Below are 288,358 nucleotides of genomic sequence, written 5' to 3' on the forward strand. Positions count from 1 at the left end.
TAACATCGACCAGACAGACAGACTTGTATAACATCTACAGACAGACAGACTTGTATAGCATCTACCAGACAGGCAGACTTGTATAAAATCTACCAGACAGACTTGTATAACATCTACCAGACAGACAGACTTGACCAGACAGACAGACTTGTATAACATCTACCAGACAGACAGACTTGTATAGCAGACCAGACAGACAGACTTGTATAACATCTACCAGACAGACATCTACCAGACAGACAGACAGACTTGTATAACATCTACCAGACAGACATGCTTGTATAGCATCGACCAGACAGACAGACTTGTATAACATCTACCAGACAGACAGACTTGTATAACATCTACCAGACAGACAGACTTGTATAGCATCTACCAGACAGACAGACAGACTTGTATAGCATCTACCAGACAGACAGACTTGTATAGCATCTACCAGACAGACAGACAGACTTGTATAGCATCTACCAGACAGACAGACAGACTTGTATAGCATCTACCAGACAGACAGACAGACTTGTATAGCATCTACCAGACAGACAGACTTGTATAGCATCTACCAGACAGACAGACTTGTATAGCATCTACCAGACAGACAGACTTGTATAGACCAGACAGACAGACTTGTATAGCATCTACCAGACAGACAGACTTGTATAGCATCTACCAGACAGACAGACAGACTTGTATAGCATCTACCAGACAGACAGACAGACTTGTATAGCATCTACCAGACAGACAGACAGACAGACAGACAGACAGACAGACAGCATCTACCAGACAGACAGACAGACAGACTTGTATAGCATCTACCAGACAGACAGACAGACTTGTATAGCATCTACAGACAGACAGACAGACTTGTATAGCACCTACCAGACAGACAGACTTGTAGACATCTACCAGACAGACAGACAGACTTGTATAACATCTACCAGACAGACAGACTTGTATAGCATCTACCAGACAGACAGACAGACAGACTTGTATAGCATCTACCAGACAGACAGACAGACAGACTTGTATAGCATCTACCAGACAGACAGACAGACTTGTATAGCATCTACCAGACAGACAGACAGACTTGTATAGCATCTACCAGACAGACAGACAGACAGACTTGTATAGCATCTACCAGACAGACAGACAGACTTGTATAGCATCTACCAGACAGACAGACAGACTTGTATAGCATCTACCAGACAGACAGACAGACTTGTATAGCATCTACCAGACAGACAGACAGACTTGTATAGCATCTACCAGACAGACAGACTTGTATAACATCTACCAGACAGACAGACTTGTATAGCATCTACCAGACAGACAGACAGACTTGTATAGCATCTACCAGACAGACAGACAGACTTGTATAGCATCTACCAGACAGACAGACAGACTTGTATAGCATCTACCAGACAGACAGACAGACTTGTATAGCATCTACCAGACAGACAGACAGACTTGTATAGCATCTACCAGACAGACAGACAGACTTGTATAGCATCTACCAGACAGACAGACAGACTTGTATAGCATCTACCAGACAGACAGACAGACTTGTATAGCATCTACCAGACAGGCAGACTTGTATAAAATCTACCAGACAGACAGACTTGTATAGCATCTACCAGACAGACAGACTTGTATAACATCTACCAGACAGACAGACTTGTATAGCATCTACCAGACAGACAGACAGACAGACTTGTATAGCATCTACCAGACAGACAGACAGACTTGTATACCATCTACCAGACAGACAGACTTGTATAACATCTACCAGACAGACAGACTTGTATAGCATCTACCAGGCAGACAGACAGACAGACTTGTATAGCATCTACCAGACAGACAGACAGACTTGTATAGCATCTACCAGACAGACAGACAGACTTGTATAGCATCTACCAGACAGACAGACAGACTTGTATAGCATCGACCAGACAGACAGACTTGTATAACATCTACCAGACAGACAGACTTGTATAGCATCTACCAGACAGACAGACTTGTATAATATCTACCAGACAGACATGCTTGTATAGCATCGACCAGACAGACAGACTTCTATAGCATCTACCAGACTTGTATAACATCTACCAGACAGACATGCTTGTATAGCATCGACCAGACAGACAGACTTCTATAGCATCTACCAGACAGACAGACTTGTATAACATCTACCAGACAGACAGACTTGTATAGCATCTACCAGACAGACAGACTTGTATAGCATCTACCAGACAGACAGACATGTATAGCATCTACCAGACAGACTTCTATAGCATCTACCAGATAGACAGACTTCTATAGCAATTACCAGACAGACAGACTTGTATAACATCTACCAGACAGACAGACTTGTATAGCACCTACCAGACAGACAGACTTGTATAGCATCTACCAGACAGGCAGACTTGTATAAAATCTACCAGACAGACAGACTTGTATAACATCTACCAGACAGACAGACTTGTATACCATCTACCAGACAGACAGACTTGTATAACATCTACCAGACAGACAGACTTGTATAGCATCTACCAGACAGACAGACTTGTATAACATCTACCAGACAGACATGCTTGTATAGCATCGACCAGACAGACAGACTTGTATAACATCTACCAGACAGACATGCTTGTATAGCATCGACCAGACAGACAGACTTGTATAACATCTACCAGACAGACAGACTTGTATAACATCTATCCACCAGACAGACATACTTGTATAGCATCTACCAGACAGACAGACAGACTTGTATAGCATCTACCAGACAGACAGACAGACTTGTATAGCATCTACCAGACAGACAGACAGACTTGTATAGCATCTACCAGACAGACAGACAGACTTGTATAGCATCTACCAGACAGACAGACAGACTTGTATAGCATCTACCAGACAGACAGACTTGTATAGCATCTACCAGACAGACAGACAGACTTGTATAGCATCTACCAGACAGACAGACTTGTATAGCATCTACCAGACAGACAGACTTGTATAGCATCTACCAGACAGACAGACTTGTATAGCATCTACCAGACAGACAGACAGACTTGTATAGCATCTACCAGACAGACAGACAGACTTGTATAGCATCTACCAGACAGACAGACAGACTTGTATAGCATCTACCAGACAGACAGACAGACTTGTATAGCATCTACCAGACAGACAGACAGACAGACTTGTATAGCATCTACCAGACAGACAGGCAGACTTGTATAGCATCTACCAGACAGACAGACAGACTTGTATAGCACCTACCAGACAGACAGACTTGTATAACATCTACCAGACAGACAGACTTGTATAACATCTACCAGACAGACAGACTTGTATAGCATCTACCAGACAGACAGACTTGTATAGCATCTACCAGACAGACAGACTTGTATAGCATCTACCAGAGAGAGACAGACTTGTATAACATCTACCAGACAGACAGACTTGTATAGCATCTATCAGACAGACAGACTTGTATAGCATCTACCAGACAGACAGACTTGTATAGCATCTACCAGACAGACAGACTTGTATAGCATCTACCAGACAGACAGACTTGTATAACATCTACCAGACAGACAGACTTGTATAGCATCTACCAGACAGACATAACATCTACCAGACAGACAGAGTTGTATAGCATCTACCAGACAGACAGACTTGTATAACATCGACAGACAGACAGACAGACTTGTATAGCATCTACCAGACAGACAGACAGACTTGTATAGCATCTACCAGACAGACAGACTAAAATGTATAGCATCTAGCATCTACCAGACAGACAGACAGACTTGTATAGCATCTACCAGACAGACAGACAGACTTGTATAGCATCTACCAGACAGACAGACAGACAGACTTGTATAGCATCTACCAGACAGACAGACAGACTTGTATAGCATCTACCAGACAGACAGACAGACTTGTATAGCATCTACCAGACAGACAGACAGACAGACTTGTATAGCATCTACCAGACAGACAGACAGACTTGTATAGCATCTACCAGACAGACAGACAGACTTGTATAGCATCGACCAGACAGACAGACTTGTATAACATCTACCAGACAGACAGACTTGTATCGCATCTACCAGACAGACAGACTTGTATAATATCTACCAGACAGACATGCTTGTATAGCATCGACCAGACAGACAGACTTCTATAGCATCTACCAGACAGACAGACTTGTATAACATCTACCAGACAGACAGATTTGTATAGCATCTACCAGACTTGTATAACATCTACCAGACAGACATGCTTGTATAGCATCGACCAGACAGACAGACTTCTATAGCATCTACCAGACAGACAGACTTGTATAACATCTACCAGACAGACAGACTTGTATAACATCTACCAGACAGACAGACTTGTATAGCATCTACCAGACAGACAGACTTGTATAGCATCTACCAGACAGACAGACATGTATAGCATCTACCAGACAGACTTCTATAGCATCTACCAGATAGACAGACTTCTATAGCAATTACCAGACAGACAGACTTGTATAACATCTACCAGACAGACAGACTTGTATAGCACCTACCAGACAGACAGACTTGTATAACATCGACCAGACAGACAGACTTGTATAACATCTACCAGACAGACAGACAGACTTGTATAGCATCTACCAGACAGGCAGACTTGTATAAAATCTACCAGACAGACAGACTTGTATAACATCTACCAGACAGACAGACTTGTATACCATCTACCAGACAGACAGACTTGTATAACATCTACCAGACAGACAGACTTGTATAGCATCTACCAGACAGACAGACTTGTATAACATCTACCAGACAGACATGCTTGTATAGCATCGACCAGACAGACAGACTTGTATAACATCTACCAGACAGACATGCTTGTATAGCATCGACCAGACAGACAGACTTGTATAACATCTACCAGACAGACAGACTTGTATAACATCTACCAGACAGACAGACTTGTATAGCATCTACCAGACAGACAGACAGACTTGTATAGCATCTACCAGACAGACAGACAGACTTGTATAGCATCTACCAGACAGACAGACAGACTTGTATAGCATCTACCAGACAGACAGACAGACTTGTATAGCATCTACCAGACAGACAGACAGACTTGTATAGCATCTACCAGACAGACAGACTTGTATAGCATCTACCAGACAGACAGACAGACTTGTATAGCATCTACCAGACAGACAGACTTGTATAGCATCTACCAGACAGACAGACTTGTATAGCATCTACCAGACAGACAGACTTGTATAGCATCTACCAGACAGACAGACAGACTTGTATAGCATCTACCAGACAGACAGACAGACTTGTATAGCATCTACCAGACAGACAGACAGACTTGTATAGCATCTACCAGACAGACAGACAGACTTGTATAGCATCTACCAGACAGACAGACAGACAGACTTGTATAGCATCTACCAGACAGACAGACAGACTTGTATAGCATCTACCAGACAGACAGACAGACTTGTATAGCACCTACCAGACAGACAGACTTGTATAACATCTACCAGACAGACAGACTTGTATAACATCTACCAGACAGACAGACTTGTATAGCATCTACCAGACAGACAGACTTGTATAGCATCTACCAGACAGACAGACTTGTATAGCATCTACCAGACAGACAGACTTGTATAACATCTACCAGACAGACAGACTTGTATAGCATCTATCAGACAGACAGACTTGTATAGCATCTACCAGACAGACAGACTTGTATAGCATCTACCAGACAGACAGACTTGTATAGCATCTACCAGACAGACAGACTTGTATAACATCTACCAGACAGACAGACTTGTATAGCATCTACCAGACAGACTTGTATAACATCTACCAGACAGACAGAGTTGTATAGCATCTACCAGACAGACAGACTTGTATAACATCGACCAGACAGACAGACAGACTTGTATAGCATCTAGCAGACAGGCAGACTTGTATAAAATCTACCAGACAGACAGACTTGTATAGCATCTACCAGACAGACAGACAGACTTGTATAGCATCTACCAGACAGACAGACAGACTTGTATAGCATCTACCAGACAGACAGACAGACAGACTTGTATAGCATCTACCAGACAGACAGACAGACTTGTATAGCATCTACCAGACAGACAGACAGACTTGTATAGCATCTACCAGACAGACAGACAGACTTGTATAGCATCTACCAGACAGACAGACAGACTTGTATAGCACCTACCAGACAGACAGACTTGTATAACATCTACCAGACAGACAGACTTGTATAGCATCTACCAGACAGACAGACAGACTTGTATAGCATCTACCAGACAGACAGACAGACTTGTATAGCATCTACCAGACAGACAGACAGACTTGTATAGCATCTACCAGACAGACAGACAGACTTGTATAGCATCTACCAGACAGACAGACAGACTTGTATAGCATCTACCAGACAGACAGACAGACTTGTATAGCATCTACCAGACAGACAGACAGACTTGTATAGCATCTACCAGACAGACAGACAGACTTGTATAGCATCTACCAGACAGGCAGACTTGTATAAAATCTACCAGACAGACAGACTTGTATAGCATCTACCAGACAGACAGACTTGTATAACATCTACCAGACAGACAGACTTGTATAGCATCTACCAGACAGACAGACAGACAGACTTGTATAGCATCTACCAGACAGACAGACAGACTTGTATACCATCTACCAGACAGACAGACTTGTATAACATCTACCAGACAGACAGACTTGTATAGCATCTACCAGGCAGACAGACAGACAGACTTGTATAGCATCTACCAGACAGACAGACAGACTTGTATAGCATCTAGCAGACAGACAGACAGACTTGTATAGCATCTACCAGACAGACAGACAGACTTGTATAGCATCGACCAGACAGACAGACTTGTATAACATCTACCAGACAGACAGACTTGTATAGCATCTACCAGACAGACAGACTTGTATAATATCTACCAGACAGACATGCTTGTATAGCATCGACCAGACAGACAGACTTCTATAGCATCTACCAGACAGACAGACTTGTATAACATCTACCAGACAGACAGATTTGTATAGCATCTACCAGACTTGTATAACATCTACCAGACAGACATGCTTGTATAGCATCGACCAGACAGACAGACTTCTATAGCATCTACCAGACAGACAGACTTGTATAACATCTACCAGACAGACAGACTTGTATAACATCTACCAGACAGACAGACTTGTATAGCATTTACCAGACAGACAGACTTGTATAGCATCTACCAGACAGACAGACATGTATAGCATCTACCAGACAGACTTCTATAGCATCTACCAGATAGACAGACTTCTATAGCAATTACCAGACAGACAGACTTGTATAACATCTACCAGACAGACAGACTTGTATAGCACCTACCAGACAGACAGACTTGTATAACATCGACCAGACAGACAGACTTGTATAACATCTACCAGACAGACAGACAGACAGACTTGTATAGCATCTACCAGACAGACAGACAGACTTGTATAGCATCTACCAGACAGACAGACAGACTTGTATAGCACCTACCAGACAGACAGACTTGTATAACATCTACCAGACAGACAGACTTGTATAACATCTACCAGACAGACAGACTTGTATAGCATCTACCAGACAGACAGACAGACTTGTATAGCATCTACCAGACAGACAGACAGACAGACTTGTATAGCATCTACCAGACAGACAGACAGACTTGTATAGCATCTACCAGACAGACAGACAGACTTGTATAGCATCTACCAGACAGACAGACAGACAGACTTGTATAGCATCTACCAGACAGACAGACAGACTTGTATAGCATCTACCAGACAGACAGACAGACTTGTATAGCATCTACCAGACAGACAGACAGACAGACTTGTATAGCATCTACCAGACAGACAGACAGACTTGTATAGCACCTACCAGACAGACAGACTTGTATAACATCTACCAGACAGACAGACTTGTATAGCATCTACCAGACAGACAGACAGACTTGTATAGCATCTACCAGACAGACAGACAGACTTGTATAGCATCTACCAGACAGACAGACAGACTTGTATAGCATCTACCAGACAGACAGACAGACTTGTATAGCATCTACCAGACAGACAGACAGACTTGTATAGCATCTACCAGACAGACAGACAGACTTGTATAGCATCTACCAGACAGACAGACAGACTTGTATAGCATCTACCAGACAGACAGACAGACTTGTATAGCATCTACCAGACAGGCAGACTTGTATAAAATCTACCAGACAGACAGACTTGTATAGCATCTACCAGACAGACAGACTTGTATAACATCTACCAGACAGACAGACTTGTATAGCATCTACCAGACAGACAGACAGACAGACTTGTATAGCATCTACCAGACAGACAGACAGACTTGTATACCATCTACCAGACAGACAGACTTGTATAACATCTACCAGACAGACAGACTTGTATAGCATCTACCAGGCAGACAGACAGACAGACTTGTATAGCATCTACCAGACAGACAGACAGACTTGTATAGCATCTACCAGACAGACAGACAGACTTGTATAGCATCTACCAGACAGACAGACAGACTTGTATAGCATCGACCAGACAGACAGACTTGTATAACATCTACCAGACAGACAGACTTGTATAGCATCTACCAGACAGACAGACTTGTATAATATCTACCAGACAGACATGCTTGTATAGCATCGACCAGACAGACAGACTTCTATAGCATCTACCAGACAGACAGACTTGTATAACATCTACCAGACAGACAGATTTGTATAGCATCTACCAGACTTGTATAACATCTACCAGACAGACATGCTTGTATAGCATCGACCAGACAGACAGACTTCTATAGCATCTACCAGACAGACAGACTTGTATAACATCTACCAGACAGACAGACTTGTATAACATCTACCAGACAGACAGACTTGTATAGCATCTACCAGACAGACAGACTTGTATAGCATCTACCAGACAGACAGACATGTATAGCATCTACCAGACAGACTTCTATAGCATCTACCAGATAGACAGACTTCTATAGCAATTACCAGACAGACAGACTTGTATAACATCTACCAGACAGACAGACTTGTATAGCACCTACCAGACAGACAGACTTGTATAACATCGACCAGACAGACAGACTTGTATAACATCTACCAGACAGACAGACAGACTTGTATAGCATCTACCAGACAGGCAGACTTGTATAAAATCTACCAGACAGACAGACTTGTATAACATCTACCAGACAGACAGACTTGTATACCATCTACCAGACAGACAGACTTGTATAACATCTACCAGACAGACAGACTTGTATAGCATCTACCAGACAGACAGACTTGTATAACATCTACCAGACAGACATGCTTGTATAGCATCGACCAGACAGACAGACTTGTATAACATCTACCAGACAGACATGCTTGTATAGCATCGACCAGACAGACAGACTTGTATAACATCTACCAGACAGACAGAGTTGTATAGCATCTACCAGACAGACAGACTTGTATAACATCGACCAGACAGACAGACAGACTTGTATAGCATCTAGCAGACAGGCAGACTTGTATAAAATCTACCAGACAGACAGACTTGTATAGCATCTACCAGACAGACAGACAGACTTGTATAGCATCTACCAGACAGACAGACAGACTTGTATAGCATCTACCAGACAGACAGACAGACAGACTTGTATAGCATCTACCAGACAGACAGACAGACTTGTATAGCATCTACCAGACAGACAGACAGACTTGTATAGCATCTACCAGACAGACAGACAGACAGACTTGTATAGCATCTACAGACAGACAGACAGACTTGTATAGCACCTACCAGACAGACAGACTTGTATAGCATCTACCAGACAGACAGACTTGTATAGCATCTACCAGACAGACAGACAGACTTGTATAGCATCTACCAGACAGACAGACAGACTTGTATAGCATCTACCAGACAGACAGACAGACTTGTATAGCATCTACCAGACAGACAGACAGACTTGTATAGCATCTACCAGACAGACAGACAGACTTGTATAGCATCTACCAGACAGACAGACAGACTTGTATAGCATCTACCAGACAGACAGACAGACTTGTATAGCATCTACCAGACAGACAGACAGACTTGTATAGCATCTACCAGACAGGCAGACTTGTATAAAATCTACCAGACAGACAGACTTGTATAGCATCTACCAGACAGACAGACTTGTATAACATCTACCAGACAGACAGACTTGTATAGCATCTACCAGACAGACAGACAGACAGACTTGTATAGCATCTACCAGACAGACAGACAGACTTGTATACCATCTACCAGACAGACAGACTTGTATAACATCTACCAGACAGACAGACTTGTATAGCATCTACCAGGCAGACAGACAGACAGACTTGTATAGCATCTACCAGACAGACAGACAGACTTGTATAGCATCTAGCAGACAGACAGACAGACTTGTATAGCATCTACCAGACAGACAGACAGACTTGTATAGCATCGACCAGACAGACAGACTTGTATAACATCTACCAGACAGACAGACTTGTATAGCATCTACCAGACAGACAGACTTGTATAATATCTACCAGACAGACATGCTTGTATAGCATCGACCAGACAGACAGACTTCTATAGCATCTACCAGACAGACAGACTTGTATAACATCTACCAGACAGACAGATTTGTATAGCATCTACCAGACTTGTATAACATCTACCAGACAGACATGCTTGTATAGCATCGACCAGACAGACAGACTTCTATAGCATCTACCAGACAGACAGACTTGTATAACATCTACCAGACAGACAGACTTGTATAACATCTACCAGACAGACAGACTTGTATAGCATCTACCAGACAGACAGACTTGTATAGCATCTACCAGACAGACAGACATGTATAGCATCTACCAGACAGACTTCTATAGCATCTACCAGATAGACAGACTTCTATAGCAATTACCAGACAGACAGACTTGTATAACATCTACCAGACAGACAGACTTGTATAGCACCTACCAGACAGACAGACTTGTATAACATCGACCAGACAGACAGACTTGTATAACATCTACCAGACAGACAGACAGACAGACTTGTATAGCATCTACCAGACAGACAGACAGACTTGTATAGCATCTACCAGACAGACAGACAGACTTGTATAGCACCTACCAGACAGACAGACTTGTATAACATCTACCAGACAGACAGACTTGTATAACATCTACCAGACAGACAGACTTGTATAGCATCTACCAGACAGACAGACAGACTTGTATAGCATCTACCAGACAGACAGACAGACAGACTTGTATAGCATCTACCAGACAGACAGACAGACTTGTATAGCATCTACCAGACAGACAGACAGACTTGTATAGCATCTACCAGACAGACAGACAGACAGACTTGTATAGCATCTACCAGACAGACAGACAGACTTGTATAGCATCTACCAGACAGACAGACAGACTTGTATAGCATCTACCAGACAGACAGACAGACAGACTTGTATAGCATCTACCAGACAGACAGACAGACTTGTATAGCACCTACCAGACAGACAGACTTGTATAACATCTACCAGACAGACAGACTTGTATAGCATCTACCAGACAGACAGACAGACTTGTATAGCATCTACCAGACAGACAGACAGACTTGTATAGCATCTACCAGACAGACAGACAGACTTGTATAGCATCTACCAGACAGACAGACAGACTTGTATAGCATCTACCAGACAGACAGACAGACTTGTATAGCATCTACCAGACAGACAGACAGACTTGTATAGCATCTACCAGACAGACAGACAGACTTGTATAGCATCTACCAGACAGACAGACAGACTTGTATAGCATCTACCAGACAGGCAGACTTGTATAAAATCTACCAGACAGACAGACTTGTATAGCATCTACCAGACAGACAGACTTGTATAACATCTACCAGACAGACAGACTTGTATAGCATCTACCAGACAGACAGACAGACAGACTTGTATAGCATCTACCAGACAGACAGACAGACTTGTATACCATCTACCAGACAGACAGACTTGTATAACATCTACCAGACAGACAGACTTGTATAGCATCTACCAGGCAGACAGACAGACAGACTTGTATAGCATCTACCAGACAGACAGACAGACTTGTATAGCATCTACCAGACAGACAGACAGACTTGTATAGCATCTACCAGACAGACAGACAGACTTGTATAGCATCGACCAGACAGACAGACTTGTATAACATCTACCAGACAGACAGACTTGTATAGCATCTACCAGACAGACAGACTTGTATAATATCTACCAGACAGACATGCTTGTATAGCATCGACCAGACAGACAGACTTCTATAGCATCTACCAGACAGACAGACTTGTATAACATCTACCAGACAGACAGATTTGTATAGCATCTACCAGACTTGTATAACATCTACCAGACAGACATGCTTGTATAGCATCGACCAGACAGACAGACTTCTATAGCATCTACCAGACAGACAGACTTGTATAACATCTACCAGACAGACAGACTTGTATAACATCTACCAGACAGACAGACTTGTATAGCATCTACCAGACAGACAGACTTGTATAGCATCTACCAGACAGACAGACATGTATAGCATCTACCAGACAGACTTCTATAGCATCTACCAGATAGACAGACTTCTATAGCAATTACCAGACAGACAGACTTGTATAACATCTACCAGACAGACAGACTTGTATAGCACCTACCAGACAGACAGACTTGTATAACATCGACCAGACAGACAGACTTGTATAACATCTACCAGACAGACAGACAGACTTGTATAGCATCTACCAGACAGGCAGACTTGTATAAAATCTACCAGACAGACAGACTTGTATAACATCTACCAGACAGACAGACTTGTATACCATCTACCAGACAGACAGACTTGTATAACATCTACCAGACAGACAGACTTGTATAGCATCTACCAGACAGACAGACTTGTATAACATCTACCAGACAGACATGCTTGTATAGCATCGACCAGACAGACAGACTTGTATAACATCTACCAGACAGACATGCTTGTATAGCATCGACCAGACAGACAGACTTGTATAACATCTACCAGACAGACAGACTTGTATAACATCTACCAGACAGACAGACTTGTATAGCATCTACCAGACAGACAGACAGACTTGTATAGCATCTACCAGACAGACAGACAGACTTGTATAGCATCTACCAGACAGACAGACAGACTTGTATAGCATCTACCAGACAGACAGACAGACTTGTATAGCATCTACCAGACAGACAGACAGACTTGTATAGCATCTACCAGACAGACAGACTTGTATAGCATCTACCAGACAGACAGACAGACTTGTATAGCATCTACCAGACAGACAGACTTGTATAGCATCTACCAGACAGACAGACTTGTATAGCATCTACCAGACAGACAGACTTGTATAGCATCTACCAGACAGACAGACAGACTTGTATAGCATCTACCAGACAGACAGACAGACTTGTATAGCATCTACCAGACAGACAGACAGACTTGTATAGCATCTACCAGACAGACAGACAGACTTGTATAGCATCTACCAGACAGACAGACAGACAGACTTGTATAGCATCTACCAGACAGACAGACAGACTTGTATAGCATCTACCAGACAGACAGACAGACTTGTATAGCATCTACCAGACAGACAGACAGACTTGTATAGCACCTACCAGACAGACAGACTTGTATAACATCTACCAGACAGACAGACTTGTATAGCATCTACCAGACAGACAGACTTGTATAAAATCTACCAGACAGACAGACTTGTATAGCATCTACCAGACAGACAGACTTGTATAACATCTACCAGACAGACAGACTTGTATAGCATCTACCAGACAGACAGACAGACAGACTTGTATAGCATCTACCAGACAGACAGACAGACTTGTATACCATCTACCAGACAGACAGACTTGTATAACATCTACCAGACAGACAGACTTGTATAGCATCTACCAGGCAGACAGACAGACAGACTTGTATAGCATCTACCAGACAGACAGACAGACTTGTATAGCATCTACCAGACAGACAGACAGACTTGTATAGCATCTACCAGACAGACAGACAGACTTGTATAGCATCGACCAGACAGACAGACTTGTATAACATCTACCAGACAGACAGACTTGTATAGCATCTACCAGACAGACAGACTTGTATAATATCTACCAGACAGACATGCTTGTATAGCATCGACCAGACAGACAGACTTCTATAGCATCTACCAGACAGACAGACTTGTATAACATCTACCAGACAGACAGATTTGTATAGCATCTACCAGACTTGTATAACATCTACCAGACAGACATGCTTGTATAGCATCGACCAGACAGACAGACTTCTATAGCATCTACCAGACAGACAGACTTGTATAACATCTACCAGACAGACAGACTTGTATAACATCTACCAGACAGACAGACTTGTATAGCATCTACCAGACAGACAGACTTGTATAGCATCTACCAGACAGACAGACATGTATAGCATCTACCAGACAGACTATAGCATCTACCAGATAGACAGACTTCTATAGCATTACCAGACAGACAGACTTGTATAACATCTACCAGACAGACAGACTTGTATAGCACCTACCAGACAGACAGACTTGTATAACATCGACCAGACAGACAGACTTGTATAACATCTACCAGACAGACAGACAGACTTGTATAGCATCTACCAGACAGACAGACAGACTTGTATAGCATCTACCAGACAGACAGACAGACTTGTATAGCATCTACCAGACAGACAGACAGACTTGTATAGCATCTACCAGACAGACAGACTTGTATAGCATCTACCAGACAGACAGACAGACTTGTATAGCATCTACCAGACAGACAGACTTGTATAGCATCTACCAGACAGACAGACTTGTATAGCATCTACCAGACAGACAGACTTGTATAGCATCTACCAGACAGACAGACAGACTTGTATAGCATCTACCAGACAGACAGACAGACTTGTATAGCATCTACCAGACAGACAGACAGACTTGTATAGCATCTACCAGACAGACAGACAGACTTGTATAGCATCTACCAGACAGACAGACAGACAGACTTGTATAGCATCTACCAGACAGACAGACAGACTTGTATAGCATCTACCAGACAGACAGACAGACTTGTATAGCATCTACCAGACAGACAGACAGACTTGTATAGCACCTACCAGACAGACAGACTTGTATAACATCTACCAGACAGGCAGACTTGTATAGCATCTACCAGACAGGCAGACTTGTATAAAATCTACCAGACAGACAGACTTGTATAGCATCTACCAGACAGACAGACTTGTATAACATCTACCAGACAGACAGACTTGTATAGCATCTACCAGACAGACAGACAGACAGACTTGTATAGCATCTACCAGACAGACAGACAGACTTGTATACCATCTACCAGACAGACAGACTTGTATAACATCTACCAGACAGACAGACTTGTATAGCATCTACCAGGCAGACAGACAGACAGACTTGTATAGCATCTACCAGACAGACAGACAGACTTGTATAGCATCTACCAGACAGACAGACAGACTTGTATAGCATCTACCAGACAGACAGACAGACTTGTATAGCATCGACCAGACAGACAGACTTGTATAACATCTACCAGACAGACAGACTTGTATAGCATCTACCAGACAGACAGACTTGTATAATATCTACCAGACAGACATGCTTGTATAGCATCGACCAGACAGACAGACTTCTATAGCATCTACCAGACAGACAGACTTGTATAACATCTACCAGACAGACAGATTTGTATAGCATCTACCAGACTTGTATAACATCTACCAGACAGACATGCTTGTATAGCATCGACCAGACAGACAGACTTCTATAGCATCTACCAGACAGACAGACTTGTATAACATCTACCAGACAGACAGACTTGTATAACATCTACCAGACAGACAGACTTGTATAGCATCTACCAGACAGACAGACTTGTATAGCATCTACCAGACAGACAGACATGTATAGCATCTACCAGACAGACTTCTATAGCATCTACCAGATAGACAGACTTCTATAGCAATTACCAGACAGACAGACTTGTATAACATCTACCAGACAGACAGACTTGTATAGCACCTACCAGACAGACAGACTTGTATAACATCGACCAGACAGACAGACTTGTATAACATCTACCAGACAGACAGACAGACAGATCACCAGACAGGCAGACTTGTATAAAATCTACCAGACAGACAGACTTGTATAACATCTACCAGACAGACAGACTTGTATACCATCTACCAGACAGACAGACTTGTATAAAATCTACCAGACAGACAGACTTGTATAACATCTACCAGACAGACAGACTTGTATAACATCTACCAGACAGACAGACTTGTATAGCATCTACCAGACAGACAGACTTGTATAACATCTACCAGACAGACATGCTTGTATAGCATCGACCAGACAGACAGACTTGTATAACATCTACCAGACAGACATGCTTGTATAGCATCGACCAGACAGACAGACTTGTATAACATCTACCAGACAGACAGACTTGTATAGCATCTACCAGACAGACAGACTTGTATAGCATCTACCAGACAGACAGACATGTATAGCATCTACCAGACAGACTTCTATAGCATCTACCAGATAGACAGACTTCTATAGCAATTACCAGACAGACAGACTTGTATAACATCTACCAGACAGACAGACTTGTATAGCACCTACCAGACAGACAGACTTGTATAACATCGACCAGACAGACAGACTTGTATAACATCTACCAGACAGACAGACAGACTTGTATAGCATCTACCAGACAGGCAGACTTGTATAAAATCTACCAGACAGACAGACTTGTATAACATCTACCAGACAGACAGACTTGTATACCATCTACCAGACAGACAGACTTGTATAACATCTACCAGACAGACAGACTTGTATAGCATCTACCAGACAGACAGACTTGTATAACATCTACCAGACAGACATGCTTGTATAGCATCGACCAGACAGACAGACTTGTATAACATCTACCAGACAGACATGCTTGTATAGCATCGACCAGACAGACAGACTTGTATAACATCTACCAGACAGACAGACTTGTATAACATCTACCAGACAGACAGACTTGTATAGCATCTACCAGACAGACAGACAGACAGACTTGTATAGCATCTACCAGACAGACAGACAGACTTGTATAGCATCTACCAGACAGACAGACAGACTTGTATAGCATCTACCAGACAGACAGACAGACTTGTATAGCATCTACCAGACAGACAGACAGACTTGTATAGCATCTACCAGACAGACAGACTTGTATAGCATCTACCAGACAGACAGACAGACTTGTATAGCATCTACCAGACAGACAGACTTGTATAGCATCTACCAGACAGACAGACTTGTATAGCATCTACCAGACAGACAGACTTGTATAGCATCTACCAGACAGACAGACAGACTTGTATAGCATCTACCAGACAGACAGACAGACTTGTATAGCATCTACCAGACAGACAGACAGACTTGTATAGCATCTACCAGACAGACAGACAGACTTGTATAGCATCTACCAGACAGACAGACAGACAGACTTGTATAGCATCTACCAGACAGACAGACAGACTTGTATAGCATCTACCAGACAGACAGACAGACTTGTATAGCATCTACCAGACAGACAGACAGACTTGTATAGCACCTACCAGACAGACAGACTTGTATAACATCTACCAGACAGGCAGACTTGTATAGCATCTACCAGACAGGCAGACTTGTATAAAATCTACCAGACAGACAGACTTGTATAGCATCTACCAGACAGACAGACTTGTATAACATCTACCAGACAGACAGACTTGTATAGCATCTACCAGACAGACAGACAGACAGACTTGTATAGCATCTACCAGACAGACAGACAGACTTGTATACCATCTACCAGACAGACAGACTTGTATAACATCTACCAGACAGACAGACTTGTATAGCATCTACCAGGCAGACAGACAGACAGACTTGTATAGCATCTACCAGACAGACAGACAGACTTGTATAGCATCTACCAGACAGACAGACAGACTTGTATAGCATCTACCAGACAGACAGACAGACTTGTATAGCATCGACCAGACAGACAGACTTGTATAACATCTACCAGACAGACAGACTTGTATAGCATCTACCAGACAGACAGACTTGTATAATATCTACCAGACAGACATGCTTGTATAGCATCATCGACCAGACAGACAGACTTCTATAGCATCTACCAGACAGACAGACTTGTATAACATCTACCAGACAGACAGATTTGTATAGCATCTACCAGACTTGTATAACATCTACCAGACAGACATGCTTGTATAGCATCGACCAGACAGACAGAGTTCTATAGCATCTACCAGACAGACAGACTTGTATAACATCTACCAGACAGACAGACTTGTATAACATCTACCAGACAGACAGACTTGTATAGCATCTACCAGACAGACAGACTTGTATAGCATCTACCAGACTGTCTATCTGGTAGATGCTATAGAAGTCTGTCTGGTAGATGCTATAGAAGTCTGACTTCTATAGCAATTACCAGACAGACAGACTTGTATAACATCTACCAGACAGACAGACTTGTATAGCACCTACCAGACAGACAGACTTGTATAACATCGACCAGACAGACAGACTTGTATAACATCTACCAGACAGACAGACAGACAGACTTGTATAGCATCTACCAGACAGGCAGACTTGTATAAAATCTACCAGACAGACAGACTTGTATAACATCTACCAGACAGACAGACTTGTATACCATCTACCAGACAGACAGACTTGTATAACATCTACCAGACAGACAGACTTGTATAGCATCTACCAGACAGACAGACTTGTATAACATCTACCAGACAGACATGCTTGTATAGCATCGACCAGACAGACAGACTTGTATAACATCTACCAGACAGACATGCTTGTATAGCATCGACCAGACAGACAGACTTGTATAACATCTACCAGACAGACAGACTTGTATAGCATCTACCAGACAGACAGACAGACTTGTATAGCATCTACCAGACAGACAGACAGACTTGTATAGCATCTACCAGACAGACAGACAGACTTGTATAGCATCTACCAGACAGACAGACAGACTTGTATAGCATCTACCAGACAGACAGACAGACTTGTATAGCATCTACCAGACAGACAGACTTGTATAGCATCTACCAGACAGACAGACAGACTTGTATAGCATCTACCAGACAGACAGACTTGTATAGCATCTACCAGACAGACAGACTTGTATAGCATCTACCAGACAGACAGACTTGTATAGCATCTACCAGACAGACAGACAGACTTGTATAGCATCTACCAGACAGACAGACAGACTTGTATAGCATCTACCAGACAGACAGACAGACTTGTATAGCATCTACCAGACAGACAGACAGACTTGTATAGCATCTACCAGACAGACAGACAGACAGACTTGTATAGCATCTACCAGACAGACAGACAGACTTGTATAGCATCTACCAGACAGACAGACAGACTTGTATAGCATCTACCAGACAGACAGACAGACTTGTATAGCACCTACCAGACAGACAGACTTGTATAACATCTACCAGACAGACAGACTTGTATAACATCTACCAGACAGACAGACTTGTATAGCATCTACCAGACAGACAGACTTGTATAGCATCTACCAGACAGACAGACTTGTATAGCATCTACCAGACAGACAGACTTGTATAACATCTACCAGACAGACAGACTTGTATAGCATCTATCAGACAGACAGACTTGTATAGCATCTACCAGACAGACAGACTTGTATAGCATCTACCAGACAGACAGACTTGTATAGCATCTACCAGACAGACAGACTTGTATAACATCTACCAGACAGACAGACTTGTATAGCATCTACCAGACAGACTTGTATAACATCTACCAGACAGACAGAGTTGTATAGCATCTACCAGACAGACAGACTTGTATAACATCGACCAGACAGACAGACTTGTATAACATCTACCAGACAGACAGACAGACTTGTATAGCATCTACCAGACAGGCAGACTTGTATAAAATCTACCAGACAGACAGACTTGTATAGCATCTACCAGACAGACAGACTTGTATAGCATCTACCAGACACACAGACTTGTATAACATCTACCAGACAGACAGACTTGTATAACATCTACCAGACAGACTTGTATAACATCTACCAGACACACAGACTTGTATAACATCTACCAGACAGACAGACTTGTATAACATCTACCAGACAGACTTGTATAGCATCTACCAGACAGACTTGTATAGCATCTACCAGACAGGCAGACTTGTATAAAATCTACCAGACAGACAGACTTGTATAGCATCTACCAGACAGACAGACTTGTATAGCATCTACCAGACACACAGACTTGTATAACATCTACCAGACAGACAGACTTGTATAACATCTACCAGACAGACTTGTATAACATCTACCAGACAGACAGACTTGTATAACATCTACCAGACAGACTTGTATAACATCGACCAGACAGACAGACTTGTATAACATCTACCAGACAGACAGACAGACTTGTATAGCATCTACCAGACAGGCAGACTTGTATAAAATCTACCAGACAGACAGACTTGTATAACATCTACCAGACAGACAGACTTGTATACCATCTACCAGACAGACAGACTTGTATAAAATCTACCAGACAGACAGACTTGTATAGCATCTACCAGACAGACAGACTTGTATAACATCTACCAGACAGACATGCTTGTATAGCATCGACCAGACAGACAGACTTGTATAACATCTACCAGACAGACAGACTTGTATAACATCTACCAGACAGACAGACTTGTATAACATCTACCAGACAGACAGACTTGTATAGCATCTACCAGACAGACAGACTTGTATAACATCTACCAGACAGACATGCTTGTATAGCATCGACCAGACAGACAGACTTGTATAACATCTACCAGACAGACAGACTTGTATAACATCTACCAGACAGACAGACTTGTATAGCATCTACCAGACAGACAGACAGACTTGTATAGCATCTACCAGACAGACAGACAGACTTGTATAGCATCTACCAGACAGACAGACAGACTTGTATAGCATCTACCAGACAGACAGACAGACTTGTATAGCATCTACCAGACAGACAGACTTGTATAGCATCTACCAGACAGACAGACTTGTATAGCATCTACCAGACAGACAGACTTGTATAGCATCTACCAGACAGACAGACAGACTTGTATAGCATCTACCAGACAGACAGACAGACAGACAGACAGACAGACAGACTTGTATAGCATCTACCAGACAGACAGACAGACTTGTATAGCATCTACCAGACAGACAGACAGACTTGTATAGCATCTACCAGACAGACAGACAGACTTGTATAGCATCTACCAGACAGACAGACAGACTTGTATAGCATCTACCAGACAGACAGACTTGTATAACATCTACCAGACAGACAGACTTGTATAACATCTACCAGACAGACAGACTTGTATAGCATCAGACAGACAGACTTGTATAGCATCTACCAGACAGACAGACTTGTATAGCATCTACCAGACAGACAGACTTGTATAGCATCTACCAGACAGACAGACTTGTATAGCATCTACCAGACAGACAGACTTGTATAGCATCTACCAGACAGACAGACTTGTATAGCATCTACCAGACAGACAGACTTGTATAGCATCTACCAGACAGACAGACTTGTATAGCATCTACCAGACAGACAGACTTGTATAAGCATCTACCAGACAGACAGACTTGTATAGCATCTACCAGACAGACAGACTTGTATAACATCTACCAGACAGACAGACTTGTATAGCATCTACCAGACAGACAGACTTGTATAACATCGACCAGACAGACAGACTTGTATAACATCTACCAGACAGACAGACAGACTTGTATAGCATCTACCAGACAGACTTGTATAGCATCTACAGACAGACAGACTTGTATAGCATCTACCAGACAGACAGACTTGTATAGCATCTACCAGACACACAGACTTGTATAACATCTACCAGACAGACAGACTTGTATAACATCTACCAGACAGACTTGTATAACATCTACCAGACACACAGACTTGTATAACATCTACCAGACAGACAGTATAACATCTACAGACAGACTTGTATAGCATCTACCAGACAGACAGACTTGTATAGCATCTATCAGACAGACAGACTTGTATAGCAGACCAGACAGACAGACTTGTATAGCATCTACCAGACAGACAGACTTGTATAGCATCTATCAGACAGACAGACTTGTATAGCATCTACCAGACAGACAGACTTGTATAGCATCTACCAGACAGACAGACTTGTATAGCATCTACCAGACAGACAGACTTGTATAACATCTACCAGACAGACAGACTTGTATAGCATCTACCAGACAGACAGACTTGTATAACATCTACCAGACAGACAGACTTGTATAGCATCTACCAGACAGACAGACTTGTATAACAGACAGACAGACAGACTTGTATAACATCTACCAGACAGACAGACAGACTTGTATAGCATCTACCAGACAGGCAGACTTGTATAAAATCTACCAGACAGACAGACTTGTATAGCATCTACCAGACAGACAGACTTGTATAGCATCTACCAGACACACAGACTTGTATAACATCTACCAGACAGACAGACTTGTATAACATCTACCAGACAGACTTGTATAACATCTACCAGACAGACAGACTTGTATAACATCTACCAGACAGACAGACTTGTATAACATCTACCAGACAGACTTGTATAGCATCTACCAGACAGACTTGTATAGCATCTACCAGACAGGCAGACTTGTATAAAATCTACCAGACAGACAGACTTGTATAGCATCTACCAGACAGACAGAGTATAGCATCTACCAGACACACAGACTTGTATAACATCTACCAGACAGACAGACTTGTATAACATCTACCAGACAGACTTGTATAACATCTACCAGACAGACAGACTTGTATAACATCTACCAGACAGACTTGTATAACATCGACCAGACAGACAGACTTGTGTAACATCTACCAGACAGACAGACAGACTTGTATAGCATCTACCAGACAGGCAGACTTGTATAAAATCTACCAGACAGACAGACTTGTATAACATCTACCAGACAGACAGACTTGTATACCATCTACCAGACAGACAGACTTGTATAAAATCTACCAGACAGACAGACTTGTATAGCATCTACCAGACAGACAGACTTGTATAACATCTACCAGACAGACATGCTTGTATAGCATCGACCAGACAGACAGACTTGTATAACATCTACCAGACAGACAGACTTGTATAACATCTACCAGACAGACAGACTTGTATAACATCTACCAGACAGACAGACTTGTATAGCATCTACCAGACAGACAGACTTGTATAACATCTACCAGACAGACATGCTTGTATAGCATCGACCAGACAGACAGACTTGTATAACATCTACCAGACAGACAGACTTGTATAACATCTACCAGACAGACAGACTTGTATAGCATCTACCAGACAGACAGACAGACTTGTATAGCATCTACCAGACAGACAGACAGACTTGTATAGCATCTACCAGACAGACAGACAGACTTGTATAGCATCTACCAGACAGACAGACAGACTTGTATAGCATCTACCAGACAGACAGACTTGTATAGCATCTACCAGACAGACAGACTTGTATAGCATCTACCAGACAGACAGACTTGTATAGCATCTACCAGACAGACAGACAGACTTGTATTGCATCTACCAGACAGACAGACAGACTTGTATAGCATCTACCAGACAGACAGACAGACTTGTATAGCATCTACCAGACAGACAGACAGACTTGTATAGCATCTACCAGACAGACAGACAGACTTGTATAGCATCTACCAGACAGACAGACAGACTTGTATAGCATCTACAGACAGACAGACAGACTTGTATAGCATCTACCAGACAGACAGACTTGTATAACATCTACCAGACAGACAGACTTGTATAACATCTACCAGACAGACAGACTTGTATAGCATCTACCAGACAGACAGACTTGTATAGCATCTACCAGACAGACAGACTTGTATAGCATCTACCAGACAGACAGACTTGTATAGCATCTACCAGACAGACAGACTTGTATAGCATCTACCAGACAGACAGACTTGTATAGCATCTACCAGACAGACAGACTTGTATAGCATCTACCAGACAGACAGACTTGTATAACATCTACCAGACAGACAGACTTGTATAGCATCTACCAGACAGACAGAGTTGTATAGCATCTACCAGACAGACAGACTTGTATAACATCTACCAGACAGACAGACTTGTATAGCATCTACCAGACAGACAGAGTAGTTTTTGCATCTATCAGACAGAGTTGTTTTGCATCTATCAGACAGACAGACTTGTATAGCATCTACCAGACAGTCAGACAGACAGACTTGTATAACATCTACCAGACAGACAGACAGACAGACTTGTAAAGCATCTACCAGACAGACAACTTGTATAGCATCTACCAGACAATCAGACAGACAGACTTGTATAACATCTACCAGACAGACAGACTTGTATAGTATCTACCAGAGAGACAGACGTGTATAGCATCTACCGGACAGACAGACTTGTATAATATCTACTAGACAGACATGCTTGTATAGCATCGACCAGACAGACAGACTTGTATAACATCTACCAGACAGACATGCTTGTATAGCATCGACCAGACAGACAGACTTGTATAACATCTACCAGACAGACAGACTTGTATAACAGCTACCAGACAGACAGACTTGTATAGCATCTACCAGACAGACAGACTTGTATAACATCTACCAGACAGACATGCTTGTATAGCATCGACCAGACAGACAGACTTCTATAGCATCTACCAGACAGACAGACTTGTATAACATCTACCAGACAGACAGACTTGTATAACATCTACCAGACAGACAGACTTGTATAGCATCTACCAGACAGACAGACTTGTATAGCATCTACCAGACAGACAGAGTAGTTTTTGCATCTATCAGACAGACAGACTTGTATAGCATCTACCAGACAGTCAGACAGACAGACTTGTAAAGCATCTACCAGACAGACAGACTTGTATAGCATCTACCAGACAGTCAGACAGACAGACTTGTATAACATCTACCAGACAGACAGACAGACTTGTATAACATCTACCAGACAGACAGACAGACTTGTAAAACATCTACCAGACAGACAGACTTGTATAACATCTACCAGACAGACAGACTTGTATAGCATCTACCGGACAGACAGACTTGTATAATATCTACTAGACAGACAGACTTGTATAACATCTACCAGACAGACATGCTTGTATAGCATCGACCAGACAGACAGACTTGTATAACATCTACCAGACAGACATGCTTGTATAGCATCGACCAGACAGACAGACTTGTATAACATCTACCAGACAGACAGACTTGTATAGCATCTACCAGACAGACAGACAGACTTGTATAGCATCTACCAGACAGACAGACAGACTTGTATAGCATCTACCAGACAGACAGACAGACTTGTATAGCATCTACCAGACAGACAGACAGACTTGTATAGCATCTACCAGACAGACAGACAGACTTGTATAGCATCTACCAGACAGACAGACTTGTATAGCATCTACCAGACAGACAGACTTGTATAGCATCTACCAGACAGACAGACTTGTATAGCATCTACCAGACAGACAGACAGACTTGTATAGCATCTACCAGACAGACAGACAGACAGACTTGTATAGCATCTACCAGACAGACAGACAGACTTGTATAGCATCTACCAGACAGACAGACAGACAGACTTGTATAGCATCTACCAGACAGACAGACAGACTTGTATAGCATCTACCAGACAGACAGACAGACTTGTATAGCATCTACCAGACAGACAGACAGACTTGTATAGCATCTACCAGACAGACAGACTTGTATAACATCTACCAGACAGACAGACTTGTATAACATCTACCAGACAGACAGACTTGTATAGCATCTACCAGACAGACAGACTTGTATAGCATCTACCAGACAGACAGACTTGTATAGCATCTACCAGACAGACAGACTTGTATAGCATCTACCAGACAGACAGACAGACTTGTATTGCATCTACCAGACAGACAGACAGACTTGTATAGCATCTACAGACAGACAGACAGACTTGTATAGCATCTACCAGACAGACAGACAGACTTGTATAGCATCTACCAGACAGACAGACAGACTTGTATAGCATCTACCAGACAGACAGACAGACTTGTATAGCACCTACCAGACAGACAGACTTGTATAACATCTACCAGACAGACAGACTTGTATAACATCTACCAGACAGACAGACTTGTATAACATCTACCAGACAGACAGACTTGTATAGCATCTACCAGACAGACAGACTTGTATAGCATCTACCAGACAGACAGACTTGTATAGCATCTACCAGACAGACAGACTTGTATAACATCTACCAGACAGACAGACTTGTATAGCATCTATCAGACAGACAGACTTGTATAGCATCTACCAGACAGACAGACTTGTATAGCATCTACCAGACAGACAGACTTGTATAGCATCTACCAGACAGACAGACTTGTATAACATCTACCAGACAGACAGACTTGTATAGCATCTACCAGACAGACTTGTATAACATCTACCAGACAGACAGAGTTGTATAGCATCTACCAGACAGACAGACTTGTATAACATCTACCAGACAGACAGACTTGTCTAGCATCTACCAGACAGACAGAGTTGTATTAATTCTACCAGACAGACAGACAGACTTGTATAGCATCTACCAGACAGACAGAGTTGTATTAATTCTACCAGACAGACAGACAGACAGACTTGTAAAGCATCTACCAGACAGACAGACTTGTATAGCATCTACCAGACAGTCAGACAGACAGACTTGTATAACATCTACCAGACAGACAGATAGACTTGTATAGCATCTACCAGACAATCAGACAGACAGACTTGTATAACATCTACCAGACAGACAGACTTGTATAGTATCTACCAGAGAGACAGACGTGTATAGCATCTACCGGACAGACAGACTTGTATAATATCTACCAGACAGACAGACTTGTATAGTATCTACCAGACAGACAGACTTGTATAACATCTACCAGACAGACAGACTTGTATAGCATCTACCAGACAGACAGACTTGTATAGCATCTACCAGACAGACAGACAGACTTGTATAACATCTACAGACAGACAGACAGACTTGTATAGCATCTACCAGACAGACTTGTATAACATCTACCAGACAGACAGAGTTGTATAGCATCTACCAGACAGAGAGACTTGTATAACATCTACCAGACAGACAGACTTGTATAGCATCTACCAGACAGACAGAGTAGTTTTTGCATCTATCAGACAGAGTTGTTTTGCATCTATCAGACAGACAGACTTGTATAGCATCTACCAGACAGTCAGACAGACAGACTTGTATAACATCTACCAGACAGACAGACAGACTTGTAAAGCATCTACCAGACAGACAGACTTGTATAGCATCTACCAGACAATCAGACAGAAAGACTTGTATAACATCTACCAGACAGACAGACTTGTATAGTATCTACCAGAGAGACAGACGTGTATAGCATCTACCAGACAGACAGACTTGTATAATATCTACTAGACAGACAGACGTGTATAGTATCTACCAGAGAGACAGACGTGTATAGCATCTACCGGACAGACAGACTTGTATAATATCTACAGACAGACAGACTTGTATAACATCTACCAGACAGACAGACTTGTATAGTATCTACTAGACAGACAGACGTGTATAGTATCTACCAGAGAGACAGACGTGTATAGTATCTACCAGAGAGACAGACTTGTATAATATCTACTAGACAGACAGACTTGTATAACATCTACCAGACAGACAGACAGACTTGTATAGCATCTACCAGACAGACAGACAGACTTGTATAGCATCTACCAGACAGACAGTATCTACCAGACAGGACAGACTTGTATAGCACCTACCAGACAGACAGACTTGTATAACATCTACCAGACAGACAGACTTGTATAGCATCTACCAGACAGACAGACTTGTATAGCATCTACCAGACAGACAGACTTGTATAGCATCTACCAGACAGACAGACTTGTATAGCATCTACCAGACAGACAGACTTGTATAACATCTACCAGACAGACAGACTTGTATAGCATCTACCAGACAGACAGACTTGTATAACATCTACCAGACAGACAGACTTGTATAGCATCTACCAGACAGACTTGTATAACATCTACCAGACAGACAGACTTGTATAGCATCTACCAGACAGACAGACTTGTATAACATCTACCAGACAGACAGACTTGTATAGCATCTACCAGACAGACAGAGTTGTATTAATTCTACCAGACAGACAGACAGACTTGTATAGCATCTACAGACAGACAGACAGACTTGTATAACATCTACCAGACAGACAGACTTGTATAGCATCTACCAGACAGACAGAGTTGTATTAATTCTACCAGACAGACAGACAGATTGTATAGCATCTACCTTGTAAAGCATCTACCAGACAGACAGACTTGTATAGCATCTACCAGACAGTCAGACAGACAGACTTGTATAACATCTACCAGACAGACAGACAGACAGCATCTTGTATAGCATCTACCAGACAATCAGACAGACAGACTTGTATAACATCTACCAGACAGACAGACTTGTATAGCATCTACCAGATCAGACAGACAGACTTGTATAGCATCTACCAGACAGACAGACTTGTATAATATCTACAGACAGACAGACTTGTATAACATCTACCAGAGAGACAGACTTGTATAACATCTACCAGACAGACAGACTTGTATAGCATCTACCAGACAGACAGACTTGTATAGCATCTACCAGACAGACAGACAGACTTGTATAGCATCTACCAGACAGACAGACTTGTATAGACTTGTATAGCATCTACCAGACAGACTTGTATAGCATCTACCAGACAGACAGACTTGTATAGCATCTACCAGACAGACTTGTATAGCATCTACCAGACAGACAGACTTGTATAGCATCTACAGACAGACAGACAGACAGACAGACTTGTATAGCATCTACCAGACAGACAGACTTGTATAACATCTACCAGACAGACAGACTTGTATAGCATCTACCAGACAGACAGACAGACTTGTATAGCATCTACCAGACAATCAGACAGACAGACTTGTATAACATCTACCAGACAGACAGTATAGCATCTACCAGACAGACAGACTTGTATAGCATCTACCAGACAGACAGACTTGTATAGCATCTACCAGACAGACAGACTTGTATAACATCTACCAGACAGACAGACGTGTATAGTATCTTGTATAGCATCTACCAGACAGACAGACTTGTATAACATCTACCAGACAGACAGACTTGTATAACATCTACCAGACAGACAGACTTGTATAATATCTACTAGACAGACAGACTTGTATAGCATCTACCAGAGAGACAGACGTGTATAGTATCTACCAGACAGACAGACTTGTATAACATCTACCAGACAGACAGACTTGTATAATATCTACTAGACAGACAGACTTGTATAGCATCTACCAGAGAGACAGACTTGTATAGTATCTACCAGACAGACAGACGTGTATAACATCTACCAGACAGACAGACTTGTATAGCATCTACCAGACAGACAGACTTGTATAACATCTACCAGACAGACAGACAGACTTGTATAGCATCTACCAGACAGACAGACAGACTTGTATAGCATCTACCAGACAGACAGACAGACTTGTATAGCACCTACCAGACAGACAGACTTGTATAACATCTACCAGACAGACAGACTTGTATAGCATCTACCAGACAGACAGACTTGTATAGCATCTACCAGACAGACAGACTTGTATAGCATCTACCAGACAGACAGACTTGTATAGCATCTACCAGATAGACAGACTTGTATAACATCTACCAGACAGACAGACTTGTATAGCATCTACCAGACAGACAGACTTGTATAGCATCTATCAGACAGACAGACAGACTTGTATAGCATCTACCAGACAGACAGACAGACTTGTATAGCATCTACCAGACAGACAGACAGACTTGTATAGCATCTACCAGACAGACAGACAGACTTGTATAGCATCTACCAGACAGACAGACAGACTTGTATAGCATCTACCAGACAGACAGACAGACTTGTATAGCATCTTCCAGACAGACAGACAGACAGACTTGTATAGCATCTACCAGACAGACAGACAGACTTGTATAGCATCTACCAGACAGACAGACAGACTTGTAAAGCATCTACCAGACAGACAGACTTGTATAGCATCTACCAGACAGTCAGACAGACAGACTTATATAACATATACCAGACAGACAGACTTGTATAGTATCTACCAGAGAGACAGACGTGTATAACATCTACCAGACAGACAGACTTGTATAGCATCTACCAGACAGACAGACTTGTATAGTATCTACCGGACAGACAGACAGACTTGTATAATATCTACCAGACAGACAGACTTGTATAGTATCTACCAGAGAGACAGACGTGTATAGCATCTACCAGAGAGACAGACTTGTATAACATCTACCAGAGAGACAGACTTGTATAACATCTACCAGAGAGACAGACTTGTATAGCATCTACCAGAGAGACAGACTTGTATAACATCTACCAGAGAGACAGACTTGTATAACATCTACCAGAGAGACAGACTTGTATAGTATCTACCAGAGAGACAGACGTGTATAACATCTACCAGAGAGACAGACGTGTATAGTATCTACCAGAGAGACAGACTTGTATAACATCTACCAGAGAGACAGACTTGTATAACATCTACCAGAGAGACAGACTTGTATAGCATCTATCAGACAGACAGACTTGTATAGCATCTACCAGACAGACATACTTGTATAATATCTACCAGACAGACAGACTTGTATAGCATCTACCAGACAGACAGACTTGTATAACATCTACCAGACAGACAGACTTGTATAACATCTACCAGACAGACAGACAGACTTGTATAGCATATACCAGACAGGCAGACAGACTTGTATAGCATGTACCAGACAGGCAGACAGACTTGTATAGCATCTACCAGACAGACAGACTTGTATAACATCTACCAGACAGACAGACTTGTATAGCATCTACCAGACAGACAGACTTGTATAGCATCTACCAGACAGACAGACTTGTATAGCATCTACCAGACAGACAGACAGACTTGTATAGCATCTACCAGCCAGACAGACAGACTTGTATAGCATTTACCGGACAGACAGACTTGTATAGCATCTACCGGAGAGACAGACTTGTATAGCATCTACCAGCCAGACAGACAGACTTGTATAGCATCTACCAGACAGACAGACTTGTATAGCATCTACCAGACAGACAGACAGACAGACTTGTATAGCATCTACCAGACAGACGGACAGACTTGTATAGCATCTACCAGACAGACAGACTTGTATAACATCTACCAGACAGACAGACTTTTATAGCATCTACCAGACAGACAGACTTGTATAACATCTACCAGACAGACAGACTTGTATAACATCTACCAGACAGACAGACAGACAGACTTGTATAGCATTTACCAGACAGACAGACTTGTATAGCATCTACCAGACAGACAGACAGACAGACTTGTATAGTATCTACCAGAGAGACAGACTTGTATAACATCTACCAGAGAGACAGACTTGTATAGCATCTACCAGACAGACAGACTTGTATAACATCTACCAGACAGACAGACTTGTATAGCATCTACCAGACAGACAGACTTGTATAACATCTACCAGACAGACAGACTTGTATAGCATCTACCAGACAGACAGACTTGTATAACATCTACCAGACAGACAGACAGACTTGTATAGCATATACCAGACAGGCAGACAGACTTGTATAGCATGTACCAGACAGGCAGACAGACTTGTATAGCATCTACCAGACAGACAGACTTGTATAGCATCTACCAGACAGACAGACTTGTATAACATCTACCAGACAGACAGACTTGTATAGCATCTACCAGACAGACAGACTTGTATAGCATCTACCAGACAGACAGACTTGTATAGCATCTACCAGACAGACAGACAGACTTGTATAGCATCTACCAGCCAGACAGACAGACTTGTATAGCATTTACCGGACAGACAGACTTGTATAGCATCTACCGGAGAGACAGACTTGTATAGCATCTACCAGACATATTCACTTGTATAACATCTACCAGACAGACAGACTTGTATAGCATCTACCAGACAGACAGACTTGTATAGCATCTACCAGACAGACAGACTTGTATAGCATCTACCAGACAGACAGACTTGTATAGCATCTACCAGACAGACAGACTTGTATAGCATCTACCAGACAGACAGACTTGTATAGCATCTACCAGACAGACAGACAGACAGACTTGTATAGCATCTACCAGACAGACGGACAGACTTGTATAGCATCTACCAGACAGACAGACTTGTATAACATCTACCAGACAGACAGACTTTTATAGCATCTACCAGACAGACAGACTTGTATAACATCTACCAGACAGACAGACTTGTATAACATCTACCAGACAGACAGACAGACAGACAGACAGACAGACAGACAGACTTGTATAGCATTTACCAGACAGACAGACTTGTATAGCATCTACCAGACAGACAGACAGACAGACTTGTATAGTATCTACCAGAGAGACAGACTTGTATAACATCTACCAGAGAGACAGACTTGTATAGCATCTACCAGACAGACAGACTTGTATAACATCTACCAGACAGACAGACTTGTATAGCATCTACCAGACAGACAGACTTGTATAACATCTACCAGACAGACAGACTTGTATAGCATCTACCAGACAGACAGACTTGTATAACATCTACCAGACAGACAGACAGACTTGTATAGCATATACCAGACAGGCAGACAGACTTGTATAGCATGTACCAGACAGGCAGACAGACTTGTATAGCATCTACCAGACAGACAGACTTGTATAGCATCTACCAGACAGACAGACTTGTATAACATCTACCAGACAGACAGACTTGTATAGCATCTACCAGACAGACAGACTTGTATAGCATCTACCAGACAGACAGACTTGTATAGCATCTACCAGACAGATAGACAGACTTGTATAGCATCTACCAGCCAGACAGACAGACTTGTATAGCATTTACCGGACAGACAGACTTGTATAGCATCTACCGGAGAGACAGACTTGTATAGCATCTACCAGACATATTCACTTGTATAACATCTACCAGACAGACAGACTTGTATAGCATCTACCAGACAGACAGACTTGTATAGCATCTACCAGACAGACAGACTTGTATAGCATCTACCAGACAGACAGACTTGTATAGCATCTACCAGACAGACATATTTGAATAACATCTACCAGACAGACAGACTTGTATAGCATCTACCAGACAGACAGACTTCTATAGCATCTACCAGACAGACAGACTTCTATAGCATCTACCAGACAGACAGACTTGTATAACATCTACCAGACAGACAGACAGACTTGTATAGCATTTACCAGACAGACAGACTTGTATAGCATCTACCAGACAGACAGACAGACAGACTTGTATAGCATCTACCAGACAGACGGACAGACTTGTATAGCATCTACCAGACAGACAGACTTGTATAACATCTACCAGACAGACAGACTTTTATAGCATCTACCAGACAGACAGACTTGTATAACATCTACCAGACAGACAGACTTGTATAACATCTACCAGACAGACAGACAGACAGACTTGTATAGCATTTACCAGACAGACAGACTTGTATAGCATCTACCAGACAGACAGACAGACAGACAGACAGACAGACTTGTATAGCATCTACAAGACAGGCAGACAGACTTGTATAGCATGTACCAGACAGACAGACTTGTATAGCATCTACCAGACAGACAGACTTGTATAACATCTACCAGACAGACAGACTTGTATAGCATCTACCTGACAGACAGACTTGTATAACATCTACCAGACAGACAGACTTGTATAGCATCTACCAGACAGACAGACTTGTATAGCATCTACCAGACAGACAGACAGACTTGTATAGCATCTACCAGCCAGACAGACAGACTTGTATAGCATTTACCGGACAGACAGACTTGTATAGCATCTACCGGAGAGACAGACTTGTATAGCATCTACCAGACATATTCACTTGTATAACATCTACCAGACAGATAGACTTGTATAGCATCTACCAGACAGACAGACTTGTATAGCATCTACCAGACAGACAGACTTGTATAGCACCTACCAGACAGACAGACTTGTATAGCATCTATCAGACAGACAGACTTGTATAGCATCTACCAGACAGACAGACTTGTATAGCATCTACCAGACAGACAGACTTGTATAGCATCTACCAGACAGACAGACTTGTATAGCATCTACCAGACAGACAGAGTTGTATTGCATCTACCAGACAGACAGACAGACTTGTATAGCATCTACCAGACAGACAGACAGACTTGTATAGCATCTACCAGACAGACAGACAGACTTGTATAGCATCTACCAGACAGACAGACAGACAGACTTGTATAGCATCTACCAGACAGACAGACAGACTTGTATAGCATCTACCAGACAGACAGACAGACTTGTATAGCATCTACCAGACAGACAGACAGACTTGTATAGCACCTACCAGACAGACAGACTTGTATAACATCTACCAGACAGACATACTTGTATAACATCTACCAGACAGACAGACTTGTATAGCATCTACCAGACAGACAGACTTGTATAGCATCTACCAGACAGACAGACTTGTATAGCATCTACCAGACAGACAGACTTGTATAACATCTACCAGACAGACAGACTTGTATAGCATCTATCAGACAGACAGACTTGTATAGCATCTACCAGACAGACAGACTTGTATAGCATCTACCAGACAGACAGACTTGTATAGCATCTACCAGACAGACAGACTTGTATAACATCTACCAGACAGACAGACTTGTATAGCATCTACCAGACAGACTTGTATAACATCTACAAGACAGACAGAGTTGTATAGCATCTACCAGACAGACAGACTTGTATAACATCGACCAGACAGACAGACTTGTATAACATCTACCAGACAGACAGACAGACTTGTATAGCATCTACCAGACAGGCAGACTTGTATAAAATCTACCAGACAGACAGACTTGTATAGCATCTACCAGACAGACAGACTTGTATAGCATCTACCAGACACACAGACTTGTATAACATCTACCAGACGGACAGACTTGTATAACATCTACCAGACAGACTTGTATAACATCTACCAGACACACAGACTTGTATAGCATCTACCAGACAGGCAGACTTGTATAAAATCTACCAGACAGGCAGACTTGTATAGCATCTACCAGACAGACAGACTTGTATAGCATCTACCAGACACACAGACTAGTATAACATCTACCAGACAGACAGACTTGTATAACATCTACCAGACAGACTTGTATAACATCTACCAGACAGACAGACTTGTATAACATCTACCAGACAGACTTGTATAACATCGACCAGACAGACAGACTTGTGTAACATCTACCAGACAGACAGACAGACTTGTATAGCATCTACCATACAGGCAGACTTGTATAAAATCTACCAGACAGACAGACTTGTATAACATCTACCAGACAGACAAACTTGTATACCATCTACCAGACAGACAGACTTGTATAAAATCTACCAGACAGACAGACTTGTATAGCATCTACCAGACAGACAGACTTGTATAACATCTACCAGACAGACATGCTTGTATAGCATCGACCAGACAGACAGACTTGTATAACATCTACCAGACAGACAGACTTGTATAACATCTACCAGACAGACAGACTTGTATAACATCTACCAGACAGACAGACTTGTATAGCATCTACCAGACAGACAGACTTGTATAACATCTACCAGACAGACATGCTTGTATAGCATCGACCAGACAGACAGACTTGTATAACATCTACCAGACAGACAGACTTGTATAACATCTACCAGACAGACAGACTTGTATAGCATCTACCAGACAGACAGACAGACTTGTATAGCATCTACCAGACAGACAGACAGACTTGTATAGCATCTACCAGACAGACAGACAGACTTGTATAGCATCTACCAGACAGACAGACTTGTATAGCATCTACCAGACAGACAGACAGACTTGTATTGCATCTACCAGACAGACAGACAGACTTGTATAGCATCTACCAGACAGACAGACAGACTTGTATAGCATCTACCAGACAGACAGACAGACTTGTATAGCATCTACCAGACAGACAGACAGACTTGTATAGCATCTACCAGACAGACAGACAGACTTGTATAGCATCTACCAGACAGACAGACAGACTTGTATAGCACCTACCAGACAGACAGACTTGTATAACATCTACCAGACAGACAGACTTGTATAACATCTACCAGACAGACAGACTTGTATAGCATCTACCAGACAGACAGACTTGTATAACATCTACCAGACAGACAGACTTGTATAGCATCTATCAGACAGACAGACTTGTATAGCATCTACCAGACAGACAGACTTGTATAGCATCTACCAGACAGACAGACTTGTATATCATCTACCAGACAGACAGACTTGTATAACATCTAAGACAGACAGACTTGTATAGCATCTACAGACAGACTTGTATAGCATCTACCAGACAGACAGACAGACAGAGTTGTATAGCATCTACCAGACAGACAGACTTGTATAACATCTACCAGACAGACAGACTTGTATAGCATCTACCAGACAGACAGAGTAGTTTTTGCATCTATCAGACAGAGTTGTTTTGCATCTATCAGACAGACAGACTTGTATAGCATCTACCAGACAGTCAGACAGACAGACTTGTAAAGCATCTACCAGACAGACAGACTTGTATAGCATCTACCAGACAGTCAGACAGACAGACTTGTATAACATCTACCAGACAGACAGACAGACTTGTAAAGCATCTACCAGACAGACAGACTTGTATAGCATCTACCAGACAATCAGACAGACAGACTTGTATAACATCTACCAGACAGACAGACTTGTATAGTATCTACCAGAGAGACAGACGTGTATAGCATCTACCGGACAGACAGACTTGTATAATATCTACTAGACAGACAGACTTGTATAACATCTACCAGACAGACAGACTTGTATAACAGCTACCAGACAGACAGACTTGTATAGCATCTACCAGACAGACAGACTTGTATAACATCTACCAGACAGACATGCTTGTATAGCATCGACCAGACAGACAGACTTCTATAGCATCTACCAGACAGACAGACTTGTATAACATCTACCAGACAGACAGACTTGTATAACATCTACCAGACAGACAGACTTGTATAACATCTACCAGACAGACATGCTTGTATAGCATCGACCAGACAGACAGACTTGTATAACATCTACCAGACAGACAGACTTGTATAGCATCTACCAGACAGACAGACAGACTTGTATAGCATCTACCAGACAGACAGACAGACTTGTATAGCATCTACCAGACAGACAGACAGACTTGTATAGCATCTACCAGACAGACAGACAGACTTGTATAGCATCTACCAGACAGACAGACTTGTATAGCATCTACCAGACAGACAGACTTGTATAACATCTACCAGACAGACATGCTTGTATAGCATCGACCAGACAGACAGACTTGTATAACATCTACCAGACAGACAGACTTGTATAACATCTACCAGACAGACAGACTTGTATAGCATCTACCAGACAGACAGACAGACTTGTATAGCATCTACCAGACAGACAGACAGACTTGTATAGCATCTACCAGACAGACAGACAGACTTGTATAGCATCTACCAGACAGACAGACAGACTTGTATAGCATCTACCAGACAGACAGACTTGTATAGCATCTACCAGACAGACAGACTTGTATAGCATCTACCAGACAGACAGACTTGTATAGCATCTACCAGACAGACAGACAGACTTGTATTGCATCTACCAGACAGACAGACAGACTTGTATAGCATCTACCAGACAGACAGACAGACTTGTATAGCATCTACCAGACAGACAGACAGACTTGTATAGCATCTACCAGACAGACAGACAGACTTGTATAGCATCTACCAGACAGACAGACAGACTTGTATAGCATCTACCAGACAGACAGACAGACTTGTATAGCACCTACCAGACAGACAGACTTGTATAACATCTACCAGACAGACAGACTTGTATAACATCTACCAGACAGACAGACTTGTATAGCATCTACCAGACAGACAGACTTGTATAGCATCTACCAGACAGACAGACTTGTATAACATCTACCAGACAGACAGACTTGTATAACATCTACCAGACAGACAGACTTGTATAGCATCTATCAGACAGACAGACTTGTATAGCATCTACCAGACAGACAGACTTGTATAGCATCTACCAGACAGACAGACTTGTATATCATCTACCAGACATACAGACTTGTATAACATCTACCAGACAGACAGACTTGTATAGCATCTACCAGACAGACTTGTATAATATCTACCAGACAGACAGAGTTGTATAGCATCTACCAGACAGACAGACTTGTATAACATCTACCAGACAGACAGACTTGTATAGCATCTACCAGACAGACAGAGTAGTTTTTGCATCTATCAGACAGAGTTGTTTTGCATCTATCAGACAGACAGACTTGTATAGCATCTACCAGACAGTCAGACAGACAGACTTGTAAAGCATCTACCAGACAGACAGACTTGTATAGCATCTACCAGACAGTCAGACAGACAGACTTGTATAACATCTACCAGACAGACAGACAGACTTGTAAAGCATCTACCAGACAGACAGACTTGTATAGCATCTACCAGACAATCAGACAGACAGACTTGTATAACATCTACCAGACAGACAGACTTGTATAGTATCTACCAGAGAGACAGACGTGTATAGCATCTACCGGACAGACAGACTTGTATAATATCTACTAGACAGACAGACTTCTATAGCATCTACCAGACAGACAGACTTGTATAACATCTACCAGACAGACAGACTTGTATAACATCTACCAGACAGACAGACTTGTATAACATCTACCAGACAGACATGCTTGTATAGCATCGACCAGACAGACAGACTTGTATAACATCTACCAGACAGACAGACTTGTATAGCATCTACCAGACAGACAGACAGACTTGTATAGCATCTACCAGACAGACAGACAGACTTGTATAGCATCTACCAGACAGACAGACAGACTTGTATAGCATCTACCAGACAGACAGACAGACTTGTATAGCATCTACCAGACAGACAGACAGACTTGTATAGCATCTACCAGACAGACAGACTTGTATAGCATCTACCAGACAGACAGACTTGTATAGCATCTACCAGACAGACAGACTTGTATAGCATCTACCAGACAGACAGACAGACTTGTATAGCATCTACCAGACAGACAGACAGACTTGTATAGCATCTACCAGACAGACAGACAGACTTGTATAGCATCTACCAGACAGACAGACAGACTTGTATAGCATCTACCAGACAGACAGACAGACAGACTTGTATAGCATCTACCAGACAGACAGACAGACTTGTATAGCATCTACCAGACAGACAGACAGACTTGTATAGCATCTACCAGACAGACAGACAGACTTGTATAGCACCTACCAGACAGACAGACTTGTATAACATCTACCAGACAGACAGACTTGTATAACATCTACCAGACAGACAGACTTGTATAGCATCTACCAGACAGACAGACTTGTATAGCATCTACCAGACAGACAGACTTGTATAGCATCTACCAGACAGACAGACTTGTATAGCATCTACCAGACAGACAGACAGACTTGTATTGCATCTACCAGACAGACAGACAGACTTGTATAGCATCTACCAGACAGACAGACATACTTGTATAGCATCTACCAGACAGACAGACAGACTTGTATAGCATCTACCAGACAGACAGACAGACTTGTATAGCATCTACCAGACAGACAGACAGACTTGTATAGCACCTACCAGACAGACAGACTTGTATAACATCTACCAGACAGACAGACTTGTATAACATCTACCAGACAGACAGACTTGTATAGCATCTACCAGACAGACAGACTTGTATAGCATCTACCAGACAGACAGACTTGTATAGCATCTACCAGACAGACAGACTTGTATAACATCTACCAGACAGACAGACTTGTATAGCATCTACCAGACAGACAGACAGACTTGTATAGCATCTACCAGACAGACAGACTTGTATAGCATCTACCAGACAGACAGACTTGTATAACATCTACCAGACAGACAGACTTGTATAGCATCTACCAGACAGACTTGTATAACATCTACCAGACAGACAGAGTTGTATAGCATCTACCAGACAGACAGACTTGTATAACATCTACCAGACAGACAGACTTGTCTAGCATCTACCAGACAGACAGAGTTGTATTAATTCTACCAGACAGACAGACAGACTTGTATAGCAACTACCAGACAGACAGAGTTGTATTAATTCTACCAGACAGACAGACAGACTTGTAAAGCATCTACCAGACAGACAGACTTGTATAGCATCTACCAGACAGTCAGACAGACTTGTATAGCATCTACCAGACAATCAGACAGACAGACTTGTATAACATCTACCAGACAGACAGACTTGTATAGTATCTACCAGAGAGACAGACGTGTATAGCATCTACCGGACAGACAGACTTGTATAATATCTACCAGACAGACAGACTTGTATAGTATCTACCAGAGAGACAGACTTGTATAACATCTACCAGACAGACAGACTTGTATAGCATCTACCAGACAGACAGACTTGTATAGCATCTACCAGACAGACAGACAGACTTGTATAACATCTACCAGACAGACAGACTTGTATAGCATCTACCAGACAGACTTGTATAACATCTACCAGACAGACAGAGTTGTATAGCATCTACCAGACAATGAGACTTGTATAACATCTACCAGACAGACAGACTTGTCTAGCATCTACCAGACAGACAGAGTTGTATTAATTCTACCAGACAGACAGACAGACTTGTATAGCATCTACCAGACAGAGTTGTATTAATTCTACCAGACAGACAGACAGACTTGTAAAGCATCTACCAGACAGACAGACTTGTATAGCATCTACCAGACAGTCAGACAGACAGACTTGTATAACATCTACCAGACAGACAGATAGACTTGTATAGCATCTACCAGACAATCAGACAGACAGACTTGTATAACATCTACCAGACAGACAGACTTGTATAGTATCTACCAGAGAGACAGACGTGTATAGCATCTACCGGACAGACAGACTTGTATAATATCTACCAGACAGACAGACTTGTATAGTATCTACCAGAGAGACAGACTTGTATAACATCTACCAGACAGACAGACTTGTCTAGCATCTACCAGACAGACAGACTTGTATAGCATCTACCAGACAGACAGACAGACTTGTATAACATCTACCAGACAGACAGACTTGTATAGCATCTACCAGACAGACTTGTATAACATCTACCAGACAGACAGAGTTGTATAGCATCTACCAGACAATGAGACTTGTATAACATCTACCAGACAGACAGACTTGTATAGCATCTACCAGACAGACAGAGTAGTTTTTGCATCTATCAGACAGAGTTGTTTTGCATCTATCAGACAGACAGACTTGTATAGCATCTACCAGACAGTCAGACAGACAGACTTGTATAACATCTACCAGACAGACAGACTTGTAAAGCATCTACCAGACAGACAGACTTGTATAGCATCTACCAGACAATCAGACAGAAAGACTTGTATAACATCTACCAGACAGACAGACTTGTATAGTATCTACCAGAGAGACAGACGTGTATAGCATCTACCGGACAGACAGACTTGTATAATATCTACTAGACAGACAGACTTGTATAACATCTACCAGACAGACAGACGTGTATAGTATCTACTAGACAGACAGACGTGTATAGTATCTACCAGAGAGACAGACGTGTATAGTATCTACCAGAGAGACAGACGTGTATAACATCTACCAGACAGACAGACTTGTATAATATCTACTAGACAGACAGACGTGTATAGTATCTACCAGAGAGACAGACGTGTATAGTATCTACCAGAGAGACAGACGTGTATAACATCTACCAGACAGACAGACTTGTATAATATCTACTAGACAGACAGACGTGTATAGTATCTACCAGAGAGACAGACGTGTATAGTATCTACCAGAGAGACAGACGTGTATAACATCTACCAGAGAGACAGACGTGTATAATATCTACTAGACAGACAGACTTGTATAACATCTACCAGACAGACAGACAGACTTGTATAGCATCTACCAGACAGACAGACAGACTTGTATAGCATCTACCAGACAGACAGACAGACTTGTATAGCACCTACCAGACAGACAGACTTGTATAACATCTACCAGACAGACAGACTTGTATAGCATCTACCAGACAGACAGACTTGTATAGCATCTACCAGACAGACAGACTTGTATAGCATCTACCAGACAGACAGACTTGTATAGCATCTACCAGATAGACAGACTTGTATAACATCTACCAGACAGACAGACTTGTATAGCATCTACCAGACAGACAGACTTGTATAGCATCTATCAGACAGACAGACAGACAGACTTGTATAGCATCTACCAGACAGACAGACAGACTTGTATAGCATCTACCAGACAGACAGACAGACTTGTATAGCATCTACCAGACAGACAGACAGACTTGTATAGCATCTACCAGACAGACAGACAGACTTGTATAGCATCTACCAGACAGACAGACAGACTTGTATAGCATCTTCCAGACAGACAGACAGACAGACTTGTATAGCATCTACCAGACAGACAGACAGACTTGTATAGCATCTACCAGACAGACAGACTTGTATAGCACCTACCAGACAGACAGGCAGACTTGTATAGCACCTACCAGACAGACAGACTTGTATAACATCTACCAGACAGACAGACTTGTATAGCATCTACCAGACAGACAGACTTGTATAGCATCTACCAGACAGACAGACTTGTATAGCATCTACCAGACAGACAGACTTGTATAGCATCTACCAGACAGACAGACTTGTATAGCATCTACCAGACAGACAGAGTTGTATTAATTCTACCAGACAGACAGACAGACTTGTATAGCACCTACCAGACAGACAGACTTGTATAACATCTACCAGACAGACAGACTTGTATAGCATCTATCAGACAGACAGACTTGTATAGCATCTACCAGACAGACAGACTTGTATAGCATCTACCAGACAGACAGACTTGTATAGCATCTACCAGACAGACAGACTTGTATAGCATCTACCAGACAGACAGAGTTGTATAGCATCTACCAGACAGACAGACTTGTATAACATCTACCAGACAGACAGACTTGTATAGCATCTACCAGACAGACAGAGTTGTATTAACATCTACAGACAGACAGACAGACTTGTATAGCATCTACCAGACAGACAGAGTTGTATTAATTCTACCAGACAGACAGACAGACTTGTATAGCATCTACCAGACAGACAGAGTGTTTTGCATCTATCAGACAGAGTTGTTTTGCATCTATCAGACAGACAGACTTGTATAGCATCTACCAGACAGTCAGACAGACAGACTTGTAAAGCATCTACCAGACAGACAGACTTGTATAGCATCTACCAGACAGTCAGACAGACAGACTTATATAACATATACCAGACAGACAGACTTGTATAGTATCTACCAGAGAGACAGACGTGTATAACATCTACCAGACAGACAGACTTGTATAGCATCTACCAGACAGACAGACTTGTATAGTATCTACCGGACAGACAGACAGACTTGTATAATATCTACCAGACAGACAGACTTGTATAGTATCTACCAGAGAGACAGACTTGTATAGCATCTACCAGAGAGACAGACTTGTATAACATCTACCAGAGAGACAGACTTGTATAATATCTACTAGACAGACAGACGTGTATAGTATCTACCAGACAGACAGACTTGTATAGTATCTACCAGAGAGACAGACGTGTATAACATCTACCAGAGAGACAGACGTGTATAAGCATCTACTAGACAGACAGACTTGTATAACATCTACCAGACAGACAGACAGACTTGTATAGCATCTACCAGACAGACAGACAGACTTGTATAGCATCTACCAGACAGACAGACAGACTTGTATAGCACCTACCAGACAGACAGACTTGTATAACATCTACCAGACAGACAGACTTGTATAGCATCTACCAGACAGACAGACTTGTATAGCATCTACCAGACAGACAGACTTGTATAGCATCTACCAGACAGACAGACTTGTATAGCATCTACCAGATAGACAGACTTGTATAACATCTACCAGACAGACAGACTTGTATAGCATCTACCAGACAGACAGACTTGTATAGCATCTATCAGACAGACAGACAGACAGACTTGTATAGCATCTACCAGACAGACAGACAGACTTGTATAGCATCTACCAGACAGACAGACAGACTTGTATAGCATCTACCAGACAGACAGACAGACTTGTATAGCATCTACCAGACAGACAGACAGACTTGTATAGCATCTACCAGACAGACAGACAGACTTGTATAGCATCTTCCAGACAGACAGACAGACAGACTTGTATAGCATCTACCAGACAGACAGACAGACTTGTATAGCATCTACCAGACAGACAGACTTGTATAGCATCTACCAGACAGACACAGACTTGTATAGCACCTACAGACAGACAGACTTGTAACATCTACCAGACAGACAGACTTGTATAGCATCTACCAGACAGACAGACTTGTATAGCATCTACCAGACAGACAGACTTGTATAGCATCTACCAGACAGACAGACTTGTATAGCATCTACCAGACAGACTTGTATAGCATCTACCAGACAGACAGAGTTGTATTAAGCATCAGACAGACAGACAGACTTGTATAGCACCTACCAGACAGACAGACTTGTATAACATCTACCAGACAGACAGACTTGTATAGCATCTATCAGACAGACAGACTTGTATAGCATCTACCAGACAGACAGACTTGTATAGCATCTACCAGACAGACAGACTTGTATAGCATCTACCAGACAGACAGACTTGTATAGCATCTACCAGACAGACAGAGTTGTATAGCATCTACCAGACAGACAGACTTGTATAACATCTACCAGACAGACAGACTTGTATAGCATCTACCAGACAGACAGAGTTGTATTAATTCTACCAGACAGACAGACAGACTTGTATAGCATCTACCAGACAGACAGAGTTGTATTAATTCTACCAGACAGACAGACAGACTTGTATAGCATCTACCAGACAGACAGAGTAGTTTTTGCATCTATCAGACAGAGTTGTTTTGCATCTATCAGACAGACAGGCTTGTATAGCATCTACCAGACAGTCAGACAGACAGACTTGTAAAGCATCTACCAGACAGACAGACTTGTATAGCATCTACCAGACAGTCAGACAGACAGACTTATATAACATATACCAGACAGACAGACTTGTATAGTATCTACCAGAGAGACAGACGTGTATAACATCTACCAGACAGACAGACTTGTATAGCATCTACCAGACAGACAGACTTGTATAGTATCTACCGGACAGACAGACAGACTTGTATAATATCTACCAGACAGACAGACTTGTATAGTATCTACCAGAGAGACAGACGTGTATAGCATCTACCAGAGAGACAGACTTGTATAACATCTACCAGAGAGACAGACTTGTATAACATCTACCAGAGAGACAGACTTGTATAGCATCTACCAGAGAGACAGACTTGTATAACATCTACCAGAGAGACAGACTTGTATAACATCTACCAGAGAGACAGACTTGTATAGTATCTACCAGAGAGACAGACGTGTATAACATCTACCAGAGAGACAGACGTGTATAGTATCTACCAGAGAGACAGACTTGTATAACATCTACCAGAGAGACAGACTTGTATAACATCTACCAGAGAGACAGACTTGTATAGCATCTATCAGACAGACAGACTTGTATAGCATCTACCAGACAGACATACTTGTATAATATCTACCAGACAGACAGACTTGTATAGCATCTACCAGACAGACAGACTTGTATAACATCTACCAGACAGACAGACTTGTATAACATCTACCAGACAGACAGACAGACTTGTATAGCATATACCAGACAGGCAGACAGACTTGTATAGCATGTACCAGACAGGCAGACAGACTTGTATAGCATCTACCAGACAGACAGACTTGTATAGCATCTACCAGACAGACAGACTTGTATAACATCTACCAGACAGACAGACTTGTATAGCATCTACCAGACAGACAGACTTGTATAGCATCTACCAGACAGACAGACTTGTATAGCATCTACCAGACAGACAGACAGACTTGTATAGCATCTACCAGCCAGACAGACAGACTTGTATAGCATTTACCGGACAGACAGACTTGTATAGCATCTACCGGAGAGACAGACTTGTATAGCATCTACCAGACATATTCACTTGTATAACATCTACCAGACAGACATACTTGTATAGCATCTACCAGACAGACAGACTTGTATAGCATCTACCAGACAGACAGACTTGTATAGCATCTACCAGACAGACAGACTTGTATAGCATCTACCAGACAGACAGACAGACAGACTTGTATAGCATCTACCAGACAGACGGACAGACTTGTATAGCATCTACCAGACAGACAGACTTGTATAACATCTACCAGACAGACAGACTTTTATAGCATCTACCAGACAGACAGACTTGTATAACATCTACCAGACAGACAGACTTGTATAACATCTACCAGACAGACAGACAGACAGACTTGTATAGCATTTACCAGACAGACAGACTTGTATAGCATCTACCAGACAGACAGACAGACAGACTTGTATAGTATCTACCAGAGAGACAGACTTGTATAACATCTACCAGACAGACAGACTTGTATAGCATCTACCAGACAGACAGACTTGTATAACATCTACCAGACAGACAGACTTGTATAGCATCTACCAGACAGACAGACTTGTATAACATCTACCAGACAGACAGACTTGTATAGCATCTACCAGACAGACAGACTTGTATAACATCTACCAGACAGACAGACAGACTTGTATAGCATATACCAGACAGGCAGACAGACTTGTATAGCATGTACCAGACAGGCAGACAGACTTGTATAGCATCTACCAGACAGACAGACTTGTATAGCATCTACCAGACAGACAGACTTGTATAACATCTACCAGACAGACAGACTTGTATAGCATCTACCAGACAGACAGACTTGTATAGCATCTACCAGACAGACAGACTTGTATAGCATCTACCAGACAGACAGACAGACTTGTATAGCATCTACCAGCCAGACAGACAGACTTGTATAGCATTTACCGGACAGACAGACTTGTATAGCATCTACCGGAGAGACAGACTTGTATAGCATCTACCAGACATATTCACTTGTATAGCATCTACCAGACAGACAGACTTGTATAGCATCTACCAGACAGACAGACTTGTATAGCATCTACCAGACAGACAGACTTGTATAGCATCTACCAGACAGACAGACTTGTATAGCATCTACCAGACAGACAGACTTGTATAGCATCTACCAGACAGACAGACTTGTATAGCATCTACCAGACAGACAGACTTGTATAGCATCTACCAGACAGACATATTTGAATAACATCTACCAGACAGACAGACTTGTATAGCATCTACCAGACAGACAGACTTGTATAGCATCTACCAGACAGACAGACTTGTATAGCATCTACCAGACAGACATATTTGAATAACATCTACCAGACAGACAGACTTGTATAGCATCTACCAGACAGACAGACTTCTATAGCATCTACCAGACAGACAGACTTCTATAGCATCTACCAGACAGACAGACTTGTATAACATCTACCAGACAGACAGACAGACTTGTATAGCATTTACCAGACAGACAGACTTGTATAGCATCTACCAGACAGACAGACAGACAGACAGACTTGTATAGCATCTACCAGACAGACGGACAGACTTGTATAGCATCTACCAGACAGACAGACTTGTATAACATCTACCAGACAGACAGACTTTTATAGCATCTACCAGACAGACAGACTTGTATAACATCTACCAGACAGACAGACTTGTATAACATCTACCAGACAGACAGACAGACAGACTTGTATAGCATTTACCAGACAGACAGACTTGTATAGCATCTACCAGACAGACAGACAGACAGACTTGTATAGCATCTACAAGACAGGCAGACAGACTTGTATAGCATGTACCAGACAGACAGACTTGTATAGCATCTACCAGACAGACAGACTTGTATAACATCTACCAGACAGACAGACTTGTATAGCATCTACCAGACAGACAGACTTGTATAACATCTACCAGACAGACAGACTTGTATAGCATCTACCAGACAGACAGACTTGTATAGCATCTACCAGACAGACAGACAGACAGACTTGTATAGCATCTACCAGCCAGACAGACAGACTTGTATAGCATTTACCGGACAGACAGACTTGTATAGCATCTACCGGAGAGACAGACTTGTATAGCATCTACCAGACATATTCACTTGTATAACATCTACCAGACAGACAGACTTGTATAGCATCTACCAGACAGACAGACTTGTATAGCATCTACCAGACAGACAGACAGACTTGTATAGCATTTACCGGACAGACAGACTTGTATAGCATCTACCGGAGAGACAGACTTGTATAGCATCTACCAGACATATTCACTTGTATAGCATCTACCAGACAGACAGACTTGTATAGCATCTACCAGACAGACAGACTTGTATAGCATCTACCAGACAGACAGACTTGTATAGCATCTACCAGACAGACAGACTTGTATAGCATCTACCAGACAGACAGACTTGTATAGCATCTACCAGACAGACAGACTTGTATAGCATCTACCAGACAGACAGACTTGTATAGCATCTACCAGACAGACATATTTGAAGCATCTACCAGACAGACAGACTTGTATAGCATCTACCAGACAGACAGACTTGTATAGCATCTACCAGACAGACAGACTTGTATAGCATCTACCAGACAGACATATTTGAATAACATCTACCAGACAGACAGACTTGTATAGCATCTACCAGACAGACAGACTTCTATAGCATCTACCAGACAGACAGACTTGTATAGCACCTACCAGACAGACAGACTTGTATAACATCTACCACACAGACAGACAGACTTGTATAGCATTTACCAGACAGACAGACTTGTATAGCATCTACCAGACAGACAGACAGACAGACAGACTTGTATAGCATCTACCAGACAGACAGACAGACTTGTATAGCATCTACCAGACAGACAGACTTGTATAACATCTACCAGACAGACAGACTTTTATAGCATCTACCAGACAGACAGACTTGTATAACATCTACCAGACAGACAGACTTGTATAACATCTACCAGACAGACAGACAGACAGACTTGTATAGCATTTACCAGACAGACAGACTTGTATAGCATCTACCAGACAGACAGACAGACAGACTTGTATAGCATCTACAAGACAGGCAGACAGACTTGTATAGCATCTACCAGACAGACAGACTTGTATAGCATCTACCAGACAGACAGACTTGTATAACATCTACCAGACAGACAGACTTGTATAGCATCTACCAGACAGACAGACTTGTATAACATCTACCAGACAGACAGACTTGTATAGCATCTACCAGACAGACAGACTTGTATAGCATCTACCAGACAGACAGACAGACAGACTTGTATAGCATCTACCAGCCAGACAGACAGACTTGTATAGCATTTACCGGACAGACAGACTTGTATAGCATCTACCGGAGAGACAGACTTGTATAGCATCTACCAGACATATTCACTTGTATAACATCTACCAGACAGACAGACTTGTATAGCATCTACCAGACAGACAGACTTGTATAGCATCTACCAGACAGACAGACTTGTATAGCACCTACCAGACAGACAGACTTGTATAGCACCTACCAGACAGACAGACTTGTATTGCATCTACCAGACAGACAGACTTGTATTGCATCTACCAGACAGTCAGCATCTATAACATCTAGGAAAGGCAAAATCCTAGAGGAAAGCCTGGTTCAGTCTGATTTCCAACATAAACTGGGAGAAAAATGCAGCTTTCCGCAGCACAATAGCCTAAAACACAAGGTCAAATATACACTGGAGTTGCTTATCAAGAGGACATTGAATGTTCCTGAGTGGCCTACTTACAGTTTTTACTTAAATAGGTTTGAAAATCTACGGCAAAACTTGACAATGGCTGTCGAAAGATGATCATCAACCAACTTGACAGACAGAGCTTGAAGAATTTTAAAAAAGATTAATAGGCAAATATTCTACAATCCAGGTGTGCAAAGCTCTTAGAGACTTACCCAGGTAGACTCACAGCTGTAATTTCTGCCAAAGGTGATTCTAACATATTTTGACTCAGGTGGTTGAATACTTATCAAGTCAAGATACAGTATATTAGTGTTTTCTTTACCAGACATACTGTATTTTTTTAAATGTTAGAATTTTCCATCCACTGAGTATTTTGTGTAGATTGTTGACAACGAAATTACAGTTAATATCAGAGCCCCACCTGTTAGCATTAAACAATATATATATATATATATATATATATATATATATATATATATATATATATATATATATATATATATATATATATATATATTCATTTCTTTATGCTGTTTTGCATGATATTTTGGCATTAATATGTGTCACATGTCAGTTTGCAACCAATAATAATAATAATGGACTTAATAAAGACGCATACGAACATGGTCTCTTTTTTGCTTTCTTGAGTAATGCAGCTCCAAGATGCAGGTGGTTCATCCTAGCTCAATGCCTCTGTGGTGGTGGGGCAGCCAACGGAAAATACGGAGCGATGGGATTAGTAATGTTCTCTAGTTGCGCCGTGATTGGATCAGTGTTCTGTCACTCATGGGGACATTACGTCACCACTAAATCTACAGGGAGAGCTAAAAAATTCAAGCTTCATGGGTGCTGCCATAGAGTTATATTAGAAGTGCCCATCCAAGAAGGCTCACAGTCATTGGCCACAGGTAAAATGACGTCAAATCACGTTATATCTACTGTGTCTTTGATCGGACTGATGTCAACATCATACTATCAAAATATTAGCTAGCAAGCTAGACAAGCAGTCATCGTCATGAATTCCTTCGACAATCTAGTGGCAATTCCTTTTCAATCCTTGTCATATGAAGAGAAATTACAGATAAAACGTATCGGTGATCATCGGCCATTGGACATAAACATTACACAACAAGTTGAAAATTGCAAATTCAACAATGAGGGTTTGGAAGGAATCAGTGGCTAACTGCAAGCATTGCAAAGCAATCACTAGCCGGCTATTCTGTGGAGTGGGTGTGTGGTCCAAGTCTGGGTTTAAGGGTCTCTTTTCCAAGCTTAAAAGGATAAACATTCACATGCAACACCATGGGCCAGAAAAGGTTGAATACATTGGCCTTGCTGTCAATCCAGCATGACTTCTGCCGTGTAAAAACCCCCCAGGAAACTCGGAACTGGGAATCTCAGAATCATGACGTCATCATTCAACCTTGTTTTTTTATTGAGTCCCCAGTTGTCTTGAAAGCACCATAAATCCAGAGAATGCCAAACTTTGATGACAAAAATTGCCACCGCCTTCCTGTTCAAGTAAGTACAGCACAACAAGGTCCAAAAATGTATTGTATACTGCATCATAAATTATGTAAAATACCAGGGAGATATGTACACTGTAGCTAAGAAAGTGAATTCTGTCGCTGTACAGAAAACAATTCCTGAACAAATATTTATATTGACTATGTCCATCCTAGCTTGCTCATTAATGTCTTCATTGAAATCCTCTTATGCGCTCATTGTCCCCTCATGCCATAGTTTCTACACCTCAATTGTCACTAGAAACCACATTTGGTTAAGCAAATCAGCCATATCAGGTATGTTTTTTTTAAAGGCTGTTAATGAGGCTGAATGAACTGTTTCCCTGCCAGACAAGGTTCCGCTGATTGACAGGTGTAGCAGTGGTAAGGATTCACTCCATGGTGCTGAAAAGAAAGCTCTGCTGTTGGGACAGCTTTATGTAGGCCCTAACAGGTGGTAGGCACCGTTTGTCACTGTTATAGTGAAATTAATGTATAGTTTAGTGTTTTATAGTGGCTTTGCTGGCATGCATCAAAACAAAAAATGGGGTAGATTTCACCACTAAGATTTACACGCTGGTTAAAAAGAAAATCGCCACTGGTAGCAACAGTAGAATTATAGTTTGGTAAAAAGAAATAGGGAATCAGAAATAGGGAGTGAATCAGTGATAACTCACTTTAAAAAATCAAATCAAATCAAATTGTATTTATATAGCCCTTCGTACATCAGCTGATATCTCAAAGTGCTGTACAGAAACCCAGCCTAAAACCCCAAACAGCAAGCAATGCAGGTGTAGAAGCACGGTGGCTAGGAAAAACTCCCTAGAAAGGCCAAAACCTAGGAAGAAACCTAGAGAGGAACCAGGCTATGTGGGGTGGCCAGTCCTCTTCTGGCTGTGCCGGGTGGAGATTATAACAGAACATGGCCAAGATGTTCAAATGTTCATAAATGACCAGCATGGTCGAATAATAATAAGGCAGAACAGTTGAAACTGGAGCAGCAGCACAGTCAGGTGGACTGGGGACAGCAAGGAGTCATCATGTCAGGTAGTCCTGGGGCACGGTCCTAGGGCTCAGGTCCTCCGAGAGAGAGAAAGAAAGAGAGAATTAGAGAGAGCATATGTGGGGTGGCCAGTACTCTTCTGGCTGTGCCGGGTGGAGATTATAACAGAACATGGCCAAGATGTTCAAATGTTCATAAATGACCAGCATGGTTGAATAATAGTAAGGCAGAACAGTTGAAACTGGAGCAGCAGCATGGCCAGGTGGACTGGGGACAGCAAGGAGTCATCATGTCAGGTAGTCCTGGGGCATGGTCCTAGGGCTCAGGTCCTCCGAGAGAGAGAAAGAAAGAAGGAGAGAATTAGAGAACGCACACTTAGATTCACACAGGACACCGAATAGGACAGGGGAAGTACTCCAGATATAACAAACTGACCCTAGCCCCCCGACACAAACTACTGCAGCATAAATACTGGAGGCTGAGACAGGAGGGGTTAGGAGACACTGTGGCCCCATCCGAGGACTCCCCCGGACAGGGCCAAACAGGAAGGATATAACCCCACCCACTTTGCCAAAGCACAGCCCCCACACCACTAGAGGGATATCTTCAACCACCAACTTACCATCCTGAGACAAGGCTGAGTATAGCCCACAAAGATCTCCGCCACATCCCCTGCTCTCTCTCATAAAAGCAGATATGCTTTCAAACGGGTATGAGTAAATTCTTAAGCGTTTTATTTACATTGTCCTACCCCTGCTCATTCAGGGGTAGTATGTGACTAGCCCTTTAGCTCTCTCTCCTTATCTCTTAATATAGCAACAGAGGAGCAATTGCATGCTGGGAACACTAACCATTGGCAAGATCTACCGTTAAACTGGGACATTCCATAAACATACACACGCATTCACACACACACACAACACTTTCTCTGACATACTGAGGAAAAGGATCTGATTCGTCCAGGTGGAGTATTTTGTTGTTGTTGATTGCTCTGCTTTCGTTTTCTTTCATTAGATAGTTTCTGCCCAAATGTGCCATTTTTCATGTGAAGGGGTTGGTAGAGAGATAAAGAACATGTGTTTTTCCCCCTCCTCATTAATAGCTCAGTGACTTAGAGCCAGACAGGAATTTTGTCACGCTTCTTCCTTATGCTCTTTGACGTGTTCTACAAGTCACGGAGGTGGAAGTCAGAGGTTTGCTGCTCCTTGTCAACAGCCACCTACACAATACTCTTTATCTACCATACTGCAGCACCATGGCCTGTTTCTATTTAAGCTCCTGTCCCCTCCTTCCTTCATCTCTAATTGTAGCTTAGTGACACTATTCTGTTCACATGAACAGTCCCTATCTAATGCATTCAGTATGGGACAAATCCTAACTCTAAATCTGTACATCATTTGCAAATCTCCAATTTACATTAAAACATGATGTATGTGAAAGGCTGAGTTACGAGCATGTGCCTAAAGTTTCAGGAGGAGACAAGAGGAGATGATGGGAGAGGAGATGAGGGAAGAGGATGGGAGAGGAGAGGAATGGAGGAGAACAGAGGCGTGAATGGGATAGGAGAAGAAAAGAAAGAAGAGGATGAGAGAAGAGAGGAGTAGATGGGAGAATAGAGGAGAGGAGGAGAGGAGAAGAGAGGAAATTAGAATGTAGGGAAGGTAGAACATTAGCCCAAAAAGCATCTACCGCCCCCTTCTCACCCGTCTCACTCTGAGACTGTTATGGTGACGCCCACACGCCTGAAAGAGAATCAGGTTTCTGATTAAGCCCGTGAAGTTGAATCTGAGTTCAGGATGTGTGTGTGTGTGTGTGTGTGTGTGTGTGTGTGTGTGTGTGTGTGTGTGTGTGTGTGTGTGTGTGTGTGTGTGTGTGTGTGTGTGTGTGTGTGTGTGTGTGTGTGTGTGTGTGTGTGTGTGTGTGTGTGTTGAACGCAATAATCCACAAACAGGAGCTTTCTCTTTCTTTCTCCCCTTCTCATCCACCACTTTTCCATCCTGCTTCTCCTACTACCCAATTGTCCCACCCCTCTCACTGTCCTTCTCTTCCCATCACCACTCCTCTCTTACCTCCAATCCCTCCTCTCCATTTCTCCTCCCCCTCTCTCTTTGATTCAACATTCCCCCTTGGCTATACTGTTGGAAGCCTGGTTAATCATCATCATTATCATCATGTTAATTTTAGACTCGTATCTCCTTAAATAAAGAGTGTGTTTTGTTCTGTGTGCTCATATCCCCGGGGTGTGATCAATGTAAGTAGAGCAACACTAGCTTGTGTTATGTAGCGTTAGCTTGCGTCAGCCCAGTGTTGCTCTGAACTATGCTGAGTGTAGGGTAGCATATCTTGCGTCAGCCTAGTGCTAGCTTATAGGGGCACCGGTGGCAGGCAGCGCGGGGGAACATCAAAGCGATAATTCCCCCCCCCCAGAATGGAAAGTTGGGTGCACACAGCGGGCACACACAAACACACACACTGAACCCAGGCTGAGTGCATACAGCGGGCACGAGGGGAGAGGTGGCTGCTCACAACCACGCAGCAGTTACATTTATGGAAATGAATCCTTATTAACAGAGAGTGTTGTTATTAAATCATGATGTTTGACTGCATGCTTAGGGAGGAAGGTCCACACGGGAGAAGGTCAGGGAAATGGATACACACAGACAGACACATTGCTGAATCTTCTTTAAGTCATTTATTTACACATACTAAAGTGCATGCATGTACGTACTGTAGGCACATGCACCTGCATGCAGGCAGGAAGGCACACACACACAGTTGATTTTCTGCTAGTGTCTGTGTTAACAGTGATATGAATGATGTCTTGGATGTCTTAGCACCTTGGCCGGTTCATCGATGTGTTTGAAAGCACATCATTACCCTGTCAACATTTTAATGTGATGTCTCTTCTAAAACCTTTGCAACTGGGACATGAATTATGAAATGTTCAGAGTCACACTTCACATTTATTTTAATAGTTTATTTGAAACAATGCCGCTTTTGACCAGATCATTTATCTTCTTTAATGTCTGTGAAGAATAGTTTGTCTTGTCTATGGTCTGCTGTGACAAAAACAACACATTATGCTATCAAAGCAATCATACATTTAGTAGATGCTTCGTCCTTTGATTTAATTTGCTTTGAATTAGGCCATTAAGGAGAGAGGGAAACAGTCCTGCTTATTGCCATTTTAATAATTCTGTAATATGTTTGATAAGGGACTTGGAAATGAGGATTCCTCTCCAGGGGGTTCATTCTTCACAAATACTTATATAAATAGATGAATAAGCAAGTAAATCAAAAGAGGAAATGGTCTTGTGCCATGCTCTTGTCTAACCTTATGGGCAATTCACAGCAATTCAGAGATTTATAGAAAGTCATCTTAAAGTTACTGATAGTGCTTCTGGCCTAAAGCCTCAAACATATTTTTTGTAATATTATTTTTTCCGGTCAAGAAGGTTAATACCATTTCTCTCAAATACGCATGAATACAGAGGGCTACGGCTAGAATAGAACAGAGTAAAATAGAATACCTTATAGCAAATTGCCCCTTTAGACTCAATGCCCACTGCTAGAATTGACAGCACCAACGTGATCAAATCATCAGTGGCATTTGACCAACTGAGAAAACAGTGTAGAGTGTCATAATAAGCTTAATGGTAATCTGAACGAGTTCATGTGCTTTGTTCCGCACAAATATTAGAAAGATTGGACATGGCCAATGGGTTAGCATTTGGTCACTTATCATAGAGTAAACATTTAGAGAGAAATTACTATTCATTTCATTTCAAACATCCTGTACTAGATAGATATAGTAGCCTACAGCTTATATCCTAGCTGTCGAGACCGTGTTTACAGTGTAGGCTCTTACAGAGAGGATGAGTGACAGAACGTCTTTGTTTATGGAACGTGGGGCTAAAAAGAATGCGGTTTGTCTTGAAAAAGTCCTTGCAGCTCTAACATCGACAGTACAAAGTATCCTTTCAATCCCCCTTCTCTGTGATCTTCTATATGGTATTGACTAATACCGTACTACAACCCTGACATCTACATACTTTACCTAGGACACTGTCAGGAAATCCAAACGATCAGGACTGTGTACATACTGAAGTTAATGTGTTCACATTTATATTTAAATGTTGATTTATATATTTATATTTACACTGTCAGGCTATGTGTACCTCATGCATAATACATGCCATATTTACCCAACTGTAGCATGAGGTCATGAATGCATAATAAGGTTTGTGTATAATAGTGCATATCAACCATGTTTGATTTATCTGTTTTCCTGTTAGTCCTGCTAGGGGACACAGATCTAGGATCAGTGTACCTTCCCATATCACTAACCTTAACCATTATGCCTGGCATTATGCCCGCCTGACCACTCTGCCTGTCCCTGACCCTGAGCCCGCCCGCCGTCCTGTGCCTTTGCTCCTACTCTGGATTATCGACCCCTGCCTGCCTTGAACTGTCGTTTGCGTGCCTCTGTTGTTACAATAAACATTGTTACTTCTCATCGTCTGCACTAGGGTCTTACCTTGATACCTGGTTGTTTCTCGTGGTCTGAGAATCCTTTAGGTGCCTTTTGGCAAACTCTAAGCAGGCTGTCGTGTGCCTTTTACTGAGGAGTGGCTTCCGTCTGACCCCTCTACCATAAAGGCTTGATTGGTGAAGTGCTGCAGAGATGGTTGTCCTTCTGGAAGGCTCTCCCATCTCCACAGAGGAACTCTGGAGCTCTGTCATCTCCCTGACCTAGGCCCTTCTCCCCCTATTGCTCAGTTTGGCTGGGCGGCCAACTCTAGGAAGAGTCTTGGTGATTCTAAACTTCTTTCATTTAAGAATAATAGAGGCCACTGTGTTCTTGGGGACCTTCAATGTTGCTGAAATATTTTGCTACTCTTCCCAGATCTGTGCCTTGACACAATCCTGTCTCGGAGCACTACGAACAATTATTTTGATCTCATGGCTTGGTTTTTGCTCTGACATGCACTGTCAACTGTGGAACCTTATATAGACAGGTGTGTGCCTTTCCAAATCATGTCCAATCAATTGAATTTACCACAGGTGGACTCAAATCAAGTTGTAGAAACATCTCAAGGATGATCAATGAAAACAGCATGCACCAGTGCAAAATGTTGAGTCTCATAGCAAAGGGTCTGAATACTTATATAAGGTGTTTCTGTTGTTCCTTTTTAATACATTTGCAAACATTTCTAAGAACTGTTTTCGCTTTCCCATTATGGGGTATTGTGTGTAGATTTATGAGGAAAAACAATAATTTTGTTATGGCTCTCGTTTGTGGAATGACCGGACCAAGGTGCAGCGTTGTAGGCGTACATCGTACTTTTTATTGATGACACCAAAAGCAAAATAACAATGACAAAAATGAAAGTGCACAGTTCTGTAAGGGAAAATAAACTATACAGAAAACAAGATGCCACAAAACCCAGAAGGAAAATGGCATTATATATGATCCCCAATCAGAGACAATGATAGACAGCTGCCTCTGCTTGGGAATCATACTCAGCCAAAAACACAAAGAAATAGAAAACTGATTTTCCCACCCTGACCTAACATAGAGAATAATAAGGTCTCTAAGGTCAGGGCGTGACACATTTAATTCATCCATTTTTGAAAAGGCTGTAACATAACTAAATGTGGAAAAGTCGAGGGGTCTGAATACTTTCCGAATGCACTGTATGTGCTTTTTACTCCCATACAACTTCCGTGACACTTAAAAGTACTAGTTACATTTAGAATGCTTAGACAGGAGAGCAATGTAGTCCAATTCACGCACCTATCCCTACTACCTCTGATCTGGCGGACTCACTAAACACAAATACTGCATTAGTAAATTATGTCTGAGTGCAGGAGTGTGACCCTGTCTGTCCGTAAGTCAATTAAAAAATAAAGGAAAATTGTGTAATCTTGTTTGCTTAAAGATGCACTATGCATTTACTGGTTGCTAAAATTCTAATAGTTCGCCTAATTTAAATTTATGTGACAAAACCAGTAAGTATAGTGTAGAGAATCATTGTACCATCTAAACCACTGCAAAATATATTTTCCATAACCAAAAATATTGTATTTTCAGCTGTTTGAAGCTGGTGTACAAAACCAAAAGTAAGAACTGGAAGCATAGAAATAGCTCACACAGATCTGTTCTACCGCTTCTTAGACTTGCTTTCATTGAGAATTACAAATCTATAACTCTCATGTCTCTGTGAATTTGGTTAAGTCGCCCAAAAAGTTACACATTGCAGCTTTAATATCAGACATTTTATGTATAGCATTTACTTTAAGTTTATACTTTTACTAAAGTATGACAATTTTGTACTTTTTCCACAACTGTACTTAAAGAGATTTAAAACCAGATACTTTAAGACTTTTTCTCAAGTAGTATTTTACTGGGTGACTTTTAAGTGAGTGATTTTAAGTGAGTGATTTTCTATTCATGTATCTTTACTTTTACTCAAGTACGATAATTGAATACTTTTTCTACCACTGCAAGCACACACACTCTCAGAACTCCTACACACACGCACAGTCAACTCTGCTGTTCGAATATACACCATTGATTCCACTACCCACTTTATATTTGTAAATAGATTCTTTATACAGTCCATTATTACTATGCATACTACCTCTTCTATTACTTCTACTACTTGTTATTTTTTACTTTTCATTATTATTGATATTGATTAATGTACTGCATTGTTGAGGCAGCTACCACATAAGCATTTTGCTGCACCTTTTATAATTGGCGGAGGGCTTTAACAGTATGTGGGTTATTTTATATCTTCCCTCTGCCCTGCTAGTGTATCAATGTGGTGGTAATTACAGTTCAATCTAGCACATGCGTCTCTAGTATTTTAACAGTGACACTGATGCAGCCAGCGAAGTCTCTTGTAGTCAGTTAGCTAGTGTAAAAATAGAATACATATGATTCCTATTTTCAGAATAAGACAGAGAGATGGAGGCATCAGTAGGAGCTAAGTTTGTGTGCCGTTATTAAACTGGTAGGAGATTCACACACTGACCTCATACAACCCTATGTCTCCCAGCACTCTATCATGTACTGCTTGAACGGTCTCAATCAACCCATCTCTTTCTTCAGATGTCAGACGAGGCTACTGTGTCCAATTAACACAACAGCCAACCCACAATCACACCCTGCTGCCACGGACACATACCTTGACAATGTCTGAAACAACCAGGAAACAACACCCAGTATTGGACAGTCCCTTCTGGCACTGTGTCAAGGGCAAACTGAATGTTTTATTTAATGTGATGAATTGACAGCAGCACATTAGGATACACAATTATTTAAATTTAGTGTTGCATTGTTCCATGCTTGTTCAAAAGACTTCATTATATATTGGAGATGAAATTTACATTGAATGCTCAAGCATTTTAATGAATGTGTATTTTTGATGGAGAGTTTTTCATTATAATCCTTAAGCATTTCATGTATGTCTAATGTTGACAGTTTCTTTTGCCATGAGGACCTGAGTATTAGGGATAACAAACAACAAACACACTCCTGTCCTGACTCATCATGACCCACTCTGTGTCGCCCAGCGACAAGTCAACCAGAGGACAGTCTAGAACACTCACAGTAATAATGGGTAGGAGGGGTACAGTGTCGTCATGGGGATGGGTCAGCAACTGATCATTTGGTGTGGGATTCCATGGTAACAAAGCACATGGCCATAATGAGATTAATAGTGTTCTTTCTCATTTCACTTTCACCGAGGAGAAGATTAGCTCTAGCTCTCTTAAAGGTGAATGAGAGGCCAATTACTCAGACACCCTGACCAAGATTCAACACTGATTTTTTTGTTTAGTTTCTGTGGTTGAAATGAAGTTCAATAGCACAAAGAAGCACAGAGGCACTCAGCAACAATAAATCAAGCAGTCAAAGTCCATTGTTTCCGACCTGTTACAGCCTTGCAATCGGGTTTTGTTCCAGTAGTCCCAGTCAGATCAAAGCATTCAGATCCACAATGTTGTGATTTTGCAACCCTAACCCTAGCTCCTTGTCCACAACTCAGATCAACCCTAGCACTAAACCTAACCCTAACCCTAGCTCCTTGTCCACAACTCAGATCAACCCCAGCACTAAACCTAACCCTAACCCTAGCTTCTTGTCCACAACTCAGATCAACCCTAGCACTAAACCTAACCCTAACCCTAGCTCCTTGTCCACAACTCAGATCAACCCCAGCACTAAACATAACCCTAACCCTAGCTTCTTGTCCACAACTCAGATCAAAGCCAGCAGTAAACCTAACCCTAACCCTAGCTTCTTGTCCACAACTCAGATCAACCCCAGCACTAAACCTAACCCTAACCCTAGCTTCTTGTCCACAACTCAGATCAGCCCTAGCACTAAACCTAACCCTAGCTTCTTGTCCACAACTCAGATCAGCCCTAGCACTAACCCTAACCCTAGCTTCTTGGTCACAACTCAGATCAACCCCAGCAGTAAACCTAACCCTAACCCTAGCTTCTTGTCCACAACTCAGATCAGCCCTAGCACTAACCCTAACCCTAACCCTAGCTCCTTGTCCACAACTCAGATCAGCCCTAGCACTAAACCTAACCCTAGCTTCTTGTCCACAACTCAGATCAGCCCTAGCACTAAACCTAACCCTAACCCTAGCTTCTTGTCCACAACTCAGATCAGCCCTAGCACTAACCCTAACCCTAGCTTCTTGTCCACAATTCATATCATATCAGACCATGAGACATCCCGAAAATCTTCTCACAAAATTGTCTGTAGCGTCCGAAAGGTTTGGCATACAAACTATTACAAGCACACAGTGGTGTAAAGTACTTAAGTAAAAATACTTTTTTGTGGTATCTGTACTTTACTTTACTATTCCTTCCGTGGCCTCCAACTGCTCTTAAATGCTAGTAAAACCAAAAGCATGCTTTTCAACCATTCGCTGCCCGCATCCGCCCACCTGACTAGCATCACTACTCTGGACGGTTCTTACTTAGAATATGTAAAGTAACGGTTTGGCCTAGGAAAGATATTATGATCCCTCTATGGAAAGAGAAGATCTCTTTTGCTCTATGACCCCCACAAGTGTCTTGTGACCGGTCTGAAGTCAGTACTGCCGATCTTCCAACTTCTGTCTGTAGCATCTGAACAGTTTGTGGAAAGGTAAGTGTCTCACGAACACGTACTGTACATGTGGGTTGTTTTGCCCTTGGACACCCACAGGCCTCACGTCTCGTCTGAGGTTCTCCCGGTACCAGTGGGAAAAATAAATATATATATCCTGATCTTTCTTATATCTCTCAGATATACTAGGACAGACACTTCAGAACAAACTTCCTTTAGATTTGTTTTTGGGGACTACCTGTTGTTCCATGAAGTGAACATGTTATTCAATGTGTTTGTATCGGCTAATAGCAGTAAGGACAAATACAATTTTTCATCAAATTGATATATTTTTTAACCCTAACCTTAGCCCTAGCCTCGGTGAACTTCAAGTGAAATGTATTAAAACTTACCCCAATCCAGGGACGGAATGTGTAGCTCCAAGGCCACACCATGGATCAACCCGAACACTAACCCTAACCTTAACCCCAGCTTCAATGAACTTCTGGTGAAATGGTTTAAAACATACCTAAATCCAGGGATGGAATGTATAGGTCACACTCCGGATCAACCCAAAACATAGCTATTATCAACCCTAACCCTAACCCCAACCATAACCCAAACTACATGCCCACATCCTGGATAGACCCTAACCACAACCCTAACCCAAGCTTCATGTCCACACACATAGGCCCTATGTCACGGGTGTCGTCGGATGAAGGATGAGACCAAGGCGCAGCGTACTTTGAGTTCCACATAATTTATTAACAAAGTGAAACTTTGGAAAAGACAAAACAATAAAGAATACAACGACCCGAATAGCTTCGTTGTGCAAACTACCTGCACACAAACAAAGACAAGATCCCACACAGAAGGAGGGAAAAGGGCTGCCTAAGTATGATCCCCAATCAGAGACAATGATAGACAGCTGCCTCTGATTGGGAACCACACTCGGACAGAGACAAAGAAATAAAGAACAAAGAATGCCCACCCAAATCACACCCTGACCAAACCAAAATCCATTACTGTAACCCTAACCCTGTTTTGTTCAATTTCTATTCATTCCTACATTAGTCACTGTGTTGTGTTCCGAATTGGAATGTGAAACATTCTGCAACATCCCAAGCAAGACAGGTCAGTTGTGTTAAACCCATTTTATTTATTCCCAGGTGAATCATGGCAGTGGACTCAGCACTGAGTCGTGCAGACAGAGGGTTATTGCTTTTTCAGTCACTGTTTGTATTATATGATTCAACATGACAAACAAGGATGATCCATCAATCTTTGCAAAAAGCTTTTGTCTTTTGAATTTGGTTTGAGAGCAAATAGACCTAGGGCTCTATTCAATCCATATTGCGGATGTTCAACGTTACAGCGTGATTGAAATGTAAAGGCAATGTTCCTGCGTTAGTGGAGACAGCATTCACGTTAAACCCTGCATATTTCGACTTAATCGTAATTACCTTAGAATACCTATTGAGCAATCTGTAACGATTCATCGATACTGATTGAATAGAGCCCCTAATTTCAGACAGAGGTTAGTACATCCTGTTGTAGTGACCGTAGGTATGTACTGGTATAGAAAACAGAAGGCTGTTTGTCAATTGATAGATCTAATAAAACATACTTTCATAAAATATGGCATTTCTATTGAACTCCATTGTTTAAAAAGAAAGTGTCTCAGGAGAAAAATGTGGAAACATTATTGAAATGTCACCATAGTTATACAATGCATATTCAGGGAATATAATGAGCTTTTTCTCTAATAACGAGAGACATAGACCACTAGAAATCAAACATAGGTGCATTAGAAAATCATTCTCTTGATTGCACACTGGAACTAGGACCGTCAATAATATTTTTTTCAGAGTATTTAGATAAAAACATTCCACATATAGCACTTTCCCTATTCCTTGTTTTGTCCTTACCACCACAGAGTCAAAACACTATAATCACAATGAGTCATCATCCATACATCTGTTCTACAGTAGTTGTGTGCTACACAGCTGAACCAGGGAGAGAACACAGTGCTTCTCTCCTAGGGTCCTTCGAAAGTTTACTGTGTGAGATTGTGACTCCGTAACAGTCTTTCATAGCCAAATTGGAACTGGCCTCCTTCTTAGTGGAGGAGACTTGGAATTTCTGGTGAGTCGAGTAGGTTGTTGCTGTTTGTCCACTGTCAGGTTCAGGTCCAGGGTCTTCTTGTGCCAAGTAGACAGGGGAACCATAGGAGAAGCTGTGTGCTGCAGGACACAGCTCAGTGCTCCAGCCCCTGCCAGTCTCTCGCTTACTGTATGTTAGGCTATCACTCAGATCCATTGTAACGTATACTTAACTGATACATTAATATGAATAGAATCTCTCTTTGTATACAACACCATTGAAATCATTTGTGGAGATTAAGGCAGTCCATACATTTTTACAAACAAGACATGAAACATATCTGAATAGGAAAAACAAAGGCTATGGTACTCAAGTCCCTTCATATCTGTACTCTTGAAGTTTCAATCTCTCAAAGAAGAGGTCTTGAAAAGTTAACCAAAATGTCACCCGGACATTGTAGTTTCTCTGATAGTCATAGATCAATTCCCATGAGTTCCGACTAGGCCTCAGAAGCCTGGGGCTAGATTTGAAAACCGGCTGGATGGAGAAGCCTTGAGGCTGAAGTTATACGTGCACCGAGGGCACACTTCTGTTGAGCACCTGGACACGCATCAGCTGTACACTGGTCATGATCTTCTTCTGGTGGCCCATCAGTGTCACCCCCAGCCTGTGGATATCCCTGTAGGACACACAGAGATGGGGCAGAGTCACACATGAACACACTCATCAGACAGCCTAAATTACTCTTAAGCATCAATGACATGTGGATGTGATTGGAGAATTATGCTATGGCCTTGCCTCTCACCCTTGGTTCATGCCTATGACGTGGCCTAGGGTCAGGTAGCCTCCTGCAGCAAAATGGTCCTTGTATCGGCCCATCTTGATGGTGTCCAGCCACTCATCCACAGAACTACAGCTGCTGAAGTCTGGGATACTTCTGTCCATCATGGGAGGTGTGCCTAACCTGAGAGAAAGAGTGAGAAAGAGAGAAAAGAGGAATAAAAGGAGATAGGACAAACACACAGACAGAAGGGAGAGATGTGGAAAAAAAGAGGTGGAGAGGAAAATAGGTGTTGAAATGCACTAGCAGCTAAGGCAGAAAATCAATAGCTGTTAAAATGATAGAGAAGGGGTGGCTGCTCTGATTGCAGGATGGCTGGTTTGGCTAGATTAATACGGAGAAAAATCCTTAACACCCCCTCCTCCTCCTCTCCTCCTCTTCTCCTCATCCCTCCATCTCCCCGACATGCACCAGTAGCTCTATGGGACCATGGATCTGAAAGAAGCAATTTAACATAGGTCCAAGTCTAACTCGAGCCGCTCTTCACTCTGCTCTCTGATTCCCGGACTATCAATGTCAATATCACAGCCAGGCTCTTATTTAACAGAGCGCATGTCTATCAGAGATGAGCTTATTGGAAAACGAACAAGGCCGTTCCTTGCTCTCTTAAGGCAACCTGTCTCCCTTGCGTCAGCCGGGGAAGTTTGAAGGAAACTTTGGGCTGTAACTTTATCCCACAGCTCATGTTTGACAGATGAGTTGAGAGTGGATTTGCAGTGCGTTGTCCAGACAATGTCATAAGGTGAATGCACCAATTTGTAAGTCGCTCTGGATAAGAGCGTCTGCTAAATGACTTAAATGTAAATGTAAATGTACAATGCATTGCCCAAGCGATGTTTGCCCCAGCGATGGCTGTCTAGCAGCCTGTTCACCTGCACAGTGTGTCCATGGACTTGAGGTTCTCCGGGTTCCGGATCAGCTTGTCTAAAACTGTAACGATCTGGCAGAACCGGGGCCTCTCGTTGCGGTCCTTCTGCCAGCAGTCCAGCATGAGAGTGTGTAGAGCACCTGAACAGCCCATAGGAGCAGGTAGCCTGTAGCCCTCCTCTACTGACTTTATCACCTATACACACACACACACACACAGAAAGAGCAAGAGAGAGAGATATGCAGGTATCATTACACACGTTTTCTTATGAGTGTATGTGTGATTTGCATGTACTATATACTGTGTGTGTGTGTGTGTGTGCGTGTCCTCTCCAATCCACTCACATCTCTGTTGGTGAGGTTCCAGTATGGCCTCTCCCCATATGACATGACCTCCCACATGACCACGCCATAGCTCCACACGTCACTGGAAGAGGAGAACTTCCTGTAGGCGATGGCCTCCGGCGCTGTCCAGCGGATTGGAATCTTACCACCCTGAAGGGAACAGAAACGCACTAGAACCAGAACTAGAACAACCACTGGCATCACCACTGAATAGAAAACAGAACTAGAACCAGAGAACTCGGGCTACAACAGTTTTATGATCTAGTACATCTTAGAGTTTTAGAATGTATCATGAGAGTGTGAACTCACGCTGGTGGTGTATGCTGCATCAGGATCGTCCTCCAGGACTCTGGACAGGCCGAAGTCAGACACCTTACACACCATGTTGCTGTTCACCAGGATGTTACGAGCTGCCAGGTCACGGTGGATGTAGCCCAGGTCTGCCAGGTAGGTCATACCCGCCGCGATGCCACGCATCACACCCACCAACTGGATTATAGTGAACTGACCATCATGTCTCTGAGAGGAGGAGATGAGGAGGAGAAGAACGGGGATTGAGATTGAGAGAGATTGTAGTGTTAGCTAGAGGCATATTGATTGAGATTTCAGATGTCAAGTGCTTCAAAAATAATTTCTCTACAAGAGAAAGAAAGAGAGAGAGAGAGAGAGTGGGAGAGAGGGAGAGTGAGAGGGTATGAGAAAAAAATATGAAATCCTTTAAAAAGCAACAAACCCTCAGGAAAGAGTCCAGAGATCCATTCTCCATGTACTCAGTGATGATCATGACTGGTTTACCTGGGGGGGGGTAAAATAGGAAGGGAGGGAGGGAAGGGAGTAAGGAGGGAGGGGGAAGGAGGGTAAAATAGTGAGGGGGGAGAGAGGGAGGGAGGGAGGAGTAAGGTAGGGTGAATGAGGGAAGGAGGGGGTAAGGGAAGGTAAGGGATGGAGGGGTGTAAGGGAGTAAGGGACGGAGGGGGGTAAGGGAGTAAGGGAGTAAGGGGGGGGATAAGGGAAGGTAAGGGATGGAGGGGTGTAAGGGAGTAAGGGACGGAGGGGGTAAGGGAGTAAGGGAGTAAGGGGGAGGGGGTAAGGGAAGGTAAGGGATGGAGGGGGTAAGGGAGTAAGGGAGTAAGGAGGGGAGGGGGTAAGGGAAGGTAAGGGACGGAGGGGGTAAGGGAGTAAGGGAGTAAGGGGAGGGGGTAAGGGAAGGAGGGGGTAAGGGGGTAAGGGAGTAAGGGACGGAGGGGGTAAGGGAGTAAGGGAGTAAGGGAGTAAGGGAGTAAGGGACGGAGGGGGGTAAGGGAAGGGAGTAAGGGACGGAGGGGGATAGCCCATTCTATTAATTCTTATTTCTATGGGCGTATGTACTTTCTTCTTGAATTGAATTCATACACAGCAAAGACATTGAATTGCATCAAACTGAAAATGGAGATGAATCAAATCAAATGGAATCTTACTGCGTGTGACCACTCCCTCCAGGTGAATGATGTTAGGGTGGTCAAACTGGGCCATGATTGATGCCTCAGCCAGGAAGTCCCTCCTCTGCTTGTCACTGTATCCTGCCTTCAGTGTCTTCAAAGCCACGGGAATGTCTCTCTTCCCTGGGAGACGCATCCGCCCGTAACACACCTCCCCAAACTCACCTGCACACACACACACGTTTAGGTGTACTCCTCCCCGACGACCACAATATAGACTAATCTATTCATTGAGTGATAGATTAATTCGAACAAAAATAAATTGTTTCCTAATCTCATCTCCTGCTTTGTGCTTTGAAAAGTCACAGAACACATCATTACATTCCTTCCCCTTTCCCTTTCTGTCTAATGTGTCTTATCAACAACTACAACCCTAAAGGTCATTGTTAACAGCCATGATTATAACGCCTACTATGTCCTGCTTTGCCAGTGTGATGTTATTATTCCCTGTGTGTCTCTGTGTTTGATTGACAGCCCCATGCAACGCTCTGATTCCACTGTGCCATTCCTCTCCGCTGCACACCGCAGCCTTTACTTCAGCCAATGATTTTCAGTTTACCTGACCCAATGACTTTCTCTATTCTGATCCTGGAAGCTTCAATTTCTCGGGCAAACTCGTGGACGGCCTGGCAGGGGTCCTCGTAGGTGTGTGGGTCGATGTAGAATCGCACGTCGGGGAATGACACTAAAATAAACAACATTAGCATAGGGTCACATACCACTGGATGGAAACAATATGCTTACATGAGACTGTCACAGGAAAGCGAGGGAGAAAGAGAGGGGGAGAGAGACACAGAAAGAGAAAGAGATACAGAGAGAGACAGCGAGAGAAAAGGGAGGGTGGGAGAGAGAGAGACATAGGGAGAGGAGGGAGAGAGAGAGACATAGGGAGAGGAGGGAGAGAGACATAGGGAGAGGAGGGAGAGAGAGAGAGACATAGGGAGAGGAGGGAGAGAGAGAGACATAGGGAGAGGAGGGAGAGAGAGAGACAGGAGGGAGAGACATAGGGAGGAGAGGGAGAGAGAGGAGAGAGAGAGAGCCATAGGGAGAGGAGGGAGAGAGAGAGACATAGGGAGAGGAGGGGGAGAGAGACATAGGGAGAGGAGAGAGAGAGAGAGACATAGGGAGAGGAGGGAGAGAGAGAGACATAGGGAGAGGAGGGAGAGAGAGAGACATAGGGAGAGGAGGGAGAGAGAGAGACATAGGGAGAGGAGGGAGAGAGACATAGGGAGAGGAGAGAGAGAGAGAGACATAGGGAGAGGAGGGAGAGAGAGAGACATAGGGAGAGGAGGGAGAGAGAGAGACATAGGGAGAGGAGGGAGAGAGAGAGACATAGGGAGAGGAGGGAGAGAGAGACTGCAGTACTGAGATTTTGTACCTCAATAAATCTGAATCAAACGGGAAGTGAACTGTGTACACTGAGGATGAAAATGATTGTATTTTATTTACCTTTATTTAAACAGGCAAGTTACTAGAGTGAAGGCTGGGGGGGGTTGTATAATAACACATGGCAATAAAAATATACCAGTAATAATAATAATACAAACATACCATGGCCATTCTGGTAGTGCATCTTCTCCTCATCAGAGTCCTGGAAGGCCTTGCTATAGCCACAGTGTCTGTATATCAAACAGTAGTTTAGAATAGTTTAGAGTCACACGGGGATACACCACACTTCTCATGGTTTTCCTCTCATTCTATCTTTCAGACTCCGCTTGAAAACGCTAACATGCATTGAAGTTGGTAATAAATCCACAAATTATTTGTGGAAGATGTAAATTCTAGACATCAAAAGAGAGAAGGAGAGGGATAAGTGAAAACATTCGCATTATTATTTAACTAACATGAACAGCCGTAATAATTAAACTGACTGTTTAGAAGTACAAAACTGGATCTGAACATTACCCATGCAGAAACTCTGGGAGATGACCTGACTTTCCACTGCTAACAAACACATGCCATACTCTAGAGTGAGAACTACTCTTGGCTATTTAAAAGCATTAGTGGAACAAAGTTAGAGACCATCTCCTTGGTTTCCTGTGCTGTGGGATTGTGGGACTGTTGGACTGAAAATAGACAGTTACTGTAGCACTGGAGCCTATGGAGGTACATTTATTTAATCCATTTATAAAAGTCTTTTATCAAATCCACCTTACAGTCATGTTTGCATACGTTATTTATGGATGGGTGGTCCCAGGAATCAAACCCACTATCTTGGAATGGCAAGAGCCATGCCCTACCAACTGAGCTACAGAATCCCTCAAGAGGGGATTAGAGGTCATCCTATGGATATCAATGCATATGCGTATACAACATCAGAGACAGATTATGGATAAAAAAAAGAAAATACTAATATGAATGTTGATGATAAAATAAATGAATCCTATGGAGACAATGGTATAATTTACTTGAACCCTTATTAAGGTAGAGTAAAAAAATATTCCACATACGTATATGAGTGACGTAGAGTCAGAGAGGACTCGTCCACATCACGGGTAGTGGTGTAGTGTAAGAAAGGGTTGCCTTGCCGTTTCCTGCAGATGACGATGGCCAGGAAGGTGACGAGGCCAGAGACCAGCGCCATACAGATCCAGATGATGGTCATAGTGTCGTAGCGGGGAGGAACTGGACACACAACAACACAACCAGTTTGTGTGAGTGTGTGTGTGTGTTCAGTGCTCTTTGAGGCTTAGGTCTGCAGCAGCAGCTTTCCTGACAGGGGTGGCCCTCACACAAAGCACAGATCTATAACAGTAAGGGATTGTCTGAAGGCTTCCTGGTCCCACTGACATTCATGGCTCTTCAACCCAGCACCATTCTGTCCCTCATGAAAAAAATACTATAATATATTATGGTATAAATACTGTAGTATACTGTAGTATTACTATATTTATATACTATAGTATTCACTGTAGTGTTTTTGCAGACATTACTGTAGTGTTCACAGCAGTCTGTTTGAAGACATTACTGTAGTATACCATAGTATTTACTGTAGTGTTTTTGCGTACATAACTGTAGTATGCTATAGTACTCACTGTAGTGTTTTGCAGACAAGACCGTAGTATACTATAGTATTGTTTTTGTCTAAAATATGTTAGTATTTATTGTAGTGTTTTTTCTATACTACTATAGTGAATACTATATCATACTACAGTAGTCTGCAAAAACACTACAATAAATATTACAGTAAAGTCTGTAAAAACTCTACAGATAGGTTGGCACCAATAGACACCAATAGAATACAAAGCACTTCTAAACCTAGTGAGAGATTTTACAAATTAAAATAGTGCTACTCTCATTCTCTTACTTGCTTTCCCGGTCTGGATCTCCACATTCTGGCTGAAGCGTCCGCAGCCTGCCGAGGTTCTGGCCCGGACCTGAAAAATGTACCTGGTACCAGGCTTCAGGCCAGACACCCGGGCCATGGTCCCCTTGGCCTTCAGGGTGGAGTAACTCTGCTGTTCCTTATCCTGGTGGAGGGAGAGCTGTGATAAAGACAGTCTGCTGCCCAAGCAGTGTTTATATTGCAGATTTATCCAGTTGTAACCCCAGGAGTTTGCACAGATTAAGATAACCACACAGCAGCCACACTAATCTGTCTGTACTATCCAGGCGTGTGTGTGTGTGTGTGTATGACACTATTCACTCTATACACACAACCTCAAGTCTCCAGTGACCACCCCCACTGTGGGGGATCCTGGTCTGTGTGTGTGTTGCTCAGATCTCTCTTACCTCATTAGCTGTGTGTCAGAGCATGCAGAACCACAAAGCAATTAACTTGTCTTTGCTGCTAGGCTGTCACTTTCACGAATCAATCAGCATACATAAACACAGACAGAGAGACACATACACGCATATATGTATGTATGTATGTATGTATGTATGTATGTATGTATGTATGTATGTATGTATGTATGTATGTATGTATGTATGTATGTATGTATGTATGTATGTATGTATGTATGTATGTATGTATGTATGTATGTATGTATGTATGTATGTATGTATGTATGTATGTATGTATGTATGTATGTATGTATGTATGTATGTATGTATGTATGTATGTATGTATGTATGTATGTATGTATGTATGTATGTATGTATGTATGTATGTATGTATGTATGTACGTATGTATGTATGTATGTATGTATGTATGTATGTATGTATGTATGTATGTATGTATGTATGTATGTATGTATGTATGTATGTATGTATGTATGTATGTATGTATGTATGTACTCTACCTTCTCATAGTATTTGATGTCATACTCTAGTATGACTCCATTGGGCTGGTCAGGCTCGTGCCACTGCAGAGTGACGCTGTTCTGACTGGTGTTCTCCTGGCGAATGGCAATCACCTGGGAAGGGGCTGAACAGAAAGCAGGAAAAAGGAAGTACAGAAACTATTTTTTTATTTTTTTTAATAGAAAACCAGAACATACATACATCAATGTTCCATGGAGCACAAGGTGGCCGCCCAACTACAAAATGTCAATATATGTAACGGTCGTCGTCGGTGGAAGGAGAAGAAGACCAAGGTGCATCTTTTAATAAAGAACTTGAACACTGAACAAAACAATAAACCGACAACCGAAAACAGTTCTGGCTGGTGCAGACACACAACAGAAAACAGAAAACAATCACCCACGAAACACAATAGAAAACAGGCTCCCTATGCGTCCGTGCATTGATTATCGAAGTCTCAATTCGATCACAGTGGGATTTAGTTATCCACTACTCCTCATCACTACGGTGGTGGAATCATTCCACGGAGCGTGTTTCTTCACAAAACTGGACCTCAGGAGCGCGTATAATCTGGTGCGCATTCGGGGAGGAGACGAGTGGAAAACAGAGTTTAGTACCACATCAGGCCACTATGAGTACCTCGTCATGCCGTATGGGTTGAAGAATACTCCAGCCATCTTCCAATCCTTCGTAGATGAGATTCTCAGGGACTTGCACGAGAATGTTGTGGTAGTCTATATTGATGACATCTTGATTTATTCTGCCACACGCGCCGCGCATGTCTCCCTGGTGCACAAGGTCCTTGGGCGACTGCTGGAGCACGACCTATACGTCAAGGCTGAGAAATGTGTGTTCTCCAAACAAGCCTTTTCCTTCCTGGGTTATCGCATTTCCACCTCGGGGGTGGTGATGGAGTGTGACCGCGTTAACGCCGTGCGTAATTGGCCGACTCCTACCACGATAAAGGAGGTGCAGAGGTTTTTAGGGTTTGCCAATTACTACCAGAGGTTTATCCGGGGTTTTGGCCAAGTAGCGGCGCCCATTACCTCACTGCTGAAGGGGACACATGTGTTGCTCAGATCTCTCTTACCTCATTAGCTGTGTGTCGGAGCATGCAGAACCACATCGGCCGAGGCTGATGGAGCCTTCAACCAGTTGAAGGCGCTGTTTACTGAAGCTCCCATGTTGGCGCATCCGGACCCTTCGTTAGCATTCATAGTGGAGGTGGATGCGTCCGAGGCTGGGGTTAGAGCCATGCTGTCACAGCTCTCGGGCACGCCACCGAAGCTCCGTCCCTGCACTTTCTTTTCCAAGAAGCTGGGTCTGGCGGAGCGGAACTATGATGTGGGGGACCGGGAGTTACTAGCTATGGTAAAAGCCCCGAAGGTGTGGAGACACTGGCTAGAGGGGGCTAAACACCCTTTCCTCATCTGGACTGACCACTGCAATCTGGAGTATATTCGAGCAGCGAGGAGACTGAATCCGTGTCAGGCTAGGTGGGCCATGTTCTTTACACGCTTTAGATTTACGATCTCTTATAGACCAGGTTTCCTTCACACTAAGGCCGACGCGCTGTCCCGTCTCTATGACACCAAGGACCGGTCCATCGATCCCACTCCCATCCTTCCAGCCTCTAAGCTGTTGACCCCGGTGGTATGGGAGGTGGACGCAGACATCGAGCGGGCGTTGAGGGATTGAACCTGCGCCTTCACAGTGTCCGACAGGTCTTAGGTACGTGCCGCTTGGTGTCCGTAATAAATTGATCCGGGGATTGATAGGACAGTGCGGGGTCTTAGGGGGAAATACTGGTGGCCCACCTTAGCTAAGGATGTGAAGCTCTATGTCTCTTCCTGTTCGGTATGCGCTCAGAGTAAGGGTCCTAGGCATCTGCCTAGAGGGAAGTTACAACCCCTCCCAGATCTCTCGGTAGATTTTCTTACTGATCTTCCCTCATCTCAGGGGAACACTACCGTTCTGGTCATTGTGGATCGGTTCTCTAAGTCCTGCCGTCTCCTCCCATTGCCTGGTCTCCCTACGGCCCTACAGACTGCTGAGGCTCTATTTACCCACGTCTTCCGGCACTACGGGGTTCCAGAGGACATCGTATCTGATCGAGGTCCCCAGTTCACGTCCCGGGTTTGGAGGGCGTTTATTGAGCGTCTGGGGGTCTCGGTCAGCCTTACCTCTGGTTATCACCCCGAAAGTAATGGGCAGGTGGAGAGAGTAAACCAGGAAGTGGGTAGGTTTCTGAGGTTGTATTTCCAGGACCGGCCAGGAGAATGGGCGAGGTACGTCCCGTAGGCAGAGTTGGCCCAGAACTCACTTCGTCACTCATCCACGAACATGTCACCATTTGAATGCGTACTGGGCTACCAGCCGGTCCTGGCTCTGTGGCATCAGAGTTGTTGTTTCTGTTAATTGGGTCTAATTGGTTACACCTGTTTTGAGTTAGTTTTGTTTGTAGGCTATTTAAGGGCACTAGGCCTGCTGGGTATTGTGCGGGCTTGTTCTCTGTTTATTGGTGTTGGTGTATTAGTGTGATCTCTATTTTTCCGGACAGTTTTAGTCCTGCATATTATGGACGGGTTGTTTCATGCGCCCTTGTGTTTTGCATGTCCGTGTCTCCACTGTCTTTGGAATAAAAGATCCACGTACGGATTCACCTGCTCTCTGCTTGACTCCTCCACTCACCATTCATAGAAGTCATAACAGAAGAATGATCAATGGAAACAGGTTGCACCTGTTTCGAGTCTCATAGCAAAGGGTAGGAATGCTTATGTAAATAAGGTATTTCTGTTTTTTATTTGTAATACATTTTTCTCTTTGCCAATATCGGTTATTGGTTGCAAGTAGATGAGGAAAATGTTTTGTTTAATCCATTTTAGAATAAGGCTGTAACATAACAAAATGTGGTCTGAATACTTTCTGAATGCACTGTATGTATCATGCAGCCTAGCTGTTGAGATGTTATTTTTAATGTGTAAACTGTATGTGTTTGATCCACAGGTAAAACAGCCTACATGCATACATTTATATGTTTTAAATCGATACAGGTGTCCCCTACCTGCCTGGTTCGTGGTGATGTTGACAGATATGAAGGGCGCTGGCTCATTGCTTAGGTGAGTCACCGCATTCATCGCTAGGATACGGAAGGTATAGTTGGCGTGGGCAACCAGGTTTAGAACGGTAACCCAGGGTTCGGTCAGCAAGCTCTGCCGGGGAACAAACCGCACCGGGACCACCCCAGAGCGGTCCACCATCCCTCCACCCTCTCCTCCCATCCCCTCTCCCACACTGGTTGATCCCATCCCTGCTGTACAGTCCTCACACTGCCCCCCTTCCCCAGAGCACTTCTGACAGAGCACGCTGTACAGCAGGTCACTGCGACCCCCCGAGTCCATCGGTCGACCCCACTCCAGATTCACTGACGTACCGTTAACCGACGATATCATGTTTACTGGAGCTGTTGGGGGGCCTAAGGAGAGGAGAAAGAGAACAAGAGACGGAGGAGAACAATTTGAAGGGAGAAGAGAGAGAAAGTGGTGTATATTTGCATGTTTTTCTTCATGATTAGCACCTGAACCAGTGGAATGTGCTTCTATTTTCTCTTTCAGATGTTTATGTTCATCTAGTGTTTAGAGAGGCCCTCTAAAGGGGAAATTCAAATAAATAATCATAGAAATGTAGCATATGCCCAGTTAACCAAATCACCCAGGTCACCCAGGCCATGTGTAAGAGAGGTGGACCTACATGTGTAGTGGATTATTCGGTCTGTGTGTGTGCATGCCTGTGTGAATTTGTGAGTTATGTACTTGTGCAGGGTGCGGCAGGGGGGGTCTGTAGGGGCCCTGTAGTGGCTGGAGTCACAGGGACAGTAGAGGGCAGCTCTGGTCTCTGAGTGGCTTTGTAGAGGACACCTCCCACACAACCCATCACCTGCCATTGGCTTATAGAAACCCACCTCACACGCTGTATGGGAAAGAGAGGGTTGGAGAGAGAAGGGGGGAAGAGAGAGGGGGGAAGAGAGAGGGGGAGAGAGAGGGAGAGAGCAAAGGGGAGAGAGAGAAAGAAAGGGAGAGAGGGGGAGAGAGAGAGAGAGAGACAGAGAGAGAGAGACTATTTGCACATCATTACAACACTATAATATTACATTTTTGTAAGTGTAATGCTCACTGTTCATTTTTTATTGTTTATTTCACTTTTTTTTAATGATCTATTTCACTTGCTTTGGCAATGTAAACATAACCCGTTTCCCATGCCAATAAAGCCCTTAAATTGAATTTGAAAATTGAAATTGAGAAGGGAAGGGAGATAGTGGAAAGGGAGAGAGAGACAAAAATGTATATGAATATGCATAATAATCTTGGAAAATATTATTCTTTGGTCCACCCCATTATTTCTAGGGAAACTCCAACAGTCAATATGTAATTGGAACCCTGCATCGACTCACTGACTGGAGAGGAGGGAGAACAAAGTTAGACTTTTACACACACATTTGGGCCAAAGAGTCAGTGCACTGTTCATACTCCCGAAGGAAAATCTAAATGTAGACCACGTTTCAACCATATTCAGTACACATACTACATATGAACTTTCAATAATACAGGCTCCACTGATAAATGTGGGTTATGTGGCAGGGGAATCGGAAATATCTGGCAACATCATGGTTTCACCGTGCCTCCTCAGTAAAAAAAGAAAAAAGCTTACCAACATGTCTCTGCTCTGTTAAGAATGCAACAAGATCTCATGGATTTACCCATTTGACTTCAGATTCGGATGTTTTTCCACATTTCTCCAAATTTCAAAGTTGCTCCAACACCCTGGGTTGACTGACCCTGCTCAGCATCATTACATTTCCCCAACCTCAAATGTAAAGTTGGTTACATTTAAAAATGAAAGGTTAATGTTTTGGATAGGGTTAAAACATGAACCCTTGACACTGGTGGGAATTGGCCTATATGGCCTGGGATAAATGGAAATGTTTCTTACAGAAGAAATGCATATGAAACGCATATGCATAAGCATGATAGCAATTGAAATGGAACAGTTTCGAAATAGTGGAAACATTATTAGACCAAAGATGAGGACACTACACTGTTGATTTTATGTGCATGTTATATTTACTATACTTTTTGCTGCGTTTGTTGATAACAAAAATGGACAATATTCTGGATACACTTAGTAGCATAATAATAACATTCCTGGAAAATTTGGGGTACATGCAACATAAGACTAAAAAAATGACAAGGGTCTGAATGAAAGGAGTAAATTGTGTCTCCAAGTGGCCACACCACTCCAAGGAGTTCCTAAGTAATTGCGATACATTTTTATGACATAAAGAAGTCGTCAACAATAAGGTGCTTCATTGAACCCTCCTAGCTGTGCCATTGAGGGACTAGAGCAAGCACTCTTGTTTTGTTGTTTTGCATCCCCGCCATCCCACAATTACTGTTGTTGTTTACGGCCCATTATAAACCGCAATCTGGGTCAGGTGGCATAATTTGAAAGCTTGTTCTATTGCCAACATAAATAGCTGTTCTAAAATATGATATGATAGAAATCAAACTGAATGGACATCAGAAATAGAGGAAGGACTAAGAACAAACAAGAGAGAACTACTGTAAAGTAGACTGTCTCTGTAGAATGTGTATAAGATGTATGGATTGAAGGTAGAAGCAGAAGTCAGAAGTGTTTATTAGTTTACTCCATTTAGGTTATTGGCGGTAGGGTTTGCGGGAATAATAATAAAGGTATATTCTTTAAAAAAGTATGTATGTCTATATAGGTATGTGTATGTGTATATCTATATATGCATGCGTGTATAGATATATATATTTACCCCAAAAATATGGGGGATTGGAAATGATGCAGACAATTACAGTGAAGATGCTGGAGGAAAGAGGTACAAAAGTATTTTTTATCCACAGTTAAACTAGTCCTATATCGACATAACCTGAAAGGCCGCTCAGCAAAGAAGAAACCACTGCTCCAAAACCGCCATAAAAAAAGCCAGACTATGGTTTGCAACTGCACATGGGGACAAAGATCGTACTTTTTGTAGAAATGTCTTCTGGTCTGATGAAACAAAAATAGAACTGTTTGGCCATAATGACCATCGTTATGCTTGGAGGAAAAAGGGGAGGCTTGCACGCCGAAGAACACCCTCCCAACCGTAAAGCACGGGGGTGGCAGCATCATGTTGTGGGGGTGCTTTGCTGCAAGAGGGTCTGGTGCACTTCACAAAATAGATAGCTTCATGAGGAAGAAAAATTATGTGGATATATTGAAGCAACATCTCAAGAAATCAGTCAGGACGTTGAAGCTTGGTCGCAAATGGGTCTTTCAAATGGACAATGACCCGAAGCATACTTCCAAAGTTGTGGCAAAATGGCTTAAAGACAACAAAGTCAAGGTATTGGAGTGGCAATCACTGAGCCCTGACCTCAATTCTATAGAAAATGTGTGGGCAGAACTGAAAAAGCATGTGCGAGCAAGGAGGCCTACAAACCTGACTCAGTTACAGCAGCTTTGTCTGGAGGAATGGGCCAAAATTCATCCAATTTATTGTGGGAAGCTCGTAGAAGGCTACCCGAAAAGTTTGACCCAAGTTAAACAATTTAAAGGCAATGCTACCAAATACTAATTGAGTGTATGTAAACTTCTGACCTACTGGGAATGTGATGAAAGAAATAAAAGCTGAAATAAATCATTCTCTTTACTATTATTCTGACATTTCATATTCTTAAAATAAAGTGGTGATCCTAACTGACCTAAAACAGGGTATTCTTACTAGGACTCAACGTCAGGAATTGTGAAAATTTAGTTTAAATGTATTTGGCTAAGGTGCATGTAAACTTCTGACTTCAACTGTAGGTACGTGGTTGCAAAGGGCATCAGTGTCTTAAAGATATTCTTCTCCTTAATGCAACCCACTGTGTCAGATTTCAGCGCTCAGGCACCAAAATAAGCCATACAGATACCGGCCATGTTGTGGAGTCAACAGAAGTCAGAAATAGCGTTATAAATATACACTTACCTTTGATGATCTTCATCGGAATGCACTCCCAGGAATCCCAATTCCACAATAAATGTTTGTTTTGTTCGATAAAGCCCATCATTTATGTCCAAATACCTCCTTTTGTTTGCGTGTTTAGTTCACTAATCCAAATTCAAGAGGCGCAGGCACTTTGTCCAGACGAAAAGTCAAAAAAGTTATATTACAGTTTGTAGAAACATGTCAAACGATGTATAGAATCAATCTTTAGTATGTTTTTAATATAAATCTTCAAAAATGTTTCCACCGGACAATTCCTTTGTCTTTAGAAATTAAAAGGAACGCAGCTCACTCTCACGGGCGCGCGCTTGACTTGGCATTCTGCCAGACCCCTGATTCAAACAGCTCTTATTCGCTCCCCCTTCACAGTAGAAGCCTGAAACAAGGTTCTAAAGACTGTTGACATCTAGTGGAAGCCTTAGGAAGTGTAATCGGACCAAATTTTACACTCTATATTGGATAGGCAAACACTTGAAAGCCTACAAACCTCAGATTTCCCACTTCCTGGTTGGATTTTGTCTCAGGTTTTTGACTGCCATATGAGTTATGTTATACTCACAGACATCATTCAAACAGTTTTAGAAACGCCAGAGTGTTTTCTATCCAAATCTACTAATAATATGCATATTCTTCTGGACAGGAGTAGCAAGCAGTTTACTCTGGGCACCTAATTCATCCAAGCTACTCACTACTACCCCCCAGCCATAAGAAGTTTTAACAGCCGATTTGCCAAGGCAGAATACTCTTGAGTGCAGCCCAATCCAGAAATCTGGCAGTGGTTTCTGATTAAACTCAATTTTCACAGAACAGCTTTCTGCATTTTCGCCGAGGCTCTCTTGTTCAGATATTGGTAAGTGGACTGGAGGCAGGCCATGAAAGGGATAATGAATCCTTTTTTTTGTGTAATCCGTTTGAGGAAATTACCTGCGTTATTACACACCCAACTCACTCAGGTGCATCGCTATATCACATTTGACATTGTCCGTAAGCTTGAGTTCATTTGCACACAAAGAAATCATACAATGATGGAAAGACCTGTGTGTTGTTAATGCAGACTGAGAAGAGCTCACACTTCTTAATCATAACCTCAATTCTGTCCCCAGTATTGAATATAGTTGCGGAGAGTTCATGTAATCCTAGATTCAGATCAGTCAGGAGAGAAAAAACATCACCCAAATTGGTGAAGATTATAGTCAGTAAAGAAAATAATGTGTCAATAGTTTGCCCCTTGATAACCAGCGCACTGTGTAAAAGCTTTACATGGTCACTACCCATGTCATTGCATAGTGCAGAAAATACAGGAGAGTTCAGGGGCCTTGCTTTAATTAACAAAGTTAACAATTTTCACTGTTGTGTCCAAAATATCATTCAAGCTGTCAGGCATTCCCTTGCCAGCAAGGGCCTCTCGGTGGATGCTGCAGTGTACTCAGGTTGCGTCGGGAGCAAATGTTTGCACGAGCGTTACCACTCCACTCTCCCTGTCATGGCTTTTACGCCATCAGTACAGATACCAACATGAGCAGCAGCTATGTTTGGCTACATATGGACCGATAGTGGAATTCCCACGAGAGACTAACGGGTTATTTGATTGGATGTTAATTATTTGATTAGGCGACCTATATTTGACATGGTGTTGTTATTTTGCTGAACACTAGATGGTTTAATTTTATGTTTAGCATTGAGGCCACTCAGGCGAGAAAGAAACCTCACCAAAAGGTATAGCCCCGTTGGAAAATGTGAAGAATAATATTTAAACATTTATAAAAATGTAAAAATGTTTTATTTACGTTAATTACATTTTTATTTGGCGTACCCCCGATATCATTGTGTGTACCCCAGTTTGGGAATACCTGCAATAGACAAACATAGGATCATTCTTTTCAGAACAACCCAGGGTATGACATCATGTCATCTTGTAACTGTACATCAAACATAGTGATCATAATTGTTGAAAATGTATTTGCCATTGTTTTATGATATGGAAATTTGGACTCAAGTGTGTTTGGCTTACTTGTATGACATCAAAACTGTATTTATTATACTCCTCAATGTTTCATCCTTAAAAATACACAGAATCTTCTTAATTTATAGCATTTCCCTCACTTGACAACAAAACATTACCAAAAGAAGCCCAAATATCATGAGTGAATGGGGGCAACTTCTTGTAGCGTGCGGTGCTCAAGTTCAGAGCAGCCGTCAGTCAAAACCCATACAGCATTGTGAAGCGCAGAGCCTGACATCAATTATAGCATGTTACTGTACAGCCACTGCATTCAAATTTAGGAGTTTATCACTGCCCAAATCTGATATTTTCAACCCATATATGGGTACAAGTGTAATGGGATACATTTAGGCATTCATTCCAAATATCTAAGGTAAGAGTTAAGGTTTGGGATAGGGTTAAAACAAAGAAATAAAACATTTGTGTCTACCACTTCAGATCCGGAGTCATGGGATTAAACCCATCCACCACCTCTGTCCACTTGATGGTAATAGTGCTCGCTGTTGCCCCTAGTGGGCTGCTTTAAAGGCATTTCCCGACGTCCTCACGACATGGGCAGACATCCAATTTCGAAGTCAATCTCGAGCGATCTGCCAGAAGGATGAACATCCTAAAATTTTGACCATTATTAAAAAAAAATACAGAATAAGATACATAAAAAATGTGTCTGTTACTATATTGTATTACTGTATTGTACAGCACTCAATGTTGTTGATTATATTTCTTTATACCTTTCCGTAATTTACTTAAGTCTCTCAATACCTCTTAATTTTACTGCAGTGTGCTAAAAAAAGTGATGCTTATTTATAAAACCCTCTTAGGCCTCACTCCCCCCTATCTGAGATATCTACTGTAGCCCTCATCCTCCACATACAACACCTGTTCTGCCAGTCACATTCTGTTAAAGGTGCCCAAAGCACACACATCTCTGGGTTGCTCCTCTTTTCAGTTTACTGCAGTTAGCGACTGGAACGAACTGCAACAAACACTCAAACTGGACAGTTTTAACTTCATTCAAAGACTCAATCATGGACACTCTTACTGACTGTTGTGGCTGCTTTACATGGTGTATTGTTGTCTCTACCTTCTTGCTCTTTGTGCTGTTGTCTGTGCCCAATAATGTTTGTACCATGTTTTGTGCTGCTGCCATATTGTGTTGCTACCATGGTGTGTTGTGCTCTTGCTATGTTGTTGTCTTAGGTCTCTATTTATGTAGTGTTGTCTCTCTTGTTGTGATGTGTGTTATGTTCCTATATTTATATGTATATATGTATATATATAAAAAAATATCCCAGCCCCCGTCCCCGCAGGAGGCCTTTTGCCTTTTGGTATGCCGTCATTGTAAATAACAATTTGTTCTTAACTGACTCGCCTAGTTAACTTTAATAAAAGAATGTAAAAAAATAAAATACAAAATTAGGGGTCACACAGAGTGCTCCTTGGTAGTCTTAAACAAATGTACTTTGAAACAAAAGTATACACCTCACATGGTTATTGGCTTACAAAAAGAAGACACCTGTACCATGTCAGATATAGAGTTGAGATGTATTACATTTTGATTGTGCATCCCAATATTAATCTTTGTATACATCACAGAAGACTGAAATATAACACAACTGTTTGACATAAAAACACCAGATTTTAGGCGTAAAACAAATAAAAGTTTATTAATTCTGAAATTCTGAAAAATATGAATAACATTCCACCCATGAGGCCACTGGGTCATTTGATCGCAGGAAAGGGCTACATTAACAATGAACCCTGACAGTAAGAGTGCCAGTAGCATACTGATGCTGAATGTACCATCTGGAACACACAGACACAGACAGACAGTTTTGATCACAAACAGATTAACAGACAGGGCTGATACGGCACCTCTCTCTCACGTCAGTGTCCCCAGGGAACCGGAAACTATTTCTATTTGCAATATTATTCCCACACTGTTTTCTCTCTTCCTTTTTATCCTGTTATCCCTCCATCCCTTGATGTTTTTTTGTGAGGCTCCTGAGTTGAAATGCTGGTCATGATAAACATCGGAATAGCTCGCTCATCAAGGAGGGAGGCGGCTTGCGCTTTGAAGTCTCTGACAAATTTACCAGGAGCATGCACGCATTTACACACAGTTCGAAATAACGATAATACTAGACACATGTCACACACTACATGCACTCAAGAACACACACACGCACACAGATAATAGAAGCAGTAAAACTATAAATTTAGTAACACCCACACACACACAGATGTGAGAGAATTGAAAGGAGGGCTGGTGTAGAGATTTTTATTTTTGTTTTTTTTTATTTAACCTGTATTTAACTAAGCAAGTCAGTTAATAACAAAATGTACAATGACGACCTACCCCGGCCAAACCGGGACGATGCTGGGCCAATTGTGGGCCGCCCTATGGGACTCCCAATCACGGTCGGATGTGATACAGCCTGGATTTGAACCAGGGACTGTAGTGATGCCTCTTGCACTGAGATGCAGTGCCTTAGATAACCCCTGATGGATGATCTTTCAATCCTGTTTCACTCTGGTCTGACACACTGAATAGAGAGAGCAAATGAGAGAGAGAACGAGAATGGAGAGACCAGACAGCGCACTCTATGTGTGTGTTTGTGTGTGTTTGCATTGTGTATTGTTTGGCATGTCAGTGTCTGTCAGCCTAGTGTTCCAGATGCAGGAGTATTTGCATTATAATTAATCTTAGTGGCTATGTGGTGGCTTTGTGTGCTGACCTTGATTTATTCTCAGAATAAGTGTGTAAACAAGACGGTATAAAAAGAGGAGTTGGAAAAACAAATCATTCCTACACACGTGAGGAGACTGAGGGGGAACGGGAGTGGAGGAGAGTCTTGAGTGCAACCTGGTCTGCTGGCAAAAGGACACATATTGCTATTTTCTTACTAGTCCAGGTGATGTTTGAAAATTCTGTTAACTTATTCATAACAGTTATGGGTCCTGTACACTTTCAGAAAGGGAGCCATCGCTTAAACGGCCTCTTGGCGGTTGTGGCGACCATTTTTATTTTCCACCATATAGCAATGTATATTTTCCTTCATATCTGCTGAACCAAACATGATAACACAGAAAAGTGATGGTTTGATGGTAAAGGATTACAATAACGCCAAGTACAACACAATAAACAGTTCAGATCACAGTGTTCCTTCATCCCTCAGATACTCTTCCTTATTACCATTGACTGCATCATGACCAAAACCACATCATATAAACCCAGAGGTATCCAGTGGAGCCTGTTCTCCCAGATGGAAGATCTCTAAAACTAAGCCAAAAACCCCACATTGTGCATTTGCCCAACTCATCCCACCTGGAGGTCTGAGCAGAGCAGCCTCAATACAAATATCCACCTACATAACAGCAATGTCAAATCGGTTCTATTGTATGGTTTGGATTACTGGCGTGTTGTCAAGAACGACATGAGACGGATGAAGTCTTTCAGCAGTGGATGTCTCAGGAGAATATGCTGCATCTTCTGGCTGAACTAAATACATAACAGTGAGCAGTAAAAGAAAATTGTTTGCAAAAATGTCACACAACACATCAACAAGTTGACTGATGTTTTGGCCACATTCTCAGAATGTAGACTAGACATATAGACATATAGACTCATTTTGGGATGACTTGGATTGAGTAAGTATATAGAATATTAGATCTATGTCCGCATATGTGGACAACTCTCAGACTAGGGTCTTGTACACTCTGATCTACTATGTCGTTGTTGTTCATCCATGCCATTCACTTATTATGACTTGTCTTGTCTAAATGTCTGGTTGTGAGATAAACTCTACTGTACTTTCTTGCCAAAACTGACAGTGTGTCACAGCTTGCACTCCAACCATCTTCTCTGTTCAGCTCAAGAAGGCTCCTTCCGTCTTGTCTTCATCTTGCCACATAGTGCAGCTGCTGATTGCTCTTTGGGGGTTTAGGCCAGGTTAATGTGAAGCACTTTCTGACAAGTGTTGTTGTGAAAAGCACTAAATAAATGCAATTTGTAGTCATTGATTTTGATGTGATGCAAAATGAGTTTGATTTCTGTTTTTATTGACTGCGAGTGCAATCATAAAAGACAATTGTAAATTGCTCGAAACTGAAAATGTTCCCTTCTGAAATATAATTTGAGGAGTGGTGGGTGGCATTTGGGACCAGCAAGCACTTGAGGTACATACTTGCAAATGAAATCACCCCTTGAAGTCCCTGGGTCCAGAGAAATCAAATGCCCTTCCTGTGTTCTGTGAATTTACACACAGTATCCACTTTCACAACCAGGGGCAAGAAGACAGTAGCAGACCACTCTATGTGTCTCTATGCCACAGACAGACACTTCCTTCCATGGCAACCATGGCGGTCCACCATTATATAATAACCTGAATAGTTTATGATGTTGTACATCGCGCCATTGTAATCTTTGATCGTCAAACATCAGGAATAGAAAAATGTCCACCGCAGCCCCCAGGAGGCGTTTTTGCAATGGCTCCCTTTCTGAAAATGTTCAGGACCCCAAACTATACAAGTGTACCAAGTTTCATGCTTTTATTTAAAAAAATGAACGGCATCTAACATTTGACACATATCACCTGGACTATACTGACATACATAGCCATAGACAGCATTGAGTTAGTAAAAAGCTAATGTGGCCAAACTCAAAGAAATTGAGCCAGGCACAGGCACATGCACACACACTTTTATAGTTCTCTACAGGGACAAAACAAAGGTCAATAATAAGCAGGTAGAACTGCGGTTCTGGTAGGAGTGATGGATAATGTTTTCAGGCAAGTAAAGTGGAAATGGGTTAGGCTTAGTCTGGTGTGAATCTCTTCAAACTCAGGGGTGAAACTCAGGTGTGAATCTCTCCAAACTCCTAGACAAGGTTGTGTCCTACTATCTGAGTTACTAATCTGACCCAATGCTTGAGGCATTATCGTGATACACTACACCCTCTACGTCTCTTGCCATAAGTACTGTATTGCACTGTATGGAATAGATTGAGTCATTTGAAACACAGTCGTTGTCTCAAATGAGATGTTCTGCTTTCAATTTAGATACGTCTTTGATTGACTGACTGACTGTGTCTATGTACATGAACTCAGAGCTGGAAGTCTGTGGACAGAGCGGTGGATGGAGGGATGGGTTGCTGAGGAGTGATAGAGAATGGGTGGGTGTGATTGTTTTATCACAACAGGTGTCAAGTAAAGGACGAAGAAGCTGTGACCATTAATTTAAAATATGAATGTAACTCGAGACAGCACATGAGAATTCTGAAGGTATTCTGGATAAAAAGTCAACTGTGTGTCTAACTTGAACTAAATCTCCTTATTTAAATTTAAAACATTCACACTAACTTTGTCCTGATATTAGACAGTAGGCTAATTAATTAAATGGTTTATCATTGGATATAAACGTTAGACCTTAGACCAGATATAATTTAATTATGTAACTGTTTTCCACCACCATTAACAACAATAATAGAATTTCTCGTGGTAGAAGGGTGTCGCATCCCTCCAATAGAGTTCCAGACATGTGTAGAATCTATGCTAAGGTGCATTGAAGCAGTTCTGGCAGCTCTTGGTGTCTCAACACCCTATTACACACTTTTTCTGGGTGTTTCCGTTATTTTGACAGTTACCTGTACGTGCAGGTGGTGAAATGATTAAAACAGTGTTAGAAGAGATCGGGGCAGCAGTACTCTGACACCAGAGCATGACTTCATTTCACCAAGTGCTTTGCATTCCCCTGGAGACAAATGACACATCTGAAGTTGTACAAGTAGAACATATTTAATTATCCCAGAGGCTGGAATTTGACCGTAATATGTCTTTATAGTCACTTTACCGGCTAATTAAATGACCTAAGTACAACAAACAGCCAGGAACATATTTCAAGAAACAGCTTGGAAAAAAAATGAAAGAGAGAAATGATTTTGTCTAAATGACAACGCAAACCTCCAAAAGGAAGATGTGCAAATACAATAGATTGTATTCTATTTCGAGGAAATGAACAGACATAATCTGATGCACAGGCAAGTAGAGTACAGTCATGTATGATAATAGACTGCTTTCCCTGTAGGTTTAAATCAATGGCACTGATAAAGCCACCACAAAGAGAGCGCTACACAGATATAAACATGTTATCCTTTGAAAACGCCTCATGATTACAAATCAAACGAGACAAATGCATTAAGGGTAACAAGCATTAAATTGGTGTTAATTATCCAATTGAATGGCTGTCACCATCTAACCGTGTCTGATGGAACAGAGCGGAGAGACAGGGTGGGGGGGCCAAAAGGAGAGGCAGAAAGAGAAAAAGGGAAAAGAGGTTAGAGGAGTGAGAGGAGTGAGAGAGTGATACGAAGAAAGAGTAAGAGCTGAGGACAGTCAGAAAGAAAGGGTGAGACGGAGAGAGAGAGAGAGAGAGAGAGAGAGAGAGAGAGAGAGAGAGAGAGAGAGAGAGAGGAAAATACTGCACAAAAAAGGAGACCTTCAAAGAAATGTAGGGAGAAAGAGTTGACGAATGTGTGTAAAGCACACAGCAGGCAAATAGGAGAGGGAGTGAGAGAGAACGTGAGAGAGGAGCCTTGTCTCCACTTTTGAGTCTGTTTCATGATTCACTGTGAAGTATCAGAGAGGAAATGAATCAAGTGTTTTTATTTATTTAATTCAAAAGGACAAAGTGGGCTGTGAGAGATGGTACAAAGACAAGAATCCTGTACCTATCACAGCTGCCTCTACTGAGCATAACAAGTTATATTTTATTCATTCATATTAATTCGACAGTCTCTAAAAGCACTGGCATCGTTGATAGGTATCTCTGGTCTGAGTCCAGAGCAGTCCAGTCTAAGTAGACATTCAAAGTGAAATGCATGCTGTATCAAATGATCTAGCTATAGTATCTATTTATTTGACACAACTACTCTCCTTATATAAATTTGACAGCTCAAAAATGACTGTATAACTCCAAGTATTTTATTTTGAATTTTTATTTAACCTTTATTTAACTAAAGGTTAAATAAAAATTGCTAGTTACCCACGCAGGCCTCCTGCGGGGACAGGTTCTGGGACTACATATATATATATATATATATATATATATATATATATATATATATATATATATATATATATATGTAGTGTGTGTGTGTGGGTGTGTGTCCATATATAGAACAAAACACACATCACGACAAGAGAGACAACACTACATAAAAAGAGTCCTAAGACAACAACATAGCATGGCAGCAACACATGACAAAACAGCATAGTAGCAACACAACATGACATCAACATGGTAGCAATACAACATGGCAGCAGCACAACATGGTAGCAGCACAAAACATGGTACAAACATTATTGGGCACAGGCAACAGAACAAGGGGCAAAAAGGTAGAGACAACAATACATCACGCGAAGCAGCCACAACTGTCAGTAAGAGTGTCCATGATTGAGTCTTTGAATGAAGAGATGGAGATAAAACGGTCCAGTTTGAGTGTTAGTTGCCGCTCGTTCCAGTCGCTAGCTGCAGCGAACTGAAAAGAGGAGCAGCCCAGGGATGTGTAGAGAGAGACTTAGAGACCTTTAACAGAATCGGACTGGCAGACCGGGTGTTGTATGTGGAGGATGAGGGCTGCAGTAGGTATCTCAGATAGGGGGGAGTGAGGCCTAAGAGGGATTTATAAATAAGCATCAACCAGTGGGTCTTGTGACGGGTATACAGAGATGACCAGTTTACAGAGGAGTATAGAGTGCAGTGATGTGCCTATAAGGAGCATTTGTGGCAAATCTGATAGCCGAATGGTAAAGACCATCTAGCTGCTACAGGAGTACGTGCAGTACAGCACAACCATGTATTTTAAAAACATGTCATTGCACGGCAATAATTAACTCAACTCAATACTTCTTTCATTATCCATGAAGGGCAATGTGTACCTGTTACAACCCAACCTTGTTTTGAAAATGGCTACAGGGAATATTCAAAGTGATATGGTGACAGTGGTTGTCAAAATGTCACCCTCCATTTCTGTGATTATTTTTCAGCACACACTCACGCAGGCCATTTCAGCAGGCAGGGGTCTGAAAGAGGAGACAGCTCCTGTGCTCCCATCAGTTTAACTCAAAATGCTAAAGTCAGAGCAGGAAATAATTTAGTAAAGTCCTCTAACTCCCCCCAGACCCAGGCTGGCTGGCAGTGCCTCAGTGTATTTCATGTCTTTACACTGTAGTTGTTAAGCTCAGGCCTGGATGTGGTCATGGGTGGACAGTGTTGTGTAGGCCAGAGGTGGCACACAATTCATTAATAATTCACCCACTACCAGCCACTTTTTCACAACCTGTGTGTGTGTGTGTGTGCGCGCTCGTGTGTGTGTGTGTGTGTGTGTGTGTGTGGGGGGTGTCCATCCTTTAAAACAATATATATTGAATCCATACAGACAAACACACCAATATTGATACTGTATATCAGTCCCAGACTGACTGAGTATTTAACATAAATAATATGGATTTCACTGTCAGAGAAAGCTGGGGCTTTGTGTGTGTGTGTGTGTGTGTGTGTGTGTGTGTGTGTGTGTGTGTGTGTGTGTGTGTGTGTGTGTGTGTGTGTGTGTGTGTGTGTGTGTGTGTGTGTGTGTGTGTGTGTGTGTGTGTGTGTGTGTCAGCACTCTGAGTAAGCTCTGTTGCTTTGTGCCATGATGTGAATTCTAGCCGTCCATGATTCATTCTATTCGCTGCTCTCTCTCCCTATCGCTCTTCTCTCCTCCTCCCCCCCACCTCACTTACACTGCCTATGTTACAATGGCCCAGAAGTGAGAGAAGGCTTTTAATAATGGCCTCTCCTCTAATCCCAGTTTATTATGTTGGCCAGAAGAAAGCGTCAGGACCAGACCAACAAACAAAGACGGCTAATTAGTCCTGGCAAAAAAACATTCCCCACCACAACACACACAAACGTACCCTCCCAATGCCCTCTTCTCTCCTCTCGCTGCCAGCAGCTGCTGCGGTTATCAGTTACGATAGTGATTGTTGTTGTTTTTTGTTTTGTTGCTGTTTTGCACAACCCAAACTGGCCAATGGGGCACAGCACAAATTGTTATTGGCATGTTTATGATTGTGTGTGTAAGTCAGTGTGTGTGTGAGAGAGAAGGTGAGTGTTTGCTTGACTGTGTTTTTTCTTGAGTGAGTTTAGTGTTGAGAGTTGAACAGTTCCAACCAAACTAATGATATTTGATCAGTTTATGATTAAACAATGACAATGAATTGATGAAATAATAATTACCTTGGGAGTTCACATTAAGGTGGAGATGTTGACAGCCACTTGAGAAAAGGAGATCATACTGTGTGGATGTGTGTGTATCCCTATCTTCAGGCTATGCTCAAACCCTACACCCCAATCCTGTCACTCCTGCTCCCGCTCCCCCTCCCTGGCGCTCGAGGGGGCGCCAGGATACCTGTCATTATACTCACCTGTTAACATCATTACGCGCAGCTGCGCTCATTGGACTCACCTGGACTCCCTCACTGTGTTGATTACCCCTGTGTATATGTCTGCTCCTCTGTGTTGTTCCCTGTAGTAGTATTGTTTGTCGTGGACCACTCCTTGTACCTGCTTCTCATCTCCTGTGCTGGGCGTTACAAACCCGGGCACTCAGTTTTGCCACCTCTGGACTCTTGGCCCTCCTACCTCTACGGGAGTGCAGCTCCCGCTCAGCCCTGTCCAAGCCCATCTCTGTCCTGGCACCCCAATGGTTCGGAAACCCTACCTCTTCAAAGAGTATCTTAAATAAACCCACAGCAACCCCCCTTCGTACCCCCTGCTCTCCCCGACCACCCCCTCCAAAAAATAAAATAATGTGGCTTTTGTGAACTACCACTCACACTCTTTTCCCCTTTACTAGCTCTGACTTCTCTGATAGCTACTTTATTGAGGGAAAATGTACTTACAGTGACTGTGATGGGGTTGTCCCACCTAGCAATCTTAAGATGAATGCACTAACTATAAGACACTCTGGATAAGAGCATCTGCTAAATGACTCAAATGTCATTTGATTTCCTACCCTGAGGGTGGGAGTTTTCTAGAGGCCTTGTGTCATTCATCTCACAACAGAAACACTGCTGTTGATCATGAGATGTTTACACGATCACATTAGGACACGACGAGTTCATATTCAATTTCTCAAGGCTCTTATCATCTCAACTCTGCATTTATGTCCAGACGCAGTTCCTGTTCCGTTGCATGTCCGTCTGTATTAAATGGATCACTCCTTGTACCTGCTTCTCATCTCCTGTGCTGGGCGTTACAAACCCGGGCACTCAGTCTGTTCAGGAGGCTTATGGCTTGGGGGTAGAAGATGTTAAGAAGACTCTTGGACCTAGACTTGGCGGTAGCAGAGAGAACAGTCTATGACTGGGGTGGCTGGAGTCTTTGACAATTTTTAGGCCTTCTTCTGACACCCCCTGGTATAGAGGTCCTGGATGGCAGGAAGCTTGGCCCCAGTGATGCACTGGGCCGTACGCACTACCCTCTGTAGTGCCTTGCGGTCAGATGCCGAGCAGTTGCCATATCAGGCAGTGATGCTCTTGATGGTGCAGCTGTAGAACCTTTTGAGGATCTGGGGACCCATGCCAAACATTTTCCGTCTTCTGAGGGGGGCTTTGTTGTGCCCTCTTCACGTCTGTCTCGGTGTGTTTGGACCACGCTAGTTTGTTGGTGATGTGGACACCAAGGAATTTGAAGCCCTCAACCTGCTCCACTACACCCCCGTCGATGAGAATGGGGGCGTGCTGAGTCCTCCTTTTCCTGTAGTCCACAATCATCTCCTTAATGATCAGTTCTATCCTAGCTGTCAATCACAAGTGAATACTTTTACTACAGTATGTGTGTACTGAAGTTACAGAGAAGTAGTACCCCTCTGATATCCCTCTTCAAGAAATATCCTATTTGCACAAGTATTCAGACACTTTGCTATGAGATTCGAAATTGAGCTCAGGTGCATACTGTTTCCATTGATCATCCTTGAGAGGTTTTTACAATTTGATTGTAGTCCACCTGCGGTAAATTAAACTGATTGGACATGATTTGGAAAGGCACACAACAGTCTTTATAAGGTAATTGAAGATCCCAAGAAGCACTGACTGTTCCCAAGAACACAGTGGTCTCCATCATTCTTAAATGGAAGACGTTTAGATAGAACCACCAAGACTCTTCCTAGAGCTGGCCATCCGGCCAAACTTATCAATCAGGGGAAAAGGGCATTGGTCAGGGAGATGACCATGAACCCAATGGTCACTCTGACAGAGCTCCAGAGTTCCTCTGTGGAGATGAGAGAACCTTCCAGAAGGACAACCATCTCTGCAGCACTCCACCAATCAGAGTGGCCAGACAGAAGCCACTCCTCAATAAAATGCACAACAGCCCGCTTGGAGTTTGCCAAAAGGCACCTTTTCACGTTCTGACCATCGTTCGTATGTGTTTTCCTTGTTTTAGTGTTGGTCAGGACGTGAGCTGGGTGGGCATTCTATGTTGTGTGTCTGGTTTGTCTATTTCTATGTTTGGCCTGATATGGTTCTCAATCAGAGGCAGGTGTTAGTCATTGTCTCTGATTGGGAGCCATATTTAGGTAGCCTGTTTTGTGTTGGGTTTTGTGGGTGATTGTTCCTGTTCCTGTCTTGTGTTAGTTTGCACAAGTTTAGGCTGTTTCGGTTTTCACGTTACGTTTATTGTTTTGTATTGATTCGTGTTTCCTTTGTTGTTCATTAAACATGAATCTCAATAGCCACGCCGCATTTTGGTCCGACTCTCTCTCACACTAAGAAAACCGTTACACACCTAATGTAACGATCGTCGTTGGAATGAGACCAAAGCGCAGCGTGGAAATTGTTCATATTTAATGTTCACAAAATAACACTCAAACAAAATGACAAACGGAAAAAACGAAAGCGCACAGTTCTGTCAGGGAAACAACCTAAACAGAAAATAATCACCCACAAAACACAGGTGGGAAAAGGCTACCTAAGTATGATTCTCAATCAGAGACAACGAACGACACCTGCCTCTGATTGAGAACCATACTAGGCCAAACACAGAAAATATAACCTAGAAAAGGAACATAGACAACCCACCCCAACTCACGCCCTGACCAACTTAACACAAAGACATAAAAAATCAACTAAGGTCAGAACGTGACACCTAAAGGACTCCCAGACCATGAGAAACAAGATTATCTGGTCTAATGAAACCAAGATTGAACTCTTTGGCCTGAATGTCAAGTGTCACGTCTGGAGGAAACCTTGGCACCATCCCTACGGTGAAGCATAGTGGTGGCAGCATCATGCTGTGGGGAGGAATGGGAGACTAGTCAGGATCTAGGGAAAGATGAACGGACTAAAGTACAGAGAGATCCTAGATGAAAACCTGTTCCAGAATGCCCAGGACATCAGAATGGGGTGAAGGTTCACCTTCCAACAGGACAATGACCCTTTGCACACAGCCAAGACAATGCAGGAGTGGCTTCGGGACAAGTCTCTGAATGTTCTTGAGTGGCCCAGCCAGAGCCCGGACTTGAACCCGATCGAACAGTTTCATTTTTAAAATTGTTATGCATTGCAAACATTTCTAAAAACCTGTTTTTATTTCGTCATTATGGCGTATTGTGTGTAGATTGATGAGGAAAAAAACATATTTAATCCATTTTAGGAAAAGGCTGAAATGTAACAAAATGTAGAATGAGTCAAGGGGTCTGAATAGTTTCCGAATGTGTGTGTGCGTTGGGGCATTTGTGTGTGTGAGAGAAAGAGAGAAAGAGAGAGACAGAGGAACGGGGGAGGCCAATGAAAGGACAGGCAGTATAAAAGGCCCCTTCCAGGATTGTCTTTGTGTGATATATTTAATAAATAAGAAATACGTATTAAATACTCGTTGTTGACTCGCTGCGCCTCTCTGTGATATTTTCTACAGCGGCACATTGACAGATAATGATCACATTACGCGGTAAAGTCTCCCTCTGTCTCTCCTTTCTCTTTCCCTTTTCTTTCTACCACTCTTTCGATCTATCCCTCTCTACCCCATCTCGCTCTCCCTCTCTACCCCCTCCATCTCTCTACCCCATCTCTCTCTCCCTCTCTACCCCCTCCATCTCTCTACCCTTTCTCTTTCTCTTTCTCTCTGAGTGACAGGGATGAATGTGCGCTTACCGGAGAGTCAAAGAGGCCCCAAACAAACCCACAATCCCTCAGTGTCTGGAAGAGCCAATAATTGTTGTCTAAGAGGGAAAAGTGACAAATTACAAGAGCTGCCAGCCGTTGCAAAACACGCATCCATGCATACACACACACATGCAGGCACACACACACACGCACACGCACACGCACACGCACACGCACACGCACACGCACACGCACACGCACACACACACACACACACACACACACACACACACACACACACACACACACACACACACACACACACACACACACACACACACACACACACACACACACACACACACACACACACACACACACACACACACACGCACACACACAAACACACACAGAGAACTGGGAAAATGCAATTCAAAAACAGACAGCTTTGGGGAGTCTTATAGAGGAACTGTCGGAATTGCCTGACAATTTATGTAAATATGAAAAACAAAATATTTCACTCTGATATTTCTTGGTCCCTTGGAAAGCATAGTTTATTCAAGACATATTTGACACAGTCTAGTACCTGAATAAAATCAAGGGTAACCAAAAATAATGGCATAACTGACCCAAATGGTCCCGCTTAAAATGACTTGCATCTTATTTATATTTATATGCATATTTATTATTGAATCCCATTAGCTGCTGCCAAAGCAGCACCTACTCTTCCTGGGGTCCAGCAAAATTAAGCCAGTTTATCGTCCGTGGCATGTCGTTAGTAAAAATTGGAAAAAAACAAAGGGTGTAAACGGCTACCCTGGGAATTCCTGATTCTAACTGGATTATATTTGAGAGGCTTCCATTAAAGATCACCCTCTGTGTTCTGTTAGACAAGTAAGTCTTTATCCACATAATAGCAGGGGGTGTAATGTCATAACAGATACGTTTTTACAGCAACAGACTATGATCGATAATGTCAAAAGCTGCACTGAAGTCGAACAAGACAGCCCCCACAATCATTTTATCATCAATTTCTCTCAGCCAATCAGTCATTTGTGTAAGTGCTGTGCTTGTTGAGTGTCCTTCCCTATAAGCATGCTGAACGTCTGTTGTCAATTTGTTTACTGTGAAATAGCATTTTATCTGGTCAAATACCATTTTTCCAGAAGTTTACTAAGGGTTGGTAACAAGCTGACTGGTTGGCTATTTGAGCCAGTAAAGGGGGCTTTACTATTCTTGGGTAGCGGAATGACTTTAGCTTCCCTCCAAGCCTGAGGGCACACACTCTCGAGTAGGCTTAAATTGAAGATGTGGCAAATAGGAGTGGCAATATCGTCTGCTATTATCCATTAATATCGTCTGCTATTAATGTTCTATCCAGATTGTCAGACCCCGTGACTTGTCATGGTTGATAGACAACAATATTTTTCTTCCACACTGACTTTACGGCATTCAAAATTACAATTATTTTCTTTCATAATTTGGTCCAATATACTTGGGTGTGTAGTGTCAGCGTTTGTTGCTGGCATGTCATCCCTAAGTTTAGTTATCTTGCCAATGAAAAAGTCATTAAAGTAGTTGCAATGTCAGTGGGCTTTGTGATGAATTAGCCACCTGATTCAATGAATGAAGGAGCTGAGTTGACCTTTTTCCCCAAAATTTAATTTAACCTCTCTAGGGTAGGTGAGACGTTACGTCCCACCAGGCCAACATCCGGTGAAACTGCAGAGCGCTAACATTCTAAATACACCATTCGTTATATTAAACATTCTTGTAAATACATCTATCTTACATCATTTAAAAGATGAACGTCTTATTAATCCAGCCGCTGTGTCAGATTTCAAAAGGGCTTTACTGCGAAAGCAAACCATGCAATTTTCTGAGGCGCCCCACACACACAAGTATTACAAGCATTTTCCAACCAAACATTAGCGTCACGAAAGTCAGAAATAACAATAAAATAAATTGCTTACCTTTGAAGATCTTCCTCTGGTGGCAATGCCAAGTGTCCTAACTACACAGTGAATGTTTGTTTTGTTTGATAACATCCATTTTTATAGCCTAACACAAAACATTTTTAAACCCCCTGCGTCATGATTTCCGTCTCATTCAACTTTGGACGAAGAGTTCGTGGTAATTACACACACTAAACAAGAGTTTATCCAGTCATGGTTGGTTTCAATGCAATCCTCTGGTTATTACTAACACAACCATACTTGATGGTTCTTTTCCCGGGATGTATTGACCGAAACAACCCGATTTGAAGACACCAATCAATGACCTCATTGCGCACCAGTGGTAGGACCGGTCTATCGTTGATTGATTGTATTTTGGTCGAATGACCACTGATCATGTTGAAATCTAGCTTGGAAGATAGCCAATGAGCTGAGGTAAATGGCAATATGTAATGGTTATACGTTCAAAGACCAACCTTTGTCGTAAACTCTGGCGTAATAGAGGTTCATTCGCCATTGCAAATCCTACTTGACGGAGCCACAAGTGTAACGCATAGCAGTACATAGTCAATAGCATTTTCAGCAAGTTTATATATTTAAATTATGGCGAATAACTCAGGAAAAGCTGAAGTCTAGGTATACATATTTAACGCAAATTATAGAGGAAATTGATAGAGAAAGCGAGACCGAGTTGCTTCAGGAAGATGAATCTTTCAGTTTTGCTACCGGTAATGGACTGAGTTATGATTCCGTTTATGGAGTTATTGGATTTTCAACTGCTGGGTAAGGGCTAGAAACTGTTTGTGGACAACTTCTACACTAGCCCTACCCTGGTTACAGAGCTAAGGAAGGGCTAGAAACTGTTTGTGGACAACTTCTACACTAGCCCTACCCTGGTAACAGACCTGAGGAAGGGCTAGAAACTGTTTGTGGACAACTTCTACACTAGCCCTACCCTGTTTACAGAGGTGAGGAAGTGGGATGTGTGGGCTTGTGGCACCATTCGGACAAACAGAGTGGGCTTTCCAAAACGACGTGAACGACATGCCTAAGCGGGCTGAGCGGGGTACCATGCGATGGATTCGTGAAGATGGTCTGCTCTTCATAACATGGATGGATACCAGAGAGGTGGTCATGTGCACAACTATCCACAAGTCCTTCAGTGGTGATCACGTCGTCAGGTGTGTGAAGGACGGTAGCGGGGCATGGACCACAAAAAATCCATTCCAGCTGCTGTGAAGGACTACAACAAGGGCATGGGAGGTGTGGACCTGTCAGATGCACTGATAGGATACTACAATGTTGTCCACAAGACTGGGAAATGGTACAAGACATTTTTCTATAATTTCACTGACATTGCTGTGGTGAATGCCTTCATCCTCCAGAAGGAAATGGCCAAGAGCTGTGGACAGCCCCCCATCTCACAGCTATCCTTCAGGGAGCTGCTCATCCAGGAGCTTGCTAGCTACAGCAAGTCCACTGCAGCACCTTCTGTCCCCTCTACCTCTGTCCCTTCTGCTCCAACCAGTGGTGTTCACCTGCCCAGATTCATCTCTGCAGGCATGAATGTGCCTCAGGGTAAAAAGGGCACAGTAGGGAGACGTCGTTGTGCCCTTTGTCACAGGAAATGCCCCATCACCTGCACCACCTGTTCAGTAAGCCTCTGCTTTACAGCAGAAAGAGACTGCTATGGGCCATGGCGCCAGCAGCACAATATTGTGTAGAGGACTGAGGGTTTTCACAATATTGTAAATAGAAAATGTGTAAATAGTTAACCTTGTTATTTGTTTATGTTGAATTATTATTATTTATTTTTTTAAATATTTTTATATATTTTTTGTCTGTAGTTCTTTCCTTCAAAATGTATCACTGTACCAATTCGGCCACTTGGGTACATTTCGGTACATTTGTGTGGGACACCTGGGTGACTTCATGCTCAATGTCATGTAGCTCGCTCATTCTTGAAGTTATCTGTCTAAAACTTTGCTTAGATATCGTTGCCATCTTAAGTTCTTCATTCAGATAATCTCCAGCATCCTATCTGTATGTGTGGCTGTTCTTGTTAATTTGAAAGATGATCCTTGTATTTTCTTCTACCAGATCTATTGTGTTATATTCTCCTACATTCAATTTACATTTCCACAAAATTCAGCGTTTTTCTTTCAAATGATACCAAGAATATGCATATCCTTGCTTCTGGGCCTGAGCTACAGGCAGTTATATTAGGGTATGTCTTTAGGTGGAAATTGAGAAGAAGGGGGGGTACCCCAAAGAAGTTTTAAGGTGCCCCAAAGCTTTTTACTATCATTCTTTATATAATTTACCTTACCTTTGTTTCATAGTGTAGTTTCTTTTTATTTTTTATTTACTTTAGTCACATGATTTCTTAATTTGGAAAATGTTTGCCAATCATTTGGGCTGCCAGACTTAATTGCCATACCTTTTGCCTCATCCCTCTCAACCATACAATTTTTCAGTTCCTCATCAATCCAAGTGCATTTAACAGTTTTTACAGTCATTTTCTTAATGGGTGAGTGCTTATTAGTAACTGGAATAAGTAGTTTCATAAATGTGTCAGGTGCAGCGTCTGGTTGCACTTCATTACACACCACAGACCAGCAAATATTCTTTACATCATCATCATATGAATTACTACAAAACTTCTTGTATGACCCCTTATACACTATATCAGGCCCAACCTTTGGAACTTTGGTTTTCCTAGATATGGCTATTATATTGTGATCACTACATCCTATGGATTTGGATACTGCTTCAGAGCAAATATCTGCAGCGTTAGTAAAGACGTGATCAATACCTGTTGATTGATTTAATTACTGTGCTGTTTGTAACTATCCTGGTAGGTTGACTGACAATGGATCCAGGTTGCAGGCACTGGGTCAGAGTGTAACTTTTGTTCCTGAGTGGGCAGCTTGATGACAGCCAGTCAATATTTAAATCACCCAGAAAATATACTTCCCTGTTGATATCACATACATTATCAAGCATTTCACACATATTGTCCAGATACTGACTGTTAGCACTTGGTGGTCTATAGCAGCATCCAACCAGAATGGGCTTTAGGTGAGGCAGATGAACCTGTAGCCATATTACTTCAACAGTATTTAACATTAGATTGTCTCTAAGCTTTACAGGAATGTGGTTCTGAATATAGACCGCAACACCTCCTCCGTTGGCATTTCTGTCTTTTCGGTAGATGTTATAACCATGTATTGCTACCACTATCGTCCAAGGTATTATCTATGTGAGTTTCAGAGATAGTCAGAATACTAATGTCATCTGTTACAAGCAAGTTATTGACTTCATGTACCTTATTTCTTAGGCTACATATGTTAATATGGAGTATTTTATCACTTTTCTGGGTTGCTTGATTGTTTTGAATACTTTACTGGGAAGGGTATCAGACGTAGACTTACTCATGTTATTTACATTGAAGCTGATAGTACAGGGGGAGCTGCATAAAGTGGTCTTCCTACTATTGCACACCACCTCAGTGCTAACAGTGTAACTCTAGTTTATAGGCTCATGATTACTTCTTACAATAGCTGTAAGATAAACAGATGTATTCGGTGCAATTAGGGGTACATTGTGTTTGCCAATGCCCCTAAGATGATGTACATTTGATGCAGCATTATGACAACTCATTGTCACAATGGTAGGAATTAACTGAGCTGGTATTGGATCATTTACCAGTCATTGTTTCAACGTAGCCTTGAAATGCGTGGACAGAGTCCAGGAGCCAAGAGGATTTGGATGGACTCTGTCATTCCTGTAGAGTATCTTCTGTTTCCAGAAGGTGTCAAAGTTATCTATATAAGTGACTCCAGTAGAGCTAAACTAGTCTTTTAGCCAGATGTGTATTGTCAGCAGTCTGCTGAATCTTTCAAACCAGCGACCCAACGATGGTACTGGACGGCTTCATAAAGCCTTCACAGAGACTACATAAATGTGTTACAAATCATCTATAACAGTATGTCATGCTTTATAAAGGGTTCATAAATAACTGTGTGACATAACCACCAATGTCAAATATGACAACCCACTATGTCAATATGACCTATATAATACATTGAGGCTTCACAAAGCATTTAACCCTGTCATGCATATTGGTAGAGAATTGCAACTTCATTATATTGGGTTCGATTCATGGGACCATCCATATGGAAAAATGTATTCATGCATGACTGTAAGTCGCTTTGGATAAAAGTCTCTGCTAAATTGTGTATATTATATTATATATCAATAAAACATTTCTAGGATGGCCCAACCTCTTCTCCTCTTGGGTGAATAGTGAATATTGAACCTGACCTCAACTTCCCCCCCCAAATGCTGTGCTGCAGGATGCACCCACTCTAAAGTGTAAAAAGCAACAAAATAAACTTTGGGCCTTTTAAAATCCCTATTTATTGTTTGCATCTATCTCAGTTTTTTTCAACAACAAAAACAAAATCACACATTTTAATAAAAAACATTGGATTTTCTGTTTGTCACAACAATGCTTAAACCTCATCAGGGGATAACTTTTGAGGTCTGGGAAAAATCTAAGAAAGTTTGATTGTTTTAACTGTAGTTTCCCTTGAATTCAGTGAGCATGCCCTGCCCTGTGGTTTTCTGTAGTGCATTAAGCCATATGTGACGTGATTCCACGTGGAATGGGTGCAGTCCAATGGAATGGGTGCAGTCCAATGGAATGGGTGCAGTCCAATGGAATGGGTGCAGTCCAATGGAATGGGTGCAGTCCAATGGAATGGGTGCAGTTTAGGCAAGCATTTTTCAGATATGGATCATTCTTGGGATGCTGTAATATTTAATAAAAAATATACTTTTTTTAATAGAATGAATGCATTTTCTGAACACAACATTAAGTAAATATTAAACCTTCATGAAAACATATTTTCCCACCTCAGGCATTAAAACGCTTTTATTTAACGCTTTTGTCCATGGACACCATTTCCCTTCAATCCTATCACGGACAATATGGAAGTTGTCTGAATATGATTACAAAAGATAATTGGTAAAAAAAATATGCATTTACCCAATGTTCCCTCCGAACTAATTCAATTATTATAAATATAAAATGTTTGTAAAATCTCATAATGTTGCTATACTAAACCCTGAAATAGACACGTCAGCGGGCTCATCATTTAAATAAAAAAATGCTTTACATTCAGAATTTTGACATAAATCTAATCTTCTTGGGATTGTCCTTAACATCTCAGACTGAGCTTAGAAAACATTACATTTGTATTTATTCATTCATCTGGCAATTCATCAGGCCCACACTGCCTGCCCTTCAGGACACCTACAGCACCCGATGTAACAGGAAGGCCAAAAAGATCCACAAGGACATCAACCACCCGAGCTATGGCCTGTTCACCCCGCTATCATCCAGAAAGCGAGGTCAGTACAGGTACATCAAAGCTGGGACTGAGAGACTGAAAAACAGCTTCTGTCTCAAGGCCATCAGACTGTTAAATAGTCATCACTAGCTGGCTACCATCAGGTTACTCAACCCTGCACCTTAGAGGCTGCTGCCCCATATACAGTGCCTTGCAAAAGTATTCACTCCCCTTGCCATTTTTCCTATTTTGTTGCATTACAACCTGTAATTTAAATATGTTTTTATTTGGATTTCATGTAATGGACATACACAAAATAGTCCAAATTGGTGAAGTGGAAAAAATAACTTGTTTCAAATGTTTTTTTTATGTGTAAATGTAAAAGGGGTGCGTGCATATGTATTCACACCCTTTGCATATGTATTCACACCCTTTGCATATGTATTCACTCCCTTTGCATATGTATTCACCACCTTTGCATATGTATTCACCCCCTTTGCATATGTATTCACCCCCTTTGCATATGTATTCACCCCCTTTGCATATGTATTCACCCCCTTTGCATATGTATTCACTCCCTTTGCATATGTATTCACCCCCTTTGCATATGTATTCACTCCCTTTGCATATGTATTCACCCCTTTGCATATGTATTCACTCCCTTTGCATATGTATTCACTCCCTTTGCATATGTATTCACCCCTTTGCATATGTATTCACCCCTTTGCATATGTATTCACCCCCTTTGCATATGTATTCACCCCTTTGCATATGTATTCACTCCCTTTGCATATGTATTCACCCCTTTGCATATGTATTCACCCCTTTGCATATGTATTCACCCCCTTTGCATATGTATTCACCCCTTTGCATATGTATTCACCCCTTTGCATATGTATTCACCCCTTTGCATATGTATTCACTCCCTTTGCATATGTATTCACCCCCTTTGCATATGTATTCACTCCCTTTGCATATGTATTCACTCCCTTTGCATATGTATTCACCCCCTTTGCATATGTATTCACCACCTTTGCTATGAAGCCCCTAAAAAAGATCTGGTGCAACAATATATACACCTGTCCTGAAAGGCCCCAGAGTCTGCAACACCACTGAGCAAGGGGCTCCACTAGCAAGCGACACCATGAAGACCAAGGAGCTCTCCAAACAGGTCAGGGATAAAGTTGTGGAGAAGTACAGATCAGTGTTGGGTTATAAAAAATATCAGAAACTTTGAACATCCAACGGAGCACCATTAAAATCCATTATTTAAAAAATGGAAAGAATATGACTCCACAGCAAACCTGCCAAGAGAGGGCTGCCCACCAAAACTAACAGACCAGGCAAGAAGGTCATTAATCCGAGAGGCAACAAAGAGACCAAAGATAACCCTGAAGGAGTTGTAAAGCTCCACAGCGGAGATTGAAGTATCTGTCCATAGGACCACCTTAAGCCATACACTCCACAGAGCTGGGCTTTACAAAAGAGTGGACAGAAAAAAGCCATTGCTTAACCTCTTGGTCCTACCAGGCACGCAGGCGTCCCATCTAGAGCTCTGGAAATGCAAATGCGCTACGCTAAATGCTAATAGTATTAGTTCAAACTCAAACGTTCATTAAAATACACATGCAGGGTATTGAGTTAAAGCTACACTCGTTGTGAATCCAGGCAACAAGTTAGATTTTTAAAATGCTTTTCGGCGAAAGCATGAGAAGCTATTATCTGATAGCATGTAACACCCCAAAAGACCCGCAGGGGACGTAAACAAAATAATTAGCATAGTCGTCGATACACAAACCGCACAAATAAAATATAAAACATTCATTACCTTTGACCATCTTCTTTGTTGGCACTCCTAGATGTCCCATAATCACTATTGGGTCTTTTTTTCTCGATTAAATCGGTCCATATATAGCCTAGATATCGATCTATGAAGACTGTGTGATAAACGGAAAAAAATAGCGTTTCATAACGTAACGTCATTTTTTAAAATTCAAAAAGTCGACGATAAACTTTCAGAAAACACTTCAAATTACTTTTGTAATGCAACTTTAGGTATTAGTACACGTTAAAAAGCGATAAAATTCATCAGGAGGCGATGTCAATTCTATAGGTGTCTGTTTCGAAAAAATGTCTTGGAGAGAGCCTGACCAAAACATCCGGTCGGAGACCGGAGGGAATCGATTCCCTTGATTCGGTTAGACCAAGAATCAATTGCGAATCAAATGACAAGACTCTAGACAACGTGTGGAAGCTGTAGGCACTGCAACCTCGGCCTCATTTAATTCGATTCACTTTGAACAATTCCTTGAAGTCACGGATGGATATTTATTTCCATTCTCAGTGATCAGATATTCCTGCACTTTTCGATGAAACGCACGTTCTGTTATAGTCACAGCCGTGATTTAACCAGTTTTATAAACGGCTGAGTGATTTCTATCCACACATACTAATCATATGCATATACTATATTCCTGGCCTGAGTAGCAGGGTGCTGAAATGTTGCGCGATTTTTAACAGAATGTTCGAAAAAGTAGAGGGTCGACTTAACAGGTTAAAGAAAGAAATAAGCAAACACGTTCGGTGTTCACCAAAAGGCATGTGGGAGATTCCCCAAACATATGGAAGAAGGTATTCTGGTCAGATGAGAGTAAAATTGAGCTTTTTGGCCATCACGGAAAACACTATGTCTGGTGCAAACCCAACACCTCTCATCACCCGGAGAACACCATCCCATGCTGTGGGGATGTTTTTCATCGGCAGAGACTGGGAAACTGGTCAGACTTTAAGGAGTGATGGATGGCGCTAAATACAGGGAAATTCTTGAAGGAAACCTGTTTCAGTCTTCCAGAGATTTGAGACTGGGACGGAGGTTCCCCTTCCAGCAGGACAATGACCCCATGCAAACTGCTAAAGCAAAATTTGAGTGGTTTAAGGCGAAACATTTAAATGTCTTGGAATGGCCTAGTCAAATCCCAGACCTCAATCCAATTGAGAATCTGTGGTATGACTTAAAGATTGCTGTACACCAGTGGAACCCATCCAACTTGAAGGAACTGTTGCTGATTTTGCCTTGAAGAATGGGCAAAAATCCCAGTGGCTAGATGTGCCAAGCTTATAGAGACATACTCCAGGGGACTTGCAGCTGTAATTGCTGCAAAATGTGCTGTACTAAGTTACTTATTTCTTGTTTGTTTCACAAACATTTTTTTGCATCTTCAAAGTGTTTTGCATGTGGTGTAAATCAAATTATACATACTCCCCAAAAAATCCATTTTAATTCCAGGTTGTAAGGCAACAAAATTGGAAAAATGCCAAGGGAGTGAACACTTTTGCAAGCCACTGTACATAGGCATGGAATCACTGGCCACTTTAATAATGGAACACTGATCACTTTAATTAATGTTTACATACTGCTTTACTCATCACATATGTATATAATGTATTCTATTCTACTGTATTTTAGTCAATGCCACTCTGACATTGCTCATCCTAATATTTATATATTTCTTAATTCCATTCATTAAATTTTAGACTAGTGTGTATTGTTGTGAATTGTTAGATATTATTGCACTGTTGGAGCCAGGAACACAAGCACTTCGCAACACCCACAATAACATCTGCTAAATATGTGTACGAGATCAATAACATTTGATTTGATTTGAAAAAGCAATTTCATAAATGCATCAAGTGCAGCGTCTGGTTGCTCCTCATTACACACCACAGACCAATAAATATTCTTTACATCTACAACATAGGATTCACTACAAAACGTATTGTATGACCTCTTATACACTATATTAGGCCCAGCCTTTGGAACTTTGGTTTTCCTAGATATTACTATTATATTGTGATCACTACATCTGAATAGTGCCTTCAAGCAAATTTCTGCAGCATTAGTAATGACATGATCAATAGATGTTGATGATTTAATTCCTGTGTTGTTTGTAAGTACCCTGGTAGGTTGACTGATAACCTGAACCATGTTGCAGTTTGAAGCTTTTTCTTGAATGAGCAGCTTGATGAAAGCCAGTCAATATTTAATCACCCAGAAAATATACCTGATATGAATGACCGAAGGTGTCTCAAATAGGTTATTAACGTTCTCCTGATTTATGAAGGTTCTCTCATGATCCACAGGTTAATGTAGGGTGGGAGAGATATTTAAATGGCTCGATGGACCTGCAAAGCTTGCGTTAGTGTGTGTGTCAGAACCAAGTTGATTTGGAGAAGGTCAACCTGAGACTACTGCATCAGGTATTCCTATTCTGTTCCCATGCTGGAGACCAGGGCTTGATTACAACCTGTTACATGGTGCCAACATTTTGTGGCTGATCTTTCAGCGGAGGAGTGGGTGAATGTGTCAAAGACCTGACTGGGACCAAAACCGCATGATATGGCTCTATTTGTTGTGTGCATGTTTGTGTACTGAGCAACATCGAACTTGGCTCCAGATGAAAGACACTTTCAATGACTTTAGGTTGGGGGCTTTCATTAAGGTAACTGTTTTTTGTTGTAACATTGTCCCCAGGCTATTGCACACACAGCACATATAAGCCTGGGATATCAACCATTCAACGTTGGCCTTAGTGGGAATGACCATAGAATTCTATAGGAGTGACCTTACTGAGTAAAGTATTTCTCATCGTCATTACTTAACACAGTCAAAAAGTCATAATTATTGCTTAACCCTGCCCATTTCTGTAACGACGTTCGTCTGTTGTAAGAAGAGAGTCAGACCGAAATGCAGCGTGTAGGTTACTCATGACTTTAATGAATGAAACTGGTACATGAAATAACTGATATAAGAAAACAACAAACGAAACGTGAAACTAATTACAGCCTATCTGGTGACTACAACACAGAGACAGGAACAAGCACCCACAAAATACAACGCGAACTCAGGCTACCTAAATACGGTTCCCAATCCGAGACAACGAGAATCACCTGACTCCAATTGAGAATCGCCTCAGGCAGCCAAGCCTAACTAGACACACCCCTAATCATACACAATCCCAATTAATACAAACCCCAATACGAAACACAACATATAAACCCATGTCACACCCTGGCCTACCCAAACATATACCAAAAACACAAAATACAATGACCAAGGCATGACAGAACCCCCCCCCCTAAGGTGCGGACTCCCGGACGCACCTCAAGAGCATAGGGAGGGTCCGGGTGGGCGTCTGTCCATGGTGGCGGTTCTGGCTCGGGACGTGGACCCCACTCCATAAATGTCCTAGTTCTCCCGTTCGCGTCCTGGGATAATCCACCTCCTCCGCCGACCATGGCCTAATAGTCCTCACCCTGATCCCCACATAACTGAGGGGCAGCTCGGGACAGAGGGGCAGCTCGGGACCGAGGGGCAGCTCGGGACAGAGGGGCATCTCAGGACAGAGGGGCATCTCAGGACAGAGGGGCATCTCAGGACAGAGTGGCAGCCCGGGACAGAGTGGCAGCCCAGGACTGAGGGGCAGCTCGGGACAGAGGGGCATCTCAGGACAGAAGGGCAGCCCGGGACAGAGGGGCAGCCCGGGACTGAGGGGCAGCTCGGGACAGAAGCAGCCTGGTACTGAGGGGAAGCCCGGTACTGAGGGGAAGCCCGGTACTGAGGGGAAGCCCGGTACTGAGGGGAAACCCGGTACTGAGAGGAAGCCCAGTACTGAGAGGAAACTCAGTACTGAGAGGAAGCTCAGGCAGGTAGTAGGCTCCGGTAAATCCTGGCTGGCTGGTGGAACTGGATGATTCAGGTTGTCTGGCCGATCTAGAAGATCTTGGCAGACTGGCACTTCTGGCGGATCCAGGCAGACTGGCGACGCTGGACCGACTGGTGGCGCTGGGCATACTGGCGGCGCTGGGCAGACTGGTGGCACTGGGCAGACTGGCGGCGCTGGCGGCGCTGAGCAGACTGGCGGCGTTGGGCAGACTGGGAGCACTGGGCAGACTGGGAGCACTGGCGGAGCTGGGCAGACTGGGAGCACTGGCGGCGCTGGGCAGACTGGGAGCCCTGGCCGCGCTGGGCAGACTGGGAGCACTGGCCGTGCTGGGCAGACTGGGAGCACTGGCCGCGCTGGGCAGACTGGGAGCACTGGCCGCGCTGGGCCGACTGGGAGCACTGGCGGCGCTGGACAGACAGGAGACTCCGGCAGGGCAGGAGAGGAGAAAAGCTCTGGCTGCGCTAAACAGGCGGGAGACTCCAACAGCGCAGGAGAGGAGAAAAGCGCTGGCTGCGCTGAACAGGTGAGGCGCACTGGAGGCCTGGTGCGTGGTGCTGGAACTGGTGGTACTGGCGCTAGGACACGCATAGGAAGCCTGGTGCGGGGAGCTGCTACCGGAGGACTGGTGTGTAGAGGTGGCTCTGGATAGACCGGATCGTGCAGGCGCACTGGAGCTCTTGAGCACCGAGCCTGCCCAAGCTTACCTGGCTCGATGCCCACTTTATCCCGGCCAATAGGAAGGGCTGGTATGTGCCGCAGCTGGCTCTGCACAAGCACTGGAAACACCGTGCGCTCCATAGCATAACACGGTGCCTGCCCGGTCTCTCTAGCCCAACGGTGAGCACAGGGAGTATGCGCAGGTCTCCTACCTGGCATAACTATTCTCCCTTCTAGCCCCACCCCAATAATTTTTTGGGCTGTTTTTCCGGTTTCCAACCGCGTCGCCGTGCTGCATCCTCATACCTGCGCCTCTCCGCTTTTGGGACGGCGATATTATCCCGGCTGCGCCCAGGGTCCTTTACCATCTAATATCATCTCCCAAGACCAGAAGTCCTCATATTGCAGCTCCTCACAATTAACAGGGAGAGTATGCTCAGGTCTGACTCCTGACTCAGCCACTCTCTCTCTGCGCTCTCCCCCGTTACTTTCGGTTTTCGCTCTGCGTCGCCGTGTTTTCCTCTTAGACTCCATTAGCCTGTAGCCCTCTTCGCACTGCTGAAGCGAATCCCAGGCGGGCTCCTGCACTCGCTATGGGTCGGCCGCCCACCTGTCGATTTCTTCCCACATAGTATACTCCATGCTTCTGCTGTCCATAACGTTGTCCTTTAGCTCCTGTCAGTTCACACGCTGCTCGGTCTGTGAGTGGTGGGTGTTTCTGTAACTACTGTTTGTCTGTTGTAAGAAGAGAGTCAGACCGAAATGCAGCGTGTAGGTTACTCATGACTTTAATGAATGAAACCGGTACATGAAATAACTGATATAAGAAAACAACAAACGAAACGTGAAACTAATTACAGCCTATCTGGTGACTACAACACAGAGACAGGAACAAGCACCCACAAAATACAACGCGAACTCAGGCTACCTAAATACGGTTCCCAATCCGAGACAACGAGAATCACCTGACTCCAATTGAGAATCGCCTCAGGCAGCCAAGCCTAACTAGACACACCCCTAATCATACACAATCCCAATTAATACAAACCCCAATACGAAACACAACATATAAACCCATGTCACACCCTGGCCTACCCAAACATATACCAAAAACACAAAATACAATGACCAAGGCGTGACAATTTCCATAATTTATTTTCTTAAAATTTGATTTTAAACCTAACCCTAACTAATGAAGTCCAAGTTTGATGCATTGGTTCACCAGACATTCCATGCACTTGGGCGGAAGTGTCTGAGATTAGGTGTAATGTGACTAGCATGACATCACTTAAGAGCCTAAGCCGTCCTTCAGCACAACAGGTCATCCTATATAAAGCACATGTTTATATCATATCCAACATAGTGGGTTATGTCACATTTGACATTTGCAATTGTGTCACACAGTTATTCCAAATGCATGAACCCTTTATAATTCATGACATACTGTTATAGATGCTTTATAAAACATTCACATAGTGCTTATGAAGGCACAATGAAGGGCTTTATTAAGTCTTCATAAGCTGAACTTCGTTTAAAGAGGAACCTGTATTAAAAAAAATAAAAGACCTCACCAATAATACTCACTTAAAATATTTGAAAATATTTTTGTTTGTCTTTGAAATTATCATAACATCGTTGCAGACATAATCACATTTTCACTATGTTTTCTGCATCCAGGTCACCCATGATATGTCAGTATTAGACGTCCATCCATGTCGGAAGACGTCGGGAGATCAGGTGGAAACTGGCCACTAACGGCAACAGTGCACGCTGTTACCCCCAAGTAAGTTTGGGTTTTGCGAAGAGAGTTTTGGACAGGATAGTAGATGGGCATAAGCATCTACCTCTGGATAGAAAGTTGTTTGAGATTTTGTTTTACGCTGTCTCACTGTCTCTCTGTCATTGTCTCTGTCGCTGTCTCTCTGTCGCTGTCTCTCTGACGCTGTCGCTCTCTGTCTGTCTATCTCTGTCTGTCTCTCTCGCTGTCTCTTTGTCTGTGTATCTCTGTCTCTCTGTCTCTCTCGCTGTCTCTTTGTCTGTGTATCTCTGTCTCTCTCGCTGTATCTTTGTCTCTCTCGCTGTCTCTTTGTCTCTCTCGCTGTCTCTTTGTCTCTCTCGACAGCGAGACAGAGACAGCGATAGAGAGACAGCGACTAAGAGACAAAGAGACAGCAACAGAGTGACAAAGAGACAGCGAGAGAGACAAAGAGATCAGCAGAGAGACTGTCTCTCTATCTCTCTGTCTCTCTATCTCTCTGTCTCGCTGTCTCTCTGTATCGCTGTCACTCCGTCAGTTTGCATGGGGTCATTGTCCTGCTGGAAGGTGAACCTCCGTCCCAGTCTCAAATCTCTGGAAGACTGAAACAGGTTTCCTTCAAGAATTTCCCTGTATTTAGCGCCATCCATCATTCCTGAAAGTCTGACCAGTTTCCCAGTCTCTGCCGATGAAAAACATCCCCACAGCATGGGATGGTATTCTCGGGGTGATGAGAGGTGTTGGCTTTGCACCAGACATAGCGTTTTCCGTGATGCCAAAAAGCTCAATTTTAGTCTCATCTGACCAGAATACCTTCTTCCATATGTTTGGGGAGTCTCCCACATGTCTCCCACATCTCGCTGTCTCTCTGTCTCTCTCGCTATCTCTTTGTCTGTGTATCTCTGCCTCTCTGTCTCTCTCGCTGTCTCTTTGTCTCTCTTGCTGTCTCTTTGTCTCTCTCGCTGTCTCTTTGTCTCTCTCGCTGTCTCTTTGTCTCTCTCACTGTCTCTTTGTCTATCTCGCTGTCTCTTTGTCTCTCTTGCTGTCTCTTTGTGTCTCTCGCTGTCTCTTTGTCTCTCTGTATCGCTGTCTCTCTGTCTCTCTGTATAACTGACTCTCTGTCTCTATGTATCGCTGTCTCTCTGTCACTCTGTATAGCTGTCTCTTTGTCTCTCTGTATTGCTGTATCACTGTCTCTCTGTCTCTCTGTATAGCTGTCTCTCTGTATCGCTGTCTCTCTGTTTAGCTGTCTCTTGGTATCTCTGTAACGCTGTCTCTCTGTATCGCTGCCTCTCTGTCTCTCTGTATAGCTGTTTCTCTGTATCGCTGTTGCTCTCTCTGTCTCTCTGTATAGCTGTCTCGCTGTCTCTCTGTATTGCTGTCTCTCTGTATAGCTGTCTCTCTGTATCATGGTTTCTCCATATCGCCGTCTCTCTGTATAGCTGTCTCTCTGTATAGCTCTCTCTCTGTCTCTCTGTCTCTCTGTATCACTGCCTCTCTGTCTCTCTGTATAGCTGTTTCTCTGTATTGCTGTTGCTCTCTCTGTCTCTCTGTATAGGTGTCTTGCTGTCTCTCTGTATCGCTGTCTCTCTGTATAGCTGTCTCTCTGTATCGCGGTTTCTCTGTATCGCTGCCTTTCTGTATAGCTGTCTCTCTGTATAGCTGTCTCTCTGTCTCTCTGTCTCTCTGTATAGCTGTCTCTCTGTATCGCTGTCTCTCTGTCTTGCTTTCTCTCTGTCTCTCTATCTCTCTGTCTCGCTGTCTTTCTGTATCGCTGACAGTCCGTCTCTCGGTCTCTCTGTATCGCTGTCTCTCTGTCTCTCTGTCTCTCTGTCTCTCTGTATCCCTGTCTCTCTGTCTCTCTGTATCACTGTCTCTCTGTATCGCTGTATCTCTGTAAAGCTGTCTCTCTGTATAGCTGTCTCTCTGTATCACGGTTTCTCCATATCGCCGTCTCTCTGTATAGCTGTCTCTCTGTCTCTCTGTATCGCTGCCTCTCTGTCTCTCTGTATAGCTGTTTCACTGTATTGCTGTTGCTCTCTCTGTCTCTCTGTATAGGTGTCTCGCTGTCTCTCTGTATCGCTGTCTCTCTGTATAGCTGTCTCTCTGTCTCTCTGTATCGCTGTCTCTCTGTCTCTATGTATCTCTGTCTCTCTGTATCGCTGTCTCTCTGTATAGCTGTCTCTCTGTATAGCTGTCTCTCTGTCTGACTGTCTCTCTGTCTCTCTGTATAGCTGTCTCTCTGTATCGCGGTTTCTCTGTATCGCTGCCTCTCTGTATAGCTGTCTCTCTGTATAGCTGTCTCTCTGTCTCACTGTCTCTCTGTCTCTCTGTATAGCTGTCTCTCTGTATCGCTGTCTCTCTGTCTCGCTTTCTCTCTGTCTCTCTTTCTCTCTGTCTCGCTGTCTTTCTGTATCGCTGACAGTCCGTCTCTCGTTCTCTCTGTATCGCTGTCCCTCTGTCTCTCTGTCTCTCTGTCTCTCTGTCTCTCTGTATCGCTGTCTCTCTGTCTCTCTGTATCACTGTCTCTCTGTATCGCTGTCTCTCTGTATAGCTGTCTCTCTGTCTCTCTGTCTCGCTGTATAGCTGTCTCTCTGTACAGCTGTCTCTCTGTATAGCTGTCTCTCCCTCTCTGTATAGCTGTCTATCTTTATCGCTGTCTCTCTGTATAGCTGTCTCTCTGTCACTCTGTATAGCTTTCACTCTGTCTCTCTGTATCGCTGTCTCTCTGTTTAGCTGTCTCTCTGTATCACTGTTTCTCTGTATCGCTGTCTCTCTGTATAGCTGTCTCTCTGTATAGCTGTCTCTCTGTCTCTCTGTATAGCTGTCTCTCGGTATCTCTGTAACGCTGTCTCTCTGTCTCTCTGTATCGCTGCCTCTCTGTCTCTCTGTATAGCTGTTTCTCTGTATCGCTGTTGCTCTCTCTGTCTCTCTGTATAGCTGTCTCTCTGTATAGCTATCTCTCTCTCTGTCTCTCTGTATAGCTGTCTCTCTGTATCACGGTTTCTCCGTATCGCCGTCTCTCTGTATAGCTGTCTCTCTGTCTCTCTGTATCGCTGCCTCTCTGTCTCTCTGTATAGCTGTTTCTCTGTATTGCTGTTGATCTCTCTGTCTCTCTGTATAGGTGTCTCGCTGTCTCTCTGTATAGCTGTCTCTCTGTATCACTGTTTCTCTGTATAGCTGTCTCTCTGTATAGCTGTCTCTCTGTATAGCTGTCTCTCTGTCTCTCTGTCTCTCTGTATCGCTGCCTCTCTGTATAGCTGTCTCTCTGTATAGCTGTCTCTCTGTCTCTCTGTATAGCTGTCTCTCGGTATCTCTGTAACGCTGTCTCTCTGTCTCTCTGTATCGCTGCCTCTCTGTCTCTCTGTATAGCTGATTCTCTGTATCGCTGTTGCTCTCTGTCTCTCTGTATAGCTGTCTCTCTCTCTGTCTCTCTGTATAGCTCTCTCTCTGTATCACGGTTTCTCCGTATCGCCGTCTCTCTGTATAGCTGTCTCTCTGTATAGCTGTCTCTCTGTCTCTCTGTCTCTCTGTATCGCTGCCTCTCTGTCTCTCTGTATCGCTGTTTCTCTGTATAGCTGTCTCTCTGTATAGCTGTCTCTCTGTATAGCTGTCTCTCTGTCTCTCTGTATCGCTGCCTCTCTGTCTCTCTGTATCGCTGTTTCTCTGTATAGCTGTCTCTCTGTATAGCTGTCTCTCTGTCTCTCTGTCTCTCTGTCTCTCTGTATCGCTGCCTCTCTGTCTCTCTGTATAGCTGTTTCTCTGTATTGCTGTTGCTCTCTCTGTCTCTCTGTATAGGTGTCTCGCTGTCTCTCCGTATCGCCGTCTCTCTGTATAGCTGTCTCTCTGTATAGCTGTCTCTCTGTCTCTCTGTATCGCTGCCTCTCTGTCTCTCTGTATAGCTGTTTCTCTGTATTGCTGTTGCTCTCTCTGTCTCTCTGTATAGGTGTCTCGCTGTCTCTCTGTATCGCTGTCTCTCTGTATAGCTGTCTCTCTGTCTCTCTGTCTCTCTGTATCGCGGTTTCTCTGTATCGCTGTCTCTCTGTATAGTTGTCTCTCTGTATAGCTGTCTCTCTGTCTCTCTGTCTCTCTGTATCGCTGTCTCTCTGTATAGCTGTCTCTGTCTCTCTATATAGCTGTCTCTCTGTATAGCTGTCTCTCTGCCCCTCTGTATAGCTGTCTCTCTATATCGCTGTCTCTCTGGATAGCTGTCTCTCTGTATTGCTGTCTCTCTGCATAGCTGTCTCTCTGTCTCTCTGTATCGCGGTATAGCTGTCTCTCTGTATAGCTGTCTCTCTGTCTCTCTGTCTCTCTGTATCGCTGTCTCTCTATATAGCTGTCTCTCTGTATCGCTGTCTCTCTGTATCGCTGTCTCTCTGTATAGCTGTCTCTCTCTGTATCTCTGTCTCTGTGTATAGCTGTCTCTCTGTTTAGCTGTCTCTCTGTATAGCTGTCTCGCTGTCTCTCCGTATCGCCGTCTCTCTGTATAGCTGTCTCTCTGTATAGCTGTCTCTCTGTCTCTCTGTATCGCTGCCTCTCTGTCTCTCTGTATAGCTGTTTCTCTGTATTGCTGTTGCTCTCTCTGTCTCTCTGTATAGGTGTCTCGCTGTCTCTCTGTATCGCTGTCTCTCTGTATAGCTGTCTCTCTGTATAGCTGTCTCTCTGTATCGCGGTTTCTCTGTATCGCTGTCTCTCTGTATAGTTGTCTCTCTGTATAGCTGTCTCTCTGTCTCTCTGTCTCTCTGTATAGCTGTCTCTCTGTCTCTCTGTATCGCTGTCTCTCTGTATCACTGTCTGTCTGTCACTCTGTATAGCTGTCGCTCTGTCTCTCTGTATCGCTGTCTCTCTGTATAGCTGTCTCTCTGTATAGCTGTCTCTCTGTCTCTCTGTCTCTCTGTATCACTGCATCTCTGTCTCTCTGTATCGCTGTTTCTCTGTATAGCTGTCTCTCTGTATAGCTGTCTCTCTGTATCGCTGTCTCTCTGTATAGCTGTCTCTCTGTATAGCTGTCTCTGTCTCTCTGTATCGCTGTCTCTCTGGATAGCTGTCTCTCTGTCTCTCTGTATCGCTGCCTCTCTGTCTCTCTGTATAGATGTCTCTCTTTATAGCTGTATCTCCGTAACTCTGTATAGCTGTCTCTCTGTATCATTGTCTCTCTGTCTCTATATCGCTGTCTCTCTGTCTCTCTGTCTCTCTGTATAGCTGTCTCTCTGTCTCTCTGTATCGCTGTCTCTCTGTATCGCTGTCTCTCTGTCACTCTGTATAGCTGTCGCTCTGTCTCTCTGTATCGCTGTTTCTCTGTTTAGCTGTCTCTCTGTATCGCTGTTTCTCTGTACAGCTGTCTCTCTGTATAGCTGTCTCTTTGTATAGCTGTCTCTCTGTATCGCTGCCTCTCTGTCTCTCTGTATAGCTGTTTCTCTGTATCGCTGTTGCTCTCTCTGTCTCTCTGTATAGCTGCCTCTCTGTATAGCTGTCTCTCTCTCTGTCTCTCTGTATAGCTGTCTCTCTGTATCACGGTTTCTCTGTATCGCCGTCTCTCTGGATAGCTGTCTGTCTGTATAGCTGTCTCTCTGTCTCTCTGTATCGCTGCCTCTCTGTCTCTCTGTATAGATGTCTCTCTTTATAGCTGTATCTCTGTAACTCTGTATAGCTGTCTCTCTGTATCATTGTCTCTCTGTCTCTATATCGCTGTCTCTCTGTATCGCTGTCTCTCTGTATAGCTGTCTCTGTCTCTCTGTATAGCTGTCTCTCTGTATAGCTGTCTCTCTGCCCCTCTGTATAGCTGTCTCTCTATATCGCTGTCTCTCTGGATAGCTGTCTCTCTGTATAGCTGTCTCTCTGTCTCTCTGTACCGCTGCCTCTCTGTCTTTCTGTATCGCTGTCTCTCTGTATGCTGTCTCTCTCTCTGTATTGCTTTCTCTCTGCATAGCTGTCTCTCTGTCTCTCTGTCTCGCTGTATAGCTGTCTCTCTGTATAGCTGTCTCTCCGTCTCTCTGTCTCTCTGTATCACCGTCTCTCTATATAGCTGTCTCTCTGTATCGCTGTCTCTCTGTATCACTGTCTCTCTGTATAGCTGTCTCTCTCTGTCTCTCTGTCTCTGTGTATAGCTGTTTCTCTTTATCGCTGTCTCTCTGTATAGCTGTCTCTCTGTATAGCTGTCTCTCGGTATCTCTGTAATGCTGTCTCTCTGTATAGCTGTCTCTCTGTATAGCTGTCTCTCTGTCTCTCTGTCTCTCTGTATCGCTGCCTCTCTGTCTCTCTGTATAGCTGTTTCTCTGTATTGCTGTTGCTCTCTCTGTCTCTCTGTATAGGTGTCTCGCTGTCTCTCCGTATCGCCATCTCTCTGTTTAGCTGTCTCTCTGTATAGCTGTCTCTCTGTCTCTCTGTCTCTCTGTATCGCTGCCTCTCTGTCTCTTTGTGGAGCTGTTTCTCTGTATTGCTGTTGCTCTCTCTGTCTCTCTGTATAGGTGTCTCGCTGTCTCTCTGTATAGCTGTCTCTCTGTATCGCGGTTTCTCTGTATCGCTGTCTCTCTGTATAGTTGTCTCTCTGTATAGCTGTCTCTCTGTTTCTCTGTCTCTCTGTATAGCTGTCTCTCTGTCTCTCTGTATCGCTGTCTCTCTGTATCGCTGTCTCTCTGTCACTCTGTATAGCTGTCGCTCTGTCTCTCTGTATCGCTGTCTCTCTGTTTAGCTGTCTCTTTGTATCACTGTTTCTCTGTATAGCTGTCTCTCTGTATAGCTGTCTCTTTGTATAACTGTCTCTCTGTATCGCTGCCTCTCTGTCTCTCTGTATAGCTGTTTCTCTGTATCGCTGTTGCTCTCTCTGTCTCTCTGTATAGCTGTCTCTCTGTATAGCTGTCTCTCTGTATCACGGTTTCTCCGTATCGCCATCTCTCTGTATAGCTGTCTGTCTGTATAGCTGTCTCTCTGTCTCTCTGTATCGCTGCCTCTCTGTCTCTCTGTATAGATGTCTCTCTTTATAGCTGTATCTCTGTAACTCTGTATAGCTGTCTCTCTGTATCATTGTCTCTCTGTCTCTATATCGCTGTCTCTCTATATCGCTGTCTCTCTGTATCGCTGTGTCTCTGTCTCTCTGTATAGCTGTCTCTCTGTCTCTCTTTACAGCTGCCTCTCTGTCTCTCTTTATTGCTGTCTCTCTGTATAGCTGTCTCTCTGTCTCTCTGTATTGCTGTCTCTCTGTCTCTCTGTATCGCTGTCTCTCTGTATCGCTGTCTCTTGCTGTCTCGTTGTCTCGCTCTCTCTCTCGGTCTCACTCTCTCTCTGTCGCTGTGTCGCTGTCTCTCTCGCTCTGTCTCTCTCGCTGTCGCTCTGTCTCTCTCGCTGTCTCTCTAGCTGTCTCTCTGTATAGCTGTTTCTCTGTCAATTCAATTCAATTCAATTCAATTCAAGGGCTTTATTGGCATGGCAAACATGTGTTAACATTGCCAAAGCAAGTGAGGTAAACAACATACAAAGTGAATATATAAAGCCAATATATAAACCCATACCGTCTATCTCTCTCGCCGTCTGTCTTTCTGTATTGCTGTCTCTCTGTATCACTGTCTCTCTGTATCGCTGTCTCTCTGTATCGCTGTCTCTCTGTATCGCTGTCTCTCTGTATCTCTGTATCGCTGTCTCTCTGTCTCTCTGTCACTGTCTCTCTGTCTCTCTGTCTCTCTCGCTCTCTCGCCGTCTGTCTCTCTCGCCGTCTATCTCTCTCGCCGTCTCTCTCTCTCGCCGTCTGTCTCGCTGTCTCTCTCGATGTTTCTCTTACTCTCTGTCTCTCTCGCTTTTTCTCTGTCTCGTTCTCTCGCTCTCTGCTTGTCTATGTGTGTGTGTGTGTCCACCTCTTTCTATGTAACAAGGTCAGATAGGCTGGTTGACTTGAGTGGATGTGATCAGGCTAAGTGTGTGTGCCCATATCAGTGTGTCCTCAGTTGCTCTCGCCTTATCGCTATCTCTCTGTATGGGCCATTTTACTCCATTCTCCCCCGGCAGTCAAAAGCCCTGATGTGGGCTTACACACACAAACACAAACACTCACAGCGCTATTTCGAATGTCACTTTAACCGTGACAAGAGAGCTGTCAAGCTGTCGGCCTCCTATATCAAAGAGAGGGATCTGTCTATCCTCTCCCATTGTCCTCCCTCTATCTTTCTCTTCACTCTTCACATTCTTTTCTACTTCCACTCTTTCCTTTCTGTGACACCTTTAATGCGACATCATGCAATCATTCAGACAGATGATATCACGCTTACAGTGAAACCCAGGGGCTCTAGTGAGCCTTAGGGAAGAACCCCTTAAACACACACACATACACACACTCATTTTCTCTTGCATACATACTGCTTATCCACTTAACCCATTTCGCTCTCTATCGTTCTCTCTCTCGGGTTCTCTCTCTCGTGCTCATGGTTGTCTGCATGGCAACGACTCGTCTCGTTTCGTGTCGTGTCCTGGGATGTGCGTGACTGGAGAGAGGTGAATTAGCACAGTGACCCAGTTTGGTCACAGAGAGACGAGTCTTCCACACACGTCAGCTCTCTACTACAGCCACTACTGCTACTACAAAGCACTAAGATGATGTCTTGACTATAGACAAATGGAGAGATTCATGAGATAAGCATCTAAAACATAACAAAACTGTGTGTGTGTGTGTGTGTGTGTGTGTGTGTGTGTGTGTGCGTGCGTGCGTGCGTGCGTGCGTGCGTGCGTGCGTGTGTGTGTGTGTGTGTGTGTGTGTGTGTGTGCCAGGAGCCGTCAATGCCTTGTTCGCAGGTGAGTGTGTTTCCTTCAGGCAGTAAACAGGTACTGTAGACAGATACAGTAAACAGGTTCAGTAAACAGGTACTGTAAACAGGTACTGTAAACAGGTACAGTAAACAGGTACTGTAAACAGGTACAGTAAACAGGTACAGTTAACAGGTACAGTAAACAGGTACTGTAAACAGGTACTGTAAACAGGTACAGATAACAGGTACAGTAAACAGGTACTGTAAACAGGTACAGTAAACAGGTACAGATAACAGGTACAGTAAACAGGTACTGTAAACAGGTACAGTAAACAGGTACAGTAAACAGGTACAGTAAACAGGTACAGATAACAGGTACAGTAAACAGGTACAGTAAACAGGTACTGTAAACAGGTACAGTAAACAGGTACTGTAAACAGGTACAGATAACAGGTACAGTAAACAGGTACAGTAAACAGGTACTGTAAACAGGTACAGTAAACAGGTACAGTTAACAGGTACAGTAAACAGGTACTGTAAACAGGTACTGTAAACAGGTACAGATAACAGGTACAGTAAACAGGTACTGTAAACAGGTACAGTAAACAGGTACAGATAACAGGTACAGTAAACAGGTACTGTAAACAGGTACAGTAAACAGGTACTGTAAACAGGTACAGTAAACAGGTACAGTAAACAGGTACTGTAAACAGGTACAGTAAACAGGTAAACAGGTACAGTAAACAGGTACTGTAAACAGGTACAGTAAACAGGTACTGTAAACAGGTACAGTAAACAGGTACAGTAAACAGGTACTGTAAACAGGTACAGTAAACAGGTACTGTAAACAGGTACAGATAACAGGTACAGTAAACAGGTACTGTAAACAGGAACAGATAACAGGTACAGTAAACAGGTACTGTAAACAGGTACAGATAACAGGTACAGTAAACAGGTACTGTAAACAGGTACAGTAAACAGGTACTGTAAACAGGTACAGTAAACAGGTACAGATAACAGGTACAGTAAACAGGTACTGTAAACAGGTACAGTAAACAGGTACAGTAAACAGGTACTGTAAACAGGTACTGTAAACAGGTACTGTAAACAGGTACAGTAAACAGGTACTGTAAACAGGTACTGTAAACAGGTACAGTAAACAGGTACTGTAAACAGGTACAGTAAACAGGTAATGTAAACAGGTACAGTAAACAGGTACTGTAAACAGGTACAGTAAACAGGTACTGTAAACAGGTACAGTAAACAGGTACTGTAAACAGGTACAGTAAACAGGTACTGTAAACAGATACAGTAAACAGGTACAGTAAACAGGTACAGTCAACTGGTATGTAGATGAGGGGAGATGTGTGTGTGTGAAACAAGACAGGTGAACCAGTGTTCCGTGCCTCGTTTGTTTGGCACATTATGCAGACGGAACGCTTTTAATTATCCAGCGCCTGTGATTAATAGTTTTTAATTACCATAACCCTGGCAACCTAAAATATGCACATGTCACTAAATGAAGTCAGTCCATCAGAGAAAATAAACAAAACAAAAATTTAAGCGAGACAAGGAACGAAAAAAAATGCTTGAGTATCTTTCATGACTCACCACAGCTTATCATCTTAAAAATGTTAAAATTATTCAGGACTACGAGCTATTCAACCTTGCGATAGCTGGACTGGTATTATAGGTTTGAAAGAACTTGAACCATACAGAAAATGTCCAAGGCTGAACATTGACCATAAAAACACAGATTGGCACAGGTAAAGTAAAGTACCATAAAAAAAAGCAGGACAGTAACATAATGTAAAACAAGAGAGCCAAATACATCCCTAATTCAGAGTGGGACTCACCAATGCAGGACTCCCTGTGCTCCTCGAACCCAGCGCTGCATATACACCTCCCGATGGGCACCAGCCACTCCCCCTCAGCGCTGCAGTACATCTTGGGCGTGTCTCTCTCTTCGGCGTGGTCCACACACTGACCCCTGACCTCCACCAGGGAGGAGGAGTCAGCACCCGTCACCACGTCAGTGAACACGGCCAGGTTGCGGCCCACGCCTGAGCAGCGCTTGTAGTACACCCTGACAGAGGTCAGGGCGATGCAAGCCCCGATGTCCTGGAAGGCCAGGTAGAAGCCTCGTCTAGTGAGGGGGCCCACACCTCGAACCTGGGAGGAGACAAAGGACAATACAACACAATAATCCAACTCAAAAGGTTTCAGTAAATGTAGAATGGGAGCAAAGTCAGGGGTGGCACTGTGAAAGGCACCCATTTCAGCACCATGGACAACTCCGTGCAGGAGAAGCACAGCGCTGAAACACTGCTTACTCAAAACATGAAAGTCAAATAAGTTAGCATACTTCTGTGTTGAGTTTGAGTCTCCTGACTCCCAGGTCCACTCCAGTAAAGCTCTCATCAGCAGCGATGGTATCGATCTTGGTGAACTGGGTCTCTCTGATGGCTGTGCCTACAGCTCGGTCCGACTCATAGTAGTACAGGTTAAATGTCTCCTGCTCATCATAACACACACAATGAAATGATCAAAGACAGAGCTGTCAATAGTCTGTGTTGATCTTTGAAACAAAACACGTACTTATCTTCATCTCTTTCTCCCTCCCGTCCTCCCTCACCACACATTCTCAACCACTATCTCCGATCCCTTGTACCTTGCAGGTTCCCAGGACTCCAGGCATGCTGTTACAGTCCCGGAGGGTGAACTTGACCTCGATATAGATCCTCCTGGCTCCGTCACGAGGGATCCAGCCTGTCCTCAGCCAGTTGTTCTGACTGGGACTCATCACGTTACACACCTGGTACGTGTGGATGGGACTGAAATACTCATCCATCTCATTTATAGCATCCCACTGCAGGAGATGGAGAGATAGAGGGAGGAGGATAAGGGGAAAAGAGAGAGAGAAAATGGAATGAGAGAAAGGGTTAAGAGAATAAAGTTAGTCAGGAAGGGGGAAAGAGACGGTCCTGAATATCCAAGGTTTCCAAAATACATTTGGTGTCACAAATGTTTTAACTGCTCTGACAGAATGTTTGTCTAATTCCAGAAAACAGTACAGGCTAAGTAACATCATAGGGTTAGTCATACAGATCTGCTACAGTAACAGCAGGATTACATTCACAACACTCATTAATAACCACTGATACACATGATCATAACCCCTTCTACAACAGAATACTGCTTTAATTAGTCTCTTCGTATGGTTACACACTTCCTCAATGTGTCAGGCCTAAAGGCTTCATTCATTCTGCCAAGTATACATGTGTCTGGAGACAGACCTCTACACGACAGGCATATCAATTGAAAATCTGTTCAAACGGACTCGATTCCCATTACTTGCCGTATGCCATTCTGTGTTCCTTCTAAAAGCAGTGTGTTTCATTGTGTATCTGAAGCATTGCATCATTCTCTCTTCAGTACTGTTTAAGGTGTGTGTTTGTGTTACTGCTGTCTTGATGTAATGCTGAGAACTATATGAGTGCGCTGTGATTAGCCCAGCTGTCTAGAGGGAATACAAGCAATGGCTACACCTAAACTTATTCCTTGAGGAAGAAGTCTTCACTTCTATAGATAACCTTTATATGACCCCCCCCCCCCCATCCAGCTGTGATCAGGAATAGTCGACTCACACACGTAACCGCAGACAAACAGTTACACACTCAGTGCTAGACAAAAAGTACTATTCCTAGTCCACATTTAAATGTATTAAAGCTCCACAACTTTCAAGTGATTCTATGGATGTTGAACTCAGGTCAAATAGAGTAATTGGCAATGAGGTGCAGGTGTGTGTGTATACCTGTATGTATCCATCCTTGGGGCTTAGAGCTAAATGCATTATGTGAGTGTCTGGGTTATTGAAATGGAAAGAGATGACCTGGGAAGAGCTTTTGTCCAGAGCCAACTGAACTTGGCCCCAGCTAAGACGAGGCTTCACAAAGAGACCCACCACCTCTCCTCTCCTCACCCCTCCCCATCCCCACCTCCCCATGAGACAGAAACAGTGTAGTAATTAAGATCTTGGACGTCTCACCCGTGTCAACCGCTCATCCTCTCATCTTTATCTGCTAAATTGAAATTGTCCTTGAACTCATGGAGCCCTGCTTTAATTAGCCTTTCTCATTATCCCATCTTCCCATCAACATCTTCTTTCCCACTCTCATCTTTAATGGGAAACTAACATTTTCTCTCCAGTAATATTCCTGTTAAAGAGGAAATTTTCAAATAATGAATCAGGCACACCTGATGCGGCACATTTGTGAGACTTGAGAGCTGGTGACTTGACTAGATTATGATCCGTATGGTATATGAGATGACATTTCAATGTGTTGTGACAGTAGGATAAAAGGTTAAAGTGATTGACTGGCTGCTGTCAGCTCTACTGAGGGATCCAAGGAGTGTTTCTTTGTATGCCTGGGTGACATGGAGATGATATGACTCTATCGCCCCAACAACACATATAAACGGCCACAGAGACATGTGGCTGTGTCTGTGTCTGTGTGAGTGAGTGAGTGAGTGAGTGAGTGAGTGAGTGAGAGAGAGCAAGAGCGAGGGAGAGAGGAATTAATTGGGCTGTACATTGCACATCTGTTTCCTGCCTGCCAACACAGACCATCTCCAATCAGGATTCATCAGATGTGGCAATCACAGACAGCACAGTTATCCCATTCACACACTCAAGTATGCACACACACACACACACACACACACACACACACACACACACACACACACACACACACACACACACACACACACACACACACACACACACACACACACACACACACACACACACACACACACACACACACACACACACACACACACACACAAAATATGAACGAGGCCATAGATATACATATACAGTTGATGTCTGAGATTTACATACATTTAACCCCAGATTTTCACAATTCCTGACATTTAATTTTAGTAAAAATTCCCTGTCTTAGGTCAGTTAGGATCACCACTTTATTTTAAGAATGTGAAATGTCAGAATAATAGCAGAGAGAATGATTTATTTCAGCTTTAATTTCTTTCATCACATTCCCAGTTGATCAGAAGTTTACATACACTCAATTAGTATTCGGTAGCATTGATTTTAAATTGTTTAACTTGGGTCAAACGTTTCAGGTAGCCTTCCACAAGCTTCTCACAATAAGTTGGGCAAATTTTGGCCCATTCCTCCTGACAGAGCTGGTGTAACTGAGTCAGGTTTGTAGACCTCCTTGCTCGCACACGCTATTTCAGTTCTGCCCACAAATTGTCTATGGGATTAAGGTCAGGACTTTGTTGTCCTTAAGCCATTTTGCCACAACTTTGGAAGTATTAATGGGGTCATTGTCTATTTGGAAGAACAATGTGCGACCAAGCATTAACTTCCTGACTGATGTCTTGAGATGTGGTCTCAATTTATCCACATAATTTTTCTTCATCATAATGCCATCTATTTTGTGAATTGTACCAGTCCCTCCTGCAGCAAAGCACCCCCACAACATGATGCTGCCACCCCCGTGCTTCAAGGTTGGGATGATGTTCTTCAGCTTGCAAGCATCCATCTTTTTCCTCCAAACATAACGATGGTCATTATGACCAAACAGTTCTATTTTTGTTTCATCAGACCAAAAATTACAATCTTTGTCCCCATGTGCAGTTGCAAACCGTAGTCTGACTATTTTATGGCAGTTTTGGAGCAGTGGCTTCTTCCTTGCTGAGCGCCTTTCAGGTTATGTCAATATAGGACTCATTTTACTATGGATATAGATACTTTTGTACCTGTTTCCTCCAGAATCTTCACAGGGTCCTTTGCTGTTGTTCTGTGATTTATTTGCACTTTTTGCACCAAAGTACATTCATCTCTAGGAGACAGAACGCGTCTCCTTCCTGAGTGGTATGACATCTGCTTGGTCCCATGGTGTTTATACTTGCGTACTTTTGTTTGTACAGATGAACCTGGTACATTCAGGCATTTGGAAATTGCTCCCAAGGATGAACAAGACTTGTGGAGGTCTACAATTGTTTTTCTGAGTTCTTGGCTAATTGCTTTTATATTTCCCCATGATGTCAAGCTTAGAGGCACTGAGTTTGAAGGTAGGCCTCGAAATACATCCACAGGTACACCTCCAATTGTCTCAAATGATGTCAATTAGCCTATCAGAAGCTTCTAAAGCCATGACATCATTTTCTGGAATTTTCCAAGCTGTTTAAGGCTTGGGTTTTGACAAGTTATGTCAGCTGTTATGACATATTATGACACCTTTATGACCCTGTCACAACGTGTTTTGACACTGGGTGTCAAGTAAAGTGTTACCGTTTTATTCCATTTCCAAGTCATTTAACATTTCCATTGAAGTGAAAGAATCCCTTTAAGTACAAAGAGCCGGGCTTGTGTTGTCTAAGTGGCTGAGATAAAGAGATGAGCGGTAACCAAAGCATACAAAGCCCTGATGAGATCTAATACATCCTCTGCCTAACAGACCACCAGTACTGGTAGAGGTACATAGTATGCACCAAGACGAATGGGAGACAGAGAGCAATACAGATTGTCAGACGGACAATGAGCACCTACATACACTGTCAGAAAGAGAGTGAATGTGGTGCATAAGTTTCACACAACAATTTCTGGCTGTCTATAACACCCGTCTTCCCTCATACGGGACGAGGCAGGAGTACCCTGAAAAATAATCTTGTTGTTTTTAACGTAATTTATTGGCAGCCATTTAGTTACCTGTAAACTACTGTATTCATGGTAACTATGAATTCCATATAAATCAATTCCAAAGCAAGTTTACAGTAATGTAATGTTAAAATAAAGATTCTTTGGAATTTACGATAACATACTGTACCTTTATTTATAGTAACTTGCAGGTACCTGGCTGCCAGTAAGTTACCATAAAAACAACATGAGATTGTTGACAGTGTAGAGTCATATTTAGTACCTATGTCACCCAGAGACCAATACTAACACAATCCTGCTCAGTCCCATCAAAGCTCCCACAGCATGGAGAAACTCATCCATTCCATAATAGAGGAAGGAAACCACAGAGAAAAATACTCTCTGGTCTGAGAGAGATTTCATTTCAGATGAGTGTATGGCATGGAATAACCCTTTGAGTTGTTTGAATGTAGAAAGAGAAAAAGAAGTGGATAGATAGACAGAGAGACAGAAATACCGATAGAGAGAAAGTGAGAGAAGAGGGAGGTAGCAAGAAAGAAAGAAAGTGGTAAACTGACTGGGACTAGGGCATGCTGTGCTGCTCTGCTGTGCTGTGCTCTGCTGTGTGCTGTGCTGTGCTGTGCTGTGCTGTGGAATTTGCGGTGGTGGTGATGGTGTCTATATGAAGTTAAAGTCCTGCATATTCATATTGGTGGAAATATTTTGCAGATTTTATTGCGATTTTCTTGTTTGTTTGTTACTGTCCGTATGGAGCTTGTTTTTGATCGCAGGTCCAGGATTGACTGAAAAATTGCAACCTGGTACGTGCAGCTAAATGCAGATAGCACTACTGGGTGATTTGAGAAGTCAGTCAATCGATCAATAATATAATAATACTTTAAGCAAAACTGTTTACCTTTAAATGACAATCTGTAGAAACTATGAGAACAGAAAGGTTCAGAACCTTTGTGAAACACCACAGCACAGTTGAAACATATATGGCATATAGAACTCCAATGTGGATGGTGTTAAGAGATGGATGGGAGGGGTTGTATGGAGCTGAAGGGTGGGACTATAATAACAACAAGATAACTGAAGTAAAATATACTGTGTCCGTAAAACGTACAGTGGGGATAACAAGTATTTGATACACTGCCGATTTTGCAGGTTTTCCTACTTACAAAGCATGTAGAGGTCTGTCATTTTTATCCATAGGTACACTTCAACTGTGAGAGACGGAATCTAAAACAAAAATCCAGAAAATCACATTGTCTCAAAGAACACAAATTGGACAGAGGAACTCTGCCTACAAGGCCAGCATCCCGGAGTCGCCTCTTCACTGTTGACGTTGAGACTGGTGTTTTGCTGTACTGGGCATTCGGAAAATATTAGACCCTTGACTTTTTCCACATTTACGTTACGCCTTATTCTAAAATGTATTAAATTGCCCCCCCCCCTTCAATCTACACACAGTACCCCATAATGACAAAGCAAAAAAACGTTTTTTAGAAATTTTTGCTTTTTGCATACCCGTTACTCAGTACTTTGTTTAAGCACCTCAAGTCTTCTTGGGTGTGATGCTACAAGCTTGGCACATTTATATTTGGGCAGTTTCTCCGATTTTTCTCTGCAGATCCTCTTAAGTGCTGTCAGGTTCGATGGGGAGCATTACTGCACAGCTATTTTCAGGTCTCTCCAGAGATGTTAGATCGGGTTCAAGTCCAGGATCTGGCTGGGCCACTGAAAGACATTCAGAGACTTGTCCCAAAGCCACTCCTGGGTTGTCTTGGCTGTGTGCTTAGGGTGATTGTCCTGTTGTAAGGTGAACTTTTGCCACAGTCTGAGGTCCTGAGCGCTCTGGAGCAGGTTTTCAATCAAGGATCTCCTTATACTTTGTTCCTTTCATCTTTCCCTCAATCCTGTCTAGTCTCCCAGTCTGTGCTGCTGAAAATATCCCCACAGCATGAAGCTCCCACCGTGCTTCACCGATGGGATGGTGCCAGTTTTCCTTCAGACGTGATGCTTGGCATTCAGACCAAAGAGTTCAATCTTTGTTTCATCAGACCAGAGAATCTTGTTTCTCATGGTCTGAGAGTCCTTTAGTTGCCTTCTGGCTAACTCCAAGCGGGCTGTCTTGTGCCTTTTACTGAGGAGTGGCTTCCGTCTGGCCACTCTACCCTAATGGCCTGATTGCTGGAGTACTGCAGTGATGACTGTCCTTCTGAAAGGTTCTCCCATATCAACAGAGGAACTCTAGAGCTCTGTCAGAGTGACTATTGGTTTCTTGGTCACCTCCCTGACCAAGGCCCTTCTCCCCCAATTGCTCAGTTTGGCTGGGCGGCCAGCTCTAGGAAGAGTCCATTTAAGGGTGATGAAGACCACTGTGTTCTTGGGGACTTTTGTGAGAGAAAAATTACATATTTACCTGATTTGTTTGAAATATACAACATATCTGTTCAACTTATGCTGTGTTTTTATGGTCTACACCCTAATATGGTTTTACTTGAGATGGCTTGAGCTGACAATAGATTCATGACTTGGTGATTAAAAACCTTAAAGCTGGTATTCCATAGACAAGATGTGGTGGGTATAACTGAGGTAGTCCGGAGGAATAGATAGTCTGAGATAGTCCGGAGGAATAGATAGTCTGAGAAAGTCCGGAGGAATAGATAGTCTGAGATAGTCCGGAGGAATAGATAGTCTGAGATTCCGGAGGAAAGATGTCTGAGATAGTCCGGAGAATAGTCTGAGATTGTCCGGAGGAATAGATAGTCTGAGATAGTCCGGAGGAATAGATAGTCTGAGATAGTCCGGAGGAATAGATAGTCTGAGATAGTCCGGCAGGAATGGACCCAGATAGTCTGAGATAGTCCGGAGGAATAGATAGTCTGAGATAGTCCGGAGGAATAGATTCTGAGATAGTCCAGGAATAGATAGTCTGAGATAGTCCGGAGGAATAGATAGTCTGAGATAGTCCGGAGGAATAGATAGTCTGAGATAGTCCGGAGGAATAGATAGTCTGAGATAGTCCTGAATAGATAGTCTGAGATAGTCCGGAGGAATAGATAGTCTGAGATAGTCCGGAGGAATAGATAGTCTGAGATAGTCCGGAGGAATAGATAGTCTGAATCAGTCCGGAGGAATGATAGTCTGAGATAGTCCGGAGGAATAGATAGTCTGAGATAGTCCGGAGGTAGTCTGAGATAGTCCGGAGGAATAGATAGTCTGAGATAGTCCGGAGGAATAGATAGTCTGAGATAGTCCGGAGGTAGATAGTCTGAGATAGTCCGGAGGAATAGATAGTCTGAGATAGTAGGAGGAATAGATAGTCAGATAGTCCGGAGGAATAGAATTGAGATAGTCGGAGGAATAATAGTTGAGATAGTCCGGAGGAATGATAGTCTGAAAGTCCGGAGGAATGACCAGTCTGAGATAGTCGGAGGAATAGATAGTCTGAATAGTCCGGAGGAATAGATTCAGATAGTCCGGAGGAATAGATTTGAGATTCCGGAGGAATAGATAGTCTGAGATTCCGGAGGAATAGATATCTGAGATAGTCCGGAGGAATAGAAGTCTGAGATAGTCCGGAGGAATAGATAGTCTGAGATAGTCCGGAGGAATAGATAGTCTGAGGTAGTCCGGAGGAATAGATAGTCTGAGATAGTCCGGAGGAATAGATAGTCTGAGTAGTCCGGAGGAATAGGATATAGGGGTTGAGATAGTCCGGAGGAATAGATAGTCTGAGATAGTCCGGAGGAATAGATAGTCTGGAGATAGTCCGGAGGAATAGATAGTCTGAGATAGTCCGGAGGAATAGATAGTCTGAGATAGTCCGGAGGAATAGAAGTCTGAGATAGTCCGGAGGAATAGATAGTCTGAGATAGTCCGGAGGAATAGATAGTCTGAGATAGTCCGGAGGAATAGATAGTCTGAGATAGTCCGGAGGAAAGATAGTCTGAGATAGTCCGGAGGAATAGATAGTCTGAGATAGTCAGATAGATAGTCCGGAGGAATAGATAGTCTGAGATAGTCCGGAGGAATAGATAGTCTGAGATAGTCCGGAGGAATAGATAGTCTGAGATAGTCCGGAGGAATAGATAGTCTGAGATAGTCCGGAGGAATAGATAGTCTGAGATAGTCCGGAGGAATAGATAGTCTGAGATAGTCCGGAGGAATAGATAGTCTGAGATAGTCCGGAGGAATAGATAGTCTGAGATAGTCCGGAGGAATAGATAGTCTGAGATTTCCGGAGGAATAGATAGTCTGAGATAGTCCGGAGGAATAGATAGTCTGAGATAGTCCGGAGGAATAGATAGTCTGAGATAGTCCGGAGGAATAGATAGTCTGAGATAGTCCGGAGGAATAGATAGTCTGAGATATCCGGAGGAATAGATAGTCTGAGATAGTCCGGAGGAATAGATAGTCTGAGATAGTCGGAGGAATAGATAGTCTGAATAGTCCGGAGGAATAGATAGTCTGAGATAGTCCGGAGGAATAGATAGTCTGAGATAGTCCGGAGGAATAGATAGTCTGAGATAGTCCGGAGGAATAGATAGTCTGAGATAGTCCGGAGGAATAGATAGTCTGATCTAGTCCGGAGGAATAGATAGTCTGAGGTAGTCCGGAGGAATAGATAGTCTGAGGTAGTCCGGAGGAATAGATAGTCTGAGGTAGTCCGGAGGAATAGATAGTCTGAGGTAGTCCGGAGGAATAGATAGTCTGAGATAGTCCGGAGGAATAGATAGTCTGAGATAGTCCGGAGGAATAGATAGTCTGAGATAGTCCGGAGGAATAGATAGTCTGAGGTAGTCCGGAGGAATAGATAGTCTGAGGTAGTCCGGAGGAATAGATAGTCTGAGGTAGTCCGGAGGAATAGATAGTCTCAGGTAGTCCGGAGGAATAGATATGAGATAGTCCGGAGGAATAGATAGTCTGAGATAGTCCGGAGGAATAGATAGTCTGAGATAGTCCGGAGGAATAGATAGTCTGAGATAGTCCGGAGGAATAGATAGTCTGAGATAGTCCGGAGGAATAGATAGTCTGAGGTAGTCCGGAGGAATAGATAGTCTGAGATAGTCCGGAGGAATAGATAGTCTGAGGTAGTCCGGAGGAATAGATAGTCTGAGATAGTCCGGAGGAATAGATAGTCTGAGGTAGTCCGGAGGAATAGATAGTCTGAGATAGTCCGGAGGAATGATCCCTCTGAGGTAGTCCGGAGGAATAGATAGTCTGAGATAGTCCGGAGGAATAGATAGTCTGAGATAGTCCGGAGGAATAGATAGTCTGAGATAGTCCGGAGGAATAGATAGTCTGAGATAGTCCGGAGGAATAGATAGTCTGAGGTAGTCCGGAGGAATAGATAGTCTGAGGTAGTCCGGAGGAATAGATAGTCTGAGGTAGTCCGGAGGAATAGATAGTCTGAGGTAGTCCGGAGGAATAGAACAAAACCGTTATTGTGCAGATTTTATGTATTCATTTTTTAAATGTAACCTTTATTGAATTAGGCGGCCTAGCAGGGAACAGTGGGTTAACTGCCTTGTTCAGGGGCAGAACGGCAGATTTGACCTAGTCAGCTCAGGGATTCAATCCAGCAATTTATCGGTTACTGGCCCAACACTCTAACCACGAGGCTACCTGATGACCACAGGATGGACCCAGGATGACTTGTGGTGCCCCCCGATAAGCAATAGGAGGGGTTGAATCAACCATGACTATGCATTTTAGTGTCAGCTATATACGATCTCTGCATTGTCTGTAAAGGTTAAGCTCTCGGCAACACACAAGAGTGTAGGGTCAACAGCTTCATTATTGCAATAATTAATCAATATTGAATAAAGATGATTGTTTAAAGAAATGACCATCTCTCTCACTTGATTAGAATATTCCACAACACCTTCAATGCTGCAGACATTTTTTGGTACCCTTCCCCAGATCTGTGCCTCAACACAATCCTGTCTTTGAGCTTTACTGACGATTCCTTCAACCTCATGGCTTGGTTTTTGCTATGACATACCCTGTCAACTGTGGGACCTTATATAGACAGGCGTGTGCCTTTCCAAATCAAGTTACAATAAATTGAATTTACCTCATGTGGACTCCAATCGAGTTGTAGAAACATCTCAAGGATGATCAATAGAAACAGGATGCACCTGAGCTATATTTTGAGTCTCATAGCAAAGGGTCTGAATACTTATGTAAATGTGATATTTCAGTTTCTTCTAATTTATACATTTGCAAAAATTCATAAAAACCTGTTTTTGCTTTGTAATTATGGGTTATTGTGTATAGATTGATGAGGAAAACCAACAATTTAATCCGTTTAGAATAAGACTGTAAAGTAACAAAATGTGAAAAAGTCAAAAAGTCTGAATACTTTCCGAATGCACTGTATATTTACGAAACAATTAATGGGGGATTGGACAATCTGCAATATTGAAGTTGATCTACCCCCCCAAAAAATAAATAATAATAATGGTGGAAATATCACCCATTACCCATCACTCTCTACCACACAATCAGGATATGAATCCAGCAACTCTTAATAATCTGGATGCCCAACAGTGTGTCTGCGTTTGTGTGTCTATGTGGGTGAGTGTGGTGACAGCGATAACCTTTCAGAAATATGAGTGCTAATTGCACAGGTCTGGTATCAATGGGTTATAAGGTGTAATTGGTGTCTATTCTGAGATCCAATTTCAACTGTGTGTGCGTGCGTGCGTGCGTGCGTGCGTGCGCATTCTATAGATATGGATCAACTAATCTATGCCTTGGTGCTCTCATGATCCAACCGCGTATCTTGCTCTATGGAGTCTATATGGTTTATAAAACAGACATGATGATTGAATAAAAACACTGTTTAAGTTCGTACACAGGTATTCACCATATCCAGGAAGCTATATAAAAGTTACACAATCTTTTCTCACATGTCTTCCCTTCATTTGTTCATGTCCTTTCTCTCTCAGGTCTCTATCCCTCTCAGGTCTCTATCCCTCTCACTCTATCCCTCTCACTCTATCCCTCTCAGGTCTCTATCCGTCTCACTCTATCCCTCTCAGGTCTCTATCCGTCTCACTCTATCTCTCTCAGGTCTCTATCCCTCTCAGGTCTCTATCCCTCTCAGGTCTCTATCCCTCTCACTCTATCCCTCTCAGGTCTCTATCCGTCTCACTCTATCACTCTCACTCTATCCCTCTCACTCTATCCCTCTCAGGTCTCTATCCCTCTCACTCTATCCCTCTCAGGTCTCTATCCCTCTCACTCTATCCCTCTCAGGTCTCTATCCGTCTCACTCTATCCCTCTCACTCTATCCTTCTCACTCTATCCCTCTCACTCTATCCCTCTCAGGTCTCTATCCCTCTCACTCTATCCCTCTCAGGTCTCTATCCCTCTCACTCTATCCCTCTCAGGTATCTATCCCTCTCACTCTATCCCTCTCACTCTATCCCTCTCAGGTCTCTATCCCTCTCACTCTATCCCTCTCAGGTCTCTATCCCTCTCACTCTATCCCTCTCAGGTCTCTATCCCTCTCACTCTATCCCTCTCAGGTCTCTATCCGTCTCACTCTATCCCTCTCACTCTATCCTTCTCACTCTATCCCTCTCACTCTATCCCTCTCACTCTATCCCTCTCAGGTCTCTATCCTTCTCACTCTATCCCTCTCACTCTATCCCTCTCACTCTATCCCTCTCAGGTCTCTATCCCTCTCAGGTCTCTATCCCTCTCACTCTATCCCTCTCACTCTATCCCTCTCAGGTCTCTATCCGTCTCACTCTATCTCTCTCAGGTCTCTATCCCTCTCAGGTCTCTATCCCTCTCAGGTCTCTATCCCTCTCACTCTATCCCTCTCAGGTCTCTATCCGTCTCACTCTATCACTCTCACTCTATCCCTCTCACTCTATCCCTCTCAGGTCTCTATCCCTCTCACTCTATCCCTCTCAGGTCTCTATCCCTCTCACTCTATCCCTCTCAGGTCTCTATCCCTCTCACTCTATCCCTCTCACTCTATCCTTCTCACTCTATCCCTCTCACTCTATCCCTCTCACTCTATCCCTCTCAGGTCTCTATCCCTCTCAGGTCTCTATCCCTCTCACTCTATCCCTCTCAGGTCTCTATCCCTCTCAGGTCTCTATCCCTCTCACTCTATCCTTCTCACTCTATCCCTCTCACTCTATCCCTCTCACTCTATCCCTCTCAGGTCTCTATCCCTCTCAGGTCTCTATCCCTCTCACTCTATCCCTCTCACTCTATCCCTCTCACTCTATCCCTCTCAGGTCTCTATCCGTCTCACTCTATCTCTCTCAGGTCTCTATCCCTCTCAGGTCTCTATCCCTCTCAGGTCTCTATCCCTCTCACTCTATCCCTCTCAGGTCTCTATCCGTCTCACTCTATCACTCTCACTCTATCCCTCTCACTCTATCCCTCTCAGGTCTCTATCCCTCTCACTCTATCCCTCTCAGGTCTCTATCCCTCTCACTCTATCCCTCTCAGGTCTCTATCCGTCTCACTCTATCCCTCTCACTCTATCCTTCTCACTCTATCCCTCTCACTCTATCCCTCTCACTCTATCCCTCTCAGGTCTCTATCCCTCTCACTCTATCCCTCTCACTCTATCCCTCTCAGGTCTCTATCCCTCTCAGGTCTCTATCCCTCTCACTCTATCCTTCTCACTCTATCCCTCTCACTCTATCCCTCTCACTCTATCCCTCTCAGGTCTCTATCCGTCTCACTCTATCCCTCTCACTCTATCCCTCTCACTCTATCCCTCTCCCTCTATCCCTCTCAGGTCTCTAGCCCTCTCACTCTATCCCTCTCACTCTATCCCTCTCAGGTCTCTATCCCTCTCAGGTCTCTATCCCTCTCACTCTATCCCTCTCAGGTCTCTATCCCTCTCAGGTCTCTATCCCTCTCACTCTATCCCTCTCACTCTATCCTTCTCACTCTACCCCTCTCACTCTATCCCTCTCACTCTATCCCTCTCACTCTATCCCTCTCCCTCTATCCCTCTCAGGTCTCTATCCCTCTCACTCTATCCCTCTCAGGTCTCTATCCCTCTCAGGTCTCTATCCCTCTCACTCTATCCCTCTCAGGTCTCTATCCCTCTCACTCTATCCCTCTCACTCTATCCCTCTCACTCTATCCCTCTCACTCTATCCTTCTCACTCTATCCCTCTCACTCTATCCCTCTCACTCTATCCCTCTCCCTCTATCCCTCTCAGGTCTCTATCCCTCTCACTCTATACCTCTCACTCTATCCCTCTCAGGTCTCTATCCCTCTCAGGTCTCTATCCCTCTCAGGTCTCTATCCCTCTCACTCTATCCCTCTCACTCTATCCCTCTCACTCTATCCCTCTCAGGTCTCTATCCCTCTCACTCTATCCCTCTCACTCTATCCCTCTCAGGTCTCTATCCCTCTCACTCTATCCCACTCACTCTATCCCTCTCAGGTCTCTATCCGTCTCACTCTATCCCTCTCAGGTCTCTATCCGTCTCACTCTATCTCTCTCAGGTCTCTATCCCTCTCAGGTCTCTATCCCTCTCAGGTCTCTATCCCTCTCACTCTATCCCTCTCAGGTCTCTATCCGTCTCACTCTATCACTCTCACTCTATCCCTCTCACTCTATCCCTCTCAGGTCTCTATCCCTCTCACTCTATCCCTCTCAGGTCTCTATCCCTCTCACTCTATCCCTCTCAGGTCTCTATCCGTCTCACTCTATCCCTCTCACTCTATCCTTCTCACTCTATCCCTCTCACTCTATCCCTCTCAGGTCTCTATCCCTCTCACTCTATCCCTCTCAGGTCTCTATCCTCTATCCCTCTCACTCTATCCCCTCTCAGGTCTCTATCCCTCTCACTCTATCCCTCTCACTCTATCCCTCTCAGGTCTCTATCCCTCTCACTCTATCCCTCTCAGGTCTCTATCCCTCTCACTCTATCCCTCTCAGGTCTCTATCCGTCTCACTCTATCCCTCTCACTCTATCCTTCTCACTCTATCCCTCTCACTCTATCCCTCTCACTCTATCCCTCTCAGGTCTCTATCCTTCTCACTCTATCCCTCTCACTCTATCCCTCTCACTCTATCCCTCTCAGGTCTCTATCCCTCTCAGGTCTCTATCCCTCTCACTCTATCCCTCTCACTCTATCCCTCTCAGGTCTCTATCCGTCTCACTCTATCTCTCTCAGGTCTCTATCCCTCTCAGGTCTCTATCCCTCTCAGGTCTCTATCCCTCTCACTCTATCCCTCTCAGGTCTCTATCCGTCTCACTCTATCACTCTCACTCTATCCCTCTCACTCTATCCCTCTCAGGTCTCTATCCCTCTCACTCTATCCCTCTCAGGTCTCTATCCCTCTCACTCTATCCCTCTCACTCTATCCTTCTCACTCTATCCCTCTCACTCTATCCCACTCACTATATCCCTCTCAGGTCTCTATCCCTCTCACTCTATCCCTCTCACTCTATCCCTCTCAGGTCTCTATCCCTCTCAGGTCTCTATCCCTCTCACTCTATCCTTCTCACTCTATCCCTCTCACTCTATCCTTCTCACTCTATCCCTCTCACTCTATCCCTCTCACTCTATCCCTCTCACTCTATCCCTCTCACTCTATCCCTCTCCCTCTATCCCTCTCAGGTCTCTATCCCTCTCACTCTATCCCTCTCACTCTATCCCTCTCAGGTCTCTATCCCTCTCAGGTCTCTATCCCTCTCACTCTATCCCTCTCAGGTCTCTATCCCTCTCAGGTCTCTATCCCTCTCACTCTATCCCTCTCACTCTATACTTCTCACTCTACCCCTCTCACTCTATCCCTCTCACTCTATCCCTCTCACTCTATCCCTCTCCCTCTATCCCTCTCAGGTCTCTATCCCTCTCACTCTATCCCTCTCAGGTCTCTATCCCTCTCAGGTCTCTATCCCTCTCACTCTATCCCTCTCAGGTCTCTATCCCTCTCACTCTATCCCTCTCACTCTATCCCTCTCACTCTATCCCTCTCACTCTATCCTTCTCACTCTATCCCTCTCACTCTATCCCTCTCACTCTATCCCTCTCCCTCTATCCCTCTCAGGTCTCTATCCCTCTCACTCTATCCCTCTCAGGTCTCTATCCCTCTCAGGTCTCTATCCCTCTCAGGTCTCTATCCCTCTCAGGTCTCTATCCCTCTCACTCTATCCCTCTCACTCTATCCCTCTCACTCTATCCCTCTCAGGTCTCTATCCCTCTCACTCTATCCCTCTCACTCTATCCCTCTCAGGTCTCTATCCCTCTCACTCTATCCCACTCACTCTATCCCTCTCAGGTCTCTATCCCTCTCACTCTATCCCTCTCGCTCTATCCCTCTCACTCTATCCCTCTCACTCTATCCCTCTCACTCTATCCTTCTCACTCTATCCCTCTCACTCTATCCCTCTCACTCTATCCCTCTCAGGTCTCTATCCCTCTCACTGTCACTCTCACTCTATCCCACTCACTCTATCCCTCTCAGGTCTCTATCCCTCTCACTCTATCCCTCTCAGGTCTCTATCCCTCTCAGGTCTCTATCCTTCTCACTCTATCCTTCTCACTCTATCCCTCTCATTCTATCCCTCTCACTCTATCCCTCTCACTGTCACTCTCACTCTAGCCCTCTCACTCTATCCCTCTCACTCTATCCCTCTCACTCTATCCCTCTCACTCTATTCCTCTCACTCTATCCTTCTCACTCTATACCTCTCACTCTATCCCTCTCACTCTATCCCTCTCACTCTATCGCTCTCCCTCTATCCCTCTCAGGTCTCTATCCCTCTCACTCTATCCCTCTCGCTCTATCCCTCTCACTCTATCCCTCTCAGGTCTCTATCCCTCTCAGGTCTCTATCCCTCTCACTCTATCCCTCTCAGGTCTCTATCCCTCTCAGGTCTCTATCCCTCTCAGGTCTCTATCCCTCTCACTCTATCCCTCTCACTCTATCCTTCTCACTCTATCCATCTCACTCTATCCCTCTCACTCTATCCCTCTCACTCTATCCCTCTCACTCTATCCCTCTCACTCTATCCCTCTCAGGTCTCTATCCCTCTCACTCTATCCCTCTCACTCTATCCCTCTCACTGTCACTCTCACTCTATCCCTCTCACTCTATCCTTCTCACTCTATCCCTCTCACTGTCACTCTCACTCTATCCATCTTGCTCTATCCCTCTCACTCTATCCCTCTCACTCTATCCCTCTCACTCTATCCTTCTCACTCTATCCCTCTCACTCTATCCCTCTCACTCTATCCCTCTCAGGTCTCTATCCCTCTCACTCAATCCCTCTCACTCTATCCTTCTCACTCTATCCTTCTCACTCTATCCCTCTCACTCTATCCCTCTCACTGTCACTCTCACTCTATCCCTCTCACTCTATCCCTCTCACTCTATCCTTCTCACTCTATCCTTCTCACTCTATCCCTCTCACTCTATCCCTCTCAGGTCTCTATCCCTCTCACTCTATCCCTCTCACTCTATCCTTCTCACTCTATCCCTCTCACTCTATCCTTCTCACTCTATCCCTCTCACTGTCACTCTCACTCTATCCCTCTCACTCTATCCCTCTCACTCTATCCCTCTCACTCTATCCTTCTCACTCTATCCCTCTCACTCTATCCCTCTCACTCTATCCCTCTCAGGTCTCTATCCCTCTCAGGTCTCTATCCCTCTCACTCTATCCCTCTCACTGTCACTCTCACTCTATCCTTCTCACTCTATCCCTCTCACTGTCACTGTCACTCTATCCATCTCACTCTATCCCTCTCACTCTATCCCTCTCACTCTATCCCTCTCACTCTATCCTTCTCACTCTATCCCTCTCCCTCTATCCCTCTCAGGTCTCTATCCCTCTCACTCTATCCCTCTCACTCTATCCTTCTCACTCTATCCTTCTCACTCTATCCCTCTCACTCTATCCCTCTCACTCTATCCCTCTCAGGTCTCTATCCCTCTCACTCTATCCCTCTCACTCTATCCTTCTCACTCTATCCCTCTCCCTCTATCCCTCTCAGGTCTCTATCCCTCTCACTCTTCCCTCTCACTCTATCCCTCTCAGGTCTCTATCCCTCTCACTCTATCCCTCTCACTCTATCCCTCTCACTCTATCCCTCTCAGGTCTCTATCCCTCTCACTCTATCCCTCTCACTCTATCCCTCTCAGGTCTCTATCCCTCTCACTCTATCCCTCTCACTCTATCCCTCTCAGGTCTCTATCCCTCTCACTCTATCCCTCTCACTCTATCCATCTCACTCTATCCTTCTCACTCTATCCCTCTCACTCTATCCCTCTCACTCTATCCCTCTCAGGTCTCTATCCCTCTCACTGTCACTCTCACTCTATCCCTCTCACTCTATCCCTCTCAGGTCTCTATCCCTCTCACTCTATCCCTCTCAGGTCTCTATCCCTCTCACTCTATCCTTCTCACTCTATCCTTCTCACTCTATCCCTCTCATTCTATCCCTCTCACTCTATCCCTCTCACTGTCACTCTCACTCTAGCCCTCTCACTCTATCCCTCTCACTCTATCCCTCTCACTCTATCCTTCTCACTCTATCCCTCTCAGGTCTCTATCCCTCTCACTCTATTCCTCTCACTCTATCCTTCTCACTCTATACCTCTCACTCTATCCCTCTCACTCTATCCCTCTCACTCTATCGCTCTCCCTCTATCCCTCTCAGGTCTCTATCCCTCTCACTCTATCCCTCTCGCTCTATCCCTCTCACTCTATCCCTCTCAGGTCTCTATCCCTCTCAGGTCTCTATCCCTCTCACTCTATCCCTCTCAGGTCTCTATCCCTCTCACTCTATCTCTCTCACTCTATCCCTCTCACTCTATCCCTCTCACTCTATCCCTCTCAGGTCTCTATCCCTCTCACTCTATCCCTCTCACTCTATCCCTCTCAGGTCTCTATCCCTCTCAGGTCTCTATCCCTCTCACTCTATCCCTCTCAGGTCTCTATCCCTCTCAGGTCTCTATCCCTCCCAGGTCTCTATCCCTCTCACTCTATCCCTCTCACTCTATCCTTCTCACTCTATCCATCTCACTCTATCCCTCTCACTCTATCCCTCTCACTCTATCCCTCTCACTCTATCCCTCTCACTCTATCCCTCTCAGGTCTCTATCCCTCTCACTCTATCCCTCTCACTCTATCCCTCTCACTGTCACTCTCACTCTATCCCTCTCACTCTATCCTTCTCACTCTATCCCTCTCACTGTCACTCTCACTCTATCCATCTTGCTCTATCCCTCTCACTCTATCCCTCTCACTCTATCCCTCTCACTCTATCCTTCTCACTCTATCCCTCTCACTCTATCCCTCTCACTCTATCCCTCTCAGGTCTCTATCCCTCTCACTCAATCCCTCTCACTCTATCCTTCTCACTCTATCCTTCTCACTCTATCCCTCTCACTCTATCCCTCTCACTCTATCCCTCTCACTGTCACTCTCACTCTATCCCTCTCACTCTATCCCTCTCACTCTATCCTTCTCACTCTATCCTTCTCACTCTATCCCTCTCACTCTATCCCTCTCAGGTCTCTATCCCTCTCACTCTATCCCTCTCACTCTATCCTTCTCACTCTATCCCTCTCACTCTATCGTTCTCACTCTATCCCTCTCACTGTCACTCTCACTCTATCCCTCTCACTCTATCCCTCTCACTCTATCCCTCTCACTCTATCCTTCTCACTCTATCCCTCTCACTCTATCCCTCTCACTCTATCCCTCTCAGGTCTCTATCCCTCTCACTCTATCCTTCTCACTCTATCCCTCTCACTGTCACTGTCACTCTATCCCTCTCACTCTATCCTTCTCACTCTATCCCTCTCACTGTCACTGTCACTCTATCCATCTCACTCTATCCCTCTCACTCTATCCCTCTCACTCTATCCCTCTCACTCTATCCTTCTCACTCTATCCCTCTCCCTCTATCCCTCTCAGGTCTCTATCCCTCTCACTCTATCCCTCTCACTCTATCCCTCTCACTCTATCCTTCTCACTCTATCCCTCTCACTCTATCCCTCTCACTCTATCCCTCTCAGGTCTCTATCCCTCTCACTCTATCCCTCTCACTCTATCCTTCTCACTCTATCCCTCTCCCTCTATCCCTCTCAGGTCTCTATCCCTCTCACTCTATCCCTCTCACTCTATCCCTCTCACTCTATCCTTCTCACTCTATCCCTCTCAGGTCTCTATCCCTCTCAGGTCTCTATCCCTCTCACTCTATCCCTCTCACTCTATCCTTCTCACTCTATCCCTCTCAGGTCTCTATCCCTCTCACTCTATCCCTCTCAGGTCTCTATCCCTCTCACTCTATCCCTCTCACTGTCACTCTCACTCTATCCATCTCACTCTATACCTCTCACTCTATCCCTCTCAGGTCTCTATCCCTCTCACTCTATCCCTCTCACTCTATCCTTCTCACTCTATCCCTCTCACTCTATCCCTCTCACTCTATCCCTCTCAGGTCTCTATCCCTCTCACTCTATCCCTCTCACTCTATCCCTCTCACTGTCACTCTCACTCTATCCCTCTCACTCTATCCTTCTCACTCTATCCCTCTCACTGTCACTCTCAGTCTATCCATCTCACTCTATCCCTCTCACTCTATCCCTCTCACTCTATCCCTCTCACTCTATCCTTCTCACTCTATCCCTCTCACTCTATCCCTCTCACTCTATCCCTCTCAGGTCTCTATCCCTCTCACTCTATCCCTCTCACTCTATCCCTCTCACTGTCACTCTCACTCTATCCCTCTCACTCTATCCCTCTCACTCTATCCCTCTCACTCTATCCCTCTCACTCCACCTTTATCTCTCTCTGAAATCTAGTCCGTGCTGCGACTGTGTCAGAGCTGTTTTTCCGACAGGATCCATCTGTACTGTCCTATCAATCACACAACGTTATGGGTGACAACTGCACCTGCTTAAGACCCTTGGGGGGTTATGTGTGTGCATGTGTGCGTGTTCGTGTATGTGTGTCTAACAGCGTGTGTGCTGACAGGGGGTGCGGGTGGGTTTTTGACACTTGGTTTCATCATTATCTCATCCAAATCATGGTTTCTACTGTCTGCGTTTATCACCCCCCCCTTCACACACAAAAACAAACACACAAACACGCACACACACAGTCCTGTCAGTGGTATCGATCGCATCTCGGGGCTACTGGTGGATGAACCTGTCATGGCCAACAAGGGGCGGACGGCAGGATAATGAAGTCTTTCTACTCTGTCTGATGGCTCCTGACATCTCTCTCTCTGTGTGTGTGTGTGTGTGTGTGTGTGTGTGTGTGTGTGTGTGTGTGTGTGTGTGTGTGTGTGTGTGTGTGTGTGTGTGTGTGTGTGTGTGTGTGTGTGTGTGTGTGTGTGTGTGTGTGTGTGTGTGTGTGTGTGTGTGTGAGAGAGAGAGTTTTGCAGCTCTATGGGGTTCCAAGAGCTGCCCACGGGCATCCTCAGTGCTGCCTGACTAAATTGGAAGGAAGGAGGCCCCCTGATGGGGAGACGTGATCCGTCATGTCATATGAACGAGCCACAGACAGTGGGGAGAGCTAGGGGTGCTAATAAAGACCTCTTAATCTGTTATATACACACACACACACAGGGCTAATTAGCGGTCTATTTCATGTCTCATCGGTCAGTCCAGATAAAATCTATTTCAACACCTCTCTCTCTTGTCAATAGATGTTATGCCCAGTCTGCAAATTATTTGATATCTCCATTCTGAGAATATCTATGGCTATCTCCTCTTTCCACCGGTACATGTATGTAGCCTATACTGAACATCAACCATTCCCTTCCTCTCTCTGCAGAAGTGTAAGACAGTGTTCACACTTTGCCTGTTCTATACATATTCTATGCTATATTTCCTGGACACAGTCAGCCATAAGCTTTGGAACAAAGCCTAAACGTCTTCTCCATCCCCTCTCCATACTCCCCCTTTCCTTCCCTTCATCTCAAGCTGATGCTCACACACACACATCGGTATGATTTCGCTCTCGCTAGGCCTGTCCAGGATTTCACACTTGATGAGCAGCAGGAAGAAATTAACAAATGAAATGTGTTCTAGGAAGGTTCTTGTAACATCAGAGGGTTTCTGTCACGATCGTCGGAAGGAATGCGAGTTGGGTTCCACATATTTATTTGCAGTGAAACTTCAAAAACCAATAAACATTCAACGAACGTGAAGTAACGTAGTGCACAAAGCACTAACACAAAACAATATCCCACAATGCAGGTGGGAACAGGAACACCTTAAGTATGATCCCTAATTAGAGACAACGATAATCAGCTGCCTTTACTTGGGAACCACACTAAAACACCCACATAGAAATAAAACGACTAGAACACCCGAGTCACGCCCTGACCTAAAATACCATGGTCAGGGCGTGACAGTTTCTGAAGCAAAGAAAATACATTATAGAAAACTGGTGTTGCTGGGGTGGCACATTTAATACACTGCAAACTGTCAGAGTGGCAAAATGACCATAGTGTTGTCTGTATGTGAGCTTGTGTGTGTGTGTGTGTGTGTGTGTGTGTGTGTGTGTGTGTGTGTGTGTGTGTGTGTGTGTGTGTGTGTGTGTGTGTGTGTGTGTGTGTGTGTGTGTGTGTGTGTGTGTGTGTGTGTGTGTGTGTGTGTGTGTGTGTGTGTGTGTGTAGGGGCCTATCGGTCTGCTTCTCGTGACAGAAACTGTCATGACGCCCGTTTATCACAGACCCCATAGGGGAGCGCCTTTCCTCCACAAGGGCACTGCTACCAGAGCTCAGCCACTCACCGCAACAAGATCTCACGCTTTCACCAATTTGAGTTTAGATTATGACTTTTGACCATGTTTCACATTTCTAGGTGTTTTGGACACTCTGGTTGCTCTGCTGCTGTTGCCGGCACCTCGTGGCTGGTTAAATTTAGGCATTAATTAGTTAACTGAAGGTTTGGGATAGGGTTCAAAAAATAACCCCACAGTGACATTTAGGCATTAATTCAGAATGGTTAAGGGTTAAGGTTTGGGATAGGGTAAACAATAAAAGACTGGGATTGAACACTTGACCCTCGGAGCAGGCCCTTGCGGCTTACGCCCATCCACCATCCTCGTCCACATGCCCCAGCAAAACCCCAGCAAAACCCCAGCAAACCCCAGCAAAACCCCAGCAAAACCCCAGCAAAACCCCAGCAAAACCCCAGCAAAACCCCAGCCTAACCCCAGCCAAACCCCAGCCTAACCCCAGCCTAACCCCAGCCTAACCCCAGCCTAACCCCAGCCTAACCTCCTGTCTACTTGATGGTAATAGCGCTCCCTGTTGCCGCTAGTTGCTGGTTGTCAAGGCATCTCCCGACGTCCTGTGTACCTGGACAGATGCAGGATTTTGAAGTGGATCTAGACTGACCTGGCTGCTTTCCACTACTGCTAACACACACCACGTGCGCACACACACACACATTCCCATACTATACATTTTCTGGCCAGTCTTCTCTTTCTGTCCCTCCATCCCGGCAGTCTGCCTCTAATATTTATATGACTCTTTTCCACACACACTGTGAGAGGCCTCACAATAAAATGTGTCACTACAGGGATGTGCACACAGTCACACATACACAGAAAATTCAAGGAGTACCAACATAAATCCTCACATCGGTCAAATTTATCACTGCAAATGATCCAGTACATTTAGATTATACCTCAAATTTTTGTATTACCCAGACCTTTTCTAAAGTCTTGAGTGCAGATAAGTGTGGTAGAGAGGCCTCTGCTAACCATTGCTATGGTCCTGTCTGAGAGCCTTCTAAAACTGAATAGCTTTAGGGCAAAAGAGTCTAAGTAACATAATTTAAAAGTCCCCATCAAAATCCCCCAGTTTAAGATAGAGATATGTTTTTTGCATGGGCTGCGACTGAATCCACCACATCTGCCTATGTCGGCCTTCCTCATCTGCGGTGGAAGGTGGCCGAGCTTCAGCGATGTTTGTCAGACCATGAGACATCCTGAAAATCTGTCTTTTCACAAAATTGTCTGTAACGTCAGAACGGTTTGGCTAATATGACCACACTACCGCAATATGAATCTCTCACGGATATGATGGTGTTCTTTCATTTTGATGTACGAGCCCTGTCTGAAGGTAACCCAAAACGAGTTTAAACTAATGAATGGAAGAATGGAGGAATTGATCAAAACAAACAAACTGAAATATCACATTTACATACAGTGGCAAAAAAAAGCATGTGAACCCTTTGGAAATACCTGGAGTTCTGTATAAATTGGTTATAAAATTTGATCTGATCTTCATCTAGGTCACAACAGACAAACACAGTCTGCTTAAACTAATAACACACAAAAAACGATATGTTTTCATGTCTTTATTGACCACACCGTGTAAACATACACAATGCAGGGTGGATAAAGTATGTGAACCCTTGGATTTAATAACAGTTTGACCCTTCTTTGGCAGCAATAACCTCAACCAAACTTTTTCTGTAGTTGCGAATCAGACCTGCATAACAGTCAGGGGAATTTTTTGGACCATTCCTCTTTACAAAACTATTTCAGTTCAGCAATATTCTTGGGATGTCTGGTGTGAACTGCTTGCTTGAGGTCATGCCACAGCAGCTCAATCAGGTTGAGGTCAGGACTCTGACTGGGCCACATCAGAAGGTGTTTTTTCTTCTGTTGAAGCCATTCTGTTGTTGATTTACTTCTGTGTTATGGGTCGTTGTCCTGTTGCATCACTCAACTTCTGTTGAGCTTCAATTGGTGGACAGATAGCCAAACATTCTCCTGCAAAATGTCTTGATAAATTGTACATTTATTTTTCCATCAATGATAGGCACTCAATATCCAGGCCCAGAGGCAGTGAAGCATCCCCAAACCATAATGCTCCCTCCACCATACTTTACAGCTGGGATAAGGTTTTGATGTTGGTGTGCTGTGCCTTTTTTTCTCCACACATAGTGTTGAGTGTTCCTTCCAAACAACCCAACTGTAATTTCATCTGTCCACAGAATATTTTGTCAGTAGCGCTGTGGAACATCCTGGTTCTTCCGTGGTGTCCTCCCATGAATACCATTCTTGTTTAGTGTATAACGTATCGTAGACTCGTCAACAGTGATGTTAGCATGTTCCAGAGATTTCTGCAAGTCTTTAGCTGACACTCTAGGATTCTTCTTAACCTCATTGAGCATTCTGTGCTGTGCTCTTGCAGTCATAATTTAAAAAATATAGTTTAAAAAATTTAACCACTCTTCGGAGGACAAATATCTTAGTTTTTCACAGATTTGTTGCTACATAGACATACATTTGACATTTACATGGTACTTTTAAATATAACAACAATAAATAACCAAACAAACTCTTCAATCCCGCCCCTCAGCCACTCTCAGCCCCTCCCACCTATCACTATAGACTGCCCTTGTTTGGTTTCCATGTGCCATATATTTTTCAATTGTGCTATGATGTTTTACAAAGTTTTTAATCTTTCTAATCGTATAATATCCAAAGATTATGAACTAAAAATAAAAACCTTTCCTACGAGTATTATTATATTATTTATTGATGGCCATGGCTTTCCAAGTCACCCAACACTGTTATTTGTAAGGTTCATTTTAGGTGCATGTTGTGATTTTGAACCATTCCTGAACCTCTGACCAGAAACAAGCTACATAGGGGAATACCAGAATAAATGATCTATTGATTCTGTCTCTTCGCAACAAAATCCACAGAGCTGAGATTGTTGTATGCCCCATATAGAGTTGAAGTCGGAAGTTTACATACACTTAGGTTGGAGTCATTATTATAAAACTCTTTTTTCAACCACCACAAATTTCTTGATAACATACTATAGTTTTAGCAAGTCGGTTAGGATGTCTACTTTGTGCATGACACAAGTAATATTTCAACAATTGTTTAAAGACAGATTATTTCACTGTATCACAATTCCAGTGGGTCAGAAGTTTAATACACTAAGTTGACTTCAACCTTAATATATAATGAACATCCTCAACAGGGGGAATATATTAGGTGTACGCTAATAAGCTGTAAAAAATAATTGTAAAATTTATAAGACTTGTTCATAAAGGAAAATGTGTTCATAAGAAGGGCTTGAGATCAAAGTCAATATTCAGACCACTGGATATCCAGTAAGCCTCTCTTTGCAGTAGTAGGATCTCAATGTTACCTCCTCTCCTTGGTAGAGCAACATGCTCAGTGATAACTGCATATATGACATAGCTCCTCCACTTCTATTCAAAATATCAATCATAAACATAAAAGTGTATTTTTTTAATTGCGCAAAGAATGCTTTTTTATTAATCAATATATTTGAGTTTAACTATAACATTTGTTCTATATTTTCTGGAGGAAAAAAGTTACATTTTAACCAACTTGTATGGCTTTTTTAAGAAAGGGCAATACTTTAAACAAAATTTCATTTTCATTTAGTCAGAAATGAGAAGTTGTCATCTGTATGAAGGCAAAATAGCAATTTTTGAACAAAGGCTTTTCTTAATAATCTACTGGAGAACAATTTGGGGTTTAAGTATAACTTATGTATGAGTGAAGCTTTAAGTGAGAGGTTTAAAGCTTTCATATATAATATTTTTTGGCCCCCAAACTCATTATATTCATTATCATTATTATTATTCTATAAATAAGCATGTTCAATTTAGTCTAGTTTAGCATTCCAAATCAAATTAAATCTTTTTTGCTCATATTGCTCATATGATTAAAAAATAATAATAATCAGGAGTAGGCAATGTCATTAGTAAGTAAGTAAGCTGTAATAGGACCAAATAGTTCATCAATGTCATTTTGTCCATAAATACACAAGTATTTACCTCTCCATGGTTGCAAAATCTTATCTATTTTTGCAAACTTTCTATTGAAATGAATTGTGGTAAGTCCATTTAGATTTTTTGAGATGTGAATACCAAGTATGTCTACTTCAACATCCGCCCATTTTATTGGTAAACTACAAGGTAATGTAAACACTGTATGTTTTAATGATCCAATATGTAATATGGAACACACACTTATCATAAATAGGTTTTAATCCAGAGAGGCTAGAAAAGTGATCAAGATCTTCAATGAGATTGTGCAGGGATCCAGATTGTGGACTAGTCATCAGCATACATTGACACACTAGTTTTTATCCCCTGGATTTCTAACCATTTGATGTTGTTGGATCTCATTTTAATAGCTAACATTTCAATGGCCATAATAAATGGATATTGGAACAACGGACAGCCTTGTTTTACTCCTCTTAAAAAGCTCAAAACTTTCTGAGGAGAAACAATTGTTTACTATTTTACGTCTGGGGTTGCTGTACATATAAGAGATTCACCAAAATGAAAGTATTCCAGGCATATATATATATATCTGTCATGAAGGTTTTTTTACATGGACAATATATTGGAGATTGTAACGTTGTTCGTCTGTTGAAGGAAGAGAGTCGGACCGAAATGCAGCGTGTTGGTTACTCATGACTTTAATGAATGAAAAACGCGGTACATGAAATAACTGAAACTAAATACAAAAACAGCAGAACGGAACGTGAAACTAATTACAGCCTATCTGGTGACTACAACACAGAGACAGATACAATCACCCACGAAATACAAAGCGAAACTATGGCTCCCTAAATACGGTTCCCAATCAGAGACAACGATAAGCACCTGACTCTGATTGAGAATCGCCTCAGGCAGCCAAGCCTAACAACACCCCTAATCAGCCACGATCCCAAATAATACAAACCCCAATACGAAAACAACATATAAACCCATGTCACACCCTGGCCTACCCCAACATATAACAAAAACACAAAATACAATGACCAAGGCGTGACAGAGATAATATACGACAATTACTTGAAACAATTGAACATTATGAAACATTGAAGATACCTGGTCTGTTATCGTCAATGTTTCATAGTGTTCAATTGTCTAAATGCCTAAGAAACCTGTCTGATCAGGATGAACAATATCTGGTGTAACCTTTTATATTCTATATGCTATGCATTTTGCCAGGATTTTTGCATCACAACATTTATGCGTTAGAGGCCTCCAGTTTTTTAAATGGACTGGATCTTTATACCTACCATTTGGGTCCTTATCTTTGAGTACATTAAAAAAGGTCTGATATACCTCTACTGGTATACCGTCAAGCCCTGGTGTTTTTCCAGACTGAAAATATGGTATTGCCTCAAAATATTCCTCTTCTGTAAGTTAGCCTTCACAGCGGTCTTTCTGTAAATTTGATAATTCTACATTATTATTTTGATTATTAGGGGGAAAAAATCCTTACAGTTAACATCATTCTGTGGAAATGGAGGAGCCTGAAAAGAAAACATGTGCTTAAAATATTTTGCTTCCTCTTTCAAAATATAATTTGGTGAATTATGGATGACTCCATTTGTAACGATTTTCTGTAAATTATTTTTGGTAGAATTTCTGTTAAAATTTCAAAAACATTTTGTGCATTCTTCCCCATTTTCCACCCAATTCGCTTTATTTTTGTAATAAAATACACTTAATCGTTCTTGAATAAGTACCTCCACTTCTTTTTGTTTTCCTCTAACCTATTTTGTGCCTCTATAGTACAGTTTCCATTACCATCTACCTGCACTGTTACTTCCTCTATTTCCTTTATTAGTCTAATCTCTTTTGACTTAAACTGATTTTGTTTTAATGATGAATATTGTAATGAATGGACTCTAAAAGTACATTTGAAAGGGTCCCATACAATAAGGGGATCTGCTGTACTGTTGCTGGTATTTTGGCCCATTCCTCCATTCAGATCTCCTCTAGAGCAGTGATGTTTTGGGGCTGTTGCTGGGCAACACAGACTTTCAACTCCCTCCAAAGATTTTCTATGGGGTTGAGATCTGGAGACTGGCTAGGCCACTCCAGGACCTTGAAATGCTTCTTACGAAGCCACTCTTTCGTTGCCCGGGCGGTGTGTTTGGGATCATTGTCATGCTGAAAGACCCAGCCAGGTTTCATCTTCAATGCCCTTGCTGATGGAAGGATGTTTTCACTCAAAATCTCATGATACATGGCCCCATTCATTCTTTCCTTTACACGGATGAGTCGTCCTGGTCCCTTTGCAGAAAAACAGCCCCAATGCATGATGTTTCCACCCCCATGCTTCACGGTAGGTATGGTGTTCTTTGGATGCAACTCAGCATTCTTTGTCCTCCAAACACGACAAGTTGAGTTTTTACCAAAAAGTTATATTTTGGTTTCATCTGACCATATGACATTCTTCCAATCTTCTTCTGGATCATCCAAATGCTCTCTAGCAAACTTCAGACGGGCCTGGACATGTACTGGCTTAAGCAGGGGGACACGTCTGGCACTGCAGGATTTGAGTCCCTTGCGGCGTAGTGTGTTACTGATGGTAGGCTTTGTTACTTTGGTCCCAGCTCTCTGCAGGTCATTCACTAGGTCCCCCCGTGTGGTTCTGGGATTTTTGCTCACCGTTCTTGTGATCCTTTTGACCCCATGGGGTGAGATCTTGCGTGGAGCCCCAGATCGAGGGAGATGATCAGTGGTCTTGTATGTCTTCCATTTCCTAATAATTGCTCCCACAGTTGATTTCTTCAAACCAAGCTGCTTACATATTGCTGATTCAGTCTTCCCAGCCTGGTGCAGGTCTACAATTTTGTTTCTGGTGTCCTTTGACAGCTCTTTGGTCTTGGCCATAGTGGAGTTTGGAGTGTGACTGTTTGAGGTTGTGGACAGGTGTCTTTTATACTGATAACAAATTCAAACAGGTGCCATTAATACAGGTAACGAGTGGAGGACAGAGGAGCCTCTTAAAGAAGAAGTTACAGGTCTGTGAGAGCCAGAAATCTTGCTTGTTTGTAGGTGAACAAATACTTATTTTCCACCATAATTTGCAAATAAATTCATAAAAATTCCTACAATGTGATTTTCTGGATTTTTTTTCTCCTTTTGTCTGTCATAGTTGAAGTGTACCTATGATGAAAATTACAGGCCTCTCTTATCTTTTTAAGTGGAAGAACTTGCACAATTGGTGGCTGACTAACTACTTTTTTTGCCCCACTGTATATATATATTCTCAAATATATATCTTTGGCCCATATAGATTAATTAGCCAGATCTGTTTTTGGTCCAATAGCATATTTAAAATAATCCATATTCCTTGTGGATCTGTTTTGCACAGATTGCACTATCGGATCAAAATTTGTATTACTTAAAATTAGTATAATCTCCCCTTTTGAGTTTCTTTGACCGTGACAAAAATATATTTCTCCCTCCCAGTCCTTTTTCCACCCAAACTCACCTATATTTGTAGAATGAGTTTCCTGTAAACAATAGATATTATATTCTTTCTCTTTTAGCCATGTAAAAATGTATCTTTTTTGATGATCTGCTAAGCAATTACAATTATACTTATTTCCCCACTTACCATAATCCTACCCAATTTTCAATTATACTTACCTCAACCAATGTTTGTAATCTTATCATTAAAACGCACCATTATGATTAAGTGTCCATGTAAATGTACCAACATAATTTACACTGTTAGGCATACTGTAGCTGCAACTTTGTAATCCTCCAATTGTCCTAATATCCCACCCACTAAAACCTCCCCCCATATCTAGGTCTGTTGTCACTAAGACCATCAGACCATCTCCCTGACTCATGATGCACCTTTGCGTCCTAAGGCAAACACTTGGCCGCCAATTGGCGTTGGCCAGAGGGAAATATGGGCAGTCCCATGATAACATAATTATCTATGAGCATGCCTAAGATAACTAACCAAATAACATTGAAAACAATCAGAAACAATATATATAGTAACAATAATAGATCATATTAATATAAATAACAGCACAATCTAACAGCATGGTCATATTTGAAAGTTCTAGCAAGGCTATAAGCATGTCATCCCAGCCTGCTCAGTTCATTGGATTCAATTGTTGGTAAAAAAAAAAATATAAAAAAATAATTAAAAATAGAAAACAACCTAAATATATCGCAAGACGATTCCCTTTTTTATGTCCATTACATGCAAGACATATTGCATGTAGTCCTCATTATATCCTGTTGTATTCCGACAAAAACGGAAGAACGAACAGAGTGTCTACGGCCACTAATGACTGCAAGTAAAAATGAGTCTTAAGCATCACATTATATCCTGTTGTATCATGCCAGTCATCTTTGCAGAACGGCCACTCCTAGGGAGAGTAGCAACAGTGCTGAACTTTCTCCATTTACAGACAATTGGTCTTACCGGTGGACTGATGAACATCAAGGCTTCTAGAGATACTTTTGTCAGTCTTTCCAGCTTTATGCAAGTCAAAAATTCTTAAATGTAGCTCTTCTATGATCCCATTTGTTCGAGGCATGGTTCACATCAGACAATGATTCTTGTGAACAGCAACGTCAAATTTTGTGAGTGTTTTTTTTATAGGACAAGGCAGCTCTAACCAACGTCTCCAATCTCGTCTCATTGATTGGACTCCAGGTTAGCTGACTCCTGACTCCAATTAGCTTTTGAAGAAGTCATTAGCCTAGAGGTTCACAAACATTTTCCAATCTACACTGTGAATGTTTATATGATGTATTAAATATAGAAAATAAAAATAAATGTTTTTGTGTGTTATTAATTTAAGCACACTATGTTTGTCAATTGTTGTGACTTAGATGAAGATCAGATCACATTTGATGACCAATTTATGCAGAAATCCAGGTAATTCCAAAGGGTTCACATCTATTTCTACTCCTGCATTGACTTGGTATGGTCATTGTCTTGTTGGAAGGTGAACCTTTGCCCCCTTGTCTGAGATCCTGAGCGCTCTGAAGCAGGTTTGCTCCGTTCATCTTTCCCTCGGCCCTGACTAGTCTCCCAGTCCCTGCCACTGAAAAACATCCGCACAGCATGATGCTGCCACCATCATGCTCCACCGTAGGGATGGTACCAGGTTTCTTCTAGGCGTGAATCTTGTTTTCATGGTCTGAGAGTCATTTAAGTACCTTTTGGCAAACTCCAAGGGGCTGTCATGTGCCTTTTACTGAGAAGTGGCTTCCGTCTGGCCACTCTACCATAAAGGCTGCTTGATGGAGGCCTATAAAGATGGTTGTCTTTCTGGAAGGTTCCCCCATCTCCACAGAGTAACTCTGGAGCTCTGTTAGAGTGACCATCAGGTTTTTGGACACCTCCTTGACCAAAGCCTTTCTCCCCCAATTGCTCAGTTTGGCCAACTCTAGGGACAGTCTTGGTGAATCCAAACTTCTTGATGGAGGCTACTGTGTTCTTTGGGACCTTCAATGGCTCGACACTATCCTGTCTCAGGGCTCTAGGGACAATTCCTTCGACTTCATGGCTTGAGTTTTGCTCTGACATGCACTGTTAACTGTGGGACCTTATATAGACAGGTGTGTGCCTCTCCAAATCTTGTCGAATCAAGGTGAAGCTTCACCTTCCAACATGACAACGACCTTAAGCACACTGCCAAGACACCCAGGAGTGGCTTTGGGACAAGTCTCTGAATGTCCTTGAGTTGCCTATCCAGAGCTTGTACTTGAACCTAATCGAACATCTTTGGAGAGAACTGAAAATAGCTGTGCAGCGACTCTCCCCATCCAACCTGACAGAGTTTGAGAGGATCTGCAGAGAAGAATGGGAGAAACTCCCCAAATACAGGCATGCCGATCTTGTAGTGTCGTAGCCAAAAAGACTCGAGGCTGTAATTGCTGCAAAGGTGGTTCAACAAAGTTCTGAGTACTGAATACTTGTGTAAATGTCATATTTCATTTATTTTTTTTGCAAAATAAAAATAAAAAACAGTTTTTGCTTTGTCATTATGGGGTATTGTGTATAGATTGATGAGGGGGTGAAAAAACAATTTAATCCATTTTAAAATAAGGCTGTAATGTGAAAAAAGTCAAGGGGTCTACAAACTTTCCCAATGCACTGTATACCTCCAGGGGTTCTAAAATTCAAAATCAAATAGCTAAATGATCCATGGTATGACCATCTTAAAACAATCCCATGTGTTCGTTTTGTAGAACTCCCCTCCCCCCAAAGGCTTAGACTTTAGATTAAGGGCATTTTTACCTACAAGAACGTATGAGAATTCTATAACATATGTGATGCAGATTAGAACTCCCTATATGTCAGGTCTTACAAACCTTTATGCCAACTTCAAACTGACATCTCAAAGTGTTTGCCAAACTCTGCACCCGGAGGAGTCTATTCATTCATGTCTGTGTCTTAACAATCACATCACCAGACAATGAGTTGATTGGTTGATTGGGTAATTGTGTCCCAGCAGGGGAGGGAGGCATGTTGGGTAAATCACCATGATGACATCTCTGACAGGAGATGTGTGTGTGTGTGTGCGTGCGTGTGTGTGTGTGTGTGTGTGTGTGTGTGTGTGTGTGTGTGTGTGTGTGTGTGTGTGTGTGTGTGTGTGTGTGTGTGTGTGTGTGTGTGTGTGTGTGTGTGTGTGTGTGTGTGTGTGTGTGTGTGTGTGTGTGTGTGTGTGTGTGTGTGTGTGTGTGTGTGTTAGGACAGTGACAGCTCTATGCTCTGATCACTCTGAGAGTGGCTAATTCAATACCCCATGCATCATCCCCTGCTGTTAGAATATGCACATTTACAGACGAGGAAACAGGGGTTAGCTCTGTCCTCCCCTGTCATCGCTTTACTCTCTTTCCTCTCCTCCATCTACCACTTCTCCTCCCTGTACTTATCGCCGCTTTTTCCTCCCTCCAGTTCTATTGGTCTCTTCTTTCCTCTACCTCCACACCGTTCCCCCCTCGTCCTCGTCCTCGTCCTCGTCCTCTACCTTCCTCTCTCTCCTCTCTCTCCCCTCTGGCTCTTAACAATAACAATATAAATGCATTTCTTCACACTTGTCACTGCATCTCAAAACGCTTTACACTTGTCTCCCCTTCTTTCCCCTTGTTCTTGTCCTTCTCTCTCCCTCTACGTCTTCCCTCTCCTCTTTTCTAGATCAAACAACGTGTCAGACTGACATGGGATAGTGAGAAAGGAAGCTGATAGGAGAATAACAGGGCCTTAACTTTCAACAACAAGTTCTAGTTAATGCACTTTGCCACTCCACTGTATCTCTGCCTCAGTCTTCAGATGGATTACACACGCACATCCATAAGTGCAAACATGCACACACACGCACATGTGCACACGCACACGCACAAAATAAATCTTACCCCATGTGATGGGTAGGTAAGCCAGCCCCAGTCGCCTGATATCGAGGAGGTGTCTAGTAGATTCACTGCAAAACAGAAAGAACATCTGTGAGGATAATCGTCAATAAAATGTGTGTAGTACTCACAGTCACACACACTATAATGAACAGAGTGCATGGACAGCAGTACAATATTACCAGAACACTGGCAACAGTCTGTGTGTCTGTGCTAGCATTTGTGTGGCTGCTGGGTCTGACTCTATTAGGCTTGCTAATCACCTTAGTGCTGAAGTTTCTCACTGGGTGATCAATAAAGTTGATTAGCACACAAGCCCTCCCATCCAAAACTCACACTTCTCCATTCCAACCCCAACCTCAGCCCTCCATCCAGCATGGAGACAACATGCGGTCCCAGACAGCCAGCCATCCCCTGGGCTCTTCCCACGTTTATTGACAGCCACATAATGCTAAGCGTTGTTAAAGCAGGCTCCAAGGTGACCCTAAGAAATGTGGTGGTGTAGGTGAGTTTGTTTGGGAAGGTTTTGTATCTCTGTGTCACACTGCTTCATGTTGCGCAGCTCAAACTGTACTGGGCTGTGACACCAAATCAAATCAAATGTTATTTGTGACATGCGTCGAATACAACAGGTGTAGACTTTACTGCGAAATGCTTACTTACGAGTCTTTCCTAATGAAACAGAGTTAAACAAATTTTAAAAAATAGCAAAAAGGTCAAATGTTTTTATTTGTCCTTTTCACATTTGCATTTTACAAAATGTGTCACCTGTGTTGTGAAATGGAAATGTAAACAAGAACCTTTCTGTTACTGTTCCAACGCTCTAATCGCTCTAACACAAGAGGAGTAAAGTACACAAAAATGAAGCTGTATACAGGGAGTACCAATACCTGTACCGTATCACTGTGCAGGGGTGCAAGGTGTTTGAGGAAGATACAGTATGTAAAGGCAGGGTAAAGTGACTAGGAATCAGGATAGATAATAATAAGAGTAAAATAAAGAAGTAGCAGTATATGATGACTGTGAAAGTGTGTGTGTGTGCGTGTGTGTGTGTGTGTGTTTGTGTGTTTGTACAGTATGTAGTGTTTGTGTTCATGTGTATGTGTGTGTGTGAGAGAGCCAGTGTAGTGTATGTGAGTGAGTGTATATATAGTATTGTGAGTGTGCATAGAGTCAGTGCAAGATAGAGTCAATTCAGAATAGACAGGGTAAACACTTGATTAAATATTTAGTAGTCTTATGGCTTGAGGGTGGAAGCTGTCTCAGAGCCTGTTAGTCCAATTGCCGATTCTCTGGTACTGTCTACAGGACTGTCGCAGAGTGTACAGTTTATGGCTAGGGTGGCTGGAGTATTTGGCCATTTTTCAGGCCTTCCTCTGACACCGTCTGATATAATATAATAATAATAATAGAGGTCCAAGTGGCAGGGAGCTCGGCCCCAGAAGAGGAAGAGGTGCTGTCGTGCCCTCTTCACAACTGTGCAGGTGTGTGTGGACCATGTTAAGTTCTCAGTGATGTGGACGCCAAGGAACAAAGCTCTGGACCCGCTTCACTACAGCCGCGTTTATGTGGATGAAAACGTGCTCTCCCCCCTGTTTCCTGTAGTCCAGGATCAGCTCCTTGGACTTACTGACATTGAGGGAAAGGCTGTCAACATACAGGGATACACACACCTGTGTGACAGATGAGATGGGATGCCTGAGGCCAGGGTCGTTGTCACAGCATCCTGGAGCAGAGCATCACCGCAGTTATGTTGCCTTGGCCCAGTTTACCCTCCGAGCCCTGGGATCCCAAACCTCCACCTCATACTCAGGGAGGTCTGCATAGCTACACCACTCTCTACCTCCCTCTATCACCCTCCCTTTATCTCTCTCTCTCTCTCTCTTGCTTCCTCTCCATCTCTTTCCCGCTCTCTTTCTTTCTGTGTGTGTGTGTTTGTTTCTTTACCAGCTTCCTTCACTTCTCACAAACTTATCAAGAGGAATTGATGTTTGTCCCAGGGTTCACAGTCACACCAGCTGATGTTCCACACATTAAAATGAGCTTTCAGGACTGTTCACACCCTTCTCTTTCTCTCTCTCTCTCTCTCTCTCTCTCTCTCTCTCTCTCTCTCTCTCTCTCTCTCTCTCTCTCTCTCTCTCTCTCTCTCTCTCTCTCTCTCTCTCTCTCACTTTCTCCTGCTCTCTCTCGTATTGTAAATAGCTGGCATGGTGGAGGTCCTAATTTGGGTGTGCTAGTGCTGAGGAGGGCAGTGGGTCAGAACACTGAAACAGATGGCACTGCCACCCCTCCCCCATCTCCCCCCATCTCTCCCCCTCTGTCATCTTTCTCCCCCAGGGTCCCTCCCACCCCCAGGGTGCCTCTCTCCCTCCCCCAGGGTGCCCTCTCCCCCCCCAGGGTGCCCTCTCCCCCCCCAGGGTGCCTCTCTCCCACCCCCAGGGTGCCTCTCTCCCTCCCCCAGGGTGCCTCTCTCCCTCCCCCAGGGTGCCTCTCTCCCTCCCCCAGGGTGCCTCTCTCCCTCCCCCAGGGTGCCTCTCTCCCTCCCCCAGGGTGCCTCTCTCCCTCCCCCAGGGTGCCTCTCTCCCTCCCCCAGGGTGCCTCTCTCCCACCATTTTGCGCTGATGATGCGTTCAACCCCTTTCTCAATCCAAGGTCACAAATTGATGTCACTATTACGCACCTTTAAGTGTTAGCTCAAGTGACATAATGAAAATATCAGCTCAATGTGACTGGATTTAGTCATTCTGCCAGGCACTGGGGGAATACCGCTATGCCGCTGTGAATACGGGACAAAAAACAGTTTCTCTGGCAGACTTTGATACATCATATCACACCAAAGCCTTTGAAGACATAAGAGGTATTCATTTACTTTCCTCTCAAATAAAAAATTCCCCTGTTTTTGAGGATGGTAAGTAATTTATTTTATTTGCTCTGCCTGTCTGGAATAGGACTTATACACAACCATCAGCGCTGTAGATATCTCTTCATGGTGATATACTGTAGATAGTGTGGAAGAAGTGGGCAGTGAGACAGTAATTAACATGTTGTTGTTCACGTCTGTTTCTCTGATATATGAGAGAAAGTGATGGGGGAGAGAGAACGAGAGATAGAGAGAAAGAGAGAGGTATTCACAGAGTGATTAGATAGAGACCAGATAGTAATATGAATTAGCTAGCCCTTGACTGGTGCAGACACCCAGACATGCCCCGGAGCATAGCCTAACTCAGTGCCAGGTCTGCAGACTGTTATAGTTTTTTTCGATTGCTAAACGACAGTGGGCACAACTGGAGTCACATGTGCAAAACTCCAACTACAGTCTGCACTACCAACAGTCACCTGAGCTAAACAGTTCACATCACCTGCAAAACTCATTCCAAGCAACACAACTCTTAACACATGGCTCAAAACACGCTCAGTGCAGTCAAACACTTTGCTACAACCCTCACTGAGATAACACACACTGTCACTGCTGTTCAGAACACACTGAGAGTAAAAACACTAGCATCAAACACCAATACAGAGCATCAAACACCAATACAGAAAATACAAACTTTTCATCTTTACAGTTTGAACAATTTCAGTGACTTCATACAAAGTAATATTTTATTCAAAGAAAAGAGTGACATTCGTTCACATGATTTATTAACATTTTTAGAACATAACAATTCTTTAAGGTAAATGAAAATTAGCAGTTTGCTTCAATAGGCTGTAGTAATTTATGGAATTACAGTAATGAGAAAAAAAAGGTAGAAACTAAAAGTACATACTGTAATTCGAACAAATAATTGAGGGGCTAATCCTGCCTCTCTCTAGCATCAAGCCACAGGTTTTCTTCAAAATCACATCTAATGTTTTCTCTTGCCATGCACCTGGGGAAGAACCTTCTGGAGTGCCTTATCCATCCCTGGCAGTCCGCTGGACTCGTGTCCTCACATCCGGCACGCATGGCTTCCAAAAGAGACATTTGGTCATGTGGGTGGTGACCAAACACTTTCCACCTCCAGGCAGAGAAAAACTCCTCTATTGGGTTGAGGAAGGGTGAATATGCAGGCAGGTACAAAACCATAAATCTGTGATGTGCTGCAAACCAATCTGTGACAGCTGCAGAGTGGTGAAGAGCAACGTTATCGCAAACTATGACAAAAACTTGGGGGTTTCTTACTGGCTCCCCCTGTTCTGCTGGCACTAGCTGAGCATAGAGCTGTTCTAGGAAAGCGATAAGCCTTTCTGTGTTGTATGGGCCAATGAGTGGTGTGTTGAGAAGCAAACCATCATTGGCCATTGCAGCACACATGGTGATTTTTTTTTCCCCCCTTTGGCCTGGAACCTCCACAGTGGCCCTTTGACCTATAACATTCCTTCCTCTGCGCCGTGTTTTGGCAAGGTTAAATCCAGCTTCATCGATAAATACAAATGAATGTGGTCTTTCCAGTGCTTCCACCTCCATTACTCTCTGAAAAACAGTAAGTGCACAGTTTTACTGTAGAAATGCTAGTGTTTTTTTAAACTGTAAATATTTTGTATAGCTGTGTACGTAACCTCAGACGTCTTACCTGGACATATTGGTATCTTTGCTCTTTTACCCGTTCACTGTTTCTCTCGAACGGTACAGTGTATAATTGTTTCATTGTAACTTGGTGTTTCTTTAGGACTCGAGCAATAGTTGTTGTGCTGACAGAATTAACATTTTCAAATATATCATTATCAGCCAGCACTCTATCTTGAATCTCCCGCAGTTTTATTGCATTGTTGACAACAACCATGTCAACAATAGCATTTTCCTGCACATCTGAAAATATTTTTCCTCTTCCCCCTGTTGGGGGCAGCCTTTGGGTCCTGTTGTAAAAATATATTTTACAGTCAAACTTACTGTAATATATCTGTGTAAATATTCTATAATTGCAATACAAAATAGATTCCTGTAATGTTTTCATTTACTGTAAGGATGTAACTCTCACCTGTTTGCATGATGGAAAATTCGCATTACAGATGCCACTATGGATCTTTGCAGATTGGGTTGCACCCTCAACCCTGCCTCTCTCAATGAGAGACCATGGTTCACGACATGGTCTATAAGTGTAGCACTTATTTCATCTGAAATAACAGCTCTTTGTCTTCTTTGTCTTCCTCCATGCATCCGCCCTCTCCCTGCCACCCTTCTCCCTCCACGTACCCATCTTACTTGTTCCATTTCCAAAATGAGTCTTTCTGAGCTCTACCTATATACACTGTAATATGTGTGTGTGTTCACTAACAAGTCTAAAACAAGACACCTGCTTAGCCTTTCAGCTGAAATTGCAATCAGCAGTGTTTGAAAGGCACAAGGCTGAAATCTATTCAGTTTTGAATGTGTGGTTCACAGTTTTGACAGCAGTGTGTTAGCATTTGAACAAAGTGCTGTAAATCCACAGTGTTGTGCAGGTTGTGGTTAAAGTCATGGGATAAGTGTGTAGAGTTTTGAAAACTGTGTTCAAGCAATGAAAAACGAACTAGAGTTTGGTCCACATGAACTGCTGCTGTGCAGACTGTAGGTAGAGTTTTGCACATGTGACTCCAGTTGTGTCCACTGTCGTTTAGCAATCGAAAAAAACTGTAACCTATCACTGCCATGGAGAGAGTAATAAGAGTGGATAGGTTACCGCTTGCACTAATTGTGACAGTAGCAGTTGTGGTGCAGTTTCAATATGGTTATAGTACATGGGGCCACAGGAGCATAGTCCTCAGTCAACTATCACACCTGTCCAACCCAGTGGCCCCAGCATCCACCTCAGTAGATCTGATCCCAAGAATGTCGACCACTTCACATATCTGGGGAGCACCATCTCCAAAAAGCAAGCCAGTCGTTGGGATGGCCTCAGCCTCAGAACAAGATACTCAACTATCACTCTTTGAAAATCTATAATCACAACTCAGCCAACTCACAGACATGGCTTCCTTCTGATCCACCTGGCACTCCAAACCCCTCACAGCAGTAGACAACTTTGAGGAGGACAGAAACAACTAACTACAGCCAGAGCAAAGCGTCATTCCCACACAATCAGAACAGCAACACCAGCAGAAGCACGTGTCCTTAATTTTTCAGAGTATAAGCTTCACAACTCTGTCTCCTGAGCCATTCAAGAACCCACAATAAACCTAAATGACTGCACTAAGTCGTCATAGTTGAAACTGACAGACTGGCAGAGATAGATAGTAGTAGTATAACAGTGTATTATGAATTATGATATTGCTGTTTTCCAAGTACCCCCACTCCAGTAGTGCCAGCAATGAGAGAGTTAAATGTTTTGCTTGAGGGGCCAGAGTGCTTCTCCTAAAGGGCTCTCAGCTTGAAATGCTGTTTGTTCATCTTTCACTGCTCTCTGTTCATAACAGAAACCCACAAAAATAAACCCTCATCTCTCTCTCTCTCTCTCTCTCTCTCTCTCTCTCTCTCTCTCTCTCTCTCTCTCTCTCTCTCTCTCTCTCTCTCTCTCTCTCTCTCTCTCTCTCTCTCTCTCTCTCTCTCTCTCTCTCTCTCTCTCTCTCTCTCTCTCTCTCTCTTTATTTACTCTCTCTCTGTAAGTCTTCTACTTAAGTGCAAGTGCTTGATGAAAAAGCTGTCTATGAAGCTTTTGAAGTTCTTTTGGCTTGTTAGGAACATGAAACATATTTCCCAGGGCAGTGGTCAAATTCTTTCCACCATTAATTTCCCTCGCCCCAACACATAATGAGTGTGTGTGTGTGTGTGTGTGTGTGTGTGTGTGTGTGTGTGTGTGCGTGCGTGCGTGCGTGCGTGCGTGCGTGCGTGTGTGTGTGTGTGTGTGTGTGTGTGTGTGTGTGTGTGTGTGTGTGTGTGTGTGTGTGTGTGTGTGTGTGTGTGCAGGAAAGAAGCATGTATCAAATCAGCAGGCGAATGCCGACCGGCCACTGCCTGAAACAGCCCCGGTCACAGAACTATGGCACACGTCTGTCTCTCCATTTTCTCCCTCTCTCGTTCTCTCTCTCCCTCTCTAACAGCGGCAGGCTGTGCCGAGGCGTGCATCTCAGGAAAAACAAGTGAATTATGGGCTGGGCAGAAGGAGAGGAAGTTAGGTTTAATGCCTGCAACACAGTCTCCAGCACAACAACACGTTTAAAATCAAAGAGGGAAAATAAACATGAAGGAAAAATAACCTGAGAGAGCAAGTATTCAAAATCAAATTTCCCTCATAGGGTCAGGTTTCCACATCATATTTTTTTTTTTTTTTTTTTTACTTTTGAAAGTCAACTTTTCCTCTCAGAAATACACGATTTCTCAACCATCACCTTATAGGCTATTTTATTTTTTGTATAACCACCAATAAACAGTGTCATTTGTGAATTGTGGTGATAAATGATTTCCCTTTACTTTGGCACCATAGTGAATGTTTAAATAAAATTGTTATTTAAAACCTTTTGTGACCACGGGGCAGTATTTTCATTTTTGGAGAAAAAAAACATTCCTGTAGTAAACGGGATATTTGTCAGGACAAGATGCTAGAACATGCATGCAATTGACAGCTTACGATAGAAAACACTCTAAAGTTTCCAAAACGGTAAAAATATTGTCTGTGAGTATAACAGAACTGATGTTGCAGGCAAAAGCCTGAGACAAATCCAATCCGGAAGTGCCTCATATTTTGAAAGCGTTGCGTTCCAATGGGTCCCTATTGAGCAGTGAATGGGCTATCAACCAGATTACTCTTTCTCCGTATTCCCGAAGGTGTCTACAGCATTGTGACGTAGATTTACACATTTATTTTGAATAATACCCGTAGGCGGCTACAATGTGCAAGTGGTCACCTTATGCTCCCAGAGAGATCCTCGCGTAAAATACAGAGGTAGCCATTACTCCAATCGGTCCTACTGAAAAACTAATTGTCCCGATGGATATATTATCGAATAGATATTTGAAAAACACCTTGAGGATTGATTATAAACAATGTTTGCCATGGTTCTGTCGATATTATGGAGCTAATTTTGAATATTTTTCGCCGTTTTCGTGACTGCAATTTCCGGGCTATTTCTCAGCCAAACGTGAAGAACAAATGGAGCTATTTCGCCTACAAAAATAATATTTTGGGAAAAAAGGAACATTTGCTATCTAACTGGGCGTCTCGTGAGTGAAAACATCTGAAGCTCATCAAAGGTAAACGATTTTATTTGATTGCTTTTCTACATTTACATTTTCTGATTTCCGTGACCAAGTTACCTGCTGCTAGCTGGACAAAATGCTATGCTAGGCTATCAATAAACTTACACAAATGCTTGTCTAGCTTTGGCTGTAAAGCATATTTTGAAAATCTGAGATGACAGGGTGATTAACAAAAGGCTAAGCTGTGTCTCAATATATTTCATTTGTGATTTTCATGAATAGGAATATTTTCTAGGGATATTTATGTCTGTTGCGTTATGGTAATTTGTGTCAGGCGATGGTTACGCTCCCGCATGTGGGATGGGGAATCACTAGAGGTTTTAATAAAAAAATATATGTAAGTCCTTTATACTGTAAAACATCTATTTGTAGGCATTGTAGAAAGTACTGGGGGCTAATAAATTGGCATGTCCCACTGGTCATGTGTTGAGGTGTAGTGATATGTTTTGGGGACTTTGAGATATCTATCTATTATTTTGAATGCTAGACAGTGAGCAGAAGTATTTAATATATTGTATAGATCAATAAAAACAAAGGAGGAAATTAAAATCCCTTTTATTACTGATATAATGTGTGTCCCTCAGTTTTATGTCATTGGTGTTGCCGCCTTAAAAATCACTGATTACAAAGATATACACTCACAGTCCAGTTTATTAGGTACACCTATATAGTACCGGGTTGGACCTGAATTCTTCGGGGCATGGATTCTCGGGGCATGAAGTTGGAAACGTTCCACAGGGATATTTGTCCATGCACTGGCATCACGCAGTTTCTGCAGATTGTAACGGCAGTACATCACCACCACCAACGTGAAACGTCGCCACCAGGCAGGATGGGTCCATGGACTCTGCCATCAGCATGACGCAACAGGAGCCAGGATTTGTCGGACCAGGCAATATTTTTCCACTCCTCAATTGTCCATTGTTGGTGATCGTGTGCCCACTGAAACCGTTTCTTCTTGTTTTTAGCTGATAGGACTGGAACCCGGTGTGGTCTGTAACAAGGATCGACAAATTGTGTGTTCCGTCCTGCACACCACTGTTGTGCTGCGCTGTTATTTGTCTTTTTGTGGCCCGCTTCTTAGCTTGCAAGATTCTTGTCATTCTCCTTAGATCTGTCTCATCAACAAGCTGTTTTCACCCACAGGACTGCCACTGACTGGATGTGTTTGGTTTGTAGCACCATCCTCGGGAAACCTAGACACTGATGTGCTTGAAAAGCCCAGGGGGACGATTCTGAGTTTCTGGATCTGGCGTGCCTGGCACCGACGATCATACCACGGGAGGACATTCAATTTAATTTAATAATTGAGATTCCAGCATTCAAAGAAGTGGCCATAGCATAATTTGCAAATAAATTAATGAAAAATCCTAGAATGTGATTTTCTGGATTTCTTTTCTCATTTTGTCTGTCATAGTTGAAGTGTACCTATGACGAAAATTACAGGCCTCTCTCATCTTTTTAAGTGGGGGAACTTGCACAATTGGTGGGTGAATAAATACCTTTTTGCCCCACTGTATATTTTTTACTGGACTGATGGCCTGCATCTCATGGACAGTCTGAGGGGATGGAGGGGGCAGCAGTGAGGTTTCCTCTCTCCCGACTAACCATCCCTCCGCTCTCCCTCAAATCCGCTGAGAAAACTGGTGCCCCCACACACCGATGCATATAGCCCCTCTATTGTTATTTACTGCTGCTCTTAAATGATTCTCATCTCTTTTTAATGTATTTTCTTAAAACTGCATTGTTGGTTAAGGGCTTGTAAAGTAAGCATTTCACTACAAGGTCTACACCTGTTGTATTTGGCGCATGTGACAAATACAATTTGATTTGATTTAAAGGGGGACACAGTCTTCCAGCTGATGGCGAAATTCAAGTTGCACTGCATTATTTCTATCTCATGCATCAATTCATGTTGTTAATTCTATGACCAGAGAAAGTGAAATATTCCTTGATATTAAAAAAGATACAAGCACCTAATAATAACACAGCAAGCTTATCGAAACATGTTGCTATACTCATTCATTGCAGCTGCAATGCTGGTTGTAGTGTAATTGGAATTAGGGAGAAAACGCAATTAATGGCTTAAAAAGTGTTGAACAAGGTGTTGACAGTGCTGAAAAGCAACCTAAACATGAATTTACTCTGACAAACAGAAGCTCTTTGTTGTATTCATTGAGTCCCTCTCCAATTATGGTTTTAAAAGTTTTGAAATCTTGCCTGATCAACTTTGTTGTGCGTTCAGGGCTTCATTTCACAATCTATGGCATGAGGAAACTGTGCCTACATGGTGATCTGAGCTATCTAATTGGCCAGCGGTAGGCCTATAGGTGGACTTGAATTGCTCTCTCAGAGTTCGACATTCAGACACACGAAATGGTTGAAAATGGGAACACTTTGCCATCCCAGCGCTAGGGCTGCTGAATCAAGTGCACCTACTGCCAACAGCGCTAGGGCTGCTGAATCAAGTGCACCTACTGCCAAAAGAGCAAAACAAGGCTTTATCGTTGTTTTGTTTTTCAGAAATGTTGGTGATTGACTAGGAATGCCTTGGAAATCGACCAGTCTATCGGTTGGTGACCAGTGATTTAAGGATTCCATTGAAAATTTGGTGTCTAAATTCAAAGTGTCACTTGGTGTTAGTCAATTTAAATGAAGAGCAATAACATTGTGAGTAAATTATGAATCATATCACTTTAGCAAATTATTTTTAAAGGATTGTTTACCTTAGATTTGAGAATGTATGGCTTCCATTTCAGAAAATCTACAGTACCTGTCAAAAGTTGGACACACCTACTCATTTCAGGGTTTTTCTTTATTTTGACTATTTTCTACATTGTAGAATAACAGCGAAGACATCAAAACCACGAAATAACACATATGGAATCATGTAGTAAAATATATTTTATATTTGAAATTCTTCAAAGTAGCCACCCTTTGCCTTGATGACAGTTTTGCACACAAACTTTTGACTGGTACTTTAAATGTTGTTAATATCATTGGCGTTACTACTCCTACTGGTGGCACAATGTTATCATAATGGTAAAACTTTTCGTATCATTCAGCTACCATATTATTTGACTTAGAAGGGGAAGATGTACCCCGATACATTTAAATAAATAAACAAATGTGGAAAGATTGTTTTTCTTTCTCCAAAATGCCATGCCCAAATGCCATCGTAATTCAAGAATGACCCAACAGCATTTAAAGGGTTAGTTTATTTTTAAGTTGAATTCACGTTTGTTGCAAAGGCCAGGCAGAAGATTGGCAAAATAAATGTTGTTCACAAGATACAAATGTTGACATAGGAAAGAGGGTAACTTCGTAAAGAGGGTAACTCTGTAAATAGCCCATCCAACTACCTCATCCCCATACTGTATTTATTTATCTTGCTCCTTTGCACCCCAGTATCTCTACTTGCACATTCATCTTCTGCACATCACTCCAGTGTTTAATTTGCTATATTGTAATTACTTCGCCACCAAGGCCTATTTATTGCCTTACCTCCCTTATCTGACCTCATTTGGACACACTGTATATATACTTTTTTTACTGTATTATTGACTGTATGTTTGTTTATTCCATGTGTAACTCTGTGTTGTTGTATGTGTCGAATTGCTTTGCTTTGTCTTGGCCAGGTCGCAGTTGTAAATGAGAACTAGCCTACCTGGTTAAATAAGGGTGAAATAAAAAAATATTTTAAAAACTTCTCTATGCATTTACTTTCTTTTTTGGAAACACAAGTTATTCTGGATGATTAATCATGCTGCTCTGCTAGCTAAGTAGCTAGCTAGCTAATGTTTGCTAGGACCTCTGTCCAACCTAGCTAGGAAACGTTAACTAGCTAGCTAGAATATGGATAAAGTTATATGGAATAATCTGAAATGTATATACTCTTCAAGAGGTGATGATATTAAAACCAAGGAGATATAATATTTATTTCACAATCTTTTGAAAACGTCACTTCGTTGTCAATGGTTTTAGCAGAGCTAGGGGTCTCCTTGCCCCCCAGCAGCCAAATCGAATGCTCTGTACCGCATTGTGGTGTTTTATTGATAATGACCTATTAGCCAAAATTATGACAACAGGTCTAGCCAGGAACCTAAATGAAATAAATCATGATAATGATGATAGTAGCTAGGATAATGTGTGTATGTTACATTGCCATCAATTACTCTAAGTTCACAGACTCCAGGATGTTAAAATGCTTAACATGAAGAAACAGATGAAGACGGAAGGGGATCATGAGACCCTAGGTTGTACTCTAAATAGTTAAATGTCCCAAACAGTCATTCCGATTTCCATGTAAAATAGTATTTTCCGTTACTAAAATATGCCCTATAATTGTCTTGGGACAGAAATGCATTTTTTTTAGGAAAATACTTTTTCTCTCATGGCTAAGTAATATAATAATATAATAATATATGCCATTTAGCAGACGCTTTTATCCAAAGCGACTTACAGTCATGTGTGCATACATTCTACGTATGGGTGGTCCCGGGGATCGAACCCACTACCCTGGCGTTACAAGCGCCATGCTCTACCAACTGAGCTACAGAAGGACCACAAGTACAAGGAAGTTTGAAAGACAGACTGAGTGGGCGGGGATCTTATATTCATGAGCTCGCCTTGACTGACAGTTCTTTGAAACACCTATGTCAAGAAACGTGGATGCAGTGTTGTAGTAAAATCATCTTAAAGAAAATGTGGTGATACTCAAAGCAACTCAAACAACATTGAAATTGCATCAATGATTTCAATTTTCTTTATGCATCTCGCGTTGGGCATGTCTCTTATGATGTGGTTCACAGCAGCATTGATGGATGTGTTGACATGATAACTGCATCAGAGTTTTAAACGACCCTTCCCCCCCAGTTTGTTCCATGCTGTCTGGAGACCTAGCTACCCAGTAACTACCCAACACCAGACACAGATGCAAACTTTTAATTATATTTACTGACACCATACAGTCACATTTTGGAACCAGTAGAGCAGCTATCTACCTATTCAAACCCTGTCCCTCTGCAAACACGCCTTCTCTGATGTTGGTTACAAGGCGGTACTTATTTAAATGAGGTAAGAGAGTGTCATGTTACTATGTATAAAAATCCGAGTTAGGGAGATGTCACCCTATCCCCTTAATAATGACATCTCCTGAATCCAAGTGTTTGATAAGGGGGAGGGGACCAGTAACTTTACGATAAACCTTTATCAATCTAGAAGCAACAGTAATTATTCATACTTTGATCATTGTACTTTGATCTGGTTTCATCCAGATATCATCCAATTTCATTAAAAACATGATTTTGACTGTTCATGACCTTTAATAATATCCATTTCTATTTTGACTATTAAAAAGGGGAGAAAAATACAACCCATGTTAATCTGATACAGCTAGGCTACTAGCAATGATAGGCTACACATTTGAGTCACTGATATTGACATTTTCTCCCAATGTATCCTATTATTAAATTAAATGTTGGTCTTACTATGTATTGCATGTTTATGAGGAGATGATACGCTGTTATACATTTTTTACGTCATTAATAAATGGACAGTAGGTTTCCACTATCTTTTCAGAATTTATACATGCTGGTTACTCATCAATAAATGATCAGAAGGTTTCTACTTTATCTAAAGGGATTTTTCAGCACTTATGAATGTGGGTAACTCATCTGTTAATAGTCAGTGGATTCCCACTTGACAATAAGATATCATTTGAGTAGTTGTACACTTTGATAACATAGTTATAAATGCGCATAGGTCTGTCACTTTAAAATAACGTATACTTTTAACAGTTATACATGTTGGCAAATCATTTACAGATGATTTGAGAGTTCACTCAGAGCTTAGATATACATATAGGCAGTAGTTTGATACTCATCACTGCGTAAATGAGAGAAGATGCAACACTTCTGTTAAACATGTTCAATCAATAATTGGTGGTTATGAAGACCAAAACATTCAACGTTGTGAGAGGATACCGCCTCCACTGTTGCACCAACTAAAGGTATTATGGTTACCATTTCACACCAGAACGTTCACCATACATGGATTATCACAGAGAAGTGGTAAGTGTGTTGACATTCTGGTAAGGGGTACTAAGTAATATGTTAGGAATGATATGATTGAATAATGTCCTAGATGTAAATCCGGCCAGGGCATCAAGGTTTCAAAGGTGGGTCAAGATCATCAAAACCAAACTTTTCTGTTTCTGGGACAGAGCACCAATGCTTCACACCCAAAAGTGAGAAAATACCTTTTGTTCAACTGTGCACCAATTGAAAATAATGTTTATTGATGATACATAAGGATTCATCTTTATAAGCCCTTGTAAGTGCATTTATAAATGGTTAATAACTGGAGCTAAGTATTGGCTCACTATTTGGCAAGCATTGAACATTTATTGCTGTAACGGCGTTCATCTGTTGAATGAAGAGAGTCAGACCGAAATGCAGCGTGTAGGTTACTCATGACTTTAATGAAAGTATCGCAGTACATGAAATAACTGAACTAAATACAAAAACAACAAACGGAACGTGAAACCTATTACAGCCTATCTGGTGAACACTACACAGAGACAGGAACACCCACCACCTCTCACGGACCGAGCAGCGTGTGAACTGGCATGAGCTAATGGAGTATACGACGTGGGAAGAAATTGACAGGTGGGCGGCCGACCCAGAGAGAGTGCAGGCGCCCGCCTGGGATTCGCTTCAGCAGTGCGAAGAGGGCTACAGGCGAATCGAGTCAAAGAAAAAGACACACCGGATAAAACGGAGAGGCGCTGGTATAAACAAGCAGCAAAGGGAGGATGAATTATTTGGAGAATGGACATGGGAAGACGTGTTGGATGGTAAAGGTTGTTACACTTGGCAGGAGATATTGGCCGGAAGAGATCGCCTCCCATGGGAACAGGTGGAGGCACTAAGGAGAGCAGAGGCAGCCGGAGATAGGAGCCGATGATACGATGGAACACGGTTGGCAAGGAAACCTGAAAAGCAGCCCAAAAAAAATATTGGGGGGGGGGGCTGGAAGGGAGAATAGTTATGCCAGGTAGGAGACCTGCGCAAACTCCCTGTGCTCACCGTTGGGCTAGAGAGACCGGGCAGGCACCGTTTTATGCTATGGAGCGCACGGTGTTTTCAGTGCGGGAGCATAGCCCGGTGCGGCACATACCAGCTCTTCCTATTGGCCGGGCTAGAGTGGGCATCGAGCCAGGTAAGCTTGGGCAGGCTCGGTGCTCAAGAGCTCCAGTGCGCCTGCACGGTCCGGTCTATCCAGAGCCACCTCTACACACCAGTCCTCCGGTAGCAGCTCCCCGCACCAGGCTTCCTGTGCGTGTCCTCGCGCCAGTACCACCAGTTCCAGCACCAGGATTTACCGGAGCCTACTACCTGCCTGAGCTTCATCTCAGTACTGGGCTTCCTCTCAGTACTGGGCTTCCTCTCAGTACTGGGCTTCCTTTCAGTACCGGGCTTCCCCTCAGTACCGGGCTTCCCCTCAGTACCGGGCTTCCCCTCAGTACCGGGCTTCCCCTCAGTCCCGGGCTGCTTCGGTCACGAGCTGCCCCTCGGTCCCGAGCTGCCCCTCTGTCCCGTGCTGCCCCTCAGTCCCGGGCTGCCCCTCTGTCCCGAGCTGCCCCTCTGTCCTGAGATGCCCCTCTGTCCTGAGATGCCCCTCTGTCCTGAGATGCCCCTCTGTCCCGAGCTGCCCCTCTGTCCCGAGCTGCCCCTCTGTCCCGGGCTGCCCCTCTGTCCCGAGATGCCCCTCTGTCCCGAGATGCCCCTCTGGCCCGAGATGCCCCTCTGTCCTGAGATGCCCCTCTGTCCTGAGATGCCCCTCTGTCCCGAGCTGCTCCTCAGTTATGTGGGGATCTGGGTGAGGACTATTAGGCCATGGTCAGCGGAGAGGGTGGATTATCCCAGGACGCGAAGGGGAGGAACTAGGACATTAATGGAGTGGGGTCCACGTCCTGAGCCAGAACCGCCACCATGGACAGACGCCCACCCGGACCCTCCCTATGCTCTTGAGGTGCGTCCGGGAGTCCGCACCTTAGGGGGGGGTTCTGTCACGCCTTTGGGCATTGTATTTTGTGTTTTTGTTATATGTTTGGGTAGGCCAGGGTGTGACATGGGTTTATATGTTGTTTTTCGTATTGGGGTTTGTAGTATTTGGGATCGCGGCTAATTAGGGGTGTTGTATAGGCTTGGCTGCCCGTTGTCTCTGATTGGGAACCGTATTTAGGCCGGCTGAGTTTCGCTTTATATTTTGTGGGTGTTTATTCCTGTCTCAGTGTTGTAGTCACCAGATAGGCTGTAATTAGTTTCACGTTCCGTTCTGTTGTTTTTGTATTTCAGTTATTTCATGTACCACTATTCTGTTCATTAAAGTCATGAGTAACCTACACGCTGCATTTCGGTCCGACTTTCTTCATTCAACAGACGAACGCTGTTACAATTGCATTATTTTGACCAATGCAATATAACAGTTTTTTCAGGGTTTATAATGCTTTCGCAAAATTTTAAATAACCGTTAATAACGTAATTATAACCCTTTTATAAACACTTTACAAATGGAACCTTATTGTAAAGCGTTACCAACATCTCAGTAATGACTTCATCAACACCCCCCTCCTATCTAACAAGTTTCTCTCTCCACTTATCATCAGCAGAGCTCCAACCAGATAGGATAAAAGCTTCCTCACAACATGAGAGACAGGAATCCTACCATCTACTTCAAACACAGAGCTACGGTTAGCAATGTGAACTGTTTTTTTGTCCTCTTGTTTTGTAAAGTGTTTTGATTGTACTGTAGTCCAAATCGAATTCCCCACTCTCCAATTATGAGAACTCCACATCACACCACTGCCTTTCAAGTGACACTTACTCTACTTCACCACCCCATCTCCACAATGTATCCATCTACCCCACCTCTCACTCCTCTACCTGTCCACCCCCCCATCATCTCCTCTACTTTTCCCTCCCCATTATCTCTCACTCCTCTACCTGACCACCCCCATCATCTCCTCTACTTTTCCCTCCCCATTATCTCTCACTCCTCTACCTGTCCACCCCCATCATCTCCTCTACTTTTCCCTCCCCATTATCTCTCACTCCTCTACCTGTCCACCCCCATCATCTCCTCTACTTTTCCCTCCCCATTATCTCTCACTCCTCTACCTGTCCACCCCCCATCATCTCCTCTACTTTTCCCTCCCCATTATCTCTCACTCCTCACCCCATCTCTCCATTTCCGTATCTCGTCATCCCCCAACTCTTCCTCCTCTTCCTCCTCTCCCTCTCTCCTAGTATAAATGTTTGTCCTTCGAGCATTGTCTCCTCAGGAATAGGAACACTAGCTTAGAACAGCTGCAAAACAGAGTGAGAGAGTCTGTGGGGAGACTTTTTACCCCTCTGATTCGCCCAAACTGTCGTTTTCATCCCTAACATTTCATCTCCTCCTCCTCTCTGTCATGAGTGAGAGAACAATTCCCTGGAGGCGTGAAGCTGTAAACAGAATGAACAAACCCAGCCCTAAAGCCTACCTCACAGCCCTGCATTAAAAAATGTGCTAAAGTCTGTGAATTCAAACAGTTCCCGGAAGCTGTGTAAACTGTGAATATCATTCTGTATGTTATTATATTTTGTAGACTCGCACCAAACTTGTCTTTGGTCTTCTTGTAATATTTCACCTGCTATTGACCTGACTGCTGCATCAAGGATGCTGATGACAGGCACCTGGATACCAGAACCACACATATTTTCATCCCTCACTGTGAGTAAGCAAACAAACACTCAAATATTATCTCAGATGCAACTCTATATGGCCCTTCTATCTGCTACTGTTTTAGCAGTGGTAATCATATTTTATAGCAGATAAAGACTGAGCTTCTGTTATGGGTGTTTCTCCATTTCCCTGGCTGCATGGCATTAGCTTTGCTGCAGAATAGAGGATGGGGGATGCTACAGGGGAGCTAGGCCCCCTCTGTCCCCAGGGGGCAGCATATAGTTGGGCATATTGCCATTGAGACATGGGCCCTTAGGGAACACCTCCAGAGATGTGGAGGAGAGGATGAGAGGTATGCAACACTATTTATAGACCAGGTACTGATTGAGAAAGAGGAAATGTGAGCGGAAAGGAGAAAATGGGGAAGGAGAGAGGAGAGAGAGAGAGAGAGAGAGAGAGAGAGAGAGAGAGAGAGAGAGAGAGAGAGAGAGAGAGAGAGAGAGAGAGGGAGAGAGAGAGAGAGAGAGAGAGAGAGAGAGAGAGAGAGAGAGAGAGAGAGAGAGAGAGAGAGAGAGAGAGAGAGAGAGGGAGAGAGAGAGAACCGCACCAAATAGACACAGCTCTTATTGTAGACATAATACAGGTTGACATAATACAGGTTGACATAATACAAGTTGACATAATACAGGTTGACATAATACAGGTTGACATAATACAGGTTGACATAATACAGGTTGACATAATACTGGTTGACATAATACAGGTTGACATAATACAGGTTGACATAATACAGGTTGACATAATACAGGTTGACATAATACTGGTTGACATAATACAGGTTGACATAATACTGGTTGACATAATACAGGTTGACATAATACTGGTTGACATAATACAGGTTGACATAATACAGGTTGACATAATACTGGTTGACATAATACAGGTTGACATAATACAAGTTGACATAATACAGGTATGTACAGACATTAGGAGGCTGCTGGTTGGTAAAAGTGTAGCTGTAGCTAGCTACAGAAGCTAACCAAGTACAGACAAATGTATTCATTTTTAAGAAACGGGAGTTATGGCATTGAAAGATGGAAAGCCACTGAGGATGGTAGCTGACTCTATGGCCACTCCTATCTGTCATATCTTTAATCTGAGCCTAGAGGAACGTGTTTGTTCTCAGGCCTGGAGGGAAGCCAAAGTCCGTCCGCTACCCAGGAACTGCAAAGAGGCCTTTACTGATTCTAGCAGCCGACCTATCAGCTTGTTGCCAGCTCGTAGCAAGCTGTTTGTTGGACCAAATACAATGCTATTTTTTCTGTAAACAAATTAACAACATACTTTATACAGAAGGGCAGTACTGCACTGATACAAATGACTGGTGATTGGTTGAAAGAAATTAACAAGAAGAAGATTGTGAGACCTGTACTGTTAGATTTCAGTGTAGCCTTTGATTTTATTGACCATGTCCTGTTAATGAAAACATGTACAGTGCCTTCAGAAAGTATTCAAAACAGTAACTTATTCCACATTTTGTTGTGTTACAGTCTCATTCCAAAATGGATTAAACGCATTTGTTTTCTCACCCCTGTACACACAATACTCCATAATGACAAAGTGAAAACATGTTTTTAGAAATGTTTGTAAATCTATTGAAAATTATATACAGAAATATCTAATTTCCATCAGTATTCAACCCCCTGAATCAATACATGTTAGAATCACCTTTGTAATGATTACAGCTATGAGTCTTCCTGGGTAAGTCTGTAAGAGCTTTGCACACCTTTATTGTACAATATTTGCACATTATTGTTTTAGAAATTCTTAAAGTTCTGTCAAGTTGGTTGTTGATCATTGCTAGGCAATCATTTTCAAGTCTTGCCATAGATGTTCAAGACATTTTAAGTCAAAACTGTAACTAAGCCACTCAGGAATATTCAATGGCGTCTTGGTAAGCAATTTCAGTGCACCAATAGACTCTACGGGGTTAGCCTGAAACCTAATTAGCATAGTGAATCCCATAAACATCTGTCAGTTTAAGCTAGATATACTGTATATATATTTTTGCATTGGATGCGTCTCAATCCACCGCATCTGCCTATGTCACACTTGTGCATCTGCGGTGAAAGGTGACAGAGCCAGAGTGTCTGTCAGACCATGAGACATTCCGAAGATCGTCTGTAGCATCCGAACGGTTTGGCCTACAAACTATTACAAAGATGAAACTCTCACAAACACGACGTCTTCCCCTGTTTTGACCTGTTTTCCGCTTTGTTCTACGACCCCCACAAGCGTCTTGGTAATCGTTTGGAGCCAGTACCGCCGATCTGCCAACTTATGTCTGCAGCTTCCGAAAAGTTTGGGCTACACACTAATATGAAGGTGAGACTGTGACGAACACGTGCAGTACTAGTCAAAAGTTTGGACTCACCTACTCATTCAAGGGTTTTTCTTTATTTTTTTACTATTTTCTACATTGTAGAATCATAGCGAAGACATCAAATCTATGAAATAACATATATGGAAACCTGCAGTTAACAAAAATGTGTTAAACATCCAAATATATTTTAGATTCTTCAAAGTAGCCATCCTTTGCCCTGATGACAGCTTTGCACACTCTTCGCATTCTCTCAACCAGCTTCATGAGGTAGTCGCCTGGATGCATTTCAATTAACAGGTGTGCCTTCTTAAAAGTCAATTTGTGGAATTTCTTTCCTTCTTAATGCATTTGAGTTAATCAGTTGTGTTGTGACAACGTAGGGATGATACAAGGAAGATAGCCCTATTTGGTAAAAAACAAATCCATATTATGGCAAGAACAGCTCAAATAAGCAAAGAGAAATGATAGTCCATCATTACTTTAAGACATGAAGGTCAGTCAATCCAGAACATTTCAAGAACATTGAAAGTTTCTTCAAGTGCAGTTGCAAAACCATCAAGTGCTATGATGAAACTAGCTCTCAAGAGGGCCGCCAAAGGAAAGGAAGACCCAGAGCTACCTCTGCTGTAGAGGATAAATTCATTAGAGTTACCAGCTTCAAATATTTTAGCCCAAATAAATGCTTCACAGAGTTCAAGTAACAGACACATGTCAATATCAACTGATCAGAGGAGACTGTGTGAATCAGGTCTCTATGGTCAAATTGCTGCAAGGAAATCACTACTGAAGTACACCAATAATAAGAATAGACTTACTTGGGCCAAGAAACACGAGCAATTGACATTAGACTGGTGAAAATATGTTGTTTGTTCTGATGAGTCTTTTGGATTTTTGGTTCCAACTGCTGTGTCTTTGTGAGATGCAGAGTAGGTGAACAGATGATCTCTACATGTGTGGTTCCCACCTTGAAGCATGGAGGAGGAGGTGTGGTGGTGTGGGTGTTGTCATGTTTTGTCTTATATTGTCTTGTCATTTTGCTTTCCCTTCTGTTCGTTTTCCCCTGCTGGTCTTTTTAGGTTCGTTCCCTTTTTTCTCTCTCCCTCCATCTCTCTCTTCTCTCTATCGTTCCGTTCCTGCTCCCAGCTGTTCCTATTCCCCTAATCAATCATCTAATCTTTTCACACCTGTTCCGTATCTTGCCCTCTGATTAGAGTCCCTATTTCTCCCCTTGTCTTCCGTTTCTGTCCTGTCGGATCCTTGTATATTGTTCGCCGTGCTGTGTCTTGTTTCCCTCAGATGCTGTGTGTGAGCAGGTGTCTGAGTCTGCTACGGTCGGTGCCTTCCCGAGGCAACCTACAGTTTATGGTCGAGTCTCCAGTCTGTCCTCGTCACTACGAGTGGAATTAGTTTTTTATGTTTTGTTTTCTGCTCTGATTTGTCTAGGAGTATTGCCTATTTCCTTTACTGGAATAAAGACTCTGTTTTCGCCAAGTCGCTTTTGGGTCCTCATTCACCTGCATAACAGAAGGATCCGACCAGTTATGGACCCAGCGACTATGGATTCTCTCTACTCTACTCTCGAGTTCCAGGGAGCGATGCTCGGCAGACACGAGCAGGAATTGTCTGCTGCTCGGCATGCCGTTGAGACCCTGGCCGCTCAGGTCTCCGACCTCTCAGGACAGTATCAGAGTCTTCGTCTCGTGCCACCAGCTACTTCCGGGTCTTCCGAGCCTCCGGAACCTAGGGTTAATAACCCACCATGTTATTCTGGGCAGCCCACTGAGTGCCGCTCCTTTCTCACCCAGTGTGATATAGTGTTCTCTCTCCAACCCAACACATACTCAAGAGAGAGAGCTCGGATTGCCTACATCATATCACTCCTTACTGGTCGGGCTCGGCAGTGGGGCACAGCTATCTGGGAGGCAAGCGCTGAGTGCACTAATGATTATCTGAACTTTAAAGAGGAGATGATAAGGGTTTTTGATCGTTCAGTTTTTGGGAAAGAAGCTTCCTGGTCCCTGTCTTCCCTATGTCAAGGTAATCGATCCATAACGGATTACTCTATAGAGTTTCGCACTCTTGCTGCCTCCAGTAACTGGAACGAGCAGGCGTTGCTCGCTCGGTTTCTGGAGGGACTCCACGCTAAGGTTAAGGATGAGATTCTCTCTCGGGAGGTTCCATCCAGCGTGGATTCTTTGATTGAACTCGCTATTCGCATTGAACGACGGGTAGATCTTCGTCACCGAGCTCATAGAAGAGAGCTCGTGTTAACTGTGTCTCCCCTCTCTCCGACACTACCATCTTTCCCCACTGACTCAGGTGTTGAGCCCATGCAGCTGGGGGGTATTCGCATTTCGACTAAGGAGAGGGAACGGAGAATCACCAACCGCCTCTGTCTCTATTGCGGTTCCGCTGGTCATTTTGTCATTTCATGTCCAGTTAAAGGCCAGAGCTCATCAGTAAGCGGAGGGCGACTGATAAGTGCTACTAGACGGTCCTCTCCGTCAAGTACCTGTACTACCTTACCGGTCCATCTACGCTGGACCGGATCGGCAGCTTCCTGCAGTGCATTAATAGACTCTGGGGCGGAGGGCTGTTTTATGGACGAAGCCTGGGCTCGGGAACATGACATTCCTCTCAGACAGTTAGGGGAGCCCATGGTCATGTTCGCCTTGGATGGTAGTCCTCTCCCCAGTATATTATGTGAAACACTACCTTTAACCCTCACTGTATCTGGTAACCATAGTGAGACCATTTGTTTTTTGATTTTTTGTTCACCTTTTACACCTGTTGTTTTGGGTCATCCCTGGCTAGTGTGTCATAATCCTTCTTTTGATTGGTCTAGTAATTCTATCCTTTCCTGGAACGTTTCTTGTCATGTGAAGTGTTTAATGTCTGCTATTTCTCCTGTTTGTTCTGTCCCCTCTTCTCAGGAGGAACCTGGTGATTTGACAGGAGTGCCGGAGGAATATCATGGTCTGCGCACGGTCTTCAGTCGGTCCAGAACCAACTCCCTTCCTCCTCACCGGTCGTATGATTGTTGTTCTGATCTCTTCAAGAAGCGTATTGCATCCGCTCCTACCCTTGTTGCACCTGACGTCACTAAACAGTTTATTGTTGAGGTTGACGCGTCGGGGTGGGCGTGGGAGCCATTCTGTCCCAGCGCTCCGATACTGACGATGGGGTCCACCCTTGTGCGTATTTTTCTCATCGCCTGTCACCGTCGGAACGTAACTATGATGTGGCTAACCGCGAACTGCTCGCCATCCGTTTAGCCCTAGGCAAATGGCGACAGTGGTTGGAGGGGCGACCGTTCCTTTTGTCGTTTGGACTGACCAAAGGAACCTTGAGTACATCCGTTCTGCCAAACGACTGAATGCGCGTCATGCTCGTTGGGCGTTGTTTTTCGCTCGTTTCGAGTTCGTTATTTCTTATTGCCCGGGTACTAAGAACACCAAGCCTCATGCTTTATCCCGTCTCTTTAGTTCTTCTGTGGCTTCTACCGATCCCGAGGGGATCCTTCCTGTTGGGCGTGTTGTCGGGTTGACAGTCTGGGGAATTGAAAGACAGGTTAAGCAAGCACTCACGCACACTGCGTCGCCGCGCGCTTGTCCTAGTAACCTTCTTTTCGTTCCTGTTTCTACTCGTCTGGCTGTTCTTCAGTGGGCTCACTCTACCAAGTTAGCTGGCCATCCCGGCGTTCGAGGTACTCTTGCTTCTATTCGCCAGCGCTTTTGGTGGCCTACTCAGGAGCGTGACACGCGCCGTTTCGTGGCTGCGTGTTCGGACTGCGCGCAGAAGAAGTCTGGTAATTTTTTTTCTGCTTCTGCTCCTGGTCTTGCTGGGTCTCAGTCTGTTCCCTGCCACCGCATCTCTCCTGTTCTTGTTCCTGCCCTTGCTGTGTCTCAGTCTGTCCCTAGTTGTTACTCTCCTGGCCTGTTTGGTCCTGTTTGCTCTAAAGCTTTCAGTTCTCTACCCGTGTCTCATTTTTTTTTTTTGAGTAGTACCCTAGTTTCCCTTTTTTCGTTTTCCGTTACGGTCCTGAGGAGAGGAGTTGGGTTCTTTCTCGGGACGTGCTGGACCGTTTGTGATCTATGATTTCCTCCGTTGCCGCCAGTGTTCCTCCTCGAGAGCGCCAGGAGGCGCTCGGTGAGTGGGGGGGTACTGTCATGTTTTGTCTTATATTGTCTTGTCATTTTGCTTTCCCTTCTGTTCGTTTTCCCCCTGCTGGTCTTTTTAGGTTCGTTCCCTTTTTTCTCTCTCCCTCCATCTCTCTCTTCTCTCTATCGTTCCGTTCCTGCTCCCAGCTGTTCCTATTCCCCTAATCAATCATCTAATCTTTTCACACCTGTTCCGTATCTTGCCCTCTGATTAGAGTCCCTATTTCTCCCCTTGTCTTCCGTTTCTGTCCTGTCGGATCCTTGTATATTGTTCGCCGTGCTGTGTCTTGTTTCCCTCAGATGCTGCGTGTGAGCAGGTGTCTGAGTCTGCTACGGTCGGTGCCTTCCCGAGGCAACCTACAGTTTATGGTCGAGTCTCCAGTCTGTCCTCGTCACTACGAGTGGAATTAGTTTTTTATGTTTTGTTTTCTGCTCTGATTTGTCTAGGAGTATTGCCTATTTCCTTTACTGGAATAAAGACTCTGTTTTCGCCAAGTCGCTTTTGGGTCCTCATTCACCTGCATAACAGATGTGCTTTGCTGGTGACACTCAGCAATTTATTTAGAATTCAAGACACACTTAATCAGCATGGCTACCACAGCATTCTGCAGTGATACGCCATCTGGTTTGCGCTTATTGCTACTATCATTTGTTTTTCAACAAGACAATGACTCAACAGACTTCCAGGCTATATAAGGGCTATTTGACCAAGAAGGAGAGTGGTGGAGTGCTGTTTCAGGTGACCTGACCTCCACAATCACCCGGGCCTCAACCCAATTGAGATGGTTTGGGATGAGTTGGACCATAGAGTGAAGGAAAATCAGACAGCAAGTGCTCAGTATATGAGGGAACTCCTTTAAGACTGTTGGAAATCATTCCAAGTGAATCTGTTTGAGAGAATGCCAAAATTGTGCAAAGTTTTGGGGCTTAGACTCTTACGGGTTTAACGTCAACTGTCTAAAAACATTTAAGTATAGATTTAGATCCTATTTTACATTATCTGATATTTTTGTGTTGTGCCCGCCATTGGTTGAGATACTAGACGCTCTTGAATACAGGGTGGTTGTCATGTTTTGGCTGTTAATTGTACTAAAATGGGAATACAATTGAAATTTCTACTTTCAAATTACACCCACCCTGTATTCAAGAGCAGGTTGTGTCTCAACCAATGGCAGGTACAACACAAAACCTCAGATGATGTAAAGTAGGGACTAAGCTACAACATATGCAAATGTAAATAAAATAATAATAATGGAGTTTACTCGTTTTTAGGTAATTGAGGTTCAATGCAAAACAAAAGTATGCTTTTAAATTATATCAAACTCAATTGTTTATCTTTTCCAGTGATGAAGACATGGATTTCTCACAGTATGCTGGGGTATGCAAAATGTGTCAACTTTGAGCACCTTTATCTCCTGAATGTTTTTGCATTCAGGTACAAAAAGTCCCTGTCTGATCACTTCTGACCACAAACATGTATGGAAAGATTTGCATAAATCAAAAAGGATGCTGTCAAAAAAGTGATTGAATTTACCCAGCGATCTTTCATCAATACAACGCTGACTCTCCTTCAAACGTTGTACTGTATATCAGCTCCTCTCCACAGTCTACTCTCCTCATCAATAAGTAAACTAAATATCTCTTATTTATTTTCTCTCTCTCTTTCCCTTTCAGCCTGTGGCTCTGCTGTAAGGTTGGTTCAGACCTGGGAAGGTCTACTTTAATGTCTCTATTTCACATAGAAACCTTTCATCAGTTCAATTAATCAAATGTCAAACAAAGACCTTTAATCGTGTCGACCTGCCCAGAGATAATATCTAACACACTCTGCTCCTGTCTACTGATGAGCCTTAATAATTGCTTTCAGCCTGTGTCTATAGTGCCATGCATTATAGGCCTATTCCTGTTCCCCTAAAAGATCTGTATCATTGTGTGTGTGTGTGTGTGTGTGTGTGTGTGTGTGTGTGTGTGTGTGTGTGTGTGTGTGTGTGTGTGTGTGTGTGTGTGTGTGTGTGTGTGTGTGTGTGTGTGTGTGTGTGTGTGTGTGTGTGTGTGTGTGTGTGTGTGTGTGTGTGTGTGTGTGTGTGTGTGTGTGTGTGTGTGTGTGTGTGTGTGTGTGCGTGTGTGTGTGTGCGTGTGTGCGTGTATGTGTGTGTGTGCATCCGTGCAATATTAAGTCATGCTGTAGCATGCCTGACTGAGCCCATGCATGTGACACACCGCCACCAGCTGTCCGTGTGCTGACACCATGACACACAGAGATACAATCCATTATTAGGAGGACTGATGTAAAAACCGGAGGAATAAACAATGCAGTGAATCCGAGGATAATGTCTTATTCTGTCTGTTTTGACATGATGTCAGAATAATGCATTTGTTTTTCGTCAGACACAAAAGAGTTTTGAACTTAAAGTTGAATTCAGAATGTATTTCTCTGTTTTGTTGTCATACAGTGCTGATCAATGAATATTATCTGTCCAAGCATGCAGAGCTATTGTGCTGTTTGGTTGTTAGGAGGAGGAGATGTAAACAGTGTAAAACATTTGACCAATATTGCGTCAAGAATAAGTGCTCTGGTGAATGCTAAAAAAGGAAAGCTTTGAGGTCTTTTCTATTTGATCTGATAGAAGGGTTTATTTTGTGCATGTTTATGCTTATATACAGTCCATTTGGAAAGTGTTCAGACCCCTTGACTTTTTCCATATTTTGTTAAGTATTCTAAAATGTATTCAATTGTTGTTTTTTCATCAATCTACATACACTTTTCAGAATGTTTTGCAAATTTGATATACCTTTGGCAGCGATTACAGCCTCAAGTCTTCTTGGATATGATGCTACAAGCTTGACACTGTATTTGGGGAGTTTCTCCCATTTTTCTCTGCTGATCCTCTCAAGCTCTGTCAGGTCGCTGCACAGCTATTTTCTGGTCTCTCCAGAGATGTTCGATCCGGTTCAAGTCCAGGCTCTGGCTGAGCCACCCAAGGACATTCAAAGACTTGCCCCGAAGTCACTCCTAAATTGTCTTGGCTGTGTGCTTATGATCATCGTCCTGTTGTAAGGTGAACCTTCGCCAAAGTCTGAGGTCCTGAGCGCTCTGGATCTCTCTGTAATTTGCACCTTTCATTTTTCCCTCGATCCTGACCATTCCCTCTTGCTGAAAAACATCCTGACAGCATGATGCTGCCACCACCATGTTTAACCATAGTGATGGTATTGGCCAGGTGCGGTGCCTGGTTTCCTCCAGACGTAAAGCTTGGCATTCAGGCCAAGAGAAGCTGGTCTCTCATGGCAAACTCCAAGCCAGCTGTCATGTGCCTTTTACTGAGGAGTGGATTCCATCTGGCCACGCTACCATAATGTGCTGCAGAGATGCTTGTCCTACTGGAAGGTTCTCTCATCTCCACAGAGGAACTCTAGAGCTCTGTCAGAGTGATCATCAGGTTCTTGGTCACCTCCTGACCAAAGCCCTTCTCCCCCGACTGCTCAGTTTGGCAGGGCGGACAGCTCTAGGAAGAGACTTGGTGGTTCTAAACTTCTTCCATTTAAGAATAATGGAGGCCACTGTGTTCCTGGGGACCTTCAATGCTACACAAATGTTTTGTTACCCTTCCCCAGATCTGTGCCTCGACACAATCATGTCTCAGAGTTCTACGGACAATTTCTTTGACCTCATGGCTTGATTTTTGCTCTGACATGTACGGTCAACTGTGGGACCTTATATAGACAGGTGTGTGCCTTTCCAAATCAAGTCCAATCAATTGAATTTACCACAAGTGGACTCCAATCAACTTGTAGAAACATGTCAAGGAAGATCAATGGAAACAGGATGTACCTGAGCTCAATTTCAAGTCTCATAGCAAAGGGTTTGAGTACTTATGTGAAAAAGATACAAACTGAATTAAAATAATATAATAAAAGAAAGTAAGGTATTAAAAACATTTTTTTAGAGGTGCTGGTTCTCCATACTGATCAGCATCGCACCACTTCACTTCAACCACTAGTAAAGAAAGTACAAGGGGTAAGGGAGTGTAATGGCTCTGCTGAGTTTCTCTTTGAGTTTCTCAGTCTCAGAGAGTTAATTGGAGAGTGCCATTTATATGCTTCTGTAGTTCGGTTCATTCCGCTTTCAGACAGATCCTAGATCTTCTCCTCCTCTAATAGATGAGTGGAGCAAGGGAGGGACCGTCCTCTCTTGTAACAAATGGCTGGAGCGTCAGTAAGTATTTCCTCTGGGGTTCCGGGCTACTAGGTAACTTAGGGGCCGAGCTCTGATGCAAGAGTGTGAAATAGCCTTTATAGTGTGAAATTGAACCCTTTTCCCCGAATTGCCTCCATGTCATTTATACACATCTCTCTCTCTCTCTCTCTCTCTCTCTCTCTCTCTCTCTCTCTCTCTCTCTCTCTCTCTCTCTCTCTCTCTCTCTCTCTCTCCCTACCTCAATCCTTCGTCCCGTTCTCTACCCTCCCCCCCTCTGTGTGGGTGTATAGGTTATGCATTATAAATGTTTTGGGTACATTAAGAGTAATGGTTGTGTGTTCCATGCATTAATATCACTGTGCAGAGATAGTATTGTGTTTGTTAGAGGAGAGGTGTGTGCTCCCCTCCCTCCCTCTATCTGTGTCTTAATTATGTTGGCCTGGTGATTTATGGACAGATTACTGGCATAAAATGCATTAGTTCCTCATGGAAACAGTCCCAGTGAGGAATCTATCACACTGGATCACACTGGGTTTGTGAATCACTACATCATATCTGAGTAGTAAGCTTACGAGCCAGAGAGAGAGAGAGCATCTCTAAACCTATTCAATACACATGCTTCAACTTCACATATTGCTTGTTGCAACAAGTACACATATTGCTTGTTGGAAAATTCAAGCACTTAATAAGTGGACAAAGCTCTCAACAAACAAATAGAAAGTTTGAGATGGGTTACGGTTGTCCTGTTTGACCTTATTACTGCCATACATCTCTGTCATTGCAGCAATTGGAGAAGGTAGCCAGGTTTGCAGATATTTATCAGAGGGTATTAGACCTCCGCTAGGCTTCTATTAAACTTAATGAACATTTAAATCCCGTAATAGATTGGGCTGAATTGAGGGAGTCAAGACTTATCAGGCAAACGCTGCTGTGCGCTGTTGATAAAGATACTGACAGAATGGAACATGTGTGTCTCTCTCTCACTCCTCCATCCGCTCTCTTCACCTTTCTCTCCCGCTCTCTCATTTAAACTGTCTCACCCTTTCAAATGAAATCAAATTGTAGAGGGTAACATGCACGTGTTTAGCAGATGTACTTGTGGGTGTAGCAAAATTCTTGTGTTTCTAGCTCCAACAGTGCAGTAATATCTAACAAGTCAAATTTAACAATTTCACAACAATACACACAATACCCACAATTCTAAGTAAAGGAATGGAATTAAGAATCTATAAATATATGGACGACCAATGTCATTGCAGCATAGTCTAAGATACAGTAGAATAGAATACAGTGTAAACATATGAGATGAGTAATGAAAAATATTGTGGCACTCGGCAGGGAGAGGTGAGGGGAGTGGTGATTGAGGGGAGATACCTGGCAGTCCGTTGGCTCCACCCTCAGGCCTTATATGGACTTCCTGCCCCAACGAAGCAAGACTGTAACTCATTAAGCCAGGGAGGGTTTGGGGATGAAAGGGGGAAGGAAGCAGCCTGCACAACAGGGCAGAGTATGAGAGAACCAAGTGTGATATGAAGATCGGGAGAAGAGAGCATACTGTCTGTGAGATCACATGTTGTGACCTGGACTGTCGGACTAACCCCCTTGTGTACCGGACCGGATTGGCTGAGAACCCGAGTGTGAGGATTACCCCTGGAAAAAGGAACGGACAAAGAGAATGGCTTGTGGATTGTGCGGTGATTGGTAAAGTCCCCCTTTCCCTGTGTACAAAAATCCCTAATTAACTTCCCCTTAGCATTTGTGCTACTAGTGCCTATTTAGTTATTGAACATGGTGACGTTGATACACTACACACTTGATCCTGCTACAATATGTAAACTTTATTAAAGTGTCTAGTGTTCTATGATTAAAGTGGCCAGTGATTTCAAGTCTGTCTATAGGCAACAGCCTCTAATGTGCTAATGATGGCTGTTTAACAGTCTGATGGACTTCAGATAAAGCTGTTTTTCACTCTCTCGGTCCCAGCTTTGATGCACCTGTACTGACCTCGCCTTCTGGATGATAGAGGGATGAACAAGCAGTGGCTCGGGTGGTTGTTGTCCATGATGATCTTTTTGTCCTTTCTGAAACATCGGCTGCTGTAGGTGTCCTGGAGGACAGGTAGTTTTCCCCCGGTGATGCGTTGTGCAGACCGCACCACCCTCTGGAGAGCCCTGCGGTTGAGGGTGGTTCAGTTGACATACCAGGCAGTGATACAGCCCGACAGGATCATCTCAATTGTGCATCTGTAGAAGTTTGTGTTTTAGGTGCCAAGCCAAATTTCCTCAGCCTCCTGAGATTGAAGAGGTGCTGCTGTGCCGTCACCACACTGTCTGTGTGAGTGGACCATTTCAGTTTGTCAGTGATATGTACATTGAGGAACTTGAAGCTTTCCACCTTCTCCACTCTTGTCCCATCGTTGTGGGTAGGGGGGGTTCTCCCTCTGCTGTTTCCTGAAGTCCACGATCAGCTCCTGTGATGTTGACATTGAGTGAAAGGTTAATTTCCTGGCACCACACTCCCAGATCCCTCACCTCCTCCCTGTAGGCTGTCTCATCATTGTTGGTAATCAAGATTACTACTGTGTCGCCTGCAAACTTGATGATTGAGTGGAGGTGTGAATGGCCACGCAGTCATGGGTGAACAGGGAGTACAGGAGGGGGCTGAGCACACACCGTTGTGGGGCTCCAATGTTGAGGGTCAGCAAAGTGGAGGTGTCATTTCCTACATTCACCACCTGAGGGTGGCCCAACAGGAAGTCCAGGACCCAGTTGCATATGGCGGGGTTGAGACCCAGGGCCTCAGGATTAAGGATGAGCTTGGAGGGTACTATCGTGTTGAATGCTGAGCTGTAGTCAATGAACAGCATTCTTACATAGGTATTCCTCTTGTCCAGATGGGACAGGGCAGTGTGCATTGCTATAGCAATTGCATCGTGTGTGGATCTATTGGGGTGGTAAGCAAATCTAAATGGGTCTAGGGTGGCAGGTAAGGTGGAGGTTATATGATCCTTGACTAGTCTCTCAAAGCACTTTATGATGACACAAGTGAGTGCTATGGGGTAATAGTTAATTAGTTCAGTTACCTTTGCTTTCCTGGGTATTGGAACGATGGTGGCCATCTTGAAGCATGTGGGAACAGCAAACTGGGATAGGGAGAGATGGAATTTGTCCGTAAACACTCCAGCCAGCTGGTCTGCGTATGCTCTGAGGACACAGCTAGGGACGCCGTCTGGGCCAGGCAGCCTTGCGTGGGTTAACGCGCCCACAGTCCTTGGTACCGGGCCGCGTCGGTGGCTCTGTGTTATCTTCAAAGCGGGCGAAGAAGGAGTTTAGCTTGTCTGGAAGCAGGATGTCATTGTCCGCAACTGGTATTCCTTTTGTGTTCTGTGATTGTCTGTAGACCCTGCCACATACGTCTCATGTCTGAGTCGTTGAATAACGACTCCACTTTGTCTCTGTACCGTTTTTCCTGTTTGAATGCCTTACGGAGGGAATAAATACATTGTTTGTATTCTAACCATATTCCCAGTCACCTTGCCATGGTTAAATGCGGTGGTTCGCACTTTCAGTTTTGAGAGAATGCTGCCATCTATCCACGGTTTCTGGTTAGGGTAGGTTTTAATAATCACAGTGGGTACAACATCTCCTATACACTCCCTGATAAATGCAGTCACTGTCACGTCTTGGTCATTGTATTTTGTGTTTTCGTTATATATTTGTTCAGGCCAGGATGTGACATGGGTTTATTGTGTTGTCGTATTGGGGTTTTTGTAGGCATTGGGATTGTGGTTGATTAGGGGTGTGTCTACTATAGGCTTGGCTGCCTGAGGCGGTTCACAATCAGAGTCAGGTGATTCTCGTTGTCTCTGATTGGGAACCGTATTTAGGTAGCCGGGGTTCCACTGTGTATTTCGTGGGTGATTGTTCCTGTCTCTGTGTAGTTCACCAGATAGGCTGTATTAGGTTTTCACGTTCCGTTTGTTGTTTTTGTATTTATTAAGTTATTTCATGTATCGTCATTTGTTTTCATTAAAGACATGAGTAACCACCACGCTGCATTTCGGTCCGACTCTCTTTCGACAAACGAACGAACGCCGTTACAGTCACCGTATCAGTGTATTCGCTGATGTTATTATTGGAAGCTACCCGGAACATATCCCGGTCCGCCTGAACTAAACAATCTTGCGTGAATCTGGATTTCAGAACAGCGTTGAATAGTCCTTAGCCCAGTGACTTCCTGTTTGAGTTTCTGCCTATAGGAAGGGAGGAGCAAAATGTATTTGTGGTCAGATTTGCAGAGGGGGAGGGCCTTGTAGGCATCCCGAAAGTTGGAGTAACACTGGTTGAGTGTTTTAGCAGCGTGAGTACTAGAACTTTGGTAGCATTTTCCTCATATTTGCTATGTTAAAATTCCCAGCTACAATAAATACTGCCAGTTTGCATAAAGTCCAGTGAAGTTCTTTGAGGGACGTCGCGGTATCTGCATATGGGGGAATATACATGACTGTCACTAGAACCGAAGAGAATTTGATTGTGAGGTATTCTCGGTCGGGTGAACAAAATTACTTGAGTTCCCAATCACACCTAGAGTAGAATATTATGAAAAAAACACCCTTGCCCTTCTTCTCTGAGAGATATTTATTCCTGTCTGTGAGATGAACTGAGAATCCAGCTGGCTGTACGGACTCAGACATTATATCCAGAGAGAGCCATGTTTCCGTGAAACAGAGTATGTTACAATCCTTGATTTCTCTCTCGCCCTGAGCTCGTCAACTTTATTATCCAGAGACTGAACATTAGTGAGTAATATACTTGGAAGCGATGGGTGGTGTGCACATCTCCTGGGTCAGACTAGAAGACTACTCGAAGTACCTCTTCTATGCGGGCGATGTTTTGGATCAGCCTCTTGAATCAGTTCAATTGCCTTGAGTGTTACGAACAAAGGATCTGATCCACCGGATCGTTGGGCACCATCTCTCTGCAGCGTGATCGACAGGCGTCTTGCCTCTGCCGGATTGTCAAGCTCCCATGTCTCAGCCAGCTCGCCAGGCTCTCATGCTCCTGCCGGTTCATCGGGCTTCCACGCTCCAACCCGACTTGCCCAGCACCCATGTCTCGGCTGGTTCACCCAGGTGGGATGCAGGGTGTCGCCCCAAGAGGGGGGGTACTCTCACGTCTTCTCCCGCTCTTCCCTCCCCATGGCGCTTGAGGGCGCCAGGTTGCCCTGCATCACTCCTGCCATCCATCATGCACACCTGCCTTCCCTCGTCACCTGCATCAGCGTTATTGGACTCACTTATCACCTGTTCATTTCCTCCCCTAAATTTGTCAGTTCCCCAGCTCTGTTTCACGCTGCTGCATTGTATTATTTTTGTCTTTAGTTTTAGTTTGCTGACGCTATTTCTCTCGTTCCATGTCCGTGTTTATGCTTCGCCTCTCCATCGTCATGTGACACAAGGACAGCGTCTGGACAAGGGAAAACATAACGACATCAATGCTGACACAGAGAACAAACAAAGGATCTGATTTGGAAAAGTTGTATTCCTGGTCGTATTGCTGGTGAGTTACCATCACTCTGATAACCAAAAGTTCTTCCCGGCTATATATAATAACACAAAAAATTCTGGCCTAATGTTTGAAATAACATGTAAAAAAACTAAATGCTGCAAAGTTGCCTAGGGGCTAGAAGCACAGCTACCCTCTATCGGTGCCATTTTCTATCCATTTCTCTATACATGTCATTTTCTCCTATCCTTATTCTTACTTTCTTTCACCATCTCGTTTATAACACTCTCTCTCTCTCCCTCTCACTCTTTCTTTCTCTGGCTATTTTCCACTTGTTCTTATTGTGGTGCTATGAGACTGGGAGATGCTCTCACTCCACAGTCCAATCTCAGTCATCCATCAATCCCTATAAAGAATCCTCCGGCCTTGACGTGTCAGAATCAGGCTGAGGCCATTGCTCCCGTGGACTGGGACGGCTGTATCGATCAGTTGGCTCATATATTCAAGCTGACATGCTGCTAACATGGCTGATCTCTTAATAAGGGAACCGGGAGACAGGCGACCTACATTTAAAAAAAAACATAGATAATACTGTTGGAGGGAGAAGTTCATGCCTCTATGTCAATATATATGTTGTGCTTTATGTGCCATGTTAGTGAAAAGGCAGTAATGATTTAACCCGTTTAAATAAACTGCACACAAATCTGTTGCATGCAATGCATTCGCTTGCGGTAGTACTATAAATCCGCTGTCCTATGTATTCCAAATGTTAACGGTCCAGCACAGCTAAAAAGCGTAATTTTCCAGTAAAACAAAAATATATTTTCACACTATGAGGTTGAAATATCACTCTGAAAGTGTGAAAATTATGATGATCTTTTTGCGTAAGAGCTGTTTGAAAAATAATAATGGGATTCCCAGCCTGTTCAGGTGGGATGGAGTTTTTGGCCCACCCCATAATATCTCAAGGCGATCTGATTATAAAACACCAATGAACGTTCATTGTTTATTTGCATACATCCTCCTCATTCTGGTGTTGGTGCCCCAAAAGCAAGATAGTGCTAAGAAAGCTATACTGCAAAATCTGTCTTCCATCCAAACAATCACATAATCTAAATTTGTCTTTGATTTAATTTTCATAATGAAGTGTCAGGGAAGTTCAGTCCGAACCTCCAGAGAAGATCAGTCCGAACCTCTGCATTTGCACAGCACACTTCACATCCACACTTCACATCGGACTGCACTGAAAATCAGGCTAAGTGCACAAGTGGATTTCCCAACAGCTCCATCAAGGTTGTGCTGTATGGATCTTGAAAGCGACAGCAGCAGCAACCATTCATTAAATAAATGTCTACAGGAAATAGAATTCGAAAAAATATAAGTAAAGTACATGCTATTCATGGTTTTCATTCGGGCATCACAATATTGTTTTGAAAGTTTTATTGATGAATGATGCCCAAATGAACATTCCACTACTCATGGCATTCTCTGAGCAATGTGCTGATGAAAATGTAGTCTAAAGTGCATTATAGTGACTTGTAAAAACAATTACATTTCAAAATGAGGCAAATCGTTACTAGGATAACCTTTTGTCATCATTGTGGTGTCGCCAGATTGACTTTAGATGGAGTATAACTGTAAGGATCGACGCTAGGAGACGAGAAGCAAGTACAGGGTGTGAACATTTAATGAATAATATACAAGAAACAAACAAGGCGTCACGTCTGCTCCTGCTCTTCCCCCCCCCCCCCTGGCGCTTGAAGGTGCCAGGTTACCCTGCATCACTCACTCCTGCCATCCATCACGCACACCTGCCTTGCCTCATCACCTGCATCAGCGTTATTGGACTCACTTGGCCTCGCTTATCACCTGTTCATTTCCTCCTCTTTATTTGTCAGTTCCCCAGCTCTGTTCACTAGTGCTGCATTGTATTGTTTTTGTCTTTAGTATTAGTTTGCTAATGCTGTTGCTGTCTTGTTCCATGTCCGTCTTTATTAAATATTTTACTCCCCGTACCTGCTTCTTCTCTCCAGCGTCATGTCATGTGACGGAATGCAGCAGCCAACATACGAAGCATCGGGGAGTACTGGCGTTCCGGTTGGTATGGTGGCATTGTCTCTGGGTCGCCACCGGGGGTGCCTAGCCAGCTCGTCGGGCTTCCACACCCTAGCTGGCTCGAGAGATTTGGCTCGGCTGGAGCCCATCCCACGCCGGGCCTCAGCCGGATCATCACTTCTTGTTCGCCCAGCCGGTCCAGGAGTTTTTGTTTTGTTGGTGAAGTCGGGGTGGATTCCGTCTCCGATAGAACCAGGGATGTCTAAGCCAGCCTGTCGGGCTTCCACACCCTGGCTGGCTCGAGAGGTTTCCTTGCCTCTGTTGGCTTGGCGGCTTCCCTCCCACGTCATTCTCCTCCGGATCATCGGGCTCCATCTTACTGCAGCGAGATCGACAGTTGTCTTGCCTTAGCCGGATTGTCAAGCTCCCATGCCTCAGCCAGCTAGCCAGGCTCTCACGCTCCTGCCGGTTCATCGGGCTTCCACGCCCCAACCCGGCTTGCCCAGCGCCCATGTCTCGGCTGGTTCACCCAGGTGGGATGCCGTGTGTTGCCCCAAGAGGGGGGGTACTGTCACGTCTTCTCCCGCTCTTCCCTCCCCCTAGGGCTTGAGGGCGCCAGGTTGCTCTACATCACTCCTGCCATCCATCACGCACACGTGCCTTCCCTCGTCACCTGCATCAGCGTTATTGGACTCACCTGGACTCACTTATCACCTGTTAATTTCCTCCCCTATATTTGTCAGTTCCCCAGCTATGTTTCTTTAGTATTAGTTTGCTGACGCTGTTTCTGTCTCGTTCCATGTCCGTCTTTATTAAATGCTTCATCTCTCCAGCGTCATGTGACACAAGGACAGCGTCTAGACAAGGGAAAACATAATGACATCAATGCTGACACAGAGAACAGAGAACTCAGGAGCAGACAGATATAGAGGGGCAATCAACAAAGTAATGGAGTCCAGGTGATTCTAATATTGCTCAGATGCACTTAATGATGGTGACAGGTGTGCGTAATGATGGGCCACCTGGCGCCCTCGAGTGCCAGAGAGTGAGAGCAGGTGCAGGCGTGACAATAACTTTAGCTAGCTGGCTAAAATTGACTGACGGGACTGGATTTTAGCTAGCTTGCGAACATAAACATTGCTAGCTATTTTTTTTTACAAACTTGTCTAGCTATTGTAATTGCCATCTCTCTAAAGTAAATTTGAATACATGATAATGATGGCAAAGTTGTTACCTACTAATTACTTGCTTACTTTAGCCATGACATCATATTTCTAGGCCACTATAGTGTCTCCTCAGATAAGGTTAGCTAGATTGCTAGCTACCAAAGTCTGTGAGCTAACTAATGGTAGCTAGCTAACTAGCCTGTTGACTGTTGTTCAAGCTGCGACCAAGGTAGCCTACTTGGTTTTGCTGTGTCCTGTCTTTTTTATGCTGTTTTTTTAATGACTGTACATAATAAAATGCTTAAATGTATAATTTGAAGTCTATTCGTCATTAGGTTTTAGAACTAAAATGAACTGGCTTGTGATTGGATTAATAGCTACTTGCCTGCCAGTGAGAAGAGTGGGTTTATTATTATTAGCTAGCTATATATCTCATTAGGCTTATGGTTATCTGTGATATCATTCCTATAAAATAGTAAGCCTTCTGGCTGTTGAATGAAAGAATGGATGTATAACCCTTGTGATTTTTAATTTTATTTAACCTTTATTTTGACAGCCAGACAATTCTGAGACCAAGGTCTCTTTTCTAGATGAGCCCTGTTTGGCACATTAAAATACAATGTACACATCCAAATACACGTTATTATACAAAACGACACATGAAAAGCATAACACAATCATAAAAAAGGTCCCCTAACAGTCCTTTGAAATGCCCTGGAGTCACCAATTCCTGCAATTGTAAAGTGATTTGGAGATCATGCCACACATGGTGCAAAAAATCGCCAGAGATAGCCATCCCTGACACCAGGTCTGGTATCTCGTGCGTCTATATGGTAACAATGAAGTAAGGTACAGCGGAGGTTTATGCAGGAGGGCTTTCTCAATGCAGAGTGCAATGCATCGATCTACGAGACTTCAAAGATGACTTGTGAAAGCTCAGGCTAGAGGTCTAGTTGGTTTGACTTTGCTACAAGCATACACATGATTATATTATTAGATATGGACATTCAGATATGACATGATGTTACATGTTTCCTCAAATGTTAGAGTGAAAACCTTAGGATTATAAAATGTAACTTTGCCACCTTGCAAACAGGTTGATAACATGTAGCTACACAATTCCCTTCCATGTATGGTCGTCGCTGAGGAAGGAATGCAGGATGAAGAGGACCATGAGGTCATGGACTTTTTTGCTAAATGATGAAATAGACTTTGATGATACTGGGGTTATACCATGGGCCTCTGCATCTCACAGGCCTATAGTCTGCCCTATAATCATTACATTCTGCAATGAATATATGGGAGACGGGGTATAAGCCAGGATTGTCCTCCATGCAAACAGAATGTTTGGGTCCTGCATCTTCTGCTGACCTATTGAAACAGTACGACAATGACATAGCAAAATAAGATGTGTGATGTATGCCTTTTGTTTTGATGACAAAACAAAGTAGCCTACACATCTGTGGAAGTTTGTTACTTTCAGAGTCCAGCTCCAACTGACAGGTTGAATATGTGCCTTTGTTTTTTTGTTTTTTGAAGGGGTAAGGGGGTGGGCTCTAGACGATTCCATCAGCCAATCAGGGCTGTATGTAAATATATTCAAATTTGCATCCCCAGTCCTTCAAAGTCAGACTGAGCATTTCAGTGTCCCAAAGAGGCTAAGGGAAATAAGTTATTAACAATAAAATCTGGATTTACATTGAAAAAAAAGAACACACACAGAGATTTATTAGACATAAAAATAACATTTAAAAGACTGCATTGGAGCTTTAAGGTTATTTAGGCAAGGTCTGAGTACTGCTTGTTTTAAAACTAAATGTCACCCACTCACTTTGCAGTAGGTGGGAGGGGTCATAATAATATTCCGGGTACTTGTGAAGACCAATGCATTTTTTGTCCATATTCCGCTTTACAGTGCATACGGAAACTATTCAGAACCCTTCCACATTTTTCTACGTTACAGCCTTATTCTAAAATTGATTCAATAAAAAAATCCTCATCAATATACATAATGACAAAGTGAAAACAGATTTTTATTTATTTTTGCAAATGTATTAAAACCTAAAAATCACATTTACCTTATTTACATAAGTATTCATACCCTTTCCTATGATACTTGAAATTGAGCTCAGGTGCATCCTGTTTCCATTGATCATCCTTGAGATGTTTCTACAAATTGTTTGTAGTCCACTTGTGGTAAATTCAAATGGTTGGACATGATTTGAAAAGGCACACACCTTTCTATATAAGGTCCCACAGTTGACAGTACATGTCAGAGCAAAAACCAAGCCATGAGGTCGAGGGAATTGTCTGTAGTGCTCTGAGACAGGATTATGCCGAGGCACAGATCTGGGGAAGGGTACCAAAACATTTCTGCAGAATTTAAGGTCCCCAAAAACATAGTGGACTCTATCATCAGTTTTAAATGTAAGAAGTTTGGAACCACCAAGACTCTTCCTAGAGCAAGTCGCCCAGCCAAAATGAGCTCCTCCGTTCTCTCCACTGGCTTCCAGTTGAAGCTCGCATCCGCTACAAGACCATGGTGCTTGCCTACGGAGCTGTGAGGGGAACGGCACCTCAGTACCTCCAGGCTCTGATCAGGCCCTACACCCAAACAAGGGCACTGCGTTCATCCACCTCTGGCCTGCTCGCCTCCCTACCACTGAGGAAGTACAGCTCCCGCTCAGCCCAGTCAAAGCTGTTCGCTGCTCTGGCCCCCCAATGGTGGAACAAACTCCCTCACGATGCCAGGACAGCGGAGTCAATCACCACCTTCCGGAGACACCTGAAACCCCACCTCTTTAAGGAATACCTAGGATAGGATAAGTATTCCCCCCCACCTCTTTAAGATTTAGATGCACTATTGTAAAGTGACTGTTCCACTGGATCTCATAAGGTGAATGCACCAATTTGTAAGTCGCTCTGGATAAGAGCGTCTGCTAAATGACTTAAATGTAAATGATGTAAATGAGAAGGGCCTTAGTCAGGGAGGTGATCAAGAACACAATGGTCACTCTGACAGAGCTCTAGAGTTCCTCTGTGGAGATACCTTCCAAATGGACAACTATCTCTGCAGCACTCCACCAATCAGGTTTTTATGGTAGAGTGGCCAGACAGAAGCGACTCCTCAGTAAAATGTTGACACACACGGTTGTGTTGAAGAAGCACCATGCTCCGAATTGTGTTGTCCCGAACCTTGCCTTGAATCTCTGGCATTTCAAATTGTCAGTATTCAGTTGCCGCCATCCCCTTTCCAAGCGCACAGCCCGAAGTGCTTCATCAATAACGAGTGGCATGATGCTGTCAGCAAGAGATTCTTCCCCACCATCAACCCAGCCACAGGAGAGGTAATCTGTCAGGTGGCTGAGGCAGACAAGGTAGATGTGGACGAGGCTGTGAAGGCTGCCAGGGAGGCCATCAGCTTTGGGTCACCATGGTGACGCATGGACGCGTAGGACCGCAGACTGCTCCTGAGCTGGCTGGCAGACGCAATCGGGAGGGACACAGCCTACCTAGCGGAACTGAAGACCCTGGACAATGGGAAACCCTATTTCGTGTCTTACAGCGTGGACGTGCCCATGGTGGTCAAGTGCCTCAGGCTTTCAGCTCGACTGCCCCCAGCTTCTGGAATGCCCAGCCGGACCACCTGAAGGCACCACAGACTCTGGGCTCCTTTAAAACGGGCAATAAAATTTTCTTTAGGAAGGCTTTCTGTTGATAGCTGTGCTCCTTGGTGACCTAGTCCCTTGTAGTGGATGGGGGCTGAGTCACTGGCTTACTGGGGCTCTCTCATGCCGTCCCTGGAAGGGATGCGTCACCTGAGTGGGTTGATTCACTGATGTGGTCATCCTGTCTGGGTTGGCGCCCCCCTTGGGTTGTGCCATGGCGGAGATCTTTGTGGGCTATACTCAGCCTTGTCTCAGGATGTTAAGTTGGTGGTTGAAGATATCCCTCTAGTGGTGTGGGGGCTGTGCTTTGGAAAAGTGGGTGGGGTTATATCCTTCCTGTTTGGCCCTGTCCGGGGGTGTCCTCGGATGGGTCCACAGTGTCTCCTGACCCCTCCTGTCTCAGCCTCCAGTATTTATGCTGCAGTAGTTTATGTGTCGGGGGGCTAGGGTCAGTTTGTTATATCTGGAGTACTTCTCCTGTCCTATTCGGTGTCCTGTGTGAATCTAAGTGTGTGTTTGTCACGCCTTGGTCATTGTATTTAGTGTTTTTGGTATATGTTTGGGTAGGCCAGGGTGTGACATGGGTTTATATGTTGTGTTTCGTATTGGGGTTTGTATTAATTGGGATTGTGTATGATTAGGGGTGTGTCCAGTTAGGCTTGGCTGCCTGAGGCGATTCTCAATTGGAGTCAGGTGATTCTCGTTGTCTCGGATTGGGAACCGTATTTAGGTAGCCTGAGTTCGCGTTGTATTTTGTGGGTGTTTGTTCCTGTCTCTGTGTAGTAGTCACCAGATAGACTGTAATAAGTTTCATGTTTCGTTCGTTGTTTTCGTATTCAGTTATTTCATGTACCTTTTCATTCATTAAAGTCATGAGTAACCTACACGCTGCATTTCGGTCTGACTCTCTTCATTCAACAGACGAACGACGTTACAGTGTTCTCTAATACACTCCTTCTCTCTATCTTTCTCTCTCTCGGAGGACCATGCCCCAGGACTACCTGACATGATGACTCCTTGCTGTCCCCAGTCCAGCTGGCCGTGCTGCTGCTCCAATTTCAACTGTTCTGCCTTAATATTATCCGACCATGCTGGTCATTTATGAACATTTGAACATCTTGGCTATGTTCTGTTATAATCTCCACCCGGCACAGCCAGAAGAGGACTGGCCACCCCACATAGCCTGGTTCCTCTCTAGGTTTCTTCCTAGGTTTTGGCCTTTCTAGGGAGTTTTTCCTAGCCACCGTGCTTCTACACCTGCATTGCTTGCTGTTTGGGGTTTTAGGCTGGGTTTCTGTACAGCACTTTGAGATATCAGCTGATGTACGAAGGGCTATATAAATAAATTAGATTTGATTTGATTTTTATTTAGTGTCAGATGTGTTATAAAGCCCTATTTGGTTTTTATTTTATGCACTTTGAGATTACTGTGTATAATGAAAAGCGCTTTACAAATGTAATACATTATAAAAGGCACATGACAGCCCGCTTGGAGTCGGCCAAAAGGCAAACTGAGATTGAACTCTTTGGCCTGAATGCCCAGCATCACCTTTGGGGATGTTTTTCAGCGGCAGGGGCTGGGAGACTAGCCAGGATCGATGGAAAGATGAATGGAGCAAAGTACACAGAGATCCTTAACCTCTCTAGGGTAGGGGGCAGCATTCTGTATTTTGGATGAAAAGCATGCCCAAATTAAACAGCCTGTTACTCGGGCCCAGAAGATATGATATGCATATAACTGGTAGATTTGGATAGAAAACACAATAGTGTCTGTGAGTGTAACAACTGATTTAGCAGGCAAAAACCAGAGAAAAATCCATTCAGGAAGTAGTTTTTTTTTTTTTTTTATAGTTTTCGATTCAATGCCATTACAGTATCCATTGACTTAGGACTCCATTTGCAGTTCCTATGCCTTCCACTAGATGTCAACAGTCTGTATAAATCGTTTCAGGCTTGTATTCTTATAAATTAGAGAGTAAGACCAGTCTGAACGAGTGGACCCTAACATGACGAGTTTTTTCAGGCGCATGTGCATTTCTTGTTTACCTTTTATATTGACGACATTATTGTCCGGTTGAAATATTACAGATCATTTAGGCTAAAAAACAACCTGACGATTGAATATAAACAACGTTTGACATGTTTCTATGAACTTTGCGGATACAATTAGGATTTTTTGTCTGATTGTTTTGACTGAGTTTGAGCCTGTGGATTACTGAAGAAAACACGCTAACAAAACGGAGGTTTTTGGATATAAAGAGACTTCATCGAACAAAAGGAACATTTATTAAGTAAATGAATGTCTTCTGATTGCCACCATATGAAGATCATCAAAGGTAAGGGATTAATTGTATCTCTATTTGTGAGTTTTGTAACGCTTCTGCTTGGCTGGTTACTGTTTGTAATGTCCTGGGCTAGGTATGTTCTGGGCTAGGTATGCTTTCGCCGAAATGCATTTTATAAATATGACACTGTGGTTGGTTTAACAAGAAGTTACTCTTTAAATCTATCTAAAATATGTTTTGTTTTCTGAATTTTTATAATGAGCATTTCTGTAATTGAATTTGGCGCTCTGCAACCTCACTGGATGTTGGCCAGATGGGACGCTAGCATCCCACATACCCTAGAGAGGTTAATGAAAACCTGGTTCTCCTTCTAACAGGATAACTACCCTAAGCACACAGCCAAGACAACACAGGAGTGGCTTTGGGACAAGTCTGTGAATGTCATTGAGTGGCCCAGCCAGAGCCCGGACTTGAACCTGATTGAACATCTATGGAGAGACTTGAAAATAGCTGTGCAGCAACGCTCCCCATCCAACCTGACAGAGCTTGAGAGGATCTGCAGAGAAGAATGGGAGAAACCCTCAAATACTGGTGTGCCAAGCTTGTAGTGTCACATCAAAGAAGACTCGAAGCTGTAATTGCTGTCAAAGGAGCTTAAACAAAGTACAGAATAAAGGGTCTCAATAATTCAAAGTCAGTGATTCTAAATAGAGGAGAAAAAACGGTACATTTACTCAGAGCTATTGCGTATTGTTTTGTTACCATCACTCCCAATGCAACTTCAGACCAAACTCTTTACAGACTCATCCTTTATAGACTGTGTTAGCCAATATAGTCTCCTGATATTTGCGGTTCTATTTTGATTATATATATTTTTAATATTGTCTCATATTGACTCTGCTAGTTTTCCAAGAGAGAGACTTTATTGACCATTGCTGGATTACCAATGACGTCTGAAAGGTGGGATTTCAGCAATATACTACCTGCCTCGTCACTGGAACAACATAATAAAAGAGACCCAGCATAGTGTATGATGCCCCACATGCTATTACCAGTATCAGAATATGCACGTCTTTCCTTACCTACAGTACTGATGTTTGTTATTGGCTTAGCAGCGGTGTGGAAATTGTGACTCGTTTCAGGAAACTAGGCATGTCGCACGTCACTACGTCACAGGAAAGCCATTTGAACGTAATCTTTTATTAAATCAAAATGCGTTTTTTTGCAGAAATGCCTTCTTGAACATGTGATCTTTCATGTGCCTTTAATAACAAACTTGTATACCATCTGTTGTACTGCCACTGAAAAAGGCAGTTAACCCACTGTTCCTAGGCCGTCATTGAAAATAGTGATTTGTTCTTAACTGACCTGCCTAGTTAATTAAATAAAGGTAAAATACACAAAATACAAAATATGTAAATACAAAAATATTATTAAATATGGATCAGTGGGACGCTACCGTCCCATCTCGACAAATTCCTGTGAAATTGCAGAGCGCCAAATTTAAATTAAATAAATATACTATAAATACTATACTATATATATATTTAACTTTTATGAAATCACAAGTACAACACATCAAAATAAAACTTAATTTATTGTTAATCCAGCCGCCATGTCAGATTTCAAAAAGGCTTTATGGTGAAAGCAAACCATGCGATTATCTGAGGACATCGCTCAGCACACAAAACATTACAAACAGTTAGCAGCCAAGTAGATTAGTCACGGAAGTCAGAAATAGCAATAAAATTAATCACTTACTTTGATTATCTTCGTATGGTTGCAATCACAAGACTCCCTGTTTGTCACGAATCCCGCTTCCTGAGTCTGTGTTTGCCTGTGTTTCTGTCCTGGAGTGTGTTTCCGGTGTCCTGGAACGCACCCTGTCTGGTTGCCGGGCGAATTAGCTTGTTGGGAGATCGATGTTCAACCGCACCTGTATCCCATCAGTAATCTGCACACCTGTCCTGATCATCACCTCTCCCCTTCAAAAGCTCTGACCTGACATCCATTCCCTGCCGGATCGTTAGCCATGAACAGTATGTTGTGCCCACGAACCAGCCTCCAGTTTATAGAGTTTGTTTTATTGTTTTGTACGTCTTGCTTGCCTTTAACTTACCGCCATTTGTTTTGTCTACAGCCATTCACCCGGAACCCATAAACCCATCCCTGTCTGCTCATCGCCAGTGTGTTGTTATCCATTGGATCTGCCTATCCACTCCCATCAACCCACCTCCGCTGCCCACTCCTCCACCCGGAACTATCTACCTCCACATTCTCATTGATGAATAAATACTCACCATCTTTATACTCACCTTGTCCTGGTCTGCTTCTGGGTCCAATTCTGGTAAACCCTGACACTGTTACACAATAAATGTTTGTTTTGTTCGATAAAGTCCCTCTTTATGTATAAAAACCTCAATTTTGTTGGCGCGTTTTGTTCAGTAATCCAATGGCTCAAATGCAGTCACAAAAGGGCAGACGAAAATTCAAAATAGTATGCGTAAAATTCGTAGAAACATGGCAAACGATGTTTAAAATCAATCCCCAGGTTGTATTTAGCCTAAATAATTGATCATATTTAAATTGGACAACAGCGTCGTCAATATAAAAGAAAAACAAAAAGGTTGCGCTCTCTGCCGTGCGCAGTAACCAGCTCTGGGGACATCCCAGGGTCTACTCACTCAATGTGATCATTCTCCCTCATTTTCAGAAGAAAAGACTGAAACAATGTCTAAAGACTGATCCCAACTAGTGGAAGCCACAGGGAACGGAATCTGGGTCATATCCCTTTAAATGGTGGATAGGCTTTTATTGGAAAAACAGCCATTTCAAAATAATGGCACTTCCTGGATGGATTTTTCTCAGATTTTCACCTGCCATATCAGTTCTGTTATACTCACAGACATTATTGTAACAGTTTTAACAGTGTTTTCTATCCAAATCTACCAATTATATGCATATCCTAGCTTCTGGGCCTGAGTAGCAGGCAGTTTACTTTGGGCACCCTTTTCATCCAAAATTCCGAATGCTGCCCCCTATCCTAAAAAAGTTAAATTACGAGCCTAGTTGGTTTAGCCACGGAAAAAGTCAGCAACCTTCCCGCTAGCCATGATTGTCTGAGATAATGAGTGGGCTGGACATCCCGAGAGATGAGTTCGCATTGGTCTGCCATGTAGAACTGTCTAAAACATGAGCTGGTCAGTATGTATAGGTATTCTTTTCTAACAATATCACTCAGTAGAACTGCATAAGTGTTGTTCTCCACTTTTTGGAGGACCATGTTTTGAAATCAGTGGAATTAGAGTACGATAGCTAAGGAGATTTGATTTTGATTGCAAATATGCAGACAAAGTAGAAAAGAGAACACAGAGAAGGCTGTTGTATAAAACACCTGTCTCCAGATTACATCTTCAAACAACAAAATACCCCACTATGCAAGTAACCATTTCAAAAGAATGTTCATGATGTCACTGCAACAACTGTCGGTAGATGTACAGTATCTGGTAATTCCGCTCTGGCTTTCTACTGTGATTTCAGAGCACTCTCATCTGAGTGTGCCAAAGCGCAGAATAACTGACGAATTTGCGAATGCTCAACACTTGTTGAATATGGCCAGTGTCAGTAAACGTTGCCAAAAAAGTGTAATTAAATTGTTGCCAGCAGCACAGTTGCAGTCACCAACTCTCTGGATAACATGAAAACATCCTAACCAGCTCTGCTAGGGCAAGTAAAATGGTCAGAGTGAGCTGTTCTCTCATTTGTTTCTGGAAGTAGCTCGCAAGCTAGCCAATGTTAGCCAGTTAGCTTGGGTGCTTGACTGCTGTTGTTAGGTCAGAGCGCTCAGATCAACCCTACTCCTCGGCCAGAGCGTCCAGTGTGTGCTCTGAATCCCCGAGAACGAAAATGCTCTGAATTTACCAACAGACAATCTGACAACACTCTGATTTTATGAATTCCCAGTGTGCATTCTGAGCACACTCTGGCAGTTCGGATTAAATTTAAGAGCACAACCGTAGTTTAAACCAGCCTTTAATCTTGAAATCTTTGGTTGTTTGGTTCATGGACTCACATGTGAATCATTAAAGAGTTGGGTGGGGCTAAGGCTCAACAGGGTGTGAATGATGCTGAATGGGTGTAGACAAAGTGCTCTCCAGTGGGGGGGGGTCAATGTAAATAGCCAATTGAGAAATTGTTCTGCAGTCTTATGGCTTGGGGGTAGAAGCTGTTAAGGAGCCCTTTGAACCTAGGCTTGGTGCTCCAGTACGCTTGCCGTGCGGTAGCAGAGAGAACGGTCTATGACTTACACAATTTTTGGGGCCTTCCTCTGACAGGTCCTGGATGACTGGAAGCTTGGCCCCAGTGATGTATTGGGCCATACGCACTACCCTCTGTAGCCTCTTATGGTCGGATGCCGAGAAGTTGCCATACCAGGCGGTGATGGACGTAGTCAATATAACTATTTGTTCAGCAATTTTGAAACGTATAGCGACATAATTTAGAACATGGACCGTTCTTACTGTATTCTCCCTGTACACCAAGTCAGAACTGTAGGATAAATAAAGGGGGCATACTAGCAAATAATGAAACCTCTTACAATATTCCATTTGTCTAAATCAGGCTATAGGATACATGTGCACCTATCTCGCCTGCTCCCGTTCTTCCCCCCTGGCGCTTGAGGACGCCGGGCTCCCCAGCATCACGCACTCCTGCCACCATCATTATTTCCTTCCCTATATATGTCTGTCCACCAGCTCGGTTCCCAGCTTCTGCATTAAGGTTCATGTGTAGTTTTGTTACCCATGTGCTGACGCTGTTCCTTGTTTGTTCCTCATTAAATGTTTGACTCCCTGTACCTGCTTCTCGACTCCAGCCTCAGTCCTTATAGCACCACCAAGTCAGAAGTTACATAATTTACATAATTTATGCAGCAGCATACAATACATTTTTGGATTCACCTTGTTCACTTGAAAAGGAAGGTGGCGCTTTCAAGACAACTGGGAACTCTTAAAAAACAAGTTTGAATCATGGCATCAGTGATCTTCAGGTTAGAGCTCTAGAAAGAAGCCAGAGTTCCTGACCTGGAATGCCAAGTTGGATGACCATTAAAACGTATTTTCCCAGTCGTAGCTAATTTTTTGTGTCTTGAACTCTGAGTTTCCCAGGTCCGAGTTTCCAGTTGTTTTGAAGTCATGCTAGATTGACAGCAAGGCCAATGTATTCAACCTTTTCTGGCCCATGGTGTTGCATGTGAATGTTTATCCTTTTAAGCTTGGAAAAGAGACCCTTAAACCCAAACCAATACGTTTTATCTATAATTTCTCTTCATATGACAAGGATTGAAAAGGATTTGCCAGGAGATTGTCGAATTGATTCATGATGATGACTGCTTGTCTGGCTAAGATTTTGTAAGTATGATGATGTCATGATCAGTACAATTTTTAAAATATATATACAGTATTTTTAACCTTTATTTAACTAGGCAAGTCAGTTAAGAATTAAGAACAAGTTCTTATTTTCAATGATGGCCTAGGAACAGTGGGTTAACTTCCTTGTTCAGGGGCAGAACAACAGATTTGTACCTTGTCAGCTCAGGGATTTGATCTCGCAGCCTTTCGGTTACTAGTTCAACGCTCTAACCAAAAGGCTACCTGCCGCCCAACCAAAGCTACAGAATCAAAGCTACCGAATATGTAACGTGATTTGACGTCATTATATCTGTGGCCAATGACCTTCAGCCATCTTGGACGGGCACTTCAAATGTAAATCTATGGCAGCACCCAAGGAGCTTGAACTTTCTAGCTCTACTTGTAGATTTTGTGGTAACGTAGTGTCCCCACGAGTGACAGAACACTGAGACAATAACACGCAAATAGAGAACATCACCAACCCCTATGCTCTGTATTTTCCGCTGGCTGCCCCACCAGCACAGAAAGCACTGAGCTAGAATGAAACACCTGCATTTTGGAGCTGCTTTAGTCAATAAAGCAAAAAAGAGACTATGTTCGCCCCATCTTCCCTGATTGACGGGTCGCCACTGTGGACATCGGTATATCTCACTCATAAGTCTGAAGTTCATTACACATTTAGTGTGCGTCCCTCAGAATACAACTTTCCCAGACTATCCACTTGTTAACTTCCTTGTAAGGCTTTCAACAATATAATCTGATTCCACCGTGATAGTCCGGCAGCTGATTATTACACATTTATTCATATAGTTTCATTGGCTGTTTGAGTCGTGGACGTACTGTATGTCACAATAGACCTTTCGGCACTCCCATTTCGTGGCTCTGAACTCTGTAGAACGCTGAAACCATACCTTTGCCAGATATCCATCACATTATACATTGCATCTCTGTATAATGATGTATCTCTCGTTAGCTCTTCCCTGCAGTAGAGGAGTAGAGGAGAATACTGTAGTAATCCTACTCAGTGCCTTATTCGGCGTTTGGCCCATTCTCTATGTGCGGCTTTTCATGTCCTGCAGTTTACCAGGCTGGAGGGGAAGCTATTAGTGTGCTTCAAATAGGGACCAGCGATCGAGCGAGAGAGAAAGAGAGACTAGGGACACCAGTTCACGTTTTGGTTTATTGTCAGAGACTAGGGAAGAAATTCAATCAAAGTTCATTTTGCATTGCAGCAATGCGTTTTCTTTTTTCTCATGTTGGAGTCAACCTTGTCAAGACAGGCACACCTCAAAGACTGACATGATCGACATTTTCTTCTAATGTCGAGGCAAAGTTTCACATGTCCCATTATATCCCATCCCGTCCTGTCTGGACCACATTTAAATGAGAACCGTGGTACACCTAGACATTAGTAAATCATGAAATTATGTCCATGGGAGATTTGCAAGAAAATTGGGACCTCAAGTTAGGAATTGGCCAGAGACTGATTTCAAAGGAAGAGAGAGATGCAGAGATGCAGATGAGATAGATGCATGGATATTCTACACTCATGTAGTAGTGGAATCCATCTTCCATGTATTCTCTCCTCTCTCCTCCCCTCCAAAAAACTTTACTTGTCCTACGTCATCCTTTTTCTGTCTCTCTATTTTTCTCTCATTCCTTGTCTCTCGCTAACGCAAAAATAAGGAGGGATATTCTACAATCCTATAGAGGTTACTACTGTTTTCTCTCTCAGGGAAAAGGAGGGGTTTAATTCAGGATTTCACTCTTTGTGCCTGATTTAACAGAAACACAGATGTCAAAACATTAACACACACACCCTAAAGACTTTGATGGACACACTTATTACAGTGCCTGACTGCTCAGAAACCCATGCAGCACACCACATTTAGTCCATCAGTGTGCACTGAAACACACTGTACCTGACTGCTCAGAAACCCATGCAGCACACCGCATTTAGTCCATCAGTGTGCACTGAAACACACTGTACCTGACTGCTCAGAAACCCATGCAGCACACCGCATTTAGTCCATCAGTGTGCACTGAAACACACTGTACCTGACTGCTCAGAAACCCATGCAGCACACCGCATATAGTCCATCAGTGTGCACTGAAACACACTGTACCTGACTGCTCAGAAACCCATGCAGCACACCGCATTTAGTCCATCAGTGTGCACTGAAACACACTGTACCTGACTGCTCAGAAACCCATGCAGCACACCGCATTTAGTCCATCAGTGTGCACTGAAACACACTGTACCTGACTGCTCAGAAACCCATGCAGCACACCGCATTTAGTCCATCAGTGTGCACTGAAACACACTGTACCTGACTGCTCAGAAACCCATGCAGCACACCGCATTTAGTCCATCAGTGTGCACTGAAACACACTGTACCTGACTGCTCAGAAACCCATGCAGCACACCGCATTTAGTCCATCAGTGTGCACTGAAACACACTGTACCTGACTGCTCAGAAACCCATGCAGCACACCGCATTTAGTCCATCAGTGTGCACTGAAACACACTGTACCTGACTGCTCAGAAACCCATAAAGCACACCACATTTAGTCCATCAGTGTGCACTGAAACACACTGTACCTGACTGCTCAGAAACCCATGCAGCACACCGCATTTAGTCCATCAGTGTGCACTGAAACACACTGTACCTGACTGCTCAGAAACCCATAAAGCACACCACATTTAGTCCATCAGTGTGCACTGAAACACACTGTACCTGACTGCTCAGAAACCCATGCAGCACACCGCATTTAGTCCATCAGTGTGCACTGAAACACACTGTACCTGACTGCTCAGAAACCCATGCAGCACACCGCATTTAGTCCATCAGTGTGCACTGAAACACACTGTACCTGACTGCTCAGAAACCCATGCAGCACACCGCATTTAGTCCATCAGTGTGCACTGAAACACACTGTACCTGACTGCTCAGAAACCCATGCAGCACACCGCATTTAGTCCATCAGTGTGCACTGAAACACACTGTACCTGACTGCTCAGAAACCCATGCAGCACACCGCATTTAGTCCATCAGTGTGCACTGAAACACACTGTACCTGACTGCTCAGAAACCCATGCAGCACACCGCATTTAGTCCATCAGTGTGCACTGAAACACACTGTACCTGACTGCTCAGAAACCCATGCAGCACACCGCATTTAGTCCATCAGTGTGCACTGAAACACACCTGACTGCTCAGAAACCCATAAAGCACACCACATTTAGTCCATCAGTGTGCACTGAAACACACACCTGACTGCTCAGAAACCCATGCAGCACACCGCATTTAGTCCATCAGTGTGCACTGAAACACACTGTACCTGACTGCTCAGAAACCCATAAAGCACACCACATTTAGTCCATCAGTGTGCACTGAAACACACTGTACCTGACTGCTCAGAAACCCATGCAGCACACCGCATTTAGTCCATCAGTGTGCACTGAAACACACTGTACCTGACTGCTCAGAAACCCATGCAGCACACCGCATTTAGTCCATCAGTGTGCACTGAAACACACTGTACCTGACTGCTCAGAAACCCATGCAGCACACCGCATTTAGTCCATCAGTGTGCACTGAAACACACTGTACCTGACTGCTCAGAAACCCATAAAGCACACCACATTTAGTCCATCAGTGTGCACTGAAACACACTGTACCTGACTGCTCAGAAACCCATGCAGCACACCGCATTTAGTCCATCAGTGTACACTGAAACACACTGTACCTGACTGCTCAGAAACCCATAAAGCACACCACATTTAGTCCATCAGTGTGCACTGAAACACACTGTACCTGACTGCTCAGAAACCCATGCAGCACACCGCATTTAGTCCATCAGTGTGCACTGAAACACACTGTACCTGACTGCTCAGAAACCCATAAAGCACACCACATTTAGTCCATCAGTGTGCACTGAAACACACTGTACCTGACGTGCACCTTCAGGCCATTTGTAGATGATCTCTTCATTAGCATTCCCACACGTAAACGTTTGACAATCTGTTTGCTACCAGGCACATACCATACAAAACAATATTGCTGAATTCAAACATTCTCCTGTCAAAATAGCTGGTCAAATTAAAATTAGCTGTCAAATAACACTGTAACATGTCGATAAAATACCAACACATTTCCTCCGGCATTGTTTATGTGGGCAATTGCAAGAGTCTGGTGACCGCTAGCTTTCTAAGCGCAGTGTCCTCCACTCGCCTAGCGTAGTACTGACTACTGAATGGCTCCCTGACTCACCTATTGCTGTTCTTCAGACCCTATGATCACGCGGCTACACAGCTGATGCCCCCTGTGCTGTTTCAATAACACTGTCGGCCCCAACCTCGAACTCAGGTCCTGTGTGTACCTAACTGACCCGCTCTGCCCATTCATCACCATTTACCCGTTGTTGTCTTAGCTCTCCTGACCAACACCTGTGATTGCTTTATGCCTCTCTCTAATGTCAATATGCCCTTTCTACTGCTGTCAGCTAGTCCTTATTGTTTTATTTCACTGTAGAGCCCTCAGTCCCGCTCACCTTGCCATAGATAGCTCTTTTGTCCCACCTCCCACACATGCGGAGACCTCACCTGGGTTAACTGGTCTCACCAGAGACAAAACCTCTCTCATCGTCACTCAACGCCTAGGTTCACCACTGTACTCACATCCTACCATACCCTTGTCTGAACATTATGCCCGGAATCTATTATACCATGCCCAGAAATCTGCTCCCTTTATTCTCTGTTCCCAACACACTAGACGACCAGTTCTTATAGCCTTAAGCCGAACACTTATCGTACTCCTCCTCTCTTCCTCTGGTGATGTAGAGGTTAACTCAGCCCCTGTAGACACCAGTACCACACCTATTCCCTAGGCGCTATCATTTGTTGACTTCTGTAACCATAAAATACTTGGTTTCATGCATGTTAACATCAGAATTCTCCTCCCTAAGTTTGTTTTATTCACTGCTTTAGCACACTCTGCCAACCCTGATGTCCTAGCCGTGTCTGAATCCTGGCTTAGGAAAACACCAACAATTCTGAAATTTCCATCCTCAACTTCCACAGGGAGATATTCTGCAGAGTTCTGTCATGCTATTCAGGTCTGTGCAGCTTGAGCTTCTACTTTAAAAATCCACCTTTCCAGAAATAAGTCTCTCACTGTTGCCGTTTGCTATAGGCCCCCCTCAGCCCCCAGTTGTGCCCTGGACTCCATATGCGAATTGATTGCCCCCCATTTATCTTCAGAGTTCGTACTGTTAGGTGACCGAAACTTAACACAACGGCCGTGCTACAATCTAAACTAGATGCCCTCAATCTCACACAAATTATCAAGGAACTCACCAGGTACAACCCCAAATCCATAAACACGGGCACCCTCATAGATATCATCCTGACAAACCTGCCCTCTAAATACACCTCTGCTGTCTTCAACCAGAATCTCAGCGATCTGTGCCTCATTGCCTGCAGCCATAATGGGTCCGTGGTCAAACAACCACCCCTCATCACTGTCAAACACTCCCTAAAACACTTCAGCAAGCAGGCCTTTCTAATCGACCTGGCCTGGCTATCCTGGAAGGATATTGACGTCATCCCGTCAGTAGAGTATGCCTGGTCATTCTTTAAAATGCTTAAATAAGCATGCCCATTCAAAAAATGTAGAACTAAGAACATATATAGCCCTGGTTCACTCCAGACTTGACTGCCCTTGACCAGCACAGAAACATCCTGTGGCGTACTGAATTCGCATTGAATAGCCCCCACGACATGCAACTTTTCAGGGAAGTTAGGAACCAAAATACACACTTAGTTAATGGCTAGCTTTTTCAAATGGAAATTTGCATCTTGTACCACAAATTCCAAAAGTTTTGGGACACTGTAACGTCTATGGAGAATAAGAGCACATCCTCCCGTCTGCCCACTGCACTGGGGCTAGGAAACACTGTCACCACGGATAAATCCATGATAATTGAGAATTTCAAAAAAGCGTTTTTCGACGGTTGACCTTGCTTTCTACCTGGCTACCCCTACCCCGGCCAACAACTCTGCACCCCCCGCAGCAACTTGCCCAAGCCCCCCCCCCCCGCTTCTCCTTCATCCAAATCCAGACAGCTGATGTTCTGAAAGAGCTGCAAAATCTAGACCCCTACAAATCAGCTGGGCTAGACCCCCCTCTTTCTAAAATTATCCTTTTTGTTTAGCACACTCTGCCAACCCTGATGTCCTAGCCGTGTCTGAATCCTGGCTTATAGCAAATTGTTGCAACACCTATTACTAGACTGTTCAACCTCTCTTTTGTATCTTCTGAGATCCCCAAAGAGAAAGTCTTTGAAAGTCAAGTTAACAAACAGATCACTGACCATTTCAATCCCACCGTACCTTCTCCGCTATGCAATCTGGTTTCCGAGCTGGTCATGGGTGCACCTCAGCCACGCTCAAGGTCCTAAACGATACCATAACCGCCATCGATAAAAGACAGTACCGTGCAGCCATCTTCATCGACCTGGCCAAGGCTTTCGACTCTGTCAAGCACTGCATTCTTATCGGCAGACTCAACAGCCTTTGTTTCTGAAATGACTGCCTCGCCTGGTTCACCAACTACTTCTCAGATAGAGTGTCAAATCAGAAGGCTTGTTGTTCAGACCTCTGGCAGTCTCTATGGGTGTGCCACAGGGATCAATTCTCGGGGAGACTCTTTTCTCTGCCTCCCTTCTGTAGCTCAGTTGGTAGAGCATGGCGCTTGTAACGCCAGGGTAGTGGGTTCGATCCCCGGGACCACCCATACGTAGAATGTATGCACACATGACTGTAAGTCGCTTTGGATAAAAGCGTCTGCTAAATGGCATATATTTTATTTTATTTTTAACAATGAAGTCGCTCCTGCTGCTGGTGATTCTCTGATCCACCTCTACGCAGACGACACCATTCTGTATTCTTCTGGCCCTTCTTTGGACATTGTGTTAACAAACCTCCAGACGAGCTTCAATGCCATACAACATTCCTTCCGTGACCTCCAACTGCTCTTAAATGCTAGTAAAAACTAAATACATGCTTTTCAACCGATCGCTGCCCGAAGCCGCCCGTCCGACTAGCATCACCACTCTGGACAGTTCTGACACAGAATATGTGGACAAATACAAATATGTAGGTGTCTGGATAGACTGTAAACTCTCCTCCCAAACTCACATTAAGCATCTCCAATCCAAAATTAAATCAAGAATTGGCATCCTATTTCGCAACAAAGCCTCATTCACCCAAGCTGCTAAACATACCCTTGTAAAACTGACTATCATACCGATCCTTGACTTTGGCGATGTCATTTACAAAATAGCCTCCAACACTCTACTCAGCAAATTAGATGTAGTCTATCACAGTGCCATCCGTTTTGTCACCTAAGCCCATAAACTACCCACCACTCCAACCTGTATTCTCTCGTTGGCTGACCTCACTACATATTCGTCGCCAAACTCACTGGCTCCAGGTCATCTATAAGTCTTTGCTAGGTAAAGCCCCACCTTATCTCTGCTCACTGGTCACCATAGCAACACCCTGTTATGCAGGTGAATGAGGACCCAAAAGCGACTTAACAGAAACAGAGTCTTTATTCCAGTCTTAAACAAAAACGATAATCCTGGATATTATCTTAGGTAAATACAAAACAGGAAAACTGAAATCCTCTCGTCAGTAGAGAGGAACGACTGGAGACGCGACCACAGACTGCAGGTCGCTTCGGGAAGGCACAGGCCGTAGCTGACATAGACACCTGCTCACACGCAGCATCTGAAGAAGGCAAAAACACGACAGGGCGGAACAAGGACACAGAACAGCAAACATCAAACAAGGATCCGACAAGGACAGAAGCGGAAACAGAGGGAGAAATAGGGACTCTAATCAGAGGGCAAAATAGGGGACAGGTGTGAAAGAGTAAATGAGGTAGTTAAGAGAATGAGGAACAGCTGGGAGCAGGAACGGAACGATAGAGAGAGAGAGAGAGAGGGAGAGAGGGAGGGGGAGAGAGAGGGATAGAAAGAGGGAAAGAACCTAATAAGACCAGCAGGGGGAAATGAATAGAAGGGGAAGCACAGGGACAAGACATGACAATCAATGACAAAACATGAGAGTACCCCCCCACTCACCGAGCGCCTCCTGGCGCACTCGAGGAGGAACCCTGGCGGCAACGGAGGAAATCATTGATCAACAAACGGTCCAGCACGTCCCGAGAAAGAACCCAACTCCTCTCCTCAGGACCGTAACGGGAGACGATGAAGAGGGAATCTAGGGCTATTACGCTTATAAAAATGAGACACGGGTAGAGAACTGTAAGCGTTAGAGCAATCAAGACCAAACAGGCCAGGAGAGTAACAACTAGGGACAGACTGAGACACAGCAAGGCTAAGACCAGGAACAGGAGAGAGGCGGTGGCTGTGGACAGACTGAGACACAGCAAGTGCAGGAGCAGGACCAGGAGAGATGCGGTGGCAGGGGACAGACTGAGACACAGCAAGGCCAGGAGCAGAAGCAAAAAAAAGTTACCGGACTTATTCTGCGCGCAGTCCGAACAAGCAGCCACGAAACGGCGCGTGTCACGCTCCTGAGTAGGCCACCAAAACCGCTGGCGAATAGAAGCAAGCGTACCCCGAACGTCGGGGTGACCAGCTAACTTGGCAGAGTGAGCCCACTGAAGAACAGCCAGACGAGTAGAGACAGGAACGAAAAGAAGGTTACTAGGACAAGCGCGGCGACGGAGTGTGAGTGAGTGCTTGCTTGACCTGTCTCTCAATTCCCCAGACATTCAACCGACAACACGCCCCTCAGGGAGAATCCCCTCGGGGTCGGTAGACGCTACAGAAGAACTGAAGAGACGGGATAAAGCATAAGGCTTGGTGTTCTTAGTACCCGGGCGATAAGAAATCACGAACTCGAAACGAGCGAAAAACAACGCCCAACGAGCTTGACGCGCATTGAGTCGTTTGGCAGAACGGATGTACTCAAGGTTCTTTTGGTCAGTCCAAACGACAAAAGGAACGGTCGCCCCCTCCAACCACTGTCGCCATTCGCCTAGGGCTAAACGGATGGCGAGCAGTTCGCGGTTAGCCACATCATAGTTACGTTCCGACGACGACAGGTGATGAGAAAAATACGCGCAAGGGTGGACCCCATCGTCAGTATGGGAGCGCTGGGACAGAATGGCTCCCACGCCCACCCCCGATGCGTCTACCTCGACAATGAACTGTTTAGTGACGTCAGGTGCAACAAGGATAGGAGCGGATGCAAAACGCTTCTTGAGGAGATCAGTACAACAATCATACGACCGGTGAGGAGGAAGGGAGGTGGCTCTAGACCGACTGAAGACCGTGCGCAGATCATGATATTCCTCCGGTACTCCTGTCAAATCACCAGGTTCCTCCTGTGAAGAGGGAGCAGAAGAAACAGGAGGAATAGCAGACATTAAACATTTCACATGACAAGAAACGTTCCAGGAAAGGATAGAATTACTAGACCAATCAAAAGAAGGATTATGACACACTAGCCAGGGATGACCCAAAACAACAGGTGTAAAAGGTGAACAAAAAATCAAAAAAGAAATGGTCTCACTATGGTTACCAGATACTGTGAGGGTTAAAGGTAGTGTTTCACATAATATACTGGGGAGAGGACTACCATCCAAGGCGAACATGACCGTGGGCTCCCCTAACTGTCTGAGAGGAATGTCATGTTCCCGAGCCCAGGCTTCGTCCATAAAACAGCCCTCCGCCCCAGAGTCTATTAATGCACTGCAGGAAGCTGCCGATCCGGTCCAGCGTAGATGGACCGGCAAGGTAGTACAGGTACTTGACGGAGAGGACAGAGTAGTAGCGCTTATCAGTCGCCCTCCGCTTACTGATGAGCTCTGGCCTTTAACTGGACATGAAATGACAAAATGACCAGCGGAACCGCAATAGAGACAGAGGCGGTTGGTGATTCTCCGTTCCCTCTCCTTAGTCGAGATGCGAATACCCCCCAGCTGCATGGGCTCAACACCTGAGTCAGTGGGGAAAGATGGTAGTGTCGGGGAGAGGGGGGACACAGTTAACGCGAGCTCTCTTCCATGAGCTCGGTGACGAAGATCTACCCGTCGTTCAATGCGAATAGCGAGTTCAATCAAAGAATCCACGCTGGATGGAACCTCCGGGAGAGAATCTCATCCTTAACCTTAGCGTGGAGTCCGTCCAGAAAACGAGCGAGCAACGCCTGCTCGTTCCAGTTACTGGAGGCAGCAAGAGTGCGAAACTCTATAGAGTAATCCGTTATGGATCGATTACCTTGACATAGGGAAGACAGGGACCAGGAAGCTTCTTTCCCAAAAACAGAACGATCAAAAACCCGTATCATCTCCTCTTTAAAGTTCTGATACTCGTTAGTACACTCAGCCCTTGCCTCCCAGATAGCTGTGCCCCACTCCCGAGCCCGTCCAGTAAGGAGTGATATGACGTAGGCGATCCGAGCAATACCCCTGGAGTACGTGTGGGGCTGGAGAGAGAACACTATATCACACTGGGTAAGGAACGAGCGACATTCAGTAGGCTCCCCAGAGTAGCACGGTGGGTTATTAATTCTGGGCTCCGGAGACCCGGAAGCCCAGCAGGTAACCGGTGGATGGAGGCGGAGATTGTGAATCTCCTCCGAGATGCCGGAGACTTGGGCGGCCAGGGTCTCAACGGCATGTCGAGCAGCAGACAATTCCTGTTCGTGTCTTCCTAGCATCGCTCCCTGGAACTCGACAGCAGAGTAGAGAGAATCCGTATTCGCTGGGTCCATTCTTGGTCGGATCCTTCTGTTATGCAGGTGAATGAGGACCCAAAAGCGACTTAACAGAAACAGAGTCTTTATTCCAGTCTTAAACAAAAACGATAATCCTGGATATTATCTTAGGTAAATACAAAACAGGAAAACTGAAATCCTCTCGTCAGTAGAGAGGAACGACTGGAGATGCGACCACAGACTGCAGGTCGCTTCGGGAAGGCACAGGCCGTAGCTGACATAGACACCTGCTCACACGCAGCATCTGAAGAAGGCAAAAACACGACAGGGCGGAACAAGGACACAGAACAGCAAACATCAAACAAGGATCCGACAAGGACAGAAGCGGAAACAGAGGGAGAAATAGGGACTCTAATCAGAGGGCAAAATAGGGGACAGGTGTGAAAGAGTAAATGAGGTAGTTAAGAGAATGGGGAACAGCTGGGAGCAGGAACGGAACGATAGAGAGAGAGAGAGAGAGAGAGAGAGGGAGAGAGGGAGGGGGAGAGAGAGGGATAGAAAGAGGGAAAGAACCTAATAAGACCAGCAGGGGGAAATGAATAGAAGGGGAAGCACAGGGACAAGACATGACAATCAATGACAAAACATGACACACCCACCCATAGCACGTGGTCCAGCAGGTATATTTCACTGGTCATCCCCAAAGCCAACTCCTACTTTGGTCGCCTTTCCTTCCAGTTCTCTGCTGCCAATGACTGGAGTGAATTGCAAAAATCACTGAAGCTGGAGACTCATATCTCCATCACTAACTTTAAGCATCAGCTCACATAGCAGCTTCCAATCACTGCACATGTACACAGCCCACCTGTAAATAGCCCACCCAACTACCTCATTCCCTAAATTGTTATTTATTTTTGCTCTTTTGCACCACAGTATCTCCACTTGCACATCATCAAATGCAAATCTATCACTCCAGTGTTAATGCTAAATTGTAATTATTTCGCCACTATGGCCTATTTATTGCCTTATCTCCATAATGTTACTACATTTGCACACATTGTGTATAGATTTGTCTATTGTGTTTTTAACTGTACGTTTGTTTATCCCGTGTGTAACTCTGTGTTGTTATTTTTGTCGCACTGCTTTGCTTTATCTTGGCCATGTCACAGATGTAAATGAGAACTTGTTCTCAACTGGCCTACCTGGTTAAATAAAGGTTAAATAAATAAAAATATATATATAAAATAAAAAACCATGGGACCAACCTAATGGAACATGGGTACAACACAGCCAAGTCTCGGCCTGGGATCATGGACATATCTGACTTTGGATACCGAATTTACAAAAAATGCTGTGTGAATAAGTTGTTCTGTATGTTTTGCGAATTCATTGCCATCAATCATTGTGTGTGTGTGTGTGTGTGTGTGTGTGTGTGTGTGTGTGTGTGTGTGTGTGTGTGTGTGTGTGTGTGTGTGTGTGTGTGTGTGTGTGTGTGCGTGCGTGCGTGTGCGTGCGTGCGTGCGTGCGTGCGTGCGTGCGTGCGTGCGTGCGTGTGAGACTCAATGGATATTCTTGCAGTTTTCTTCAGATAACGGTGTCCTTGGAAGTCTGAGTGTTTGTGTCTGTTAGTGTGTGTGGGTTTGGGATTAGCGTGTGTGTTGTGCTCCTCATCAGAAAAAGGTATACGCTTGACTGAGTCTTAGCCGCCTTCCCTGAGAGCTTTAAACTACATTTTATTCGTCTTACTTTCATTTGTAAGATTATCTGCTTTCCAGTGTACTTGTAATATTTGTAATTGCCCTACAGCTAAACCCCAGCAAGAAGTGAAATTCATTTTACCAAGCAATTCTCAGTTGAAACCTTCAGGACATCCAACAGAAGTGTTTAAAAAGGAATCTGCTATCAGTGGGACATATCTTTAGATTTATTGCATTTTTTGTTTAATTACCCACTTTTTGATCATGTCTCATCGCTGCAGCTCCCCAATGGGAGCGGGAGGAGAAGGTCGAGTCATGCTTCCTCCGAAACATGATCCGCCAAACTGCACTTCTTAACACTCGCCCGCTTAACCCGAAAGCCAACTGCATAAATGTGTCGGAGAAAACACCATTCAACTGACGACCGAGGTCATCCTGGCAAGGTGCCGCTAGAGCAGGATGAGCCCTCGGCCAAACCCGGATGAAACTGGGCCAGTTGTGCGCCGCCCTATTGGACTCCCAATCAAGGCCGGTTGTGATACTGCCCAGGATCGAACCCGGGTCTGTAGTGACACCTCTAGCACTGTGATGCAGTGCCTTAGACCACTGTGCCACACAGTGTACAATTATCAATGTACAATTATCCAAATTAGGATTTGGTGACATTTTAAGATTTTAATCAGAAAATATTTTACGGAATGGATAATTGCAAAACCATGTTTTATGGTTTTCTCTTTGTATGTACAGTATGTACACATTAATGATTCAATATGTGGTTTATGAAACAAATATATAAGTAAATCCATTGTCAACATTGTATACAAAATTAAGATTGGCATAATTATCTATATAATATTTCACACAATTACAATTGACAGTATAAGGTTTTGGAGTTAAACAGAATTACAGTGATATGCATAAAATAACAAATAAACATTATCCTGGTAAAATAATTATTTACATTCTATTCAGCATTTTACAATTAGTTAATCATTAGTTAATTCTGTTGCTCCAAATGACAAATTTGGTGGTGTTTTAGAACTACTCCTGCTGCAGCTGCACCCCAGGATCCACCGCTGCTATGGCCGGTTAACTGGTTCAACTGATTCAATGTAGGCATTCAATCTGAATGGTTAAGGTAATGAGAGTTACGGTTTGTGATAGGGTTAAAACTAAAACAAGGCCATGGTTAAGTTTAAGCATTCAATCTTAATGGTTAAGGTAATGAGAGTTACGGTTTGTGATAGGGTTAAAACTAAAACAAGGCCATGGTTAAGTTTAAGCATTCAATCTGAATGGTTAAGGTAATGAGAGTTACGGTTTGTGATAGGGTTAAAACTAAAACAAGGCCATGGTTAAGTTTAAGCATTCAATCTGAATGGTTAAGGTAATGAGAGTTACGGTTTGTGATAGGGTTAAAACTAAAACAAGGCCATGGTTAAGTTTAAGCATTCAATCCGAATGGTTAAGGTAATGAGAGTTACGGTTTGTGATAGGGTTAAAACTAAAACAAGGCCATGGTTAAGTTTAAGCATTCATTCCAAATCAGGGGTGGATTGGCCATCTGGGAATTCCCTTTGTCCCTGCCGAAGAGAGGAGGGTCTCACTGAAGGTATAATTATTATTTCACTTAATATTCAGTTCAATATATTTAACAACAAAGCTATTTGATATGGCTTCGAGCACATGAAATGCACACAGGCCTATAGCTCTCATGGGTAGTACCAAACGCAAAGTTTTTTTTAACATTACATTTATCTTGATGGATGCACGCACACACAGTAAATAAATAACGTCCTGAGAACATGTTTTCAATAAGGCTTTTAATAGCACTGCTAGCTTAAGTTAACCGTTTTGAACTCCAAGCACATGGAAATTCAGTTGCTTTGGCATTAATCATGAAAACTGTCATGTTTTGTTATATATTGTCATGTCTTGTCCCTGTGCTTCCTCTTCTATTCGTTTCCCCCTGCTGGTCTTATTAGGTTCTTTCCCTCTTTCTATCCCTCTCTCTCCCCCTCCCTCTCTCTCTCTCTATCGTTCCGTTCCTGCTCCCAGCTTTTCCTCATTCTCCTAACTACCTCATTTACTCTTTCACACCTGTCCCCTATTTTGCCCTCTGATTAGAGTCCCTATTTCTCCCTCTGTTTCTGCGTCTGTCCTTGTCGGATCCTTGTTTGATGTTTGCTGTGCTTTGTTCTTGTTCCGTCGTGTTTTTGCCTTCTTCAGATGCTGCGTGTGAGCAGGTGTCTATATCAGCTACGGCCTGCGCCTTCCCGAAGCGACCTGCAGTCTGTGGTCGCATCTCCTGTTGTTCCCCTCTACTGACTAGAGGGTTTCAGTTTTCCTGTTTGGACTTTACCTGTGATAGTATCCAGGATTATCGTTTTGTTAAAGACTGGAATAAACTCTGTTTCTGTTAAGTCGCTTTTGGGTCCTCATTCACCTGCATAACAGAAGGATCCGACCAAGAATGGACCCAGCGACTACGGATTCTCTCTACTCTGCTGTCGAGTTCCAGGGAGCGATGCTAGGCAGACACGAACAGGAATTGTCTGCTGCTCGACATGCCGTTGAGACCCTGGCCGCCCAAGTCTCCGGCCTCTCGGAGGAGATTCACAATCTCCGCCTCGATCCACCGGTTACCTCCTGGGCTTCCGGGTCTCCGGAGCCCAGAATTAATAACCCACCGTGCTACTCTGGGGAGCCCACTGAATGTCACTCGTTCCTTACCCAGTGTGATATAGTGTTCTCTCTCCAGCCCCACACGTACTCCAGGGGTATTGCTCGTATTGCCTACGTCATATCTCTCCTCACTGGACGGGCTCGGGAGTGGGGCACGGCTATCTGGGAGGCAAGGGCTGAGTGTACTAACCAGTATCAGAACTTTAAGGAGGAGATGCTACGGGTTTTGATCGTTCTGTTTTTGGGAAAGAAGCTTCCTGGTCCCTGTCTTCCCTATGTCAAGGTAATCGATCCATAACGGATTATTCTATAGAGTTTCGCACTCTTGCTGCCTCCAGTAACTGGAACGAGCAGGCGTTGCTCGCTCGTTTTCTGGACGGACTCCACGCTAAGGTTAAGGATGAGATTCTCTCCCGGGAGGTTCCATCCAGCGTGGATTCTTTGATTGAACTCGCTATTCGCATTGAACGACGGGTAGATCTTCGTCACCGAGCTCATGGAAGAGAGCTCGCGTTAACTGTGTCCCCCCTCTCCCCGACACTACCATCTTTCCCCACTGACTCAGGTGTTGAGCCCATGCAGCTGGGGGGTATTCGCATCTCGACTAAGGAGAGGGAACGGAGAATCACCAACCGCCTCTGTCTCTATTGCGGTTCCGCTGGTCATTTTGTCATTTCATGTCCAGTTAAAGGCCAGAGCTCATCAGTAAGCGGAGGGCGACTGATAAGCGCTACTACTCTGTCCTCTCCGTCAAGTACCTGTACTACCTTGCCGGTCCATCTATGCTGGACCGGATCGGCAGCTTCCTGCAGTGCATTAATAGACTCTGGGGCGGAGGGCTGTTTTATGGACGAAGCCTGGGCTCGGGAACATGACATTCCTCTCAGACAGTTAGGGAGCCCACGGTCATGTTCGCCTTGGATGGTAGTCCTCTCCCCAGTATATTATGTGAAACACTACCTTTAACCCTCACAGTATCTGGTAACCATAGTGAGACCATTTCTTTTTTGATTTTTTGTTCACCTTTTACACCTGTTGTTTTGGGTCATCCCTGGCTAGTGTGTCATAATCCTTCTTTTGATTGGTCTAGTAATTCTATCCTTTCCTGGAACGTTTCTTGTCATGTGAAATGTTTAATGTCTGCTATTCCTCCTGTTTCTTCTGCTCCCTCTTCACAGGAGGAACCTGGTGATTTGACAGGAGTACCGGAGGAATATCATGATCTGCGCATGGTCTTCAGTCGGTCTAGAGCCACCTCCCTTCCTCCTCACCGGTCGTATGATTGTTGTACTGATCTCCTCAAGAAGCGTTTTGCATCCGCTCCTATCCTTGTTGCACCTGACGTCACTAAACAGTTCATTGTCGAGGTAGACGCGTCGGGGGTGGGCGTGGGAGCCATTCTGTCCCAGCGCTCCCATACTGACGATGGGGTCCACCCTTGCGCGTATTTTTCTCATCACCTGTCGCCGTCGGAACGTAACTATGATGTGGCTAACCGCGAACTGCTCGCCATCCGTTTAGCCCTAGGCGAATGGCGACAGTGGTTGGAGGGGGCGACCGTTCCTTTTGTCGTTTGGACTGACCAAAAGAACCTTGAGTACATCCGTTCTGCCAAACGACTCAATGCGCGTCAAGCTCGTTGGGCGTTGTTTTTCGCTCGTTTCGAGTTCGTGATTTCTTATCGCCCGGGTACTAAGAACACCAAGCCTGATGCTTTATCCCGTCTCTTCAGTTCTTCTGTAGCGTCTACCGACCCCGAGGGGATTCTCCCTGAGGGGCGTGTTGTCGGGTTGAATGTCTGGGGAATTGAGAGACAGGTTAAGCAAGCACTCACTCACACTCCGTCGCCGCGCGCTTGTCCTAGTAACCTTCTTTTCGTTCCCGTTTCTACTCGTCTGGCCGTTCTTCAGTGGGCTCACTCTGCCCAGTTAGCTGGCCACCCCGGCGTTCGGGGTACGCTTGCTTCTATTCGCCAGCGTTTTTGGTGGCCTACTCAGGAGCGTGACACGCGCCGTTTCGTGGCTGCTTGTTCGGACTGCGCGCAGACTAAGTCCGGTAACTTTCTTCCTGCTTCTGCTCCTGGCCTTGCTGTGTCTCAGTCTGTCCCCTGCCACCGCATCTCTCCTGGTCCTGCTCCTGCACTTGCTGTGTCTCAGTCTGTCCCTAGTTGTTACTCTCCTGGCCTGTTTGGTCCTGATTCCTCTAACGCTTACAGTTCTCTACCCGTGTCTCATTTTTATAAGAGTTATTGCCCTAGATTCCCTCTTCATCGTCTCCCGTTACGGTCCTGAGGAGAGGAGTTGGGTTCTTTCTCGGGACGTGCTGGACCGTTCGTTGATCAATGATTTCCTCCGTTGCCGCCAGGGTTCCTCCTCGAGTGCGCCAGGAGGCGCTCGGTGAGTGGGGGGGTACTGTCATGTTTTGTCATATATTGTCATGTCTTGTCCCTGTGCTTCCTCTTCTATTCGTTTCCCCCTGCTGGTCTTATTAGGTTCTTTCCCTCTTTCTATCCCTCTCTCTCCCCCTCCCTCTCTCTCTCACTCTCTCTATTGTTCCGTTCCTGCTCCCAGCTGTTCCTCATTCTCCTAACTACCTCATTTACTCTTTCACACCTGTCCCCTATTTTGCCCTCTGATTAGAGTCCCTATTTCTCCCTCTGTTTCTGCGTCTGTCCTTGTTGGATCCTTGTTTGATGTTTGCTGTGCTTTGTTCTTGTTCCGTCGTGTTTTTGCCTTCTTCAGATGCTGCGTGTGAGCAGGTGTCTATATCAGCTACGGCCTGCGCCTTCCCGAAGCGACCTGCAGTCTGTGGTCGCATCTCCTGTTGTTCCCCTCTACTGACTAGAGGGTTTCAGTTTTCCTGTTTGGACTTTACCTGTGATAGTATCCAGGATTATTGTTTTGTTAAAGACTGGAATAAACTCTGTTTCTGTTAAGTCGCTTTTGGGTCCTCATTCACCTGCATAACAAAAACACTTTTTTTATTGTGGCAGTGAGATTCAAACTCATGTTCTTCTGTTTTTTAACCAAGGAATTAGTCCAATGCACCACCCGGATGGAGCCAGTTATTTTACTAATACAAAGTTGTTAATTTGAGACTATTCAAACAGATCCCATTTCAAAGGAATATACGCATTTCTACTAAGCTAACATATTGAATTGTTTTAAGATGGTCAAACCATGGATAATTTATCTATTTGATTTTGAATTGTAGGACCCCTGTATGTATCAAAAACAAATGTTTGATAAAATATTCCATTTGACTACTATAGACCATAGAAAAACATTGAATAACACAATCATAAATGGAAAAACAATCATAAGGAGTAAGGTTTTAAAGTCCTATATCTAAGAGATGTAAGAAAGCTCAATAAATATTATTGGACATATATCCAACCCCTTTATTTAGCTGGCACAAAATTACTTCCATACTTCCATAATTTTTGGGGGCCAGTACTGGGTCACCGTCAGACCAGTGACACTTGTGGGAGTTGTAGAGCGAAACGGAGGACACCATCATGTTCGTGAGAGTCTCCTCTTTCCAGAGAGTCATTAGGGGATCAAATCCGTCCAAAAAACTAAAATATTTCCTGAGCTTCCTTATTAGTTTGTAGGCCAAACCATTCTGATGCTACAGACATTTTTGTGAGAAGATCAATTTTCAGGATGTCTCCTGCTCTGACAAACAGCGCTGTTAGCTCTGCCACTTTCCACTGCAGATGCGGAAGGCCGACAGGCGTATGTGGTGGATTGAGATTCAGCCCTTCTAAAAAATCCTATATCTCTAGCTTAAACAGACGGATTTAATTAGATGAATCGACTATTACTAAAGATCTTTGAATGATTTTATAAGATGATTACTCATGATTTGGGTCCTACCAAATCCAGTGCTGGTGCCACCAATAGTAAACGTTAGTAACACCAGAGGAACATGTTAGTCTGGAGCTCTGTTATAGTAATTAACACTTAACCCTCTATTTTTAGCTGTCGTTGAGGTGGCGTTAGCGCACGTTAGTTTGCAATTTCGTCATTTAATAACTAGCGCACTGGCATTTTCCAGCCCTAATGCCAGCTTTGGTTATTTACCTTCCTAACATCAGCAGGCTTGAGCTCAGAGGGAGGGGTTGAAATATTTGAGACGTGTCTTTAAAAACATGATCCAAAGTGTTAATTTCATGCAGCGCTAGTATGGATATTTAAGACCAACCAAAAGCTGGTTTTAGCGGTAACGCGGTTGGTTATGGCATGGATTTGGACGGTGGAAATGCAGCCTATCCAATATGCATGAACATCATAGTTGAGTTACAGTAATAGTCCATTGGGTGGAGAGAGAGAGAGAATAAAAGAGTATCACCACAGCGGTTTAGGAACAAATAAGAGAAAAAAACAATGAACCGTAGACCCTTTTATAAGCTTCTGAGTTGTTTGGATTCAAAACCTGAATTGCTGACCAATAGTATTACTGTAAAGATAATCTCCAATCAGAAGTCAGACCTACAGGATGTAACCTCTGCTTATCAGAAGTGTGACAATGGGGGTTGGCAAGACTAACACAGAGATTGTTCTTATCTGATTCTACATCAGAGAGAAGTGTTCATAACCGGACGGCTAGCACTGTAGTAGTCACTGTAGACCAGGGGTGTCAAAGTCAAATGGACGGAGGGCCAAATAAAAAATTTAGCTACAAGCCGAGGGCCGGACTGTTCGAATGTTCATTGAAATTTTTTAAATGACGCATATAGTCTAGTGAACCTAATTGAACCTACTGAAAACCTAACAAATATATTCCAATATGATCAGATAAATAAAGCAATATTTTCTTATGGCTCTGTCAGTAATCTTTAATTTTCAACAGACACAAAAGACAAATTTCCTTTATATAAAAATCCCCATAACATGAACATTAAATGAAAGAAACCGGTATTCAAGGCACCATCAGTAGCCTATATTTTCTATTTTAGCAAAAGTGGGCTAAATTTACTTCAAAGAAAAAAACAATAATAGCAATTTTCTATCATCCACTCAACTGAAATATTTTAAAAATATAATTGGATTGAAATACAATAAAATAAAGTGCAAAAATCTATTAATCAAAAACAACACTTTGTTTAAGGAGAAGTAACATGCAGTGAAAACAAATATTAAACTTTAACTTTTAAACTTGAACTGAGTAAAAACTCTAAATATGTGATTGCACAGTAATGTTCACTTGTTTGAGGTTGAGGGTGATACTTGGTGGTGTCCCATCTTTTCCACAAGTTCATCAATGTTCGGGGTAAGGCTCTGAGCTGAGGAAATCCTCAGAATTGAGTGGAGGTGTTCTCTGCCTTTTGTAGCCTTTGTTCCATGTCCATATTCTTGTTTTTGTCCGCGTGTTTCGTTTCATAATGTCGTCTCAGATTATACTCTTTCAGTACCGCCACACTTTCTCCACACAGAAGACACACAGGTTTTCCAGCTACCTCCGTGAACAAATACTCCGACTCCCACCTTGTTTGAAACCCCCGGTTCTCAGTGTCCACCTTCCGTTTTGCCATTTTTGATGGGTATCTGAAAGTTAATTTTACTGTGATGCTGACAACTGCTGTGCCAATAAATATTGAAATGAAGCAGCCTACTGCTCGGTGCGTCACCGTTGCATTGTGGGAAATGTAGTATTGGTGCGTGTAAAAGATCTGCGGGCTGCCGGCTTGCTGCGGTCTGCGGGCCGGTTCTAATAATAAATCAAGATCATCCCAGGGGCCGTAAAAAACCTTCTCGCGGGCCGGATGTGGCTCGCGGGCCGGATGTGGGCGGGCCTTGACTCTGACATATGTGCTGTAGACAATCTTCAGGTGTGTCCTTTTTGGCGCCTTAGCATTGTCTTCTTCTTTAGACATGCAAATGTCCTTAGGTAACACCTTTCTGCACGCAAGCTAGAAAGGAATTCTCAATTTTTCTTTGTAAAAGCAAAACACATAACTGAAGGTATATCGCAGATTAATTAACATTTCAATGAACATACAATTATTTATTTATCTGATTGAATTGGTCAATAGCAACTTCAAATGTAGTTTTATCAAATAAGTCAAATATACATAAAATATTATCAAAGATCCATATCTCAAAGACAGTATATTTGAGAAAAAACTCTCAAACTCTCCTCCCATGGAGAGAAAATGGATAACCAGAATTTGTAAACAATCAAGAACAATTCTTGAAGTCAAATCAAAACAACTTTTAAGCATAAATCGAACACATTTGTAGGCCTATTCTACGTGTGAGAATTACAATGTAAGTTCAGAATGGTTTCACAAGCAATTTGTGTCTGGCTCAAATCGGTCTTATGTAGCAAATTTGAAATTGTGTTTTTGTACATTGGATAATAGCAGAGACACAGAGCTACAAAAGGGTATACCATACACTGCATTTGAGGAACAATGGGAAAGTAATTTTGCTTTGAAAATTGATAAACTTGTAACCTCACCTTTGAGAAAATGGCCTTGAATGTTTTGGACTAGAGAGCACTTCTTTCTCTGCACCCATTCAGCATTGTTCACACCCTCTTAATTAAGCTTTAGTTAGCTTAATAATAAGATCATACACGTAACGTTAGCTAGCGAGCCAGCCTGCTAACGTTAGCTAGCTAACAGTACACTTTAACTTGAAATTAAACCACTTTCTGTTCAAATGAGGAAGGTGTATTATCTGAAAATGTAGCTAGCTAGACAATCTTAAACCATATACATCATGGATGGACGTGTCTCCTGTCGGATGCCATGGTTGCCGTTAGTTGGCTATCATACTCAAATTACAGTGATTTCAAAACTCAGTCCTCCAGAAAGTGGAGTGCAACACTTATGCAGTTTTACTACGTGATACATAAAAAAAACTGTGTTAGACAGGATTACCTAGACATACTGACCAGCTCAAATAGACAGAAGTGTGCTATATGGCAGACCAATCTAAACTCATCTCGCGGCATGTCCAGCCCACTCATTATCTCAGCCAATAATGGCTGGCGGGAGGGTTGCTTCCTTTTACTGTGGCTAAACCAGCTAGGCTCGTAATTTAACAATTGTATTCGTATTTACAGATGGCATACACATTTTGTAATTAAGGCACATGAAAGTTCACATGTTCGAGAAGGCATTTCTTCCAATAACAAAAAAAGTTCATGTTCAAACGGTACTCCTGTGAAGTAGTGACCCGCGAGATACGCCTAGCTTCCTGAAACGGGTCACATTTGAACATTAAATATATTACAATCCTAGTTTAAAACAGCCAACATTAGCAAATCAATGGTGAAAGTTCTAAGGCCATTTTGTGACAAACAAAGCAATGACTTTAAATAGCACACGCACATCTATACATTCAGATGGACTTAGCCATATGCACCACGCATAGGAAAACAAACAATTCTTTGTGTTTTAACTTCTTGGCGCACCCATCCCGTTAGCGGGATCATTTTCGTCAACATCCGCTGAATTGCAGAGCACCAAATTCAAATTAAATTACTAAAAATATTTTATTTTCATGAAATCACAAGTGAAAAACATAGCTTAGCTTGTTGTTAATCCACCTGGCGTGTCAGATTTCAAAAAAGCTTTACAGCCAAAGCTATCCAAGCGTTTATGTTAGGACATCTCTCTCAGCAGACAAACATTACAAACAGCTAGCAGAAAAGTAGATTGGTCATGAAAGTCAGAAAAGTCAGAAAAGCATTCAAATTAATCGTTTACCTTTGATGATCTTCAGATATTTTCATTCACGAGACTCCCAGTTACACAATTAATGTTCTTTTTGTTTCATAAAGATTATTTTTATATCCAAAATACCTCCATTTGGTTGGCACATTTTGTTCAGAAATCCACAGGCTCAAGCGGTCATGACAGGGCAGACGAAAATTCCAAATAGTCTCCGTCAAGTTCGTAGAAACATGTCAAACGTTTTTTATAATCAATCCTCAGGTAGTTGTTTTTTTTTTGTTTAAAAAAATCTTACCCCCTTTTCTCTCCAATTTCATTCACGGTGATTGAGACGTTCGGAAGGAGACTAACGTTCCGTGAAATAAATAAATCATTAATCAGAAGACTATTGATCAGATATGAAAATATCTGAAAGGTTATATTGGAAGTTATAACTTTGTAATCTGAATACTTTCCTTGGTGCCCCAACTTCCTAGTTAATTACAGTTACATGATTATTCAGTTTAATCGAGTAACTAATTACAGAGAATCTTTGATAAAAACAAAGTCTTCAGTTTAATGATAAAAAGACACAACAGGAGGAACGTAGAACTACAGATATAGGATCTTAATTTTTAGCCAGTTTGCTACCGCAGGTAAATATGAATTATTATGTGGATCAGAATTAATGGTCATTTTTTATGAGAGTTGAAATATTTTTCATAAGAGAAAATCAAGTCTGAAATCTAAAAGTTTCAAATTTCCTGCACTGCAGGAAGGTTCACCCGCAACAGGGTAACTAAATTAAGATCCTACATCTGTATACACATTTGTCTTTTATGTTTTTGTAATCATTGCTAGCTTCTAGAGAGGGATATGAATGGAAAGAGTGAGGAGGAAAGAAATGGCCCTGAAACATTCCTCTTCATCCGTTGTCTCACCCTCGTTACAGCCTATCACTGAACTCCTCTCTCCCTCTCTCTCCTTTCTTCACTGTGCTAAACTGAGGATAAACTGCCATCCTCCATTTCCCCATCATCCCTCTGTCCTGTGTGCTTACTTCTCTCTTTTCTGGGATAAATAATGAGATCTCTCCCCCTCCCTTTCCATCACTCTTTCGTGGGTGTGACAGTCACACCAAGGCTGACTCTGCTCTGAGTCTCAGGACCCATGACAAGGACAGAGACCCGTCATGTCACACACACATGGACGAACGCACACACACATGCTCAGATATACACACACACTGGGTCAAATGGGCACGTTCACACCCATGCACACAAACAACCCAGAGGATGAGTGACACGAGTTTAACAAGTGAAAACAAATGGATGCTGTCACGAGCTCGTAGGACAGAGGACTGGAAGAAGGACACAAACAAACCCTAATATTTCTCACAGGGTTATGGATGGTACTGTTTTGCCTAATATCTGTTGTTGTCTAGGGGCCCCTTAGAAGCACAGTGATTCATCTCTCAGTTGTATCATGAACCCAAGACTGTCTGAAAAACAACACCAAGAAAGATCCCACTCACAGGATTTGACCATCAGCATGGTCTATTCTACAGAGGACTCAGAGGGAAATACTACTGTGGATTTGAGGCATGATTATTGTCACTGCATGTTCTCCCTGTGTCATTTTGTCACTGAACACATCAATCAACTTCTCTATAATCTTCTAACCCTGGCCTACTGCCCAGCGTGACTGGTTTACAGGCTTTTTCCAAGATAACACTCTAAATACTGTATTTAGATGGCATGTGACAGAGACACACATATCCAATCTCTCTCATGCAGATACACACTCATATACTAGCTCATGCATATCCAAGCAACTTGAAAATCTCAGCATGTGCGCATACACCCACATAGGCTCACATCAGCACACACACAGAAAGGTCTTGCCTATGACTCACATCACCTTGCCAGGATAAACATTCTAACAGATACGAAGTTCAGATAGGGTTCGATGGCATGGGTGTGTGTTTGTATGTATGTATGTGTATATGTGCATCGTAATTCAGCTGAGCTCCACACATGATAAATTCATCCTGGCTGAAGGCATGAGACACAAATAATTCACACCTGTCCACACGAATATAAGTGTGAGTGCCCGTGTGTATTTCCCTGCTGTCAGTTTCATACCTTCACACACATACATGCGCACACAGACACACACACACACAGATCCACACTCCTGCCTTACCTTCATTGTTGTCGTTGTTGTTGTTTCCGGCGGTGCACAGTGTCTGTAGTGATATAGTCCATAGAAACAGTGCTATGAGCCCTGGGTCTGAAGACATGGTGCTTACACACACACACACACACACACACACACACTTACACACTACCAATCTCCCTCTCTCTTCCTCTCTCTCACTCCCTCGCTCTTACTCTCCCTCAGACTTTTGCTGCCTCTGTGCCCCAGTGCTGAAGCGGAGCCTGAGCCAGCACTGAGAGTGTGTGTGTGAGTGAGTGAGAGAGTGTGTCTGAGGGGCTGAGGGCTGGGATAGAGTTAGAGACTGCCTCTGTTCCTCAGCCTCTCTGTCTGCTCTCACACATACATACACACTCAGGGGAGGGACCAGACTGTCACTCCAACTCTCAGTAACCAATTAGAGGGCAGGATTCTGAAGGTCCACTAACCAAATACTCTCACGATACCTCACCTTTACCTATCCTACCTTAGAGACTCTTTCTCTCAATCTCTAACGTGTTCTCTGTCTGACGCTCCCACTCTCTTTCCTTTTCTCTCACTGCATGCACTTTTGACTGTTCTCTGCCTCTCTCTCGCTCTTTCACTCTCTACATCTCAATCTCTCCTCTTTTACTCTCAGTTTACTCTCACCTCCCTCTCTACCTCGCTTGCTCTTACTCCTCTTTCCCTCACTCACTCACACACTCTCTCAACTCCACCTCTCCCCCTCTTTCTTTTTTGTACTCTCCTACAAATTCTTTAAGAAACACTTGCAACTAATTATCATAACATTTTCTGTCCTTTTTTTACATACAAACATCCTAGTCTTGTGTCTGTTGTTGGATATCAAAAAAACTCCACAACATAGAACATATTCTACCAGCTTTTCACCTTTTAGAAAAAGGTCTTTCAACACTGTTTAGATTGAGACAGTGGAATATAGGAGAATGATCAACTGAAGGTCATCAATAATTAGAGGTGTGTGCACCCTTGTGTGTGCGTCCATCTGTGTGTGTGTGTGTGTGTGTGTGTGTGTGTGTGTGTGTGTGTGTGTGTGTGTGTGTGTGTGTGTGTGTGTGTGTGTGTGTGTGTGTGTGTGTGTGTGTGTGTGTGTGTGTGTGTGTGTGTGTGTGTGTGTGTGTGTGTGTGTGTGTGTGTGTGTGTGTGTGTGTGTGTGTGTGTGTGTGTGTGTGTGAGAGAGAGCTTTTTGTTGCTCCATACAGCCAAATCCTAAACGTTCCCTGTGGGGAATTTCTGATTCAGATAGTCAGAAGTCCTGGTGGGAGTGTGGGAGTGTTAGATTCAAGGACAATGATCAGATATTGATCCTTCTGACAAAGGGAAACTTCACTTGGCAATGACATTATTACTGAAGGATGTGTGCGTATGTGCGCATACGCGTGTGAATCAAGGACAATTATCATCTATGGATCCTACTGATGGAGAGAAACTTGGCATCAAACTGCAACTTGTCTGATTGCAGAATAAGTACTGTGTTTTCCCTGTAGCTAAAAGCTGACTGGATCAAGGGTTTTGGCTGTCTTCCCATCAATCACAGCACAGTTTTCTGAGGACACTGCTCTTGGTGAAAGCAATGTAGTCTCTCTGTTTTAGCCCCCACTATCGACAGGCCACCAACTGTGTTTGTGTGTGTTCGTGTTTAACTATTCTTGTGGGGTTAGGATTTTTGGGTTAAGGTTGAGTTAGGGTTAGTGTAAGAGTATGGGTTAGGATTAGCTTTAGCATTAGAGGTTAGGGAAAATATAATTTTGGAATGGGACTGAATTGTGTGCCCCCGCAAGGTTAGCTTTAGAAGACTGTGTGTGTTTGTATGTATGTGTGTGTGTGTGTGTGTGTGTGTGTGTGTGTGTGTGTGTGTGTGTGTGTGTGTGTGTGTGTGTGTGTGTGTGTGTGTGTGTGTGTGTGTGTGTGTGTGTGTGTGTGTGTGTGTGTGTGTGTGTGTGTGTGTGTGTGTGTGTGTGTGTGTGTGTGTGTGCAGCTGGCCTTGTAAACAGGGAGACTGAGTGAAGGATGGAGGGATGGAGAGAGGGAGGGATGGAGAGAGGGAGGGATGGAGAGAGGGAGGGATGGAGACAGGGAGGGATGGAGAGAGGGTGGGATGGAGAGAGGGAGGGATGGAGGAGATGAGTGTCATTGCCAAATGCGGGAAGTAGTAAGCCTGCCAAACCGTTCCCCAGGCAAAGGGACACGGGGGGGTACAATGGTTCCCCCTCATCATGTGTAGTGTGCCTCGTTGCCTATGTGCAGCGTCTTAATACAGGAGGGGAAGACACTTACAAATATAAACACATACAGCAAGGGTGGCAGGTAGTCTAGCAGTTAGAGCATTGTGCCAGTACCCGAAAAGTCGCTAATTCTAATCCCTGAGATGACAAGGTGAAAAATCTGTTGATGTGCCCTTGGGCGAGGCACTTAACCTTAATTGCTCCAGGGTTACCGTTGATAATGGCTGACCCTGGCAATGACCCGACTCTCAGGGGGAGTTGGGATATGCAGGCTACAACTCGAGGAAGACAGCTCCCCTGGAGGATGTTTGATCAAACTCATATCAACCTCTTTTCATCTCATCTATACCTCTACTTCATTTCCCCTAAATTTCAGTCTCATCAAATTGAGATTTTCTCACATAATGCTTACTGTATTCACTGTATCAATAAGCTTAAATCATTCTTGCTTGAAACAAGAAATGTGTCGTTATCAGACCACACAGTCAAGTGTATTTAGACTGTTTCTATTTGTTTTTGGGGATGATGTGACATACAAGGATATGACTTAATGAAACACAAAGGGCTATTCTTAGTATTCCATCCAATATGGGGTTGTTGCTGGGACCATTTTACCACAACACTGGCAATCATGAGTCATTCCACGTGACCGTTGAGTCTGAGTAATCTCCTCTTATGCATTCAGGGCATGCTTTGGTAGTATCCAACTCGCTAATGGCCTGGTACTCAGGGCTCTATTGTCCTTCTAACCACTCTGACATCAAATCAATCGAAAATCACATCAAACTTTTATTATCAAAACAGTATTGTGCTTTTAAAACTCACCTCACTGTGATTGATCAATTGGAAGGAAGAGGTTCAACAACAGGTTGAAACTGAGTGCTTCAAATCCAAACACAATGAAATGGGCAGGGCTTTCTAAGGTGATGATTAATTCTAAACAGCCATGCACATATTAAAGCTTATACATAGGCCTATATATGAGCCCAAGCCTGAAAACCCCCCAGAATTAAAATAATGATTGTGCCATTCCTTATACGATAAATATCCTACCGCATATTACGCACTGCAGAAAACATTTGAAAAGAAACTGATTGAACTAGCCTGTATTCCAAAATGTAACACATTCTAGTAATCACCTTAGAGTGTGGACTGTATTATTTTGCATACTAGATGGACTGGTTACCTGATGCTACACTCCAAACGTTTTATCTATGAGTCTTAGAGAGAACGTATAGGTCTAGGCCATGTTGGTTGATTGAATGTGCCGAGTGGCTGACATAGTTAGCCTCCAATTATTGTGAATTTGCATTTGATTTTGAATAGCAAAGTAAAGGGAATGTTTATAATTTCATAATGAATAGGATGACACATTAAGCTATCTTAAGCGACATAATATCTCACCACTGTGCATTTCCATCTCCTCATCTCCTCACTTTCTCAAGCAGAGAGAAGAGCTGTCAAGTTTAATTCAATATGTTTTGTTGTGAAAACATGCTACTTTTGATGTTCCCGAATAGATTTCACATGGTTTCCCAAATTAAGCTCTTGGTAGCTGACGAAACAGGGTTGTGAAGCCCATGGCATACAGAGTTGGGACAGAATATCACCCGTTGCGCAGTGAGAGGCTGCATGATCCTCAAGCAGTGGTTGGTGCCTGGAGTGAAATAACCAGAGTAGCCTACCAAAAAGAACAAGTGGGAAAGCTGCTTCCATTCCGTATTCGAGTGCATAGGCGGATGGCATGTACTTTTTTCCCCTGCCCCTGTTCCTACCCATTTGATAATGGGCCAAAACGAATTGAACATATTAGTAAAGACATTGTTATATTGAGAATAGTCTAATGGGTGATACTAGGATCACTTGATGAGAGAACAGCTGTGCTGCCTGAGGCAAGGAACAGAGCGCAAGCTTTATTTGCAACTTTTTCAAATCATCAGTAGCCTATAGTCACACCCTGCAGCCCATATACTGTATGTTTTGATTTCTAAGACATTCTAAGGTTTGTATCATTAACAAATAAAGTTGCCAAATACCTAAATATTGCGTAGCCTGTAGGACCTGTTTCCAATTCTCAATTTTACGCTGAACATAGTTTTCATCAGCACACTCGCTCTGGAAAAAATATAATTTCTGTGTTATTCAGTTCAGTTCAATTATATTTGTCTTACTATAAAATCATAGAGTTTAAAATAATGGCACGGGATTTATACGCTTGTCATGTCTGCTAAATGAACAAGCCTACAGCCTATGGATAACATAATAGGCCAACTCATATTCTGTTCATCTGAAACACATTTTCTTCATATCATAATGTTTCTTTAGACCTACCTAAATTAAATAATGGATTTATTGTGATGGTGTAAATTACATGGACTTATTATGCATCAGCAGCTTATACGTATGGAGGCCTGGAGATATTAACTTTTACATGACAATACCCGGCTGACAAACATGTTTGACCTCCACAGCCCTAATCCCATAGCACCAAACTAGAAAGGTACCCCTCTGTCTACCATAGAGAGTATAGTATATTTTCATATTTACCAGGACGAAAGCCTTAAAATCACTATAAATAGAGTCCTTATGTTAATATCAGTGAGGGAATTTCTAGCAGTGTGAGTGCTGTCAGGTATAATCAGAGTGATGCTCTGTCTGTCTTTCTTTCTTTAGCTCCGAAATACATGAACTTATTAAAACCCTGAGCAGCTCTCCCATCTTTCTTCTCTCTTCCTCATGCTCCACATTCTGTGTTTCATTGGTGTTGACAGCAACAGGACAGTAGGACTGCAGTAGGACTGTACACAGACAGAGGAATACACTGCATATAGACTATACAGGGAAGTGAGGAAGAGGACAGTGGAGGAATGTGTGATCGTGTAACAGATGTGATCGTACTTCGTAACTCTCTTGCGTTGTGTAATAAATAAAGAATGTCCAGCCAGTGATCCCAGTTGATTGGTGTGTATTCCTGACAATAGACACAAGGTGACACATAGATGTGCTGGACAGAATCTGTTGATGGCTGTAGATACGTATGTATCTACAGCCATCATTAGCAGAGGCTAATGCGACCATTACATCTTGAACATGCTAGCTAACTCACTTAACTCACAGCAATCATAAATACAAAAGCATATCACTGGAATCCCCCATTATCAAACAGGTACGGTACACATACAGTACATACATCAGGAAATGTACAGAGTGAACTCGTACATATTGTAAATACGTAGAGTTGAAGTCGGAAGTTTACATACACCTTAGCCAAATACATTTAAACTCAGTTTTCACCATTTCTGACATTTAATCCTAGTAAAAATGCTCTGACTTAAGTCAGTTAGGATCACCACTTTATTTTAAGAATGTGAAATGTCAGAATAATAATAGAGAGAATGATTTATTTCAGCTTTTATTTCTTTCATCACATTCCCAGGGGTCAGACGTTTACATATACTCAATTAGTATTTGGTTGCATTGCCTTTAAATTGTTTAACTTGGGTCAAACGTTTCAGGTAGCCTTCCACAAGCTTCACACAATAAGTTTGGTGAATTTTGGTCCATTCTTCCTGACAGAGCTGGTGTAACTGAGTCAGGTTTGTAGGCCTCCTTGCTCGCACACGCTTTTTCAGTTCTGCCCACAAATGTTCTATAGGTTTGAGGTCAGGGCTTTGTGATGGCCACTCCAATACCTTTACTTTGTTGTCCTTTGGAAGTATGCTTGGGGTCATTGTCCATTTGGAAGACACATTTGTGACCAAGCTATAACTTCCTGACTGATGTCTTGAGATGTTGCTTCAAAATATCCACACAAGTTTCCTCCTCATGATGCCATCTATTTTGTGAAGTGCACTAATCCTTCCTGCAGCAATGCAACCCCACAACATGATGCTGCAACCCCTGTGCTTCACAATTGGGATTGTGTTCTTCAGATTGCAAGCCTCCCCCTTTTTCCTCCAAACATAATGATGGTCATTATGGCCAAATAATTATATTTTAGATTCATCAGACCAGAGGACATTTCTCCAAAAAGTACAATCTTTGTCCCAATGTGTAGTTGCAAACCGTAGTCTGGCTTTTTTATGGGGGTTTTGGAGCAGTGGCGTCTTCCTTGCTGAGTGGCCTTTCAGGTTATGTCGTTATATGACTCGTTTTACTGTGGATATAGATACTTTTGTACCTGTTTCCTCCAGCATCTTCACAAGGTCCTTTGCTGTTGTTCTGCGATTGATTTGCACTTTTCGCACCAAAGTACATTCATCTCTAGGACACAGAAGGCATCTCCTTCCTGAGCGGTATGACTGCTGCGTGGTCCCTTGGTATTTATACTTGCATACAATTGTTTGTAAAAATTACCATTATTTTTCTGATCTCTTGGCTGATTTCTTTAGATTTTCCCATGATGTCAAGCAAATAGGCACTGAGTTTAAGGTAGGCCTTGAAATACATCCACAGGTACACCTCCAATTGACTCAAATTGTGTCAATTAGCCTATCAGAAGGTTCTAAAGCCATGACATCATTTTCTGGAATTTTACAAGCTGTTTAAAGGCACAGTCATCTTAGTGTATGTAAACTTCTGACCCACTGGAATTGTGATACAGTGAATTATAAGTGAAATAATCTGTCTGTAAACAATTGTTAGAAAAATTACCTGTGTCCTGCACAAAGTAGATGTCCTAACCGACTTGCCAAAACTATAGTTTGTTAACAAGAAATTTGTGGAGCGGTAGAGAAATGACGTTTAATGACTCCAACCTAAGTATATGTAAACTTTCAACTTCAACTGTATATATAAAGAACTATTTCAAAACGTGACCTACCACTTGCATGAATTATCAGACTGGGAAGAATTTACGTTTACGATTTCCCCCTATCTGCAAGTGAAGCCAATGACATGACACCTTATTGAAATCTGACTTGAACCAACCAATTGGAATACCTAAACATTAAATATAAATTTCTGCACTGGAATGTGGAAACATAACTCACCCTGTCATATTCTTCCCTGATGAATTACACTTGCACACTGTAAACAAAATATGAGTAATGTAATACCTTGCAATATATGTCACCAAATAGTCCAGTCCAAAGACTATTCTCTAAAGAGAATTAGGGAATTTAAAGACTCCATAGGCAAAATTGTTACATAATACAAAGAAAATAAAAGCCTGGACCTACTTGACTTCTGACCCATTACCCCCGTAGAGCCCTCTTGAAAGTGAGAGAGAAAGAAAATACCTAAAGGACTAGAAATAACCTGAAGGTCAACCTGGATTCCCATCCTATACCCACACAGATAATCTAATGAACTCATTATGAAACACCCTCTGCGTCTGCATCGTCTCTATGAGCCAACCATCCCCTGACCTGTCAGGCCTAACTGAGCTATCATTACAGTTATCCGGTTCATCTACGACCACCATAGGTGGTGACCTCGTACACACTGTAAATACATAAATATAATGTAAATATAATGAACATGGCTTGTGGTTTCATGGACTGAACGGTTGTACAGTTGTGTGGACCAGAAGTTCACACAAACCAACTTGAGTGGTTCAGTCGTGATGATGTTCTTCAGTGGAGCTCTGGCATCTGGCACTGGGGCCTTACTGAACACATGCGGCACTTCATTATACTCTCTCACATCATTCTCCTGACCATGCCAGAAGAACCTCTGTCTCTTCAGATACGTCTGCTGTTGCCCCCGATGACCGGCATCATCGTGGAGGTAGGCACTGCATACTGGTATGTCTTCTTTGACAGTGGACTCTTGGTCATCTGATATAGCATGAGGATATGAGGTGGATTGGTAGTTTATGATCACGCCACAGGCATCAGTCTCAACTGGTGGTGAGCAGCTCTCAAGGTCGAATGGGTGATTCGACCAGCAAAACACATCTTTCACCTTCACATCTTGCATCCTCTTGGTGTTTATTCCTGACAATACACACAAGGAAGCATATTAGATGTGCCGGACAGAAGATTGTTGATGGCTGTAGATTGTAGTATGGAAAGAACTGTGAATTAGCAGGGGCTAATGCGACCATTACATCTCGAACATGCTGGCCAACTGCCTTGCACAGCAATCATACATACAAAAGCACATCACAGGAAGCCCCAAATATCTAACAGGTACCCTACACATATACATTACATGACCAAAAGTAAGTGGACACCTGCTCGTCAAACATCTTTTCCAAAATCATGGGTATTAATATGGAGTTGGTCCCCCCTTTGCTGCTATAACAGCAGCTACTTTTCTGGGAAGGCTTTCCACTAGATGTCGTAACATTGCTGAGGGGACAGGAGCATTAGTGAGGTCAGGCACTGATGTTGGACAATTAGGCCTGGTTCGCAGCCAGCGTTCCAATTCATCCCAAAGCTGTTCGATGGGGTTGAGGTCAGAGCTCTGTGCAGGCCAGTGAAGTTCATCCACACCGATCTCCGCAAACTATTTCTGTATGGACCTCGCTTTATGCATGGAGGATTGTCATGCTGAAACAGGAAATGGCCTTCCCCAAGCTGTTGCCATGAAGTTGGAAGCACAGAATCGCCTAGAATGTCACTATGCTGTAGCGTTAAGATTTCCCTTCCCTGAAACTAAGGGGCCTAGCCTGAACCATGACAAGCAGCAGTTTGTAGCCATTTGTCGTTGTGCTTGCTGGTGTTTTGTTGGCTAAATATAACCAGTGTTTAGAGCACACCAAATGAATGTATCACTATTCTTCTCTGCCTTTTCTTCAATTGAAAACATTCAGTAAAATTGCCATGGTGCAAACCGCGCCACGCCACCTGGTAGGAGCGACCTGTCAGGTAGGACGCAACTAAGCGTGGGCCGCGGGAGATGCCCAACTCGAGAGGGTGGAGAGGAGGATCTGATGGCACAGTATCGAAGGCAGCCGATAGATCTAGAAGGATGAGAGCAGAGGAGAGAGAGTTAGCTTTAGAGTGGAGCGCTCCGTGAGAGGAGAGATCTGAACTTAGGGGTTAAGTTGTTGTCCATGTCTGACCTTCTTTTCAAAATGGTTGACGAAGTCATTATATATCATTCTTCCTTAGGGGTTAGGGTAAGTTGTTGTCCATTAGACTACTGACATGTCCTTGACCTTTTCTGATAAATATATCATTCTTCCTTAGGGGTTAGGGTAAGTTGTTGTCCATTAGACTACTGACATGTCCTTGACCTTTTCTGATAAATATATCATTCTTCCTTAGGGGTTAGGGTAAGTTGTTGTCCATTAGACTAATGACATGGCATTGACCTTTTCTGATAAATATATCATTCATAGCATCAGGAATCGTTTTGGAAATACAGATGAAGTCGGAAGTTTATATACACTTAGGTTGGAGTCATTAAAATTTGTTTTTCAACCACTCCACAATTTTCTTGTTGACAAACTATAGTTTTGGCAAGTCAGGTAGGACATCTACTTTGTGCATGACACAATAATTTTTCCAACAATTGTTTACAGACAGATTATTTCACTTATAACTCACTGCATTTCAATTCCAGTGGGTCAGAAGTTTACATACACTAAGTTGACGGTGCCTTTAAACAGCTTGTAAAATTCCAGAAAAGGATGTCATGGCTTTAGAAGCTTCTGATAGGCTAATTGACATCATTTGAGTCAATTTGTAAGTCGCTCTGGATAAGAGCGTCTGCTAAATTACTTAAATGTAAATGTAAATTGGAGGTGTACCTGTGGATGTATTTCAAGGCCTACCTTCAAGCTCAGTGCCTCTTTGCTTGACATCATGGGAAAATCAAAAGAAATCAGCCAATACCTCACAAGTCTGGTGAATCCTTGGGAGCAATTTCCAAACGCCTTTCATCTGTACAAACAATTGTATGCAAGTATAAACACCATGGGACCACGCAGCTGTCAGACTGCTCAGGAAGGAGATGCCTTCTGTCCGAGAGATGAATGTACTGTGGTGAAAAAAGTGCAAATCAATTCCAGAACAACAGCAAAGGACCTTGTAAAGATGCTGGAGGAAACAGGTACAAAAGTATCTATATCCACAGTAAAACAAGTCATATAACGACATAACCTGAAAGGCCGCTCAGCAAGGAAAAATCCATTGCTTCAAAACCCCCATAAAAAGCCAGACTATGGTTTACAACTGCACATGGGGACAAAGATCATACTTTTTGGAGAAATGTCCTCAGGTCTGATAACAAAAACATAAAACTGTTTGGCCATAATGACCGTTGTTATGTTTGGAGGCTTGCAAACCGAAGAACACCATCCCAACGGTGAAGCACGGGGGTGGCAGGATCATGTTGTGGGAGTGCATTCTGCAGGAGGGACTGGTGCACTACACAAAATAGATGGCATCATGAGGCAGGAAAATTATGTGGATATATTGAAGCAACATCTCAAGACCTCAGTTATGAAGTTAAAGCTTGGTCGCAAATGTCTCTTCCTAATGGACAATGACCCCATACTTTCAAAGTTGTGGCAAAATGGCTTAATGAAAACAAAGTCAAGGTATTGGAGTGGCCATCATAAAGCCGTGACCGCAATCCTATAGAATATTTGTGGGCAGAACTGAAAAAGCGTGTGCGAGTAAGGAGGCCTACAAATCTGATTCAGTTACACCGAGCTGGTGTAACTGAATCAGATTTGTAGGCCTCCTTACTGTCAGGAAGAATGGGCCAACATTCACCCAACTTATTGTGGGAAGCTTGTGGAAGGCTACCCAAAATGTTGTACCCAAGTTAAATAATTTAAAGGCAATGCTACAGAATATAAATTGAGTATATGTAAACTTCTTACCCACTGGGAATGTGATGAAAGAAATAAAAGCTGAAATATATCATTCTCTCTATTATTATTTTGACATTTCACATTCTTAAAATAAAGTGATGATCCTAACTGACTTAAGACAGGGAATTTTTACTAGGATTAAATGTCAGGAATTGTGAAAAACTGAGTTTAAATGTATTTGGCTAAAGTGTATGTAAACTTCTGACTTCAACTTTTTCAAACACATTCCTTTCCACTCCTTTCCTTTCCTTCTCTCCCTACTCCGGTCCCAATGATCTCCACATCTTCCTACCTCTCCTCCCCCTCTCCCCTCCTGTCCTCCCCTTTCCCCTCCTGTCCTCCCCCTCTCTCCTCCTGTCCTCCCCCTCTCCCCTCCTGTCCTCCCCTCTCCCCTGCAATCTCAGCAGGAGTCATTCTAAACTACTTTTTCTTATGTCCCTCTCTCCTCTGCTCCTTTCTTAAATACTGGGTCAGTGGCACACACACATCAGGTAGCTGCAGCTTAAACATAGTGCTGGGCCAGAGGTGTGATGTACTACACGACAAGTGACACACTCTTAGAGATACTCACACACTATGAGAAACACTCACTCACTCTCAGCGACAGAGACACCATGAGATTTACACTGTTAGTGACACACACTCTGTACAAGGAAAGTACACAGCAAATGATTCAGTGTTAAAGCAACACTGGGAGTGTTACATTTAATGCTGTTCCAGTGTCTATAATGGTCCGCACTTTTCAGTGTTAAATTAACACACTGTTAAGTGTAAAGCCTTATTTGCATATTTCCCAGGTTGCCTTGCCTTTTGAGTGAATTGTAGAGTTACCAAACATGGCTGTATTTGTAAGTGACAGACACATCCCAGCAAACCAAAACTGGTTCTGTGAAAGTTTGTTGAACATTTGTTAGGTTGCGGAAAATGTTATCATAACACAACAACTGTCCAGTTGTGCTGATGATTATACAATGTTTCTATAAAACATTCACCTGATGTTACAAGAACATTCCCGGAATGTTGCTCTCACATTTTGTTGCGGCAGAATGTTCTAAAAACATGACTGGTACATTGTATTTTAACATTACCTGGAAACCTAAAGAGAATATTTGAAGAATGTTCTGTGGTCGTTGTTACAGATGTTATGCAAAACATTTTAGTGAATGTTAGGAGAACATTCAAAGGACATGTCATTGAAAACATTTTCTGAATAAAACAAATGTGTTTTCAAAAACCTTATTTAAATGTTGTTGGGATGTTATTATGCTGTCACGACTTCCGCCGAAGTCGGCCCTTCTCCTTGTTCGGGTGGTGTTCGGCGGTCGACGTCACCAGCTTTCTAGTCACTACCGATCCATTTTTCTGTTTCGTTTTGTTTTGTCTGATTACATACACATCTGTTTTACATTCCCTCATTACATACCCTATTAAACCATCTGACATACATTTCTGTTCTGTCCGTGGTTGTTTATGTCGTTAGTGGTTGTGTTTGTGTTAGAGTTTTGCTTTATTCTTTGAGTAAACTCAGTTGGATTACTCCATACCTGTGTCCTGCGCCTGACTCCGCTTTCACTCTGCACCCAATCACTGACACATGCTAATGTTAGATACAACTTAATGGGAGTCTTAGCTAATGTTCTGGGAATGTTCCTGTTTTGCTGGGATGGGTTGTTGCATTTATAAACATTCAGTTCTGTGACCTTCACCAAGTGAGATCGTAAGTGAATATATTTTCAGTAAAAGTAAAGTCTTTAAGACAATACAGTACATACAGGTAATTGCCAAAATAAAGGAAACACCAACAAGTGTCTTAGTAGTATGTTGGGCCACCATGAGCAAGAAAAGATTCAATACACCTTGGCATAGAACCTACAAGTGTCTGGAACTCTATTGGAGGGATGTGACACCATTCTTCCATGAGAAATTCCTTAATTTGGTGTTTTGTGATGGTGGTGGAAAACGCTGTCCCATGCGCCTCTCTAAAATCTCCCATAAGGGTATAATTGGGTTGAGATCTGGTGACTGAGATGGCCATGCCATATGTATGGTTTACATCGTTTTCATGTTCATCAAACCATTCAGTGACCATTCGTGCCCTGTCGATGGGGGCATTGAAATCCTATTGGGTCATAGCCATTGTAGCCAAAATACTGGCCAAAATAATGGCCTGCCCAGCATTTTTATACATGACCCTAAGCATGATCGTATGTTAATCGCTTAAATAACTCAGGAACCTCACCTGTGTGGAAGCACCTGCTTTCAATAAACTTTGTATCCCTCATTTACTGAAGCATTTCCATTAATTTTGCAGTTTCCTGTATTTCGAGTACACAACAGCGTACGCAAAAACATATCTCCCTCCTAAGGCAGCTGTAAAAAATACTCTCCAAATACTACCACTGCACCATTGAGAGCATCCTGACTGGTTGTATCACGGTCTGGTATGAGAATAGCTCCGCCACGGCTGCAAGGCCCTCCAGCGGGGGGTGAAGACGGCCCAGTACATCACTGGGACCGTGCTCCTACCCATCCAGGACATCTACTTAAGGAAGGCATGCAGCATGATCAACTACCCCACACACCCCAGCCACGAGCTGTTCTCTCCCTTACCATCAGGCAGACAGTATTGGAGCATGAGGGCTGATACCAACAGGCTCAGAGACAGTTTTTATCTGCAAATCATCAGACTGCTGTACACTTGAACTGGACTCATTGATCATGCTCTGATTCGCCACATTTTAGCACTCATGCACACCAGCACACGCAAACGCACAATTGCTGCTACCAGACTCTTATTATGCTGCTCAGTTTATACATGGACCATTCCCAAATATACACTACTGGTAAAAAGTTTTAGAAGACCTACTCATTCAAGGGTTTTCTTTATTTTGTCTATTTTCTACATTGTAGAATAAAAGTGAACACATCAAAACTGTGAAGTAGCACATACAGTGGGGCAAAAAAGTATTTAGTCAGCCACCAATTGTGCAAGTTCTTCCACTTAGAAAGATGAGAGAGGCCTGTAATTTCAACTATGACAGACATAATGAGGGGGGAAAATCCAGAAAATCGCATTGTAGGATTTTTAATGAATTTATTTGAAAATTATGGTGGAAAATAAATATTTGGTCACCTACAAACAAGCAAGTTTTCTGGCTCTCACAGACCTGTAACTTCTTCTTTAAGAGGCTCCTCTGTCCTCCACTCATTACATGTATTAATGGCACCTGTTTGAACTTGTTATCAGTATAAAAGACACCTGTGTCCACAACCTCATACAGTCACACTCCAAACTCCACTATGGCCAAGATCAAAGAGCTGTCAAAGGACACCAGAAACAAAATTGTAGACCTGCACCAGGCTGGGAAGACTGAATCTGCAATAGGTAAGCAGCTTGGTTTGAAGAAATCAAGTGTGGGAGCAATTATTAGGAAATAGAAGACATACAAGACCACTGATAATCTCCCTCGATCTGGGGTTCCACGCAAGATCTCACCCCGTGGGGTCAAAATGATCACAAGAACGTTGAGCAAAAATCCCAGAACAACACGGGGGGACCTAGTGAATGACCTGCAGAGAGCTGGGACCAAAGTAACAAAGCCTACCATCAGTAACACACTACGCCGCCAGGGACTCAAAATCTTGCAGTGCCAGACATGTCCCCCTGCTTAAGCCAGTACATGTCCAGGCCCGTCTGAAGTTTGCTAGAGAGCATTTGGATGATCCAGAAGAAAATTGGGAGAATGTCATATGGTCAGATGAAACCAAAATATAACTTTTTGGTAATAACTCAACACGTCGTGTTTGGAGGACAAAGAATGCTGAGTTGTATCCAAAGAACACCATACCTACTGTGAAGCATGGGGGTGGAAACATCATGCTTTGGAGCTGTTTTTCTGCAAAGGGACCAGGACGACTGATCCATGTAAAGGAAAGAATGAATGGGGCCATGTATCGTCATATTTTGAGTGAAAACCTCCTTCCATCTGCAAGGGTATTGAAGATGAAACGTGGCTGGGGTCTTTCAGCATGACAATGTTCCCAAACACACCGCCCGGGCAACGTAGGAGTGACTTCGTAAGAAGAATTTCAAGGGTCTGGAGTTGCCTAGCCAGTCTCCAGATCTCAACCCCATAGAAAATCTTTGGAGGGAGTTGAAAGTCCGTGTTGCCCAGCAACAGCCCCAAAACACCCCTGCTCTAGAGGAGATCTGCATGGCGGAATAGGCCAAAATACCAGCAACAGTGCGTGAAAACCTTGTTTGACCTCTGTCAATGCCAACAAAGGGTATATAACAAAGTATTGAGATACACTTTTGTTATTGACCAAATACGTATTTTCCACCATAATTTGCAAATTCATTCATTAAAAATCCTACAATGTGATTTTCTGGAGAGAAAAAAATGTCATTTTGTCTGTCATAGTTGACGTGTACCTATGATGAAAATTACAGGCCTCTCTCGTCTTTTTAAGTGGGAGAACTTGCACAATTGGTGGTTGACTAAAAACTTTTTTGCCCCACTGTATATAATCATGTAGTAACCAAAAAAGTTTTAAACAAATCAGAATATATTTTATATTTGAGATTCTTCAAATAGCCACCCTTTGCCTTGATGACAGCTTTGCACACTCTTGGCATTCTCTCAACCAGATTGTGAGGTAGTCACCTGGAATGCATTTAAAAAAAAAAAAAAAAATTCTCACCTTTATTTAACCAGGTAGGCAAGTTGAGAACAAGTTCTCATTTACAATTGCGACCTGGCCAAGATAAAGCAAAGCAGTTTGACAGATACAACGACACAGAGTTACACATGGAGTAAAACAAACATACAGTCAATAATACAGTATAAACAAGTCTATATACAATGTGAGCAAGTGAGGTGAGAAGGGAGGTAAAGGCAAAAAAGGCCATGGTGGCAAAGTAAATACAATATAGCAAGTAAAACACTGGAATGGTAGTTTTGCAATGGAAGAAATGTGCAAAGTAGAAATAAAAATAATGGTGTGCAAAGGAGCAAAATAAATAAATTAATTAAATACAGTTGGGAAAGAGGTAGTTGTTTGGGCTAAATTATAGGTGGGCTATGTACAGGTGCAGTAATCTGTGAGCTGCTCTGACAGTTGGTGCTTAAAGCTAGTGAGGGAGATAAGTGTTTCCAGTTTCAGAGATTTTTGTAGTTCGTTCCAGTCATTGGCAGCAGAGAACTGGAAGGAGAGGCGGCCAAAGAAAGAATTGGTTTTGGGGGTGACTAGAGAGATATACCTGCTGGAGCGTGTGCTACAGGTGGGAGATGCTATGGTGACCAGCGAGCTGAGATAAGGGGGGACTTTACCTAGCAGGGTCTTGTAGATGACATGGAGCCAGTGGGTTTGGCGACGAGTATGAAGCGAGGGCCAGCCAACGAGAGCGTACAGGTCGCAATGGTGGGTAGTATATGGGGCTTTGGTGACAAAACGGATTGCACTGTGATAGACTGCATCCAATTTGTTGAGTAGGGTATTGGAGGCTATTTTGTAAATGACATCGCCAAAGTCGAGGATTGGTAGGATGGTCAGTTTTACAAGGGTATGTTTGGCAGCATGAGTGAAGGATGCTTTGTTGCGAAATAGGAAGCCAATTCTAGATTTAACTTTGGATTGGAGATGTTTGATATGGGTCTGGAAGGAGAGTTTACAGTCTAACCAGACACCTAAGTATTTGTCGTTGTCCACGTATTCTAAGTCAGAGCCGTCCAGAGTAGTGATGTTGGACAGGCGGGTAGGTGCAGGTAGCGATCGGTTGAAGAGCATGCATTTAGTTTTACTTGTATTTAAGAGCAATTGGAGGCCACGGAAGGAGAGTTGTATGGCATTGAAGCTTGCCTGGAGGGTTGTTAACACAGTGTCCAAAGAAGGGTCGGAAGTATACAGAATGGTGTCGTCTGCGTAGGTGGATCAGGGACTCACCAGCAGCAACAGCAGACCCTCCGATTTGACACACTGAACTCTATCAGAGAAGTAGTTGGTGAACCAGGCGAGGCAATCATTTGAGAAACTAAGGCTGTCGAGTCTGCCGATGAGGATGTGGTGGTTGACAGAGTCGAAAGCCTTGGCCAGATCAATGAATACGGCTGCACAGTAATGTTTCTTATCGATGGCGGTTAAGATATCGTTTAGGACCTTGGGCGTGGCTGAGGTGCACCTATGACCAGCTCTGAAACCAGATTGCATAGCAGAGAAGGTATGGTGAAATTCGAAATGGTCGGTAATCTGTTTGTTGACTTGGCTTTCGAAGACCTTAGAAAGGCATGGTAGGATAGATATAGGTCTGTAGCAGTTTGGGTCAAGAGTGTCCCCCCCTTTGAAGAGGGGGATGACCGCAGCTGCTTTCCAATCTTTGGGAATCTCAGACGACACGAAAGAGAGGTTGAACAGGCTAGTAATGGCGTGGCAACAATTTCGGCAGATCATTTTAGAAAGAAAGGGTTCAGATTGTCTAGCCCGGCTGATTTGTAGGGGTCCATATTTTTCAGCTCTTTCAGAACATCAGCTGAATGGATTTGGGAGAAGGAGAAATGGAGAAGGCTTGGGCGAGTTGCTGTTGGGGGTGCAGTGCTGTTGACCGGGGTAGGAGTAGCCAGGTGGAAAGCATGGCCAGCCGTAGAAAAATGCTTATTGAAATTCTCAATTATGGTGGTTTTATCAGTGGTTTTATCAGTGGTATCTTCAGTGCAGTGGGCAGCTGGGAGGAGGTGTTCTTATTCTCCATGGACTTTACAGTGTCCCAGAACTTTTTTGAGTTAGTGTTGCAGGAAGCAAATTTCTGCTTGAAAAAGCTAGCCTTGGCTTTTCTAACTGCCTGTGTATAACGGTTTCTAGCTTCCCTGAACAGCTGCATATCACGGGGGCTGTTCGATGCTAATGCAGAACGCCATAGGATGTTTTTGTGTTGGTTAAGGGCAGTCAGGTCTGGGGAGAACCAAGGGCTATATCTGTTCCTGGTTCTAAATTTCTTGAATGGGGCATGTTTATTTAAAATGGTTAGGAAGGCATTTAAAAAAAATATCCAGGCATCCTCTACTGACGGGATGAGATCAATATCCTTCCAGGATACCCCGCCCAGGTCGATTAGAAAGGCCTGCTCGCTGAAGTGTTTCAGGGAGCGTTTTACAGTGATGAATGGAGGTCGTTTGACCGCTGACCCATTACGGATGCAGGCAATGAGGCAGTGATCGCTGAGATCTTGGTTGAAGACAGCAGAGGTGTATTTAGAGGGGAAGTTGGTTAGGATGATATCTATGAGGGTGCCCGTGTTTAAGGCTTTGGGGGGGGGGTACCTGGTAGGTTCATTGATAATTTGTGTGAGATTGAGGGCATCAAGTTTAGATTGTAGGATGGCTGGGGTGTTAAGCATGTTCCAGTTTAGGTCGCCTAGCAGCACGAGCTCTGAAGATAAATGGGGGGCAATCAGTTCACATATGGTGTCCAGAGCACAGCTGGGGGCAGAGGGTGGTCTATAGCAGGCGGCAACGGTGAGAGACTAGTTTTTAGAGAGGTGGATTTTTAAAAGTAGAAGTTCAAATTGTTTGGGTACAGACCTGGATAGTAGGACAGAACTCTGAAGGCTATCTTTGCAGTAGATTGCAACACCGCCCCCTTTGGCAGTTCTATCTTGTCTGAAAATGTTGTAATTTGGAATTAAAATTTCTGAATTTTTGGTGGTCTTCCTAAGCCAGGATTCAGACACAGCTAGAACATCCGGGTTGGCAGAGTGTGCTAAAGCAGTGAATAGAACAAACTTAGGGAGGAGGCTTCTAATGTTAACATGCATGAAACCAAGGCTATTGTGGTTACAGAAGTCATCAAAAGAGAGCGCCTGGGGAATAGGAGTGGAGCTAGGCACTGCAGGGCCTGGATTCACCTCTACATCGCCAGAGGAACATAGGAGGAGAAGAATAAGGGTACGGCTAAAAGCAATAAGAATTGGTCGTCTAGAACATCTGGAACAATAGCAAAGGTATAATGTACAGACAAAGGTATGGTAGGATGTGAATACAGTGGAGGTAAGCATAGGTATTGAGTGATGAAGAGAGAGATATTGTCTCTAGAAACATCATTGAAACCAGGAGATGTCATTGCATGTGTGGGTGGTGGAACTAATAAATTGGATAAGGTATAGTGAGCAGGACTAGAGGCTCTACAGTGAGATAAGCCAATAAACACTAACCAGAACAGCAATGGACAAGACATATTGACATTAAGGAGAGGCATCCTTAGTCGAGTGATCAAAAGGGTCCAGTGAGTGGAGTGGTTGGTTTGGGGGTCACGGCGATTTAGACAGCTAGCCAGGACATCGGTAGCAAGCTAGCATAGGATGGAGGTCTGTTGTTAGCCACCTCTTGCGTTCCGTCAGTAGATTAGTGGGGTTCCGTGTGGTAGAGGGGATTAGTCCAAATCACACAACAACAACAACAACAAAAAATAGATATAGTTATAGAGGCCCAAGAAGAAACATAATAATAATAACAATAAATAAATTGTCCGATTGTCTATTCTGAGAGCAGCCGGTAAGACAGCTAACGGTTAGCAGGCCGCAGATGGGCGTTCAGGTAACGTCGCGACGGAGGAGCCAGCCGGATCTCCTTCGGGTAGATAACGTCGGCAGTCCAGTTGTGAAGGCCCGGTGGGGCTCCGTGTAGGCAGTAAAACGGGTCCGGATAGGTGACTGCAGCCCAGGAGTGATTGACGGAGCTCAGGAGTGATAGACGGAGCTGGCTAGCTCCGGAGTAATTGATGTTTGCTCCGGAATCGACGAGAGCAGGTAGACACATGGATAGCAGCTAGCTGGCTGTGAGATCCGGGAATGAATGTCCAGAGAGCAGTTGAAATCCAATCCACATGGAGAGAAAAATTGGTCCGGTATGTTCCGTTCCGAGCCGCGCTGCGCCGTACAAAACTGGCGATAGATTTTCGAGCTAAAGGATAGCTGATGACCACAAACCGTGGTTAGCTGAATACTAACGATTTGCCAGTAAAGAAGCTAACTAGCTTCTGAACTAGCTTCTGGCTAGCTCCTGGCTAGCTTCTGGTTAGTTTCTGGCTAGATTCTTGGAGTTTCTGGCTAGCTTTTGGCTAGCTTCTTGGAGGATTGCAGATTTGAGGTAAATAATACTTATTTATAAATATAAATTGGTGAAGCGGGTTGCAGGAGAGTGTTTTGAAGATGAGTTGATGGAAAATAAAAATAAAATGTATGTGAAAAAAAGTTGTAAATATATATATATATACAGGACACGACAAGATGAGGACAAAAGAAGTCTGAACTGCTATGCCATCTCGGGATAATTGACAGGTGTGCCTTGTTAAAAGTTAATTTGTGGAATTTCTTTCCTTCTTAATGCGTTTGAGCCAATCACTTGTGTTGTAACAAGGTAGGAGGGGTATTCAGAAGTTAGCCCTTATTATGGACTTGGTCTTTTACAGGTCAAATAACTGCTCAAATAAGCAAAGAGAAACGAAATGAAGGTCAATCAATACGGAACATTTCAAGAACTTTGAAAGTTTCTTAAAGTGCAGTTTCAAAAACCATCAAGTGCTATGTTGAAACTGGCTCTCATGAAGACCGCCACAGGAATGGAAGACCCTGAGTTAACTGTGCCACAGAGGATAGCACCGTACCCAAAATGGCTGCGCGCGTGCGCTATCATGTGCCATCGTGCGCAATTTCATTTTGCGCCCCCCACACCAAACGTGATCACGACACGCAGGTTAAAATATCTAAACAAACTCTGAACCAATCCTATTAATTTGGGGACAGGTCGAAAGTATTGAACATTTATGGTAATTTAGCTAGCTAGCTTGCAGTTGCTAGCTAATTTGTCCAATTTGGCTAGCTTGCTGTTGCTAGCTAATTTGTTCTGGGAAATAAACGTTGAGTTGTTATTTTACCTGAAATGCACAAGCTACTCTACTCCGACAAGTAATCCACACAAAAATGGTCAACCGAATAATTTCTAGACATCTCTCCTTCCAGGCTTTTTCTTCTTTGGACTTTATATTGAGATTGGCATCTCATAGCTACCACGGCGACCGACCGAACTCAGCTCATCTTTCAATCACCCACGTGTGTATAGCCAATGAGGAGATGGCACGTGGGTATATCTGCTTCTATAAACCAATGAGGAGATAGGAGAGGCAGGACTTGCACCGCGATCAGCGTCACAAATAGAACTGACTTCTGTTTTATCCCTTGGCAATGCAGATGCTCGTTGGCGCGGGCGAGCAGTGTGGGTGCAATAATTGAATAACATGTATGATTAAATTCATTTTGCAACGCAAGCGGTGTGTGTAATATTCATATACTGAATTATAATTGGATGCATTTTACTGCTGTACCATACTGTGCTATGATTGGTTAAGACCACCCAGCTGGAGAGGTCATGGTCAGTTGATCATGGTATGAGACACGTTAACATGCCAGTTATAGCTAGCTAATAAAGGGCTACATAAAGAAATATGCTGTTGTACTGCATTTTATTATTTTGTACAAAGCGTGCAAATCAAGACATTGTGTCAGAGAAAAAGGACTAAAAGATGGATTTTTCTGGAGTTCCATCACCTCGAATGGACTGGGAGTCTACAAACTTACCCGGTGCATGGTGCAAGTTCAAACAGCATGTGGAGCTAATGTTCACTGGTCCTCTGAAGGAAACAGGAGAAGAGGAAAAGTGCAGCTACCTGCTCCTCTGGATCTGTGAAAAAGGGAGAGATATTTACAACACATGGACACTTACCGAGGCTGAAGACATAACTCCAAAACAGAGCGACACAGACTCAGAACATCCCATAACATGTGGATATAGTGGATACAAAGTGCATGGCAAACAGGGAAATTGCCCAGTTAAAGGCAAACAGTGTACTAAATGTGGAAAATGGAATCACTTTGCAAAAGTGTGCAGAGCTTACCTTGGAAAAACAGTACATGCAGTGAGTGAAGATGAAATGTTAATCAAAGAGTCAAATACTGATGAACTGTTTATTGATTAATTGACACAGAAAAATCGAATGTCAGAGACAGAGCAAGCCTTTGCTCACATTGAGATAGGAACACAAGGTACAGAGCTAAAGTTCAAACTAGACACTGGTGCACAAGTCAACTTTATTCCTCTGAATAAGTACAACATGTATCTTTCATCAAAGTTTATGATGAGTATTTCTGTTATTTGATGTGGCTCTCCGCAATTTCCCCGGATGTTTTGGAGGCATTTCTGAACATGGCGCCAATGTAAACTGAGGTTTTTGGATATAACTATGAACTTGATCGAACAAAACATACATGTACATTGAGTCCTGGGAGTGTCATCTGATGAAGATCGTCAAAGGTTAGTGATTAATTTTATCTATATTTCTGCTTCTTGTGACACCGTCTCTTTGGTTGGAAAATGGCTGAATGCTTTCTGTGACTAGTTGCTGAAGTAACATAATGATATGTTCTGCTTTCGCAGAAAAACCTTTTTGAAATCGGATACTGTGGTTGGATTAACGAGAAGTGTATCCTTAAAATGGTGTAAAATACTTGCATGGATGAGGAATTTTAATCATGAGATTTCTGTTGTATTGAATTTGACGCCCTGCAATTTCACTGGCTGTTGGCGAGGTGGGACGCTAGCATCCCGAACGATCCTAGAGAGGTTAAAGCATGTTTAGACATGGACCTCATCAAGCTAGTTGTATCAGTGACAGCACCAGTAGAGACAGAACATGTAATGGAGGAGTTTGCTTATGTTTTTACAGTAATAGGACTATTCCCAGGAGAATGTATCATTCACCTTGATCAAGACGCAACCCCTGTGGTCTACCCACAAGAAAGATTCCCCTTGCTCTCCACGCCTGTCTGAAGAAAGAGTTGGAGAGCATGGAGCAATCTGACATAATCAACAAAGTTACAGAACCGACAGATTGGGTGAACAAGGCTATCAAATGCCCACATTACCCTTTACCAATGCTAGATGGCATCACACACAAGCTAGTGAGAGCACGCTACTTCAGTGTCATTGATGCCAGATCAGGCCACTGGTCTACCAAGCTCACAGAAGAGTAATCAAAGCTCACAATGTTCAACACACCATTTAGATGCTACAGGTTCCATCGCCTGCCTTTTGGGATTATCTCAGCCCAAGACGAGTTTAAGTGAAAGATTGACAAAGTGTACGAAGGCCTCGACGGAGTTGTGGCAATTGTGGACGACATCCTTGTCTATGGTTGCACCAAAGAGGAATGTGACAGAAACCTCCACATGGTGCTACAAAGGTCCCGCGTTAGAGGAGTCTGGCTCAACCCCGAGAAGAGCACAGTCGGCGCTACAGAGATCAGCTACTTCGGACATCTTCTCACAGCAAATGGAATCAAGCCAGATCCATAGACGATCTCAGCCATAAAAGAAATGGAGCTACCAAATAGCCATGCAGAGCTGGAAACAGTGCTTGGCATGGTCAACTACTAGCCAAGTTTGCACCCAGCCTCTCCAATGCTAATGCCCCCTGCATCAGCTGCAAAAGCAGTCCAGTGAGTTTCTCTGGGACAAGCAAAACAACATTGCTTTCCAGAGAGTGAAAGACTTGATCACGAGAGAGCCAGGACCAATCCTTGCCTACTACGACCCCCAACAAAGAGCTTAGACTACAAGTGGACACTTCGAAGTATGGACTAGGTGCAGTGCTACTACGCTTCCAAATCTCTCACAGACTGTGAAATCAAATCGAAAAGGCGCTCTACACCATTCTGTTCGGATGTAAGCGTTTCCATCAGTACGTATATGGACAACAAATCATTGCGGAATCCGACCACAAGCCCCTCGAGTCAATCATGAGGAAACTAGCTGCTAGCCGCAGCCCCACCAAGGCTATAGAGAATGATCCTTCAACTACAAGGATCATTCAATCACTCACCATCCAGGCAAAGACATCCCTGTCACAGACACACTCTCCAGGAAGTTTCTTACCTACAAGGACAGCAGCGTCAGTGAAGGCATGGACATGTAAGTGCACACGGTGTACAGCAACTTACCAGTTAGTGACACAAAACTGAAAGAGATCTGAGCAGAAACAGAAAAGGACTCAACTCACACAGCTGAGGAAAGTCATAGAGGAAGGATGGCCTGAGGAGAGGAGAAAATGCCCTCAGAGTATCTGAGTTCTGGAACCATCGTGATGAACTATCACAGATCAATGGAATCATTTTCAAATAAGAGAAAATCATCATTCCTACCAGTCTCAAGGAAGAGATTTTGACAAAGATCCATGCTGGACACATGGGCATGGAAAAGTGCAAACAGAGAGCATGGGACATTTTGCTTTGGCCCGGAATATGCAAACAAATAGAGGAACATTGTTGGTAAATGCACCACCTGTCTTGAACGACGCCCCTCAAACACCAAAGATGTTACCTTACTGTATCCCAGACCGACCCTGGCAGGTCGTGGCAACCGATCTGTTCACCTGGAACAATGAGGACTACATCGTAACAGTGGACTACTACAGCAGATACTTCAAACTCGACAAGCTTCACAGCACCACATCTGCAGCTGTGATACACAAGCTGAAAGCAATCTTTGCCAGGCATGGCATTGTATAGACTTTAATATCTGACAATGGGCCCTGTTACAAATCAAAGGAGTTTGAATCCTTTACAAAAGCATGGGAGTTCACACATTACCCTCAAAGTAATGGCCTTGCTGAAAAATCTGTGCAGATTGCTAAATCACTCATGGACAAAGCAAAAGCAGACATAACGCAGCACTCCAGTTGACAACTTTAAATCACCAGCCCAGCTGTTGATGAGCCACAGACTTCGCCCGATCCTTCCCAGCACCATCCAGCAGCTGCAGCCTGAGGTCATCAGCTACGAGGAAATGCATGAAAAACATGCACAGAGACAACAACAACACAAGCTATACTATGACAGGTCAGCTAGACGACTGCCACCACTGATCGACGGAGAGTCAGTTAGAATCCAGGAGCATGGCCCCTGGAAGCCAGCAGTCGTCATCCAGCCAGCTGACACTGAACGTTCATATCACGTCCACACCGCAGTTACCTACTGAACACAAAAGAACAACACACTGATGAGATGAACTGTTCCCCTGAAAGAGAACGTGTTGGACTAAACACACACACAGCACAACATACACCATACATACCTGCAACATCACAAGATCTGTTGACTGACACAGAAGCATGCCCAGTACCATATCACACAAGGTCAGGAAGAGAGGCACGCCCAGAGCTGTCGTAGACTTGTGAAATGTCAAAGGGTATAGATGGATCGCTGCCCTAAAAGAGTTCCAGACTGTAAACTTGTTATTGAAAAGTTGACATGAAATGATTTGGTATTGTATTTGTTTGAAATGTTAAGATGTCATTGCTACAGTGAAAACTGAGTTGCTGAGAATCTCTTGTTCTAAAAGTAACAGTATGCTAAATCATTGTTTCAGAATCTGTTATGTTGATTCAGTTGGTGCAGTAGAAATGGTTACTTACCTTTAGTTCAAACGACAGAGCTTGTATTAAAAAGAAACGCTTAGGATATGTAAAACATTTTTATTTTGTTTTAAAAGAAGGGGGATGTAAAATTCATACGTGTGAACATACTTATAATCATAATTATAATTGGATGCATTTTACCGTCGTATCATACTGCGCTATGATTGGTTAAGACCACCCATGTAGTGAGGTCATGATCAGTTCATCATGGTATGAGACACGTGAACATGCCAGTTATAACTAGCTAATAAAGAGCTAAATTAAGAAATATCCTGTCGTACTGCATTTTATTATTTTGTACAAAGCGTGCTAAACAAGACACTGTGGTCAGCGTGCAAGATCGTTAGAGTTACCAGCCTCAGAAATTGCAGCCCAAATAAATTCTTCACAGACTTCAAATAACAGACACAACTCAACATCAACTGTTCAGAGGAGACTGTGTGAATCAGGCTTTCATGGCCAAGTTGCTGCAGATAAACCACTACTAAAGGGCACCAATAAGAAGAAGAGACCTGCTTGGGACAAGAAACATGATCAATGGACATTAGAATGGTGGAAATGTGTCCTTTGGTCCTTTCCAACCGCAGTGTCTTTGTGAGATGCGTTGCGGGTGAACAGATGATCTCCCCATGTGTATTTCCCACCGTAAAGCATGGAGGAGGAGGTGTTATGGTGTGGGGGTGCTTTGCTGGTGACACTGTCTGGGATTTATTTAGAATTCAAGGCACACTTAACCACCATGGCTACCACAGCATTTTGCAGCAATATGCCATCACATCTGGTTTGGACTTAGTGGGACTATCATTTGTTTTTCAACAGGAAAATGACCCAGCATACCTCCAGGCTGTGTAAGGAGAGTGATGGAGTGCTTGCATCAGATGACCTGTCCTCCACAATCACCTGGTTGAGAGAATGCCAAGAGTGTGCAAAGCTGTCATCAAGGCAAAGGGTGGCTATTTGGGGCGGCAGGGTAGCCTAGTGGTTAGAGTGTTGGACTAGTAACCGAAGTTCAAACCCCCGAGCTGACAAGGTACAAATCTGTCGTTCTGCCCCTGAACAGGCAGTTAACCCACTGTTCCTAGGCCGTCATTGAAAATAAGAATTTGTTCTTAACTGACTTGCCTAGTTAAATAAAGGTCAAATAAATTGAAGAATCTCAAACACACTTTTTTACTACATAATTCCATATTTGTTATGTCATAGTTTAGATGTCTTCACTATTATTCTACAATGTAGAAAATAGTAAAATAAGGAAAAAACCTTGAATGAGTAGGTGTTCTAAAATGTTTGACCGGTAGTGTATCCTTCCTGTATTATACTTATGGTAAAATGTTTATTATATTCTACTGAGCCATTTACTTTATGTTCGTATGCTTATATTTGATTATTGTTGTTGCATTATCAAGAAGGAACCTGCAAGTAAGCCTTTCATTGGACGATGTATACCATGCATATCCCATACATATGACTAATAAAACTTGAAACTAAAACTTTCATTCTTATTTTGAGGGTCTAGTTTTACCCTAATAGAGTGGTCTGAAACTCATAGTTTACAGGCCACATCAGAACTGAAAGTCATGTTATGCTGGCTTGCAAAATTATGTGTAATTCCTATTGGAATCCAGACAGAATGTGGTGCATGAAGTCAGGCGCAGGAGAGGAGAATGATTGAGCAACGTACTTTACTCAACATAAAGGCACAAGGTAACAATACACTTGACCAACAATAAACGGTAATCAATTACGCACGGGTGAAAACAGCACCCATCGAAAAACAGCACCCGTCAAAAACCAGCCATAACATATCGAATGAACATAGAAACAATCACGCACAAAAAACAGAGGGTTAAATACATGAACATGTAATTGGGGAATGAAACCAGGAATGTAGAAAACAAAGACAAAACAAATGGAAAATGAAAACTGGATCAGCGATGGCTAGAAGACCGTTGACATTCGACCGCCGAACGCCGCCCAAACAAGGAGAAGGACCGACTTCAGCGGAAGTCGTGACAGATATTCAAAAATTGGAATTTGTACTCACCCACAACCTGCATTCAGAATGACTGCCATCGCTGAGAAGAATAAGATATGAGACTACCTAAAGCATGTAAACTGGAGAAAAAAAACATTTCAGTAACAGGTGCAATAAGTCCAAGTAAAAGATTGGATTAGTTTAGACAAATGTATGTTATTTATATTTTAGTAGCATAACATTAATTAATTGATACATGTTTATTTTCAGTTGGTCGTCATTTATTTGGTCATATTCTTTATGTTTCATGAAGCTATAGGCCTACGGTGTCACAACGCTGCTAATTAGAATGCTAGCTGGAGGCAATAATGTATTTACTTGTTAAGTAATTAAAGTGGGAAATTAAAACATTATAGATTGTAAAATTAATTTTGGATGCAATATGCACACGCATACTAATCAGTAACGAATAGATTTTTGGGGAATATAGTCTACCTTAGCCGTCCTCGTGCTGTCTCACATCTTGGATAGAACGATTGTGCTGCATAAAATCAGGTTATTAATGCCAAATAAAGTAATCAGTCCATCGTCAAAACAGTAGTTTACTAGGGATTGTTTCATTATACAGACAATGCAGTCTGGACTACTAGCATATCTGTATTTATATTACACATTGGAACTCCACGCTGTCGGGGCTATCCGTCTTATCACTTGTAGGCTTACCAGTGTTCACAGAAGGGGGGTTGCTCTCATGAGTACTGCTCATTAGTTTTCTGGGAGAGGAGGAGGAGAAGGAGAAGGACGGTCGGCACTCTCACTAGAGGAACTGCTACTAGGGGAGGGAGAAGAGGAGGAACAAGACCGCTGTCATTGTCGGACCCATGCGGTGAGGTCTCTGTCAGAACTGGGAGGTTGCTGGTTCTAGCTGCTGCATAAGTTGGTCTACTAGCTTCCCCCTGCGATGATGTTTTGTTTGTCGAGGACAAGGCAGTAGCTTTGCTGATGTGGTTATCTTCTGTAATTTGACACAAGCTTCATCTGATAAAGCCTTTTTTAGTGTTTTTGTGCACCATTTGGTCTTGCCTTTTGTTTATCCATATTGAACGATTCACTCACTCTCCATACAATTTACATTTAAGTTACATTTAAGTCATTTAGCAGACGCTCTTATCCAGAGCGACTTACAAATTGGTGCATTCACCTTATGACATCGAGTGGAACAGTCACTTTACAATAGTGCATCTAAATCTTAAAGGGAGGGGGGTGAGAGGGATACTTATCCTATCCTAGGTATTCCTTAAAGAGGTGGGGTTTCAGGTGTCTCCGGAAGGTGGTGATTGACTCCGCTGTCCTGGCGTCGTGAGGGAGTTTGTTCCACCATTGGGGGGCCAGAGCAGCGAACAGTTTTGACTGGGCTGAGCGGGAGCTGTACTTCCTCAGTGGTAGGGAGATGAGCAGGCCAGAGGTGGATGAACGCAGTGCCCTTGTTTGGGTGTAGGGCCTGATCAGAGCCTGGAGGTACTGAGGTGCCGTTCCCCTCACAGCTCCGTAGGCAAGCATCATGGTCTTGTAGCGGATGCGAGCTTCAACTGGAAGCCAGTGGAGAGAACGGAGGAGCGGGGTGACGTGAGAGAACTTGGGAAGGTTGAACACCAGACGGGCTGCGGCGTTCTGGATGAGTTGAAGGGGTTTAATGGCACAGGCAGGGAGCCCAGCCAACAGCGAGTTGCAGTAATCCAGACGGGAGATGACAAGTGCCTGGATTAGGACCTGCGCCGCTTCCTGTGTGAGGCAGGGTCATACTCTGCGGATGTTGTAGAGCATGAACCTACAGGAACGGGCCACCGCCTTGATGTTGGTTGAGAACGACAGGGTGTTGTCCAGGATCACGCCAAGGTTCTTAGCGCTCTGGGAGGAGGACACAATGGAGTTGTCAACCGTGATGGCGAGATCATGGAACGGGCAGTCCTTCCCCGGGAGGAAGAGCAGCTCCGTCTTGCCGAGGTTCAGCTTGAGGTGGTGATCCGTTAATCCACACTGATATGTCTGCCAGACATGCAGAGATGCGATTTGCCACCTGGTCATCAGAAGGGGGAAAGGAGAAGATTAATTGTGTGTCGTCTGCATAGCAATGATAGGAGAGACCATGTGAGGTTATGACAGAGCCAAGTGACTTGGTGTATAGCGAGAATAGGAGAGGGCCTAGAACAGAGCCCTGGGGGACACCAGTGGTGAGAGCGCGTGGTGAGGAGACAGATTCTCGCCACGCCACCTGGTAGGAGCGACCTGTCAGGTAGGACGCAATCCAAGCGTGGGCCACGCCGGAGATGCCCAACTCGGAGAGGGTGGAGAGGAGGATCTGATGGTTCACAGTATCGGAGGCAGCCGATAGATCTAGAAGGATGAGAGCAGAGGAGAGAGAGTTAGCTTTAGCAGTGCAGAGAGCCTCCGTGATACAGAGGAGAGCAGTCTCAGTTGAATGACTAGTCTTGAAACCTGACTGATTTGGATCAAGAAGGTCATTCAGAGAGAGATAGCGGGAGAGCTGGCCAAGGACGGCACGTTCAAGAGTTTTGGAGAGAAAAGAGAGAAGGGATACTGGTCTGTAATTGTTGACATCGGAGGGATCGAGTGTAGTTTTTTTCAGAAGGGGTGCAACTCTCGCTCTCTTGAAGACGCTCTGGATAAGAGCGTCTGCTAAATGACTTAAATGTTAAAATGTAAACACAAACACTTCACTTGCTACATGAGGAATTCAAAAAGAATAGTCAAAATTGTTTACTGAAATAAAACTAATACAATTTAGACTTAGGTGTAAGATGACGAGCGCATGGGCACCCAGACCTCGTGCCCCCCCCCCCCGAACGCATCCATGCACACACACACACATCACAACATGCTGGTTCACTCCACTCCCCCATTTTAATTTTTATTGGTTTATTATGTCCCACCTGAGACTGGGGTTTTGACAACACCATTCTACCAACTGAGCTATGGAAACCAAGTTTATATTGTATCTAAACTTCCCATACTTCATATACGTAACTGTAAGTTCTACTCTTCAACTGTACAGGAGTCAACACCCACCTATACATGTGTGCGCACACACACACACACACACACACACACACACACACACACACACACACACACACACACACACACACACACACACACACACACACACACACACACACACACACACACACACACACACACACACACACAAACATTATCAAGGTTTCCTGCATATTTCTGTCTGTATGGCTCCTATCAATAATGATGTCTGTACAGTATTAGTGAAATAGTGCAAAAAGGGGCTGCTAGGATCCAATTAGCAACCAACAACCTGTCAAAATGGCTTAGCCCGACAATCCCACAACGCACACACATCACAACACTCTGGTTTACTCCGCTCCCCTATTTACATTTTTATTGGCCAATTATCTCCCACTCCCTGCTTCTGCCTGCACTTGCCTTAGACTGGAGTTTCCAGTAATGGGAGAACTTCCCCATTCTCTAATTGAAAGGATTTCCGAGGATTTTCGAGAGGTCAGAAATAAACTTGTTTTTGAAAAATCATAAACACAAGCTTTTCTCCTGCACTGTTGAGGAAAAATTCCCAGTAGCCATTTATCACTACAGACTGCAAACTAGAGCAGCTTATCTGTCATTGAATTATAAGGAAGTAGTCAAGTCTAAAGCTGTTATTACTGTCTGGGAGGGAAGGAGAGATGGAATGAGGCAGAGAGATTTGAAGGAGAGTAAAAGCGATTGCATGTGCAGAGTTGGACCTGATTTCTGCTAAATCATGAATCATTCATGAGTCGTGTTGTCGAGGTGGCATGGGGGTTATTGACTGTGAGACACGGAAACTCAGACACAGACACGCAAACACACACACACATACACACACAATCATTTGCGTGTTATCATAGACGTTTCCTTGTTACGTTTGCCCTCTCCATGCAGCGTGTCCCTGAAGCATGTAGTCTGCATGTCATTGCATAACCCATGCTGCTCAAATGAAACAGGGTTTGGCATATAACATGCATGTGCAAACGAAAGGAATGTTTGCTAAGGATGAGACAACACACTTTAAACATGCCCTATTTCACTGATTAACTAAAAGGCTGCAGGGTGGACGACTTTACTGTTTGGTTTGCAGGGTGAGTTTGTATGCAATTTTGCTGACAAGTGTGCAGGGCTGTGTGTGTTTTAAGTGCATAGAACTTTGCTGCTTGTCTGGCGTGCAAGGGTCTTGTGCTGTCTGAGAGAGCGTGTGTAACCCCTGCTGAGCCCAATGTAGGGGGTTGGCTTTGTGTGGGTATGTGTTTGTGTGTGTGACCTGAGAAGGGGAGGGCTCATGTGTGGTAACTTGCTGCAAGGTACAGTTTGTAAAGGCACCTCCTCACAATTTTTCAGTTTTTGATTTGTTACAAAAGTTTGAAATATCCAATAAATGTCGTTCCACTTCATGAGTGTGTCCCACTTGTTGTTGAATCTTCACAAAAAAATACAGTTTTATATCTTTATGTTTGAAGCCTGAAATGTGGCAAAAGGTCGCAAAGTTCAAGGGGGCCGAATCTTTCGCAAGGCACTGTAACTGAACTAAATGACTACCGCCCCGTAGCGCTCACTTCTGTCATCATGAAGTGCTTTGAGAGGCGTCAAGGATCATATCACCACCACCTTACTGGCCACCCTTTTTTAATTTGTTTTTATTTCACCTTTATTTAACCAGGTAGGCTAGTTGAGAACAAGTTCTCCTTTGCAACTGCGACCTGGCCAAGATAAAGCATAGCAGTGTGAACAGACAACACAGAGTTACACATGGAGTAAACAATTAACAAGTCAATAACACAGTAGGAGAAAAAAAAGTCTATATACATTGTGTGCAAAAGGCATGAGGAGGTAGGCGAGTAAATTACAATTTTGCAGATTAACACTGGAGTGATAAATGATCAGATGGTCATGTACAGGTAGAGATATTGGTGTGCAAAAGAGCAGAAAAGTAAATAAATAAAAACAGTATGGAGATAGGTAAAAATGGGTGGGCTATTTACCGATAGACTATGTACAGCTGCAGCGATCGGTTAGCTGCTCAGATAGCAGATGTTTGAAGTTGGTGAGGGAGATAAAAGTCTCCAACTTCAGCGATTTTTGCAATTCATTCCAGTCACCCTAGACCCACTTCAGTTTGCATACCGCCCCAACAGGTCCACAGATGACGCAATCGCCATCACACTGCACACTGCCCTATCCCATCTGGACAAAAATAATACCTATGTAAGAACGTTGTTCATTGACTACAGCTCAGCATTCAACACAATTGTACCCTCCAAGCTCAACAACAAGCTGGAGGCCCTGGGTCTCAACACCTCCCTGTGCAACTGGGTCCAGGACATTCTGACGGGCCAAACCAGGTGGTGAAGGTAGGAAACAACATCTCCACTTAGCTGACCCTCAACTCTGGGGCCCCACAACGGTGTGTGCTCAGCCCTCTCCTGTCCTCCCTGTTCACCCACAGCTGTGTGTCCATGCACGCCTCCAACTCAAGCATCAAGTTTGCAGACGACACAACAGTAGTGGGCTTGATCACCAACAACAACGAGACAGCCTACAGGGAGGAGGAGAGGGCACTCAGGACAGTGGGTCTCAGGGAGAGTGTGGTGTCAGGAAAACAACTTCTCACTCAATGTCTACAAAACAAAGGAGATGATCGTGGACTTCAGGAAACAATGAGGGAGCACTCGCCTATCCACATCGAAGGGATAGCAGTGGAGAAGGTGGAAAGTTTTACATTTACATTTACATTTAAGTCATTTAGCAGACGCTCTTATCCAGAGCGACTTCTTAAGTTCCTAAGGGTACACATCAAAGACAAATTGAAATGGTCCACCCACACAGACAGTGTGGTGAAGAAGGCGCAACAGCGTCTCTTCAACCTCAGTAGGCTGAAGAAATTTGGCCTGTCACCCAAAAACCCTGACAAACTTTTACAGATGCACAATCGAGAGCATCCTGTCGGGCTGTATCACATCCTGGTACGCAACTGCACCGCCCTCAACCGCAAGGCTCTCCAGAGGGTGGTGCGGTCTGCACAACGCATCACCAGGGGTAAACTACCTGCCCTCCATGAATCCTACAGCACCCAATGTCACAGGAAGGCCAAAAACATCATCAAGGACAACAACCACCCAATCCACTGCCAGTTCACACCCCTATCATCCAGAAGGCGAGGTCAGTACGGGTGCATGAAAGATGGGACCGAGAGATTAAAAAACAGCTTCTATCTCAAGGCCATCAGACTGTTAAATAGCCATCACTAACTCAGCGACGCTGCTGCCTACACTGAGACCCAATCACTGGATACTTTAATAAATAGATCACTAGTCACTTTAAACAATGCCACTTTAAATAATGCAACTTAATAATGTTACATATCTTACATTACTCATATCACATGTATATACTGTTATGAGACCCAATCACTGGACACTTTAATAAATGGATCACTCGTCACTGTCACGGCCGTTGAATGAAGAGGACCAAGGTGCAGCGCCGAACAAAACAATAAACACTACAAAACAAACCATGAAGCTAAAGGCTATGTGCCATAAACAAAGTCAACTTCCCACCAAGACAGGTTGGAAAAGGGCTACCTAAGTATGGTTCTCAATCAGAGACAACGATAGACAGCTGTCCACCAGCGAAGGCTGGTGTGACAGTTTGTATTATTAAACAAATAAAGTTGCCAAGTAACTCTAAATCTAGTATATAGTACCTGTTTCAAATGTTCACTTTTACGCTCAATATAGCCACTTCATATGCACACTTTTAGTTAAATTATATTCTTCTTACTATAAAATCATATAATATAAAATAATGGCACTGGACTCACATGCTGACCAGACCGGACACGTCACGTGCTCGAGCGTCGCAAAATAAGTGTAGAAATCCATGTTATTCAATTATTAAACCCACACTGCTCACGCACGGCAACGAGCATCCGCGACGCCAAGGACTAAAATAAAAGTAATTTCTATTTCTGATGCAGATTGCGCTGCAAGTCCTGCCTCTCCTATCTCCTCATTGGTTTATAGAAGCAGGTACCCACGTGCCATCTCCTCATTGGTTATACCCACGTGGGTGATTGAAAGATGAACTTTGTTGCCAGTTGCCATGGTAATACAATGAAAGTTTAGATGCGATAACCATATAAATTCAAAGATGAGATGACTAAAAACGATTCGGTTGGCCGTTTTATGTGTTGATTAATTGGCGGAGTAGAGGTCCTTGCGCATTTCAGGTAAAATAACAACTCAATGTTTATATCCCAGGACAAATTAGCTAGCAACAGCAAGCTAACGTTAGCTAAATAGGACAAATTAACATTAGCTAGCAAGTGCAAGCTAACTAGCCATACATGTTTAATGCATTTCGAACGGTCCCCAAATTAATGTCATTGGTTTAGAATTTGTTTTGATATTTTAACCTGCGTGTCGTGATCGCGTCTGTTGTAGTGGGGCAAAATAAATGTATGCAAGATGATGCACTTGCACAGCCGGTTTGGGTCCCTGTTATAAGCATGTCTTGCCTACTAACTGAACTAGCCTACAGCCTATCTCACAGCACATTGACAGATAACACACAGTAGGCCAATTCAAGTTCTGTTCTACTAAAATACATTTTCTTCATATCATACTGTTTCTTTAGACCTGCCTAAATTAAATAATAGATTCATTGTGATACTGTATATAAAATGTAGATGATCCAAAGATGTCCAGGAGGCTTGGAGATGCTCAAACTGTTTATGTTCATCAAAGGTCAATTACCATGAGACCGGCAGTTATTTGCATGACAATAGCCAGCTGCCAAAATGTTATGACCGCCACAGCCCTAGTTCGGATAGTATAAATATGAATGGAGAGGTCTAGTAGCTTAGACAGTAACAGTCATTGTAATGTTCCCTAGTGTCCTTCAAGTGCTCCTCCCATGGCCCTCCTCTGACTTCTCTATCAGCCCCACTGCATCTCCCCTAGTCCCTCAGCGGCTGTCTCAGCAGTGTCTGCTTATGTGTGTGTGTGTGTGTGTGTGTGTGTGTGTGTGTGTGTGTGTGTGTGTGTGTGTGTGTGTGTGTGTGTGTGTGTGTGTGTGTGTGTGTGTGTGTGTGTGTGTGTGTGTGTGTGTGTGTGTGTGTGTGTGTGTGTGTGTGTGTGTGTGTGTGTGTGTGTGTGTGTGTGTGTGTTGTAGTGACTGCCAGTGGAGAGGATAAGTGGTTGGAGTTTTCCGCGGCCATGAGAGCAGTGGAGAAGAGACTCTTGGGTAAAGGCATGTGCAGCACTTAAGAGACAATTACCCACCAAGTACAATCCTCCTCCCTTCCTCTATCCTCTCTTCCTCCTTTCCCTCATGGCTCTCATCTTACTTTAATGGCCATGAGACACACACGATCACAGATACAGAGGCACGCATGCACACTGGCAGACGTGCGTGTAAATAAACTCACGATATACTGTATGTGCACTTGAAATGTCTCTCTTTCACACACACTCACGCACACTCACACACACTCACACATCATATTTTAATGCATCTGAAGGGGAGGCACTCAGTAGCACAGCAGGGGGCTCCCTGGCAAGTCACGGAAGCAACGAGGACACAGGCTCACTCACGCTAGCAATACATCACACACACATGCCAGATCTCAAAACAAACACACCCACATACACAAGCTATACATACAGTATGCATCATATTCTTGCAAATACTGTCATACTGTAAATACAAACACAACCTATCACATCATACCCAAGCACACAGACATACAGACACACACACAGAGACCCACACACACACACAGACACAGACACACACGCACATGCACACACGCATGCACACACACACACACACACATACATGCACACACACACACACACACACACACACACACACACACACACACACACACACACACACACACACACACACACACACACACACACACACACACACACACACACACACACACACACACACACACACACACACACACACACACACACACACACACACACACACACACACACACAGAGAGACACATACAAACACACACACACACAACTTCTTGATGGTAATAGTGCTCAGGTTGCCCCTAATGGTGGGTTTTGAAGGCATCTCCCAACGTCCTCAAGACAGGGACATATGTCCAATTTCGAAGTGAATCTTGAGCGACCTGGCTGCACACACACTTCTTTGAGCTTTTCCCTTATTAGATAGGATTAAATTCATAGAAATATAATTAATAGAACTGGGGTCCCCATTCAAGTCAATGATTTGTCCAATCTATTCATTCAATTTCTACACATGTAGTCCTATCCAGTAGGCAAATTCCAGATAACTTTTGAAAAACTGGGCAGCTTGGTGGTCCCTGTATAGTCACTAATTTTGTTATCAGTATATGTCTTGTGTGTGCCATGCGTTATCGATGTGTGAGCAGTGCTTTGTTCTACCAGCTGTCTATCACTGTCTCACGTCAGAATGAGTTGTTCCAGACATCACATTTTTAAGTGTTTAAGGTTAAATTCAGACATTCATTCTGAATTTATAAGGTTATGGTTAAGTTCAGGTATTAACTCCAAATCCTTAAGGTTAGATATTAACTCTGAATGGTTAAGGTTAGACATTAACTCTGAATGGTTATTAAGGTAAGGGTTAAGGTTTGGGATAGGCTTAAAATAAAAATTCAAACTTGCAATCTTTGCAATCAGAGGCAGATGCTTACGCTCATCCACCTTCCCCATCCACCACACTAGCAAAACCAAAACCAACTTGAAGGTAACAATGCTCACTTTTGCCCCTAGCGGACAGGTGACATGGCTGTTTTTTTGTTTGACAGAAGAATTAAGGCCTGTGTAACAATTCAGCTGCTCAGACATACAGTACATGCACACATATGCAGAAATGTAGCCACACACACACACGCACAGTAACACACAAAGCCTTTGTCCAAGCAGGAATCAAGTCTTCTGATTGCAGAATGACTACAGTGTTACCTCACTGTTAACTCTAGTCTAATGTGATATGTCCCTGCCCTTGAATGGAGAGCCTCTCTACTGGCTTAAGAGCACTTGTTTTTCTTATAGATGGCATAGAACCATGCCATGCCCTAAAAGACTGAGGCCAGAATTGTGACCCACTGTCTGAATTGACCCTTTTTAGACACTGGGATGTGATGTAAGACAATGTTTTTCTTTTTGTGAAAGGCCTCTTAAGTGGGCTAAAGCATAATAAAATAAGTTAGAGAACCACTGCAGTAAAGTTCCAAAACCATAGTTCTTCTGCTGCAGCAGTTTGAATATTCATCATCATCATTTTGTACTATCTCTCTCCGGCCTGCTAACGAGTTCAAGCTGAGATGAACACATGCACGCACGCACGCACGCACACACACACACACATACACATACACACAGCTGTTTCCCTCTCACTGTAAGATAGATAATGATGTGATACTGCAGTTCTCAAGCTTTAATTGAGGGTGAGCTATCTCCACACACACTTCCAAAGCAGACACACAAGCACACACAAACAGGCAAGGTTTTTCATCATGCGAAAGTAGTTCATTGCACCATCTCTCTGTTATACAGTGACTGGCAACCTAGGTTCAATACCCAGTCAGATTGTAGTTGCATAGTAGCCTAAGAAAACAGCAACCTAGGTTCAATCTCCAATCAGACTGTAGTTGCATAGTAGCCTAAGAAAACAGCAACCTAGGTTCAATCTCCAATCAGACTGTAGTTGCATAGTAGCCTAAGAAAACAGCAACCTAGGTTCAATACCCAGTCAGATTGTAGTTGCATAGTAGCCTAAGAAAACAGCAACCTAGGTTCAATACCCAGTCAGATTGTAGTTGCATAGTAGCCTAAGAAAACAGCAACCTAGGTTCAATACCCAGTCAGATTGTAGTTGCATAGTAGCCTAAGAAAACAGCAACCTAGGTTCAATACCCAGTCAGATTGTAGTTGCATAGTAGCCTAAGAAAACAGCAACCTAGGTTCAATACCCAGTCAGATTGTAGTTGCATAGTAGCCTAAGAAAACAGCAACCTAGGTTCAATACCCAGTCAGATTGTAGTTGCATAGTAGCCTAAGAAAACAGCAACCTAGGTTCAATACCCAGTCAGATTGTAGTTGCATAGTAGCCTAAGAAAACAGCAACCTAGGTTCAATACCCAGTCAGATTGTAGTTGCATAGTAGCCTAAGAAAACAGCAACCTAGGTTCAATACCCAGTCAGATTGTAGTTGCATAGTAGCCTAAGAAAACAGCAACCTAGGTTCAGGTTCAATACCCAGTCAGATTGTAGTTGCATAGTAGCCTAAGAAAACAGCAACCTAGGTTCAATACCCAGTCAGATTGTAGTTGCATAGTAGCCTAAGAAAACAGCAACCTAGGTTCAATCTCCAATCAGACTGTAGTTGCATAGTAGCCTAAGAAAACAGCAACCTTGGTCCCAAAATACTATTATAACCCATATATAGTGAACTTTGAAAAAATGTATTCTTGGATTTCCTTAGATCCTAAGTGAACTTTTTGTGTGAAATAATTTCAGCTGTACTGTCTGTTGTTATGCTGTTTATGTGAGTGTTCCATGGGGACAGACTGCCTGGGAGCTGCGTTCATAATGGACTTTAGGCACAGTAAACTGGGACAATGGCTGTGCCCGCAGTGAGGACAGAGTCATGGAGAGGCTACTGGGCTGAAGTTCATTAGGACTACGTAGAATTCTGTTTTTACTCTGTAAACACACAGACACACGGGCATGCACAGTCTCACAGACACACGAGCATGCACAGTCTCACAGACACACGGGCATGCACAGTCTCACAGACACACGGGCATGCACAGTCTCACAGACACACACACCTCACTGACTCTTAGAGGTGACAGGGTGTCCCTATGTTTGTGTCGATGACATTGCATTTGTCACCAAATAGGAGCTACTCATGAAAAATGTTTCAATTTCTTTTCTCCAAAATGGATTACTTTTGAATATACTAAATATTGCAATCATAAAATGTATGTAAATCTAACAGTGCATGTGATGTACCCACTTTTTCTTAAAAAGTTTACTTTTCGAGGATATAGTAGTTTGTGGAGCGGAGTTGAGAGGACGGCGCGGCTGGTGCCTGTTCGTTAACATCTGTTTCACAGGGGATAGCACAGTGCATGCTGGGATGCTTTAAAGGTCACTGGTATTCTACAGTAAATGCTGTATCCTTAGAGGATCCGCTGTACTTGACCCTGCCCTAAATATAGTCTTGCACTAGTCTAATTACTTACTCTCAATGGCAATAAAACTCAATGGCTTAATGGTTATAAACATCTGTAAACATCTGTAAGAAATGGTTTATCTTAAAACTTCACATTTTACAATTGGTTTTGTTAAAACATCTGCTTTAATGTCACTCAATTTCATTACCTTGCCACACATCCAGGACTCCAAATAAAAATAATAATTGTTAGCACTGGTGCTCCTAACATTAAAAAGTGAAATTAAAAAGAGCACATTAAAAAGAGCACAACTTAACATTTAGAAATTACAGATTGAGATATAGCCTATAGCCTAAATTGGGCCTATATACAGTGGGGCAGAAAAGTATTTAGTCAGCCACCAATTGTGCAAGTTCTCCCACTTAAAAAGATGAGAGAGGCCTGTAATGTTTATCATAGGTACACTTCAACTATGACAGACAAAATGAGAAGAACAAAAATCCAGAAAATCACATTGTAGGATTTTTAATGAATTTATTTGCAAATTATGGTGGAAAATAAGTATTTGGTCACCTACAAACAAGCAAGATTTCTGGCTCTCACAGACATGTAACTTCTTCTTTAAGAGGCTCCTCTGTCCTCCACTCATTACCTGTATTAATGGCACCTGTTTGAACTTGTTATCAGTATAAAAGACACCTGTCCACAACCTCAAACAGTAACATTCCAAACTCCACTATGGCCAAGACCAAAGAGCTGTCAAAGGACACCAGAAACAAAATTGTAGACCTGCACCAGGCTGGGAAGACTGAATCTGCAATATGTAAGCAGCTTGGTTTGAAGAAATCAACTGTGGGAGCAATTATTAGGAAATGGAAGACATACAAGACCACTGATAATCTCCCTCGATCTGGGGCTCCACGGCAAGATCTCACCCCGTGGGGTCAAAATGATCACAAGAACGGTGAGCAAAAATCCCAGAACCACACAGGGGGACCTAGTGAATGACCTGCAGATAGCTGGGCCAAAGTAACAAAGCCTACCATCAGTAACAAACTACGCCGCCAGGGACTCAAATCCTGCAGTGCCAGACATGTCCCCCTGCTTAAGCCAGTACATGTCCAGGCCCGTCTGAAGTTTGCTAGAGAGCATTTTGATATTCCAGAAGAAGATTGGGAGAATGTCATATGGTCAGATGAAACCAAAATATAACTTTTTGGTAAAAACTCAACTCGTCGTGTTTGGAGGACAAAGAATGCTGAGTTGCATCCAAAGACCACCATACCTACTGTGAAGCATGGGGGTGGAAACATCATGCATTGGGGCTGTTTTCCGCAAAGGGACCAGGACGACTGATCCGTGTAAAGGAAAGAATGAATGGGGCCATGTATCGTGATATTTTGGGTGGAAACCTCCTTCCAACAGACAGGGCATTGAAGATGAAATGTGGCTGGGTCTTTCAGCATGACAATGATCCCAAACACACCGCCCGGGTAACGAAGGAGTGGCTTCTTAAGAAAAATGTCAAGGTCCTGGAGTGGCCTAGCCAGTCTCCAGATATCAACCCCATAGAAAATCTTTGGAGGGAGTTGAAAGTTCGTGTTGCCCAGCAACAGCCCCAAAACATCACTGCTCTAGAGGAGATCTGCATGGAGGAATGGGCCAAAATACCAGCAACAGTCTGTGAAAACCTTGTGAAGACTTACAGAAAACGTTTGACCTCTGTCATTGCCAACAAAGGGTATATAACAAAGTATTGAGATAAACTTTTGTTATTGACCAAATACTTATTTTCCACCATAATTTGCAAATAAATTCATTAAAAATCCTACCATGTGATTTTCTGGATTTTCTTCTTCTCATTTTGTCTGTCATAGTTGAAGTGTACCTATGATGAAAATTACAGGCCTCTCTCATCTTTTTAAGTGGGAGAACTTGCACAATTGGTGGCTGACTAAATACTTTTTTGTCCCACTGTACATTTGCGGTACGTCTGAAGCACATATTGTGCCCTAGAATCTAATAGGTAACCTTTCAAATGCATTAGGACTATCTGCACTGACTCTATGCACACTCACAAGACTATGCCCAGTACATACTCACACACAGTACACTGACATTCTCACACACATTCACATACACTACATACACATAATGGCACAACACTAACACACATACACACCACACGCACACACATACACACACAAATACACGCACTTTTACATCATCATTTGCTGCTGCGCCCATTTTTGGAATTAGACCAAGGTGTTCTGGAATCCATATATCCCTGAAGGAAGGCTTATTTAAATTACACACAGAGACAGACATACATTTGAAATCTAGAAGTTTACATACACTTAGATTGGAGTCATTAAAACTAGTTTTTCAATCACTCCACAAATTACTTGTTAACAAACTATAGTTTTGGCAAGTCAGTTAGGACATGTACTTTGTGCATGACACAAGTAATTTTTCCAACAATTGTTTACAGATAGATTATTTCACTTATAATTCACTGTATCACAATTCCAGTGGGTCAGAAGTTTACATACATTAAGTTGACTGTGCCACTAAAAACAGCTTGGAAAATTCCAGAAAATGATGTCATGGCTTTAGAAGCTTCTGATAGGCTAATTGACATAATTTGAGTCAATTGGAGGTGTACCTGTGGATTTATTTGAAGGCCTACCTTCAAACTCAGTGCCTCTTTGCTTGACATCATGGGAAAATCCAAAGAAATCAGCCAAGACATCAGAAAATAAATTGTAGACCTCCACAAGTCTGGTTCATCCTTGTGAGCAATTTCCAAACGCCTGAAGGCACCATGTTCATCTGTTCAAACAATAGTACGTAAGTATTAACACGATGGGACCACGCAGCCGTCATACTGCTCAGGAAGGAGATGCCTTCTGTCCTAGAGATTAATGTAATGCGAAAAGTGCAAATCAATCCCAGAACAACAGCAAAGGACCTTGTGAGGATGCTGGAGGAAACAGGTACAAAAGTATCTATATCCACAGTAAAAACGAGTCCTATATCGACATAACCTGAAAGGCCGCTCATTTAAAAAAACGCCATAAAAATAAATAAAAAATGCCATAAAAAAGCCAGACTACGGTTTGCAACTGCACATGGGGACAAAGATCGTACTTTTTGGAGAAATGTCCTCTGGTCTGATGAAACAAAAATAGAACTGTTTGGTCATAATGACCATTGTTATGTTTGGAGGAAAAATGGGGAGGCTTGCAAGCTGAAGAACATCATCCCAACAGTGAAGCACGGGGGTGACAGCATCATGTTGTGGGGCTGCTTTCCTGCAGGAGGGACTGGTGCACTTCACAATAAATATGGTGGATGATGTGGATTGAAGCAACATCTCAAGACATCAGTCAGGAAGTTAAATGTTGGTCGCAAATGGGTCTTCCAAATGGACAATGACCCCAAGCATACTTCCAAAGTTCCAAAGCAAAATGGCTTAAGGACAACAAAGTCAAGGTATTGGAGTGGCCATCACAAAGCCCTGACCTCAATCCCCTAGAACATTTGTGAGCAGAAGTGAAAAAGTATGTGAGAATAAGGAGTCCTACAAACCTGACTCAGTTACAGCAGCTCTGTCAGGAGGAATGGGCCAAAATTCACCCAACTTATTGTGGGAAGCTTGTAGAAGGCTACTCGACATGTTTGACCCAAGTTAAACAATTTAAAGGCAATGCTACCAAATACGAATTGAGTGCATGTAAACTACTGACCCACTGGGAATGTGATGAAAGAAATAAAATCTGAAATAAATAATTCTCTCTACTATTATTCTGACATTTCACAATGTTAAAGTAAATTGATGATCCTAACTGACCTAAGGCAGGGAATTTGTACTAGGATTACATGTCAAGAATTGTGAAATACTGAGTTTAAATGTATTTGGCTAAGGTATATGTAAACTTCCGATTTCAACTGTATGTGTGGAGTTATTCTGCCAGTGTGGCTGTATGAATGACTCCATCATCCCAGGTAATTACTGTCCCAGTCCCAAGGTTTGTCTTAGATGAAACACACAGAGCCAACCATAATGAAGTAACCAATTAATTGATATGTTTAGCAATCTCCTCCCATAAACATATCCAATCGATTATCTCTGTGTTTAAAGCAAATTTAATTCAAGATACAAGACAGAGCAATCATTTCATTTTTGTTGGTGATATTGTAATACATTAAAGGGAAGCTGTCTGTGGCTTGTGAAGGAAAATACCCAAACTAATTCCAATATGATATGTTTAATTTCCAAGTTTTTGGCACCAGGGACAGTTTTGATAGAATATCTTCAAAGCGTTCAGCAATGCTGCCATGCTATGTTGTTGTCAAAGGTCTCTCTTTATGCAGGTTTGTGGTGTCTGTCTTGTCGTGATGTGTGTTTTGTCCTATTTTTTATATATTTTTTATCCCAGCCCCCATCCAGGAGGCCTTTTGCCTTTTACTAGGCCGTCAATGTAAATAATAATTTGTTCTTAACTGACATGTCTAGTTAAATACGTTTTAAATTCGTTTAAAAATGTTTCATTCAGAAAGTAATCAAACCTCTTGACTTTTTCCCAAAAAATTGTGTAACAGCCTGAATTTAAAATGGATTAAATTGAGATTTTCTGGCCTTCACACAATAACCCATAGTGTCAAAGTGGAATTATGTATATATATATTATTATATAAAAAAAATATACAAATGAATTACAAACGAAAATCTGAAAGTAGTAACGATTTGCATAACAAGTCACATAATAAGTTGCATGGACTCACTCTGTGTGCAATAAAAGTGTTGACCATGATTTTTGAATGACTACCTCATCTCTGTACCCCAAACATTTAGGGGTGGCAGGTAGCCTAGCGGTTAGAGCAGTTGTGCTAGTAACCAAAAGGTTGCTGGATCAAATTCCAGAGCTGACAAGGTAAAGATCTGTCGTTCTTCCCCTGATCAAGGCAGTTTACCCACTGTTCCCCGGTAGGCTGGCTTTGTAAATAAGAATTTGTTCTTAACTGGCTTGCCGAATTAAATAAAGGTTAAAAAAAATACGTACAATTATCTGTAAGGTCCCTCAGTCAAGTAATGCATTTCAACCACAAAGAAAGGGAAGGTTTTGTAATGACTCGCAAAGAAATGCACCGATTGGTAAAAAAAAAGAAGAAGAAAAAAATACATTGAAAGTCTGTTTGAGCCTGGTGAAGTTATTGATTATATTTTGGATGGTGTATCAATACACCCAGTCACTACAGGGATACAGGCGTCATTCCTAACTCAGTTGCCGGTGAGGAAGGAAACCACTCAGGGATTTCACCATGAGGCCAATGGTGACTTTAAAACAGTAACATAGTTGAATGGCTATGATAGGAGAACTGAGGATGGATCAACAACATTGTTGTTCCTCCACTATACTAACCTAAATGACATAGTGAAAAGAAGGAAGCCTGTACAGAATCAAAATATTGATGTTTGCATCATGTTTGCAATGAGGCACTAAAGTAAAACTGTAAAACATGTGACAAAGAAATTCACTTTATGTCCTGAATACAAAGCATTATGTTTGGGGCCAATCCAACACAACACATCACTGAGTACCACTCTTCATATTTTCAAGCATGGTGGTGGCCGCATCATGTTATGGGTATACTTGTCATCAGCAAGAACTAGGGAGTTTTTAGGATAAAAATAAATGTCAAAACAGGCTAAATCCTAGAGGAAAACCTGGTTCAGTATGTTTTCCCACAGACACTTGAAGAACAATTCACCTTTCAGCAGGACAATAATCTAAAATAAAAGCCAAATATACACCTGAGTTGCTTACCAAGACTATAGTGAATGTTCCTGAGTGGCCTAAGTTACAGCTTTGACTTAAATCAACTTGAAAATCTATGGCAAGACTTGAAAATGTCTGTCTAGTAATGATCAACAAGCAATTGACGTAGGTTAAATCATTTAAAAAAGAATGATATGAAACTGTTGTACAATCCAGTTGTGTAACGCTCTTGGAGACTTACCCAGAAAGACTGGAAAGCTGTAATTGCTGCCAAAAAGTGAATATAACATGTAAATGAGATATTTCTGTATTTGATTTTCTATAATTTTGCCAACATTTCTAAAAACATGTTTTCACTTTGTCATTATGGGGTGTGTGTGGATGGGTGAGATTTTTTAAATGTAGGTTGTAACAACAAAATGTGGAATTAGTCAAAGGGTATGAATACTTTCTGAAGGAACCGTATCTATTTCAGTCTACATGAGGACTGCTATATGACAAACTGAGCTCAACTGTAATTTATTCAGACTGAAAACTGAACACATTCTAATGGGTTAGAAAAACTCTCAAATAAGACTTGAGTTAGGCCTACGCATGCGTGTGCATTCACACACAGACATACACACACTCCCACACACACACCTCCCACTGTGATGTTGAGATAGTGTCTGTGTGATAGCAACACGCCGCTTTGCTGGCGGAGCTAACGATGTGGCAGAGCAGATGTTAAAGCTCTCATCTCTCTGCTCTCTTATGTAATTCACTTTTTGTCTGCTTTAATCCCCACCGGTATAATTAGGCCAATAAAAACAGCGACTCGTTAGCATAGTTATGTAAGCTGAACTAATGAACTGTACTCAATCCTACCAGGAAGGAAGGGGTAGGGGCGGCAATCCATGAGCTCTCTGCCACACCCCTGCTGCTCACCATATGATCATAATCACACGTGTCACCCATTCCCAAACATGCATGTCAAACCCATAGAAACATGCATGTCAAACCCATAGAAACATGCATGTCAAACCCATAGAAACATGCATGTCAAACCCATAGAAACATGCATGTAAACGACATATGAACACATCAAATGCAAGAATCACACGGACATGTTGGAAACACAAACTTTCGACTCTGGAGTGGAAATCGCAGTTGCTGCCTAGAGAGAGCCTGTGACATGGCAGGAAATGGGTGAGGGGTGAAATGAGACGTTGAGGGATAAGATAAAGGGGTGAGGGGTTAGTGAAAGGGGTGAAAGGTGATTGAAGGGTAGGTTAGGGGCTGGAGAGGGTTGACATGATGGATGGGCAGAAAGGAAAGGGGGGGCAGGACAGCGTTAGGATAGCTGGGTGTTAGTGCAGGTCAGTAGGGACTCTGTGAGGAGCTGGGCTTTGTCAGTAACTGACCTAGAGAGAAAGAAAGATAGATAGAGCAAGAGAAAGAGGTACCAAGCAGAATATAGATGGGGTTGAGGCGTGGAAGAAGATGCTATGGCAAGAAGGGTAGAGCAGAGAGAGAGAGTAGAGCAGAGAGTCAAGCACCCTCCAGGGTATAGACTTGACCACGACTACTGTCTCCTGTCCTCTTCCTCTCCACGGCTTCTCTGTCTGGCTATCTGATGTCTTACAGCTACAATTTATATTCATCTTCATTCTCTCCACTTCTGCTTTCTGTCTCTGCACTCTTTGCCGTGTGTGTTTGTGCATTTGTCTGTGTGGCGGGCCGGTGTGTGTAGCGTTAGAGCTGGAGTTTGAGATAAGCCTCTCCTAAACACTGTTACATCGACAGAACTGCGCGCCGCCAGCTAAGATTAGGAACACCCAGCCTCCTCTCCTCCCTTCAGCTTGGATGTCAAACTCTCCCAGTCCCTCTCTCCCTCTCTCCCTTCTGTAATTTCACCAGTTCTGAAAGTAACTCGGCCTAAGATTACAGGCATCAGGGGCTAGTCTTTATCTCTCTGTTTTGGACAGAGGAGGAGAGAGAGGAGAAGTAGGGAAAGAAGGAATAAAAGAGGCTTCTAATAATTGCAGCTGGGTTGTTTTAATTGTGCTCAGCAAGGTTATTATAGTAAACGAAAACTGAACCTAAAATACAAAATAAAATTGTAAAGTCTATTTAGTAAACTGAAATAAAAATGAAAAACATTTGAAAAACTAAAACTATTCCGAAAATATAATCTTGACTGCAAAGGAACTAAAATAAAATACATAATAAGTTATGTTTCTTTTTTTCTTATCTTTGGTCAAAAATCAAATGGGGTTTTCAAGCTCTTGCTCTAATGGAGTTTTTGAGCTTCTGAATCTGGCGGGTAAATGTTGCCAGTAGATTTGTTTCAAATAGTTTCAAATAGGCCTAGTTTGTGCATCACTATCACTAGCTATCACTAACTAACAGGGAAGAACTCTAAGGGGGACCACGGAGCGTGACTGGGCCAAGCTAGAACAACTTGTGAAGTTGGTGGAGCCATTTAAAATCCACACTGACCAACTTGTTGACCAGTGACTGGGCCAAGCTAGAACAACTTGTGAAGTTGGTGGAGCCATTTAAAATCCACACTGACCAACTTGTTGACCAGTGACTGGGCCAAGCTGGAACAACTTGTGAAGTTGGTGGAGCCATTTGCAATCCACACTGACCAACTTGTTGACCAGTGACTGGGCCAAGCTGGAACAGCTTGTGAAGTTTCTGGAGCTGTTCTCAATGCACACCGACCAACTTGTTGACCAGTGACTGGGCCAAGCTGGAACAGTTTGTTAAGTTGGTGGAGCCATTTGCAATCTACACTGACCAACTTGTTGACCAGTGACTGGGCCAAGCTGGAACAGTTTGTTAAGTTGGTGGAGCCATTTGCAATCTACACTGACCAACTTGTTGACCAGTGACTGGGCCAAGCTGTAACAGTTTGTTAAGTTGGTGGAGCCATTTGCAATCTACACTGACCAACTTGTTGACCAGTGACTGGGCCAAGCTGGAACAGCTTGTTAAGTTGGTGGAGTCATTTGCAATCTACACTGACCAACTTGTTGACCAGTGACTGGGCAAAGCTGGAACAGCTTGTGAAGTTTCTGGAGCTGTTCTCAATCTACACTTACCAACTTGTTGACCAGTGACTGGGCAAAGCTGGAACAGCTTGTGAAGTTTCTGGAGCTGTTCTCAATGCACACCGACCAACTTCAAACATACAGCCAGTCGCTGCCTGATGTGGTGCTTCTCAACCTTGAGGCACACTTGCAGTTAACTACTGTTGCAAAATAGTTGGCCCAGGTCTTCCTGAAGTCACTGCATGAGTGCTTCGCATGCATACTGAATCCTTTGCAGCCAACTTCAATCCAACCCCTGCAGCAGCTTGACTGATGGACACAAGTGTGTCTCTGGTACCTCGCCAGTGGCGGTTCTAGACCATTTCCACTGGGGGGGCCAAGCTGGGGCCAGTTGCACTGTTAGAGGGGCCAGTTACATTAGACGTTATTGTTGTCATCGTTGTTGTCACCATGTTCATAATCATCATCGTTGCCACTGTCTAAGAGCAGATGTAAAAAAAAGAACAATAGCAAAAATTAATTATGTAAAAATAATTTCATACTCCACATTTAGGGGAGCCACAAGGGGGTCCAAAACAGGGGCACTGCCCCCCCCCCCCCCCCGCCACTGCACCTCGCTCAACAGAGATGGAGCTACTGATGAGGGAAGCAGAGTCTTTTAACCCTATTTGAAGGTGTAAGTCAGTGATACATGTTTAATATTACATAAACATAACATGTCAAATGTGCCATGACTTAATTTGTTGTTTTTTTCTCTCTCTTTGTGTCAGGTAAGGTTAAAGGTACTTGATTCTTATTACATCTACTACTAACAGTTGGATTAGTGTAAACATGGGAAAGAGAGCTTTTTTCCACCATTATTTTTCCACCAGTCTAGATGCTTATCCTTTAAATCCAAGTCACATTGGAATTGATTTATAATTTAAAACGAACCAAACCTATGTCCTGACCATGGAGTTGTATGGAGTCCTCTAGTGGCCAAAAGCCTGTGTTAGCATGTGTAGTGCCATTGAGGACGTTCGCCATTTTGATTTAGTCAATTGGGCGGGATTTCCAACTTTATTGGCTGATCCCCCCCTGATGACCCGGTTGGAGTCATGACAGACAGGTCATCAGAAGGGCTCAGCTAATGAATTCTACTAGTTACTAGTTAAATAAATAAATAAATTACTATTTTAAGATTGAGATGGCCTCTGTGGCACTACACATGCTCTCAGAGATGCCATCATGACACAGATACAGAGATGTTATGTCTATCCAAGTCTATGGTCCTGACCAATACCTTGTGTATTACTGCCCCCCAATGGCAAGAAGTGACATCCCCAAAAAAATAACTATTGGACTTCAACACATAAATGGCTCCTAGCCTTGGACACATAGGTTACTTTGTGTCCCTAACACTATAACGAAATAATATAAAGCATTTTATAGAAATGTTTTTATCAAAATTAAACTAAGTAAAAATGAGTAAATCAAGTCTGAAAACAAACTGAAACTAAACTGAATTTCAAATAATAATCAAAAAGCATATAGAAATAAAAATGAATATTAAATCACAAAACTATAACAACCTTGTTGCTCAGTCTCCCCAGTGCTCAGGGCAGGCAGGAGAGGGACTGAGACACTGTAGTGTTTCTCGCCAAGCTCTTTCTCCTCCGCGCAATAACACACACACACACAACAGTGGCAGTCGGTGACGTTTAAGATGAGGGAGGGCGGTTTATTTTTTCATGAGCATGGCCTTATTTCTGTTGCAGCATATTGGATGACTGCCATTCATACTCCATTCACCCAGTTCAATGTAACAGTGATAGGTTTAGGCAAGTGCATGACATTAACATTTTCCCTATACCCGTCATGAGGTTTCTACAACATGCCTATGAATCAAAGTTTACAACGTAGATGCACGTAGATGCAGGTCGTGAGAAACATTTGGACAGACGGTGACACATTCAATACCGCCTTGCACACTCTTGCCTGCATCTAGCTGATCTAGGGTGTAGTAATTAGTCCAACAGTAGCAAACAAGAGTTTCGATTTGGACAAATTCAACAGAATTAGCAGAATAAATACACCACCTGTCACATGTAAACACAGTTCACTTTCATAGCAGCCACTTTGTATTCCTTCTCGCATATATGTGCTCTCCTCCTCTCCTTTTCACTTTGCTGGTGGACTTCAATGCACAACACATCAGCTGTATGTGACCAGGCAACAAAAAAAATATCCAAGCCAAACCATATCATAACCGCTACACACAACCTACATCGTTCATACCATTTTAGCTAAAGTAACATAGTCAACATAGCTAATATAACTAATGCGTTAGTAAACCCGCTACAATCATGCAGTAACATTACAGTGTAGTCAGTAAGCATTTTATCAGTTACACCGGCATTAAATTAGTAAAACCTTGACTTGGAAGAGTTCTAGTGTTGTGTTGGATAGTCATAGCAGAAAGTTTGAGTAGGCTAAACTAGCAAGCTGCATTTGCTAGCTAAGTACGTAAAAGTGAAAGTGAGAGAAAAAATCCCAAACCTCTCTCTATCTGTCTCTTGCTTCTCCTTCATTTTTGAAGAAATTAATGTGTTCAAAACTGTTAAACTATTGTCTTTCTCTCTCTTTGAGTCAAGTACTTACTGCATTTTATTCACTGCAGTGGTAGCTACCTGTAGCTTATGCTTTTAGTACTAGAATAATTCTCTAATCATTTGATTGGGCGGACAACATGTTAGTTCATGCTGCAAGAGCTCTGATAGGTTGGAGGACAGAAGCTAGCTGACTGTAGACCTTCATTACAGAACAGGGTGTTTTAATCAATTATTTGGTGACCTGTCAGTATATTTAGTATAGTTTTATCTAAAAAATGATTAAATTTAAATGTTTAACTATTAAAAAAATAAAAATACAATTCACTGAAGAGGATGGTCCTCCCCTTCCCCTTCTGAGGAGCTTCCGCTGACTCGCACACTGTGTTCAACCAAAATAACGCACACACAAGCACATCCGCTTGCGTTGTTCAACCACAATACCCCCTCCCCTCCCCCACCCACCCACACACACACACACACACACACACACACACACACACACACACACACACACACACACACACACACACACACACACACACACACACACACACACACACACACACACACACACACACACCATGTTCAACCTCAGTAACACATACATGCTGTGTTCAACCAGACACTTGGTACACATTCACAACAACAGCTGTTATTATGCTACTATTTCTCCCTCACGTAGGTAATGCCAACAGGGACTTGTGACCTTTGTTTAAAAATTTAATGAGTGTGTGTGTTTATGAGTGAGGGTTTTTCATTCAGATAGAAAAGGTAGCAAAAACTTCTGTTCTCCTGTTTGTACCTAATGAACATGACCCAGGTTGCTGATGTCACCGGGATTCAGGTTTTATACAACGACATTTAGCACGTTTAGCCAGGAGAGAGAACATTTTGGTCTTAATTTAGGTTCTTATTACCTCTCTTCCCACCCACCTACCCCCTCTCTTTTTTCTTTTCTTTTTTTTTTTCTTTCTTTCTTTCTTTCTTTCTTTCTTTCTTTCTTTCTTTCTTTCTTTCTTTCTTTCTTTCTTTCTCTTTCTCTCTCTCTCTCTCTCTCTCTCTCTCTCTCTCTCTCTCTCTCTCTCTCTCTCTCTCTCTCTCTCTCTCTCTCTCTCTCTCTCTCTCTCTCTCTCTCTCTCTCTCTCTCTCTCTCTCTCTCTCTCTCTCTCTCTCTCTCTCTCTCTCTCTCTCTCTCTCTCTCTCTCTCTCTCTCTCGCTCACGCTCGCTCTCGCTCTCTCTTATCTGATAGTTAACTCTTTTCCCATTAGTTGGAAGATTATTTAATCAGATGTATTATTGTGGTTCCTAAACCTCTCTTGTCCTCTCCACTCCTCTCCTCCTGTACAGAAGTGAACAGAAAACACACACAGAGACTTCCTCTGCTATTAATCACACTGACAGGGCTTTTGTTGTCAGTTAGCAGCTGCGTGCTGAGGAACATTACTCCACTGTTCCTGCCGTGCTCACACACACACACGGACAGACACACACACACGTGTACATGGACAGACACACACTCACTCACACACACGGTCAGACACATGCACCTAAATGCACAAATAAAAATAATGTGTAGATGTGTTTGAGTGTGTTACTTAAGAAGTCACGCTGTCCTTATTTGAGCAGGTAAAGCATGTTAAATGATCATGGTCAGTCACTCTTTGCTGCTAAAGACATTGTCCAATGAAAGTGTGAATGGGAATATGCTTCTGGGTAATAATGTTATTTTAGCAAAGTTGACCCTAGCAACATTAGTCTAGAACCTGATATGCTTGGAAGATGTTTGTGTTTGGCAGTGTGTGTTGATGTGTGAAGGTGTATATGTGTGTGTGGTTTAGGATTTTCTGGGTAGTACTGAATCATTATAGTGAGTTGACCATGCAGATGGACCATCGCCAACCACACACTGTTTTTTAGTGTATGGTGTTTTATGTCCCTCTGCTTTTCAAAAGATGCATTATCTCCAAAGTTGTCATTCATAAAGAAACAAGGAAACAAATAAATTAGTACATAAATAGATAAGCCCACTAGCTGTGGTCCGAGTAGGTGTGTGTGTGTGTGTGTGTGTGTGTGTGTGTGTGTGTGTGTGTGTGTGTGTGTGTGTGTGTGTGTGTGTGTGTGTGTGTGTGTGTGTGTGTGTGTGTGTGTGTGTGTGTGTGTGTGTGTGTGTGTGTGTGTGTGTGTGTGTGTGTGTGTGTGTGTGTGTGTGTGTGTGTGTGTGTGTGTGTGTGCAGTCTGTGGATTATCAGACTGTGGCCATCCCTGTGCTGGAATGGCAAACTGTGGACTCATCCCTGATCCCATGAACATACTACAGTGATCTACCAGGCTGAACTCTCTCTCAACCCACTTCCCATGATGCCACACTCCCAGCTTCCAGCCTCCCACGGTTACCCATAATCTCTTACTCCCCACTTGCTTTCACTGCACACCCCTCCTCCCCTCTCTCTCCAGAATCGCTTTACTCTCATAGTACAAAGAGCCCAGCAGCATAGTGACAGTTCTTTTTACCCAATATCCTCCCCCTTTCCTCCTCTCTCCCTCCTCCGTTTTTCTCTTCTTTCTCACTCTGCACTCTCCTTCCTCTGCTCCTGTTCCCTTAAATTCTCTCTGTGGGGAGTGTCAGCGATAAAGGGTCCTGCTAGAGAAAGAGAGAGAGAGAGAGAGAGAGAGAGAGAGAGAGAGAGAGAGAGAGAGAGAGAGAGAGAGAGAGAGAGAGAGAGAGAGAGAGACCGAGAGAGAGAGAGACCGGTATATAGGCACAGATGTAGGATCTAAATTTGATCACTCTTTTGTTGCTGAGAATTTTCCTGCACGACAGGAAATGCAAATTTGTAGTGTATTCAACATTTAAAAAGGCTTCTAAAGTTTGTAATTTCCACTTTAAAATGTCAGACTTGTTTCTGCCATAACAAAAAATGTATCAACCCCTATAAATTATAATACACATAATATTTCACATTTCCTGGTGCTGCAGGATTATTTTCCTGCTGTAGAAAACTGGCTCAAACTAAGATCCTACACCTGTAGACAGATCAAAAAAATCCTAGCTGTCTCCTCAGCAGTGTATTGCTCCTTAATGACAGATTGTCTGTCAGGGAATCCAGCAATCTATTTCAGTCTCCCTTTATTCTCCCATAAAGGTGTGTGTGTGTGTGTGTGTGTGTGTGTGTGTGTGTGTGTGTGTGTGTGTGTGTGTGTGTGTGTGTGTGTGTGTGTGTGTGTGTGTGTGTGTGTGTGTGTGTGTGTGTGTGTGTGTGTGTGTGTGTGTGTGTGTGTGTGTGTGTTGAAAATGGGAGTTTTATAACACCTTAAAAAATTATATAATGCTGCTATTTCCGAAAGTGCGGAACCCAAGGGTAAAGTGACACATGCTTTCTCCCATTATCCTCTCCTCAGTTCCACATCTTCTAACCCAGAACCTCCCTATAACACACACACACTAGCGCGCACACACACGCACGCACACACACACACACACACACACACACACACACACACACACACACACACACACACACACACACACACACACACACACACACACACACACACACACACACACACACACACACACACACACACACACACACACACACACACACACACACACACGCACGCACACACACACACACACACACACAGTCTGTTTGGGTCTCTATGGATAACTCTCTGTCAGTCTGTCAACTTTCAGGGTCTCAAAACAGGTCAAGGCAAGTCAGCAGTGTTTTCTACTTGACAAGATAACAGCTCTCTCTCTCTCCTACCATAATTTGGTACAGTGTGTCCTATATGGAAATGTTGTCTGATATCCCGTTCTTTTTTATTGAAATGTCATCTAAAGAATTGATTTAAAACAAGATCAAGGTTTAGATAGAAAACACATAATGAGGATTATAAATAATGCATTGCTTTGCTTCTCAAAGTGCCTATATTGTATGTGCTTGTTAGGAAGCCCAACCAGAGTCGGCCTACATCAGTCTCCACTTTGTTTTGCTGTTAGATGTACAGTGTTTCCTCATTGTGAGAGGAGGCTTGAGGCTGAAAAACACTCCTTAATTATCCTGATTCAAGAAAACAACAAAACTGACCACACACACACGCACACACATGCACAAACACAGCTCTCTGTTTAATCAGTGTGACCTCATTATTGATGAGGTGGCTGGTGAATACTGTCTCACGGTCTCCACTGCTCTGGGATCTTATTAGATCATCACTGTGGTTAACACACCACCAACACAATACCAATGCAACAGATACTATAACGCTATGTATACATTATTTATTCTATACATTGTATACATTATTACTTTATAGCTACATGATAACTGTTTATTATTTGTATTATCAGATGTATACATTGTTGTCAGGGACCCTTGGAAATTAGATGATTCATCTTAAGGTATTTTAAACTGCACAAATGTTTACATAGGAGTGTAATGACAAAGGAACTTTTGGAGAAGCATTGGTGATCTTAGTCTCTAAGTACCAAATTGGCAGCATCTCCAGGTGAATTAGAGATAATGATTATTGCTGCTCGTTATTAACACATAATTATAGACAACAACGCTGTGTGCCATCTGTGGAACAAGCTCTCACAGCTTCACAATATGTGACACTTCAGCATGCTGGAGACTGGCACCTGGCAACCATCTTGGCTCAATTAGAGCCGCTGAGACATCTGTGTTTATCATCACCCATCACTACAGTGGGGCTTCAGTGCGAGTTAATTGCACAGGGTGTGTGTGTGTGTGTGTGTGTGTGTGTGTGTGTGTGTGTGTGTGTGTGTGTGTGTGTGTGTGTGTGTGTGTGTGTGTGTGTGTGTGTGTGTGTGTGTGTGTGTGTGTGTGTGTGTGTGTGTGTGTCGGTTTCTCTCCTTGTTCGGGCGGTGTTCGGCGGTCGACGTCACCAGTCTTCTAGCCATCGCCGATCCATTTTTCATGTTCCATTTGTTTTGTCTGATTGTCACACTCACCTGGTTTCAATGACCTAATTACATGTTGTATTAAGTTCCCTCTGTTTCCCCCATGTCCTTGTCGGGAATTATTCACTGTAAGTACGTGTGCCTTTTGTGACTGGTGCGAGTCGGGTTTGGTGCCCACGTGTTTTTTGTAATTTTTGTAAGCCGGTAGTTATGTGCATTAAACGGCTCCGGGCCATTTACCAAGTTCTGCTCTACTGCGTTTGACTTCCATGCCACCAGTTACGCCCCCTTGACAGTGTGTGTGTGTGTGTGTGTGTGTGTGTGTGTGTGTGTGTGTGTGTGTGTGTGTGTGTGTGTGTGTGTGTGTGTGTGTGTGTGTGTGTGTGTGTGTGTGTGTGTGTGTGTGTCTGTGTGTGCGTGCGTGCGTGCGTGCGTGCGTGCGTGCGTGCGTGCGTGCGTGTGTGTGTGTGTGTGTGTGTGTGTGTGTGTGTGTGTGTGTGTGTGTGTGTGTGTGTGTGTGTGTGTGTGTGTGTGTGTGTGCGTGTGTGCGTGTGAGTTCATGCACACGTGAGAGAGAACGGCGGTATTTATCACTGTACACACAAACACACACACACACACACTAAGAATAAGGGTTCTATCCCTTCATACAGTGCCTTCAGAAGGTATTCATACACCTTGACTTATCCTACATTTTGTTGTTACAGCCTGAATTCAAAATGGATTAAATATATGTTTTTTCCTCGCTCATCTACACACAATACCCCATCATGACAGTTATTATTATTTTATTTTGTTTACAAATGTATTTCAAATTAAATACAGAAATATCTAAGTTATGTAAATATTCACGCCCTTGAGTCAATATTTTGTAGAGGCACCTTTGGCAGTGATTACAGCTGTGAGTCTTTCTGGGTAAGTCTCCAAGAGCTTTCACACCTGGATTGTGAAACAATTTCAATTATTATTTTCTAAATTTTTCAAGCTCTATCAAATTGGTTGTTGATCATTGCTAAACAACCTTTTTCAGATCCTACCAGAGTTTTTCAAGTAGATTTAAGTCAAAACTGTAACTCATTCACTGTCTTCTTGGCAACCAACTCAGTGTAGATGTGGCCTTGGGTTTTAGGTTATTGTCCTGCTGAAAGTTGAATTAATCTCCCTGTGTGTCTCATTCTGACCTTTATTTCCGTTGTTTTGTCATTATTTGGTATGGTCAGGACGTGAGTTGGGGTGGGCAGTCTGTTTGTTTTTCTATGATTTGGGGATTTCTATGTTTCGGCCTAGTATTGTTCTCAATCAGAGGCAGGTGTCATTAGTTGTCTCTGATTGAGAATCATACTTAGGTAGCCTGGGTTTCACTGTGTGTTTGTGGGTGATTGTTTCCGTGTCTGTGTTTTTCACCACACGGTACTGTTTTGGGTTTTGTTCGTTCCATGTGTATTGCTTTTGTATTCAGTCGTGGTCATGTTTAGTATTTCTTATTAAAAGAACCATGGACACTTACCACGCCGCATATTGGTCCTCCGATCCTTCTCGCTTCTCCTCTTCAGACGAAGAGGGGGAAATCCTTTATACTGTGTCTGTTGAAAAGCAGACTGAACCAGGTTTTCCTCTGGGATTTTGTCTGTGTTTAGCTCTATTTCCGTTTCTTTTTTGTCCTGGAAAACTCATGTTAAACCATGTTAAACACTACTATTGCACACAGAGTGTGTCCATGCAACTTATTATGTGATTTGTTAAGCACATGTTTACTCCTGAACCCATTTAGGATTGCCAAAACAAAAGGGTTGAATACTTACTGACCCTAAAAGTTCTATATAGAACGCTTTTGTAGGGTTATTTGATTAAAACCCTAGGGGTTCTCTTTCACTGAACCAAATGTTGAACCCCTAAGGTTTTTCTTCACTGAACCAACATTAGATCCATATAGAACCCTCTATGGTGTCATTTATTAATTATGGCTACTACTAATAAAGAGTAATATCTCTAGCAAAGAACAATTAAATAATGGACAAAATAATACCGGCATAGTTTCAAGATTGTATTGTCATTACAGTCACACAAACACAGTAATGCAAACATACAGTAGATAACTTACTATCTCCTGTTCTTATTATTTATATTTCTTGTGTGTTTACGTGTGTGTGTGTGTGTGTGTGTGTGTGTGTGTGTGTGTGTGTGTGTGTGTGTGTGTGTGTGTGTGTGTGTGTGTGTGTGTGTGTGTGTGTGTGTGTGTGTGTGTGTGTGTGTGTGTGTGTGTGTGTTTATGTGCGTGTGTGTGTGTGTGTGTGTGTGTGTGTGTGTGTGTGTGTGTGTGTGTGTGTGTGTGTGTGTGTGTGTGTGTGTGTGTGTGTGTGTGTGTGTGTGTGTGTGTGTGTGTGTGTGTGTGTGTGTGTGCGCGTGGGTGGGGGGGTTGTTGGGCTAATCCACTTTGACTGGTTTGTTGGGTTGTTGGTTGCTAATTGGATGCTTGCAGCCCCTTTTTTTGCGCTAGAGATGAAGAGTAGAACTTACAGTTACATATATGAGCTTGGGAAGTGTAGATACAGTATAAACTCGGTTCCCATAGCTCAGTTGGTAGAATGGTGTTTAAACCTACAAAGTGGTAGTTTTAATCCCTCTTGGGCCACATATACTGAATCTATGTTTTAGAGTTGCGATGATTATTCTAAATCCCTGGTGTCTGACTGTCTCTGTGGGAGGCTCTGTGAGCAATAGTCTGTTCTGTAATTCCCCTCTAGTCCCTACAGGCTTTCTTTTGGCATGCTATATAAAAACATGTTATATATAAAAGCTCTCTCCATCGTTTTATCTTTTATTCTCAAACATTCATGTTTCTTAACGTAGAACTTTGATGAGATGCTTCAGTTTACTCATAGAAATGTCTATTTGGGAGAATCCACTGGTTTTGTAATAATTAGTTTTAAAGCTAGAATCCTTATTTGAAACAATAATAAAGCCTGCCCCCCTGTTTCGCTACAAAGCTAAGAGATGGGGCTGGAGAAATATAACCACTCAATCCAAATCATAGACAGAACTATGTGTCACGCCTTGGTCATTGTATTTTGTGTTTTTGTTATATGTTTGGGTAGGCCAGGGTGTGACATGGGTTTATATGTTGTTTTCGTATTGGGGTTTGTATTATTTGGGATCGCGGCTGATTAGGGGTGTTGTATAGGCTTGGCTGCCTAAGGTGATTCTCAATCAGAGTCAGGTGATTCTCGTTGTCTCTGATTGGGAACCGTATTTAGGGAGCCATAGTTTCGCTTTGTATTTCGTGGGTGATTGTTCCTGTCTCTGTGTAGTGTTCACCAGATAGGCTGTAATAGGTTTCTCGTTCTCCTTCTGTTGTTTTTGTATTTATCAGTTATTTCATGTATCGCGATTACTTCATTAAAGTCATGAGTAACCAACACGCTGCATTTCGGTCCGACTCTCTTCCTTCAACAGACGAACGCCGTTACACTATGGATGCAAGCACTGACCATCCATGATATCAAATGTAGCCTAGGCTATACAGTGTTCACATTTACAATGTTGACAAAAAATGGAGTAAAACAAGCTTACATTGCAACCATCGATTGCCACCAGATTATCACCATCAATAAGGGCTAAATTCAGCTGCAAAGCAGGATTGGGCTCAATTTGAATTTAAGGCAGTCAATTCAGAAAGTAAACTGATGGCACAGCTGGCGCTGCAGTACAGCACCCTTAACCACTGCGCCACCCGGGAGGCCAGCATTGTCTATTTTTGACTAGTAAACTGACTTAATCTCCCGACATCTTGTATTTGGGCACACAGAAACAACTATACAGTTCAATTAATTAAGGCATACTTCCGACTTGGTT

General features: G+C 43.2%; 1 protein-coding gene and 1 long non-coding RNA gene across 2 annotated transcripts; one reads left to right on the forward strand and one right to left on the reverse strand.

Annotated features, from left to right (window-relative positions):
• Positions 1–63,314: 63,314 nt before the first annotated feature.
• On the reverse strand, positions 63,315–228,567 carry LOC124031334 (ephrin type-A receptor 8-like). The gene is given in 20 exon segments (XM_046342432.1): positions 63,315–65,341; positions 65,468–65,626; positions 66,376–66,566; positions 66,716–66,865; positions 67,025–67,234; positions 67,449–67,510; positions 68,173–68,358; positions 68,753–68,878; positions 69,745–69,812; positions 70,644–70,818; positions 71,501–71,663; positions 72,439–72,563; positions 75,504–75,914; positions 76,252–76,273; positions 76,275–76,408; positions 120,677–120,992; positions 121,186–121,335; positions 121,492–121,689; positions 154,675–154,739; positions 228,386–228,567. Coding segments are annotated over 20 exon segments (3,123 nt in total). The 5' UTR covers positions 228,483–228,567; the 3' UTR covers positions 63,315–65,226.
• On the forward strand, positions 184,780–192,295 carry LOC124031335. Its single transcript, XR_006838108.1, has 3 exons — positions 184,780–184,991; positions 188,753–188,848; positions 190,828–192,295. It is a non-coding gene; the product is annotated as an uncharacterized LOC124031335 (long non-coding RNA).
• Positions 228,568–288,358: the final 59,791 nt, after the last annotated feature.

The sequence above is a fragment of the Oncorhynchus gorbuscha genome, linkage group LG03, assembly GCF_021184085.1.
Source record: "Oncorhynchus gorbuscha isolate QuinsamMale2020 ecotype Even-year linkage group LG03, OgorEven_v1.0, whole genome shotgun sequence".
In the NCBI taxonomy this organism is placed as follows: Eukaryota; Metazoa; Chordata; class Actinopteri; order Salmoniformes; family Salmonidae; genus Oncorhynchus; species Oncorhynchus gorbuscha.